This window comes from Geotrypetes seraphini, chromosome 5, assembly GCF_902459505.1.
Source record: "Geotrypetes seraphini chromosome 5, aGeoSer1.1, whole genome shotgun sequence".
In the NCBI taxonomy this organism is placed as follows: domain Eukaryota; kingdom Metazoa; phylum Chordata; class Amphibia; order Gymnophiona; family Dermophiidae; genus Geotrypetes; species Geotrypetes seraphini.
This window is the reverse complement of record NC_047088.1, coordinates 63,259,091-63,547,448: the sequence shown is the minus strand read 5'-3', so window position 1 is coordinate 63,547,448 and position 288,358 is coordinate 63,259,091. Positions and strand designations below refer to the sequence as shown.

Genomic DNA, 288,358 nt, shown 5'->3' with positions numbered 1-288,358 from the left:
CTATAATTAAATACCCGTGCAACACCGGGGCATCAGCTAGTATTTTATATAATTTGCCATATAACAAGTAAAGGTGAACTATGAACGGTGTGTTTTTATGCTTATTACAGGAAATGCCAAACCCTCCCACAGCAGAACATTATTACCTGGGGCAGTTAGAAGGACTGGTAGAGAGATTGCTTGAAGAGATTTTTGCTACTCTGGGATTCTGCCATGTGCTTGTGACTTGGATTGGCCACTGTTGGAAGCAGGCTAGACAGACCATCTGTCTGACCCACTATAGCAACTCTTTTGTTCTCATGCAGATTCGTGACTGAAGCATGGGTTGATCTTTTGGGCTTTTTGCCCTTAGTTCATAATGATGTCATATCCTTCACATTCTCAGTGCAATTTCTCCAGTTATTTTGGTAGGAAATTTAGGGTTACCAGTTTTTGCATCTGGAAAAAGAGGATGCATGGCCCCGCCCTGGTCTGCCACTGGCCCCGCCCTGTTCTTCCCTCCCCCCCTTCCCCCCAGCCCCATGCAAACCTCACCTCTTCGGGCTGAGTCTGGAGTGCATCTGCAGATGCACTCCAGGCTCAGCCCCGATCGTAACATCTTTTCAAAACCCGGACAAAGTGCCGGGTTTTGAAAAGCCGTCCAGATGCCCGGACAGTCCTCTAAAAAGAGGACATGTCTGGGTAGATCCGGACGTCTGGTAACCCTAAGGAAACTGTCACCTTAGTTATTTTGGGCCAGATATAGTAAATGGTGCCTATTTTATTTATAAATCTTTATTGAGTTTCAAAACCAACAAAAATGCAATACAGTCTCTGTGTCTGTGTATGGACGTTTGGTGGAGGATGGGCTGGGGAGGGCTTCAATGGCTGGGAGGATGTAGATGGGCTGGAGTAAGTCTTAACAGAGATTTTGGCAGTTGGAACCCAAGCACAGTACTGGGTAGAGCTTTGGATTCTTGCCCAGAAATAGCTAAGAAGAAAAAATTAAAAAAAAAAAAAAAAAATTTAAATTGAATCAGGTTGGGCAGACTGGATGGACTATTCGGGTCTTTATCTGCCGTCATCTACTATGTTACTAAGTATCTATACAAATAATATTAATCATTTACGCATTTATAATCAATCAAAATCCATACCACAATTTAAAAAAAACCCCACCCAACCAACATTTCATAAGGGAATAGAACCATACAAAAAAATACCCCCCTCCCGCCCTCCCTACCTCTGGACATGTGTGCAATATACCAACAGGAACAAAGGAAAAGACAACTACAATGAATGCATAAAAGATGTCAAAGGGCCCCAGATTAACTTAAATCTCTTAGCATGTCCCAGCATATCCGCATTCATTTTTTCAAATCTATAAATTAGTGGCTAATTGTGACCATTCAGCACAAGATAATAGAACTAAAGACCACTTTGTTTAAGAAATTCTTGTCCTAGCCAGACACTCTCCCGCGAGCATAACTTCAACACCTTATCCTGAATTTCTTCCTCACACTAGGTATCCACAATCCCTGTCTGCTAAAAATTCCTTCTTCATAATTGTATCATGATATTTCACTGATGTTAGAATAATTTCAGTTGTAAGATGTAAAATAGTTATTTATATATTACTTGTTGGAATATTCATATTTATCTCTATCTCTACCTCTCTTTTTATATTTTTATCTTTACTTTTCATTGTTTCTTCAGGTACTTTAGTTAGATTGTGAGCCTTTGGGACAGTTAGGGAAATTTCCAAGTACTCTATCTTATTTATTTTTATCTATTGTATCTTTTTAATGCATCATTTTTGTAAACCGCTTAGAAACCTCACGGTTATTAGCGGTATATAAGAATTAAATTAAATTACAAATTAAAATTAAATTATCTTTGCATGGTTAAGCTTATCGCGCAATAACTGGCAATATTCAGCTTTGGACACTAGTTTGGGGATTCTAGCACTGGACACTGTTTGGGGATTGAAGAACTCGGTAATGGTGTGCTCACCACCCTCAGCTGCACCCTGATTGAAGAGCGTCTTTTGAACATCAGCTTGAGATAAGTCTTTTCTTTCATCATTTTTACTTATGAACTGTAGGTTGGCAGGGGGTGGTGCTATGATGTGTGTGGTGGATGTAATCATTACCTGGTGAGATGGTTTATATCATTTACTGAGCACCTTTTTTTAATATATATTTTAAATATTTTATGTTAGTGAGATCCGTATTTTGGTTTTTATGGATCTAGAGTAGTTTTCTTAGAGTTTTCCCGATTTTCTTTTGGATTTTGTGTGAAAGTTGTTTTGGAACATTTGGGATGTGTGATGTGTATCTAGTCCCACTTGGTTTATGAGTTACTCTTGTTGGTATGGGCATTTGGATTATGGCACTGGCAAGGCAAGAATGATTCGGGGGTCGCTCCTCTCCTCACTTGGATTCCGTGGAGGGGATAAGATGAAGGGGAGTGTATGGCACAGTGGTTAAAGCTACAGCCTAAGCACCCTGAGATTGTGAGTTCAAACCCACGCTACTCCTTGTAACCCAGGGCAAGTCACTTAATCCCCCCATTGCCCCAGGTACGTTAGATAGATTGTGAGCCTGCAGGGAGAGACAGGGAAAAATGCTTGAGTACCTGAATAAACTCATGTAAACCGTTCTGAGCTCTCCTGTGAGAACAGTATAGAAAATTGAATAAATAAATAAATAAATACCTGGAGGATCCAGAGTTGGGGGAGGTGTGAACAATCCCTGGGGGCTTTTTTTTGTTTAAAAAAAACTTATTATTTTGTTTATTTCATTTCAAATAAATGAAATAACCAGGGCCGGATTTTCCTATAGGCTAACTAGGCTTCAGCCTAGGGCCTCAAGATCCGTGTCACATTTTTTATAAAGGTTAGTACCAATAACAACATGTTTCATTTAACATATTGATATATATCACAGTAATGATGTATTTTATTATCTCTCATGTAATTTACAAACTTAAAAATGGGAGGTGAAAGGGCCTCATAAGTGGAATAGCCTAGGGCCTCTTTTCATCTAAATCCGGCCCTGGAAATAACACATAAAGTGAAAAAAGAACAAAAAGCAAAGCCAGAGTGAGCTGAAAAAAGTTTCAGTGCCTACCACTCCAAAATGTCACTGTTGTGCAAGTGAAATAGGGAAAGGTCCGTAGAGACAATGGCACAAGCAAACGCTTCTGCAAAAAGCCCTAAGGGACTTCTGTCCAAAGCGCTAGGCTTAAGAACTGAGCAAACGTTTCAATGGTGGGTTTTTTTGCATAAGCTCTTGCTTGCAAAACTCCTGCTGTATTTCGTCCCTTCCTGAAATTTCAGGAAATGAAGCCATGGGTAAAATATACGAAATTTCCAAACTGTATTAGCAGACTGGCTTTGCAAACTTTTGTCCAAAATTTAAATCTAATCCTAGGTGCTGTCTTGCTCTTTTTTTTTTTTTTGAACCACCAACAACAAATACATGGCACGGAGTAAACCCACAGAAAGTTAAAAAAAAACCAAAAAAAAAAAAACCACAGCAAGTTCTATTCTAATATTTAAACCTACTTAATACATATGCAGGGCACTTCTATAAAGTACATGCTGATTACATGAGTACTTTACTAGAATAGTGGCATATAAATACAAGTGTGTGCACACATGTGTTTATGTCAATATTCTACCTAAGTGGTATTCTAGAAATATGCACCTATCTTTACTGGTAAGTGTATATGTAGGCAGATTTTGAGTGGAGCATAAGTGCAGTTCGCATTTACCTGTATAACTTATATAATACTGGAAGTTGCACATGTATCTATGCCAGTTAGGCACACATGTTTACACCTGATCCATGGCTACCATAAGCACACACTGCTAACTTATAGTTAGTGGCATAGTAAGGGGGAGACTGGGGAGGTGGACCACCCCGGGCACCATCTCGGTGGGGGCGCCAGCACCTCTCCACTCCCCATGCCAGACTCGCACCCTCCCTTTGCTGCTAGGCTTTGGCTCCCTCTGAAATCACTTCCGGGTCACGGGACCAGGAAGTAACATCAGAGGGAACGCCAGCATGAGCAGCAGGCCGGAGAAGTTGCTCACACTGCCGAAGATTTAAAGAGGTACGGGGTGGGAAGGGCGGGTGCAAGTGTGGCTTAGGGGCACGGAAGGAGCAGGGGGGCGGAGAGGAAGGCACGGGGAAGTTGGCAGGGAAGGCGTGGGGGGCGGATAGGAGGGGGTGGGGGGTGCCACCACCTTGGGTGCCTCCTACCCTCGCTGCACCACTGCTTAAAGGAGCATATTTTCATGGTTAGGCTAGATTTCTTTAAAGAAAAATGGGTTCCTATGGTCCTTTATAGAGCCGACTCCTGCCAGATCTTCTCTGGGCACCAATTTATAGACAGCCAGTTATAGAATTGCCGCCCACACCACGGGAAATTTTATAACAGGGAGGTTGGGTTTGCGAACGGAATCGGCACCTATCTTAAACCTGTTTTATAAAGACCTAAGGAGGCTAATGTTCAGACTACAGGAGGAGTCTGCCTAAATCCCGCAGTCAGCGCTGACCCTGGATATTCAATGCCGGGCTGTTTCTGGTGACCAGCATTGAATATCCAGTTTCACTTCTGGCTATAGTAACTATGCCAGTTAAGCCAATATTCAACATTAACCAGCTAGCTGCTTAGCAGTCAACAATAGGCCTGCTATTTAGGTGGCCTAGTTTGACCATTAAACATAGCCGGTTTGGTGCTGAATATCCATGCTGGCTACGTTGCCCAATATAACTGGCTAGTGTCTGGTCACTAACCAGGATCTTCATTGGGAGTTAGCCGTGGTTAGGTGCTGATATGCTATTTAATCAGATTAATGCGGGATTGTACTGTACAATAGCTGCAAATTTTAGCCGCTGCCTTTTTGGTGGTGTTCCTACTATGTTTATTGCAAATCATGCATTAATGGTCCCATCTGTGCATAATACTTGCTAAGAGTTAATGCAGGGCTATTTACTGCTTCCTATTCAGGAGTTTGTAAGTGGTCCCGCATAATCTCTGCATTAACCAGTTGGTACATGGTAAATTTTAACACACTAGCTGGCAAATGCTTCCCTGTCCACACTGCTCATGCCATACCTCCCTGAAGGAAAACATCTAAAAAAAATGAGTAATGTGTGGTTTAACACATGGGAAAAGGAAAACTACTGCAACACTCCTTAACAGTCATGTATTAATGCCCTTTAGTAAAAGTGCCCTTGTGTGCATTTATAAAATACTAGCACAATTCCTGGTGAAATTGTGTATAGATTATAGATGCTAATATTTTGAGAGCAACATAAATATTAGCACATAAAGTACAAACCAATTTTTGGAAATTACGCCAATTAAGAGCAATCAGATCTTGCTTTTCGCCTGAATATTTTCAAATATTAGTCCAGGCAATAATCATATTTCAGATTGATTATTGCAGTTCTTTATACATAGGCCTACATTTGAAGCTTTATAATATTTATTTACTTATTTAAAAGATTCCTAACCCACTTAAATCTAAGCAGCTTACAAAATACAAGCATAATTATAACATACAAATAAAAAAAAACACAAATGCATCTAAAATATGCATAATTAGTATCCCAACCTACTCAATTAGAAGCCTCCATATACAAAGTTGTTTTCAAAACCGTCTTAAATTTCTGGATATCATAAAGTAACCTCAATGGTCCTGTCAAATGATTCTAGAATTGTACACATAATGTAGAATACTGCGGCAAAACTGATATTTGGACCACAGAAGTTTGATCATGCAGCTCCATTACTAAGAAATTTATGAGTGAGTTCATGAGTGAGTCATGAGTTCATGAGTGAGTCAAATTCAAACTTACCTGTTTGATGTTTAAAATTTTACATGGGTTTTTGTACATCTTCACATGTTCAACTTGTAATTTTTCTGGTTACACGAAAATCCTTATGTTTTCATTCTACACTGATATTGGTGTTCCCATTCCAACAATTTAAATATATATGTAATGTGATATTTGTATTCTGTCAACTTCCAACTAGGTTCAAAGCAGATAATAATCATTAAAATTATATTCCGAATAGTAACAGAAATGACAGAGACATTTTTTAAACAGATATGTCTTCAAATTCCTACAAAACATTAAATATGAGGATTCAACTTTCAGGTCTCTGGGAAGAGAGTTCCAAAACTGTATTGATAAAAAAATAAATTGAATGTGATAAAAAAATTCAAACATCTTGAAAAGACGTGTTATAAATCATACAAGAAACAATAGCACGAGAAACCATTAATACGAGGGGCCACCGAAAAGTTCTCAGCCCAACCAAGAAGAGAATGATGTGGAACCATGAAACTTACAAATACAAGCTATTCCACACTTTTCTTGACACTTTTCATTTCATTTACAAGGTATTCCAAAATGAAAAGTGTAAAAAAAAGTGTGGAATACCTTGTAAATTTTATGGCTCCACATCATTGTCTTCTTGGTTGGGCTGAGAACTTTTCAGCGGCCCCTTGTAAAAAAAAAAAAAAAAAGAAACTAAACTAAATATTCCGGCTAGTTAAAAAAGTACACATGCCTGAACTGGTAACCAATGTAATTGAACAAGACCAGAATAGCTCTGTTGAATTTCTTCAGTCAGATTTGCTCTGCTGCATCTCTGATGATGTCATCAGGGACATGCCAGAGTAAATCAGGGCAATAGAAGGCCCCGAAGCAGTGTGTAGAGTGCTGCACACGCTGCTGGAGTCGCAGGTTTGTCGGGAAAGGGGAGCAGGAGAGAAGACATGCACAGCCACTTGCAGCAGGGGCTTAGAGGGCAAGAGAGCTGCAATTGGACAAACTGAGGAAGGAAATATTCAGATAAAGAAGAGCTGAGACTGAAGAAGGAAAGAAAATTGGAGAGACTGAGGTAGGAAATGTTCAGATAAAGAAGGGCTGAGACTGAAGAAGGAAAGAAAATTGGAGAGACTGAGGTAGGAAATGTTCAGAGAAAGAAGAGCTGAGACTGAAGAAGGAAAAAAAATAGGAATAAATACCTACAGGGAAACACAAGATCAGGAGCATACAGAGAAAAAAAATACAGCATAGAGGTTTGCAGGATTAAGGAACACATAGAGAAAGGAGAGCAGAGACCCCTGCAAGAAGAGAAAAAGAGCAAAGAGACTGGGGATGAGAAAGAGAGCAGACATGCTTGCAGGAGAAAAAGCGAGGCAGTAATTTTACAGCTGGAGAGTGCAAAGTGAGGAAGAAAGCAGAGACAGCGCTACACAGGGAAATGGAGGGGGAGAGAGACAGAAAGAAAAAAAAAAAGACAGATATATATTCTAGCACCCGTTAATGTAACGGGCTTAAAGACTAGTACCTTAATAAAAGACCCCCTTTGTTGCCTGTAATAGAACAGATAGTCTTACCACTGAATGATCTCATGGCATGCACATTAAAATCTCTAGAAGTGGAAATTGAGGACCATTAAGAAGTATTTTGATCTAGAGTCCTTTAGGTTGCTGGTCCAGTCCTCTGTACTGTCAACTCTGGATTATTGTAATATTGTTTATTCAGGGCTACCAAAAAAGATTCTATTAAGGCTTCGATTAGTTCAAAATGCAGTAGTTGGTTTAATCTTTGGTCTTAAGAAATATGATCATGTTAGTCCTTTTTATACTAGACTGCACTGACTGCCTTTTGAGGCCAGAGTATTTTTTAAGTTTGGGTGTATCTGTTATAAGGCTCTTTTTGGTTTATTACCTTCCTATTTGGTATCTTACCTGAAACTGTTTAATTCATTAAAATGTACCAGAAATTCAGGTATGTTCCTCTTCCTTACCCCAAGGGCCTGTCGCTATAAGACTTTTTTGGACAGGACTTTGGAATATCAGGCAGGGAAGTTGAACTCCTGGATGAGTCCGCTGATTGTTCCAGCCTATTCTTATCTTACATTTAGAAAATTATTGAAAACTCACCTACTTGATAAACAAGAACGTTGATATTTAAGAAGGTATTTTTTATTAGGCTCTGTATTTTAAATGTTCTTTTTTTATCTGATGCTGTATCTAATGGATGTTGTAGTTATAATAGTTGTGTTTTTTGAAATTGTATTTTTTAACTGAAATGTTTCAGTTCTTCTGTTGTGAACTGCCTAGAACTGCTGGTGGGGCGGTATACAAGAAAATAAATTTATCATTATTATTATTATTCCCTCCCCTACTCTGCCACATTCAATAATGCAGCCATTTTCTAATGTGGCTCCTTCATTTCTTGTAATGACTGATTCATCTATCTGGGGCTCGGCCTGACTCAGAAGTTTTAGGTTTTCATTTCTTAGCTATTGGTTCAAGAAACTATACAGCCACTCACACCGAACCTACTAGAAGGCTGGATTCCAGAAACTCAAAACCCGAATGGTACAGTGGCAGAGTTTCAGCTACTATAAGGCAGACTCTCCAGTTCACATTTCTAACTGCCATGCTTCATTTACCTATAAAGCAACACATATCTGCTAAATTTAAATATGTTGTTACTCATTTATGTACAAAACCTCTGATGTTCCTCTGCTGATCCACTTGACAAAGTTATCGACGTTTTTTCACTGATTTGCATTATTGGTAGAATATCAAAAGCAAGAATGGCTAGGTTTCCTCTCTTAGAAAGAAATACACAAAGTTCTATTTAAGGCTCAGGCTGCCCTTGTAAGGTGTTCTCTCTTTCATTTCTTCATAATCTTGTGCTTATCCCTCTTTGTTTCACTTCTACTTGTCCAAACTACAGTATGGCGCTGTTTTGGATCTATGCTGTCCTCGATTTAACAGAGCGGATTGTACCTGTTTACCTCTACCAGAAGGAAAAGAGAATCAACTGTAAATACTTTATTTGACTTCGGTAAATATTTTATGCACTGCTTTTTAAATAATTACTGTTAACTGTCTCAATTGTTGTTGTAAATAGCAATAAAAATTTGAGAATTTCAATAGTACTAATAGTGGCAGCTTAATTCAAAAACCGCGAATAACACTCGATATGTTATTCGCGGTTTCAATAGCAAAAACGATGTCATTTCCCCAAAACAGCGAACATATAAAAAAGTTATTCGCGTTTTTTCATATTTGCGCCTATTGCCAGAACGCTTCCACCGCGAATACGGAGGGAGAAGTGTATATTGTGTACTCTGAATACTTAATATGTCTGTTTTATTATAAATAAAATAAAAACTGAACTAAAAAATAAAATACTTTGAAAATACATAAGTTTTATCTTAGTTAATTCATAATTTATGTTCAAAAAGTCCTCCTTCAACCTTGACACATTCATGAAGTCTTCAATGCCACTGAGCTGTTGGCTCAATGAAAATGTTGTTCCTCACAACAGAACCTTCTGCTAGTTCCATCATTTCATCACATTTTTCTTGATACTATGCCACTTCGGAATGGCCTTCCATTGTCCCTGTGTCAGGAAACCTAACATCAAAGATTTAAAATCTTTCTTAAAATCAATTTTTTCCACAAAGCATTTGACCCATAAACTTTCTTCCTCCTTTCACTGGATATCATTCGGGGAGGCGGGGGGGGAGGGGGGGTGCAATATGTTGATGTCTGTGGATGCTTCTTTCTTATGTAGTTTGTAGTTCACCAATGAAATTTCTATATTCCTACTATTTCTATTATAATGATTTTATTGTGAACTGCTTTGATGGTCTGTTTGTGAGGTGGGTCATGGGTCATATTGATTTATATAAATAAATACTTTTCTTTTCTAAGATGGCATTACTATAGGAGAGTGTGTTTAGCAAGGGATCTCATCTCCCGTATTTGTTGAAGCAAGTCATTCAGAACCCTACTCAAGAATGTGAGGTAAATTGATTTGTCTACTCTGGATTTCTACCAGTCAGGGGTCCAATTCAAGATCCTTAGGAACTCTTAATAGGGACTTATACCTCAACTCTCCCAAATGCAGGGAAGGGGGATGTTCACACAGTTATCTGGCACATAGATGGATCATTGCACAGTGAGAGCCCTTACATTGCAAGCAGGCAAAACTTCACCACCAACCAACAAGGATCTTAAAAAGGAAAGATAAACCGCTGGTCTTTGTAGCTGCAAAAAAAGGCATGACCAAACTGAGGGGGCAGTGGACTAGTCCACTGGTTGCACCATGATACATTGAGTTGCAATAGAGGAGAAAGTGGGTATTTATAAGACAGAACAGAGAAATCAGCACTGCAACTTGAGTAGGGGTGAAAGTGAGTACCACAAGCATATTAGCTAAAGTGGAACATATGGCTATGTCAGGTCACATGGCAAGCCAGCAGTCTAGATCCACTGAAGAAGACAAGCACTAAAAAAGGAATAAGGAGAACAATACATCAGCCTTACTTCAGCCTATAGATGTTCCAGTGAAAACTAAGTAGTAAGGGTGAAAAAATAATATATAACAAAAGGGGAATCAAAATCCTGTCATAGCCATGAATGAAATAGGAGGCGACACCATTCTGTTTACCACCACCAAATCATCTTAGAAAGATGATGACATTCATACAGGTTTTTAAAAAATTGACACTACCATGTAGGACTGGCATTAGGCACACGGGGGCCTCGGGCAGAAACTGGGGAGGGGACTCCAAAGCCTACCTGCAAGCTATGTCTCCTTCAGTTTGAGACATCCATAGGATCCTTTATGGAATAGGGGCCCAAGACAATTGCCACTTCCTAATGCTGCCCTGACACCGAGAAGGATTGGAGATTGTCCTGAAACATTATTTGCTGCAAAAGCAGGTGAATCAGAGCAAGTTTCCAAGTTTATTAAGTATTTGAGTAATCGTATTTGATTAAAAGTATTTAATTAATTCCGAATTCGAAGCGATGCACAAAATATTAAAATATTAAATTACAGTAATCGAAGGGAAACAAACCATATAAATGTGACTGACACAACAAACGAGATACAGAAGGAATGGGATGGGAAGGAAATACAAATTTAAAAATAGTAAAGAAGACATGTAAGGAAAAATCAATAGGGGTGAATCTGATAAGCCATTTCATCAGGTAAATCAGGGATTCGTTTTGTCCAAAAATGTGATGCTGGACCAAAGAGACATGGCAGGCCATTTTCAAAAAAGGTTTAAGTCCGTTTTGGACATTTCCCACAAAATATCCAAAATTGGAAGCTAAAAATGGCCATTTTTGAAAGTCAAACCACTAGACGTTCAAAAATATAATTTCTTTGAAAATAGTCTACTTGAATGTCCAGGCCGCCCAAATGTCCAGGCTGCCAAAACATTCAAAGTTATATCCTACTGTTAACCAAAATATCATCCAAGTTGGAAACATCCAAATGGCCTGAATTTGGATGTAAGAGTGACCAGTAATGTAATGGAGGGAGCACTGCAGTGACAGGATGGAGTGGACATCCCTCCTGCCATTTATTTTCGGGGGAGCGGCGGGCGGCAGCCTTCATGGCAGGAGGGAGTGGGCATCTCTCCTGCCATTTTTTGGGGGTTCGGAGGGGGACGGTAATTTGGGGGGTGCTAGCGCAGGGGAGGGCTTTTAAAATGGCACAGATGGTCGCATTTAAGTTGCACAGAACATCTGTTCTATTTTAAAAAAGCAGAAGCCCTGACAGCAGTGACAAGAGGCCGTTTATCCTGTCACTACTGTTAGGGCTCTATGCATGTCTCAGTCACTCATTGAGCGATTGAGCCAGTGGGTTTCCATGCAAATGATTTGCACCTCTGTGCAAATCATTTGCATGGAAACTTGAAAGTGAATCAATCGCTGTTTGAAAATCAGCCAGAGAATCGGCCAACAGTGATTGAGTTGCTATCTTTAGTGAATCCCTTAGAGATAGAAGTATGAAGACAAAAATTGAACTAAGAATCTGAAGAAATTAAGCTTAGCATATACTGCCACACTGGAGAAACAAAAATAAAAGCAATTCCTTTTGTACTGAATACAGTACATAAACATCTATGATACACAATTCCCAAAGTTAACATATTCCAGTTAATAAATTCAAAATACATTTTTGTGTCTAAGCATTTTATTTTTCCATTACATTAGCCCCATTTTTTCTTTTCTTATTTGACTTCTGCTAATTCTGTTTCCAGTGGCCGCTGTCCATTTGTTGTTTCTCCTGTCTCCTCCTGTCTTGTTACATTCCGTCACTACATCTTTCTCTTAAAGCTCTCTCTTCCATTTTTTCTCATATCTGCCTCTGTCAACTCAAATTTTACCTTCATGCTCTATTCCTTTTCACTTTTTATCTACTTAACAATTTTCTATTTTCTTTTCTCATCTCCTGACTTTCAAATTTCCCCTTCTATTCACTTTTATCTGCTCCCCATTACCACATTTCTATCCTCTATCCTCACTATCCTCCTATGAAACTCTCCCACGTGGATTGACTATTTCTAGCATCTCCCTCCTTGTCCCTGCTTCTATCCCAGCATTTAATTCCTTACTCTCTCCCTCCCAGAAGTCTAACATCTCTCCTTGCCCTTCAACCCCCTACTCCCAAATCCTATACCTCTCCCTCCCTCCCCCTTCTAGCCCCTACTCTATATCCTCTCTGTCTTTTCCTGTTCATCTCTCCTTCCTCTTCTCTGCTCTTCCCAAATCAATCTTCCCCTCTCCTCTTCTGTCCCTCCCATGAATCTCTTTCCCTTTCCCCATCTTTCCCTCTCCCTGAATCCATTTATGCCACTCCCCATTTCCCTCTCCATTCTCCCTTGATTCCATTTTTCCCTCTCCCTCTTTCATACCCTTTCAAACCCTTAAGCCATTTCTTCCTGTCCCCATCTGTCCCCCCTGCCCTCATCGCAAATCCATCGATCCTTCTCCTACCCCCTCCATCCACCCCATCTCTCCATGTCCCACTTTCATTTCCAAACCATCTCTCCCTGTCCCCTTCTAACCTTTCTGCCTCACCCAAGTACATATTTTCCTGTCCCGCACCCCCTCACAAATCTGACATTTTTGTCTCTTTCCTTTACCCCATCCTGAGTATGACATTTCTCCTTCCCTCCTGAAGTCTATCTCTCCCTCCTTCCCTCCTATCACACCCAAGTCCTGCTCCTCTTTCATGCACAAAAGTTCTTCACTCCCTTAACTGTACCGTTCCCTCGTTTTTTGCAGCTATAAAGCTAGTTTAGTGCTGGCTCCTACATTGCTGAAATATGTGCATAAATTATAGCATTCTATAATTTACATGCATTACTGTGCACCCCACCCTGCTCCAGCCAAACACCATTCATGTGTATGCCAGTCTTCCAATTGCACATTATTGCATTTAAGCACCTAAGAACCAGGGAGGGGGAGACTGAATTGAATTCCCACTGCAGCTCCTTGTGACTTTGGAAAAGTTACTTAACCTTCCATTGCTCAGGTGCTAAATAAGTAAAATTGCTTTGATTATAACCACAGAAAGGCAGTAGGTATATTGAATCCCATCTGTTTATAGAATAGCATGCAGCTGGAATTTTGGCACTTGTGTGCGCATGTGCCAGTATTCTAATCATTTATTCAAGTATTTTGTACATGCATGTTAGCACCTTATTTACAGACATCCCCAATATATTAAGATGCTCGGCATAATCATTCTTCTCCCAGCAACTGTTAACTGCACTTGCAACACTCATTAAAGATGAGAAAGCCAGGTGACTCATAGGAACTTTCATCCATCACTTGTTCTCAAAGCATGCAGAAAGGTGGACACTCCTAGCTTTTTTTTTTTTTTAACAAAAAATATGACATTATGATTGTGGGGAAATTTCCTAGTCATTTAAGAACAGAGTCTGCACTATAGGGTTTTTTTTAAAAAAAGAAATATTTTGCATAAAGTATTTTAGTGAATCATTTCTGTTCTTTCCCAATGACAGACTGAGAGAGAGAGTTTGTTTTCACCACAGAGGAAGTAAATAGACAGGGTGCGCAGTGTTCCCAACTCTCCCTTTCCCTTCACCCACTAGGGCGACTATATATATATAACCTGCACAGTCTGAAAACTGTTCACAAGCTGTGAAGGGGGGTGGGCAGCTGTAACATTAACAAACCACAAATTCATTTACCCTGCATGAAGCGTGCAAAAAAAAGAAAGAAATAGTCATACTCTGGTTTCTAAAGTTTATACTGCTGGCTTTGATATATGCACAGGATTCTCACTGACAAAGAGACTCAGGAATAGAGAGCCATCCAGTTTGGGCTTCCTACCTTTCTGGCCAATGAACCCTGATCTAAGTCAATTCACAAACACTCTATATCTTCTGTGAAAATCATTTCATTTAAGGCTCAATATTACCAGAGAGCTGCCAAACAATAAAGCTTCTGGCATTGATGGAATCCCTGCAGAGCTGCTCAAACAGGTCCCAAGAGCCATACTGACAGCACTATGCCAGAAGATCTGGATCAGGGGTCTCAAAGTCCCTCCTTGAGGGCTGCAATCCAGTCGGGTTTTCAGGATTTCCCCAATGAATATACATGAGATCTATGTGCATGCATATTCATTGGGGAAATCCTGAAAACCCAACTGGATTGCAGCCCTCAAGGAGGGATTTTGAGATCCCTGATCTGGAGGAACTGCACATGGCCATGGAACTGGAAAAGATCAGTTTCTATCCCACTGCTTAAGAAAGGTGACGCCAGGGACTGTACCAACTATAGAACAATTGCCCTGATTCCCCATGTCAGCAAGGTGCTTCTAAAGATCATCCTTGATTGAGAACTTTCTGATGCTCAAGCTGGATTCCATAAGGGCAGAGGAACCCATGATCATATCACAAACTTGAGATGGATCATAGAAAATAAGCTCTACCTGTGCTTTATTGATTATACCAAGGCTTTTGACTGTGTTGAGCATGACAATCTTTGGGAAGTACTGAGTGAGGTAGAAGTGCCAGCACACCTGATCAGATTAATCAGATTGCTCTACTACGGTCAAGAAGCTACAGTGCGAGCCAGGTATGGAGATACAGAATGGTTCAAGATCAAAAAGGGTACAAAACAAGGAAGCATTCTCTCTCATTTTCTTTTCAACCTCTATGCAGAAGTAATCATGAGGAAGCTGGACTTAGATGATTTGAGTGTTGGGATGAAAATAGGTGGAAGAACTATCAGCAATCTGAGATATAGAGATGATACTACCCTGATGGCAGAGAGTGAGAAGGACTGCAAGAAGTTGATCCTGAAGCTGAAAGAAGAAAGCGAAAAGATAGGACTTTACCTGAACATCAAGAAGACCAAAATCATGACTACCGCCAACATGAAAGTCCACATAAAGATCAATAATGAAGAAATAGAAGTATTTGACAGCTTTGTTTTCCTTGGGTCCCTATGGTTTGACAACAGAGATCACGCATCAATTAGCTTGGGGCATGTAGCCATGGTGTGTATGGACCAAATATGGAAGTGCAAGGACGTCTCAGACACCATCAAACAGACTGATCACTGCCATTGTGTTCCCAATGGCTGTGAGACATAGACAATCACAAAAGCAGATAGAAGAAAAATCAATGCCTTCAAGCTGTGGTGCTGGAGAAGACTTCTACAAATCCTATGGACAACTAGGATCACCAAGAAAGATGTTCTTGATCATCTAAACCTACAACAGCTAACCCAAGTGGTTAAGATATACTTGATCATCTAAACCCAGAGTTGTCCCTGAAAGGCAAGATTACCAGACAGAAACTGACCTATTTTGGACATGTGATAGGTGAATTTACTAGAAAAGGAGGTGCTACTCAGAATGGTCAGTGGTAAAATGAAGCAGGGGATTCCAAAGGCCCGTTGGCTGGATACCATCAAGAATGACATGGGGAAATTATATTTTGAAAAAAACCAGCACATGTTATGTGGTTTTCAATTGAGAGTTTTTCTGATGTTGCCAGACAGACGCAATTCCAGAGGAAACAAAAGAATAAAATTAATGAAATAAATGAAATAAAAAGGCAGAGGGGCTGTATTAAAAAGGTGTGGGGGATTAAAAAAGGTACTGGTGGCACGACAAAGCATTTCAGCTAATTGTTTACAGACAACAGCAAGGACTTCAGGGTCATATGTGGCCCTGGGGCCATGTGTTGGAGACCCTACTGCCTTAGATTGGTGTATACATCTAGCAGTATTTCCAAAGAAGTGGTAGATATTGCAACCATGTTAAAGTCTAATACACCACTTAATGACACTAACTGGATTGATGACAAACATTATTATTACACACTGTAATTAAGAATCCAGTGTAATGCTGAGCTGGTGGAATTAAAAGATGAAAGTTTAAGAACCGCACTAATAATTCAAGCCTTCTGGTGCATTTATTAGTGGTAGTGTATTTGACAAATGTACCTTGGAAAAAACTGTTTGCAAGTAAAAGTGCATAGTTAAATGGGACATAACAGAATACTTGTCTGCCCTGAGAAATTCAGCCACCAAATGCCTGGTTCCTCTGGATATAGTGGGAGAAGTTTAGAGGTTACAGTTGATAAGGGGATTCCCCTTCTCTTATGGCATACTACTGTATCTGACTTCCCCTTCATTTCCTGAGGTGAGAGTTTTAAGGATAGGCTTTTGAGTGTGTCAAGGGTTCTATCTCAAGTGAACCATATGCAATAATGCAAAACGAGATCCCCCAAGGCATCTCAACCATTTCATGATTTGAGAGTAGTGTTTGTTCTTTGAGTTTCAAGCTCTGCTGGAAAGAACCCTTGATATCTGTAACACATTATTCTGATCAGTTCTTTTCTCATGGAAATTGGAACAAGGTTACAGAGCTTTTTGCTTCCAGGTCATTGGTTCACATCTGGTTCAGGTATGGAAACTTATGCAAAAGAAGTTAGATGTCTAAATGTGTCCACATTAGAAAAGTACCCATAGTAATATAAATCAAAATAAAATCAGATTGCTATCACATTTGGCCCTAATTGGTACTATTTATTGGTCATCTCGGTAGAGAGCTCACAGATTGTGTAAGTGTGGAGACTGATGACCTTTTTGCCCTTAGAGGTGGCCTCTCCAGAGCAGACCTATGGGTAGAGCAGTAGGAGAAGTTTGCATTACTACCCCTGGGGTTTACCTGTGAAGTCAATCTGATGGTTTTAAGGAATAATTAAGGGGAAATTGTTATTGTTTGCTTGGGTCTTGAGGCCCACAGTTACTCAAGAGTATGCAAGCAAATTTTCCAAGGGAAATCTCTCAGAGGGTTTTCCTTTCAGAATTCAAAGACTGTGCATTGTGTTCTTTACCAATTCTTCCTTCTCCCATCCTCTGTTCTACCCTTCCATAATTTAATAGATTATGTTCCCTGTTCCCTGTTGTGCATGTTTGATAAAGTTGTTTGCAAGTGATGTCATCTTGTTTATGATGCATTGCCATTATTTTGCTCAGAAATTCAATGCCAGGCCATGTTCAGGCACCAGCATTTAATTTCTGGGTATCCAGAGCTGGCTAACCCATAGGTTAAGTGTCATACTCAGTACTTAACCGTCTAGGTGCCACCACATAAAGATAGCATATACCATGCAAAAAAGGGAAATAAATGCCGTCAGAACTGAGACAAATACTTCTTTATTTCAAAGACCCGACACTGTCAATGTTTCAAATGAACACTGTCAGTGTTCAAATGAAAGACCCGACACTGTCAGTGTTTCAGCTCTTAGCCTGCTTCAGGGGTTGCTTCCTGCGATCTGCGGCAGGCCAAGAGCCGAAACACTGACAGTGCTGGGTCTTTCATTTGAAATAAAGAATTATTTGTTCCAGTTCTGCAGGCGTTTACACTCCTTTTTTGGGTGTTATTGCATTTTGCTGTGTATTTAGATTCCCTTTCAGAGTCCTACAACTGTATTTGTGTGATTTACCATTTGAGTATTTTATTTTCATTTATCATTTAAAACCTATTTTCCAAATTTAATTCCCCCCCCTCCCCATCCTTTTATGAAGCCACATTAGGCTTTTCTTATCACTGGACTTGGCGGTAAAAGCTCTGACACTCATAGACTTCCCACGAGCCTATGAATTCTGATATAGATTCAGGCATCCCTAGTGCACTGATGTGTGACACAAGTCCCTTGGGTTATTGACAGCTTTCCTTTGGGTTGTGCAACTGTGCCACCAATGGGGGCCATTGCAAATTTAATCAAGCCCTGCAGTGTTTAGATTCCAAACATTTTTTCAATTTTTTTTAACATTGAAAGGGTTACAAATTTGCTCAGCCTCCCCTTTCCTTTTTTTTTTTTCATTCTGCTCCTGTTGCCAGTTGATACAGAAACAAGATCCTGTCACATTTCCTGACAAGACCTACCCAAATCCACTTCCCTCTTTTGCACTTTCTCAGAAGCAAACCTTCCAGAAAATTTTAGAGACTTGGTGAAAGCGAACAATTCTACCTGGGATTTAAGCCTTCTCCTCTTTGTTGAGTTTCCCTCCATCGTCTTCTAAAATTCAAGCCTGCAAATTGTACCATGAAGAAAGCACCCCTCTATTGCTTTCTGCTGCTTGGTCTCTTGGAGGAGAGTGCTTGTATCATAAGAAGGTATTATATCGCTGCTGTGGAGCTGACCTGGGACTATGTGGACAGTGAACTGCTCTACTCAGGGTAAAGTATTTGTGCTTGTTCAGCTTTCTTTGATGTAGACTCTCTTCTTTCCCCAACATTCATTAACATTGATCTGCATTACTATTAGTAAGACACTAGCACTGTACATGATGGATGCTGGTCAATTTCCAATTTCTCTAGGCAAGAACTGCTTAAGTTTTCTTATCTTGTGCAAATATATGTCACTTGCAGTATGTCATATGTGCACAATCCCCAATAAGTTTCATGCAATGGTTAAAAATATAGAGGCCCCTTAAAATTTATGTCATTGAAACACAATACATGTGATATTTTATTAATGTATTCTTGGTGAGGGTTCTTGTGTAAAAAAAAACAAAGTAGAATTCATATATTTTTTTATGGTAATTGCCATGCAAAACTATAAGAGCGCATAGGAGGTACTTCTGTGAACGAAAGAAGAGTGCGATTTGGTGGTGATCATATCTGATGATCTTAAGGTGGTCAAATGGGTAGAAAAGCTGTTGGCAAAAGCCAGAAGGATGCTTGGACTCATAGGGAGAGGAATGTCTAGTAGGAAAAAGTAAAAGTGCCCCTGTATAAGTTTCTGGTGAGAACTCATTTAGGGGTCCTATTACTAAGATGCAACAAAAAGTACTTTAGCCCACCCTTACATGCGTTGTTCCAATGCGCTAAGGCTGTTTTTATCGCAGCAATAAAATGAGCTTTTTCTATTTTCTGTATGCATAGGGTTACCGGATTTCTTCATTAAAAAAAAAGAGGACACGTGGCCCCCACCTCGTTCTGCCCCCAGTCATGACCCATTCAGCCGCAACCTTGCCCCATTCTGCCCCCATCATCGTTTCGCATCTGCGCATGCTCAGAGGCCCTCCAGACGCAGCCCCAAGCTCGGAGCCTTCCAAAACCCGGACAAACTGACAGGTTTTGGAAATCCGTCCAGGCACCCGATCAGTCCTTTTAAAAAGAGGATACATCCAGGTTTTCCCAGACATCTGGCAACCCTAGCCATGTAGTAATATTGCAATTAGTGTGCAGCTATTAAAAAAAATTAGAGCATGTGCACTTACTACCTCCCATTTTATAGTAAGTAAGGGATCATGCACAATACCTACGCTAATCATTCCGCACTCAGTAATGTAGCTTCGTTGATTAGCACAGGAATGCCCACTCTCTGTACCTAGACACACACACATTTGGCACTTACCACAGGAACAAACCCCACTGTGCACCATTTAAAGCAGTGGTTCCCAAACCTGTCCTGGGGGGCCCCCAGCCAGTCAGGTTTTCAAGATATCCCTAATGAATATGCATGAGAGAGATTTGCATATAATGGAAGTGACAGGTATGCAAATCTCTCTCATGCATATTCATTAGGGATATCTTGAAAACCTGACTGGCTGGGGGTCCCCCAGGTCAGGTTTGGGAACCACTGATTTTAAGCTGCATTAGGTGCACATTAGCATTGAATGCAGTTTAGTAAAAAGAGCCCCTTAGAGCAGTGGTTCCCAACCCTGTCCTGGAGGACCACCAGGCCAATCGGGTTTTCAGGATAGCCCTAATGAATATGTATGGAGCAGATTTGCATGCCTCTCACTTACATTATATGCAAATCTCTCTCATGCTTATTCATGATCCTCCAGGACAGGGTTGGGAACCACTGCCTTAGTGTATACTTGCACTGTTCCTCTAAGCCAGTGGTTCCCAAACCTGTCCTGGGGGGCCCCCAGCCAGTCAGGTTTTCAAGATATCCCTAATGAATATGCATGAGAGAGATTTGCATATAATGGAAGTGACAGGTATGCAAATCTCTCTCATGCATATTCATTAAGGATATCTTGAAAACCTGACTAGCTGGGGGCCCCCCCAGGACAAGTTTGGGAACCACTGCTCTAAGCTGAGGAGTCCTCAAACTGCTTTTCTATCACTAGGGGGTGGTGTTTCAATATTGTGTTTTCAGTTGCTAGGTGCAGGCAGGCTCCTTGGCCTGGAGTCCTATAGAGCTTGCCTCTCCTTCACTATTGAGAGCGTGATAGTGAAACACCATCCCTCACTGGCAGTACTTAGGGTTACCAGATGTCTGGATTTCCCCAGACATGTCCTCTTTTCGAGGACATGTCTGGGGGTCTGGACAGCTTCTCAAAACCCAGTACTTTGTCCGGGTTTTGAAAAGCTTCCTGTCAAAATTGCATCAGGAGGGAGCATCCGCGCATGCACAGAAGCAACACGGTGGTGTCATTGTGTCACATGCACGGATGCCGTCTAGGGGGTGGGGCTGGGGGTGGAACTGGGCCAGCCTGGGGGGCCTGGGGGTGTGGCCATGGGTCTGGATTTTCCTTTGGGAAAATCTGGTAACCCGAGCAGGACTGTATGTGGAGGTCTCCTGCTCAGCTTAGAGCAGGGGGTCTCAAAGTCCCTCCTTGAGGGCCGCAATCCAGTCGGGTTTTCAGGATTTCCCCAATGACTATGCATGAGATCTATGTGCATGTACTGCTTTCAATGCATAGTCATTGGGGAAATCCTGAAAACCCGACTGGATTGCGGCCCTCAAGGAGGGACTTTGAGATCCCTGGCTTAGACGGAACAGTGGGTACAGTTCTGGAGACTGAACTTTCAAAAAGTTATGAGCAGGATGAAGTCGGTCCTGAGGGTGGCTACTAAAATGGCCAATGGTTGTAGACATAAAGCATATGGGGGACAGGTATTAAAGATCTCAATATGTACATTTTTGAAGAAAGGCAGGAATGGGGAGATATGATAGCGACATTTAAAATACCTCTGTGGCATAAATGAAATAAGATAACGCTCTTATCAGCTAAAGTGGCAAAATAACTCTCAAAATTTAGGAAGTTGGTTGGTTGGGCTGAGAACTTTTCAGTACCCCCTCGTAGGTAAATGAAATGCCCGCTGACTTTATGTAGGCTCAGTTCTTTGGCATTTGGTTTTAGTGCCTTTTGCATTCCCATCCTACTTATCAACAAATCAAATAGAACTCACTTAACCAAATTTCCTGGCACAAGACTATTTCTGATGTGGTCTTGTGTGTTCTGCGGCTCTAATCCAATCCCTAAGATGTTTGCAGGCATCCTGTGCACACATAGCAAGCGTCGCCGTACACGTTTCCTGCCTACCAAGAAGAGCTGCCAACATGCTTCTATCTTGTTCACTAGTAGCTTCTGAAGTGGCAGAGTCCATACCTGGAAACAGAAGCTTGCACTGCAGGAAGTTCATGTGTTAGCTGAAGAAATGAGTGAAGGGGGAGCGGGGGGAGGTGCGCAGCACAAATTTACCTTTTTGTTTTTGATGCTTGGTAGTAAGCCTGCCTATTATTAATATAGCTGCCACTAGTGAGATTTACAAAGCCACATCAGTGCATAGGGTATTGCTCATATGTAACAAAGAAACAGATTTAACAGGCTAATCCTCCGCTGAAGGGCTTATAGTTCCTCTTGATCTCATTGCTATTCAGAGAGAAAATGGTGGCTATTTTAATGCTCTTGGCTGTTTCCCTACAGGATGGCAAAATAAGTAATTGCTTTTCCTTTTCTGTATCACCCTGTGAATTTATGACAAGTTTGGATTTGATGGCTTGTCTTTCTCTATGTAAACCTAAGGCAAGCTACACACTGGTAGAGTGGGTACTTTCTTCCCTGGAGGGCTTACAGTTTAAGGGTTAGATTTACTAACGCATATTATTTAACTCAGGTCCCATTATTAGCAATAGGGGTTACTTACTATTAAAACACATGTTAAAATGACACAACACATCAAGCCCCCCTGAGTCAATGGAGGGCTAAGGAACTTACCCCCTCTTTTATGAGCGTCAGAGCAGTTGCCGCCACTGCCAGCGCTAAACGCTACGCTACGCGTTCGTAAAAGAGGGGGTTAGTCCAGGTAATAGCCAGGTCATGAATTTGATATATTGCCATTCTGCGGTGCAACCAAAACAGTTCACATATTAGATATAGACATAATCTAAGTTTTGTACATAGGTCAATGGAGAGCTGGGTGGCTTGTCCAGGGACACACGGAGCATCCCCCCCCCCCCCCCATTGGAATTGAACATGATTCTCTTGATTCTCAGGCCACTGCACTAACCATTAAGCTACTCCTCCCCTCTCCAATAAAATATGATGATTGTTCTGGGGGTGTAGCATAAGGAGGAAAAGATGCAGAAGTTTTCAATTGCATAAAACTTTATGTGCTGTAACATTCACTTTGACATAAGGAGCTCAACAATGTATACATCAGTAGCCGTATACTATTTAATTTTCATTGGAGGGGGTTAAGTCAAATGATGCATGGCTATAAATGTTCTACATCCTTCCTCTTTTCTGTGGCTGATTATGTTCCGTTTTAGCACCGGCCTGGCTCTTCTCTCCATCTGTGCCCTTTTCAAAGCCATAATCTCTTGCCTCCATGTACATTTTTTTTCAAACATTCTCTCAAATAGGAAGGACAAGCCATAAAAGTGGTGATTTATAAGCAGCCTGTTTATTTCAAAGTAAGTGGGTACCTCATGCTGACATCATAGGTAATTTTGAAAGGGAAACCACATGGTTCCTTTCTTTCAAAAACTGCCTACAGGGTCCATAGGTTCAAAATACCCATGATATTTCCACATAGCTTGTTTAATGGGCAAAATGTTCAAACAAAAATGTGAAGACCGAACCTACATGCACTGTTTGGTTGTCACGCTCTCTCCCACCCCTTTAAATGTTCCCCCACTCCCTACCTAGTCACTCATGCAGTGGAAACTGGGCAGAGGGGAAAAACCACATCTTCAAAAATGATGTTGTCAGTCCAGAGGGCTGTTACTAAAATGGTCAGTGGTGGTCTTTGTCAAAAAGCTTATGGAGACAGACTTAAAGATTTCAATCTGTATACTTTGGAAGACAGGTGGGAGATGGGGAAGATATGACAGAAATATATAAATGCATAGCATAAATGCATAGTAGATGAGTCTTTTTCAACCAAAATGAAGCTTGGGAATGAGGGGGCATAAGATTAAAGTAAAAGGGAACAAACTAGGATAATCTGTGGAAAAGTTCATGGATACATGGAATGGCTTCCCAGTGGAGGTGGTGGAGACAAGGCCTGTATCTGAATTCAAGAAAGCATAAGACAAGCAGAGAGGATATCTTAGGGAGAGGAAAGTATAGAAGAGTTTCAAGTTTATTATGTCTTGATATACCGCTTTAAATACCAAAGCGGTTTACATCTTTACAGTGGGTTTTTTTTTTAATTCTTTATTGATTTTTAATCAAAAACAGTGTCATACAAATGAAAGAACAAAAGATATTCCACATATTCCACTGTTATCTATACAGGTAACATAAATATCATTCAATAATTTCATTTTCCTACATATAATAATATCATAATATATCCTAATATACAATACAAATAAAGAATAAAGTTACCCAAATATCACTATCAATATTTATTCCCCTTCCTCCAACTCCCCACCCCCCTGGATGTGTAAAAATAAATAAACCAAAGAAAAGAAGAGATATGATGAAAATACATTATTATGTTTTTACAAATTTAGTCAATGGGCTCCAAATTTTATTAAATACCTCACTAAAACCCCTACATTCTGCGTTAATTCGTTCGTATCTGTATGTAGTACACACATTCACCCACCAAAATGTATTATTAATTCTATCATGGTTTTTCCAATTACTTGTAATCAATTGAATGGCTATACCTGTTTTGGTTATTTTTGTTATATAGGATTTTCTGGACCCCAGTTCGATTAAATAAAATAAAATAGATAGTTCTAAGTCTAATAGATGCTGGCATTGTCTTACTGGTATATGGACTTTGGATCATCTGTTGTATTTTTGGCCGCTTATATTAATATATTGGAAGTCAATTTGGGGACAAATAAATTTAGTACTAGATTCAAATGTTCCAATGTCATATGAGGCTATAATTTGTGGAACAATTTTATATGTGAAACCCACTCTAGATAAATATAAGAATTGTCTATTTATGATCTTTACAGTGTTAAAAAAAATAATTAAAAGTTGGAGGAATGGACAAACAAACTGAATGTAACTATTAAGACAAAAATCTGAAACAGAGAGAGAAAGGGTAGGGATACAATATTAAAAATAAAAGGAAAAGGTACAGGAAAAAACATCAGGGAAGTAGGGTTGTCTGGAACAGATGGTCTGCACATGCGTCAGGATCGCTGGAGAGCGATCCGTGTGGTCGGTTGGGGGTGTGATTCCGATCACCCTCATTTGTATGAGGGCGCTTTGTGAATCAACCCCCCCGGCCAAGGATCAAATTGGATCGCTCAAAGATCGAATTCGATCCATGGTCTTGGTGAATCTAGCCCAAAGCATAGTGTTAAATGGAGTTTGCTCAAAGGAAAAGGATGTTCTTTGTGGAGCGATGCAGGGATCTGTTCTTGGGTTGGCTCTTTAACATCTTTGTGAATGATATTGCAGAAGGATTGTTTGGCAAAGTTTGTCTTTTTGTAGATGATACACAGCTGTGTGATATGGTAGACACCCCAGAAGGTGTGGATAACGAAGTGGATTCTAGCAAAGCTTGAAGAATGGTTGGGAAGTTGACAACTGAGATTTAATGCTAAAAATGCAGGGTCATGCACTTGGGCTGCAAAAATCCAGAACGGTATAGTATAGGAGGTGAAATACTTCTGTGTATGAAAGAAGAGCAGGACTTAGGAGTGATTTTGTCTGATGATCTCAGGGTAGAAAAAGCAAAGGTCAAAGCCAGAAAGGTGCTTGGGTGCATAAGGAGAGGAATAGCCAGTAGAAAAAGGTGAAAATGCAGTTCTATAAGTCTCTGGTGAGGCCCCATTTGGAATATTTGGAGACTGCACCTTCAAAAAGATATAAATAGGATGAAGTCGGTCCAGAGAGCTGCTACAAAATTGGTTCATGGTCTTTGTCATAAATCGTAATGGGGACAGACTTAGGGGTCCTTTTATCAAGCTGCACTAGCGGGTTTATTGCGTCAGACATTTCATCACCCGCTAACCCCCGCGACCAGCTAAAAACTAACGCCTGCTCAATGCAGACGTTAGCGGCTAGTGCGGCAGGTGGTTTAATGCGCGGTATTACGCGCATTAAACCCCTACCGCAGCTTGATAAAAGGACCCCTTAAAGACCTTAATTTGTATACTCTGGAAGAAAGACAGGAGAGAGAGGATATGATGGAGACATTTAAATATCTCCATGGCATTAATGTAGAGGAGGTAAGTCTTTTTCAAATGAAAGAAAACTCTGGAAGGAGAGGGCAATAGTAATCTAAGAAAATATATCTTTACAGAAAGGGTGGTAGATGCATGGAATAGTCTCCTGTAAAGGTGGAGGAGACAAAGACTATGAATTCAAAGATAACAAGGGATAGGCATGTGGGATCTCTTATAGAAAGGAGGAGATAGTGGATGCTATGGATGGACAGACTAGAATGACCATTTGGCCTTTATCTACCATCATGTTTCTATGTTTCTAAAGCATACTGGAGAAAATATTTTTTCATGTAATGTGTAATTAAACTCTGGAATTTATTGCCAGAGAATGTGGTGAAAGCAGTTAGATTAACAGGGCTTTAAAAAGGTTTGGATAATTTCTTAAAACAAAAGTCCATAAGCCATTATTAAGATGGACTTAGGGAAAAATCCACTGCTTATTCCTAGGATGAGCAGCATAAAATCTGGTTTACTCCTTGGGATCTTGCCAGGTAATTTTGACCTGTGTTGGCTAATGTTGAAAACAGGATACTGGGCTTGAAGGACCTTCATTCTTTCACTGTAAAGCAACCGTTATGTACTGACCATCTTTCGGGGTCTCTGTGCTAGATTGCCAGCTTACCAGGTTGTTTCCAGATTTTCCCATTGTGTTGAGTGAGGCTTGGGAGTCCGCTATTCCCACCTAGTGATATCAGACACTGCTGGGATTTCAAGCAGTGGGTTAGCAGCATGTTGCCACTTGGTGTATCATCTAAGGTGCAAGTCATAGTGTGCTTCTTTGCACAGCGACTGGCACAGCAACTGGTAATCTGTTAATATTATTTTACTCAGTTGTAAGTTGAATTTTACTTTTTATAATTCGTAATTTGTACTGGAGTGTTTATTCTTTTATAATGTATTGGTTTGCATTTTTTAAGTCCTTACATGGGTATGGATGGGTGGATTACAAGTTTACAAGTTTATTAAAAATTTGATCTCCCGCCAAATCAGGCTTCAAGGCGGTTTACATATTAAAACAATAAGGGAAACAGAGAGAAAATAAATAAATAAATAAAAATAAACAAACATATGCTTCATAAAATAAATACAAAATCACGGACTAAACAGGCAGAAAGAGAAAAAGGGAAGAACTACAATTTTTAAAAAGTAAAGAAGGGAAAGGGAGACTTAAGGCTGGCAAAAGTGCAGGTAAAAAGTAATAGCAGCGTCTTTAAAAGGACGATCGTACATCAAAGGTGTCTTTGAACAGGAATGTTTTCAGATCTGATTTACAGGTGGGGAGTGAAGTATTTTCTCTTAAGTAATTTGGAGCTGAGTTCCATCAAGTAAGGGCTGTCACAGAAAAAATATTAATACGCATGGTGTTAATGTGTTTTAACGAAGGTCCAGAGAGCAAATTTTGGATATAAATTTAGAGATGGCTATATTGAGTATATTGCAGTATTGATAACTAATATAATATACTGGATTCTCATCAATATGCTTTTTGTTCTATGAGCAGAAACAGCGCAGAGCATTCAGCGTGCCGGCCTGCACTAAAAAATTGCTTTTGCAGTTTTGTAAAAGAGGGTTTTAATGACTCCTCATGTTGTGTTCTTTTTGTATTGTCCACCTAACAAATGGGATTAAAGCTAAATATGTTCCTTTTTATCACTTGGCCAAATATTTGCTGACCTTTCAATATATTTTATTAGTCTGGGATTTGAATTTAAATTTAGATAATTTATCAGATTTTAAAGTTAAAGATTGGTTCTCTATTTTTGATGCACTAAGTCTTTTTTTATTCTAATGCATATATCACTCAGATATAGAGCTCCTTTTACGAAGGCGCGTTAGCAGTTTAACGTGCATAATAGCATGTGCTAAACATCCAGCCGCGCTAGCCGCTACCGCCTCCTCTTGAGCAGGCAGTAGTTTATCGGCCAGCACGAGGGTTAGCATGTAATTAAAAGTCGCGCGCGCTTAAGCCGCTAACGCGGCTTCGTAAAAGGAGCCCATAAGGATGTTATTGTATCATCTAATTATGATTGACATAATCTGGTGATTGTACCATGTCTTTGGTAACTTGTCCCCTGGTCTATTTTCTTCTAGATTTTTATATTAATTAAAAGGATGAATTGACAAAAAATGTGATAAAGCAACACAATAGAACTGTTACCTCATGGAGAAAAATTAATCCTCTACAGACTTTTGATGTTCAATAAATACTAGATACCATAATTAAGAGATATCTGCATTTGACTTGATAGACATCCAGAATCAAATTTCCTCAGTGGCTCATGATATATTAGCACCTCTTAAAATCCAAGATAAAAAAAATTAGGAAAAATTTAGTATGGTATATTGAAGCCCTATTAGAAGAGAAAACAAATGTGTATGTTTTGAACATTTATTTAAATAATTTTTATACTGCTGATAATCTCAGTGGTTTCCAGAATAACAAATGGATGGTCCTGTCATGTGGAACCTGTGTATCAATGTCTGCTTCACGCGTATTTCACTATAGGATGCACCTGTTCACTATAGGATGAACCTGTTCTAAAATACTAACAGAATTTGAGAAATGTTAGCCTGTATATCTAAGTTTCAATTTGTCTATCCTTTCTTAAATGCTGCTTTTCATGGGTATCTCTGGAATTTATGTGTGAGCACTTATGCCATCTCTATGGTTGGGGAAGTGCTTGTACCTAAATTCTAATCCAAGCGATTGGCAATATCTTCTGTATCCCATGATATAATCATACAATCAATCCCTTTTGTATCACAGGATGTAATCACATCAATTCTCAAAAAACCTTTAAACTATTATGTGCATGTCTTCCCAGGCTTCAGCGGTGATACTCAATGCTCAAAAAACTTTCATTGCATTGAGATTTAGACACCCACCTCCTCATTAGCCCTTATAAATACCTTCACAATATCTTATAAAGAAGGCACTTCTAATAAATGCTGACAACCTGACCTCAATGAGCAAGAAGGTACATATGGAACAGGGGAGATATGATTCAGATGTTGAAATACTTGAAAGGTTTTAATGTAGAACAAAATCTTTTCCAGAGAAAGGAAAATGGTAAAACCAGAGGACAACAATTTGAGGTTGAAGGGTGGGAGGCTCAAGAGCAATGTAAGGAAATACTTCTTTATGGAGAGGGTGGTGGATGCCTGGAATGCACTCCCGAGAGAGGTGGTGGAGATGAAAACGGTGACAGAGTTCATATAAGTGTGGGATGAACACAGAGGATCTAGAATCAGAAAAGAATAGTAAATATTGAAGAACTAAGGCCAGTACTGGTCAGACTTTCACGGTTTGTGTCTGTATATGGTCGTTTGGTTGACGATGGGCTGGGAAGGGCTTCAGTAGCTGGGATGGTGTAGATGGGCTAGCCGGAGACTTCAGTAGTTGGAGTCTAAGAACAGTACCAGGCAGAGCTTTGGACTCATGCCCAGAAATAGCTAAGGGAAAAAAACAAACAAACCCAACAAATTTTTAGATTGAATCAGGTTGGGCAGACTGGATGGACCATTCGGGTCTTTATCTGCCGTCATCTATTATGTTACTGTATTAAAGTAGCCACTGCTTTTGGTAATACCTGCCACTTGGCTTTAAACACTAGTGCCAGTATCTTGAACTGAAATCTCCAAGCTACTGGTAACCAATGCAACTTGGCCCGTAAAGGTGTTACATGTTCACTACGGGAGAAACCTCCAATCACTTAAAAAAAAATATTGTAGGAAGCCAATCTCCATCATGTTCTAAAGCTGAGGTGACATTAAGGTGGGAACATTCAGAATTAGATGACTCCAGATAAACTTCATAATCCAAACATAGTTGTGACTGGTGGGTTTCTATCTGTCATCTTCTTTTGAAAAGGAATCAAGCAGTAAAGTTTAGAAACCGGTGATAATACAGGGGACCCACAAAAACACTCCTTGATTTTAAATGGTTACAAAATCAAAACTTCTTGGAATGTGTTTCTAAATAAGATGACAGCAAATACAAGTCCCAAAAAACACGGTTAGCAAGATCTTACACAATCGCTTGCACTTTCACCCTTATAAGCTGCAATTGGAGCAGAAGTTACAACCTTCAGACAATGCAACGTGACAAAATGACCAGGTGTTCCTCAAGTGGCCCCTGAGATCACCAAACATTACTGTTTGTGACTTTTTCCTTTGGAGGTATGTGAAAATCAGAGTGTATGTACCTTCACTACGTACAACTATGGATGATCTGCAGGAACGCATCACTGAAGCTATAAACGCAATCATGCCGGATATGCTGTGGAGAGTCTGATCCGAGCTCGATTAGCGCATCGATGTTTGCCGAGTAACAGATGGGGCGCACATTGAGAGTGTGTAATCAACAGATACCATATGAAACTTTATGAGTTGATGAAACAGTAGCCTCAAAGGTGAAAGAATATTCCAATAAATTTGGGTTTTGTAACCTTTTAAAATCAAGGAGTGTTTTTGTGAGCACCCTGTATTTCGTATATACAATTGTTTGTATCGTTTTATTTTACAGCTCTGCAGTTATTGCCATGCGAAAAGTTGTTTGGATAGCTGAAATGGCTTTGGGTGGGGAGGGGAATGAGTCATGTCTCTCACAGAAGGGAGCCAGAAATAGAGCAGACAGAATTAAGCAAGTTGTAAAAATAGAGCACATGCTACAATTAGACAAACAAGATACATGGGAAAGTGAAATATCCAAAATGAAGAGTCACAAGGCACAATCTGATTTCATGTACATTTCTTGATTGATTGATTAACTTAATATATCACTCAACATCATAAAATATTGACCCAATCCCGATAAATCTTAAACACCACTCAAATAGCCAGGTTTTCAAGCATTTGCTTAATAAGTTTCTTTTGCAGTGACGGGAGGGGGGGGGGGATCACTTCACCACTCTAGGCCCTTGTAGCATAAGATGCTATGGGGCTCATAATCAAATCTTTAAAACATTTAAAAACCTACCTAAGTCAACACTCTGATGTCCTAATAGACAGGTCGTCCAAGTGCCGATAGTCAAACCGACTTTCTGGACGTGTAGCGGCATTTCTTAAACATAGAAACATAGAAGATGATGGCAGAAAAGGGCTACAGCCCATCAAGTCTGCCCACTCTGCTTACCCACCCCCTGTCTATGCCCTAATGACCCAATTTCCTTATCTTGACCCTCGTAGGGATCCCACATGGGTATCCCATTTATTCTTAAAGTCTGGCACGCTGTCTGCCTCAATCACCTGCACTGAAAGCTTGTTCCAATGATCAACCACTCTCTGAAGAAATACTTTCTGGTGTCGCCATGAAATTTTCCGCCCCTGAGTTTGAGCGGGTGCCTTCTTGTGGCCGAGGGTCCCTTGAGAAAGAAAATATCATCTTCCACTTCGACATGTCCCGTGAGGTACTTAAATATTTCGATCATGTCTCCCCTCTCCTTACGTTCCTCGAGAGTGTAGAGCTGCAATTTGTTCAGTCTCTCTTCGTACGAGAGACCCTTGAGCCCCGAGATCATCCTGGTGGCCGTCCGCTGAACTGATTCAATTCTGCACACATCTTTACTGTAATGTGGCCTCCAGAATTGCACACAGTACTCCAGATGAGGTCTCACCATGGCCCTGTACAAAGGCATTATGACTTCAGGCTTTCGGCTGACGAAACTTCTATTGATACAACCCAATATCTGCCTTGCCTTAGATGAAGCCTTCTCCACTTGCCTCTAAATGCTGCTGTGTGCCCAGAGCTGAAAGGGGCATATCTGGAGGAGTGGTCAGGAAGTATTTGGGTGAGATGTGGGCCGAATTAGACTTAGATGTATTACAGGGATAATCAAATGTTTTACTAGACATCCTGGATGAAACTTAGACGTTATAAGTTAGAAGATGTGAAAACAGGTATAAGTGCCAAAAGGATATCCAAAGTGACCAGATAACTTTCAGAGACAAAGTAAAGACCCACACACACTCCCCCAGTGTTCCCTGACCCCCTCACATCCCTACAAAGATCAGAATAAAAAAGTACATACCTGTCTCCAGAACATTAGCACCTGGTATAGGAAAGCCTAGTAGAGCTGCCACACAGGTGTCTTAAATAGCCTGTGAGGTGGGCTAGTGAACCATAGAGAGGAGTAGCAAGTTCCATAAGCCAATCTAACCACTACATTTATGGTGGAAAATGTGAGCCCCCCAATCCCCCCCAAACCCTACTCTACTGCCAAATAGGTGCCACTTGCAGCCATAAGGGCTATTGGGGTTGTAGACAGGTGTGTATAGTGGGTTTGGGGGGGGGGGGACTCACCATAACCTATAAGGGAGTTCTGGTGAGATGTTTATATGGCACCCTTTATGTGAAGTTCACAGCACTGCCCTATAAGGTGCCCCACTGCTCTGTTGCCCTGCTCCCCCCTATCCCCCACCCTATTCAATATCTACCTGGCCTCCCTAGGCAACCTTCTTCATAACCTCAAGCTCAAATTCTTCATTTATGCAGACGACATCACAATATCCATCCCACTAACCAATTTCTCACAAGAAATACTCGACAAACATACACAAACACTCGACAAGAAATACACAAATACTCGACATACACAAATACTCGACAAGAAATACACAAACATTCTCAACCAGATTGAACTCTGGATGCTATCATTCAGACTGAAACTAAACCCCGACAAATCTAAATTCTTCCTAGCCATCCCCAATGACAAAATCAAAGAAGCTACAATTCAACTGAAAGGAATGACCTTCCCCCTCGAACCAACCTTAAAAATCCTGGGAGTCACGCTGGACAAAAATCTTTCCTTAGAAAATCACACCGACCTCATCGTCAGGAAAAGCTTCTCTGCACTTTGGAAACTTCGCACTATAAAAAAATACTTCAATGACACTTCCTTCCGCCTTCTTGTACAATCCTCCATCCTCAGCATTCTAGATTATTGCAACATCCTATACCTTATCGCCACGAAGAAAACAACCAGGAGACTAAAAATAATCCAAAATACCGCCGTGCACCTCATCTTTGGCCTAAAGAAATGGGAACACGTCACCCCATTCTACCACCAACTTCACTGGCTGCCATTCGAGTCTAGAGTCCTTTTCAAATTCGCATGCTTCTGCTACAAGGCTGTAAATGGTTCCTCACCAAGTTACATCAACCCCCACTTCAACCTCTATCGCACCAACAAGAAATCCCGTCGTATTCAGTTGTTCGCCTTCCCTTCGCTCAAACTTTGTCACTTCAAAAGATTCCTGGACAAAACTTTCGCCTTCCAAGCAGCTAAGCTGAACCCATGGCTAGCACAAATGATACTAGAGGCCCCCACTTACCTCGGCTTTAGAAAATTACTTAAAACCTACCTATTCAGCAAACAAGACCCGAACTGTTCCCCCCCTGACAATAACTCCCCCCCTCCCCACTCCGCCTCCCTCATGAGGCCTTCCCCTTTTTCCCTACTTTCCTCATCCTCTGTCTAGTTCGATTAAAGCTGTAATTCTGATAAATAATTGTAATTCTGTAATCCTGTAATTCTGATAAATAATTCTGTAATTCTGTAACTCTGTAATTCTGATAAATAATTGTAAATCTGCCTGTCTATGCAGACCATAATCTAATTCGATGTAAACCGCCTTGAACTCGCTGGGTATGGCGGTATATAAGAATAAACTATCATTATTATTATTATTATTACAAGATTGGTCCTTCCCACATCTAAATGGTCTTGTTCGGGGCATTTGGGACTTGGATGGAATTGTGGTTGAAAACATGATATAAAGATAAACATCCTGGTGGTCTGGGTGACCCAATAACCTGGAAGTCCAGATATACAATATATATATATATTTTTAATTCTTATGTATTTTTCAAAAATGGGCATTTTCCCCACTTCCAACTCTATACAAGCTGGTGCCTTTCAGCCTTATGCAACAAGCCTGAACTGAATGAACTGCAAAAATTTATATAACCTGACAATTACAAGAATCAAAATCAAAACAGCAAAGCTGTCATCAGATAGATAAGCTTCTGAATCAGATGATATTAAAGAGGCACACCCTCATACTGATGTATTCAGCTAGCACTTCACTGAAACACCTAGCCTGGTCACCATAATCTGCAGTTTAAGCTGTTTTCCATGATTCCTCTTTCTAGATATCGACAATGCTCATATTTCTTAACATAAGGTGTTTGCATGGAACCAACTGGTCACCAGCTCTAAACATCTGAAACATAGAATCATGATAGCAGATAAAGGCCAAATGGCCTATCCAGTCTACCCATCTGCAGCATCCACTATCTCTTCCACTCCCTAAGAGATCCCACATGCCTGTTCCACACTTTCTTGAATTCAGACACAGTCTTTGTCTCCACCACCTCTACTGGGAGACTATTCCACGCATCTACCACCCTTTCTGTAAAAAAAAGTTTTTCCTTAGATTACTCCTCTTAACTTCATCACATGCCCTCTCATTCCAGAGCTTCTTTTCAACTGAAAGAGAATTGCCTCATGTGGATTTATGCCATGTAGCTATGTAGCTATTTAAATGTCTCCATCATATCTCCCCTCTCCCACCTTTCCTCCAAAGTATATATATTGAGATCTTTAAGTCTGTTCCCTTACGCCTTATGACGTAGGCCACTGACCATTTTAGTAAACTTTCTCTAAATCAACTCCATCCTGTTTATATATTTTTGAAGGTGCAGTCTCCAGAATTGTACACAATATTCTAAACTAGTTTTTTAGCCTGTTACATTAACGGTGCTATTATAGATGTGTAGACTTAGGCATTTCTTTCTTTCTTTCTTTCTTTCTTTCTTTCTTTCTTTCTTTCTTTCTTTCTTTCTTTCTTTCTTTCTGTATTTCTTTCTCTCTCCCTGCCCCCTTTCATTCTTTATGTTTGTCTTTATTTCTTTCTCTCTCCCTGATCCCCTGTCTGTCTGTCTGTCTGTCTTTCTTTCTATCTCTCTTCCTGCCCGCTGTCTGTCTGTATTTCTTTCTTTCTGTCTCTCTCCTCTGTCCAGTAGGAACCCTTCCATGCTCAACCCTGTCCAGCAATAGCCCTTCTCCCTTCCTTTTACTTCCCCCCTATCCAGCAGTACCCCTTCCCTGCTCCCCATGTCCTGCAGTAGCCCTTCTTCTTTCCTTTTACCTCCCCCTGTCCAGCAGCACCCTTTCCCTGCTCCTCCTGTCCAGCAGCACCGAGTGAACTTTATCGGTTTCCGTCCTTCTGCCTCAAACTGTTCAACCTTTCCTCCCATTCCTCCTTCGTATTTCACAGTTCAAAGCCACGCCTGTTCTACTTCACTATTGGTTAGGAGAGTGGCTCGAACACCTCTCCCGTTTATCCTATTGGAGACTTTGCGCCTGTTACTCTCTTTTGAGGGTGGAGTTATTTGGTTGTTTTTTTTTAAAGTAATAGGGTGCCGGTTGCCGGAGCAACAACGTTGGATTAGAGTTTTTGGAAGCCGGGGGGAGGGGCTGCCTGTAATTTTATATAGGCACATACATAAGCACAGTGACCGGAGGTGGGAGGGATCCACTATAATAAAACCCTTACTAAATTTTGTGGGTCTGTGATCAGCTGAGGCAGGCACTGCGCATGCATGGGCATGGCACCATGGATCATGGACCCACCAAGTTTGAAGTGCGCATGCGCGCTAAGGGTTTTATTATAGCGGATGATGTTACACCAGAATCTAATACAGGAGTATCAAAACCTCCTTTTTCCTACTGGCCATACTTCCCACTATGCACCCTAGCATCCTTCTAGCTTTCGCCAACGCCTTTTCAACCAGTTTGGCCACCTTAAGATCATCACATTCTATCACACCCAAGTCCCACTCCTCTTTCATGCACAAAAGTTCTTCACCCCCTAAACTGTACCAGTCCCTAGGGTTTTGGCAGTTCAACTGCATGATCTTGCATTTCTTAGCATTAAGCCTTAGCTGCCAAATCTCAGACCATTCTTCAACTTTCACTAGATCCTTTTTCATGTTATTCACACCATCTGGGGTATATACTCTATTGCAGATATTGGTATCATCTGCAAAGAGGCAAATCTTACCTGCTAGCCTTTCAGCAATATCACTTACAAATTGGTTAAAAAGAACAGGCCCAAGAACTGAACCCTGGGCATACCACTGGTAGCATCCCTTTCCTCAGAGCAATCTCCATTGACCACTAGCTTCTGTTACCTTCTATTCAATCAGTTCCTGACCCAGTCCATCACTTTGGGGTCCATACCTAGGGCACTTAGTTTATTTATTAGATGCTTGTGTGGAACCCTGTCAAAGGCTCGGCTAAAATCAGGTCATTTAGCACACTTCCTTTATCCAGTTCTCTGGTCACCCAGTCTAATAAATTGATCAGATTGTCTGACAAGACCTCCCTCTAGTGAATCCATGTTACCTTGGGTCCAGTAATCCACTGGATTCCAGAAACATCACTATTCTCTGTTTTTAAAAGCATTTCCATTAATTTACATACCACAGAAGGCAGACTTACCAGCCAGTAGTTCCCTACATCTTCCTCAATTTCACTTTTGTGGAGAGAAACCACATCCGCCCTTCCCATTTCTTGGGTACCACTCCTGATTCTAGAGAAGCACTGAAAAGGTCAGCTAGCAGAGTTGCCAGAACTTTTCTAAGTTGATCATGCACGTCCAGGGTGGGTGGATGGGAGGGAGGGATGGAAAATATTTTTAAACTTTAATTTGAGTGCAGTTTTTGAATATGAAGATGGGGGGTGATATATATATTTGTCAAAGATTATAATTTTGATTGAATTCAAGCAATATTATAGAGTAATATGATTATATAATATGTTGCACTTGTTTTTGGCTTCAAAATGAATAAAAATATTTTTTTTAAAAGAACTTCTCTAAGTTCCTTCAGTATCCTCAGATGTAAATTTTCCTGCCCCATCGCTTTGGGATTCCCCTCAAATCATCATCTGACTCCCACACATGACCCCAGTTCCCTCCATGACACTTGACCACTCCTGTACAAGACCCCAGCATCCTGACCTGCAAAGGAACACAACCCCCAGATGACACCCGACCCTTGCGAAAGACATCAATCCCCATAATCCTCACTTGAACCTCTGCATAAGACCCAACCCCATGATCTTCACCCAAACTTCTCCAATCATGAACCACTCTGATAAGCTTACTAGCCCACCTCCAGAAGAAGCCTCCCCTCCAAGACCCTTTGGGCTTACTGGAACAGCAGAATAAGCCTCCCCTCTAAGACCCTTTAGGCTTACTGGAACAGGTCCTTGGTGGTCTAGTGATTACCAAGGCAGGAGCAATCCCCAGTTGGTCCTGCCCTTGCTGACACCTTCATTCAATATCACCCTTGTACAGAAACATGATTCCCCCCCCCCCCCCGTGCTAGTACCATGAAACAACCAATAGGTGCATCATATGCACCAGTAAGAGCAGGAGTGACTTGGGATCATTCCTACCAGGGGGACCACTAGACCGCAAAGGACATGTTCAGGTAGGCCCAAGGGATTTAGGGGGTATGGTGCTCATCAGGTGTTAATGATTGAGAGAGTTCATGTCAGTATCAGGGGTTGGGGTCTTCTGCAGATGGATTTTGGATAAGGTTTGAAGGGCTAGGGTTTGGGTGATGATCACAGGAACTTGGGTGAGGATCAGGGGTGGGGGTACTTATGTGGGAGTATGGTTTGAGTGCTCCAACTGGCTCTTTACACTGCGGCGTTGAAGCCCAATGCTCCCAGGCTGATGGAATAATATTGTTTGTGAGGTGGCTCACAAGCAGAGTTATTAATTTACCACTGTAATCAGCAACCTGTAATACTATGATACCAGAGGCTGGTGACTCCTGTAATAATTCAAGGTGTGGTAAAAGATCACCTTTTACTCTTCACCTGTTAAGTTATTACTCTGCTGATTTTGTATTTTCCTTAATTTTTTCTGCTCGGATTTTCTGTACAAGAAGTTACTTGTTTATATTTTGTGACTCTGATAAATAAAAATGCTAATCTACGTATGTACAATAAGCACAAGAATAAATAAATAAATAAGGTAGCTATAAGTGTCTTTATAAAATACTAATGTTAAGAGCATAAATTTGCCTCCCTTGCTGGTTCAAATTTTTACACCTGCTCTCAAACAGGTGTGAATGTCCATGCCTATATTATGCAAAATACTTACATAGATTAGCATATTTTATAATATACACATGTACTTCGATTTATTAACAAAGGGGGAGGTTTATAAGAATCTCAATAAACATAAACATGCTTGCAGAAACTGCTCATGCTCCATCTAGACTCCACCCCTGTACATGATTACCGTATATAAAATGACTTCCCACGATAGAACACTGTCTTTCTTTTGTTTAGCAATCCTTATAGTGCCAGAAATTGTCTGCATAATTTTCACATAAACGGGAGGAAAATAAAGGTAAGGGGGTAGAAATAGATCACAGAACCTTTTATCTTGATTTGGTTAGTACTTAAAATGTGTCTTACAGAATATTCTGACTGTTTGCAAGGAGTGATCCCTGTGAAATTGCCGCTCTCTGTTTCTTCCCAGCCAAAAATCACACTACTTGTTATTGTATAGGAAAGGAAACAAATTTTCCTGCTTGTTTCTATTTAAGTTATTCCAGCTTTTGTTCTAAGGCACCATAACATGCTTATCACAAGCAATTTCTGTGTCCAGGCTTCCCCGGTCTCTGAAATGGGACAATTCTTCCTAATGGTAAGAGTTGAGAAACTAGAAAATCAGTAGAATCAAGTAAATTGGAATCATTCCATCAACAATAAATAAATGAAATTATAAACAGCTGAAACAAAATGAAGCAAAGGTCAAGTATGGTGTGCAGGGTTTCAGGCACCATATAAAACTTGATATTTCTGTGGTCTAGAGATGGATAAAATATCTTCCAAATGTGGGTATTACTAAAGCAATGGTTCTCAATCTTTCTTCCATTGTGATGTACCTGACAGATGATGTTCACATCTATGACACACTGACCCCTACAGTTCATGGCTGAACAAAAAAAAACAAAATAAACCCTTATATACTATTAATTTGTGCTGAAAATGATGCAAAGAAATGTGGTGACCTCTGAGTGGGGAAAAGCAGGCTTGCAACATTTCCAATAGGGACCGCTGGCAGCACTGAACGTTGTAGATAATGGTGGAGCAGAAAGCACCAGTTGTATGGATTTCAAGTAATGTGAAGGGGCATTTGCGATAGGACATCTAAGTCCAACTTTGGACGTTTCCTGCAACACGTCCACAGTTGGAAGCGGAGAAACAACCATTTTCAAAACCGACAAAACCGCTAGATGTCCAAATTTTTTTGAAAATCGCTGATATGCACATCTTGGCTGCCAGGTTGTCCAACTTTGTTCTCCATTTTTGACCACAAAAACGTCCAAGTTCAAAACGTCCAAATTCAGACCATTTGGACGTGGGAGGGGCCAGCATTGTAATGGACTCGCCACACGGACATACCAGCAGAGCAGTGAGGCACCTTAGAGGAGTTTGCTATGAATTTCACAAAAGGTTTTGGTGGACTCACACTTTCCATCATAAATGTAGTCTTATGGACCTGGGTCCTTCTCTCTATGGTTCACTAGCCTACCCACCAGACTACTTAAGACACCTATATACAGCTGGTACTAGGCTTTCCCTTATCAGGTGCTACTGTTCTAGAGTCAAGTATGTACTGTTTCATTCAGATCTTTGGGGGGTGGGAAGAGGTTCGTGACCACTAGGGGAGTGTGGAGGTTCATAGCTTAATCCCTCCAGTGGTCATCTGGTCAGTTTGGGTACCTTTTTGGCACTTCTAAAATAGGTCTAGTTCAAAACGTCTGAGTTCTATCCAGGACATCTTGGAAAAGGTTTGATCATTACCACAAGGGGTCCAAGTCTAAGCCTGCCCAGAACACGCCTCCAATATGTCCTCTATTAGTTTTGGAAGCACAGCAGCTAGGACACCTCACAAGACATCCAGAAAGTTTCAAAAATCGGCACTTGGACGTTCTGGCAATTAGTACTACCAAGTGCCAATTTATGCTGTTTTTTGATGTCAGTGTTTTGAAAATTCCCCTGATGGCAGATAAAGGCCTGAATGGTCCATCTAGTCTGCTCATCAGTTACACTTATGATTAGTTCATGATTAAATTGTCTTTCTTTGACATTTCTGGGACATAGACCATAGATGTCCACCAGGTACTGTCCTTAGATTCCAACTACTAGAGTTGCAGTCGAAGCCCACTGTAGCCTATCCAAACCATCTTGTCATTTGCGGGCCACAGACCATAAAAGTTTGCCCAGCACTGTCCTCACATTCCAAATTACTGGAGTTTCCATTGAAGCTCTCTGCAGTCCATCCTGCACTATAAGCAGAGAGTTCAGCATGGTAAAGAGACGGTGAGGGTTGTAGCCGAAAGAGTCAGTCAGGCGGATGTAGTAGACTTGTTTGGCAAAGGAAAGAGCAGACTGGAAGGAGATCAGGAGGAATTTGAAGTAAATGAGGTCAGCATGGGTGTGGGATTTGAGCCAGAGAAATTATGCAGTCCTGGCACAGAACGTAAGTAACATATTTTCATGATACCCCTCTTCCTTTTGAAAAGCACGTAAGACTGATAGTGAGGCAAGGAGATCTTGAAGCCCTGCTCTGAGATTATGAGCTGATACTGCAAATCTTGGACTCCTAAAATAATGTCAAAAGTAGCAGGAAGCACCCTTTCCAGGAGGGGCTCAAAGAAGCTTAAGAGAACCAGCTGGAAGTAAAAATCGTGTTAGAAAGGATCAGCACATGAGAGTTAATTTTATGAATTATGGGTGGGCGCCTTTTTTTTTTTTTTCCTTTTTAAATAAACATAAAAAGATTAAAAAAAACAATCACAGGGGTTTCAAGGAGCACTCATATGACTCTTGTGTTGAAAAAATTGCATTGGTTACCCATACAACAAAGAGTGCAGTTTAAGATTCTTGCAATTGTCCATCAGACCTTGTATCATGCTTCTCCAAAGATTCTACAAGAATTCTAAGAAACATATAAACCGAGAAGTGAGCTTAGATCTGTAAATGAGATGAAATGAAGTTTGGAGGAAAGAATGTCAATTATGCATGTTAGGATTGGAGCATCGATAATGTCTGTGGCTGGTGTAGAACTATGGAATGTCCTGCCTGGTATCCTATGATTCTGTTTTGGGAGGATAAACTTTAAGAAAATGCTGAAAACACAATTATTTTCTAATGCCTTTCTATGCTAATGCCTATTCCATCTGAAAATATCTTTTTTAGAATACACTTACAGTAATGTATAATTTAAAGTTTGCTTATATCCATGGATTGTTGGAATTTGACTTGCTTAGACTATATATGTAGAGTGGTTTTGTTATCTACTATGGAAGGGATAGTTTGATCTAATGCCTGTTTGCTTCCTTAATTGTTGAAACTTTTATTTATTTAAGCATTTATATACCATTTATAGTCTAAGGGGCTCATAATCGAAAAAGAAAAATGTCCAAAAACCGGCCTAAGTCGGCACTTGGACGAACATTTCCCAAATACGTTCGTGCCGATAATAAAAACGGGTTTTAGACATATTTCTAAATGACCTAGGCCAACAAGTGCCGCTGAATGACCAAAGCTTAACAGGGCGTTTCAGGAGGAGTGTCAAGGACGGGAGTTGGGTGGGACATAGGCCGGCTTAAACTTAGTCATATTGCATATATAACCAAAAGTTATACAACCCATGATCGACGGAACCTGGACGTTGTGACTTAGACTATGCAAACACATAAAACAGACCCCCACACACTACCCCAATGATCACCCCCCCATAAAAATGTTCATCACACCTTTAAAATTTAGCCTCCAGACCATCATCACCTGGCAGCCTGGCATAGGAAAACCTAGTCATCCAGGACAGAGGCAGCTTAAGCCGTCTTGAGGGTAAGTTAGGAACTCATGGAGAGGAGGACCCATGCCCATAAGCCCTGTAATCACTGCATTGATACTTAAACATGTGCTCTGCCCCATACATCCCCAAACCCTTTTTTACTGGCATATAAGTGGCTCCTGCAGCCATACGGGCTATTGGGGTGGTAGATAAGTGGGTCTAGGGGATTATGGAGGTGGTTTGGTGGGCTTACCATGACCTATAAGGGAGCTGTAGTGAGGAGAAGATATGGCACCCTTTTTGTGAAGTTCACAGCAGTGCCCTGTAAGGTACTCCACTATTTAGGTGGCATGTCTGGGTGTTCAGTCCATCACTTTGCAGACCCCTCCCACGTCCAACAGGGCTAGTTCGAGGAGTTTTTGACTTGGACGGAAATGTGGTATAAAGATGAACGATTTCGTGACTTGGACGATCAGATCAGCAGGACGTATATTTAGACGATTTTCAAAACAAAAAAAATTTTGGACGTATTTTTTGAAAATGTGTCCTAGGCTGCTTTTTACTTTGGATGACTTGTGACTTAGACGAAAACAGACTTAGATGTCCCTTTCGATTATGCCCTCCACGTGGTTTACATTTAGGTGCTCAAGCATTTTTCCCTGTCTGTTTTGGTGGGCTCACACTCTATCTAATGTACCTGGGACAATGAGGGGATTAAGTGGCTTGCCCAGGGTCACAAGGAGAAGCACAGGATTTGAACCCACAACCTCAGGGTGCTGAGGCTGTAGTTCTAACCACTGTGCCACACACTCCCCTGATTTGACTTGGTATCTTAATATTTTATATTGGGGGAATGTTAATGACGTTGTCCAGTTATGTCTTGGTATATGTGGAAATCGCAGGGAAATAAGATTTTTTTAATATGATATGTAAACCTCATAGTTGTATGCAGTATATAAATTTTTAAATAAATAAATTGTTTGGTCATCCAGTACAATAAGCATAAGAAGAAAGAGATAACATAACTATCCTTTATTTATTTTAAAATTTATAGTCCGCATTTCCAACAATTCTATGTGGATAACACAAATAATAAAATCACAAATAACATAATACATTCCATAAACAAGTCAATAACAAAACAATAAACATTAAAATATAATTCACTGGAGCTAATAGCAACATGCTCTCTCACTAGTAAAACGCTCCAGAGTCACTAAAAAATATATAAAAGCGAAATTTAACTCACAGAGCTACCTAGAAATTCATGAATATTATATCTTCTGACTGATGCCAAGCAAAAAAATGAGTAAATACACCTACTCATCTTGCAAATGTTCATGCAAACAATACAGTTTTTAACCCCTTCTTGAACACACTCGAGGCTTGCCTTAATTCTGAGGGCAACATGTTCCAACAAATTGGCCCCTGCACCCATAACATAGTTTTACAATACCCAGACAACCTCACTACACTCAAAGAAGGCCCATCCAAACACTGCTTATCCATAGATCGTAGGTTCCTCCTTGGCTGATAAAAATGAAGCCATGATTGCAACACCATAGAGGACAATCATCATTCAAAAGCCTATAGATTACTATCAAGATGAGAGAGAAGCCAAAATGATCAGGACACTGAAGCTCAGGGTGCCTCCAGGAATTAGGAAACCTCCCTAGCCATTCACAAGGAGAGCCTGTACTTATAAAAATGAAAAAGGAATCCCAAAGGCTTGTGCTTGTGTTGCAACACCATCCTTTCCTCTGTGTCCATACCGATTCATTGGATATCAGCTTAAAGTCCTACAGCCAAATGGTCCTGAAAAGCTTTATTCCATTCACATCTCAGTAGTTCCCTAAAGTGGACCCTCTTTTTCCAGTCAGGACATGGGAGGGGGCTATGCCTGCCTTTTCAGACACGGCATCTACCCAGAGCAAATCATATAAATCCAAAATATTCTTACCTGTTTCTAGAGGTGTTTGATCTCTGCTGACCATATAACTCGCAACATGTTCTTGGTTCAAAGCCTAGATTTCATATACACCAAATCCAGGGCTCTTTTCTCTTTACAGTAGAGCATTCTTTTTTCTCAAAAGGCATTAAGCTATATATCCTGTTGAGTTTTAAGAGCAATTGTTATAAACAACCTAAGATATTACTTATATTTTTTGCCTAATTATATAGTTTGCCTCAAAGACAAGGAAAATGGTTCCTGAATGATGATTTACGTAAGTGAGCATGTATTGTATGCACATCTGCCTAGAAGTGGACCAAAGAGGGAACTCAACACTAACTAACTCTATTCTATACAGCCAGCCTGCTGTGGTGACCACTGGAATAAATCTGTGTAAAGCTGTGATTTGCAGAGTTAAATATAGGCAAAGTCAATTTGGCAATGATCTGCCCAAGATAATCATTGCTTTATGACTTTGGATGAAGATATTCTATTAGTAGTATGGTAGAGTATATTTGAGTATATTCGTCTTCTTGATAATACTCCTGAAGTAATCAAGATGTTATCATTGCAACAACATACCTGTTGTTCCTTCCACAATTATTTTGATGTGATAGGAATCTCTGCACTGTCCTAAAATGAGAGCTTTAAAAATTGATTTGCATATACTTCTTCTGGGGGGGACACTATCCCCTAGTGCTTTTCTTCTTTACGCTAAAAGTCATCTGGAGAATTCCTTCTCATATCACACTTTTATAAAACAAGTCAGGATTTCCCTTCACATTTATCGTCATACTCCCAGATCAAAATGTGATGTATCTTTTCAGTACTAAACAGTACCACAGAATACGGAATGTTTGGGGTTTAGTAGTTCATTTAATAAAGTGTGAAGCCCATTGACTACATTTGTTACCTCACAATAAGGGGCATATATCTCTCCTAGATTTCCTTACACATCCAGGTTGGGTGGGTGGGGGGAGGGAAATGTATTTTGGGGATTAAAATTACTTAATTATAATATTGTAATCACATCATATGTCATATTGTATTAATAATTGAGAGGAGGGTGGGAGAAAATGATTGTTTTATGTATTATTTGTGTAGTTAATAGTGCGTTTTATGCTGTATTTTATGTTCAATTAATTGTATTGCACTGTCAAAGTTTGAAAATCAATAAAGATTTAAAAAAAAAACAAAAAACAGCACCACAGAACTCACTGGAAATAAAATATCTGTTAGGAACATATTCAGTCTGTTGGCAAATGCTGGCAGAGTATAAGGACCTTTAAATAAATCTTTTTAGATGTGGGTTCTTAAATTTTTCACGCTATCTTCCTTTGTTCTTTCTAATTAAAAATAAAACTTAAGGGTTTTTTTACCTTTGTGCTGGGCTATTATGTTAGCTTCTTCCAAGGAATTGAGCTGTTGTTCACAGAAGTATAAAAAACACACGCACAAAACAATCTGCTCCCACATCAGACATTTTTTTTAAAAAAGGGAGATTATTACATGAAACAGAAAGGTACTTACAGTAGCCATGCAAGGCAATCAGAACAGAAATAGGAAGAAGAAACTGGTACAAATTCTTACCAGTAGGAGAAGGAGGAAGGCAGATGACCTATCAGTAAAGACATTGTTCTGCCACCTACAGCACACTTGGATTCCAAGAAGTCAGGAAAGGGGTGGCCATGCCTAAACCACACAGCACTGCCAAGTTGTTGTTTTTTTTCTTTCTTCTTTTCTAGAAAGCATGTCGCATTGTAAATGAAATAAAAAGAAATGCTTCAAATAAACATTCAAAGAAAAAACGGTTTTGAACCATAATGATGCACTCTCAGTGCAACAAACCAAATTAAAATATATTTTTTTTTTCTAAAAGGAGCCCAATCAGTATGCACATGAACTGACATGCTCTGCCAGATATGTTTGCTTCCACAGTGCATACATGCAAGAGCTGATCTTAGGTAGTCTGGATACATTCATGGAGTATGTATATCTCATCTGCTGTAAAAGGATTAAATAAGAACATAATAGCCTTACTGGATCAGATCACTGGTCCATCTAGCCCAGTATCCCGTCTTTGCGGAGGCCAATCCAAGTCATAAGTACCTGGCAAAAAACCCAAATAGTAGCAGCATTCCATGCTACCGTCCCATGTCTGTATCAGCAGCAGCCTATGGACTTTTCCTCCAGGAATTTGTCCAAACCTTTTTTTAAACCCAGCTACATTAATTGCTCTTACCATATCTTCTGGCAACACTTTCCAGAGCTTAACTATTCTCTGAGTGAAAAAATATTTCCTCCTATTGGTTTTAAAGTGGCCACTGACAACAGCGCCATATATAAAATCCAAGCCTAATCTCCAAGCAACTTACAATAAAAGATAATACAATATCAAAAAATGTTTAAACCGGGGCGGTACTTGGAGAGACCTCCCAGGAAAGAGACTAGGGAGTTCTGATCGACAAGTCGATGAAGCCGTCCACGCAATGTACAGCGGCGGCGAAAAGGGTGAACAGAATGCTAGGAATGATAAAGAAGGGGATCACAAACAGATCATGGCCGCTGTACTGGGCCATGGTGCACCCTCACCTGGAGTACTGCGTCCAGCACTGGTCGCTGTACATGAAGAAGGATATGGTACTACTTGAAAGGGTCCAGAGAAGAGCAACTAAGATGATTAAGGGGCTGGAGAAGTTGCCGTACAGCGAAAGATTAGAGAAACTGGACCTCTTCTCCCTCGAACAGAGGAGATTGAGAGGGGACATGATCGAAACATAGTAGATAAGGACAGGTTGTTCACCCTCTCCAGAGGGCCGTCGCGTGAGCGGACTGCTGGGCACGATTGACCACTGGTCTGACCCAGCAGCGGCAATTCTTATGTTCTTATAATCATAATATCCACCCTATTTAATCAAAGAAATTTCTAAAATAACCATGTTTTTATCGCTCCTAAAAATCCCGCTATTAGACAAGTTATTTCACTGGGCAGAGAATTCCAAAACTCCTCCTGTCCTGTCCTGCTGCTTCTTGGATCTGCTCACCTCCTTCTTGCTTTTTTACTTTCACAGCTATCGCACAAACTCCCTACTACTCCAGCCACTGCAAAGAGTACCACAAAGTACTAGGGTTACCAGAGATCTGGATTTCCCCAGACATGTCCTCTTTTTGAGGACTCCTTCGGGCATCCGGGCAGATTTTTCAATTTACCACTTTTGTCTGGTTTTCACCATTTCAGGGGGTGGCAACGGCGGCAGTGATAACCTTGGAAAAAGAAATCATCCCGGTCGGGGTTGGCGTCGTGCTCCGGAGCTCCTACCTCTTCCAGTAGCCTTCCCATCTGACCCTCTCCCTTACACTCTTTGTTTCAATTTCCTGACTCGCAAAGGGAAGGCCCTGATGAGTTGCTGAAGAGGGCCACGGGGTAGGGGGTGTGGCCAGGTGAAGGTAGAAGGGAGAGGGCCAGATGCAGGACTCGTGGGTGAGGGAGGAGAATGAGAGAGAGAAAGAGAGAGGGGAGGGAAACGAGGAAAGATGCTGGCTACAGGGTACAGTAATAACAGAAGAGGGAGGGATAAGCTGAAATGGAGACAGTGAGATAGTGAAGGGGCATGCAGGAACTACAGTGTTCTCCCCAGAAAATTTTTCCAGCTGGGTGGCATGAAAAAGTAGCCGGGTGGGGCGGGATGGGGAAATTTGGTGGTGGGGAAAATTAAATGTGCACTATTTTTATTAGTTAATTATTATTAATTATTTTCCAATGCTCAGATATTGTTGGCTGTTTTCTTTTAGCCTCTTGATCACAATTTAGGGGAAGCCCTAAAATTTGCAATTTTTTCCCATATTGGCGGGCAGGCTCTGCCCCTAACTCCAGCAAATACTGAGGGAGAAGTGTACTATGGGATGTATACTAGCTTGTCCGGGTGATTTGCTGCTCTTTAGCTTGTCAAATTGCCTCATTACCTCTTCCAGGTTTTCAGAGTTTTGTTTCAGTTCCTATGACTCATCCCTTCATGCAACAGGCTGAAAAGCTTTACCCTGGGAGATAAGAGATTCCGTTTTCCAACTCTACACTCCACTACTTATACTTTCTTTGCACATCCACCTCAAATACCCTCTCCTTTCCCACAGCACTCTCCTAAATACCCTCCTTAGACATAACCCATCTACATCTACCAACTCACATCCTGCTGCATACCTGGACACACTAGCACCTTTTTTGTCTTTAACACATACCTAGCCCATCTCAAAAAAACTCCACTATACTGCTGCCCCAGAAACCCAACGTATAAACAAGAACAGCCATATTAGGTCAAACCAATGGCCCATCTAGCCCGGTATACTTTTCCCAACAGTGGCCAATCCAGATCACAAGTACCTGGTAGAAACCCATATAGCAGCAACATTCTATGCTACCGATCCAAGGGCAAGCAGTGGCTTCTCCCAGGTCTGTCTCTATAGCAGACTATGGACTTTTCCTCCAGGAACTTGTCCAAACCTTTTCTAAACCCATCTACGTTAACTGCTGTTAACACATCCTCTGACAATGAATTCCAGAGCTTAATTATTCTTTGAGTGAAAAACATATTTCCTCTTATTTGTTTTAAAAGTATTTCCATCCATGTCCCCTCCTCTCCCTGTGGGCCTAGCATCCATGTCCCTTCCTCTCCCCCCCCCCTCCTGCGGTCTAGCATCTATGTCCCCACCACTCCTCCATGCAGATCTGGCCTCTCTCCTATCGATACCCGCCTCCCCCCCTCCACCATGAGAGCTGACATAACTGAGGGCTTCCCAAGGCAGCAGTAAAGGTAGTGGCCAGCCGGCAGAGGCAGTGCTGTGAAGTGGCTGCTTGCGGCTGCCTGGTCTTCCTTCTGCCACTTCACCCATCTACAAGAAGTGACGCAGCAGAGGGAAGGCCCTGGTGGGGCTGGTTGCAAACAGCCTGGTCATAGCGTTGCCTCTGCCAGCTGACCACCACCACTGCTGCTTCTTTAGGAGGCTCGCAGGTATGTCAGCTCTCGGGGAGGGGGATTCAGTCGGTCAGTCGAAGAGTTGGTCAGGGCAGAACAGAAGGTCTGTGCAGAATTCTATGCAAAAGGGGAATTCTGTGCAAATTTTGCGCTGTGCAGTTGCACAGAATTCCACTAGGAGTATTCTTTGAACCTTTTCTAATTACGCTTTATCTTTATTGAGATAGGACAACCAGGACCAAAACGCAATACTCAAGGTGAGGTTACACCATACAGCAGTACAGAGACCTTATAATATTCTCTGTCTTATGTGCCATCCCTTTCCAAAGTAGTACATAGCATCCTAGCTGCCCCATTTCACAAACTAACCCACATACATTATCCTAAATACCCTCTACACATGCTCCTGCTCCAGATTCCCATATCCAAGTTCCATACATACTCTCACACCCTTCCCTCTCTAAAGCATTGAAAACAGGACAATCTTCACTCTATAACAAGCAATATGGTACTATAAGGGCCCCATCTTAATTTTAGCCCTAGATGCTCATTTAATTATAGCAGTAAAAACTCATTTTCTAGTAACTAGAAAACTCAGCACATGCAAAGAAGTCAACATTGACAGGACTCCACAAGCAAAACTTAAACAAAAGAAACAGTGGCTTCAGTATGGTAGAAAATTAAATCATTCCCAAACATTTCTTTTGTGAGTTCAAGTTGCCAATCCAAACCTAAAAAATGGGTTCTTGACAGTTTGTTCAACCCATGCTAAGGCATCATGAACACAAACATGAAGTTAAGAGACCTTATTCTCAGGTTCATCGCTTCCAGGGCCGCCGAAAAATGCGCCTGCGGACGGTCCACTGACTTGGAAGGCACACTTACAGTTTAACTTATTTTCTCTACCAGGAGCCAGGGACAAGTCTCGGGAAAGACAACGCAACTCCATCTTCCCCTGTTGAAGTGGTTTTGCTCGGAGCGCCCACATAATCCAAAACCAGACAAAAGCAAACGAATTATACATAAACAATAGATAAAACCCAAACATATTGACAAATTAAAAAACTAAAAAAGCCTAAAATACAAACTGTGCCAGTATGTAGTGCCACGAGAATGTATAATAAAAAATGGGGAGTTAGCAAAGCGAAACTGAATGTGTCAAAGGCTAGCCTAGAAGAAAACACCTAAAAGTGAACAATGAGGTTGGCCTCTCTTAGGGACCATGGCCAGACTGCCAAGACTAGGGAGGGTACTAGATAACTATAGATAAGACTGCAAAAACGTAAAATCAAACATCTATACTAAAAGAAAATATTAAAAAAAATGAACCAGTTGGGCTCAAAATAAAACAGCTAGGCTAAAAATGAAAAATATAAATAAAAAAGCGAGAAATGTAAATAAAAATAAAGACCGCCAGATCTCTTATGGTGAGACACCAGAGAAATCAGTCAAGAAGGGTTAAGAAAGCTAGCTTGAGAAACCATACATCAGAGGAAAAGTGCATTGAAAAAACTGGTTAAAACGCGAAAAGCTCAAAACAAGATGCCGGTCTAAAATCAGAAGCGCGGAGTGGCAAAGGCTAACGGACCGCCAAAGGGAAGCAAAATGAACAAAGCCTCAACTACCGAAAAACCAAAATTATAAACAAATTATGAACAGGAGAAACTCCAACAAGCACGGAGGAACAAGGTCTACAAAAACCCCCAAATATAAATGCATTAAGAAAAGTACAGTACCTACTAAATATAGTACTGACAGCAGTTCTGAGTGAATGGAAGACGCTGCCGGAAAGTAAAAGTATAAAATAACAGGTGGATGAATGTCATTGGTCCTAACACGTGAACTGCTTTCTAAGGGTGAACGGAGTGAAAAACCAATAACTAAAGAAAGCCTAAAGATCGTGGGAAGAAACGTAAGGGGCACTGAATGAGGATATGAGGATGAATCTCATTGGTCTAAAATCTTGAACTTACTGAAAGAGCCTTTGAAGATAATGTATATGAATTAGAATATTATCTTCAATGGCTCTCTCAGTATGTTCAAGTACTTTCTTCTATTTCTATGTTATATCATTTATTGGTTCAAGTCCAAAATGCTACTATTTTACCCAATACTTATCACCTTAAGATCTCGACCTCTCTTTGGTAATTCTTATTACCCAACATTTATCACCTTAAGATCTCGACAACTCTTTGGTTCTTCTTAAGTAAATATTATGACATCGCTTATGCTATTCCTATTTGGTACTTCTTAAGTAAATATTATGACATTGCTTATGCTATTCCTACAAACTTTTAATGTAATTCTTGATAACTTGATGTAATCCGCCTTGAACCGCAAGGCATTGGCGGAATAGAAATCACTAATGTAATGTAATGTTCTTATTTTCTGGCCGTCTCCCTTGCTGCAGTCGTCTGCGGGCGGTGTCGGCTCCTCGTGCGCTATCTGCAGCTGATTCAGAAGCCTTCTCTCTGACATTGTGACGTCAGAGGGAACGCTTCTGAATCAGCCGCAGATAGCGCACGAGGAGCCGACACCGCCCGCAGACGACTGCAGCAAGGGAGACGGCCAGAAAACTGCCCGCTGGAGGGAGGGAGAAGCTGGGCCGCCTAAAACAACTTGTTGGGCCTCAGGTTGGACACCCCTGGAGTAGGGGCAGGGAAGAGGATTGGCGCCCGGCTAAAACACACTAGGGAGAACACTGAACTATAAGGATGAGTTTACAGAGGGAGGCAAGCTGAAAGAGGCTAGACTGGCACACAGAGGGGGATAATACTGAAATAAAGGGTTGATGGGGATGCAGATGGGGCAGTGCTGAAAAGGGGACAGGAGATAGGGACACAGAGAGGGAGCAATGCTGAAAGAGGGTAGTGCTGAAAAAAGAGAGGTGAAATAGAGACACAGAGAAGCAATGCTGAAAAAAGGGGGGTAGATTCTCTTGCAGAGCTTAAATTGTAGGTCAGGACCACAAGTGGGATCACAAAATCCACATTTGAGGTCATAAGACAGGTGGGCTCTACATTGGTGCATCATTATTCTGGTCACTTTATTTGACTGCTATCATGTGGTCATGGCCAGAAAAAGATTGATAAGCATACTGTGGGGCTCATTTTCAAAACAGAAAAATGTCCAAAATATGGCACAAAGCAACAGATGAATATGTTCTTTTGTCTTTGAAAAACATCCAAATCACTATTTTTATGACTTTTTCAATACATATTGCCCCTTCATATGGTCTTTGGGTTCATTGGTCATTGGGTTCATGCTCTATGAAAGCTTCCTAAAGAAACAAACACCACCAGAGTGGAGGAACAGAGGAACCACTACAAAATCACAGAGTAGAGAGGAGTACCGTTGTATGAGGGTCTTCCAACAAAACACTTGTATAGTCATGAGGTTATCAATAAATGTGTTTATTAGAAAAACACAGCTGGTGACATGACACTGGGCCATGTTTCAGTGTAGTTGCCTGCCTCAGGGGTCTGCTGATGTGCAAACTAATAGCTAATTCTTTTTTTTTCATACAGTATATAATAGAAACATAAGGGAAAACAATGCAAATGTCATGCCATCCTTTCACAAGTAGATGTTAGTAACAGGTTTATTTGTGGAATTCTGGAATTGTGAATAACAAGAGCTGTGTATTAAGCTCCTAATATCTCAGAAAAGTGTGCAGTATAGCATACTAATTGGGGAAGGATGGCATGGCTGTTTTCCCTTATGTTTCTATTATAAAAAAAAAAGAAGAATTTATTGATAACCTCGTGACTACGTGCATGATTTGTTGGAAGACCCATCTACAACCCTACTCTTCTCTACTCCCTGTGAAGGATTCCTCCCAGTCTATGCAAATTCTCAAAGTATTTTAATATTTTGCAGTACACCCAGCTTCTTTTATAATGCCAGCAATTTGAACATAAGAACATAAGAATTGCCGCTGCTGGGTCAGACCAGTAGTCCATCCTGCCCAGAGGTGCTTACGCGGCAGCCCTCAGGTCAAAGACCAGTGCTCTAAATGAGTCCAGCCTCACCTGCATATGACCCAGTTTAGCGGGAACTTGTCCAACTTTGTCTTGAAAACTTGGAGGGTGTTTTCCTCTATAATAGACTCCGGAAGAGCGTTCCAGTTGAATAAGATACAATTACATCTATATTGAAGATTCCTGCAAAATGTTGGATTTTCAATGCACATAATTCCACATTTAAAACAAAAATCTCACTAAAGTGGAATCAGTAAAATTAATTCATATCACTTTTTTTCCCTCCATTTAGAATGCAAGGATCCCAAGGACAAAATCCCACCTCTGGCAACCGGACTCGGTACAAGAAGGCCATGTATATGGAATACACAGATGCTTCTTTCAAACAAGCCAAGCCAGGGCCAGCCTGGATGGGTAATACTATGCTTGACCAATTGTTGCCTACAGTATGGGGCATGAAAGCCTGTGCTCTGCAGAATTTCGAAGCACACATGCTTCGATATCTAGCGATATTTAGCCCTCTGTATTTTTTCTTATCTTGAGTAATATTCAGGCTTCCTTGAATATTTAGCATAACAGTTCAGCATATCTTCTACTGGAAGCTGAGAAGCCTGTAAATCAGTTTGCTTACACAGTTTTGAAATGGGGCATCTTTTGTGCATAACCTTATAGTCTTACAACTTCTAGAAGAGGAAACAAAAAGCAGAAATACATTTTTGCAAGTAAAACACTTCCCATAAAGCAACATGAGATTTTTGCCTGATCTTTAACTGCAGCAGCTCTTTCAGGCAACATTCCTCAGCCAGGGGCCACAGAAAATTATGGTCCACTTTTATCAAGCCAAGTTAGGGTTTTTATATCATCAGCTGCTTCTTCGGAGCTTATACTGCAGCGGCCGGTGATAAAAAAATCCTAACATGGCTTGATAAAAGGGGCCTATACTTGGTGCAACTGTTCTGAAAAAGATCTGCTCTCTTCTGCTAATCAGGGAGGAAAACTGAATTACATACACCTACGTAAAATATAAGTGGAGAAAAAGAACTTAACACCCAAAAGGACCAACCAAACTGTCAGAGCAAGTTCTTAAACAAGTACTAGCGAGTACATTGGTTAAACTGTAGTCATAGGTCAGAAAAAAAAATTCCACTTGGTACAGGCAGCATTCAGATCCACCCAGAATAACAGGTTGCAGAGAAATATGATAAATCCACAGTCGCTCAAAACTTGGCAGCAGTCAAGAAAAAAATTCAGTAACAGCCATTTAACTCACGCTGACCACATAGACACAGCACCGAAGTTAACTGCATCATTCCCTATTTATTTCTAAGTCGGACTACTGTAATCTTGTGTACAGTATACAGAGATTCCCACTGCAAATATTAGACAATTACAAACATTACAAAATACCGCACTTTGATTACTGGGTAATGGTAGGAAATATGACCATATTACCCCCTTTAAAAAAGAAAATTCCATTAGTTGCCCATTTCATATAACTTGAAATTTAAGATTTGGATATTAACTCGAACCCCCTCTTTTACAAAGGTGCCCTAAGCTTTATAGTCCGCGGTAAATATTATCACGCGCTAAATGCTAACGCTCACATGGTATCCTATGGATGCGTTAGCAGTTAGTGCATGTGTTGATTCACCACACGCTAAATCTGCGCTAAAACGCTTAGCGCGCCTTTGTAAAAGAGGCCCTAAGACATACTATATTTGTCTGCTGTATTTACTTCCCTTAACTACACCATCTAGGATTCTGAGATCATTACTAGATCATAGATTGGTAGTGCCCTCTTTAAAATGGGCAAGATGGAATTTGCTTTCAAATTGTATTCATAAAGGTGATTAATAAATCTCAATGAATAAATAAATTTAAATCTTTTTTAAAAATTTGTTTAAAGGCGCCTTTGATGTTGACTTAGAGAATGACAGCACAGCACACTAATTACCTCTGCAGAATATTAATTTGATTGCAAAATAAATGAGAGGTTTCTTCAGTGGTCTCTGTGTAGGTGTGGTTAGGCCTTTCCTATTAAGATAATGGAATGGTGGGCCTGCTCCTTCCCTTAGGCATCTAGGCCATCTTAGGCCCTTCTCCCTGTGCATTCTGGTGTACTGGGAATGGCCTAAGATTCTGAGTGACCAGATCCCCTAGGCCTCTCACCTGTCACGATCATTCGGGGGGGGGGGGGGGGGGAGTCGCGGCAGGTTCTGGCAGGAGAAATTAGGCACGATAATTCAGGGGGGGGGTCACGGCAGATTCCAGCAGGAGAGACTGGGCATCTCTCCTGCTGCAATCATGGGGGGGGGGGGGGGGGGGAACGGGTTGCCTGGGCCACTGATCTAATCGCGGCAGCCGCAATCAGCTTAGCGGCCCAATCCGGAACTTATACCTGTTTTGACAGTCTAAGTAAAAACATACAAGTTCTGTCCAGGCAACCTGTTAAACTTTTTGATTATGGCTGTCGGACGGCTAAGTCTAGGTCAGCCCATATTCCACCTACCTCCCACCCGACCCACTCCTCTAAAAACGCCCCTTTTCGCTCTGGGCGCACAAATGCAGTGAAACGGCCTAAGCTGGTTTTAGATATGTCTAAAACCCTGTTCAATTATCGGTACTTGTCTTTTTGATTGTCCAAGTGCCTTTATCTGCCGTCTTGTTTCTATGATTTAGGCGGCTTTTTAGATGTATTTTCTTTTTGATTATGTACCAGATATAGCTTAGCTCTTGTAATGCACTGGGGACTGCTACTTTGAACCAAAGAAAGATGAGATATGTTATATGGACTGATCTGCACAACTCATTATTTCAGCTGCAAACAACAGAAATGTATGTCATCTGTTATATGTGCTACTTATGGAAAGTGAATACTTCTAGTGCAAAAAGCTGTTTTTTAAGAGAATTGTGTGAATTTATTATGTATTTGCATTGTATGATGCTTTCTTCCAGTGTTGACTCAGGAATGGTCTTGCTGTTTCAGGCATCCTGGGCCCCACCATCCGGGCAGAGACGTATGACACAGTGGTTGTCCACTTTAAAAATCTGGCCTCCCAACCTTTCAGTCTGCATGCAATGGGTGTGTCCTATGGGAAGGGATCAGAGGGTAAGATCAGGCTTGCTTCTCCACATATTTGATGTGTAAATGTTAATGTATATTGGGCAGGAGTGATCCAATATAGGGCATGCTTCGTGGTTAGTTGGCATCATTTTGAAGACAGCACCTGACAGGGGTCTTTATCTGCTGTCATCTACTATGTTATGTTACTATGTGCACTACAGAATCAAAGCCTAAGTAACCAGCTTGTCTATATTTAAAGCAAACTTTGGTAAATAATCTTTTGATGGTAAATGACTTTCATAACATCTGCTTCACCGGTTGTAGGTGCGGGATATGATGATGAGACAAGTCCAACAGAAAAGCAAGATGATGTAGTAGGTCCTGGTAAAAACCACACATATGTCTGGGAGATCCTGGAAAACCAAGGTCCCATGGCAGCTGACTCATCTTGTCTCACCTACTCCTATTTTTCCCACATTGATACTGTCAAGGATATTAACACAGGTTTGATTGGAGCACTACTCATCTGTAAACCAGGTAAATGTGTATAACTTAAGATGGTTGATAGTCCAACTTTTCTACAAGATGTTACATTTTTGGTTAAAGGTATCAGTTAAGATAGGTAGAATCCAACTGCAACAGAGAAATCAAGTGAGAAAAAAGCAGCAAGTAAGCCAGATGGCTCAACCAAATTTATTTAAAGATACAGATACAAAAGGTGGTAAATAAATATGTGTCCAGACCCTTTGTCTTTTAAGTTTTTATTGAAAAAATGGAAATACAGAAGGGAAACCCCCCACATCCAATGAAAATGAAGGAGATCAGCATATACATCACAGCCATACAATATTATCAGTAATAGTGAGATTACAATTGACAAAGGACGTATATATGATCAAACCTCCAGTGTTCCCTTTGCAATTGCTAATAAAGATATTTTTAAAAAACAAACAGGTAACCTGGAGAGAGAAAAATAGGTGTAATATGCAATGAGAGGATCTAATAGAGCACAGGTGTCAAAGTCGGTCCTCGAGGGCCAGAATCCAGTCGGGTTTTCAGGATTTCCCCAATGAATCTGCATGAGATCTATTTGCATGCACTGCTTTCAATGCATATTCATTGGGGAAATCCAGAAAACCCGACTGGATTCCGGCCCTCGAGGAGGGACTTTGACACCCCTGTAATAGAGGAACTAGGATTCACTAAGGAGGGGGGAGAATATAACCCATGGTATACTCTACTAAAAGTCAAATAAAGGAGTAGTTTCAATAGTTAAAGAAAAAGAAAAGTTTTATCCAAGAGGAACAAGTCCTAATATGAAAGTACAGGAATGCTAATTATCAACCTGAAAAGTTTTGGATGGGGGCCCAAATTTTGTCTATGACAGTTTGTCTGTTGGAGAAGGCAGCAGCTTTGGACTCATATAAGTGTATCAAAACAATAGTGTACTCCAATTACAAAACGATGCTGTGGGGTGGTGCGTCAGGAATACGGTCCTACCCACCACAGAGATGGACCAGTGTACTACAAACATCGGGTGATACTGAAAACAAAATGTGGAACTAGTTCCTGGACTTCCAAGAGTATAAAATTATAAAGTTTATTAATACAAAAATCATTCAAAAATAAAACAATTTAAAAGACATAATAATACCGTGTTTTGGCTTTTTAAGCCTTCTTCAGGGGTACTTAAAATTCAGTGACTTGCATTCAAAGCAAATGTATGAGTGCTTTGTTTGAAAAGACGATGGTCGCACTGGCTGGAAAGTCCAGGAACTGGTTCCACATTTTGTTTTCAGTATCAAAAGAATAGTGTTCCACCAAAAAGTGACATTGAGAAGATCAGCCAACTTCCAGTTGAGGGCAATAAGAATATTAAAGAGAGACTGTTGCCATTTGTCCAGTTTATCAGGAAGAGCAAGTGATCTGAATATAATGATGGCAGGTTTGATTGGGGAGCAAATAGGTAGAATCTTAAGGATGGGCCTCCAAACTTGAGATCAGAACTCTTGAATAATGGGGCAAGAATATATCATGTGCAATAAATCTCCAAGGTCTGCAGCACAATGCCAACAAGAGTTGTTATCATGTAAACCAGCCCGGAACATTTTACTAGGTGTCCAGAGGGCTTTATAGTGAAGAAAGAAGAGAGATTGGAACAGACTAGTCAAAACTGTTGGCTGAAGGATCCAATTGAAATATTGGGCCCATTCTGCATTCTGCAAGATTCTGTAGATTTTTTAGTTCTGGGATAGGCTTTAGAGCAAAGTCCTTTATAAAACCAGGCCTAGAGGGAAGCCTAGGTGGGATAGTATGCATAAAATTGGACGAGGACAAGTAGTTATAAATAGAAGGAGAGAATTTTTTAAGATAGTGAGCAAGTTGTAGCCAATGGAAGAACTCCGTAGTGGGAAGATCGAATTTCTCCATGAGTTGTGAAAAGGAGAGAAGTTCACTATCAAACATGATATGATCAATAGACCAAATGTTTCTGTACATTTACTATGGCAGCATCCCTACCACAGCTTTGTAAAAGGGTCCCTACTTATGCCGTATTTTTTTTTTTTTTAGGGGGAGGAAGGGTACATCAGGGTAGAGAATGGGCAAGAAGATGCTATTCATCTAGCTTGCTGGTATTAGTGTGCACTTACCCCTAAATTCTATACTGTATATGGTACCTAAAATTGGTGCCAACTAGAACGGCGCTTAGAGTATTCTATAAAAGGCACTTGCCATATATAGAATCATGCTTAGTACTCATATGCATGACTAACAATTAGGTGCACCCATTTAGGCCAATGAAAACCAGGCCTAAATTACCTCACTTAAGTTGTGTGCAGGTCAGGTGTATTCTATAACAGAGTGCCTAACATTTAAAAATGTCCATGATCTGCCCATGCTCATGCCCCCTTTTTTGAGATTCATGCACTAGAATTTACGCACACAACTTCATAGAATGCGCTTAGAAAGTTGTGTGTGTAATCTCTTAGTGCCAATTAGCATTAATTATTAGGTGTAAATTGCCAGTTATCAGAACTGATTAGCGTGTTAGACAACTAAGCCACGGTAGAGGTTTCTATTGCGGCCTAGGGTGCTAAATGTTCTGATGCTGCTCCAACACTCAGAGGAATTCTATGAGCGTCAGAGAAACGTTGGAGCATTTAGCACTCTGGGCATGGCTTAGTAAAAGAGGACCTATGTTAGGCGTCTAATCTAAGGCACCGTTATAGAATATGGGCCTAAGGGTTTTTCCAGAAGAGAGAAACCTTCATGAATCTGATCCATAATGTTAATTTTATTATTGGCAAGTGGCATGGGACATTGACAAGGCTGTGCAGTAATAATATACTAAAAAAAATAATAATAATAAGGTGAAAGGAGGAGGGATTACAGGTAATTCATATCTTTTTACTTCCAGGGAGTCTGACTAAGGAGGGAACCCAAGTCAAAGTACAGGAGTTTGTGCTCCTTTTCTCAGTGTTTGATGAAGGTAATTTTCCTTAGAGCTATTTTCCAGATCACAGTCACAGCTTCCTCACTTTATAATTTAGGATTCATCAGTGTATTTCTCACACTGTAATTCATTCATGAGTTTGCTTGCTAATAAGCCTTAAAGGATAAGTTGTGAAAGTAAATACCAACAAACCTGCTTTCTCATTTCTTATGCCTCACCAGCTAAGAGCTGGTATTCTGAGCACAACAAGGTAGCAATGCTGTTCCGGAGTCCTCGTTCCTTGCCTCCCAGCACCATACTGCACTCTATTAATGGCTATGTGAATGGTTCTCTGCCTGGTAAGCCCTTCATTTTTCTTTCTGTGCACTTGAGGGAAATAAGTTTGTCTATGTGAGGGGGAAGGAATGAGGGAGGTGGAGGTGAACTTGTATGGACACCAAACTGTAACTGAAAAATAGTCATTTCCCCTTTAAGTTCCTGCTGCCTGTGGGATGGTGTGATGTACACACACACATTTCCTCTTCCAGCATTACCACTATGAGGACTGGGATCTGGTACCATCTAAATTTGTACCTGAAGTATTGGAGGGTTAAGTCTCTTGTCCAACACCACCAGGAAAAAACAGTGGGATTTGAGTATGGCTTACTTGATTCTCAGCCCACTGCTTTAACCATTAAGATACTCCTCTCCCAGAGATTTTATATAAACAGAAAAAGAGGCACTGGAAATGTCAAATCCAACCTGTAGTGACAAATGCTTTATTGACAGTTTCTACCAAAGTTCAATGATGAGTCCATTAAATGATAAAACATACAAAGTCCCGACAAGGCTCCAAGTTTCGGCGACTCCATCGCCTTCTTCAGGGGACAATCATGTACTTGTAATATGCTACAAATAGTGCATAAATGCGTGATGGTGTCTCTACTTTGGAAAAGAAGTGCCAAAAACTTTTTGGCAATCCAAAAAGTCAGCATGGGAGAAGAACTGATGGACTAGACTGAAGGTATCTCAGAATGACAAATTAGTTTATTCTCAGTCTCAGGATGGACAATGTTGGTCATATTCTGTAAATGGAGCCATAAGTTTGGCACCAATAGGTGCCCTACCAGTGCCTAACTTAATACCTTCAATTAGCTTTAATTGGCACAGTAATTGACCATGTCGTTTAAAACCAATTAAAAACTTTTTTTTAAAAAAGGCGCCACAAGATGTCTGCCGGGGTAGACGCCGGAATCACACCTATAGCATGGAGGCTAGTGACGCCTAGGTCAATGTAGGCTTGATTAGGGGTGGAGATGACCCTAGGCACCACTAGGCATGATTTTCCCAGAAACTTAGGCACCGGTAATATAAACCTTTAAAACCCTGGCCTACATTACTGGTGCCTAAATATTTTCTTAGGCACCCAGAAGCCACAACTAAGTTAACGGCGCCTAAGCGTGACTGACACATGGCTGGCACCATTTTTCTAGGCGCCGGCTGATTTAGGCGCTGCTTACAAAATCTGGGCCTATGTGTCTCATGTCCAATGTCTTTTGTTTGATGCCATTAGTCATATACCTGCTAGCAACTGGGATCAAATTTAAGCCATGGTATATAGTATGGTCTCTGGCTTTCATTTAGTGTACATGGAAAGAGTTGAAGAAATGTAAAATGAGAAAACCTGCGCTGGCTATTGTTTTTTTCTCTTTGGCTCTCAGGTCTACATATTTGCCAGAAGAAGCCAGTTCATTGGCATGTAATTGGCCTGGGCACAATGGCAGAAGTGCATTCCATCTTTCTCGAAGGTCATACGTTTTTGGTGAGGAACCACCGGTATATGTCCTTAGAAATCTCCCCGGCCACCTTCCTAACCTCGGTGATGCTGCCTGGAGATCTTGGCAGGTATCTGATATCCTGCAAAATTCCATCCCACCTGCAAGGTAAAAATTACCTGGAAAAAAGAGAAATCAAAATCAGACCAAGATCATGATCAGTTTTACAAAATAATAACCCCAACAAGTTATTTATAAAAATGTTTACTTTTTCAATGAAATAAAAATTCCTACTAATGTACATCACAACATATTCAAATTGCTGAGTGCTCCTCATCGTTGAAACTGTGGCACTAACCAGGTAGAGCATGGGTATATTGTCAATCATCCTATGTATTGAAGGCTTGGGAGAACAGCCAGGCTTTCACCTGCTTCCAGAAGTAGAGATAGTTTCAAGTTAGAAGCAGCCTCTCTGGAAGTAAATTCCAGAGTGTGGGGGCTATATAATATTAAGCTATATCAAGGCCTCTCTTCTAAAAGAGCAGCTTTTAAAAATTAATTTATTTTGAAGTTATATTTTACAATACTATTTCTGGTTGTTTTCTTGTATTTAAATAAAAGCTGGAATGACTGCATATATCAATGTTGGGGTCTGTCAAGAGAAACCCGTAAAGGAAATGAGGCTCTCTCCAGATGTGCCTGATGAAGACTATGAGGATTACTTTGATGAATTACTCGAACCCAGTGTCATAGTGGTTGGTGATGAACCTTCATCTTCAATAAAAATCCGTTCCCAAGCCAAGCAGAGGCCTGTCACATGGACTTACTTCATTGCAGCTGTGGAGGTGGATTGGAACTATGCGCCCACACCACCCAATGACATAGACAGGTGAGACTGTTACTAGTCTAGCTGCAGTATTACTTCTAATCTAATCTAATGTAATCCTTAGGTTTGTATACCGCATCATCTCCACATTCGTAGAGCTCAACGCGGTTTACAGTAGGAGAAATAGGAAGGAACTACAACAGAGGGTTAGAGGTAGAAGTGTGAAGAAAATTTAGAGGACTTGGGATGCCAAGATATAAGAGTTTCCTTGATTCCTAAGTTGGAGGGAGACTTACATTTTTTGAGAAAAGCCAGGTTTTCAGATGTTTGCGGAAAACTTGGAGAGAGCTCAAGTTCCGAAGAGGGGAGGTAAGGTTGTTCCAGAGCTCAGTGATTTTGAAGTGAAGGGAGGTCCCTATGGACCAGGTGAGGCCCTGGTCCAAGGCACTGGTGATAAAGGGTAGCAAAATCCCAGGAGAGATAGGTGCCAGACTGGGATTTTAACACACTTTATCATTAGTGCCCTGAAGATGAGAAAGGGAGATACCGAATCACAGGTGGAGGATGGAGTGGGGGAAGGATAGAGATACCAGATTTGGAGGGGGGAGGGGACACCAATGCAAAATTTTGCTCAGGAATTTTGCTTAGCCATATCTGTCACAACAGGCTAGTACAAAACAGGCTGACAATCTCTGAATGCTGACAAATTTTGCCCATCTGTAAATTAAGATAGAACAGCACACACCCTAACTTTTGTTAAAACTACAAATAACATTTATTGAAAAGAAAAGTAAGATACATCACCACGGGTAGAAACTGCATCCTCTAGCCTCTCACAAACCGGAAACCAGATAGCCCGTTACAGTCAGATGGGGAGCTCTTTTCCATGGGAAGGGCTTCTGGGCAGCACATCTGCCCCACAGTTGAGCTACCCTGAGCCTCACTAAAGGGCTTGCCTACACAGTAGCGTTTTCACGCAATGTTTCTCTTTCAAACACACAGGATAATTCTAGGATGGTACATGTTCCCAAAGTGTGAGGTTGATACATAAGTTACCCCTATAAATAAAGAGCAAACTAAGTCCTCTGCTCACTATTATCAGTATGCAAAAGTTCAAATTCCAGTCTGTCCCACTCAGTCAGACCAGATATTCTGTCTGAATAACTAGCTTTGGGAGCCTCACTGATAAGAAACTCAGCTCCTAAAAGGCATTAATCCTTCCCAGCAGACACTAACAACAACAAGTCCTATTGTTATGAGCTTCAATGGCAACTAGTCAACTAAAGCAATGGTCAACAACGACGACCTATGAAAACTCTGCAATGCTAATACATATGAGGCAGTTATTTTACATGTCAAGCCCCCAATGGATCGTCTTTTCCTTACAATGACGGGGATAGCCATCCAGATGATCACTCGAAATTGGAAGAACTGTGATCGTTTAAAGTTTTCGTTCTGGTGGGCAAGTCTTTGCTCTAGTTATAGACTTGAAATAATAAATGCTGAGAATTTGGGGCATGGTAATATACATAAATTGATATGCATTTTATGTTACCTCATTATAATTGATAATAATTGAGTGTGGACTATGAATCAGTTTTTGTTTATTGTGGTGCATATCCAGGGAAGGGTGAGAGGAGGTTATTTATGTCATAAATTGATTTTTGAATATTCACACTTGGGGGTAGGAAGATATCATTATTTAGAAAAAGGTAAGGTTTTTATGGTAATATATTTGTGTTTTATTGAATGATTATTGGGTAGGTGGGGGAAATGGTTGATTATGAGCATGTGAAAGTTGAATGTGCTTTTATTGTATCATTATACTTTGCATTTGTTGTATTGCACTGTTGAAGGTTTGAAAATCAATAAAGAATTTTTTTTAAAAAACCCAAAGAAAAACCATATATGAGAGTTGGTCATTGGTGTCACTGATCATTTTAGAAAATATGCAAGCCTCTGCAGCTTTTAATAAATTCAGCTGCTAGACTGGTAATGGGCATTCCTAGGATTGCCCATAACATTCCAGTTCTAAAATCTTTTCACTGGTTACCTATTCAGCAGCGGATATGTTACAAAGTACACTTCTCCCTCCGTATTCGCGGTTTCCGTATCTACGGTTTTGATTATTTGTGATTTTTCGGCCACTGACTCCGCCCCTCTAAAAATATCATCACTACTCTTTTTTCCTTTAATTGTACAGTATCGATAAAAAAAAGTTTATCACATATCATTACTATACTGTAACTCTGAAAATCGCTGCTTCCATGCTTTCTCCCGACTCCATCTGCTGCTTCAATGTTTCCCAATGTGCACTCATAAAAACACTGCTTTCCAGCATCCCTAAAGAGAAAGTTTTCTTCCCAGCATGCCCTGAAATTGCTGGTATTGTTGTACAGTATTCTGTTATAAAAATTTGGGAATACTTTATTGAACTTTATTTAACTCTCAGTATTGTCTTTGAACTTTTTGTTTGCTCAGGAAATATGACTGTACAGTTTTATACAGTAGTAAAAAAATTGATAATTTCAAAAGTAGTAATAGTGGCAGCTTATTTCAATTGAACTGTAATAGTGGCAGCGTAACTTAAAAACCACGAATAACTTTTCAATATGTTATTTGCACTTTCATTAGTAAAAATGGTGGCAGATTCCTAAAACCGTGAATAACATATTGAAAAGTTATTCGCGTTTTTTTCATATTCGCACCTACAGCTGGAACATATCCACTGCGAATATGGAGGAAGAAGTGTATTATCAGTTCTTCACCAAACATTGTATTCCTCTGCTCTCACTTGCTTTCATAACTTGTGGGAAGTTTATCAACCCACGAGAAGGTTGAGATCTGCTGTGAGAATGTTACCAACTAGTCTAAAGGAAGATAGTATTAGTTGTGTGAAATCTAAAATATCTATTTTTTTCCATTGTTTGGTAAAAACCTCTGGAATTCCATCCCAGGAACAATGAGATTATGTAAAGATCGTATGTCATTTAAGAAATTATTAAAAACACAACGATTCGTAGATGCCTTTCTCTAACTCAATGGGCTTTGCTTTATCTAGATTTCAGTAAATTTTGGTATTAAGGGGAAATTGGAAAGATTAAGTTGATTCAATTGTAGTATGTTATGATGTTTTATCTGTGTTTATAATTTGCATATGTATGATGTTTTGTACATCACTTAGATTTAAGCGGTTTATAAATTTTGAAAATAAATAAATCCTTTAAACATTACAAGTCAGTCAGGTTTTTAGAATACACACAATGAATATCCATGAAATAGATTTGCATACAGTGGAGGCAGTGCATGCATATTTCTCTCACGCATACTCATTATGGATATCTTGGAAACCAGACTGGCTTGGAGTGTCCTAAGGACTGGACAAAGAACCCTATTTTAGACTGTGTAGCAGATTGCAACTAGCTGTTCCAGTTCAAGAAGTCACATTTGGTTTTGAAGAAGCTACTGCTTCTCATTATTACATACTATACAGTGGTTATTATTCCTGTCTCTTCCAAGACTGTCTGGAGCCTAATATACCACTTTATCTCTGTTTTTACAGAAGTTACGTAAGTCAGTTTTTGGAAGCTGGTCCTCAGCGCATTGGACAACGCTATAAGAAGGTGATTTTTGTTGAATATACAGATGAATCATTCAAACAGCACAAAGTGTCTGACATACCTGGCACTGGAATTCTGGGACCTGTCCTCAAAGGAGAAATTGGAGATCAGTTTAAGGTATGAAAGACATCGCTTTGTGGTAAAGCAAAACTTGACTAATCAAGTGGAAGACTGTGCAGAGCAGGATAATTGATTCATATGTAACTTAGGGCCATTTTTAATAAAATGCATTAAAATCTGGACTTAAAGAGCAAGATTCTGTATAGGACATCCGGTCTCAGCAGCTGCCTAAGTGACTTTTGAGAATCGCACACAGGCGTCCTATATAGAATTGCGTCATCCTGATGGACAGATGCCTAACCACCCCAATTCTCTAACTGGCATCCATGCCTCAGGCGCTGGTTGGAGCATCACGTTGCCGCTGAGCTGATTGCAGCAAGGTAATCTCCCTGCTGTGTTCAGTTTAGTGTGTTCCCCGCCCCCTCACGAAGACACTAATAGGAGGGATTCCCACTCCCTCCTGCCGGAACCCCTGAAGCCCCTCCACCCCTGAATGTCCACGACAGGAGGAGTGCTGAATGCCTCCTGCCTCCACCATCCTGATACATCCCCCAGCAAGAGGGATGCCCAATCCCTACTGCCGTCACCCCCCTCCCCCCCGAGACATCCCCCGGCAGGAGGATGCCCACTCCCAATTGCCGGAACCCACCAACATCCCCCCTCCTGCCAGAAAACCTCCCCCCCCGATGCCCACTCCCTCCTGCTGGAACCCTTACCCCCCACCCCGAAGGCATGCTCCCACCCCGACCCCCCCAAGCCCAATAATTATATACATGTATTACATTTATAACTATAGCACTATCCCCCAGATTCTAAAAAGGGCGCTCATATTTGCGCACCCAAATTTGCGCACAGTCCTGAGATGGGCATTCCAGGTTGATATTAAGCTCAAAATATGTTTAATAATGCATTACTTAAGCAAAGCACAATATATATATTGCACACTAAACTTATATTTTGGGGCTAAAGAGGACTCCTATTTGATAATAATAGAAAAAGATGTTTAATAATGCATTACTCAAGTAAAGCACATGAAATATATATATATATATATATATATATATTGCATACTAAACCTCATTTCCAAAAGGTTAAGAACATAAAAGGAAATACACTACTCACACAATGGCTGCAGTAGTTCAGAGCATGTAGACGTGTCTGATGTACAATCTTGACATCATTGTGACATCATCATTATGTACCTCATGATACGAGACACAATAAAGTTATAGACATTGTGAAGACATCTATGTGATGCCTAAAAGGTGATCTGTAAAGGATGTCTAATTATTTAGACGTGTCTAGACTCGCTGAGCGGCGCTGAGCATGATTCTCTATAGTACATCTATGCATTATAGAATTGTACTCAGCATTCTACTGCTGGATGTCTAAACAACATCTAAATTTTAGACGTCCTTTATAGAATCTGGCCCAAAATGTACAACTGCCAATTGAATATTGCCCTGATATATATTTATGGATGGATGTGTAATGGTGACAGTAACATAGAAAAATAAAATCACAGAGTATTGAAAGAACAGTAATAAGGACAATGCCCAAGTTCTGTCGTCAGTCAGATCACATGTCTGGTAGAATGTACAATGCTGAGGTGCTATAGGTTCTCCCATTTACACACTAGTAATCAAGGTTGATTAGGGCTGACATTTCCCAGCAGAAATCAATGATCTCCTCAAAATGTGATCCAAGTCTTCCAAAAGTCTCTGCATGCCCTCTACTGGCAGAACCATTACTGCATACCTAAAGGACCACTTCATTTTAAAAATGCATTTGTCATTTGTGGCTTTTACAAATACAAGAAAGAGGTAAACTTTATTTTGTCAAGTTTGGCAGGGTGCCAGAGACTCACGAGTGCAGTCTGTGTACAAAATAAGCAGAATAAATCAATTTCTTTGCAGTTTAATTTAGAAATCACCTTCATACCATAACTATGGTGACATATAAGGCTAGATTAAGTAACTGACCTCCAAAGTTAGGTGCCAGGAAGAATCCATGTTTGGCGCTATTCTATAAAAGGTATCCTGGGATGTGCACCTTGTATAGAATAGTGCTTAATGTAGATCCCCATGCCCAACTTTTGGATGCAAGGACTTAAGTATACAAAAAACTAGTGTAAATACTGGCAGACAAGTTGGGCATGTAACCCCAGGATCCTATAACACTGCTCGGCTCTGCCGTGCCCCCTTCACCCCCAGAGAAAAAAGCAGGAGGGATGCCAACTCCCTCCTGCCATCAGCATTTTTAAAAAAATGCTGCATGCATGCAGCACGGCACTCACACTCCCTCCCAACCGGCATAGTCTACCCCTGGCACCAAAAAGTTGGGAGCAGGAGGGGTGCTCAGTCCCTTCTGCTCCTAGGCCTCCCACCCCACCTGGCCCACCCCTGGTTGGCCCAGGCAGTTGGGCCCGGTCCACCTGCCCCGGTACCTTTAAAATAGTTGGGAACAGGAGGGGTGCCCAGTCCCTCCTGCTCCTTGGAGGCTCCCAACATCTTCGGAGCAGGAGGGGTGGCCGGACCCTCCTCCTGCTCCTACGCCGCTCCAAAATCTTCAGGAGCAAGAGGAAAATCCTCCTGCTCTTCGGCCGGCCTTCGCCCAATAGCGGCCTTAGACCCCACCTCGGCGCATAATCTGATACACGGGGAGAGGCCTAAGGTACTGATTGGAGGGGCCTGGGGCACCTCAGCCAATCAGGGACTTCCTTAGGGAAGAGTCTAGGGAAGTCCCTGATTGACCAAAACACCTTATTTACCTTATTTGCTGCTAATTCACCTTATTCACCTTATTTGCCTGCTTTACCTTATTTTCTGCTAGTTAATACATGCTGAGCAGTTGATGGCTCTGTAATTGCAGATAGTATTCAAAAATCTTGCAAGCCGACCTTACAATATCTACCCTCAAGGCATCACAAGTGTCAGTGCTTTAACTCCAGTGGATCCTCAGAAAGGTAGGTCAACCACTAGATCTTAGGAATGGGAGAGGAAGGGAAGTGGGTGGCCTTTCTATGTTGTAAAGGTTTCTAAACTGGCCAGTAAGTATATTTTCTGTACCAAGAAACAATAAAATTATCATATAATAAATGTGTTTCTATATTTACTGGTATTTATTAACCACCTTTATGAAGAAATTCACCCAAGGTAGTGAATAACAAGTACAGTGCAACATAAAACTTACAATTTTGTTAACAGTATAACACTAGTAAATTATGTTCACCAAGCTTTTCTAATATAGGGCTTTAATCAATGGTTCCTTCTAACCCTAGAAAAGATCCACCATCTACCAATTGGTTGCAATTATATGCACCATATAATTTTGGATTTCCAGCTCTATGCCCAGTGACACCCTTCTTCCCTAGCAGTGGGCAATCAAGAGGTTGCCAGAAAGACTTATTAATCCAGAGCAAGACTGGCCCCACTATTAGGCAAAACTAGGCAGTTGCCTAGAGCAGCAGCTTCTTGGAGGCAGCAAAGACCAGCAGCAGTTAAAGCAAAACACACCTAAACCAGTCAGAATACCCATTTCAGAATACTTATAATGAATATGCCTGAGACAGATTTACATAGGATGGAGTTAGTGCTTGATTGGTTAGGCATGTCCCAAATATTGGGTTGAGAACCTCTGCTATAAAGGCATCTTGACGCACAGATGCTGTAATAGAATTGGCGCTCAGCACATAACATTGGCATGCCTCATTAAAGGTGTGAAGTAAGAAAACTGCCCCTTTTACCTCTTTCAAATGTAAAATCAGGTTATCAGTTGTGTGGCCTTCCTTCTGTCACTTCAGTGGTTTAGTCATACCATGTCTAAATGATACAATTCTTTTCTTTTGGCAGCTAAAGACCTGAAAAATCTAATGATTGAGCCTAACCAGTCATTTACCTATCGCTGGATGGTGTCATCTGATGATGGCCCGGCTCAGTCAGATCCTCGTTGCCTAACCCGGTTCTATTACAGCTCCATTGATTCAGTCCGAGACACTGCGTCAGGGCTAATTGGACCCCTGCTGATATGCAGCAAAGAGTCGCTAGATCAAAGAGGTAATCAGGTGAGTTTCTTTCTTCATCAGCCACATACATGCCCCAGTATTGAATATCTGGAATTAGTTCATTCTGTGGCTGTATGCAATTTACAAGCAATTTAAGCCGCAGGCCAAACATTATCCCTTAAATATATTTTGCTAGTACCAATGAGTTAAGCATACCCAAAATGAAAGTAAAGAATATTCAAATGGTTGCCTCTTTGATTAATATTATCCATAGTTCTTAATTAAATAATCCAGAGCAACACTGACATATAGCTGAGGAAACTGTAAATTTATATATATAGTGGCTCTATACTTGAGTTCTTCAAAAAGTTTCCGCACTTTCATATTTTCACAGGAAATGGTTGAAGTGGGAAAAGTGCTAAGACAACATATCATAAAATGTTATGTGACTAGTCAGTCAGGCAAGCAAGGAGGCTCACCTTGCAGGTAGTGATGTAATTTGCTTTGGAGATATTTAATAAATAGTGTTTAAAAAAATAAAAGTGTGGATACTTTTTGAAGGTCCCTTGTATGTCTCACTGTATTATGATTTTTATTTAATTCATAGATTGTACTCTGTTTTAAGTATTCATTTTGGGGCCTTTTTACGAAGCTGTGCTAGAAAGTGGCCTGTCTATTTTTAGTGCATGGGTTTCCTGCGCTTTGAGGCCACTTCAACCGTGGCTGCAATTTCTGTTTTCCCATTAGTGGCCACCTACTAATTTCCCAATTAGCACATGAGCCCTTATCGCCACTTATTTTATAGGCAACTGAGAGCATGCAGCAATGCCCATGTGTTAACCAATTAGCACAGGGCACATCTACTCCTCCCTTTCAAAGGCACCCCTGCTTTTTTTTAGCACGTGGATAGCATGCACTGATTCCGGAATTACCATTATGCATTAGTGCTTACTGCAGGTTAGTAAAATGGCCCCATGAACTTTTTCAGTAGTAGCTAACTAGCAATTAAGCAGTGGCGTAGTGAGGGTGAGAAGCGCCCGGGACGGTGGTGCCCTCCCTTGCCCTCTTCTCGTCCCCTACCCCCATTCGCTCCTTTCTCTCCCCCTCTGCCGTGCGTGCTCCCCCTTCCCTTCCTTCATACCTCTTTAATGTTTGTGGCCCAAGCAACAACCCCAACTTGCTACTCCTGCCAGCGTCGGCTTTTCCTCTGACATCACTTCCTAGGTGCGGGTCCAGGAAGTGACATCAGAAGAGCCGACGCTAGCATGAGCAGCAAGTTGGGGCCGCTGCTCATGCTGCAAATGTTAAAAAGATACAGGGTAAGGGAAGCGGCATGCACGCAGGGTAGTGAGTGGGGGGGAAATCGGGGAAGGAGGGGGTGGAGAGGAGGATGGGAGCTGGCACCCCCATCAAGAGGGCGCCCGGGACAGACTGCCCCCCCCTCCCTTACTGTGCCACTGCAATTCAGTAGTAGTAGCTAGGTATTTTCCTGTTGGGTTCATAGTGTAATATACCTGGGACAATGAAAAATTTATGTCCATTGTTATTTGATATATTGCTTTAACCAATCCTGTAGGACAAAGAAGTTTACATAAATAAGCAAGAAAAGAAAAGAGGTCATTCATTCAGGAATGAGGAAACTATAAGGATAGATAGTAGATGATGTGCCATCCAAATCCATGATCACAAGAGTCAGCAGTAGGATTTCAACTGGTTACTTCTGGAAATTAAGCCTGGTACACTGTAACCACTAGCTACGTACTCTTCCACTCCACTATGTATGTGATATATTTTAAATTATGTATATGACTTTGTAAAGTACCTGGATTCTAGATTGTGCAGGTTTTAATTTAAAAAAAAAAATTAATGCAAATAAAATTTTAAAAAATACATAGAAATTGTTCATGCAATGATTTTAACAGGAGTTTCCTTCTGGGGCAAAAGATTGTATGGGATGCTGTATAAACTTTTGTACTGTTTTCTTGGGACTGCTGATTTCCCTTATCATCCCTGGTGAAGGGGGGCGCTCAGGATGAACTGTTCCTTTATTCGTTCATTTGTTTTATTGCTGGTGAAATAAATCAAACTTTCCCCCTCAGATGATGTCAGACAAGGAACGGTTCATGTTGTTTTCTGTGTTTGATGAAAACTTGAGCTGGTACCTAGAAGAGAACATAAAGAGATTCTGTTGGGATCCAGACAGTGTTGATCCCAAGGATCCTGAATTTTACACCTCAAATGTTATGCACAGTGAGTAACAGACAGTGTTGTGCTGTCAAATGAAACTGATATAGAAACAATAATACACTTTTATTTCATTTTGTCTAATTTATAATCATAGAAAATAAAAAAAAAATCAAAGCTATGGGGCCTTTTTACTAAACTATGTTAAACACTATGGGGCTCATAATCAAAACTTAAACACATCTAAAAACCCACCCAAGTCGGCACAAAGATTCAAGCATCAGGGGGAGGAAGAGGAGGGAAGAAACAGCATGGAGGGGGGCTGTAGAAACAACATGGAGGGGGAGGGGGCTGGAGTAACAGCATGAAGGGAGAGGACTGGAGAAACAGCATGGACGGACTGAGGACTTTCTGAAGAGATCAGACTCCACAGGTGACCCTTGAGGGGAGGAATGCTGGCCTAGTGCCTAACCCTCAGTAAGCCTGGTTGTAAGAGAAAGGTTGTAGAGGATCAGCATTAAAGACAGTTTTCATAGCAACCTGTGAACTACATATATAATTTGCATATATTTGTTTGAGGAGAGAGCTCTTGATTAAAAGGCTTTTTTTTATCAGTTTAGGACCTTTTTGAGACTTTGGGGAGTAGCAAGTGGGAAAGAGGCCTGGAAAAACTGTTAAGTCAGGCCAAGCACACTAGGTGTATACCCAAATTTCCATGCACAATTTTAGGCACCATTTATAGAATTAGGCTGTTTATATATGCACATAAATTAGCATATTTTAAAAACTACATATGTGTTCTGTCCTCACTCTTCCCAAGCTCCACTCCTGCACATATCTTCCCAGAAAGTATGCATTATTACGCCAAAGCAGTAATTTCACACCAGTTGAATGTTATGAGGCCATATATGCACATGTGTGGCTACAAATAATGAAAACAACTTTATATAATTACTTCCTGGCTGATAACATGATGCAGTTAGCTCTAGCTGAAGATGTGTAGCTAACTACATTTCGCATTATCTGTATTCCAGATTATCTATCTGGTTAAATCACCCTCCACTGATATTCAGCAGCATTTAACCAGATAGAGCTGCTGAAAATCAACACTAGTTGCCAAACTCATAGCCAGTGATTGTGTGGGCGGACTAGGGCAGAGTCAGCACTTATGTGGTGAAGTGCCAATATTCAGCCCTTAATTGCATAAATGAACTGGACAAATAGGACTGCATTAAACACGGTCCTAGCTTTGTCTAGTTTAACTTATGGAATTAAATGCTGACTATCGCACTTAACTGGATAAGTAATAGCCAGTCACACTTAGACATGGCCCGGAACCGAATATCTGGGGATAACATCACTACCAGCCAAAACTGTGCTGACCACCCTGGCTAAATGTTTATGCCTAAATTCCTAAGTTATTACCAACACACTTAAGTAAATAGCCCCGCCAGATTGAAAGGATTGTTCTACTGGTAGAGGTGCTGATTGGTAGAGTGGAAGAAATCTTCTTACTAAGGTCCTGTAGCAGAGAAGCGTGCTATTTCTGAGATCTTTCTTTTATTGAGGATAACTTATTCATCTCTTAAATGGAAGTGGCTATATGGAAGATCAGATCGTTGGGTGAGATTATTCATCTTTTCTTCCTTTTGTGTTTTTCTAGGTGTTAATGGCTATGTGGATAATCTGAACCTAAATCTTTGCCTTAATGAGGTCGCTTATTGGTACGTTCTAAGTGTTGGTGCCCAGACAGATTTTCTATCTATCTTCTTTATGGGGAACACATTCAAGCACAATATGGCCTATGAGGACACAGTCACTCTCTTTCCATTCTCTGGGGATACGGTCTTCATGGTCATGGAAAAACCAGGTTTGACTTTTATATTACTTATCTAATATATTGTTCTTATTTATTCATAATGAGGGGAGACATATCACGAAATTCTGAAAACATTCTTTTTGTTGATGAAATTATAGTATTTCATTATTTGAAACAGAGAAATATATACTATGATTGAACACAAAGGATTGGTGCTTTTTACCTTAACATCCTCACAACTAGGGATCCTATAGATTTTAGACCTGCCACCTCCACTGGGAAGATGTTCTATGCCAGGGGTTCCCAACCCTGTCCTGGAGGACCACCGGCCAGTCAGGTTTTCAGGATAACCCTAATGAATATGCATGGAACAGATTTACATGCCCATCACCTCCATTATATGCAAATCTCTCTCTGCATATTTATTAGGGCTATACTAAAAACCCGACTGGCTGGTGGTCCTCCAGGACAGGGTTGTTAATCACTGTTCTATGCATCAATCATCCTTTCTGTGAAGAAATATTTCATTTTGGTTTTCATGAATTTATTTGAAAATATAGAAACATCAGATGTTCCATACTGTGTCAGATCAAAGGTCCATTAAGCTCAGCATTTTTTTGCCCTGATTCTATAAATGGCACCTAACTTGTAGATGCCGAAGAGCACAAGTATAGAATCGCACCTAGCAGCACCCAAACCAGTCTTAGACACCAGTAGACATTGAAACCTTAGACGCACTCCATTTATACCAGGATTTTCTTGGCCTAAATGAGTGTGCCTAAGTCAAACCATACCCAATATCCACCCAGAATCCACTCCTAGCCACACCTACTTTCTGGTAGGCACCTTGAAGTAGATGCCTACCTTGAAGTGATAGGTACCTATCAAGTTAGGCACCTACTAACTAATTAATTGAATTTAATAGTTTTATATTGTTGCTTTTCAATTAACAGTACCAATTAAGGCTAATTGAATAATTATTTTAGACACCTAGGTCGGCTAGGCACACCAATCTATGCGCCAAACTTTAGACGTCTTTTATAAATCAGGACCTTTGTCAGTAGCAAATCCAGTTTACAATTACCTGATATGATCCCAAAGATCCGACCTAATCCTTGTTGCTCAATGATTGGGAAAAGCAGTGGTTTTCCCAATCCTACTTGGCTAATAATGATTTAAGGACTTGTCCTCCAGGACCTTGTCAGTGTGGCCAGTCTGCTAAAAAGGCTGGCTTCTCCTACATCATAATGGCTTGTTTTGTGTGATTTTCTTTTGGATGCTTTGGGGTTTTTTCTTTCGGAAATGGTTCATAAAGATAGATGCACTGTGCACAAAACACATCTGAGAAATGGCCATTTTTGAAACAAAAAGATGGATGTTTTCCTGTTTTGAAAACGGTCATGTTCATTACTGGATTTTTGAACATGTTCCGCAAAACGTCTAAACTCGGATTTAGATGTCATATCGAAAATGCCCCTGTTTGTCAAATGTTTTCTGAGCTTGCATACTTCCTTGCATAGTCTCATGAGTTCTTGTTCTAGAGTGTTCATTTCACTGGAAAATGCTTGTTTTCTCTGCATCTTATACATATGAAATTTATACATTTTTCCACCATACCCTCTCTGTTCCATCTCCCTGTTTTCCTCTAGGATATATATGAACTAAATCAGAATTAAAGCTGCATTATTATGAGAATAGAGTAGACACAGAACCAGTTAGACTATTATTCCCATTTTTTTCAGATGCAGTCTAATAATAAAGAGCTTTTTAGTGAAAAATGTCATTGAGGGCAATTTTCAAAAAGGACATCTAAGTCTGATTTGAACATTTTCCGCTAAATGTCCAAGTCAAAAGCACAGAAATGTCCATTTTTGAAAACCGAACCACTAAACATCCAAAAATATTTTTTTGAAAATCACCTATTTGGACACTTTGGCCACCAAAACGTCTTGACCACCAGGACATCTAACTTTATTCGCCATTATTGATCACAAAAACATCTGTTAGAAACATCCAAATCAGCACCATTTAGATGTGGAAGGGGCCACCATTCTAATGGACTGGCCACACTGACATGCCAATAGAGCAGTGGGGCGCCTTAGAGAGCACTGCTGGGAACTTCACATAAAGGGTGCCAGATATACAGTACATCTCATCATAAACCCTCTAAAATTTATGGTAAGCCCTCCAAAACACCCCTAAAACCTACTGTACCTACCAGTCTACCACCCCAATAGCCCTTATAATAATAATAATTTATTGTTTATATACCGCCAAAGCCAAAGTAGTTCGAGGTGGTTTACAATAAAGAAGAGCTGGACATTCAGTGAAAAAAACAATGAAGTCTTTGAGTACATGAATATTTGTACAGAGTAAGGTTACATTATAGGGGCTGGTTTACAATAAGAAGTGGGTCGAGGCGGTTTACAATAAGAAGAGTTGGTCATACAGCATGGGGTAAGCAGTGAAGACTTTAGGAATCCTTGGTCACAAATCGGTTGAACAGGTTGGTTTTAACTAGTTTTCTGAAGTTGAGGTAGGATGAGGAGTGCTTGATGATGCTGCTTAGCCAGTCATTCTGCAGACTTGCTTGGAAGGCAACCATTCTGTCAAGGAATCTTTTGTATCGGCATGTTTTTAATGTAGGATGGCTAAACATATGTATTCTGCATGTAGGCCTGGTGGAGCAGTCTAGTTTAAAGTGGGAGACCAGGTATAGAGGGGCCAAACCGAGAATGGATTTGAAACAGAGGCAGGCAAATTTGAACAATACTCTCGCCTCCAGGGGCAACCAGTGGAGTTTTTGGTAGTAGGGGGTTATGTGATCCCATTTCTTTATGCCGAAAATCAGTCACACAGCTGAGTTTTGTATGATTTGGAGTCTTTGAATGGTTTTCTTGAGAGACCCCAGGTAAATGATATTGCAATAGTCGAGTAGGTTTAAAATGGAGGATTGCACCAGTAAGCGGAATGATTTTGTGTCGAAGTACTTTCTGATGGTTCTTAGTTTCCATAGTGTTGCAAAGCCTTTTTTTTTTATGGCTAGAGGTGCCACCTAAATGGCAGTATAGCAGAGTTTTGGTGGGTCCTTCTCTCTATGGTTCACTAGTCCATCCACCATGTTACTTAAGACACCTGTGTGATGCTCTGGTAAGCTTTCCCCATATCAAGTGATGCTGCTGTTCTAGAGACAGGTATGCACTCTTTCATTCAGATTTCTGGGGGTGGGAGGGGGTTAGCGAACAGTGGGGGAATATGTGGGGGTCATACCTTAATGTATCCAGTGGTCATATGCAGTGTTCCCTCTAAGCTGCGCTGGCGTGCGCTGGCGCACAAAATATTGCCTCGCAGCGCACAATGTCACGTCACAGCGCACGGCGTACGGAGATGGCAGGCCGCGGCGAGAGGAGAATCGGGCGAGTTGGCGCTGGCGCCCGATATTTTTAGCGCACGGGGAAAAAATTTTGCTCACACCACCCGCCCGCTTAGAGGGAGCACTGGTCATATGGTCAATTTAAGTACCTTTTTGGCACTTACACAGATCTAAAACAGGTCTAGCTCTGAACATCTAAGTTCCATTCAGGACATCTTGGAAAAGGTTTGATTATCATCATAAAATATCCAAGTTAAGCACGCCCACAGCCCACCCAAAACGTGCTTCCAACAAACGTGCCCCCCTGGAACTCTGAATACACAATGGGTGAAACGTCTTGCTAGACATCCAGGAAAAAGGTTTTTGATTATCGGCACTTGGACGTTCTGGTGATTAGGATATCCAAGGGCTGACAAGCAGTTTTTGTGGATGTTTTAGTTTTTTTGATTATGCTCCTAATTTTTACATTCTCTCTGATTACCTAGATTAAATTTTTGTCCATTTCTGATACAGGTGAATGGAAATTGGAATCTTTGAATCCGTACTTCAGAGACCGAGGCATGATAGCAAACTTAAAAGTCTCTCAATGTAATAAAACCAAAGGAGATGAGTATGAGTATGAAGAAATTCCAGACTATTTCAACTCAGATATTGAACCCCACATCATTCAACCTAGAAGTTATTCCACAGAAATAAAAAGCCCTCTACCTGTTTCTAGGATGTGTCAACGGAAGCATTATGATGACGCTACAGCATTGTTTCACAATACCCTGAAAGTCAACTACACAGTGCCATGTCCAAGAAAATATAAACGGCTTAATCCATTAAATCCAAGTATTGCAAGCAGTTCATCGGGTACTTCTTCAGGTGGTAAGTCTGAGACTTCAGAGACTGAGGCCGATCTTATTCCTTCATATGCAATGGAAAATATTCCTCTCGAATCTTTAGACCGCGACCTCTCCATGCCAGAGGGCAGAGATGAAGAAAGTGCTACCAGCTTAAAACAAGATCTTAAAGGTTCTCCTATCAAAGAAAAAGTGACCCATGGATCAGGAATTTCATCCATTAGCTCTGGTCTAGAAGAGGATTATTTTCTAATTACGATGAAAAGGTCAACTGTAGCAACACCAGCAGATGAAGGAAAGCTTGAGCTTCTTGGGACACCATCTAATGTAATGTTCAAAGAGACAACTCCAACAAATAGACATGAATCTTTTCTTAAAGGAGCAGTTACTGCACCAGGTTTAGAAGAGTCAGCAAAAGTTATAAATCTTCCACAAACATCTACAATTGTTGAAGATACTGCAACACGTAAACATGGGTCAACTTTTCTAGAAAAGAGGGTAACATTGCCACAATTAGATGTACCATCAGGTGATATAAAAACTCAAAAAAATACCACAATAGTAGCAAATAGCAGTGATATATTTGCAACTGGTCCATTATCAGATTTCGATAATCCTCTTACAATGTTTCTAGAAAATAGTTCATTACACCAAAAGGAAAATTTTGTTCATAAAACTTTCTCATCAGGCAAAGTGGACAATTCCATTGGAGAATCAAGATTTCTACCAAATATTCATTTATCTTTGGAACAATATGAAACACCGCTAGAGCTGGATAATCTTACAAACAGCAAAATGCCTGAAGATACAGATTTAGTCCACAATGAAGTCATATTTCAAAAGGGGTCTGATGCCGACATGATCAGTGAATTTGTCAATGGCAAAAAGAATTCTAAAGCATTAGAAAATGAAAGCACAGAAGAGTTTAATAAAGAGAATATTTCCAAGGCAGAGAAGGAAGTGGTATGGCATACAGTGCAAAAAAAGAGGAGTTTAGAAAACAACAAACACACATTTTTTAAAAAGTATTTTGATTTTTTAAGGTCAGAAGTGTCAAAAAATATTTCAGTACCTCAAGAAGCTATCTCAATGACCAACAGAAAGAATACACCACAAGAGTTAGAAGATGTGATAAATACCAAAAACCTGAACATCACTTTATTAAATAAAAGAGAAATATTGCTTAAGAAAAATGAAATGGTAGAACCAGGGGTCAACACTCCTACAAATGGAAATGCAGGGGCAGACTTGAAGTCCTATCATTCAAATCAACAAAGCCATAGCGATCATCAGGAGAAAAGATCACTAAAGACAACAGAAACCACACTGAAAAAGACAGATGCAAATCAAGTTTTGAAAGAGCTCTCAGAAGAAAGAAATGATTTTGCAAAAGTAAAAGGACAAATGAAGAATCTGTTTGATAATGCATACATCAATCTAAGCTATCCTAAAGCTAATATGCAGAAAATCCAAACATCACAGGACAAAGAGGACAGAAAAGTGGAAAGATATGTTGCATCAGATATTGTTAGCTCCACACCACCATTTTCTTCCGTTAGATCAACTTATGCCGAACTGAAAGAATTGTATATTCCTAGCAAAGGCCTATCAGAACATGAAGTCACTGGAGCTAAACTAGAAACTAGCACTTCTGAGGAGGTAGAAGAGTTTGTTCTAAAGAATGCTGATACAACAGCATCATACTTAAGCATGGAAATTCCTGCAAAAGAAAAAGACATGTTTTTAAATAAAGAAATGCACCCCATTTTATCTGAAGAAGACTTAAACAAGAATAGAACATTATTCTCCTTACTGTATGCCTTAAACAGTACTAATAAAGCTGAGGTTGAAACCAAATATGACAAAAGAAATAATGAACTCCTTCCTTCCAAGACTCCACTCGCCAAGCCAATACAAAATTTGAATTTGAAGGTGAACATGAACTCTGGTAGCCCACAAACTGAAAGTACATCCGGTGCATTTGTAGACACAGCTCAAAAGGAAGAATCTGGGGAGATTCCATTTATTAAAGGAGCAACAGAAAGAATTCAGAGAAAGACTTGGAAAAACAATTATCAAGCTTACCAGGATGGTGTTGACGTGTCCAACCCCACATTTAAAGCTGACGATTGGAATGCAAAGGATGACCACAGTGAAAATGAGGTCATCAAAGAGGATGAGATGTTGCCTCTCAATAACCTCAACGAGGAAAACAATAAAATGCACCAGACTTCTACCTTGAAGAAAGAAAGATATGATAAAATCCAGACTAGCCAAAAAAGTGAAACTGAAAATAAGCACAACACAGTGGTTTCACTCGTAAAAACTAGTGATACTGCTGAGGATTATATGGCATCAGCCACGCCACCTGTTGCAACAGATCAAGAGAAGTTAAGCTCTCCAGTGCCTTCAAAAGATATCTCCGATTATGATGACTATTACGATGAAGCCACTTCAATGGACTTTGATATGTATGGTGATGTTGAGGATAAAAAGCAGCCACGGGGTTTTAATGGGGAAGTCCGGACTTATTTCATTGCAGCAGTCGAAGTATTTTGGGATTATGGAATTCAAAAATCCCCACACTTTACAAAGCTCAGGTGAGTGTCTATGATTATGAAGAATCAGTGGCTTCTCCATCAACCAAATGGTTATCTACTATGTTAGAAAATGTGTTGGGGTATATATTAGACCAGTGTATCGCAAACTGTGTGCCGTGGCACACCAGAGTGCTTCCTGATATTTCTGATGTGCCACGGTACACTGGGGAAGAGGAGAGGTGCCAGCGCCACTTGACTGTCTACAGGGCATGCCTCTCGCGAAGAGAGGCACGTCCTGTAAGCCAGTGATTCCCAACCTTGTCCTGGAGGAACACCAGGCCAATCGGGTTTTCAGGCTAGCCCTAATGAATATGCATGAGAGAGATTTGCATATGATGGAAGTGATAGGCATGCAAATTTGCTTCATGCATATTCATTAGGGCTAGCCTGAAAACCCAATTGGCCTGGTGTTCCTCCAGGACAGGGTTGGGAACCACTGCTGTAAGTAATCTCCCGATGCCAGCACCTCTTCTCTTTGCCACCGCTTCTCTCAGTGCAAGGCCCCTTCCTCAGGAACTAGCCGTACTGTTTCATTGCGGGCTCTCAGTCACCAGCTACAATTTGAAAGCAGAGTTGAAAATGGCGCTCATTGAATGTTTCAGTATTGTGACCCTTTCTAAAACCATATTGAAATGGGTTAAGTGCAATGGAATCACCTAAGAATTTTGCAAATATGAAAGAACCTTCTTGAATTAATTTTTTCCTTCTAGATTGCCACAGTTTGGAAAAGGCAATCATTACAGACATTTGTACAAAAGCAGGAAGCTAATTTCCAAATATGTTCTATTCTTAGAAAGTATGATTTAAGGACAAAATCTCTGGAAATGTTCTCTTGAGCTAAATGGTATCTGTTCTTCAAACAGGGAGCAGAGGACAAGCTGGCCAAAACCCTTCCATGAGTACAAGAAGGTGGTTTTCCGAGAGTATATGGACAGTCAGTTCACTCAGCCAGTGGTCCGTGGAGAGCTGGATGAGCATTTGGGAATAATGGGGCCATATATAAGGGCAGAAATCAATGATGTAATAATGGTGGGTAACATCAAAGATAAGTTTTATATACATCATCTTTGATTCTTATAGGTAAAAAGAATGAAAGTTATATGAGACTCAACCCTTTTAAATAAGCTCCCTTTAAAGGCTGTCATATGTTTTACAGTTGTTTTGATCTATCATGAGCCATGGTATCCATTTCAGAACAATTATTGTTTTACTGTATCAGATAGCTTACTAAGGGTTAGAAGCATGTTTTCAATATGCATTTCTTTGCGTAAAAAATTAGACCTGTGGAGGGGCATTTTCGATAGTGCGTCTAAGTCTGATTTGAACATCCCGAGACGTGCACCTAAAATTTGGATTCCAAAAATGTCCATTTTTAAAACTGCTAGACATCCTCTTTTTTTGTTCTTTTCTAAAATTGACTTTTTAGATGTCATGGCCATCAGTGTCCAACTTTAAGACGCCTAAGTTTTTTGGACTTTTTCTACCACAAAAACATTCAAGTTCAAAATGTCTAAACCCAAGTCATTTAGACGTAGGAGGGGGCCACCATTTATACTACACTGGCTACACAGACATACCAGCAGAGCAGTGGGGCACCTAAGAGGACACTGCTATGAACTTCACATGAAGGGTGTCAGGTACATATTCCACCATAACCCCCTTATAATGTATGTGAGCCCTCCAAAACTCCTCCAAAACCTAATATAACCACCTGTCTACTACCCCAAGAGCCCTTATGGCTCCAGGTGGCACCTATATGGCAGTACAGTAGGATTTTGGTGGGCTCATACTTTCTACTATAAATGTAGTGGGTAGAGTGGGATAAGGACCAGATTCCCTCTCTCTGTGGGTTACTACACTGCCTACCAGTTTACTCCAGAGACCTGCTTGCTGCTCTACTAGGCTTTCCCATACCAGACGCTGCTGGTCTAGACACAGGTATGTACTGTTTTATTCAGGTATTTGGGAGTGGGAGGGGGATCGGTGACCACTGGGGTAGTGTAGGTGTGTTGGGAGGGATCATGACATAATCCCTCCAGTGGTCATCTAGTCAGTTTGGGTACCATTGTGGCAATTAGATGCTTCTAAAACAGATCTAGTTCCGGATGTCTAAATGGTGTCCTGTACATCATGGGAAATGTTTGATTATCACCGCAAGACATCCAAGTGCTAATCAAGCCCAAAGCCTGCCCATAAAATGTCTTCAACATGCCCCCTTTGGAATGCTTAGAGGAAAAAAAGTCTAGCAAGATATCTAGAAAGCCAGTTTTGAAAATTGGCACTTGAATATTTTGGTGAGAAAAAACATCCAAGTGCTAATTTATGCCATTTTTTGGGACGTCTATGTATTTTGAAAATGAACCCCATAGTCTTCCTGAGAGACCCTTCCATGTAACTTTCTGTGACTTTTAGGGATCACTAATTAAAATCAGTTACACAAAGTTAAAATGAACTATAGTTTGCAACTTTAATTTTCTGTAGATGATGTCTTTCAGATGACTTTATTGGACAAAATTACCCTGTTGTTCAAGAACAAGAGCCACAGATAGAAAACATTCTGAGTTTCATATTCCATTTTTGATAAGCAGCAACTGAATGTGTAGAATTATAATTTAAGTAGTGCGTTGAATAGAGCTAGATTAAAATTCACAAAGCAGCAACCTGATTAACTGAAGGCTTTTATCACCAGAAGGACATTTTAAATGATAGCTGTCACTTCTCAGCCTAAGATCAAATGCAATGTGATTACTTCTTGGCTTTTTGGATAAGATCACAGTGTAATCAATTACAAGATTTGAGCTATGAGTGGAGGGTGGTCTCTTTTATGCTAGTTTTAGAGGTGGTAAAAGGTTGATTATCTGATCCCCCTCCCCTAAGTAAGCCCAATTCTCCCTTACCTCCTCACAAGTCCATCCCTTCCAAATCTCACTATTACCTTGGCTTGCAAGCGAAGCATTGTCCTCGGCTCATTAGTCTTTTTATAAATGGTGCTCTGCTCTGTGTTTCACATGTCAATCTGTGTGGTTTCCAGTGAATGAGAAACAAGTGATGGTACAATAGAAAGGCAGAGCATTAACCAGGGACTGCACAGTATGCAATAATGCTGAAATTAACGACCTGAATATATGTCAAAAATAGACAAAGAAAAGAGATGGAGAATGCCATGAGGGACTCTGTAAACAAGTGTTCAAAATAGGCAAAGAAATTAAGAGATGAGTCCACATTGTATCTAGTAAACCTTGCTAGAGTTCCACTTCAACCTATTAAAAGGCAACGCTATGTTTTATCTCTCAGATTCATTTTAAGAATCTTGCTTCTCGGCCCTACTCCTTCTATTCAAATATCATGCCATTTGATGGTGATCTGGATGGAGATGCACACAAGACTAAAGAAGTGATGCCCAATGAGATCCGGCAGTACTCTGGGAGAGTGTCACCCCAGATGGGACCAACAGAGAATGGATTTGACTGCAAAGCTTGGACGTATTTCTCTAATGTGGACTCAGTAAGAAAATCAATGGCCTACTGAGGAGCCTATACAAAACACTCAGCTGTCATTCAGCTTGAGTATTAATGTGCCTTTGTTCTGCTAAAATACTGCAGACCTTTTCCAAGTTATTTAATTTATTTAGTAGAACCTCAAGAATTGACATCATGGATAAAATAAGAACCACTTTCATAGTTCACACTAAACTGGATCTTATAGGTATAATAGCCCATGGCAGTAAGTAGCTTGTAAGCCACTCACAATCATGGACTGAACTAAAACTAGACATTCAATGCTGGGGCATTGAATATCCAGTTATGTGCATTGAACAGAAATTAGCCAGGCACCAGCCAATATTCGACCTGTGGCCTGTTAACTAGGCACATAAAGTTAGGACAGCAAAAAGGTTCCCTCCCTTCTGTATTCCAACTTCTTGCTCCCCTCCTGCAGTGTGTGCCTGTCTCCTGGCAGACTCTTCCTCCTTCCTTTCAGGCAGATGCACCTGTTTCTTCACAAAGCCATGGGCAATGGTTCCAACATGTTGCATGCGACTGACCTGGAAGGCTTCCCTCTGACATTGGCACCTGAATAGCTAATATTGGTCAGAGAGAAGCCTTCTGGGTCTGCCATGGGCAACGTTTTGGAACCGCTGCCTGTAACTTTGTGAAGAAACATGTGCAGCTGCCTGAAAGGAAGGAGGAGGATGAGGCAACCAGGAGACAGGTACACATTGTGGGATTCCCACAAGAGCAGAGCCGCAGCCATGTGGTCAAAGAGCTATAGGTTGCCAATCCCTTGACCTAGCCAGTTAGGGAATGGCTGGTTAGCAAAGATATTCAGCAGTATTGCCCAGTTAAGTGCTGTTGAATATCAGCAGCCAACCAGTTCAGCAGGAGCTTCTCCTGCCCAGTTAAACCCCTTAAAATATCAGGCTTTACATTTAAGAGATAGGGACTTGTATACTGCCTTTTTGTAGTTACACAACTGCATTCAAAATGGTAAACATGCAGGTACTCAAGCATTTTCCCTTTCTTTCCTGGTAGGCTCACGATCAATCTAATGTTCCTGGGGCAGTGGAGGATTAAGTGATTTCCCTAGGGTCACAAGAAGCAGTGTGGGGTTTGAATCCACAACCTCAAGGTGCTGAGGCTGTAGCAAATGCTCCACCACACTCTCCTCCCCAAGTCAATAGAAGGATAGGGGGTTTACAATAGGTCCCCTAATTTTATTCTTTATGCAGTACTATAAGGACTTTAGATTTGGATCAATGCTAGTTATAGATATAACATAGAAGACAGGGTAGGTATACAGTAGATTAAAGGAACTAAAGAAATAAAATTCACCTATATTAAATCATTTCTTCTCTTCTAGGAGAAAGATTTGCACTCTGGCTTGATTGGCCCCTTATTGATCTGCTACCCAAATACCCTGAGCAGTACTTTTGGGAGACAGATGGCTATCCAGGAGTTCTCTCTGCTTTTCACCATCTTCGATGAAAACAAGAGCTGGTATCTCATTGAGAACATAGAGAGCAACTGTAAAAGTCCCTGTCCAATCTGGATTGAAGACCCTAGTTTTCAAAGCAGCAATCGTTTCCATGGTAACAGTGTTCACCAAATTGTCCATAATTTATGTCCATAAATATTTAAAGTGACACCATATACAAACTATTATCCTGGAGGTGGGTCTTCTCTCTGTCAGGATATGAGTATATCATAGAAATAATTTTTTTCAGCTGGTTATCCTATAGGAATTATACAAATGTCACATCATTGATTCGTTCTTTATGGATTACCAGATGAATGATTTTAATACCTTTAAACTACCTAGTTGGGCTTTAGTCTATTCAGTTATTTAGACCAAGTGATGAAATATTGCCCTATTGTTTTCTTGCTTCTATCTCTCCAGCTATCAATGGCTATGTGAGGAACACATTGCCAGGTCTGGTGATGGGCCTTCATCAAAGGGTACGGTGGCATCTTTTAAATATGGGCAGTAGTGAGGACATCCATGCGGTATATTTTCATGGGCAACTGTTCACAGTCAGGATAAACCAAGAGTACCGAATGGGAGTGTACAACCTCTATCCTGGTAAGAGGTGCCATGCAGTGATACAAGCAAGCAACTCATGCATAATGTGATAAACTTCAATCTAATCTAAACTTCTATTTGTGCGTTGCTCATACCAAGGCGACTGTAAAGAGAGGGAGGAGGGGGAGAGAGGAAGTGGATAGGTAAGAGGGAGAGGAAGGGGAGAGATAAAGAGGGGAGAGAGGAGGAAGGGAGGAAGGGAAAGGGAGAGAAGAAAGGGTAAAGGAGATTAAGTATCGAATAGATGGGTTTTCAGTTTTCTTTGGAAGATGATGTGGCAAGGTTCAGTTCAATATTCACAGACAGTCTTTCTCTGTTTCATTTTCCCCTGTGCAGGTGTGTGAAAAATGTCAATTATCTGTCCTTGTTTCCCTTCCGATCATCATTCTCTCTGAGATTCACAGGCACCCTCAAATACCCAGAGTGTGCTCTTGATGTCTTATAATTTGAACCCTGTGGGGCCCTATAAAGCTTCCTCCTTGTACAATTCAAACCACAAGATAATTCATGCATACTCAGTATTGATATAGGCACCTTGGTGGACCCTGAATACCTTAGAGCGAACATTGGCCTGTCTTACAGTGCATTCCGCAAATCGATCAAAACCGCCCTATTCGAAAAATTCACGGACTAAAATCGTCCCCTCCCGCACTAGGACTCCCCTCCCTCTAAACGCCTTTCTTTCTTTCTCAAGATGCCCCTCATGTACTCAGATATTCGCTATCCATAGTACTCCAATTCAAATGGAAGTTCTAAAGAAATACTCAGTTACTCATTACCCATTGAACCCCAATCTGTAACTTTCCCCTCTTCACTATTGTATTATATTTAGACTCATTGTACGATACTGTATTAGACTTATGTATGGTGTTGTCTTTAGACTTATTGTATTGTAGTATATTTAGACTCGTTGTATTATATTGTACTGTGTTGTATACACTCATTGTATTGTATTGTACTGTATTGTATTGTTTTGTCTTGTATTGTATGTTGACTTATTGTATTGTATTGTGACCTTGTTATTCGCTGAATGTCCAGCCTTCTTACAGTGTGAACCGCCTAGAAGTCACCTGACTATGGCGGTATAGAAAAATAAAGTTATTTATTATTTATTATTATTATTATTATTTATAATTATATATAGTAAAAACTTTTCATAATCAGCAAAATTCATACTCTCTGGTCTTGCTCAAATCTGCAAACTGCAGTACCTACTAAACAGCAATCAAGAAAGTCATAAACATTCAGAATTATGTTGATGAATAAGTAACTTTAGAATACAATTAAATCTGATGCTAATTTTATAATGTCTATTATTTAGACCAATTTTTTTTCCAAATGGTCCTTAGAACCTTCCCTACAAGATCTGGCTTTCAGGAAAGCCCAATGTATATGCACAAAATATATTAACAAACTATAGGTGCACAATGTGTGCAGATGTGTTCAGGCATATTCCAGACTGGAATTCTACCCACTAGCAGATTGATGGTGGAGGGGAGGATTATAAAATGGTTGAGTCAGATTGGAGGGTTGATAAAATTAGTTGAGTTTGATTAGGGAGGTGATAAACCTGGTTGTGTACGATGACATATTTAACCTGTTAAATTTGCATTTGAATTTTTATTATAAAAACATAAGAATAGCCATACTGGGTCAGACCTATGGTCCATCTAGCCCAGTATCCTGTTTCACAAGTACCTGGCAAAAATCCGAATAGTAGCAACATTCCTTGCGACCGACCCTAAGGCAAACAGTGGCTTCCCCCATGTCTGTCTCAATATAATCTGTGTCTATAGGAATCAAGTTGTCATTGTGGTATTTATATACCACTTATAGCCTAAGTGGTTTACATGCAGGTATTCAAACATTTTTCCCTGTCTATCCTGGTGGGCTCACACTCTGTCTAATGTACCTGGGACAATGTGGGATTAAGTGCCCGGGGTCACAAGGACTTGAACCTGCAACCTCAAGGTGCTGAGGCTGTAGCTCTAACCACTGCACCACACAATCCCCATAATATGCTTTATGGGGGCAATTCTTCAACAGTGTGCCTCCATTTAGATACCCCCAGGATATGCTCTATGAGCCAATTCTATAACAGCACATGGGCACCCAAGTTCCATTATAGAATACTAATGTAACCCAATATTGGCTCACCTAATATTTATGCACTCACAGTTATAGCAGCCATAGAGCTGATATCGAAATGCAACAGAGATGCATATGACATTGTGGAGCAGACTTCTGTAAGTTACCTGCTAAGAGGGAACCCCACCCATGTTCCTCCTATTTGTAACCCTCCCTTGCATTTATGTTCTTTGGATCTGATCCTATATTTGGCGCCTAAAAAAGTCTACACCGACTAGTGGGCGCTAAGTGAGATTCTATAAAAGCTATGTGCAACTTACAGAATGATGCTTAGTTATATATCATAACTTCTAGGCATACCCGTTTAGGCTAAGGAAAACCTGGCCTAAATGCCTGCACCTAAGTTGTGCGAACATCAGCACATAAGCTAAAAACTTGCACATAATTTAAAAGAATGCCCATGATCTGCCCCTAACCACGCCCCCTTTCCAGATTCACACACTTGATCTCACGCATAACATTTTGGGTAGTGTGGCTACCGAGTTATACCTGTAACTTTCAATTAACTCCAATTAGAGTAATTTATGAGGTGTTAATTGCCAATTAGCATCAATAAAGCCTATTAATCTAATAAGTTGTGTGTATACATTGGCTACATACACCAATGTACATGCACAGCTTTAGGCGCCATATAGAATTTGGGGGTATGTAGATTAGGGACACCATTACAGAATAGTACTTAGGTGTCCTGCTGGCCCTTTTGTAGGTAAGTGTACACTTGTGCATGCATGTGTTAATATTCTAGAATGTTCACATACAAGGCACTGGGATTATAGACGCCTTTCAGAAGCTTAAGAAGCTATTCTCCGTGGCTCTTATGGCCAGCTATGGAAATGTACTCTTCAGTTTTTCCAAGGAAACCAAGGAGTTTCATATGTCTAAAGTCACCCTGGTGTAAATTTTAAGCACAAAATTATCTTCCCCACCCATTTCTATGATTTGTTTTATTCTTTATGTGACCCAGGTGTGTCTGGCACAGTGGAAATGAATCCAACAAAGGCAGGAATCTGGCAAGTGGAATGTGAGATAGGGGAGCACCAGCAAGCTGGAATGAGTGCATTGTTCCTGGTATATGATGCAAGTGAGTCTCAATGATGGTGGTGGGTATTCAGATCTCATCTTTGGCTTTATCCATTTCTATGTCTATTTTAAATGCAACCAGAGGTTATTTATTTATTCATGTACTTAAAATTGCTTATATGCTGCCTATCTTCTGTCTAAGTGGACAGAAGGTAGGCACCCTTACAGGTGCTGGATTGCCATTTATTGGTTTGAAGGTTTGAGGATTCTCCTTTTGCAGAATATGTTACCATGTCATTTTCATTATCATTTATGTACTTAGATACCTACTTTTGCCAAAATAATGGGATCCAGATGGTTTAGAGAACTTGCGGAGCAGAAACTGCTAGCTGCCAAAATATAGTTTCTGCTCAACAAGTTCTCAGCAAGATACTGTGATACACTCAGTGGACTTTTATGTTCTAATTCTCCCATAGGCAAGTGTTTCCACGGTATACTCAGAATGCGTGACCCCCTGATATAGGCAATAGAAACTGAAACATGGTTCTGTGTCAGGTTACAGTAGAGTTGATGCCTTGTGAAGAACTTAATAAATTTGGAATATTATTCACTTCTCTCTGGTCTTCATTAGATGTCCATTGTCGCATCCCACTCCTCTATTTTCATCAATAATATGACCAAAGCATATGAATAAAAGAGTAGAGATTGATTCTTTTCATATGACTTGGATCCCAATGATCACCCGGCTTATTAGATCCTATGATAAAATAGAAATCTGTGAAATAAAATAAAAGGTACCTATAGCACTATATTGTCTTTACCTTAATTATCAGTCCTGTGGCTGGAATGGCAATATAATGAAAGTTTAGGTTGAAGTGAATTGGGAGATCATTGCCTTTGTATTGCAGAAAGCCAGAACAGAGTTATTATTTAAAAATTCAGAACTAACAAAAATAAATATATACTGATAGTTCTAACATATCCAGTTCATAATGAAGCTGCAAAACACATTTTAAGCTGAGGTTTCTTCCATGTCTTGTTCTAGATTGCAAACAGCCTCTGGGATTAGCTTCTGGGAACATTGCAGACTTTCAGATCACAGCTTCAGGACATTATGGTAAGTAACAGAACCTGCAAAGCTTTAGTCAGAAAAGTCTGTACAAATGTAACAGCATCACCAATTTTTCTCCAATATATCTTTCCAATGTGTTTACATTTTATTCCAGCTGGATGGACATGCATATCATTCATTTTCATGATAAACAAGTCACTAGATAATTAGTAATTAGATAAAACCAGCAGTTTATGTTCAGCAGATATTTAGGTCTTGTGATTAGACTACATTTAACTTTGTAGGGAATTATGGTCATTAGTGAGACACCATAAATGAAGATTACATTACAGCTGCTTGAAAACATTTGTCTTTCAACTCTTAACTCCCATTCAATTCTTAACCCCCATTCAGTTACTTTTACCCATCATATCATTCCTTCTGCTAGAAATACCCCAACCCTGACCTGTTCTTTCTGTCTGTCCAAATTAGACTGTAAGCTCTTCATAAAAGGGACCGTCTATTGAATGTTAATTGTACAGCGCTGCGTACGCCTTTCAGCGCTATAGAGATGATAAATAGTAGTAGTAGTAGTCTTATGGATATAAAAAACAACAACAATTCATTCAAAGCTCACAGCTGAGGAAATGACATAGATTATCTTCATCTTCCCTTGCTAACCTGAACTAGTACTAGATCTATAGACCAATATCTTGTCACAACACTTTCTCCATTTCCATATTAAGAGTTTCAGCAGCATTTTTCTTTACGGCTTGTTATAATAACATCTTCAGCTTTTATCCTTCATATCTCTGTAAAATTTTGGTTTTTTCTTTGTCTCTTTTCTTATTTGTATAAAATGATAATGTTTAAAATTGATAAATTTAAAAAAAATAAATCTCCAGCTTTTACTGTCCCATTGCTTCATTAGTGTCCCATTGCTTCTTCTTGTGATCTTGGGCAAGTCACTTAACTCTCTGTAGCTTCAGGAAAGAAATTAGATTGTGAGTAGAGAATGACACGGTGACAAAATTCATCACCGTCCCCGTCCCCGTGGACAGGGCCGCCATCAGGGCAGTACTACCAGTCCTGCATTCAGGGGCCCGGAGCTGACAGGGGGCCCGGGCTCTCCCAGGATCCTAGGCAGTGTTCTAAGGCAGGGGCGCCAGTAGCTCGCCAAGGCAAAGTGAGTCGATCACCCAGGACTCACTTTGTCTTGGCGATCTAATCTATCGGGCTGATCAGTCTTCCTCTCCCGGACGTCAATTCTGCAGTCGGAGAGGAAGTTCGGGCCAGCCAATCGCTGCCTGGCTGGGCGGAACTTCCTCTCCGACGGCAGAATTGACGTCGGGGAGAGGAAGACTGATCGTCCCGAAGCAGGGAGAGCATGCGTCGGCGTCGGCTTTGGGGCCTGTTATCCATTGGTGGGTCCTGTTCCCCGATGGCAGCGGCAGTGGCAGTGGCTTGGGGAACGGCAGGGAGAAAGAAAGAAAGGGGGCAGGCAGGGAAACAGAAGGAAAGAAGAGAAACAGAAAGAAAGGTCAGGGAGAGAGGAAGAAAAAGTTGGGGGAGGGAATGAGGTGTGGAGGAGAGAAAGCATACAGGCTGATAGAAGGGAAGAAAGATTGGATGCACAGTCAGAAGAAGAAAGTGCAACCAGAAATCACCAGACAAGGTAGGAAAAATGATTTTATTTTAAATTTAGCAAAGTGGAGGCAGTATTACCACAGTTTTCAAAGGAATTTGCCCAAATAACTTAATAGTTAACTGGGTAAATTCCCAGAGATGAAAACTTCTCTTCACTTACTATGCACAGTTCTGAATTTATATCTGCTGTCTATATTTTACAATATGGTCCCCTTTTACTAAACCACAATAGTGGTTTTTAGCGCAGGGAGCCTATGAGCGTCAAGAGCAGCGCTGGGCATTCAGCGCAGCTCCCTGCGCTAAAAACTGCTATTGTGGTTTAATAAAAAGGATGGAGGGTATATTTGTCAATTTTTGTATGGTTGTTACTGAGGTGAGAATGCATAGAGTCATCTTCCTTGACCTCTTTGAAAAAAACCCAGAATAGGAATGATAATTAACATTTTCTCAGCGTATAGTGTGCTTTATGTTTTTTAATTTTATTGTTGGTAGATCATTTTGACTTGGTCATTTTAAAGTAGCTCACAAGCTCAAAAAGTTTGGGTACCTCTGAGCTAGAGCGTTGAAACTGTGTATTTCTATTTTATCCCCCCTTTTACAAAACTGTGGAGCGTTTTTTTAGCGCCAGCTATGGTGGTAGCAGCTCTGATGCTCAGAATTCTATGATCGTCAGGGCTGTTACCACTGTGGCTAAAATCCACACTACAGTTTTGTAAAAGAGTGAGGGGTTAGTTTGTAATGACATATTCCATACTAGGCGAAGGTGTTTTCTGTGTTCTGTGTGTTCGAAAGACATGGTTTTCTGTTAGGATTGACGGTGTAGGATTGATTGGTCTTGCTTGTTTAGTTTTACAATGGGTGTATTGATGTACTGCTCACTACAATATGTAAGATGCTGCCTTTTCCTAGGTACTCATGTGTGACGTGTGGTTTGTTACTAAAAATCATGTTTTTCTTACAGATGGGGGGGTGCCAAAAAATGATGGGCCCCGGGTGTTACATATGCTACGTACGCCACTGTATGTAAAGATACCAGAAAGCTGGCGGAGCAAAAACTTTAAGTAAATTGTTATTCTTCTAAGTTATTCTCCCACAATCTCACGGACACTCGTTTCACGTTTCAAGTTTATTGAGATTTTGATTTAAACGCAATATCAAATATTTTCAATGCGTATAACAAAAATAAATTTTGGGAAATAAATAAAACCATTTGAACAATAAACATACAAACATATCCATAGATGATTAAAATTACATAAGGAGTACAAGGATAAACTACATTTGTTTAAAAATGCGTTCTCCGCGCCTGCTCATAAATTTGTTGACTGGAAGGATCCAGCAATGTGGCCAGATGCCATTCAGGACAAAGACAGAGAAAGAATTGTGCAATTTGGATTAATGATGGAAGATGATTTAAAGCAAATGGCACAGTCTTTGAGTAAAGATCTTGACGGACGTTCTTTTTATGAATATCTCCTCTATGCCAAATCACCCAATGGACGTGAGAAGATTTTACGGGACTGGCTTAGGTGGAGCATTAGCAGAAAAGTATGTGTGTATTCGGCCCATGGAAGAAGGGGGGGGGGGAAGGGGTGCGTGGGGGGCCCAATAGGATTGCTCAGTAAGGGGCCCAGAAATTTCTGATGGCGGCCCTGCCCGTGGATAACCGCGGGAAACCATCTTCATGTCATTCTTTAAGAAGAGAGGGAAGAATCAGAGTATGAATGGCCACAACCACTGACCCACAAGCTTTGCTTTGAAGAATGCTGGTGTAGAAGGACTGAGGTTGAAACAGACACAAAAAAATGACATGGGATTATTTCCCGCGGTTATCCGCGGAGACGGAAACGGTGATGAATTTTGTCACCGTGTCATTCTCTAATTGTGAGCAGTGTTCCCGCTAAGCTGCGCTGGCGTGCACTGGCGCACAAAATATACATCGCAGCGCACAAGTTTCTCGTCACAGCGCACGGCGTACGGCAGATGGCAGGGCGGCGAGAGGAGAATCGGGCGAGTTGGCTCATAACTTTCTGGCGCTAGCTCACAGCGAAAAAAGGTTTGCTCACAACACCCGCCCGCTTAGAGGGAGCACTGATTGTGAGCCCTCCAGGAACAGAGAAACACCTAATATACCTGAATGTAACTTACTTTGAGCTTCTACTGAAACAGGTATGAGAAAAATCTAAATAAATAATAAGGTAAAGAGTCTGGATAGGTGGATAGAAAGCAAAAATAATAAATAATGTTCATACTAAGGGCCTGTTTTACAAAGCCGCGCGGCAACAGCCCCGAAGCCCTTTAAATCTCTATGGGCTTTGGGGCCGTTACCGCGCTGCAGCCGCTAGCGTGGCTTTGTAAAACAGGCCTTAAGGGTTCATTATTTAAGCAAAGTGGACCCATAGAAATGTCAGAATAAAGAAAAGCAAATGGAGCAATTGCTCCAGGCCCCTTAGAGGAAGGAGATCCCACTGAGGCACGCATTAGGGGAGTGCAAACAGGACAGTTTCCCTAGGCCCTAACTGGCCTAAATCTGAAGACGTTGTAGCCTATGGGGCCCCCTTCCAATTTTGTGCCCAGGATCCCAGAGTGCATTGAAAAGGTAACTAATAAATGTTTTATCTATGAGGGAGGAAGCCACATTTTGTAATTGTTTCCCAAGCTAAGCTAAATTCATAGACTGGAGCTTGGGCAACAAAGGTTAGTAAGAAGACCCTCCACACCTTCATAAAGCCACCTTGGATTTTTGTGTAAAGGACTATAAGAAATTTGACTGTGTACAGGAAGAGAAACACACAGGGGGACAGATGGCAGGTTCTGCCCTTTTTTACCTAGTGTCTCGGTTGGTCTGTAAGTCTGTTGGTCTTAACTATTGTTTTAAAATTTTTAAAGGTTATGTTAAAATAAATGTTATTTTTTTTTTCAATGTTGTAACTCGCTTAGTAAAAATTAAATTAAGTGACTAATCAAATTAAAAATAAACTTGAAACTTCAAAAACTTGAGATGTATGTCCCTGCTGAGGAAAAAAACTGGCTTCCCACAAGATAGAGGATTCCTTGGATCTGAATTTTAGTGCTGCTCTCTGAACTTGGAGAAGTGCCATAAATGTGAAGGAGAAGCAGTGTATTCTAGTTCAAGGTTGCCTGAAGCAAAAAAAACCAAAAAAAAAAACCCACTGCAGGTCAAGAAGCTCGCAGTCCTACTGCTAGGGTGAGAAATTCTATTTATTTACGAGTATGCCTGGGGCTTTTATTTATTTGAATGTAGCTCATGTCTTTGTCGTTGGTAGAACAAAACAAGCTATATTCAAGTACTGTAGTTTTTTCTATCCTCAAAGGGTTATAATTTGCAAATGATTGCAATTAATTGCAGGTTATTAGTAAAAAGTCTCCCTTGAACAATAATGGAATGTATGTTAAATAATGTGCATTAAATTGCAGTAATGGGCATTATTTTGTATTAATGTACATCAGTTTGTACTAGAGGCAATGGAGAGGGAAGCAATTTGCCTAAGATTCCGTCACTGCCCCCTCAATCTGGAATTCAGCTCCGAATTATCTAAGAGAGATCTCAACATTAAATAATTTTAAGTCTAGCTTAAAAGCTTTTCTTTTTTAAAGATGCTTTTGCAGTATAGAAACATAGAAACATAGAAAAAGACGGCAGATAAGGGCCGCGGCCCATCTAGTCTGCCCACCCCAATGACCCTTCCCTATTTAACTCCCCTATGACCGTCCTTTTAAGGATATTTTAATCTAATACTAGAACAGCCCCCCCTGGCTAGTCCATCTGTTGTGGCTGAACCCTCTGTTGCCCCCGTCCTTTTGTTTTTCCCTTTTTTGTTCTTTCCTTTCAATCAATTGTAGTTCAAACCTCCTTCCTCTTGTGCTAATCTATCTAGGTCAGTCGTATTAGTCCAGTTAGTTTGTTTTTGATGTTTCTTGATGTATTTTTTTAAAGTATGTTCTCCTGTTTTTTTGCTTAAATTTTATGTAAAGCCGCCTTGAATTCTGAGAAGTTGGGATAACAAAATTTTAATAAACTTGGAAGCTTGGAAAGGCCATGAGTGTGATTTGAACTTTGCTCCTCGCATGCTCAGCCTGTTGCTCTAACTACTAAGCTATTCCTCCACTGATGTCCACTGATTGGACTGCAAGTCCCTGAAACAAGGGATGAAAATCTGCTGTTTATTTTTTTATTCAGGAGGCTAGAGCTTTACTTAAAGGGCTGAAGGTCCACACGTGTTACTTTTGTAAGTTTAATAAAGGTTCTCCTTTCGTTCAATAACCAGACAAGAGGTCTCATCCATGAGCTTCACTTTTTTCTGCACCTTGTGGACCTGATTCTATTAATGGTGCCTAAATAATAATAATAATAACTTTATTCTTCTATACCACCACAGTCGAAAGACTTCTAGGTGGTTCACATCAAAGAAGGCTGGACAATCAGCGAATTACAGAATGCAAGAGGTGTTGGTACAACTTATTACACAAGAAATAGATAAAAGGACAGTATAGTACATTGAGATTGACAGAGGGAAGGGATGCCTTAGTAAGTGGTGAGGCTTCTGTTTAGGAGATGAATTTGTCTGCATTGTAGGCACTGCTCCATGCAATTGTCAATCAACTGCTAGGTGCCACTTGTAGAATCATACCTAGAGGCATGGCATTCCTAACAATGCCTAAGTCAACCACACCTATTCTCTGCCCCTATCCATGCCTACTTTTCAGATAGGCAACATTGGGCATGTTGAGTATCCAAGGGTGCCTTGACTTAGGTATTACTAGGTGCTGCTTTGAGTCCCGTTCGGAACTCTTAAAAGAGAATTTAATTTTTAATTTATCAATTAACGTCAATGGTGCAGTCAATTACCACACCATTTAAGCTAATTAAAACAATTTAGGTTGCGTGTGGATTTTAGTTAGTTTTGTTAGGGCACCCAGCTGTACCTAACTAGGGTGCATTTTATAGAATCTGGCCCTGCCTTCCTCATGAGGACCATATCATTCTTTTATTTTTCATTCCCCCCAATGGGGCTTCCCATAAGTTGTTGTTGGAGGTTGTTTTTTTTTTTGTTTTTTTGGGGGGGGTTGTTAGGCAGAAAGACTTTCTTCATGACTTGCAGGGCTTAGGACATCCTTTGAAGATCCATCAACAAGGATGAATTCATTAAAGTAGATGGCAAACTATAATTAATTGATAAAATATATACTTCTTGTATATTATATCTACAAGAGAACATCCAGAAAGTCACAGGCAAAGATTATCCAGCACCACAGGGGCTTTTCCTGACCTCCAAACCTCTTTCACAAAGTCTTCTTAGATGGTGGAACCTCCTAATTTTGTATTTACAGTATTTACATGGTTCTGTAGGACTATTTGTGCTGCCACTTTAGGCCTGTGGCCTAACTTAGGCCAAGAACCATTTTCTTCCCACCTGCAGCATCTTGGAATTTTACAAGCTGTATGTGTGCTCTGACAAGGTCATATTTACTAGAGCTGGACCCCTTACTTCCAGTGAAATGAGTGGAGAAGAGAAACTACATCTGCAGAACTTGGACAATTCATGCCTGGTACCCTTATCTTTATGGCATGATTTGTGGGTCCGTATGACACTGGCATGCAGGCTTGATGATTCTGCTATGTGACCGAAGAATGCCCCTTCAGTATGGGTACCGATTGGTCCATGGGGAGGACTCTCTGTAGAGGAGGTAGGAGCACAGTGTGTTAGACCCAAAAAAAAAGGCGCTGGAGGAGTTTTGGAGTTTCGGAGGCCTGTGTGACTTCGTGTGCTGACCCAAAAATCCTTGTGCCTTGCTGTGCTGGGAAGAGAGTAATCAGACTGTCTGAATTCAGAGACCTATGAACTTTTCCTCTGAAAGACACAAAAAAGACTGACAGCTTTGGTGCTAGCATTTATCCTCCTACAAGACCTGCTCCATTAGCAGTGCTGTGATTTGGGCACACCATCAATAATGCGGCAGCAGAGGAAAGGCCCATGCGGGGAAGGCAGCGAAGCAGCCTGTTCAGTGCCGCCCCTGCTATTTCGAATGGAAGCATGTCAGCGTTGCGGTGGGAGGGTTGGCTGTGTGGGATAGGATGGGAGTGAGAGATAAAAAGATGCTGCACAGGGGGATGGGTTGGTAGGGTCATCAGGTTCTGCTGCATGTGGGGGATGGGAGGAAGAGATGGAAGGATGCTGTGCAGGGGGATGGATTGGTAGGGTCATCGGGATCTGCTGCACATGGAGGATGGGAGGGAGAGATAGAAAGGTGCTGCTCAGGGGGAATGGGTTGGCAGGGTCATCTGCTGCACGTGGGGGATGGGAAGGAGAGATGGAAAGGTGCTGTATAGGGGGATGGGTTGGCGGGGTCATTGGGGGTCTCCAAGCTCAGGGCTCCCACTGATTCTACATTATGGTAAGTTTTATAATATCTATTATGATATTATAACTAAATAATAATAGAAATGTAATGTATATTGTATGTAAAACTGCCCTACGAACTCGCCCCAAATCCTCCCTCCACCCCCCACCCCCACCCTTTTACTGGTCCTTGGAAAAATTTGCTTCTATAAAAGCGATGTTTGCTGTCAAAAAGGTTGAGGACCACTGTCCTAGACAACCTTAGCCCAGAATTACTGATGCTATATGATTTAGTTGCATCTCCTTTTATTTGATGCACTAAAATCTTAGATACCTCCCACTTGGGGGGTCTCAGTCTAAACACTGCTTCCTCAAAGTCATCATTACTGAATGTCTATGAGGAAGCTCCAACCTAGCTGGTAAGGAACAGAGACTTTGACCCTGCTTATATAGATTTTACTTATGACGTAAAAAGCAACATGAAGTTGATTGCTTTTCTACCACCACACCTTTACTACGAACTTTACTACGTATATTGATGCATTGTACAGAGAGAGAAAGAAAAAAAAGAAAAGAAATGTTAATCTGGGTTAAGATTTTCCTTGAACTTTGGATCAAATTTGTGGGCTGTACCTTAAAATGACCTGATGGACAGAGAGAAAATCAGCTCCTATACGCCTTCTTGTGATAAATTTAAATTGCTTTTTAGCTGTCAGTTTGTGACATGATAAGATATGGCAAAAACCTATTTTCACTTTCTTGTTTTCCTAGGCCAGTGGGAGCCCAGAATGGCCAGACTAGATAACAGTGGCTCACTTAATGCTTGGAGCGTAGAAGGTGTAAACTCCTGGATCCAGGTGAAACAGATTTACTGATTGAGATGGTCTTCCAAAAAAAACAACATGGTTTTCCTTACACTATAGGAGCACTCTGGTCAATAATTTGTTTTCCAACTTTATCCACTGAAATTCAACTTAAATAAGGCAATGGTATATGGCGTTTGGTATTCACAGTTCTTATGGAGATCAATGCTTGCAGCATAAAAACACTCACTCAATTGCCAGATACAACACTTCTCTAATCACTGCATATCCTCAACCTTTCCATTCTGCTCTCTGTTTAGAGCCAACCACTGCCAATTGCACAGAGAACAACCAATCACATGCCATGTCATTTTGCATTGCACAAACCAAACTGAAACTAAAAAAGAACAGTCACATTCAATTCAATTACAAGAGGAGGGTATTTTCATAAGGAAGGGGCGTATTTTCAGCAGTGATATTTTAGTCATTTGTGGATCGATGATACCACATAAGCACATAAGTGACCTCTGATAAAATACCAGTCAACACTTTGCTGGCATGAATGAGCAGGAATCCTTAATGTGTGGAAGGGCTTACTGTGGGATGCACCGAGGGATCCCTTGTTAATTTTGTATAAATTATCCTTCCCCTCTCTACACGGTATTCGCTATGCAGGTAAACTGGGAAAATCCCTTCTCTTCAGAATCACAGGTCTTTGGAACGACTTTACTACCCCGCTGCGGAACCTGGGCTCCCTCCAATTATTCCGCAAGCAACTGAAAACCTGGCTTTTCACTAAAATGTAATTCTATCCCCCCCTTTACTCTTCTCTTCTATATATAAGTTCATGTAAACCTTTTTTTTCCTTCTCTTCCTATATTTTAAATTCTTGTAAACCGTGCCGAGCTCCACAACATCCGTGGAGATGATGCGGTATATAAACCTAAGGTTTAGTTTAGTTTGGTATAGTTTAATCTTTAGTAAAAGACCCCCCTTAGTTTTTCACCAAGGGGGTATGTCTGCAGGCAGAAAGTGGGCGTTTATGCACTAATCAGCACATCTGCATTCTCGTGTACTGATTAGCATTTGAACCCTTAGGGGCTGATTCTATAAATGGTGCCTAAATTGGCTGGTTCCTAGAAAAAAAGGCGCCAGCCCTGTGTCAGCCACACTAAGGCGCTGTTTACAGAATCACGGCTAGAGGCATCTGTAAAAACTTAGGCACCTGAAATCTAGGCCATTGTTTTAAAGGTCTACATTTCAGGCGCCTTTTTGGAGAATCGCCTGTCATGCTCTGCCCATAGAAATGCCCACTTAGGTGTTAGGCACCATGCGTTAGGTGCCTATCTTTTATAGAATTGGCTATGCGCCTATCACCCAATTAAATTTTTTGTTACCAATTAGTTAGACTATTAAGGGTATTTGGCCAATTAAGTTAAGCGCCCTTTATAGAATCAGCCCCTTACTGCCTACAAAATAGGTGATGGTAAGGGTTCATGCACTAATCTTTTTTAATAGCCACACGCTAATGTCAAAATTAGCACATGGCCATTAATTCAGAAAATGGAAAGTCAGTCATTTTCAGGTTATGCTAAAAATGGCCTTAGTGCACATAAGGGTACAATAAATACACTTTTTTGTGCAAATTATTAATAGGACTCCTAAGACACTTGTATATGCTATCTTATAGAATAGCTTATAGTGCAATTAAGAACACAAGAATAGCCTTATTGGGTCAGACCAATGGTTCATCAAGCCCGGTAGCCCGTTCTCACGGTGGCCAACCCAGGTCCCTAGTAACTGGCCAAAACCCAGAGTAGCAACATTCCATGCTACCGATCCAGGGCAAGCAGAGGCTTTCCCCATTTCTTAATAACAGACTCTGGACTTTTCCTCCAGGAATTTGTCCAAACCTTTCTTAAAACCAGCTATCCACATTTGTGCACTTTCTAAGCGCATTCTATAAAGCGATGCATGTAAATTCTAGTGTGCGAATCTCAAATGGGGGCATTGCCAGGGGAGCAGCATGGGCGGATTGTGGGTGTTCCTAAAAAAATTAGGTGCATTGTTATAGAATAAGCCTGATCCATGCACAACTTAGGTGGACTCATTGGCCTACATGGGTGCGCTTAAATATTAACCATGCATAGGGCACTAAGTCTGATTCTATATAGGGCGCATATGCTGTTCTGGCTGGAGTCAATTTTTTAGATGCCATACATAGAATTTAGGGGTTACTATGCATGAACCAATTTTTCCATGTGATAAGTACAGTACTCCCCCGAAATTCACGGGGATTCCTTTCCAGGAACCCTCACAAATTTAAAAAAAAACCCCGCAAATGCGGTTTTTCACCTGTCAAAAGGCAAGGGAGATATGAGAGGGCGGCAGGAGAGGGCAACTGAAGCGCGAGCGGATGAAGATAATCACTCACTGTGTGCTCCGACCGCCTCTTCCCATAGTAAAGTCGGGCTACACCAATCAGGAGCTTCTGGGACACCCGCCTTTACTACAGGAAGAGGCGGTCGGAGCAGACCGCGAATTCGTGGGGGAACACTGTATATGGAAACAGAATGAGAATGCCACCAACGGTTAATGCACAGGCTTTGCACCTACTGCTTGGTAAATGGTAAAGGGTCATGGATTTGCTATACTGCCTTTCTGTGGTTTACATTTATTATATGCAGGTACTTTCTTTTTCTCTAATGGACTCACTATCTAAGATTTTGCACAGGAGTTGAGGTGAGAATCAAACCCAGTTTCCCAGATTCTCAGCCCACTGCACTAACCATTAGGTTACGGTTATTTTACCATAAATTTAGGGCTATAATATGACTCGTGCGCTTAGGCTCAGCTTCTGTAAATGGCGCCATTATTGGAGGCCATCTTAAAAATGACCACCGATCACGTCAATCACCCAATGGCGCTGTTTACGGAATCGCGCCTGGGTTTTAAAGGCCCACATTTCCAGCGCCTATCTTCCATGAGCTCCACGTCCATGTAGGCACTTTACGATACCTAACACCACTGCTGGCATTAACCACGCCCACAATGGCATGAGGCATCGTAAAGCGCCTACGTGGATGGGATATCGGCAGCCTTTTAGGAGGCGCCCTTATGTGCCTCCATTTCTTTTTTTAAAATTGTGGTTTGTTTTTTAATCAGTGTAATCAATTAGTGGACCGATTAAGCCCATTAAACTCAATTACGTTAGGCGGTGGTAGCGCGCCTATTGCTGCCTAACTTATGGCGCACTATTGAGAATTTGGGCCTTAGTATGCACCACAAGTCAAATTATAGCATTTATATAGTAATGAGCTGCTTTAAATGCATTTGCATGTTTTACATCACATTACTATTTAACCCATGATGATTTAAATATCACAGCATTAGGGCAAAATAACCTGCATATATGCCCTTTAAGTTGTGTTAAGGGGCAAATATTGTGGGTTATTGCCCTAATGCAGTTTGGTTACTCTGCCCCTCCCCCTCAAATCTCTGCGCAGAACTCCATCAGACTGGAGCAGCAGTTCCTTTTATATGGTTTCACTCCTGATGCAGGCCTTTGAGTGTTGAAATGTGTTGAATCAAGCTTTCTATAGTGGCTTTTCATTAACATTGCTGTTTGACCTTTTTTGGAAGACCATTTATCTATGAGGGTTCTTCAAAAAGTTTCCACATGTTCATATTTTTGTGGGAAATGGTTGAGGTGGGAGAAGTGGCAAGAGGTTGTGTCATAGAATGTCATGTGACTAGTCAGTTAGCCAAGCGTGGAAACTTTTGAAGAGCCCTCGCATCTCTACTTTTTTGACTGCTTCACTGCCGTTGAGTTTGACTGTTTTCTTTTTTGATGACTGAGTGTTTTTTTTTTAAACAGTAGCAGCTTTATTCCCAGATATCCAATGCCGAGCCATGTCTGGACACAGGCATTGAATATCCAGGTTTAAGCAGCCAAATATTTCTTATGTGGTTAAATGTGATATACAGCACTTAACTGCCTAAGCAACACAGCATAAAGATAGGACTGCAGTCTGATTTGGCCACTTAACTTAGGCACTTAACCACATAAGTGACAACTCTGCCCGCTGGCCCGCCCACAAATAGCTCTCTGCTTTCAGTTTATGGGGTCTGCGGTGATATTCAGATCATCAAAATTAGGCCCGCAGGGAGTTTGATATATCAATAGACCTTTGCGTTCAATAACTGTCCTCCACTTTCACAGGTTGTCACTTAAATCTTTATAATAATCAATTTCTACACATTCAATATGTTATATCAAGTGAAGTGCTCAGACCACTCAATTGAAAACAAGCACAGGGTGCCATAGGAACCATCATAGCACTTCCCGGTCCCATTCCACCGAGATTGAAATTTCAAACTACCGTATTTGCCGGCGTATAAGACGACTTTTTAGTACCTTAAAATCCTTCCCAAAGTCGGGGGTCGTCTTATACGCCGGGTACAGTTTACATGCCCTTACTTGCGGGGCTGGATGTAATCAGTCGCGCGGCTCTTCTTCTCCCTACCTTCTCTGCTTGCAGCACAGAGCCGAACGGAAGTCTTCCCGACGTCAGCGCTGACGTCGGAGGGGAGGGAGGGCTTAAACAAAGCTTAAACAAAGCCCTCCCTCCCTCCGACGTCAGCGCTGACGTCGGGAAGACTTCCGTTCGGCTCTGTGCTGCAGGCATGGCAGGTAAGGAGAAGGAGAGTAGCCTCGCGGTACCAAGAGAGAGGGGCGGCCGCCCCGCCCCGGTTGCAGCACAGCCGGCCAGGTCCCCTTACTTTTGTGGCACTTCCCCGACCGACCGATAACAGCCCGGGTCCGACAATCCTCCCTGCCCTGTAGCCGCGAATCTAAATTACCTTCTTACAGCAGCTGTAAGAAGGTAATTTAGATTCGCGGTTAAGGGCAGGGAAGTTTGTCGGACCCGGGCTGTTGTCGGTCGGTCGGGGAAGTGCCACAAAAGTAAGGGGACCTGGCTGGCTGTGCTGCACCCGGGGCGGTAGAGAAGGAGGGGGGGGAGAAGGACGCTGAAATGCCATGGTGAAGACAGGAGGGGGGGGAAGGACTCTGAAAGCACTTGAAGACAGAGGAGGGAGAAGAACGCTGAAAGCACATGGGGGAATACAAAGGGGTGGAGAAGGAAGAAGGGGTCGTCTTATACGGCGAGTATAACACAAAACTCTATTTTTTAACTAAAAGTTGGGGGGTCGTCTTATACGCCCAGTCGTCCTATACGCCGGCAAATACGGTACATATATGAATCAACTGCATTTAATAACTTATCTACTTAGGTTTCATCATGTTGTCCCTAACTGTGCCTGTGAGAGGCAGACTTGATATTTGGTGCTAGGGATCAACACTGGGTTTTGGAATGATCGCTGATTTAAAAGCATAGGTACAGCGTTATGGACAATAGTACACCAAGATGAAACCTAAGCAGATAAGTTATTAAATGCAGTTGATTCATATATGTAGCTATCAGATGTCCAGATTTCCCCAGATCTGTCCATCCAGATCATTTTCAGTATTTAATTTTCCATTGTCAGACAACTATCCACATATACTCCTAGAATAGTCATCTCCTTTTTTTTAATCTCTCCCCCATAACAACCGCAATTTCCATCTCAAAGTTGACTCTTTAGCCTTTCACCACCATTACCTCTGTTTTGTTAATATTTAATTTCAAATCATGCTCATCCATCCAACTCCTTATCATTTCCATGCATTTTTGCAAACTCAGTTCTGTGGTCGGAATATCTTTTATCAGGAAAAAAAACAGAATATCATCAGCATATATTCTATAATGCACACCCATCTCTTGGAACTTCGTCCCCAGAGAAGCCATCTGGTAACCTTACATATAGTGTGACCCTACATCTGGTAACCCTACATGTAGTGTGAAATTTCAATCTCTCTTGGTGGAATGGAGCTGGGAAGTGCTATGATGGTCTCTGTGGCATCCTGTGCTTGTTTTCAATTGAGCACGAAGGTTGATGGTCTGAGCACTTCACCTGATATAACATATTAAATGTGTAGAAGTTGATTATTATACAGATTTAAGTGACATCCTGTGAAAGTGAAGGACATAATCAAAATTAACCAGTTTTATTTGAGATGTTGACTAAATCATAATGGCATATCCTTGGTTTCGTCAGGTGGATCTGTTACATCCAATGATTATTCATGGTATAAAGACACAGGGGGCTCGACAACGTCTGTCCAATCTCTATATTTCTCAGTTCATCATTTTTCACAGTCTGAATGGGGAGACCTGGAAAAGATATAAAGGAAATTCCACAGGCTCCCAGATGGTGAGTATGCCAGCCTGCATCTCTCAGAATTACTTATAAATCTACTTTCCAGGTTAATCATGTAATGAAAATTATCCTAGAGTGAATACACAGCAGGGCAGCCACCATTTAAAGAAATCCAGGAAGGTTGCTGAATTTTTTTGCAAGCATATCAATTTAAGTTGGACAGCTGAATTTGCAGTTCTTAGTTTAAAAAGGTAAATTGTCCATTTAAAGTTAGAACTGTTTGCATTTTTCCTAAATGAATAAACACATCCGGCGATCTGCTGAATGTTGCTGCTATCCACATAAATTTTGGCCCAGCCCTAGAAATCCCCTGGTCTCTCCTGAACTTAAATGGATAAATTTTGTCCAGACATTGATATAGGATCACAATTTATCCATTTGCCTACAGGAAATGTTTTTTTTTAAACATAGTTGTACTGACTGCATAAGTGCTTTTGAATATCAACTACCGTATTTTCACGCATATAAAGCGCACACGTGTACAACGCGCACACGGGTATAGCGCGCGGGAACAAGGAATTTATGTAAGAAAATTTTGGTATAGCGCGCCCACGTGTATACCGCGCATGCTCCTCATTGAACTTTCATAATCCATGCCAGCATTTAAGTCCTATTTATCTAACTGTTGCTTCTTATGCAAAATGACTTCACAAGAAATATTAGCTGAGCTATTTTAACTATCAGCAAATGTCGCCAGCAGGGAAATTACCAATGAAGTAATTTTGTTTCCCAGGTTTTCTATTGTAATGCCTATTCTATTGTGATGCGGTGTTTTCTGTCTTGCTGGCGTCCTCCTCCATCTTCCTGCATCGTTCGCTGAAAGCCGCGGGCAGCGGATCCTATGTGCCTCTTGCGGCTGACCCAGAAGTGTTCCTCTGACGTCACGACGTCAGAGGGAACGCTTCCCAGCCGCAGGAGGCACATGGAAGCCGCTGCTGCGGCTTTCAGCGAACGCTGCAGGAAGATGGAGGAGGGCGCCAGCAAGACAGAAAACAATTGTATAATGCGCTCACACATATAACGCGCATGGTTATGCACGGTTTGTAAAATCTTGTATAACGCGTGCGTTATATGCGTGAAAATACGGTAATCTACTTATAGCAAAAGGTACACAAACATATAGGTAATGTACCCTGTGGACCCAATATAATGATGACATTGGGATCCAAGATATTTGACTGCATTATGTGAATCCACATTATCGGATCCTTTTATTAAAGTGTGCTATCCGATTTAGTGCGCACTAAATGCTAAGGCATCCATTCTATTCCAAGGGCGCCTTAGCATTTAGCATGCGCTAATCTTTAGCACATGTTAAATCGGTTAGCGTACCTTAATAAAAGACCCCTATATTAGGTCTACAGTAGAGTGTAATATGTAATAGAAAAAACCCCAAAGTCCTATCCTTGACAGCGTTATAAGCAATCCCATGTTATATTGAGCCACATTACATGGGTCTACACTATATATTCATTTTGAACATCTTGTAAACAAAACCTGCACTTGTCATCCGTAGCATAATCCTTAGGGCTTAATCTCAGACTAAGAAGGTGCCAAATTCTTGCATGCATCCTGAGTTATTATAGATATCATTATTTTAATGCAATTATTGAGGACTTTTCCGGACTAGCACAAAACCGATTTCTTTTTAGATCCGCAATTCATCAAGTCGCTAGGACTCAAGCACGAGTCGATAGCACCTAAAAACAACATCATAATAAAACCCTTAGCGCGCATGCGCACTTCAATCTCCATGTTCCGTGGTGGCATGCCACGCATGTGCAGTGCCTGCCTCAGCTGATTTCCTGCCCCAATCTCCGACACCGGCTGACTTCCTGCCTTCTGACTACACTACCGCTGCCTGGATGCCTCTTCTTCTCACCCCCGGACCAGCAGCAGCCGCGGTTTCATCAAGCAGCCACGGGGCATTTCCTAGGCCGGCCCACTTTGATAATGCGAGGCAGGCTGGCCTAGCAAAAGCCCTGAGGCTGCCTGAGCTAGCAGATGCTGGACAGGGGAAGCAGGGAAGGAAGAAGGGGTACCACTCGACAGGGGGGAGGTAAAAGGAAGAAAGAAGGGCTACTGCTGGACAGGGGGGAGCAGGGAAGGGGTGCTGCTGGACAGGGGGAAAGAAAGAAAGAAACCACGTGCTAAAAGTTTACACATCTATTCTAGCACCTGTTAATGTAACGGGCTTAAACCCTAGTCTTCCAAAAAAATCTCTAGATTCACCCAATTTCTTTTGATCCAAAGTCATAATCCCAATTGTAGATTTCCACAAATAATATTGGACCAGAATTGCAGGGAAAATTGTAAATAAATCTCCCCCTGAAAATTTGAAGAAAATTCAAGCATGCTGTCAGATGTCAGCCTGAAATTCTACTGGTTTCAATTCATATTCTCTAAATATCTCTAATTTGGGTGAATCTCTTCATAAAGGCAGTAAATGCAAAAATCACCAATAAATAAACAAATCATCTGGAGATTTAGCAAATCCTTATTGCTCTTTTACCGCTCTTCTTCCTATGTAGGGCTACATTTACCAACCAGTGTTAAGGTATTAAATTAGCATGTTACATGTATTATTGTGATTAAATGAATTGTTAATAAGTAGATCCTATATACAATAATGGTGCTTATATTAAATTGCATTAACACACATTAATGTGATGCATTAGAGTGCAGAAATCCAAAGTTGTTTTATGCAATAGGAGAGTGTCTCTCAAACTTTTTTTTAGCTCCGGCACACTAAAAGGCACATTTTTAAAGGCACATTATAAAAGAAATGATAAAATTGAAAAACCAACAAAAAATTAAATTTGAGGGTTATTTAATTCAAGTTCTTTAAGCTATGCATGGGTAATTGTAACAATGGTAAAACTAACTTCCCCCCCCTATACAAAACCACGATAGCGGTTTTTAGCGCAAGCCGGCACGCTGAATGCTCTGCGTTGCTCCCAACGCTCATAAGAACTCTATGAGTATTGGGAACAGCGCAGAGCATTCAATGTGCCAGCCTACACTAAAAATCGCTATCACAGTTTTGTAAAAGGGCGGTAAAGTAGATAGAATATTGGGGGTAATGTATATAGAAAAGAATTGAATGTGATGGATGTGCTTGTTTTTGAGTGCAAATTAATTCAAAACACGGCTCAGTAGTTGACAAGCAAACATCCAGCATCTGCAGTCATTCTCCTTTTTTGATTCAATTTCTGTCAGAGCTGAAAATCCAGGTTCACAAAGATAAGAAGATCTAAACAGTAACAAAGCCTTGATTGCTTTATTGCTCAAGTTAGGATAACTACTCCATAAAAACTAAAAATAAAATTACTTGCCGTTAGTTTTCAAGGACCAATCACATCAAAGAATGATGTTTGTCTGGGCAGTTCTATCCTTATGCACACAGGCATTCATAACATTGACAGACTCTCGTGTACACGACGTACATGTCACATATTCTAATGTATACTTATGAAGGGAATTTTTAAACTTAAAGTAAAATTCTGAAATCTCTCATGGCACACCCGGAACACCACTGTGTCATGGCACACAGTTTGAGAGACACTGCAATAAGAGGTAATATGCATGGACAAGGAAAGAGACCTTGGGGTGATAGTGCCTGAGAATCTCAAAGGAGCAAAATATGTGACAAGTGGCCAAAGACATGGGGCTCCTTTCACTAAGGTGCGTTAGGGCCTTAAAGCACGGAATAGCGCGCGTTAAATTGCCACACACACTAGACCTTAACGCCAGCATTGTGCTGGCATTATTCTAGAAGCGTACCGTGTGGTGTAGCACACGGTAATTTCGTGCATGCGCTAAAAACGCTTGTGCACCTTAGTAAAAGGAGCCCATAAACCCCCTGATATTCAGCGGTACTTAGTCAGTGTGGAATGGCTCCCAGCCAGCTAATTACTACTTAGCAAGCTATTTGCCAATATTCAGTGGAAGATAGATGGCTCACTCCTGCTGAATATCCAGATTGCCAGCTAGCCTTGTGGCCGACTATGTCATACAACAGTGAAAATTTGAACACTCAAAAATAATAATAATAATAATAATGTACAATTTTGCATATTATAGGAAAAAAAGACTTCAAAAGAACCCAGATGTCTAATCAATAGAAAGGCATCTATGTGTGTGGGTTTAAGGGTAATATCATTGGTCAAAAATCTCTGTCGATATTAAGTGCAAATAGTGCAATTTATATTTAAATAAATATTTTTTTATTATTTCCTTTTTTCACCAATTCTAGTTTACCTCTAGTTTGCTCATTCTTCCTTTGTATATGATTATATGAAGTAAACTAGAATTGGTATTCCCAAATAATTTAAAAGAAAATTTTGAAAAAAAAAAGGAAATAATAAAAAAAAATGTATTTAAATATAAATTGCACTATTTGCACTTAATATCGACAGAGGTTTTTTGACCAATGATATTACCCTTAAACCCACAAACATAGATGTCTTTCTATTGATTACACTCACTTATTGATAATTCTTGTTCTCAATTGTATGGACCTTCAGATAGCAGCCGGGCACCACGCTACCGGTTACTTTGCTCTTTGTCGGTCCAGCCTTTATTAATTATTCATATGACTCATTTTGTGATTTTTTTTGTATTTTTATTTTTTACTTAGAATTTCCTATATATTTATATTAAAGGACAAGATCACAAGATCACTATAAGATAAGTGATATTCCTTTAACATAAATATATAGGAAATTGTAAGTAAAAAATAAAAATACAAAAAAATCACAAAATGAGTCTTATATGAATAATTAATAAAGACTGGACTGACGAAGAGCAAAGCAACCGGTAGCGTGGTGCCCGGCTGCTATCTGAAGGTCCATACAATTGAGAACAAGAATTATCAATAAGTGAGTGTATTAAAATATCTATTGTCAGCTTTTTAGTGTGACATTAACAAAGACAAAACAATATATGATTTGATTGATAACACAACAGCGGCTTTTATATATTATTGATTTCTATTGATTAGACATCTGGGTTCTTTTGAAGTCTTTTTTCCTCTGATATGCAAAATTGTACATTATTATTATTATTATTTTTGAATGCTAGAAACTATTCCTGAGCTATTTAGGGGAAAAAGACAAGGAAGGATACAAAAGAGACATTCATGATGGTCCTCTGAGTACTACTATCCATCATTTCTCTTTGCATGCCCTCAGAGACATTGTCATTAAGCCATTTCTCTACCCTTCTGACAGGTGTTCTTTGGTAATGTGGATAGTACAGGTGTGCGAAACAACACTTTCAATCCTCCAATCATAGCAAGGTACATCCGACTCCACCCTACTCACTACAGCATTCGCACCACTCTGCGCATGGAGCTTTTGGGCTGTGATCTGAACAGTGAGTGTGTCAAAAGTCTCTCTTACATGATCTTGTATTTTGGTTAACTAGTAGAAGAGCTTCATGTCACTGTACTTTTTCTGGAACTAGCCCAACAGCTGAATAGTTTGCTTATATCCTAGAGACCTATGGTGAGCTATAACCTCGAGCTATAGAGATGAGGCCATTGTAGCAGTGATAGTCACAGGCAGCCTCTCCTTGGCAGGGTAAAAACAGTCAACTCAATATTCAGAAGCAGTTATCTAGCTAGCACCGCTTGCTGAATGTATAAGAAACCTGCAAGCCTGAAGGTTATAGAACTGGTATGCATTCAGATAGAATATTTTTATGTCCCTAAAGGGCTCACAATGAAAAAAAATCACAAATGGCTTAAGTGGGATTTGAACCTGGGTCCTCTAGTTCACAGCCCACTTTTCTAATCAGTAGGCTCCCTCTGCTACAGATGGACCCCTATGTGGCCATTTTATAACACGCAATATATAGAACCACCAAAATGGCACTGGAGGTAATTCTTTTCTCTTTTTTCTCTATTTATATCTATTTATAAACGGGAACAAGCCTCGGAATATTGAGTATTAAGTTCTCACCTATTCAGGGTTCTTTCAAAGAGAAAGACACTTCTTTTCTCTTACTCACATTCACATCATTGGCTTGAACCCATCCTCCCTACCTTCTTTCTATTAAGTATAATTTTTATTTTTTCAATGATTTACATTAAAACTACTATTTAATACTAAAGGGGCTATGTAGTTCATTAATACTAAAAACTATTTAAACCTCACGGTTCATTTCAGAGACTCTGGACCGACAGAAAGTGCTCTAGTGCAAAAAGTGTACTAGTGCTTTAAAGTGCCATTTCAGAAAGTGCATATGTGCTGTAAACTTCTAAACCTCATAAGCCCTGTCTGCTAAACTATCATTTCTACATCATTTCCATAACACTATATGAGGTACAAAGCACTGGACAAATACATATAAGAAATAATCCCTCTCTGTAGAGCTTATAAAATGATTTTATTAAGAAAATGGTTACAACCAACATGGTTGTGATCTAGAGAAATAGAGGAAATGAGTGGCAAATGAAAGAAATGTACAGGATATCACTCCAGCAAAACTAATAGGAGACCTCATTCATCAACAAAAAAGGGAAGAGAAGACCAGAATAAAAGCAAAAAAAAAAAAAAAATACTTGATCTGGAAGGACTTAGACACTGTGAGCTTCATAATTGAAACAGAAATACGTCTAAAATCCCTCCTAAATTCTATCTGCAAATCTGGAGATAAGTAGAAAGATCATGCATGCCTTACAAGGAGCTTTGCTCAGGAAAATGGTGGAGGAACCCACTAAAGGTTCTAGTTGTCAGGAATGGAGAAATTGTGTAATGTCTGGGCAGTAGTGAGGGGAGATATGACTGAAGTCTACAAAATCCTGAGTGGGTACAAGTGGATCGATTTTTCACTCCATCAAAAATTACAAAGACTAGAGGACACTCAATGAAGTTACAGGGAAATACTTTTAAAATCAATAGGAGGAAAAAATTTTCACTCAGAGAATAGTTAAGCTCTGGAATGCATTGCCAGAGGTTATGGTAAGAACGGATAACATAGCTGGTTTTAAGAAAGGTCTGGAGGAAAAGTCTAGAGGAAAAATCCATACTCTGTTATTGAGAAAGACATGGGAGAAGCCTCTACTTGCCCTGGATCAGTAGCATGGAATGTTGCTACTCCTTGGGTTTTGGCCAGGTACTAGTGACCTGGATTGGCCACCGTGAGAATGGGCTACTGGGCTTGATGGACCATTAGTCTGACCCAGTAAGGCTATTCGTATGTTCTTTGGTTTGATATTGCAAGCTAAAATAGAGCCTAGTTGCATTAAACTCAAAGATCTCAATTTCAAACCCACAGACCAGCAAAATGGAGAAGTACCTAAAGGAAGAGATAAGGACAGTAGAAAAACTGTGGACTAAACCGAAAATGGCTTTAAAAAGGGCAATGAATCTTAGTAAATAAACTCAAGAGGAAAAGGAAACCAATGTGTTTTTCCAAAGAAGGTGCTGCACAAATAAGGGCAAAACAGGTCGCATTCACAAAATTCAGAAGATCAGAAGAACAACACAGAAAAGAATGCCAAACAAATCCAAATGAGAAAAGAGACAAGAGAAATCAGGGTGACAAAAGAACATGCAGATGAAAAAATGGTTAGAAATACAGCGAAATGATAAAACTTTTCAGATATACTGGACAGAAGAAAGCCAGAGGTGGAATTGCAAGACTCAAAGATTCTGTGGAATAATGTGTAATGAGGAAAAAGCAGAACTGTTAAACAAATACTTCTGTTCAGTGTTCACAGAAAAAATTCCTGAAGAAGGACCACAAATGATTATAAAGGCATGTGTGGGAATAGAGTTGATACCACACCATGTACAAAGAAAGCATTTATGAACAACCTGTAAAACTAAAAGTGGTCAAAGCCACAGGTCAGATAAGACATACTTTGGATACTGAAAGAGCTCTAAGAAGTTCAGGCAGATCCTCTAAAAATACATTTAAGAGACTCCAGGAGATTGGAGAAGTTCCACAGGATTGGAGAAGGGTTAATGGGGTCTCTCTTCATAAAAGTAGTAACAGAGGTGAGGTGGGTAAGCCTTGGTGGGAGGAAAAGTCAGGAAAATGCTGCTGAAGGATGATTGTATGATCTGAGACAAAATGGTTTCATTAAAGGAAGATTATGCCAAATGAATCTGATTGATTTTCTTTCATCGGATGACCAGAAAACTAGATCAAGGGCATGTATTGGCTATGATCTAAGGGGCTCATAATCGAAAGAGAAATACGTCCAAAAACCGTCCTAAGTCGGCACTTGGACAAACATTTCTCAAATACGTCCAAGTGCCGATACCAAAAACGGGTTTTGGATGTATTTCTAAACAACCTAGGCCTTCATAGTGCCGCTGAACGACCAAAGCTAAATGGGGCATTTCGGGAGGCATGTCGAGGGCGGGAGTTTGACGGGATGTGGGCTGGCTTAGACTTAGTCGTACACCATGTATAACTGATAGTTATACAGCCTGGGATCGACGGAACTTGGATGTTGTGACTTAGACCATGTAAAACATGATCTAAGTCACAAAAACCCACCTAAACTCACCAGATAAGCACTGAAAACACATAATACAGACCCCCCCACACATTACCCCAGTGATCACCGACCCCCCCACCCCCATAAAAATATTGATCACATCTTTAAAATTCAGCCTCCAGACCATCATCACCTGGCCGCCTGGAATAGGAAAGCCTAGTCGTCCTGCACAGAGGCAGCTTAAGTCGTCTTGGGGGTGGGTTAGGGACCCATGAAGAGGAGGACCCATGCCCATATGCCCCTGTAATCACTGCATTGATTCTTAAACATATGCACTGCCCTATACACCCCCAAAACCCTTTTTTTACTGGCATATAAGTGGCTCCTGCAGCCATAAGGGCTATTAGGGTGGTAGATAAGTGGGTCTAGGGGATTCTGGAGGTGGTTTGGGGGGCTCACCCTAATCTATAAGGGAGCTGTAGTAAGGAGAAGACATGGCACCTTTTTTGTGAAGTTCACAGCAGTGCCCTGTAAGGTACCCCACTATTTAGGTGGCATGTCTGGGTGTGCACTCCATCACTTTGCAGACCCTTCCCCTGTCCAACAGGGCTTGTTCTAGGCGTTTTGGACTTGGACGGAAAGTTGGACAAAAATGTGGTATAAAGATGGACGATTTAGCGGCTTGGACGATCATATCGGCAGGACGTATAATTAGACGATTTTTGAAATGAAAAAAAAAGTTGTACGTATTTTTTGAAAATGTGTCTTAAGCTGTTTTTTACTTTGGATGACTTGCGAGATGGACGTAAACGGACTTAGACGTCCCTTTCGATTATGCCCCTCCACATTTTCAGCAAAGCCTTTGATGTTGCTCCAAATAGGATACTTATAATTAAACTGAGTGCCCTATGAGTGAACTGGATCAGAAATTGGTTGACTGACAGATGACAGAGGGTAGTAGTAAATGGGATTCACTTGGAAGAAAGAAGGGCAAGTAGTGTTTTCTCAGGGATCAGTTCTGTTCAATATCTATATGAGAGATATTGCTGCATAGTCAGGAAGAGAGGTTTGCTTTGTTATGGATGACTCAAAGAATTGCAACAGAATGGACACCCTGGAGGGAGTAGACAACACGAAAAGTGATATAAAAAAATTAGAAGCATGGGTTAAAACTTGTCAGTTAACTTTTAATGCAAAGAAATGAAGAGTCATGCATTTTGGGGCTGATTCTACAAACAGCATCCCAATTGTAGGCAGCAGTAAACGTCCTATTGCCATCTCACCAGCCAAATGGGAAGCATGTTTAAAAAAAAATCCATGCCATCAAGGACGCCTATAATATAGGCATCTTACTCGCACCTATGAAGGCGTCTAGGCATGCTTACTGATGCCCAAGGCTACTGTGGGTGTGATTTCCACCGAAAGTGGCCTTGGGCATCTGTAAGAGTCCCTACTCATCTCCATAGGTGCGAGATAGATGCTGTAAATGTAGGCCTCCACCAATGCTTTAGATTTAAAGAGGTACAGAGGAAAGAGGGCATGAATATGGCATGGGGGCAGGGAAGGAGTGTGGGGTACAGAAGGAGCAGAGGGGGCAGAGAGGAGGAGGCAGGGGGCACCTAACAGGCACCTCCTATCCTCGCTATGCCAGTATATAGGTACTGTAGATTTTGCACTTTCATCACAACTGTACTAGTTAAAGTGGGATATGGGCCTAGGTCCACTTTCATGCAGTTCACATCACTGACCACTAGGGTACTCCAGGGACTTGCTTGTTGCTCTATAAGGACTGGCCATAACATCTGCAGCAGTTATATAGCATGGCATCTACCTTTTCTTTCACATCTTTGAGGGGTGGGAGGGGGTCAGTGATTACTGGGGGAATAAAGGGGGCCATGTTATAATCCCTCTAGTGGTCATCTGGTCAGTTTGGACACCTTTTTGGCACTTATTCATTATTGAAGTAGGTCTAGGCTCAAACATCTTATTTTTTTGCCCCGGACATTTTTCAATGTTCCATTATTGCCGGAAAACATCCAAATCATAAGTCCATCCTAGTCCCACCCACAACATATCTCCAACGCCAGCCTCTTGACATTTAGATGCACTGCAGATGAACTGCACAGAAAAGCATCTTAAAAATGGGTTTCAAAAATAGTGATTTGGATGTTTGAACAAAAAAAAAAAAAAGCCCATCTGCCACTTTGTGCCACTTTTTGGATGTTTTTCAGTTTTGAAAATGAGCCCCTTAATCTACCCTATCTTTTGCTGTGAGAGAAACTGAGATGTGTGAAAGGTGTAATTCCCTAGAAACTATTATTTAGTACATCTGCTTCTCTTCCAGGCTGTTCTATGCCTTTGGGAATGGAGAATAAACACATCCAAAACCATCAGATCACTGCTTCATCCTATATAGACAAAATGTTCACTTCCTGGGAACCTTCATTAGCCAGAATTAACCTGCAGGGAAGAATCAATGCCTGGAGACCAAAGGTAACCTAAGCAGCCCTGCCTCATCTGTACCACTAGAATGAAAGAAAGGATGAACTGAAAGATCTGCACCTAAGTCTCTGCAATGTAGGAATGATGTCATTTATGAGGCCTTTGACACCAGGCTTTACCTCAGTGAATAATAGGAACACTGGCTATGGTTTGGATAGACCAGTGTATCACAAACTGTGTGCCGCGGCACACTGGGGAGAAGGAAAGGCGCTGGCTGACTGCCTACAGGACATGCCTCTCGCAGCAAGAGGCACGTCCTGTAGGCAATCAGCTGGCGCCTCTCCTTCTCTCCGGCCCTCTTCCCTGCTGGCACTCCCCACTGGCATCTCGGGGCCAGTCTGAAGGTCCTTCGCGCATGCACAGATGTCGATGTGATGACATCATGCACGAGTGCCTGTGCACTTCTGGGTGACTCGAGCTGCGGACACTACCTTTAGTGTGCTGCAGCTCGAGAAAGTTTGCGGGACACTGGGATAGACGTTCAGGGGTAAATATTCAAAAGGGTTTAACTGGACAGGAGGAGCTCCTAACTTGCTAAACCCCATAGAGCTAGCCAGTCTTGGATATTCAGTGGCAGTTAATCTTGTAGGGTCAGGTAATGCAACGAGATTAGAGGTGGGCTGAGGGGGGAAGCATGGGCGGGGCATCAACTTAGCCTGTTAAGTGCGTGTATAAATTTATAACAGCAAAATAGCTACATATCCTAACTTTATCCACTGAGTCAATCTGGCACCGGTCTCAATATTGGCTGGTGCCCAGTTATTTTCTAGGTCACACATGCACCTGGATATTTAATGCTGGGAGCCACACATGCTCTGGCATTGAATATCTCGAGTTAGTTCAGCCTGCAGTTGTGAGTAGCTTACAAACCACTTACAGCTGCAGGCTAAATATTACCCCCTTTTTTTTCCGCTGCCGGCAGCTTAGGGTAGATCCCATGGTAAAGGTTTGAAAATTTGGCAGCACCTTTGCTGACTCTCTGCAGTGCCTTTTGTGTGTACAGACCCACCCAACAACGGCCCACTGCTGCGGTAACGAGCAGGGATTCCCAAACCCACCAGCTGAAGATCTCCCCAAAGGCACCCAGAAAAGCTTGGCAGTCGGCAGCTTCTTCCTGAGCTGTTGATTCCGGTACTCTGCACATGTGCAGGGTGCCAGCTGCCAACTGCTGAACTGTCATAGGGGTTTCTAGGTGCTTTTGTGGGGGATCTTCAGCTGGCAGCGTTTGAAGATTTCTACTAGCTCAGGCACTTAAAGATTCTTTTAAAAGTTGAATGATTGGGGCAGGATGGGGTGGGGTAGGGTGAGGTTGGAGGTGCCCACCCAAAATTCTGCTCTCTGGCTATGATATTGGTTTCAAGTAAGGTAAACAGTTCCTGAAAACAGTCCTATAAATACTTTTTGTTCTTTTAAAATTTGCCTATTACAGGATTGGTTAAATTGTACAAAATTGGGGGGTCACGTGATGCGCACGAAGTGAACAGACGTGCGTTGCTGGGCTCCGCGATCCGATCCCCTGAATATCGGCTAAATAGCGATATCTGGCAGCAGCGAGGGGTATCGCTGGACCTGCGGGCAAGGAGAGTCGGAGCTGGGTGGTTCGGCGGAGTGCTTTTCCGTGCAGGAGAAGCCCCGGTATGCCCATCAGGGCTGCTAAAACCCCGAAGTGCAAAATCAGCGCGCCGGAACCCAAAATGGCGTCGGCTCCCGCCTCGCCGCCGCTGGAGCTGGGCGACTGGGCCCATGAGATCTCCCGCCTGGTGACCACTGCCCTGGAGGACCGCTTAAATAAATTACAATCGGCGGTGGATGGCATCAACGAAAAATTCGAGGCCCAGGCTCAGCGGCTCACAGAGGTGGAGCACCGTGTTTCAGCGCGTGAAGATGAGGCCCTTCAGGTTCAGCAGCGGGTGGAGAACCTGCAGTCCCAGGTGGCAGCCCTCACAGACAAACTTGAGGACACGGAGAATCGCCAGAGAAGAAATAACCTGAGGGTTGTGGGACTCCCGGAGTTGCAGGGCGCTGATGCGCTGTATCAGTTTTTTCATACCTGGTTGCCAGAACATCTTGGCTTAGAGACCTCGGCCATGTCTTTTGTGTGTGAAAGAGCACACAGACTGGGAACCACTTCAGGGGCTAACTTGAAGCCTAGAGCGGCTATTGCCCGGTATGTGAACTGGAAGGAGAAGGAACAAATCTTGAAGGCTTATCGTCTGGCTGGTGGTCTGCAGTATGAGGGAAAGCGGTTGCTCCTATTTAATGACTATTCTGCGGGTGTGTCATCGCGGCGGAGGGAAATGGCGCCCATCTGTACCACCTTGCATCACAAGGGGGTACGCTTTGCTCTGGTGTACCCTGCAAGCCTGCGGATCTGGAGAGAAGGCAAGGTGCATACTTTGCTGACCAAGGGGGAGGCGCAGCGCTTCTTGGATACCATCAACGCCGCTGGTCCTTCTGGAGAGGGCGGAGGAGTCCCGGGCAGCTGAGATCCGACGGGGTAGCCAGTTCGGAGTAGCAGAGATTCCCCTGTTTGTTCATGGTGGTCCTCTTCTGGGACTGACTGATCTTCTGATTTGATTAGAGGATGTTCGGTTTTATACTGTTCTGTGTACCTTTTGACCTGGACCTTCCTGGAGGATGCGAGAGGACTCTTGATGGCTCCGAGGGGGAGGTCGCTGCTGGCCCCTGCCTTCACCGTGGCGGGTGTGGCTGGTGTGCGTAGCCACCCTGATGGGGACCTGGATTTCCTTGTCTTCGTCCGGAGACTGTTTCTGACAGGAGCTGGTGACTTTTGTTCTTGTTTGGTGTTATCAGGGTCCATTGTTCTAGAAGCTATCACATCTAGCTAGTAATGGATCGTGGGTTGCCCAGCTCAGTGACCCCTATTCTTAGATGTCCCTTATGGGATTTTGTTTTCTTGTACTGGTTTTGTTGGGTTTGGGGGGAATCTGGGGAGAGTCCTGGGGGCATATTCTCTGGGATTGGGGAGGGGGGAGGGGGTGTGTGTTTGCTCGGGTGTTTGGTAGTGGTATGTGGGGTGTGTGGACGGTTGAATGGCAGTGTGGTTCGGGGCGGGTTAGGGGTGTGTGTGTAGGATTGGCACCTTTCTATATTATTTTGGGGCCCGCGGCTTCCGGACGGGGCCGGAGGCACGTGGGGGCGGCTGTTTTCTTGCCCTGCTGGCAGCGAGGGAAGGGTCCTAGCTGGGAGGGCCCTCTCCTCTTGACACTACTTTTAGTATTTCCTGTCTTGTTCTTTAGGTTTCTCTTTGATAATGGTTAGCATCCGCATTTCCACATATAATGTGGATGGTATCCATTCTCCTGTAAAGAGAAAAAAGTTGTTGAATTGGTTCAAGAAAAATCATATAGATATTGCTTACCTGCAGGAGACCCACTTATCGGGGGTTGAGCATGCCAAGTTGCGCCGGGAATGGGTGGGGGAGGTATGCTCCTCTTCTTTTAACTCCAGACAGCGGGGGGTTGCGATTTTGTTTCACAAACAATTACCCATACATATTCATAAAACTCTGCAGGATAAGGAGGGGCGATATGTGATAGTTTTGGGGGAATTGTGGGGTCAGAAATGGATGTTTTGTAATCTCTACGCCCCTAATGTGTATAGTCACCGATTTTTTTCTGGGCTTTTGGCCCAGATAGCTCAGTATTCTGATTATCAACTTCTTGTGGGAGGGGACTTTAATATCACGGCTGATCCCTCCATGGACTGTAGACCGGCGAGGGTGTGCCCGGGGGACCATGGAGCCAAGGGGGTAAACTTTTTGATGGATCAGTTGCATTTGATGGATCTGTGGCGGACTTTGCATCCTACTGAGCATACATACACTTTTTACTCGCACCCTCATGATGTTTATGCTCGTCTGGACTACTTTCTGGCGTCGCCCACGCTGCTCCCGCAGGTAGATCATGTTTCTATTGAGGAGGTTCCCCTATCGGATCATTCCCCGCTAATATTGACGGTCAGGCTTACGAATGATACTCCGCGCAGGGGGTGGCGGTTTCCAAGCCATCTGTATAAGGATCTGGAGTTTCACAGATATCTCCGGGAACACTGGCAGGAGTATTGTCACCATAACGCTTCCCAGGATGTTGATCCGGTGATTTTTTGGGAGGCATCTAAGGTTGTACTCCGGGGATATATTATTGCGTATGTATCTAGGGCACGGCGGCGCCAGGAGGCTGATCTTTTACGGCTTTCTGGAGAACTGCAGGCTTTGAGACGGCGTCATGTCGCTTCGCTTTCAGTGGAGGACAAAAGCCGGCTGGGGGAGGTCCGATCACAGCTGGAGGTCCTTTTGACGCAGCGGGCCAATAGGGATATCTATTTCCAACGCTATCGTTTGCATAGATGGGGGGGGAAGGCCGGACGGCTCCTGGCCAATTTAGTGCGTCCTTCTCGCAAACAACAGGTCATCCTGTCTATTAAAGATGGTGCGGGTCGCCTTTACACCGGGGCGGATGACATTCAGTCTCAATTTGTACAATTCTATGAGACTCTGTATTCTCACCGCGAATCTTCCGAACCGGACCGCACGGAATTTTTCCGGGATCTGGTTTTGCCTCAAGTGACGGCTGCCCAGCTTGACCTTCTGAATGCTCCGGTCACGGCGGCGGAGATCCAGCTGGGTATCAAAGCGTTGAAACTCACGAAAGCGCCAGGCCCCGATGGGTTTGGGCCCGAATACTATAAGATCATGGCTGATTTGGTTCCTTCAGCTTTGGGGGATGCGTTTAATGAGTTGCATGCAGGAAAGGGTCTAGGACCGCGCAATATGGCCCATGTGGTCTTGCTACCCAAACCAGGGAAGGATCTTGCCCAAGTGGGGTCATACCGCCCGATCTCGCTGCTTAATCAAGACGTAAAGCTGTTGGCGGCGATACTGGCCCGCCGCCTGAATGCTGTCCTCCCTTTGTTGATTCATGAAGACCAGGTGGGCTTCGTTCCGGGCCGGTACGCCTCCATGAATCTGTTTCGGGCGTTAATGGCCTTGCATTCGAGAAGAGGGACGGGGAGTAAATCGGCTATCGTGGGATTAGACATGGAAAAGGCCTTTGACAGCATTTCATGGCACTTTCTATTCTGGGTTATGCAACAATATGGCCTGGTTGGCCGTTTTCCTGAATGGATTCGTAGTTTGTACCTTCGTCCGCAGGCGCGCTTGCTGGTGAACGGGGGTCTTACTGCTCCTTTTCCTTTGGGCAGGGGTACCCGGCAGGGCTGTCCTCTTTCCCCCCTTCTCTTCGTGTTAGCCCTTGAACCCTTGGCGGTAAAGCTGCGTACTGATCCTTCCATTCGGGGAATTCGGATAGGAGATAGGGAGAGTAGGATTAACCTTTTCGCGGATGACATCCTCCTCTATCTCGATAATCCCATAGAGGATCTGGAGAGAGCACTTGGGGTGGTTCGCACTTTTGGAAATTTTTCTGGGCTGAGGGTTAATTGTGCCAAGTCTGAGCTGTTGCCTTTGGACTCTACTCACAAGGAGCCCTGGCACTCCGCTCTTTCCATACCGCCAGTAGATGGGCCGTTGCGGTACCTAGGTGTGTATCTGACACCCGATTTATCCCTCCTGTATCAGCAAAACATTCGTCGCCCCCTCGAGCAAATCGCGGCTCAGTGTGATCGCTGGAGGGAGTTGCCGTTGGGATTATGGGGGAGAGTAGCACTCACAAAAATGGTTCTCCTGCCAAAGATCTTGTATCCCCTTCAGACTATCCCGGTGTGGCTCGCCGCTCGGGATGTACGGGCTTTTCGGTCTACCATTTCTTCTTTTATTTGGAGACGAAAAAGGGCACGCATTAGCTATACTAAATTGATGCTGGACCGATCTCAGGGGGGCTTGAATCTTCCGGATGTAAGACATTATAACGTAGCAGCTTTGCTTCGCTTCATTCATGAGGGCTGGACTGGACAGTACAAATATGCTTCTGGGGAATGGCTATCCTCTTGGTGTGCGCCGCATTCTTTCCTGGCCCTTCTTCATGTGGCGCCTTCCGCGGTTCCCGGGGGTTCCTCGACCATGAATTTTCTCCAGCCATTTAGGATGGCGTGGCGGTGGTGGAGGCGCCATCAACAGAAAACGCCTGCTGCATCGGCACTCTTGCCTCTGTGTGGTAACCTTGCTTTTGTTCCGGGGATGGGACCTTCTCGACTTCGGGAGTGGGAGCAGCGGGGGTGTAAGACCTTGAGGGATGTGTGGGATGGGGGTAGTGGGGATGCATTCCCGTCCTTTGCCCAGATTCAGCGGCGCTGGGATGTGCCCGGGAATCATTTCTGGGTGTATCTTCAGATCCGCCACTACTGTACTACGCTGGCTCGGAAATGGGGGGATGCTTGGCTCTGTGGTCCTCTGGATGCACTCTTCTTCTTGCTTCCCGCAGCCCAGAATAAACTCTCTACTTGGGGACGTATGCTACGGGCGAATCTGTCTGAGGAGACCCTTGATGGAGTGGCCTCTGTGTGGAGGAGGGAGCTGGGGTTTCTGGGAGATCGGAGCGAGTTTCTTGCTCTGTTTGGCCATCTCAGACTGTTGGGGGGCTCCTCCGATCTCCAGGAAATGCAGTTTAAGATAATGCACAGGGCATATATTTCTAGACATCGCGGGGCTCTTATGGGCCTCTGGGAGGGGGCTGTGTGTACCAGGTGCAATCGCTCGGCTGGAACCTTGGTTCATCATTTTTTGGAGTGCCCATCCACTGATTTGTGGTCGAGGGTACTTCCTTTTTTGGAGCAGATTGTGCACCGTCCTATTCCACGTGACTATGGCATGCTCTTATTGGGAGATCAGAGAGTGTTGGAGGAGGCTGGTTCTTCGTTTCCTCAGCGGAAATTCCTTTACATAGCCATCCTCTTGGTGAAAAAACTCCTTTTGCAGTATTGGGTGTCTGACCAGGTGGCTTCTTTTACTCATTGGCTACACCGGCTTGTTCTGGTGGCCCACTTTGAAATTCATCGCTCTCCAAAAGGGGGGGGGATTGATCTTCGCTGCTATGTGGGTTTCTGGAGGGAGGCCTTGAGGCTCTGTCCTGGGGAATCGGTGGCACAGCTGGATATCCATTCTTAAGGCCACTGTTCCTTCTGTCTCCCCTCTCTTTTCTTTTCTTTTCTTTTTTCTCTTTTTCTCCTCGTTCTTTTCTATTTTCTCTCGTCCTTCTTGTATGGGGCTTGGGCGTAGGTCACCTTGAAAGGTGTGTGCTGGTGCGAGTGGGAGGGGTGTCTGTGGTGTGGTTGTTGTGGATAGTATGGTACGTCTGGTGGTAGTGCATATGTGGTATGATTGGGGGGGTTGTTTTTGTCTTCTCTCTTCATAAAAAAAAAAAACTTTTCGCAGATGGCGACTGGAGGGTGCAGAGCCTGTCCGGCACAATTTTCTTTTCTGTGATTGCCTGCTCGGTTTCCAGTTTGAGTTATATTTTCTCTATTTGGAAGTTGTGTCTTAGTACTGTTGGATTTCTGTACTTTCTGTGTTGCATCTGTTAATAAACATTATTTCAAAAAAAAAAAAAAATTGTACAAAATTTAAATGACTGAATATCAGCAGCTTTTCCTCCAAATCTATTCAGATGTGCAGGGATTAAACTATGGATAGTTTTCCAGTTTGTGTTGACTCTGTGGAAAAATCAATCAGATCTCACACATTTTGCAATTCATAGATTGGGATCAGATAAAACAGGGCTTAAGGAAATGTTTGTGAATTTAATGAGGAGCTAGAGATATGCCCAGAAAAGAGAGAGAGAAAGATATTGTATTAAGATTTTCTGTCTGTTTTCTCAGTGACAGTTTACAGTTGTTTTGGATTTTCATCTTATTGTGGGGAAAGCTGTAGGCGTGTGGAGAGACAGAAAGGAGGAAGAAGGGCCTTCACCTTGCCAATGCTGAGATACCTTTTTCTCTGCAGGTGAGCAGCAACAAACAGTGGCTGCAGGTGAACTTCTTGAAAAGGATGAAGGTGACAGGAATCATAACCCAGGGGGCCAAAGCTCTGTTTACTTCCATGTATATAAAAGAATTCACACTGTCCATCAGTCAGGATGGTGTGAAATGGATGCCATTGCTGCAGAATGGGCAGCAGAAGGTAGGTAGACCCTAAGAGAATACACAAAAAAACTAACACTATCTTCAGACAACTTGGACGGATAAATGATAACAGTTTTGATGATACATGAATGGTAGATTCCAAAGGCATAAACTAAAGCCCTAGGGCAGTGTATCGCAAACTGTGTCGCAGCACACTAGTGTGCCTCCTGAGATTTCAGGTGTGCTACGACACACTGGGGAGGAGGAGAGGTAATGGCTGACTTCCTACAGACCGTGCCTCTCGTGGCGAGAACTCCTTAGAATTCTAAGACAAGAGAACACTCTTAAGGTTGTAGACCTTCAATTCTCAAAAGAACATTTAGTTTTCAAAAGTAGTTTCAGATTCTCCAAGCTTCACACATCTGTATATACTGGTTAAGATATCAGCAAATTAATAATCAGAAAAGGTTGCAGGCTTTATTTTCCAGTACTTAATACTTCTTTTTAGCAACAGGAGTCACAAAAATTCAGTTTAAATTCTGAAATACGTACACTTTAAAAATTCTTATCAATTTTCCTTTGAAGTATTACTCCAAACTTAATTTAGAAATCTCAATAAATCATGAGGCCACCCCCCCATAGGAGGGGCCTAGGGGATCTGGCCAATCGGAATCTTAAGCCACTCCCAGCGCATCCCAGAATGCACTGGGAGACGGACCTAAGATCCCAAGATGCACCGGGAAGGGGCAGGCCCGCCATTCCAGCAAAGGCAGGCCGGCCAGCCATCTAAAATGGTTGGGGGAGGGTCTTTATGGGGTTAGGGAGAGTGGTCTTGGGGTCTGGGCAGGCTACCTTTGGGGGGACTGGGCATCCGGCAGGAGGGACTGGGCATCCCTCCTACTGTGATCATTTGGGGGGGAGGTCGCAGCAGGTGCAACAGGAGAGATTGGGCATCTCTCCTGCCATGATCGTTGCGGGAGGGGGGGGAAGACAGTTCCATGATTCTCTAACCGGCGCTTATGACAGATGCCGGTTAGAAGGACTGGTCCCTCCCATACAGAATTCCCCCCCCCCCCGAACTGCCACGAACCGCAGCAGGAGAGATGCCCAATCTCTCCTGCCGAAGGCGCGGTGCACCCCTGCACACACACACACACACGCCAACTACCAGCAGGAGGTATCCCAAGCCCTCCTGCCAGTACCCCAACCACCCCCTGATTATCGGCAGGAGGGAGCCCAAGCCTTCCTGCTAAAGACTGCAGCACCCCGACCCTCGAACCGGCAAGAGGGAGTCCAAGCCCTCCTGCCGGTAGGTGAACCGCAGCCCTCCCAAACAGGTAGGAGGGAGCCCAAGCCCTCCTGCCAGAAGGCGTACCCTGCATACACCCCCTTCTGAACTGGCAGGAGGGAGCCCAAGCCCTCCTGCCAGAAGGCGAACCCCCTCCCATGAACCCCCCTACCTCCTGAACACCTCCCTCTACTCCGGACCCCCCTCCTCACCACCCTGGACCCTCCCACACACTAACCTTAAGGTTGGCCGGATGGACGGGCCCTTGGTGCAGCCTGCCGGCAGGCCCGCCATTCTCAGAGTGGTGGGTCTGCCCCTTCCCAGTGCATTGTGGGATGCACTGGGGAGGAACCTGATTGGCCCAAGTACCTAAGGCCCTCCAACTAGGCCATCTCCCTAGACTTTTGGTTATACTTGCAATATGACTAAGTCTAGGTCGGGCCACCTCCCGCCCTTTCCCCTCCTCTAAAAACGCCTCTTTTTGCTCTAGGCATTCAGAGGCAGGGTAAAGGCCTAAGCTGGTTTTAGATACTTGGACGATCTGTCTTTTTAATCGTCCAAGTACTGATTTAGGCCACTTTTTGAACGTTTTTTAAATTATTATTATGAGCCCATTAGGCCAAAGAAGGACTTAGACCTTTTTTTTGATTATGCATCTCAAAGTGTTTTTGCAAGTCTGATTTTCCAGATATTCCATTTTTCTATATACATACTCCTTTTTCCTTAATTATATTTGCATTAATTTCCTGGATATCTTTAACCTTGTTTCAAAAGAATCTAGTGGCATTGTAAATTGGCCCAGTTCTTGAGTATGGGCCTCTGCACAGTATTTTTTGAGATTGGCTACTTCCCCCACAACATTCGCTACAGAACATATGGAAGAATTAAGGGTCTGAAAAGCATCCCATAAATTGTCCAATGTGACCACTTGGGGCTTTTTCAGTTATTGCATATACAATAATGGAGGCCCCAAATCTCCTTGAGAAGAGGAGCTACTCACAGTTGATGCATATGTTGGCTTTTTTTCTGCTAAATTCTCCCCCTTCTCATTTGATGCAGCTCAGTGGAAGCCATATAGCCCAGGTTACACTATGGAAGTGGTTTTCCATTTGGTTTCATAGATTTGGGGATTAATACTCAAAGCCATTTAAGCAGGTAGAAGAGGCTGAAGAAATTGAAGAGCCTCCAAAGGTGAACATAAAACTAGACTAGGTCTAGGAGCATCATGTTACAGGGATAAAGGTACCACAAACCAATATGACATGAACATCAAGAAATGTATTGAATAAATAAACAGAAAACACAAGAGGCTTTCTGAATAGGGATATAGTAATATCTGTATAAAATAATGCTCATAGACAAATAGAAGCATAAACAATAATTTAAAAAAATGTGCTGTGCTGGGGCATTGGTTTTTTTTCTCTTGTCTTTTTGGTCAATACATTTCTTGATGTTCATGTCATCCCTTTGACCTGGCGCCTTCCCTGTTCCCACTTTGAGCAACAAACCATGTGGCATAGAGGTGTATCATATTTTATATTAACCATGTAAAGCACTTCCATAGGCTCTGCATTCTCCCCTGCAACAATGAAGCATCACAGAGAAGATTACATGGGAAGTAATTCAGTTTCTTTCCTTTTTTGTCCTTAGGTCTTCATGGGAAATAGAGACCACCACGGCCTAGTAACGAATACCCTGGACCCTCCGCTCTTTACCCAATATCTGAGAATACATCCCTGGAAGTGGGAAAATGATATCGCCCTGAGGACTGAGTTTTTGGGCTGCCTCTCACAACAAATCCAGTGACAGATGACCTGGTACTGAACCATAGACTGTACCTTGAGACTAACTAAGAGGGTACAGAGAATTCACATGACTGAGAGCACAGAGATGGTGCACAAATCACGACGCAAGTTAAAGGGAAGAAAAACCTTTCTGTGGAGCCCCAGCTGTTAAAGATGTGCTAAAAAATTAATCATTGAATTACAGGATATATGAGACTCCTCTGCTCTGTAACATTTTAAAACTGTTTATTCTTTTCCATTCATTTGCCTGTAGTCAGATCATCCAAATTACTGGAGCATTACATTTTTTTTAAACCCTTTTGATATGGTCACACCAAAATCATCAAGATTTTTGTACTCAACTAATGTCTAGGAATATAATCCTTAGATTTGTTGTTGTAGTGGGGAGTAACCGTATTGCCTTAGAAGACATATGGAATGGAAGTTTATTGTTATCCGAGACTGTCTAAGCCTTTAGTGTCACATTTTCACTATTCCAAATTAATTACTGCATCATTTTTTCAGTGAGGGCTTTGCATAGGAAAGAGACTGGAAGAACCCAGTAGATAATCTGATTACTAGAAACACCTACTGTGCCTGAGCTGCCCATGAAAAGGTATGAGCTAAACACAAATAAGTGGGTTGGATTTTTGTTTTTATGCTGAAGCAATTATATCAAATTTTAATAAAAACTTGAAACTTGATATTTCTTCCTTCATATGTATTGTGAAACTGCAAAGAGTAGACATTTAGCCCTCTCTACTAACCACACACAGAGATTGCACTGATTAGCTTCAGAAATAAATACCACTTAAAGGGAGTAATTTTATAAAGTCTTTTTTTTTTTGTAATTGTTTATAACAAAAAACAGTACAAAAAAAACAACAGTACATCACAAAAGTAATACATGCAGCAGAACTCCAAAAACCCAGTGATGTCACCCCCATCCCTCAACTCTCACCCAACCCTCTCCTCCCCCCATAACAGCAAGTACAGAGGCTCAACCCCCAAGATCCATACACCGCAAACTGCTAATGTGATCACATATTTGTGTAAATGGCCTCATATAAAACACTGACTAGTGTAAAGGAATGCAGTTTAACATGACGACACATACTTTGCCAGTAGACGTTTACAGGGTGGAATTCGAGAGGGGCATGGGCAGATTTCAAAAATACAAGTGCATAGATTATACAATAGACTAATATGTGTACTTGACAAATCTAGGTGCCAATGTCTACATCTGCTCAAGAGCAGTACATGTCCACACCTACAAAATAGGCAAGATTTCTGCAATTTACATTAGTATTTTATAAAGACACATAAGGGGAATTCTATATATGGCCCCTAACATAAGATCCTACTTCTGCACTGAGTTTTCATTGCAGAAAAGCATTCTAATGGATGCACGGCATAGAAATGGGGCAGAAATTGTAGATCCATGCAAAAAGACACTTGGTTGCCCATTTTCTGAATAGTGCCTAAAGGTTTCCACACAGATTTGCGAAGAGGGCGTAACAATGGGAGGGACATGGGTGGATTATGGGGCGTTACCTTAAGATGCATGCATTGATATAGAATAGTGCAGATCTGCACCCAACTTGTACTCTGGGATTTACATCCCCATCCTGAGGAAGATAAGAAATGCGTTGGTGGGGCGTAGTGTAACAGCGACATTGAACTAATAAGCTAAGTTAGGGGGGTCCGGATGACTTTTCAAAACCCGGCACTTTGGGTTTTGAAAAGCTTCCTCAAAATCACAGCAGGCAGCAGGGCATCCGTGCCTCCTGCCCAATAAGAGCAGGTAGCATGGGGTGAGCCTAGGGCAGGATTTGGGGCGGTACTGGGGTGGGGATGGGTGGAACTGGGCAAGTCTGTGGGTGGGTCTAGGGTTCCAGATTTTACTAAAGTAAAATCTGGTAACCCAAACTGAGACCTATGTCCATCAGTGGCAGGCAGCCTGGGGCCTATGAGTCAGTGCCCTGCTCTTTCCTCCACTGTGAATTCCAGTTAGAATGGAAACCTATGCAATTTACTGGGGACTGTGAACACACACATTGACACCCAGGGACAGTCATTGCTACTATTGCCACCATTGTTCCTGAAGCTGCTGCTACTGCTGCTCATGTTTGGAAAAGTGGAGAGAGGAAGAAGATGAAGAGGAGAGAAGTGGATGTTTGCCATTTTGTTTTCATCATCTAGAGCAGCAGTCTCAAACTCAAACCCTTTGCAGGGCCACATTTTGGTTATGTAGGCACTTGGAGGGCTGCAGAAAATACAGTTAATGTCTTATTAAAGAAATGACAACTTTGCATGAGGTAAAACTCGTTATAGTTTATAAATCTTTCCCTAATTGCTTCTGATAATTTCAGCTATACACAGCTGAAAGCAGTGCAACATGCAGAAAGTGAAGATAATTTTTCACTTTCTGTATGCTGTACTGCTTTCAGCTGTGTATAGCTGAAATTATCAGAAGCAATTAAGGAGAGATTTATAAACTACTAGTGTTTAAGCCCGTTACATTAACGGGTGCTAGAATATATGTCTGTCTTTCTTTCTTTCTGTGTCTCTCCCTGTCCCTATCTCTTTCTTCCTTTCTGACTGTCTCTCTCCCTCCTGCTGTCTGTCTTTCTTTCTGATTGTCTCTCTCTCTCTCTGGCCCCCTGTCTGTCTTTCTTTCTTTCTCTCTCTCTGCCCGCTGTGTTTCTGTGTGTCTGTCTTTCGTTCTCGTGCGCTGCCTGCCTGTCTTTATTTCTCTATCCATGGCCTCCTTCTGTCTCCCCCCAAAGCAAATCAAGATTGCTCCCTGGCCCCTTTCCCTCTCCCCCCTCCCACTTCCCTATGCAGCAGCAGCATTCCCCCTTTCCCTGTGCAGCAGTATCATTCCCCCCTTCCGTGTGCAGCAGCAGCAGCAGCATTCCCCCCCCCTCCTCCACTTCCCTGTGCAGCAGCAGCAGCATTTCATCTCCTTCCCTGTGCAGCAGAGTAGCAACATTTCTCTTCCTCATAGCCACCATTGCGGTTCCTCTCACGATCCGCGCCTGCGTCGGAAGCCTTCTCTCTGACGTGATGTCAGGGAGGCTTCCGACGCAGGTGCTGCTTGTGAGAAGAGCCGCGGTAGCGGCAACGGACTGAAGAATACCTTCAGTAAGGGAGCTGGCCAGACCGCAGGCCGCGGCCAGATCTAAGGGACCTGTGTAAGATGGAGTGAAGCTGGGAGGGGGGAGTCGCCACTGTGGTCACCGCCTCCATGGTTAAGGTGCTTCCGCATGCGCAGTAGAAGGAGACAGCGTACCATGCGCGCTTATGATTTTATTATAGAGGATAAAGAGTTTTACCTCATGCAAAATTGTGATTTAGATTCTAATCCAAAGTATCAACTGCAAGAGACAAGATTTTGGTGTAGTCCTCTAGACTTTTCTGTAGAGCGAAGAATCAATATCCGACTTGTGCCTAGAAAACTTGTGCCTTATGTGTCCAGTGGTCGCGTCCGCAACCGCTTTCATCTCTCACTTCCTCCAGCACTGGACACCGATTGTCCTCTCCACTCCACCTCACAATCACGTCCAGACGCAGGAAAGCGCTTTGAACACAAATTTTGAATCAACAAAAACCATTATGCTCCCAATGCTCATAGGAACTCAATGAGTGTCGGGAGCAGGGTGTGACTCTCTGTGCTCTCTCTGCGTTAAAAACAGTTAGCGCGGTTTCATAGAAGAGGGGGTAAATGTTTAAACAATTGCAAAGTATTTTGAATCTATGTAAGGGGTCCTGTTTTTACTAGACACCAAGTACATATAGAGGAACTGACAGCCAGTTAGACCAATGAATACACACTCAGCAGTAAATGCTCTTTCTTTGCAAAATGACTAAATAAAAGAAAGTACTCAGTATATAACAATAAAGGAACACACAATCTATTTCAAATAACTAACAAAGGAGCTCAGAACCATTGAAGATATAGAAATCACAAACGGGGACAATTGTGTTTCAATTGTGTTTCAATGTCTATCATTGCTCCTTTTTAAAGTTAGTTAGAAGTTTGTTTCTTATAGTGTTAAAGCAATGTATTTAACAAGTTCAAATGTCCTTTGAAAAGTGTTGTAAAAACTTCATGTGAATAAATAATTGAATAAATGTACTTATATTTCAAAAAACTTGAATACGTGCAGTGTTCAAAGTTGCTTCCCTGCGGTGGGTTCTGACGCGTTTCGCCCGAAAGGCTACCTCAGAGAACCCACTCGAGCTGGATACAGAGCAGGAAAAGTAACTTCACCCTAACAAAAAAATAAGACGGTTTAAAAAAAAAGTTAAACAACATTGTATAATGAAAAGAAAGTTCATAATCATTTGTAAATCAGATGAGAAGATCTAAAACTATACTATGGTTCAGCTTTGCCCGAGAGAATGATTGGGGTACAATACAGAGTCAATAGTTGGAGACCAAAGAGCAAAGTTTTGTGATTATATAACATTCATGTAATTGAAGCTTTTGGTACAAAATTGTTTTCACAAATCTCATTAAATGGAAAATATGTGTGGATGCTGAAATAATAACAATGCTGATTGCCTTAATCACAGCTAGTCCAGACAGTTGTTTCTCCTGTCGCTATGGAGTTACCTTACAATCCAAATGACATCACAAAAGGGACAGAACTCACGATGGAGTTGGCAGAACTTGTGATTTCATTTCCTATTGCCAGATTCATCTGTGAGCAGCTCTTCTGATCTGTTGGACTGTATGGAGGTTTCCTGAGGTGTTAACAGATTTTTTTTCTAATTTGTTTTGTTTTGTCTGTCTTTTATTAGTTTTGGTGAGTATATTCACAGTCATTTTGCTTTGTCTTCCTCAAATTTCCTGAGTAAAATTGTATTCTTTCATAAAAGCCTACTCCTCCATCCAGCATAAGAGCTCAATATCTCCTGTTTGTGGAGGCTAAAGGGAGTATAGATGTTCTCAGCAGATAAGACCACCCTGTCTGCGTATTTATACCTGTCTATTGTGCTATTACTGATCTGAGTTGATCTCAGAACTGTTACAAGGTTTTTGGTGGCCCAATGCAATTTTTAAAATTTGGAACCTTCCTCCCCCCTCCATTCTCTGATCAATACCTGCGATGAGAACTGTCAATGGTCATGTGTTCAGAATCCTTGCAGAAATGTGACCCTGCCACTCTTCCTTACACTGAAAGCATGTCCAGGAGGGGAGGAGGTATCAAAGATTGTGAGCATATCACAACCAATTGCCTCAAACATGGCTGCCCAGAATGACAGGGGTAATAGGGGAGAGCATTACTGAGTAACTATGAGATGTTATAAAAGTCAGTCAGGAAAAAGAAGGGACAGTAGAAGATGTGTCATGCCACCCCTAAGAAGAAACTCTATTATGCATATACAAACCACCCAAGTTTGAACAATGCACTTCAGGAAGGCAGGGGTTAAACGGGTGCAGGACAGAGAAAGAAGTTAAAGTTTTCACAACACCCCTCTCTCCACCCCCACACACAAAATTGCAGAAATAACAGCCACTGTCGACTAACAGCAGTCAAAATTTTGAAAATATGTATTAGATTATTTACAACATTTCAAAACTACATAATCAGAATTTCAAATGGAATATAAAATATGTCGACCTTTTTCCTTTTTACCCCACATTGGACTCTTCTCCTTCCTCTGGTTTCATCTTCTGGTTTCTCTGGTCTCCTTTCTTCTACTCTTCCTTCCTCATTCCTTGTCATTTCTCCACATCTCAGTGCTCTGTTTCTTCCATCACTTACCACATCACACCTTTCATTCTTTTGTTTCTCATCTATTTTTTATTTTTCAATCCTTATTTCCATCTTTGCCTCATATTTTGCTTCTTATCTCTAGTATCTCACTCCCACCCAGCCATCATTCTCTTTCTTGAGCCCCCCCCCCCCTAACCAGATGTCTCTACCCCTTCCTCTACCACTTCCAACCTTCCATCTCCTGTGTCTTTGCTACAACCCTACTGGTTGCTTGCCTTGCCTCCTCATAAATCCTGTCCCTCTTCCTTTCTGTTCTATTTGTCATTCCATGCTCCTTTATCACTTAAGCATTCCCCATACCTATGCTTCTTATATCATTCTCTCAAGTTTATTAGTCTCTTGATATACCACCCATCAAAATTTAGCTGAGTGGTTTACAATTTCTATTTTACAAAAAGGGGAGCGAAGAGAAGAATATGTTGAAATACAGGAAGGATTTAACAGAAGCTCCTATCCTGTGGCCCCTTCTGCCTTTTTTCTCTGTCTTCTTTCCGATTAATCCTCTACCATCAACCATGTTTCAGAACTCAACCTACTTTTTAGTATTTGGGAAACAACCTCATGCAAGGTATGAATTAATATGTGGTCTGTCTCAATGATCTTTAGAGTATAAAAGTCGAAGAAGAAAGTGAGGAAGAGGCTGCCCAGCAGCGGAACGCAATGGTCCTGCCAACAACTATAGTTCTTCTTGTTTTTCTGACCTTCTATCCATCCCTCTGCCCATCTGACGCAGAATCTCCGCTCAGCTCTCACTCACCCAGTCTTCACAGTGCCACAGGGAGGCTTGTTCACAGGGCAAATCTGAGAAGACTTTTGACGGTGGAGGAGAGCATGGTCTTTCCTTCAACCCTTGACCTGAAAGTAGAAAACACAGCACAGGAAACAGTGCGCAAGTATTCTGAATTATGGCTTTAGCTGTCAAAATGCAAAATCACACAGGATGGAGTCAGCACTATATGGATATATTTCACTAGATATATATTTATTTAATAGAGAACTTTATATATATAACATATTTTAACATAAGGAAGGTAATTCTATAAAGAGCTGTATAGAGTTAGGCAGCAAGTATGTGTATAAATGTCAATATTCTGGTCATTTATGCATATGTGAACATATGCACATATAACAATAATCTAGCTATGTGATATTCTTTAAGTGCACATATATCTTCAACAATACATACTTTGCAGGGAGCGATACACATCATTTATCATTTATTAAAATTTGCTATACTACCTAGCAGAGGCAGCTCAAGTAGAGTTACCATATGACTCCAGATAAAGGAGGACAGATTGAGACATCCGGGTTTGAAACAATGGAAGTAAACCTGGATGTCTCAATCCATCCTCTTTTTTCTGGAGCTATATAGTAACCCTAATCTCAAGGCAATCAGCTGCCTGAGGCAAGGGATGAGCTGGTGCCCCCTCCCCCTGAGCATCCAAATTAGGGGTGGAGCAAAGGCTGCCCCAACTATTAGGCAAGACTGGCTAGCTGCCTATGGCAGCAGCTTCTTAGAGGGTAGTAGCTTTAACACAGTAAATGATGGCAGAGTCTTGCGTGCCACTCCGTTTAGGCCCAGGTCACCCATGTTTACGGTTACCATATTATACTACTATACAGAAACCAGGACACATGGCCCAGCCCTGTTTTGCCCCCAGTCCCACCTTGTTCCAACTCCAACCTGCCCCATTCTGCCTCCAGCCCTGCTCCCAAAAAGCCTTGTCTCCTTTTCTTGACCTTCAGGGACTCCATTCGCAGCCAGAGCTCGGGAGCTTTCCAAAACCCAGTCAAATTGCTGGGTTTTGGAAAGTCTGTCCGGGAACCCAGACAGTCCTCTAAAAATAGGATATGTCCTGGTTTTCCCAGACGTCTGATAACCCTGCCCATGTTTAAAGCAAAACGACTGAGGGGAGATATGATTGAAGTCTAAAAAATCCTGAGTGGAGTAGAACGAGTACAAGTGGATCGATTTTTCTCTCCGTCAAGGGGACTAGGGGACACTCAATGAAGTTACAGGGAAATACTTTTAAAACCAATTGTAGGAAAAAGTTTTTTCACTCAGAGAATAGTTAAGCTCTGGAAAGCGTTGCCAGAGGATGTAGTAAGAGTGGATAGCGTAGCTGGTTTTAAGAAAGGTTTGGACAAGTTCCTGGAGGAAATGTCCATAGTCTTTTATTGAGAAAGACACGGGGGAAGCCACTGCTTGCCCTGTATCGGTAGCATGGAATATTGCTACACCTTGGGTTTTGGCCAGGTACTAGTGACCTGGATGGCCACCATAAGAATGGGCTACTGGGCTTGATGGACCATTGATCTGACCCAGAAAGCCTTTTCTTATGTTCTTATGATCCTGCCAGACAAATTCAAAGAACCATGTTGCTCTGTTTCTTGCCACACATACATTAACCTGCTTTTCTGCAGAAACACAAAGTAGATACATGATGCTCAAACAACAAGGAGAAAAATCAGAAAGAGAACAAAAGAAAATCTCAGCTACATAATAACATTAGTTATATGGGAACTGATATTCTGCCTCTCCACAACATGCAGATCAGATCTAGAACATTTCTCCATGAAGTCCCCATACAATAAAGAAAATCCAGATTTTCATGTTATCTGAGCAATAGCAATACAAAGCTCTACTAGGCACATTATGAAATATAAAACTTGAAAAGGGGCTCCTTATTTTGTACTGAATACAGTGCAAAGACATCTACAATGAATATTTCCCAAAGCTAACATATTTCAATTAATAAATTCCAAATAAAACACTTTTTTTCTACCTTTATTTGCCGGATGGTTTTATGTTCTGTTACATTGGTTCCAGTTACTCGTCTACTTTCCTGTCTTTCTTTCTTTTCCATTGGCTGTTGTTTCTTTTTCAATTCTTCTCTCTTCTCCTGCCTTGTTCCCTCAATATATCTGTCTCTGACATACTGATTTTCCCTTTTTAGCTCTTTCCTTCCTTTTTTTGTTTTTTGCCTCTGTCCACTCATATTTCACCTGACTCCTTTCTACTTTTCATCTACCTATCAACTTTTCATCTCCTTCTCTCATCCCCTAGCTCTCCCTTTTCCCATCTTGCCCCTTCCCCAGCCTCCTATTCTCATTCATCTTTCACCTATTTCCCATTATCACATTTCTATCCTCTGTACTCACTATTCTCCTCTCATTCATCTCTTTGACAACCCCCTTGTCCTTTCCCACTGGTTTCCACTGTTCTTGGTATCTTTTTTTCCTATCCCTTGCTCCATCCTTGTACACCAGCATTTCCTCCCTCTCCTTCCCTTCTCACACCCTTGAACCCTGGCATGTCACTGTCCCATCTCTCTTTCATCCTATAACCTCCCATTGCCTGGCATCTCTCTTTCTCTTCTCTGTCATCCTCCCCCATAGTTCATTTCCCTCTCTCCTTCCTCCCTTGAGTCCAATATCACTCCTTTCTTTCCTCTCTCTGATTGCCAAGCATCTAACACTCTCTCCCTTCCACTCCCCAATTCCAAGATGTCTGTCTCTCTTCCCTTTCTGCCTCCTGTTGGGAGAAGAGGGTTGGAGAGATGCTGAATGTCCAACATTCTTCCTTCCCATTATGTAGCATCTCTCCCAACCCACTATTTTAAACATCTCACCCTCTTGCTTCCCTTACTGACTGTTATCCAACATTTCTCCCTCTATTTTCCCTTCCTACCTCTTGTTTTCTAACTTCTTATCTCTCGCCTTCCCTACCCCAAACATCTTTCCTTCTGGCTTCTCTTCATGCCTCCTATTGTCCAACATTTCTCCATCCCCAACCCCCCTCATAGATCCCTCCTTCTTGATTCCCTTCCTTCTTCTTGTTGTCCGGCATTTCTCACCCCCTCTCCTCCAACCCCCTCCCCCAAACATCTCTCCCTCTGGTTTACCTTCCTACCTCCTGCTGTCCTGCATTTCTCCCTCTCTTCCTTCTTATCTCCTGCTGTCCACCATCTTTCCCTCTCTCTCCTTTGTCCCTTAGGCCAAAATGTTTCTCTCTATCCCCAATATTCTAACTTCTACATCTCTCATTCCTTCCCCTGCATCTGAGATCTAGCATCTTTCCTTTTGCTTCCAAGTTTCAAGTTTATTAGGTTTTTATATACCGCCTATCAAGATTATCTAAGCGGTTTTACAATCAGGTACTCAAGTATGTTTCCCTCGCTCCCTCCTTCATCCCGTGGTCCAGTACCTTTCCTTTTTCTCCTCTCCCTATAAGCATCATTCTTTCAAGCTTCCCCCTCTCGGGCATCTTGTCTCTCTCTCTCTTAAACCCTGTTCCCCAATTTACCTCTGCTTACTTTGCAGCAGTCACCAGGTGCCGGCAGTGATTTGCATTTGCTGCCTGCTGCTGGCAGACATCTTCTCTTTACTGCACCCTGTTTTATTTGATATGACTTCCTATTTCCTCAGGGGCAAGAAGCGATAGAGAGATGTCAGCCAGTGGCAGGCAGTGAATGTGAATCACTGCTGCCACCTGGTAACTGCTACAAAGCAAGCGGAAGTAAACCTAGAGAGGGGATTTGAGAGAAGGGGAGAGATAAGATGCTGGACCTCTGAGGCAGCTGAGGAGGTGAATTGAGAGCAGTACAGCTGGAGAGTACGAGGCTCATTTTTTTCCAAGTCGGCACTTTGTGATGCCACTCTCTTCAAAGTGTCACCTGGTCTGAGATGATTCTCAGTGACCCTGTCTGATTCTGTGCTTTCTGATATCAGTGGTTGGGCGGCTAACTTGATTGAAGAGGGCTGTAGCCTCTCCTGCCTGCTTAAATCACTCTGAATATAGATCAAAAAGTCTTTATTTCTCTCTTATCTCTGCTGCCCAAAAGCAGTGAGCTGTGAGTGGCTCATGGAGCTGCCATAAATGTGATGTTTCAACGGCAAGCCCTGAGTGGGTTGAGGTCGTCTGTGTTACTCCTGGTCATCCCATGACAATGGAGGGTTAGGTAACTTGACCAAGACCACAAGGAACTATTGTGGAATTTAAACCTGGGCCCTTGTTGCTCCCGCCTAGTACTATTATTAGGCTACCTATCTACCCCAGTTCACTAAAGCTGTTAAAATTGTTCCTATACTATGCCCTACCAGAAAACCAATTGTTGTGGATGTAGTACATTTTAAGCTTTAATAAAATTAGTAAGCTGTTTAACCTTCGACAAACAAAAAAATAGAAATAGGTCTCTAATTAGTAGGAACTGGAGGATCTGGACAAACTATTGCATGCTTCCAGCCTGTAGGAACCTTATCACTAGACAGACTTTGATTGACCATTAATAGTAATGGTAAAGTTCATGATTCGGTAATATAATCCATTTAAATGGAAATGGATCAAATTGACAGTAGGATATATTCACAGGTAGTAATAATTTTGATAGTGATTTTAAAGAACATAATTGAAAAGATTGTCATTTCGCAGAGGAGACAACATCTTGGAGCCCTTTCACAAAAAAGTGGCCTTTGCGTACCCTTACACGAGTCTTTCCATGTGCTAAAGCTACTTTTCGTATGGCCAAAAAATAGCCCATTTTCTATTTTCCAGTGCCAATTAAAGTTGCCATTATTGCATGGCCATTAACAAAAATGTACACATAAGCCCTTATCACCAGCTAATACTGTATAGATAGTTAGGGCCAGATTCTATAAACAGTGCCTTACGTTAGGTGCCAGTAGGCGCCCTTCCTCCAGCACCTGACTTGTACAGGTACAGGAGGGCGGTGAACAGAGTGTGCGAGTATGGCACGGGGGGGCTGGAGAGGTTTCAGCACCCCCACCAAGATGGCATCCAGGACGGTCTGTCCCCTCTTACTATGCCACTGACTAGTACATTGGGCTTGCCAGCTAGTCCAGTGACTGGCTATGTCATGTGACAGAGCCCATCATCGCCGATTTTCATCAACTGACCAGTTAAGACACGCGGCCAGACAGACCCACCTAAAAAGTAAGTCCATCTTTGGCCATTAGCCTTTGCTGATCAGCCAATGAAAATCGGCTTTGCCGGCTAAGTGTGAGCCACTGAACTGTGACCTGCATATTCAATACTGGTGACCCCAGCACTGAACATCTAGGATCGCCGCAGACTACAGTTTCAATATCAGGCCCAATAAGTACACAGGAACCAGTAATGCAAGTTTAGCTATCATCATCTCCTTATCAGGTAATGAAGTAATCAACATTTCTACCTTCCTTATCAGGTAATGAAGTAATCAACATTTCTACCACCAATTCTACCATTTCAACCCTAAACCCAGCGGACAGTAAAAATGATAATAATTACACGGGAACCAGTAATGCAAGTTTAGCTACCATCAACTCATCAGGTAATAAAGTAATTGATATTTCTACCACTGGAATGTCCTCAGCAACCAAAAACTGCCAGTCCTCCACCTTTCCTTGTGGATCAGGATAAAGAAGTAATCAAACAATTAGAAACATGAGAAAATTCTTTGCCATTTTTCAGCCACATTTCTATTAAACTCATGACCTCAAGATCAGAATTATATTACATTATACCAAAATTTATATTCTGCCATTACTTCAAATAGTTGTTAAACAGAGACAGATCCCAAGATATTTATATATTATACAGTGAGATAAAATAAACAACCAAATAGAATCTATTATCAAATCCTAAAATAAAGAGATTTTAGATCTTACTCCCCCCCCCCACTTTTTTACAAAACCATAGCGTGTTTTTTTTTTAGTGCTGGCCGCAGTGGCAACAGCTCCGACACTTATAGGAATTCTTTGAGCATCGGAGCTGTCACCGCCACGGCTAAAAAAAGTGCTACAATTTTGTAAAAGGGGGGGTTATTGATTTACAATTTAACAATGCTAATTTAAACATCAGCGTTTGTGAATCATTATACCCTAAAGTGCTATGAGGTATCAAGTAAATACTTATGTATTTATTTATTAGGATTTATTAACCACCTTTATGAAGAGATTCACTCAAGGCCATGTACATGCAGCTACAGTTTAACATACAACTTACAATTTTGGCCCCCTCTGATCAAACCGCATTAGGATTTTTTTTATCACTGGACACTGCAGTTAAAGCTCCGATGCTCATAGGAATTCTATGAGCGTCAGAGTTTTTATCTCAGCGGTCGGTGATAAAAACCTAACGCGGCTTGATAAAAGGGGTCCTTTGTTAATAGCATAACAATTGTAAAATGACTAAATATAAACATAAATACAATAAATTAGGTAAACTTTAAATCAGCAAATTGAAACTTACTAATAGGGCTACGATGAAATGGATGGATTATGCTACCAAGTCAGCTACCGGCCCCTGACAACACACACAGTGAGGAATCCACCCTGTGATGTTTCACGGCAGAGTACAGGAGTGGTTTGTCATTGCCTTCTCCTGCGCATTGTGCAGCTCCACTATGTCGCACCATGAAATAGTATCATAAATAATCACGTCTAACAGCTCTGAAAGTCAGATTACAGAGATATATAATATCAGCATAATATTTATGAAACACCTAATAAGAACATTCAGATAGCATAGATATGATGCTAATTATTTTCTACAATACAACTTAACATACTGTATAGTTGAGGTGCAGATGGGGACAAGGAGGATGGTTCAGAGTCAGTTGGGATAAATGGATGGTTACCTCAAGGCATGTTGTTTGTACGGTTAAATAAGATATAAGGAAACAATTCATCCCCTTCCTTTACTAATGCATAGCACAGGTTTTAGCGCTGGCAGCGGCGGTAACTGCTCTGACGCTCAGAGAATTCCTATGAGCGTCTGAGCAGTTACCGCCGCTGCCAGCGCTAAAACCTGTGCTCCGCGTTAGTAAAGGAGGGGGTATGCTACAGTCAAGTTATATCTTGAGAGATCCCAAGCTGGCTATCTTGGGGGTGTTCCAGGGGTGGAGTCAGCACTTGGCTACTTAAGTTCTGATATTCAGCACTTAAAAATAAATGGGACCACATAAATGTCTGTCCTATTTTTAATGCAGTAACCCATGGCTACTTAAGTCATAATATCAACGCAAGCGGCTATGTGTTAGTCGGCTTAAAAATAACCAAATGGTCAAAGCCAAAGCCTGCACAGGTCCTGGCTTTGAAGATCAGGAAGTTCCGCCCACGTTCCACTCCTCTTTCATTTAATAGATAGTGACCTGCTTCCTGAAATGGCAGGAATCAGATCCCCAGTCAGCAATTTCAGTCACAGTCGCAGGTCCACGATTGTGGAACCGGTTGCCAGGTCATTTGAGATTATGTAGGGAGCTAAAAACCTTTTAAAAAGGGATTGAAAACTAACTTATTTGTGCGAGCTTTTTTCTAGAGTGAAATGTTGCAAAATATTCCTTTTTGATTGAAATGTCTGTGAGATTTTATATTTGAAATTTTAGAAGAGGGAATGATATAGTAGCAGTTACTTGTTGCAGTTTGTTTTGTTATGAAGATTATGTGAAATATTCTGTGTTGGTTTTATTGTAATCCGTCTAGGTTGTAGGTGGAAAATAAATTTGAAGAATAAATAAATAATTAACTTGCCAAATCAATAGGGGTATAGAGTGCTAAACAGGATATATAAAAAGCACATATCTGCATAAATGAGTAGAATATCAGCATTTACACACATACTTGTTGCCTAACTTTATAGTAACATAGGAAATGATGGCAGAAAGAGACCTGAACAGTCCGTCCAGTCTTCTAAACAGTCACACTTATTATCAAATCATGATTAAATTGCCTTTTTTTGGCATTTCTGGAATATAGACTGTAGAAGTCTGCCTGGCACTGTCCTTAAGTTCCATCTACAGGAGTTGCCATCAAAGCCCACACCAGCCTATCCAAACCATCTTGTTATTTGCGGGACACAGACGGTAAAAGTCTACCCGTCATCCTAGGACAAGCAGGCAGCATATTCTCACATATGGATGTGACTGGTTTCAACTGTTCATTGGGTCGGCTGCTCCATATAAATGTATTAGCTAATAGCCTCTCTTATTTGTTTCTTGAATCTTTTTTGCGTCTATTGCGTTTTTGCGTCTTTTTTGCATATATTTGGATTCAACTGACTCCAGGAGGTCATTTATTATTTTTCAACCTCCATGCATATAGGTTTTCTCGGAATCCTCCATTTACCTCTAGTAGAGCATGAAGTTCCTTTATTTTTTTCTATTAGATTCCTTCCCTTGGCTCCGCACTCTCGCATCAGACTTTAGGTCTTAGCTTTACAAGGCAACTCAAATTTTTCTAAAATCTTGGAACCCAACTCTCCCTTCATCCCTTTTATTGGAGCTAGGGAGTCCCACATGTGAGAATATGCTGCCTGCGTGTCCTAGGATAAAGCACAGTTACTTACCGTAACAGAGACAGCAGGCAGATATTCTCACATCCCACCCACCTTCCCTAGTTGGCTTCTTCGCTTGGGCACAGAACTGATGACCTTGTGAGCTGGTGTCAGGCAGGAAGGCACTCAAGCATGCGCGCTGTGGGCAGTATTAAAGCTTTGAATTCTTAAAGTGCCGGTGAACTTTTTTACTGTCCTTACCGGGGCTCTTTGGATGAGGTCATCCACATATGAGAATATCTGCCTGCTGTCTCCAGATAACACCTGTTACCGTAAGTAACTGTGCTGTACTGTCCTCATGTTGCCTGGGGTTCTATAATCTACTGAATGCCATAAACATCACTATTCTCTGTTTTAAAAGCATTTCCATTAATTTACTTACCACAGAAGTCAGACTTACTGGCCTGTAGTTCCCTACTTTTCCTTATTTCCACTTTTGTAGAGAGGGACCACATCCACCCTTTTCCAGTCCTCTGGTACCCCTTCTGACTCTAGAGAAGCATTGAAAAGGTCAGCCAGTGGAGCCACCAGAACTTCCCTAAATTATTTCAATACTATCGATGTACACCATCCGGCCCCCATCGTTTTGTCCACCTTTAGTTTAGCTAGCTCCTCATGAGCATAATCCTCTGAAAATTGATCACGGTCTACCTCATTCCTTCCCACCCTAGGAGCCCCCACTTTCCCCTTAAAGACCCCATCTTATCATAGTCCCCCTTCCCAGCCTACTTTTTCATATCTCCTAGGGATTCTAAGGCAAGAGTGATCCCCAGTCAATTCTGCCCTTGCTGGTGCTAGATTCAAAATTGTCCTTGCGACCCCTAGCAATAGTTTCATGGTATTATTGCTGGAATTTAAACTGCCATATAAGGGCAAAAGAGGAGGACTTTGGGAAGAGGAAGATTCTTTGGAATGTCTGGTCTCTTTAAAATATGCCACTAACAGGATATAGAAGATGATGAAGTGAGCTAACCTGGAAAAATCCACAATGACAAAACACCCCACTTCAGAGGGTCCAATATAAGGAGGAAGACTAAAGGGTCTCCAGACCCACTTGATTAAACACTGGTTATGTGCTGTCACAACTTAATGGGTAATGGTAACAATTCTTGGCCCTTATTACCATCTCCTCCTTAATGGAGGAGGATGGGCTGGAGTAAGTCTTAACAGAGATTTCGGCAGTTGGAACCCAAGCACAGTACCGGGTAAAGCTTTGGATTCTCGCCCAGAAATAGCTAAGAAGAAAAAAAAAAATAAATTTAAATTGAATCAGGTTGGGCAGACTGGATGGACCATTCGGGTCTTTATCTGCCGTCATCTACTATGTTACTATGTATTGTTTGACACTTATTGTTGTTTCATATAGACCATTTCAAATGAAACATAACAACAGAAAGTGTTTTCACTAGCCTGCCCCGACGGTACCCGTTTTGCCACATAAAGGCTTTTTCAAGGATTCTAAAGGAGCTCTGTTCAAGCGTCAAGTTTTCAAGTTTTATTAGGATTTGATATACCGCTTATCAAGGTTATCTAAGCGGTTTTTTACAATCAGGTACTCAAGCATTTTCCCTATCTGTCCCGGTGGGCTCACAATCTATCTAATGTACCTGGGGCTATAGAGGACTGAGTGACTTGCCCAGGGTCACAAGGAGCAGCACGGGGTTTGAACCCACAACCCCAGGGTGCTGAGGCTGTAGATCCAACCACTGCGCCACACACTCCTCCTAGATCCAACCACTGCGCCACACACGTCCTTCCACATTTGGGGCTGTGATTTGTCTGGAAGGAGGAAGATTCTTTGTAATGTCTGGTCTCTTTAAAATGTGTCCCAGGAGCATCAGGCTGTGGGTTAGCAGTCCAATGCTCCTGGGCAGGAAAAATAAGGCTAGCTTTGAGCTGAGGTTATTTTTTTTCCAGGAATAATACAGCTTGCTATATTTATTTAAATTATAATGAAGTGTTGTGTATACATTTGCATACTTAGGTCATAGTCATCAGACTAGTTTATATTGGTTTCTGTTTCCCTCCTAAATGATCATCACTTTACTGGCAAGCCCTGCTACAGCCCTATTCTATCAGTTAGGCTTTCCCACTGATTATTTCCTTAATTGAGTAAATTAAATTCAATATTTATTTTGAGATAGTAATACTACTGTATAACCTGGAATCCTGATGTTTCCTCACACGCATTTGGCCTCCTTGTATTATGTATTGTTAGTATGTTAATCGCTTAGATAACCTCCACTAATGGGCAGCATATCAAATAAAGTATGACCTGTGATCTAATGCTTGATGAATATAATAACATAGTAAATGATGGCAAATAAATATCTGCAGAGTCATCAAATCAGTCACACTGATCATCAATCTGTGATTAAACAATATTACTAACAGCATTTTACTCGCTAAATTGCTAAGATGTCTTCACCTCCCCCATAGAGATACAGAGCACTTCCACTCATAGCTTATGATATGAATGTGATATAAAATACACATTTGATCCTACCTGATCTGTCTTTTACTTTCCTCGGGCATAGACTGTGAAGTTTGCCCATCACTGGCTGCTCTCCTCATATGTACACACACTGCACTGGGCACGCTGTAATAATCCATGTTAGATTCTAACACAGAACTTTTGTTTGTCACCTTTGTAGGAATGAAACAATCCTGGTTAAGGAACTTCCTGAAAGATCTCTTGGACCATCTACGGATGTCCCTCCCACGGGCAGCCATCCTGGCCCTCCCTATTGGCATAATGGTGATGCTTATTCTCTGCTTTATGACGTAAGTGTTCTACAGAAACAAGCATACCTCACTTAAAGGAGCTGAGGCCTTGATTTGTACAACACAGGAAGGAAAGGAGTTTGGTTTTAACTTTCTTAACAGGAATAACATCTTTTGGATAAAAACAAATCCTCATCTCTGGTAGTATCATTATTCGTCTTATTCTCCCTCCCTTTTCTCATGCCGGCCCAACCACTAGGCAAGATTAGGAGGTTAACTAGGACAACAGTTTCTTGGGGATAACAAAGAGCAGGAGCAGTCAAAGCAAAACAGCAGGTCCTGATAGCCACACAAACTCAAAGAAGCATCAGTACATACTTAAACATTTGTGATGATCATAACTGATGAGTTTAATTAACATTCCTGGTGGAAAGAGGGTATCTGGAAGGTAACTGAGTGGGGGTGGAAGGTTTGTCTAGGGCACCCACTACTCTTCCATTGACTGCCTCTCTACGAATGTCTGTGGAAGGAGGAGTGCCCAATTCCTCCTGCCACCACCATCCGAAGACATCCCCTGCAGGAGGGATTCCCAGTCCCTCCTGCCAGAAACCCCCCCCTCCCCCGAGATATTGAAAAAAACAAACAAAACAAAACCACCCCCTGAGACATTCCCTGGTAGGAGAAATGCCTAGTTCCTCCTGCCGGAGCCCCCTCCACCCCCCACCCCCTGAGACATCGAAACTCCCCCCCCGAGACATCCCTAGGCAGGAGGGACCACCCAAGACACCAGCACCTGACCCACTAAGCCCCCCCCCCTTGACCCCTCCTAAGTACCATAGGAGGGGCCTTTGGCACCTGGGCCAACTGGAATCTTAGGTTTCTCTCACAGTGCATTCTGGGATGCACTGGGAGTGGCCTAACATTCCAATTGGTCAAATCCCTTAGACCACCCCACTATTGGACAATCGGGGCCTTAGGCCCCTCCCTGGTGCATCCCACCATTCATCACCAGTTGTGGCTCAGGTGCTAACTGAAAATATTCAGTAGCACTAAGCAGTTGCTGCTGAATATTTGTGGTTAGCCATGGTCCAGCAATATAAATGGCCAGAAGCCTCTATGGGCCATTTAAATTGCTTTGAATATCTTACAGATGGTATTTGCCTGTCTTCATTTTTCTATGTAGTTTCCAATAAAACAAAGCTATAAGTCCCTGAATGCAGTGAATATAGGAGGCCCAGAAATGGATTATTCTGCCCTGGTTGACCTTGTTGCAATAATGCTGTCCCTGTCTCCCTTGATCTCATTTTCTTGGATTTGTTTTTTTCAGGTCTCTGACATAATTATTTTCCCTCCTAGGATCGCTTGGGATGTCCCTGCCAAATAAAGAGATCACAGGAACTCAGCTCATTCTGATTTTCATGAGATAGAGAAACTGTCCATGTGGTTTCCTCTTTTTTATTTTTGAATAATAAAAAACATTTCAAACAGTGAAAATTAACGACATCTGTAAAGAATGTCCTACTTCTATTCAATCACCATGCTGGGAGGTATTAATAATATGAAGAAAGTTATCTTGACTAAAAAAAAAATATTAGAAATGAACCATCAGATTGGAACTAATTCAATAAAATATTTGCCGTAGATGCTTGCTGTGTTTTTCCTCTGATGTAATCTTATTCTTTTACATTTTATTTAACTTACAACTGAAAATTACAGTTTGTGCTTGCTTAAAATTTCTTCCAGATTTTAGCCTGCTTACCCCTCCTTTTTTTACAAAGAGCTCCTATGAGCGTCAGGAGCAGTGCAGAGCATTCAGCGCGCCGGCCTGTGCTAAAAACAGCTTCTGCGGCTTTGTAAAAGGGGGGGGGGGGTATTTAGCTTCCCTTTAAGAGTATTTAATTTTATTTATTTTATCTGGTTACTTATTATCTGCTTAATCTATCTTGGGTTCAAGATAGAGTGTAATTTAGAAGATTATTTTTTTCTATAAATACAGTTTTATATAGCTGTTCCTAAAGGTGGCCCATTTTAGGGGTCTCTTATAGTCTGTCTGGTGGAATGCATATTTTGACTAGCAACTATATTGACTCTGGAAGAGTGTGCATTTGACACCAGTTTTTTTAACCTGCTTTAACATTACACTACATTACCATTTGTATTCCGCCAAAGACCTAATGAGTTCATGGTGGATCACAATAAATTCCGGAAACAAACCCAGTTTAACATAGTATATTACCTTAAAATACAGTACAATAGACACAAATCATAATCTAATTCAAGATAGACATTTCATAAATAAAAATGTTTTTTAAAGCTTCCTAAAAGCCATATAACAAATTCTGATCTAATCGAAAACAGTAACTCATTCCAGATTAGAGGTTCCTAATAATAAAAAGATGCATTCCATTGCATAAACTACCTAATTTGTTTTGGGGAGGGAAATTGAAGGTAAAAATGCCTCCTTAAAGCATGTCCTGATCTAACTACAGATAAGGAGACTATTTCCAGCAGATATGATGGTCCTTGACCATATAAAATATTAAAAACTTGTCACACAAACCTTAAAATTTATCCTTGTTTGTATCATTTAATAATGTATGATATAATTCTGTCATATTCAGAGATCGAAAATATCACCCCAACTGCAGTGTTCAGCACTGGCTGTAGTCTCTTCAACAAACCTTCCCCAGAACCTGCGAACCTCATGTGATCTTTCACTGATGCCTTAAATACAATGAGTGACTTCCTCTTAATAAGACAACTCTAAACACAACTCTAGCCAGGGACCTTTGAAAGAATTGCAAAATCTAACCCTTTTTACAGAATTGCTGTCAGAAACCTGGGCCAAGCTGTGTCCAGTAAACAGCAGCTATCTAGTAAAGCATTTCAACGTCCTTTCCTAAACCCCTTCCTTCTGCAATGACTGGTAGGGTGAAGACAGTAGTGGTGCATCAGGCCTTTGTCATTCAGAGTGGAGAATGACAAGGGGACAAATTTTTCCCCGCCCCCACAGGAACACATTTTCCCATCCCGGCAAGTTATTTTCCTGTTCCTGCCCCATTCCTGCAAGCTCTGTCCTCATCTGCACAAGCCTCAAACACTTTAAAATCATGTGTTCAAGGATTGTGTGGTTAAGGCAGAGCTTACAGGAACGGGGCAGGGACAGGGACTGTGACAAAACTTGAGGAGACAGGACGGGGAAATTGAGCTCCTGCGGGGACGGAGAAACATTTGTCTCCGTGTCATTCTCTAAATTAGGGCTCTCCTCCTGCTTTGAACCACACAGGTATAGTGTCAAAGCAGCAGTCAGGCACCAGGCAACAGAGGGGAGTATATGCAGTACAAAATGCTTCTGCTGTATCCTCTTGCTGTTGATGATCAGTATAGGGTGGTAAAGGAGGATGGGGACAGGGTTCAATAAAATAGAGGCTGGGAGGTGCTTGCATAGAAACAATAGAATTGTCTGAGAGTATCTTGGGAAATGTAGAGCTCCTTATTCTCTGCATCTGGTGGCTGCTGCATATATGGCTTGGAAGGGCTGCCTTTTCCGGAGCATGCAGCAAGCTATAAATATATGAGCCACCTTCTCAGGTTGATAGAGGAGCTCCCCACTCAAACAGTTGAGACATCTGAATCTGTTCCTGAGCTGATCCAAGGGTCACTCGGATGGATCTGGTGCTCCTGTATTGCCTATTGTAGTCCACTTCTGTGGCATTTTCGGGGTGCACAATGGGGGACATTAGCTAGGCTTGCTGCAGACAGCGGGAGGGAAGCAAAGAGAGAGGGGAAAATTGTCAGCTCCAGTTGACCTGCAGAAGGGGGAGATTTGTGGGAGACGACAGGGAAGGATTGCTTGAGAGGATAATAGGGAGGCTAGAGGTGAAGGGGCCCCTCAAGGGTCACTCTCCTGTAGATTTCAGAATGCTGTAAAATGTAGGCATTGTGGGTAGAGCCAGGTTATCGGGCACACACATGTACTGTTTCCCACGGACATTGGACACAAATTGCATATTTATTGAATGGAATGTTTTTCTATTTCTGTAGATGGCCTTGTCCATCCGGGCATAGTTACCAGATTTCCTCATTAAAAAAAAGAGGACACCAGGGCCTACCCTATTCCACCCCAGCCCTGCCCCCTTCTATCCCCATCCCCACCCCCACACAAATCTTGTGTCTCCCCAAATTCAAGGCTGCGTCTGGAGGGCCTGTGCATATCCACGGATGTCAACGCAATGACATCATGCACATGCATGTGATGTCATCATGTTGATATCTGTGTGTGTATAGAGGCCCTTCCGACGCAGGCCCAAGCTCGGGGCCTTGCAAAACCCTGACAAACTGCTAGGTTTTGGAAATCTCTCTGGACAGTCCTCTAAAAAGAGGACATGTCCAGGTTTTCCTGGACATCTGGTAACCCTACCTGGGGGGGAGGGTCTAAGTGTGACATGTGTGCAGTCTATGACACCTATGACCAAGGGGAAGTGGGCTATTGTGTAGAACTCACCCATTCTTCTCTGTAGGGTCTGAGGAGTGGTAGGGAAGGTTAGTCATGGGTGTGGTTGAAGAAGGCTTTTAGGAACTGGTTGAGGCAGTTTGAGATTGCAGGCTGGGTAAGTCCTGCATTGGCTGCTAGGACAGACTGAATGCTTTCAGTGCCTAGGAATGTGAGGGACGTGGTGACCTTGAGGTGGACAGGTATGAGATTCTTCCTATGTGTACATGCCTGCAAGAGAGGGTTTCAGCTGCTGACAGACCTGTATAGCTGCTCTATCAAAGCAGTATCTATTTATACATTGCTGGTCTCTGAGGTCTAGGAAACAGGAGAAAGCCCTGAAGACTCATGCGGGAGTATCTCCCGCAGGGCCCTCCATGATCTCTCTATTCCTCTTGCAGCAGAACTTCAGCCACCATCAGTGCATTAATTCCATCCATGACTAATGTGACCATACGTCCCATTTTGTACGGGACCATCCCTTTTTTAGGTACCCTGTCCCGTTGTCCCCAAGTACAGCTTTGAGACACCGAAATGTCCCATTTTCAGAAAGAGAGCAACTAGAGTCTGGTTGCTCTCTTTTTGAAAATGGGACATTTCGGCGTCCTGAAGCTATGCTTGGGGACAACGTGCAGGGTGCCCAAAAGGAGCCTGGGATTTCTCCCTGCTGGCATGAGTGGCAGCCTGTGAAGGCTGAGAGAGAATGCGCGGGGAGCGCTGAGCGCCCTGGGTACCTCAGCTCGAATGCTTGCTTCAGTCACAGTCCCTGTCCCCTGACAGGACCGCCCCCCTCCCTCCTCTCCTAATGGCCCTGGCCTAGTGTTCGTCCCGGGGACTTAGGCCGCGGTGTGAGGAGGCACCGGCTTATGCCACGGTGTGAGGAGGGGCCCCCGTCCGCACGTTGGATGTGAGTGGCTCGGGCTTCGGCAGCGGCAGCCATCACCATGCTCAAGTGCATCCCCCTCTGGTGCTGCAACTGGCATGTGGAGTCGGTGGACCAGCGGCACTGCTCTCTGCAGGCTGTGCTTAACGAGATCTACCGCTACAGCTGCAGCCTGGAGGAGCTGTTGCTCAACACCAACAAGCTGCGGGAGGTGCCCAAGCCCTCTGCAAATAGGAAATATGGCCCTGAATGCGAGCAGCAGCCCTGCTCTGGGCTTAATGTTCTTCAAAGATGCAACAGGGGAGAGATTTGTGGTTTGAAAGAAAGAAAGAAAAGGGGGTAGGGAGAGAAGAAAGAAAGAAAGAAAGAAAAGGGGGGTAGGGAGAGAAAAAAAAAAGAAAGAAAGGGGAGGCAGGGAGAGAGAAAGAAAGGGGCAGGGAGAGAGACAGAAAGAAAGAAAGGGAACAGGGAGAAAGAAGGACAGGGAGAAAGAAAGGGGGGCAGGGAGCGAGAAAGACAGAAAGAAAGAAAGAATGCACAGTCAGAAGGAAGTGCAACCAGAGACTCACCAGACAACAAACAGGTAGGAAAAATGATTTTATTTTCAATTCAGTGATCAAAATGTGTCAGTTTTGAGAATTTATATCTGCTGTCTATATTTTGCACTATATTTGTCTATTTTTCTATAGTTGTTACTGAGGTGACATTGCATATTGTCCTCTTTGAAAACCCCCTGAATATAAATGATAATTAACATTTTCTCTGCATACAGTGTGCTTTGTGTTTTTTTACAAAAAAAAATTATGGTAACCATTATGAATTAATAAATGAATGGAAGAAATTGGGGGTGGAGCTAGGGCGGGATTGGGGCCGGGGCTGGGGTAGGATTGGGGGCAGGACTGAAAATTAGTAGATGTCCCATTTTGAGGAAGAAAAAATAAATGGTCACGTTACCCATGACCCACCACCACAGATGTAGCTCATTATCCCCACTAACTACCATCACCTACCAAAGATTGTGCTCCCCTCCCTAGACAGACAGCCCCCAGGCACTCATTATCACAGATACAGCCAGCAACAGCAGTCTTCAATCAGTCAGCCCACCCCCTCAGAAAGACACAAGTAAGATAATCTGCACTCACTCTGCAGCTCCTGGCACACAGGACAGACAGAAAGACACAGCACAACAAGAGAGAGCAAGGTGAGTGAATGAGTGGAAATGGAAGGGAGGTGGAGAGATTGAGAGACATGTATTCAGGTAGGAGAGGTGGGGAGGTGGGATAGCAGGGGTCTGTGAGGTATGGGCATGGGGTGAGAAATGGTTCATTCAGAGAAGCAGGGCAAGTTAGGTTAAGGCAGAGACAGGGACACAAACAGACAGTCAATCTAGCACTCAGTAACTCTGCAGTTATTCAGATAAACGCTCAGCTCTAGCTCTCCAACACAATCAGATTGCTAGTGGGTCAAAAGACAGTCTGGGACTCACCTTATTCACTTTTAAAACAGGTCTAATTATTGTCATCTTGGGATACACCCAACTCAGATCACTGCACTTTCCATTATCATGCGCGGACATCTAGTCTCTAAACATGCCCATATTCTGAACATATTTCACTGAGTATTCAGTGTTCCTGGATTTTTTTTTTTTTAACTTTTGATTATGCGATTATGCAGACACTCACACCAACAGGCCTCTTCTGGGCAGATAAACAAATGTGTACACCAAGGGTAGGCTGCGGCTGCTTGGGCTCTTCTTGGCTCACATGGGCTTTTTCTCTCTCTCGTTCTCCAAAGGATCTAATCTGTAGCTCTCTTCTTCAGCAGCCAGGGTCTCAGCTCTTTCACCTCCCTCTTTTTCTCCTGCAACTCTCTTCATCAGCAACCTGGCTCTCTCCTATAGCCTTCTTACTCCCCTCAGGGCTCACCTGTAGCTTTTTCCTGCTGGTTCCTGTCTGGGCTTGCCCTTACAACTCCTGAGTCCCACTCTCTTTCTCTCTCAATTAGACTCTATCTTTGACCCCCAACTCCTCAGCTCCCAAGGGTTCACCTGCAGCTTCTCTCCTGCTGGTTCTTGCCTGGGCTCATCCTGCGTCTCCTTCCAGTGTCTGGGCTTGCCTGTTTGTCCTCTGCCATAGGGCTCTTTCTTCCATCTTGAGCTCACTGGATCTCCCAGACTGTCTCTCCCTTCAGCCCAACTTTCTCTCAGTCTCCTCCAGTCTGCCCTCTCACACTCATGGCCAGGGCTTGCCTATAGCTTCTCCCTGCCCATAATTGCCTCTGCTTGCTTTCCCATCCAGCCTGTCTTCTTCCCAGAGTCTCTTGGGCTCAGCTGGTCCCAACGGGCAGGCAAACTCCCAGGGGAAATGGACTCCAACTCAAAGAATGGTGGCACACGGCAGGGTGGCTCCACAGATCCACCAAAGTTTCTCCATGAAGCAGTAGTCCGGACTCACGGAACTGAGTCCTTTCCTCCAACAGAGGACCACTGGAAAGGGATCTCAAGGCACTGAAGCTACCGAAAAAGATTAACTTTAAGCGAAAAAGAAGCAGAGCAATTCAAAAGACTTCTGCATGGATTGCTTGCAGAAATTGAAATGGTAGGGGGTTCTAACTCACTCTCTAAGGTAGGAGGAGCACATGCTCAGAAAAATGTCTGGATTTCTGCAACTCCTGAATTGCGGGAAGAGATTGAACACCTAGCATATGAAATTCGGGAAACAGAATGGCCCACATTCCAAATGACTCAGCTCCTCATCTCTCTGCTCTCAGAGGCACTTCTGGGTTCATGGGAAACACTTGCTATAGGCCTCCTCTTCACTCCCAGCTTCCTCCTAAGCCAGCAGCCTGTAGAAGGAGCTTCCTGCCAAGTCTACCTTCAGCCTTCTCCTTCCCTTTCTTCCCACAGCCTGGAATACTTTCAGTGGAAGTAAAACCCAGATGTTTCAATCCGTCCAACTTTTTCTGGAGCCATATGGTAACTCTACTTATGCCTGCAGGTGTCACCGTCCTATATGACGGTACAGTGGGTTTTTGGTGGGTGTACTAATTAGGATGGCATAAGGGCTGAGTCTCCTTCTCTACAGTCCACTGCACTGTCTACCAGGCTACTCCAGAGACTTGCTTGCAGCTCTATTATGACTCTGTTAGGCCATAGTATCTTCTACATAAGGCTCTACTAGGTATGTACCGTTTCATGTAGATATTTGGGGGGTGGGAGGGGGATCAGTGACCAATGGGGAAGTATGTGGGGGGTCATATTTCCATTCCTCTAGTGGTTATCTGGTCAGTTTGGGTATTTTTTTGGCCCTTATTTATTTTAAAAACAAGTCTAGCCCAAAACATCCAAATTGTGCCCTGGTCTTTTTGTAAAATGTTTATCGCTGTAAAATATCCAAGTCCTACGTCCGCCCTAATCCCGCCCAAAACATGCCCTCTTAAGATTTAGATGCACTGGAGACAAAATGACCAGAAAGACGTCTAAAAAGTCAGTTTTGAAAATGCCCACTTGGACAATTTGACTAGTAAGAGACGCTTCTCCCCCTTGCAATCTGTGCAAACCTCTGCTGCATGACTCATCTTCTACCAGCCTCGCTACACTCATGTCACCCCTCTCCTTAAATCACATCACTGGCTCCCTATCCGCCTTCGCATACAGTTCAAGCTCCTATTGTTGACCTACAAGTGTGTTCATTTTGCTGGCCCTCAATATTTCTCACTTCTCTCTCCTTATACACCCCCCCAGAGAACTCCATTCCTTAGATCAGCTGCTCTTAGCTGTATCCTTCTCCTCCACTGCCAATTACAGACTTTGTTCCTTTCATCTAGCCTGGAATAAATTACCTGAGTTTGTACACCAAGCCCCTTCCCTTCCCTTGATTAAACGTAGGATGAAAACCCACCTTTTTGTTATAGCCTTCAATCCATAACCCTGCTCTCCACTGCCCTCCAATCCAGCCAGCAGATTAACTGTTCCCCTTAACTGTATCCATGACATCCTGTTTGTTTGTCTGTCTTGTCTGTTTAGATTGTAAACTCTTTTGAGCAGGTACTGTCTTCTTTGTGACTCTCTACAGCGCTGCGTACGTCTGGTAGTGCTATCGAAGTAATTGATAGTAGTAAGATGTCCAAGAGCTGGTTTATGCTTTTTTTTTGGACATCTATCTTTAAAAAAAACAAAACTGAGCCCCGATATGTATGATACAGATTTACAAAGTTATAGAAGTGAAGAAAGGTTCACAAATGGAATAAGCAAAATGAAATATTTAGGTGGTCTTTTGAAAGCTTCTGAAAGGCAAAAGGCAGAGTGGAAGCAGGATTAGGCAGTGTACAAGGAATTTGTCCAAGTAATTTAGGGGTCCTTTTACTAAGGCGTGCTAGCCATTTAACGCACGCTAATGCGCCCATTATATCCTATAGACCTGTTAGCATTTAGCACACGCTAAATCGGCTACCGCACCTTAGTAAAAGGCCTACTTAATAGTTACCAGGGTAAATTCCTTGGGCTCAAAACTTTCCTCCATGTGCAGAGGTACCAATGAACCTTTTCATTCCAGCCCAGATTTTTAAAAGGAAGCTTTATTTATATAAAACTGTTCTCTCCAGAGACACAGAAACAAACAAGTGTATGCACTCCCTAGCTCGCTTTTCTAAAGCTGTCCTTTTGCTCATATGCTCCAGGTCAGGGCTGCCCAAGTCCGGTCCTCGAGATCTACTGGCAGGCCAGGTTTTCAGGCTATCCACAATGAACATGCATAAGAGAGATTTGCATACCAAGAAGACAGTGCAGGCAAATCTCTGTCATGCATATTCATTGTGGATATCCTGAAAACCTGGCCTGCCAGTAGATCTCGAGGACCGGACTTGGGCAGCCCTGCTCCAGGTAGTGCCCCTACCCCCCCCCCCCCCACTGGGTCTCTCACCATCATGCAAAGTCTGGCATTTGCTGCCAATTCTTTTCCTCAACTGACAGCAAAACCTTCAAATTTCCCCCATTCTCTCCTAATCCTTTTCAGTCCCCACCCTAAACCATTCACTAGTTCCACTGATTCTTTTTAAAGACCCTATGCTGAACTCCCCCCCTCCAGTCTTTGCTGCTCATACCCTCCTTTCTGTGACTAGAAGTCTTCCCATTGGCTGGAGTCTACCATACCCTCTGTAGTGGAAGGGGGGGAGCATTGAGAGATGTATTGGGTTAAAATCTGAAGGAAAAAAAATCCACAGACTTAGCCATCTTTCTGGCTGGAGACACTTAATTGACTTCTTTTTAAAAAATCCTGAAAAAATCCAGACAGCAATCATAGCCACCTGAATACTGAGCAAATTTGGCAGGGACACCCCCCCCCCCCTTAAATATGTGGGTCCAAGGCAGTACCTAGTTTGCCTATGTCTACTTTCTCTCCTCCTTTCAGCTGCAGAGAAAGCAGATGCACAGCTGTCTGCTGTGGTGGGCAGGAGTGAAGCCAGAAGCTTGGAGACAGGGAGTAATTAAAGTACTGTAGAATATTTAGAATCATTGCAAGGGGAGTCATTAAAGTGGCATAATCAGAATCATTGCAAAGGGGTTAAAATGACGCTGAAGTCCAACAAGAATGAGACAGCAGCAGCCTTTGAAAGTATGAACAGCATGCGGACGGCACTGTCTGATCTATACTTGGAGCAGCTACTGCAGAACAGAACCAAGGCAGAGGTAACAACTAACCATCCTTACTTTGTGCCTTTCTATTTCTTTCCACTGTATAGAGTGTGTATTTTCCACTAATCAGAGAAACCGAAGTTATATAAGTGGCACATGTGAGTCCTAGTAATTACATACATATTATATAATATCAATTATACATGCCGCTTGTACATATACAGTACAGTATATGGAATTCCATGACTAAAGCATGACCCATCTTCTGTTAATGGACTAATTGACTTTGGTCACCTTGGAATTTATATTCCATCTGTGAATTTGTAACATTTCTTCATTTACTATTATCTAGATTGTACTGATCCAAAATGTTTATTGCTTAGGTTAGGGAGAAAAGAGTGCTAGAGTCCTGGCAGTGCCTGAATTAAAAGGCTGAGTGACATAAGCAAGTTTGTATCCCTATGGGGGGAAAAAACATGGTTAAAAAAAAACAACCACGTTACAGTGAAATGCTTCACTGAGCCCTTTCCAATAGAAGTGAAGGAGGCTGACAAATTGTAGGTATGCATGAACTGAACTGAAGATGTACAGAATAGGCAAAGACATTGTATTGCTATTTGCTAATGACCAATTTTGTTCACAAAACACCAACAGAATAAATAACCCTAATTTAAAAAAATATATTTTGCTTCTGCTTGTTGAAGAACCAATGGTCCGTATGAAAGCAGCTGTACCCAAATGTCACCCTGCAATCTCTTTAAAGGCTTATTTGGTATATTGGAACAAGTTTTTAAACAGCATGCCTGGCAGGTTTCATCATTGCTTTGTAACGATTCTGATACTATCACAGTTGACCTTAAAATATTTTTCTGTATATTTCACAGATGTTAAGAAACATGCTGTAGAAGAAAGTCACAGAAGTTTAACCGTTTTATAATAGGAGTGGGCAGGTGCAGGAGACCATAGTGTTCTGTGTTCCTCGTGGTGGAATGTAGTTGCTCTGCTCACATCATCATTATTTCAGCCTGCCCTTCTTTAAGAATTTTCTATGGGCTCCTTTTACTAAACGACGGTAGAGGTTTCTACTGTGGTCCAGTGAGTTAAATGCTCCGATGCTCATAGGAATTCTATGAGTGTCGTAACATTTAACTTGCTGGCCCAGGGTAGAAACCTCTACCACTGTTTAGTAAAGCCCAGTGTATATCCCTGATTGCAACTATGAACAACAAAATGGGGGCATTGCCTTACCTGATTGGCCTTGGACAGCTCAAAGTAGCAACACCGCTCAGTTCGGCAAATCAGTATGAGCGGTACAGAAATTTTTAGATAAACTACTTGGTATATCTCGGATACTAAAAATGAATTCAACCTGGCATGCTGGTGGTTGAGTAACAGATCTGTGCACCTTTATGCTGAGTCACTGATTGAATTCCAAGATCAGGTGTTGTGCATTCTGCATTGACTGGACTCAGGAGTGCTGAGGACTGGAGCCAGTGTTCTCAGTCCCTGGAAGGGAGAGAATCATGATCATCAGTGAATGTGATATCTGGTGGCTGGATTTGGAACCTCTGGTGCAGAGTTCTAAAGGAAGCCTTAGTCTTAGTGAATGGTCTAGAGAATGTCCCTGTAGGATCTATCTACAGCCCCATCCCGTCCCTGTGAGTTCTGTCCTTGTCCCTGCCAGCTTTGTCCTCATCTGCATAAGCCTCGAATACTGTGCAGATGAGGACAGAGCTGACAGGGATGGAACAGGGACAAAACTCATGGGGATATATATCAATCCCAGGGGTTCAGGGGCAAATTTGTCCCTGTGTCATTCTTTAGTGTGGACTTGCTGCAGAGCCCAGGGTGGGTCTGCTAAAAAATAAAAAGCTGATAAAACCCTAGGTGATTGTCAGCGGATGTTCTTGGCACCAGAATCCTGGCTCTGGCTTTTCTGGGGCTAGAAAAAGGAGATCAAAGATGAACTAAATAAAGAAAATGCATTGATACTGATCTTATTGTAACATGGCTTTTATAATATCAGTAAAGAGACTGAAACAATGTAGGATTGAATGTAATGCGGTAAATCAGCTTAAGGTCTTCTGGTGTTAGCAACAGCAGGCATTGCAGAATTTTGGGAGGCTTTGGTACTGTTTATTTATGAAATAATTTGGGTTTCATTCCTTGAAGATTTTAATGCTTTTTGTTGGCAGCAATAGGGCAGTCCAGTGTACATGAGCTTTTTGATACCATATAGGTTCCTTTTTAGACGTGATTTATATGAAAAGCAGAAATATTTTATCCTCTCTGCAGTGGTGTAGTAAGAGGGTGTGGTCTGTCCCAGGCGCGGCCTTCCTAAGGGCGCGTCCCCCCTCCTCTTCTTCGCCCCCTGCTCCTTTCCTTGCCGTGCACCCTTTACCTTCCCCCTGTACCTTTTTTTTACTTTCCCCGGCACAAGGTTGCTGCCTGCATCATCATCGGCTCTCTCTCTGGGACCCGCACCTAGGAAGTGACGTCAAAGAACGAGCCAACACCAATGTGGGCACGCTGCAGTGCTCATGCTGGTGAAGTTTAAAAGGTACGTGGAAAGGGAAGGGGGCACACGTGAGGCAGGGGAGGGGCGTCACTCACCCTTGCTACGCCACTGCCTCTCTGGGGCTCTTACAAAAACGAAAGTTAAAAAAACAGTGCCTAGAGGCTGCTAACAGTGATGTTTAAACTTCCTTAACTCTTGTTTTGCAGTCAGGGTGTGCACATTGCTCCCAAAACTTAAAAGAAACAATTAGTAAAAAGCAAGCTTCTAAAATAAACAGATAGAAGAAAATGTTTAAGTCCCTGCAATACACTACACTACAAACTTCCAGCAGATATCACAGGACCCACAGTTACTGACACGAAAAGGCATTCATCTTAAGGGGATCCTACACATCTTCCTCCTCTAATGTAGGATATATTATTCAGTGCAATATGAAGGAGGATGATACATTGGAAAGAGGCCCGATTTTCAAAAACACTAATTTGTTCCCATAGATATAAGAGTAGAAGCCACAGTGCACACTGAGAAGCCACAGTGCACACTGAGATGACATCTCTATGGCGGAGCACTTCTTGAGACTAGTCCACCAAATCAACAGTCTAACCAGAACATGCAGAGGGAACCTTCAGACAATCCAGGAATGTGTGACTTTTATGAAGTTTAAAACGGGGCTGTGCAGTTGGAGTCGGAATCAATATTGAAGGGCTGGTGTGCCAACAACACGGTCCTGATTTAAAATGATCAGACATTTTGGAATCAACAAGAAATGACTAAACAAAGATGGAAGGATGCATGAGGGTTTGTCCCAATTGTCAAACATTAACAGGGGTTGAGCAGCCTGATCCCACCCCTGCTGGACTTATCCAGGTACAGAAAGCCTGGGATCCTTAGGCCGGGATCTGGAGCAGTTAATAAGGGGAGATTGTAACAGGAGGACGTGGAACAGGGGTGAGTGGAAGTAGAGGTGACATGTGCAGGGCATGCGAAAGGAAAGTGGGGGAGTCAGAACACATAGTCTTAGCCCAATAGCCTGGCTTGGATTCTACAAAAATATAGGAAGAGGGAACAGGGTTGGTGGAAGAGGGAGCAGAAGAAATCGGATGAGCATGCTCCTCATTTAGAAAAAGTCACGCCTGTGCCCCAGATCTTTCCCTTCCTTCCTTCTCTATTGGCATGGAATGGACTTAGCACAGGGAGAGTTAGAAGGTGGACAAGGTTTTTAGCCCAGTGGTGGGTTAAGGGTTGTCATGGCTGGTGGTCACACAAGCTGTTTAGATCAGTGGTTCCCAACTCTCTCCTGGAGGACCACCAGGCCAGTCGGGTTTTCAGGATAGCCCAATGAATATGCATGAGAGAGATCTGCATATAATGGAGGTGCCAGGCATGCAAATCTGTTCCATGCATATTCATTAGGGCTATCCTGAAAACCTGACTGGCCTAGTGGTCCTCCAGGACAGGGTTGGGAACTACTGGTTTAGATGATTTGGGGGGGGGGAGGTTTGAGGTGAGGCCTTCACAGATAGGGTCTGGTGATTTAGTCATGTGGCATAATGGATCCATGCCTGCTCAGTAGGCACTAGCTAGTTTAGGGGTGGGCAACTCTGGTCCTCGAGGGCTGGAATCCAGTCGGGTTATCAGGATTTCCCCAATGAATATGCATTGAAAGCAGTGCATGCAAATAGATCTCATGCATATTTATTGGGGAAATCCTGACTGGATTCCAGCCCTCGAGGACTGGAGTTGCCCACCCCTGAACTAGCTAGTGCCTACTGAGCAGGCATGGATCCATTATGCCACATGACTAAATCACCAGACCCTATCTGTGAAGGCCTCACCTCAAACCTCCCCCCCCCAAATCATCTAAACCAGTAGTTCCCAACCCTGTCCTGGAGGACCACTAGGCCAGTCAGGTTTTCAGGATAGCCCTAATGAATATGCATGGAGCAGATTTGCATGGAGCCTGAGCTAGTTGCATGGAGGGCTTGAATATGGGTAAAATGGAGCCTTAATTGTATTTGCTTAGCTAGTACTATGGCAGATGGTTTCTGCAGGAAAATGAATTTTCCTTATTGTAAATGGTATATCCAGAATATACTTGTATGCTTGGGTGAAGTATTCCTTGAACAGTTCATGTGGCAGATGAAATGTAAGGTGGATAAGTGCAAAGTGATACATATTGGGAAGAATAACCCCAAATTATAGCTATATGATGCCAAATTCCACATTAGGATTCACCACCTGAGAAAAGTATTTTGGTGTCCTTGTGGACAATATATTGAAATCTGCTCAGTGTGCAGTGGTAGCCAAAATAGCAAGCAGATTGTTGAGAATTACAGAATTACAGAGGGAATAGAACATAAACCCAAAGAATATCATAATGCCTTTGTATCGCTCCATGGTGAGACCGCACCTAGAATATTGGATGCAATTCTGGTCACCACATCTTAAAAAAGATATCTTGGAACTGGAAACGGTACAGAGAAGGGTGAGCAAAGTGATTTAAGGGGATGGAATGACTCGTATGAGGAAAAGCTAAAGTGGTTGAGGCTCTTCAGCTTGAAAAGATGTCCATAAATTGTTTCTAAGACAGACCTGGGGAAAGCTAAGTAGCTTACAAGTATTTGGCAGAGTTCCAAAAAGTAGCAAAGTTCCATTCTATATAACCCCAGAGATAAGCGGTACTTCTTATCTCTGGGGTCAAATAGCGTGGAACCTTGCTACTTTTGGGGTCTCTGCCAGGTACTTGTAACCTGGACTGTAACTCTTGGTCTGACTTAGAAGAGCAACTGTTATGTTCTTATGTTATATTAATAAATGAAGCTGTGTTCAATTTATTACAAACTTTGTTGTCTTGTTGTCTTTTTTTTTTTTTTTTTAAATATATTTATTCATTTTTCAGTCTAAAAACAGTGCATAAAGGAATACGTACAAGTAGTTTGAAAAACAGCACTTATATCTATCAATAAATACATGAGAAGTCATTTTCATCCCCCCCCCCCCCCACCACCAACCCTGATTCCAATGTATTCAATAAAATCTTATACCAGCACATACATGTAGTTAATAAACAAATCCTAATATAAGATCTACAGGTAAAATCATCATTTCAATGGTTTGGACTCTCCCCCCACCAAGAAAGATGTAAGGGATTCCAATGCTCACACATTTCTTTGACTTTCAGCAATCAAGATTTTTCATTTACTGTCATTCTTTGGATCATAATACCCAAATATTTTATTCCTTCTTCCTTCCAAAGGAATGTTGTCTTGTCTTCTTAATTTGTGTATGTGTCTGTGGGGAGGAGGCATGGGTAGATTTATGGGAGGTAAAGGCTGGCTGTCTTAGAGTCCCATGTTACTGAGCTTTCTAAGACATTAAAAGCTATACAATTTTATTGCCTGACACTTTCTGATCACTCATCAACTTTTACTCATTACACTCTCACTGCAGTGATTTTTATGATGTACTTATGTTTTCTAGTATTGACACCTTTTGCTTATTCTGTTCTCACTTGAAGAAGGGTGTGTTAGCTTCTGAAATCTAGTCAGGAAATGTATTAGGCTAATCCACCAAATAGGTTATCTGCTTATATTTTTTATTTATTAACTTTTATTTCTGTGCTTATGAAAAGGGAACAATATTCAATCAGCAGTGAAAAATATTAACAGGTGCTGGTTTTTGACATGTAAAGCACTAAAAATTAAATTTGGAGAGGTTCTCGATTAATGAAAGAAAGCTTAATCCTGCCTAAAATCGGATTGTCTTTATTGACGTGTATCAGGTCTGAGATCTTTTTTCTCTCAAGACAGAGAACACGAGTTGTGTTTTGAAACCTTGAGGACGATTTCTACATAAGTATTGAGGTTTCTGACCATTTTTTGGTGATGTAGTGTTATACTAGCTTATAAGAAGGGAGCCATATACCCTTTCACCCACTATATAGCTTCTTCTTTCTTGTAAACTTGATTAAATCTCTAGTGGGGGGAGGGGTGTCCACTGTCCATGATGGTGGTGGCCCCTTTCTGCAGTGTGAGATGTGGATCCAGGAGATGATCCTTTTGCATTTGATTGCAGAGTGCCCGGTTAGGATCCCTTCCAATGAGGCTCTAAGGTATTTTTCCCTCCGGAGCTTCCAGAGAAGTACCCAGTCTCCTGCTTGCAAACTGTGACCTTATTCTACAGATTATGTAACGCCCTACTGCCTGAGAGAGAGCTCATGATGTGCTGACAATAAGGGAGAATGTTGCTGCACAACAAAGGCATCTCGGTTACATTAGGGCAGGGGTGTCCAATGTCGGTCCTCGAGGGCCGCAATCCAGTTGGGTTTTCAGGATTTCCCCAATGAATATGCATGAGATCTATTAGCATACAATGAAAGCAGTGCATGCAAACAGACCTCATGTATATTCATTGGGGAAATCCTGAAAATCCGACTGGACTGTGGCCCTCGAGGACCGACATTGGACACCCCTGCATTAGGGGCTTCTTTTACAAAGGTGCGTTAGGGCTTTAATGTGCGGAATAGTGCACGCTGAATTGCCATGCGCGCTAGACCTTAATGCCAGTATTGAGCTGACATTAGTTCTAGGAGCATAGCGCGGGTTTAGCGCGCGCTAAAATCCTGCGTGTGCTAAAAACGCTAGCGCACCTTAGTAAAAGGAGCCCTAGATCTCTCCTTCTCTCTCTCTCTCTTCTTCTTCTCTATTGTTAAGGGTGGTTTTTCTTCCTCTCTCTCCCCTCTATTGTTAAGGGTGGATTTGGGCCTGTAGAGTATGGGAAAGTTTGGTTAAACTTAGGCTTTGCTACTTATCTGTCCAGAAACTGCATTTTTTTTTTTTTTTAAAGAAAATTGAGCTGTCAGCATTATTGATCCAAGCTGATATACTGAAAAGCATTGCAACATGGAGCTGGCTTGTTTATTTTAGATTAGATCATGGGACAGAAGAACCGTGGTGGAAGGCCATTTAGGTCATGATGATGTGGGACAATTATGCCCACCCATGAAGGTAGTAAGAGGGCAGGTCTGCAGAGACTCCCCTTTGATGGGCCTATCAGAGAATGGGTTGTACTGTTTATGCTTAAGCTGACTAGGCCTTTGCATCATAGGACCAATTCCCATGTCTTAGTACTCATTAAGCTGGACCAGTCATGAATTATCAAGCTTACTTCCTTGTCAGCCTGTAAACATCCAATGACTGGACTCACCATTAATGGCTATGGCGACAAACCTGAATAACAGTGTATCTCAAACTGTGTGCTACAGCAGTAGTTCCCAACCCTGTCCTGGAGGACCACCAGCCAGTCAGGTTTTCATGTTAGCCCTAGCTGAATATGCATGGGGTAGATTTCCATGCCTGTCACCTCAATTATATGCAAATCTCTCTCATGCATATTCAAGTTTCAAGTTTATTAAAATATTTTTTGACCGCTTATTCTAATTTTTAAGCGGTTAACAAAATAAAATTACATAAAAACAAACTATAAAAATTACATTGAGGCGTGTGGAAAACAAGGAAAACGGGTGACTTACACAGACATACAGCAACATTATGGGATGATGGGGAAGAACTACAATTGATATAGAATAGGCAAAACAAAAATGGGTAAAACGATAGGTTGGATAAAAAATAGCAAAAGGTTAAAATTTGATTATAAACTTAGCCCTTAAAAGGGCATTTTAACCAAAAGCATCTTGGAATAGATAATGGGATAATGGCTGATGGTCCTCCAGGACAGGGTTGAGAACCACTGCCCCAGAGGATTCCAGGCGTGGGCGAGAAGGATAGGCGCAGGCGCCGGATGACTGACTACAGGACGTGCCTCTCATTGCGAGAAGCACATCCCGTAGTCAGTCAATCGGTGTCGGCGCCTCTGCTCCTTCTCCTCACCATTCCTTCTGCATCACCGGCATTAATAGGAGGCTCAGCGCCATGGCTGGAGAACATCTGCTCATGCGCAGATGTCGATCGTGTCAATGTCTGCTCATATCCGGGTGCCATCTAGCCACAGCCCCGAGATTAGCGTGCTAGCAGTTTAAAAAGTTTTCAACACACTGCTGTATAACAGTGGATTTCCTGGATATTAGGAGAATTAGAATGTGAGAGAGCTGAGTATGAGCAAGAGCCAGAATGAGAGAGCGAGAGCATGATAGAATGTGAAACAGAATTGGCGGCTTCAGGCCCTGCAGAGAGACTGGAAAGATGAGCCATGGAGAAGGATGCCTTGCTGGGGTGGGGGCGTGGGGTGGGTTTAAAATAGAGAATGACACGGTGACAAAATTCATCACCGTTCCCGTCCCCGTGGATAACCGCGGGAAACCATCTTCATGTCATTCTTTAAAGAGAGAGGGAAGAATCAGAGTATGAATGGCCACAACCACTGACCCACAAGCTTTGCTTTGAAGAATGCTGGTGTAGAAGGACTGAGGTTGAAACAGACACTACAAAATGACAGTCTCTGGTATCCAGAGCAGATATTGTGATGTCATAATGCCTCATTCCACCAGTGCCTAAGAACCAATCACATCAGTGATGTCACAATGGCTTCATTATCCTTGGCTCACATAAGAATCAGAGTATGAATGGCCACAACCACTGACCCGCAAGCTTTGCTTTGAAGAATGCTGGTGTAGAAGGACCGAGGTTGAAATAGACACTAGAAAATTACATGGGATTATTTCCCGCGGTTATCTGCGGGGACAGGAACGGTGATGAATTTTGTCACCATGTCATTCTCTAGTTTAAAACCACAATCTCTTCCTGGGCAGAGGTGAGAAATTTCTATTCAAACTGAGCTAATATCAGAAACGCTGCCACAGTGAAATTCTGTTTTACATCAAACTCTTTTTAGAACAGTACTAGCCTGACAGCAACTAGCAAAGTTCAAGTCCAAACAAGGGGTAACCTAGAGTAGATATATGGGATTGATTCTGTATGGAAACATTAAACATAACATCTTACTGAGACACACAGATTGTAAGTTTCTACATATTTCTGTAATCTGACTTTAATTAAGATTGTTGATCTGTGTTACTATTGATTTGAACTAAATAAAGCCAATTTTAAATCCCAAACACTTCTCATATATATACATAAAGCAAAGCACTGAGAAGGTATAAACAGATCCCATTAAAATTAATGAAGCAACGCAGGCATCAAAAAGGGTTAATTTTGAGAGGATCTGTTCTGTAAATAACTCTTTAGCGTTGTGTGTACAAAGCATTGATTTATCCCTTGGACTGGATGCAGATTGGCAAACAGAAAAGCAGAAACTGAACATGTATACACGAGGTAGAGAACACAGTGTGGTGGTTCAAATTAAAACACAGTAAATCCCAAAAGCAGGAAAGGAATTCTGCCCTATGCAGCATATTTTTGAACCATAAGAATTCTTACGTAGAACCGTTCACAGATGGATGTGAATCTTTGAGAGATGTAGAAAGGAAATATGAACAATTCCTATTCCTCAAACGCAAGAAGGGAAGTTTGAGAACTGCAAGCTGGTTTGTTTTGTCTGCTTTGCGCTCTATGGGCTTCTTTTACAAAGGCGCGCTAGAGGTTTTAGTGCGCGCTTAGTGCGTGCTAAAATGCTGTGCATGCTAGCCGCTACTACCTCCTCTAGAGCAGGCGGTAGTTTTTTGGGTGCGCGCTTATCCAGTGCATGCGCTAAAAATGCTAGCGCATCTTTGTAAAAGGAGCCCAATGAGTGAGAAACTTACCCCCCTCCTTTACTAACGCTTAGCACGGATTTTGGCAGTGGTGGAAACTGCTTCGACGCTCATAGAATTCCTATGAGCGTCTGAGCAGTTACCGCCGCTGCCGGCGCTAAAGAGACACATAGACTAATAGCATCCGAAAATTGACAGAGCAGATAAGAGTTCTTAGTTTGAATTCCTGTCTGAAAACCCAACAAACTGATTTGGAAAGGAAATTAGAGACACTGACCAAGGCCTTTATTGACCTTGAAGACCTTGATTTCTATGATGAAGATGTTCATTCTGAGACTAATTTTGCTGACAAGAGTAGAAATTATCCAGCCTTCAGTTGCAGAACTGTGTTATTGTCTTAAACCAGGTTGTGTAGACTTATCGAATGAATATGAATGCAGTGACATTCCAGATTCAATGCCAGAGAAGGGTAGTTAGTGTAGGAGCACTGACCCATACTGGTAAAAGTGTAGTACCAATTTCAGGCTCTTTTACTTCTTGTCCTCTTACAAAGATAAGCAGGGATAGGCTGCAGAATGCCTCTGCTCAGACACAGGTGAAGGGCCAGAGAAAGAAGTGAGAGAGAATGTCTGGAGCATTCTTGAGAGGCTTGAGGGAAAGTATGAAAGAGCAGCTGAAAAAGGGGAAAGGAACAGTGATTTCCCTCTAGGAAGATTCTTGTTGGCACAAAAGACATTGAGATCCAGAAATCAGATGAACTTGCTTCCAGTATTGAGCGTAGACAGAATGAAGGAAATCAGACAGAATCTGCTTTTGTTGATGCATTTTTCAAGAACAGTCTGAATGACATTGCAATGAATTCAAAACATCTCTGTGGTAGCAGGCTGAAGAGGAAAATAGTTTTTGTGATTTGTATTATGTAAACTGGCTGCCCTGAGTAGGCCTGCTCTTACTATTGGAAGCCAAGCAGAATCAGGCCTGGCTAGATCCTGGATGGGAGCCCACCTGAGAATACCAGGTTCTGTAAACTGAGGGGCCCTATGTTAGGCAGCATCAATATAGTAGAGCCACACACTGTGCGGGAGAAGGCAATAGCAAACCAATCCTGTACTCTGCCATGAAACATCACAGGGTGGATTCCTCACTATGTGTGTTGCCATCAGTCGGTGGCCAACAAAGTGGCATAATCCATCCATTTCTTTGCCTGCATGCAGATAAATGTATATACAGTCAAACATCAGTTTGCGAGTGTTTTGCAAGACGAGCAAAACATTTTCGCAAATCGTGACTCTCAAACCGAGCGTTGACTCAATTTGTGAGTCCCCCCACCTGCGAACCAGCATCGCCCCCCCCCCCCCCTCGCGAATGCCCACCCACCCAAACTGAAACCTTACCCCCATCTTGCACCGGCACACAGCACCAACCCACAAGAGGTGCCCGAAGACTGTGCTGCTGGCTGGACTGGGCCATGGGCATCTGTGCATGCTCAAGGCCTTCTGGCTCTCATTCTCTCTGAGAGCCAGAAGGGAGTAAGTTCTCTCCGAGTGTCCCTTACTTCCTATGGGGAAACGCGCTTTGATATACGAGTAATTTGTTTTACAAGCATGCTTCTGGAATGAATTATGCTCGTAAACTAAGGTTCCACTCTATATATATTTTCTGTAGTTAGGAATGTAGGTTAGCAATATAATAGTTAATGTCTTTTAGGGAAAGTATTGCAAAAAAATTGTGACAAAGTAAGCAATTTAATGTGAGAGAGAATTTTTTTGTACAGTTTTTTAAAACTGTTTTTCTATCTTGTATTTCTTAATAATTAAAAAGGACAAAGTTAACTGTTTCAGTAGAGCTGTTAACAAAAATCGATATGCATACTTTTTTCTGCCAGCAGAGCAAACAAAACAGTACAGGCAGAGTTCCTTCTTTGTAAATACGAAGGCATTTATATGTAATGCAATTTGTTAGTGTTTTTCAGGAATAAAAAAGAAATGTGCCTCACCAGAAAGAGGTGAAGAAAATAAATTAAGGCCTTCTTTTACTAAGCCATGGTAGAGGTTTCTACCACAGCCCAGAGCACTAAATCAGAGGTTCTCAACATATGGTACACGTATCCCAGGGGGTATGCACACCAAGAGGTGCACAGCGCTGTATATTTCCCACCCTTCTTCTGCCGTTGCATATCTCCCTTTTGCCACCATCGTCTTTTCCCCCTAGCCCTCCCAGACTAGCAGCAGCAAGCTCACTGTGCTTTTAAGTTCCCCACACAGCTGCTGCTAGCATTAATTCTGTGATTCCGTCAGGTAGCCCCAGGGCCTTTGCTAGGTTGGCCTGCCTCCGATAATGCAACTTCTATTTCCTCAGAGGTGGCCAGCCTAGCAAAGGCCCCAAGGCTACCTGATGGAGAGTGAGCTGCTGCTAGTACTATAGGAAATGCAACAAGCAGCTATGAGAGTTTGCAGCAGCTACTTTAGAAGGCAGCTGTGAGGAGGCAAGAGTGAGAGGGCCACCACCAGGTACTTCAGTAGGCCCAGGGGGGAGGGAGGTTGATCGTGGGGATGGGAGGGAGATTAAAGGGTTGGAGCCTGGAGAGCCATAGCCACATGCAAGAAGAGCCGCAAGTTGCTGATCCCTGCCCTAGCATAAGAACATAAGAATAGCCTTACTGGGTCAGACCAATGATCCATCAAGCCCTGTAGCCTGTTCTCACGGTGGCCAATCCAGGTCACTAGTACCTGGCCAAAACCTAAGGTGTAGCAATATTCCATGCTACCGATACAGGGCAAGCAGTGACTTCCCCCATGTCTTTTTCAATAACAGACTATGGACTTTTCCTCCAGGAACTTGTCCAAACCTTTCGTAGCTGGTTTTAAGAAAGGTTTGGACAAGTTACTGAAGGAAAAGGCCTGGAGAAATCAACTCGGCATCCCCCTAGGGAGATCTCTCCAAATGGAAACTACACACAAGCGCTCCTACAGCCATATCTATGAAATCAACACTTGCACAAACCCGAAGATTAGACTTACTGATGGCTTTTTGAAAGGCAGTGAAGACTCTCCTTTTCGATCAATGATAATTTCAACAAACAGTCTCCTCTCTGTAAAATGACTCCACCAATAAGACTCTAGCCCTTTTTGCCTCTTTCTATGTACTTCCCAAAGTATCTGTCATGTCTGTGGACTTATTTTGTGACTGTCTTTTTGTAAGTTGTTGTGAGCTTTTTGGGAGGATGGGATAAAAATTGAAATAAATAAATAAATGTTGGGCTGGGAGAAGAGCCAGAAAGGAGGAAGGGCAGGGGAAATGTTACACTGGGGGGGAGGGGGGAGGAGAGATGACTCAAGGAAGGGAGAGATGTCAGATCCGACGTAGGGTGATGGAAGGAGGGACAGAGAGATGTAAGAGCAGTGGAAGGGGAAGGGAAGGAGGGGAGAGAGAGATGCCAGACTGCAACAAGGAGAGGAGAGAGATGCCAGACTGTGAGAAGGGGGAAAAGGAAGGGAAGAAATGTCAGGCCACTGAGAGGAGGGAGGGAAGGAGAGAGATATTAGACCATGATAACAGGGAGGAAAAGAGATGCCAGACTGAAATCTTAGGCCTCTTTCCCAGTGCATTCTGGGATATGGTAGGCGTAGCCTAAGAAATGATGAGCAATAGTAGTAGTAACCCTAGTATGAAAGAGGATATAAGGGTGTCCTGCAACTATTTCATAGGATGTAAGATCATGCCTCTGGTTTGGTGTATTTTGCAAGCTCGTAAATGCCAATGGAAGAGCCTGACCTCAAATCAATTTAATTTCAGCTTTAATTTTTGCCAATTTTTGTTTCAGTAACTTATTTACCTGTTCCACTTGGCCAGAGCTCTCCAGGTGATAAGTTTGTCTTATACCCAATCTCTCACATGCCAGCTTCAGCCCTTTCCCAGTGAAATGGCTGCCCTGGTCAGAGGAGCCACACCTGGGATGCTCCCCAAACAGGTATGGAGGATGTCAGCTTTTTCTTTTTGCTAAAGTCTCTGAGTATAGATACGCCTCTATCCACCCAGAAAAAAAACATACCACTACTAAGCAGTGCTCAAGCCCTTGCTCCTTATGCATGTGTATGAAGTCCATTTGAATTTTCATGAATGATCCCTTAGGTTGGAGGCAGATACCTTGTTGCTTCACATATCTTACCAGGGTTGTGCTGTTTTGACAGATTAAACAGCATAATAGTAAAAGCATGGATTTATGCCATAATTCATTAAACATTGCTATCATAATCCCTTTTTTGTCAGTAGTTCTCCCATGGCACAGCTCTGCTAAGTGGGGTAGCAGTGTTTCAGGTGTCGCTGATATTCTCTGAGCTGTGACCCAAATCCCAGCATCAGGCTGTTGGCATCCTGATCCTTCCCACACTCCCTGTTCTTTCTGTGTTGAAGGGCTCTGCTTCTGCGATTTCCTTCAGCGTGGGAACATGCAAAAGTTTAAATTTATCATGTCCTTTACATTTAGTTACAGCAAGTTGGCTTGGTAACTTAACATATTCTAACAATGCACATATACAGTATTTCAGCATTAGCTGTTAGGTATTACCTGACTTTAGGGAATAAGCTAACTTCCTAAATTCCATACCTATATTTTGAATCGGCATAAATATTTACAAAATGACCTTTGGCTAAAGTACGAACCCAAATAAGGGCAACAGGTTCAGCTATCTATTGCATACCTTGCTACCAAATCCCATTCTGGTCTTTGAGGCACGAGTCATCTGAAATTCAAAGCCAACATTATGTACAGGGAGGGTTGCCAGATTTTACAATTGTAAAATCCAGACACCCTAGACCAGTGGTCTCAAATTCAAACCCTTTGCAGGGCCACATTTTGGATTTGTAGGTACTTGGAGGGCCGCAGAAAAAATAGGTAATGTCTTATTAAAGAAATGACAATTTTGCATGCAGTAGAACTCTTTATAGTTTATAAATCTTTCCTTTTGGCCAAGTCTTAATAATAATATTGTCATTTATAGCTAAAGAGACACATGTTCAAGAAACTGTTTTATTTTACTTTTGTGATTATGATAAACATACCGAGGGCCTCAAAATAGTACCTGGCGGGCCGCAAGTTTGAGACCACTGCCCTAGACCCACCCATCTTCGCCCACCGCTGCCTGCTTTGTTTGGGCAGGAGGCAATCCGCGCACGTGCGGATTGCCTCCTGCCCAACACGATTGAGAGGAGACTTTTCAAAACTTGGACAAAGTGCCGGGTTTTGAAAAGCCGTCCAGACCCCTGGACATGTCCTTAGAAGCAGAACATGTCCAGGGAAATCCAGACGTCTGGTAACCCTATGTAGAGGGATAACCCTCAAGGTCTTGCCTGGTCTAAGTTTGAGACTCAGCCGTTAGCACACAGTCATCTGATTTCCGCATTGTCTGGTACGGGTAGCAAAGTGGCAGTTTAAACTGGAGACCTCTTAACGTGGATGTGACTCTTGCATAACAAAGCCATTTCATTGCCAGTGTTTCTTTGAAGTGAATTGTGTGTCTCCTTGAATTTTGTGTTGATAAAGTTGGAAAAGCAGTGAGTAATTCATTATCCCCAGTGCTGGGGGTGCTGATAAGGGCTTCTTTGAGGGACCTAAAAGCCATTTCTTCTTCAGGTTCTCAGGGTAAGAGCTTCTCGGTTACATCTGTAAAGGCATGCTTATCAATGCATTGTATAAAATCTGTTGTGTTCAGTAATTACAGATTCCCAGGCATTTTCTTGAAGAGTTTCTTAGCAACAGACTGGTGTGGGAGGTAGAACCTGTGTTAGTATACAGCCAAGAAATATTACCTTTTTGCTGGCAGAGTTGACGTTTCTTACAGTTGACTTTCAGACCTGCAGTAAAACGGGAACTTTTGGCAAAGTGAGTAGCTCCGCTGTCTCTTATAAAGCTGAGAGGTTTTCCTTGTACATGAGACTACTGCAACAGCCTCTACCTATCATGCCCAAACAACATGATAAAACAACTACAGACCGTTCAGAACACAGCCCTCAGACTCATCTACTCGCTTAGCAAATTTGACCACATCACCAATGCATACTTAGACTCTCATTGGCTACCGATAAAAGCAGGATCACAATTCAAATTCTACTGTCTACTATTCAAAGTAACCCATGGAGCTGCACCAAGTTACCTAAACAACCGCCTATACCGCAACCTCACACACAGAATAAGGAAAATTCAAAGCCTATTCACCTACCCACCTCTCAATGGTACTCGATGCAAGAAACTTTACGACAACCTTCTGGCGACACAGGCAGCAAAAATTGACCCAACCGTCTCCAAACTGCTGACCAAAACAACAGACATTAAAGTGTTCCGAAAAGAAATCAAAACTCTTCTAGTCAAAAAACACCTCCCATCATTCTAACCTCCATCCTACTCGCACACGCATACTCCTTCATAAATACCACCCCTATAGTATCTCCTAGCCAATTCTTCAAACCTTACCCCCAAAACCATATTCAGAAACCTAAACAAGCAACCTCCATCTGTAACCAGAATATTTCTTCCCTCAATGTTATGTAATAATCTTCCTAACCTGAATGTATTGCTATTCTTACCTGATATGTAAACTTCCTGGAAATGTCCAGTTTTCTTCTAATTTTGTAATCCGCTTAGAACCGCAAGGCACCAGCGGAATAGAAATCACTAATGTAATGTAATTTCACCGTCGGAGGATATGGAAATTAAAATATGCTGCCTTACTGAATTAGCCCTGGGTTGTTCAGCCCTTGTCTGAGCTGGTGCCAGGTCTGGTCCGTCAGTGTCTCCAGAATGCTCATAGTGGCTCCAATGTGGGACATTGTGGATCCTCAAGGCTGAAAGGGAGCATTTTGTTGGGACATTCTTTTCTGGTGTCCATATTGATTAGGGTTACCAGACGTCCAGATTTCCCCGGACATGTCCGCGTATCTGGATGGCTTTTCAAAACCCAGCACTTTGTCCAGGTTTTGAAAAGAAATCTCGTTGGGAAGAGGGGGGCATCTGTGCATGCATGGATGCCTTTCTGTCCGATGAACATGCAGAGGGGGCGGGGTTGAGGGCGGAGCTGGGGCATAACGGGGCGGGGATGGTGGAACTGGGCGGGCCTGGGGGGGGCAGAACCAGGGGGGTCCGGATTTTACTAACGTAAAATAACCCTAATATTGATGGCAAACTCCAGGTGGAGTAGAATCTCTTCCACAGTCACCTGGTCCCCATTCTCTGAAAACTATGCCCTGTAAAGATCTTATTTTGTTGCTCCTTGGTCTTGGCTGCTATCTAAGTAGCTTTACTCTGTGCAACATACAGTACTTGATAACACCCAGAGGGCCAGATTCTCAAAATTTTAACGCGGCCGCTAAGCTGGTTTCTGATGATTTAGCGTGCACGCATTTTAGTGGCAGATTATCAAAACGACTTATCTCGGCATTTAGCGAGCTTTCTAGCAGTCTCTGACACTGCCATTCAAATGGGCTCTTCAATACTGAAATGAGCACTCTGGAGGATTCTTAAAACTCGCGGAGTCATTCTCCAAGAGCGGGGTCAGTTTTAGGTGACACAAATCAGCGACTGGTCCAGGGGTGCTGGTACAGAGACAGAACTATTTAAAACCCCGGCAGCAGGAGAGATGTCCACTCTCTCCCACCACCAAGCAACCTCCCCCCACCCCCCCAGCAGCAGGAGAGATGCCCATTCTCTCTTGCTGCCACGCGACACCTCCCACTGTGCCTTCGACGACTGACACCCTCTCCTCCTTACCTTGATTTAGATGGCTGACCGGAGGGATGCCTACTCCCTCCAGTCAGCTAGCCTGCCTCTTCAAAATGGGTCCACACCGGGAAGTGGCCTAAGGCTCCGGTTGGCCCAGATTGTTTAAGGCCTCTCCTATGGGTGGGGCCTTATGTGTCTGGGCCAATCACAGCTTTAGGTCCCTCCCCAGATGCATCAGCAAGGAGCCTAAGGCTCTGATTGGCCCGGATGCCTAAGGCCTCACCCATAGGAGGGGCCTTAAACAACCTGGGCAAATCAGAGGCTCCTCCCCAGTGCATCCCAGGAAACACCAGGGAGGGGCAGGCCAGCTGGTCAGCTATCTAAATCAAGGTAAGGGGGAGAGCGTGGTTGCTTGGCAGTGGGAGAGAATAGGCATTTCTCCCCCTGCTGGTGGGGGGTCATTTTTTCTTTTTGTGTTTACTCTGGGTTTATTCGCTACTCTCCACCAACCTCATTTGCATGAGTGATTTTTTGGAGAATGACACGCTTTTTTAAAATCAGTACCAGAACGGCTGCGATAGTATACCCCATTTTTTAATGGGGTTTTCTGAGAATCTAGGCCTGAGGCAGTCAGCAGTCTTGCTTCCTATCCTATACTGACCGCTTTAAAGAACTTCAGTGACTGCTATTACCAGGGCTTAACAAGCTGTTTAAAGTTCATCCTATTGTCGGTCATTAAGGGGGTCTAGCAGTGGGTCTTCCACTGGCCACTTTGCTTTTGTTTTTAGTTTCTCTTTGTCCCTAGAACAGTGTATCGCAAACTGCGTGCCATGGCACACTAGTATACCTTCTGAGATTTTAGATGTGCCGCGACACACCGGGGAAGAGGAGAGGTGCTTGCACTGGCTGACTGCAGTGAAAGGCACGTCCTGAAGTGTAGGCAATCAGCCGGTACCAGCGTTTCTCCTTCTCTCTGGCCCTCTTCCCCGCCGGCATCCCCACTGGCAGTTCAGGGCCCATCTGGAGGGCCTTTGCGCATTCGCATGGCATCCGCACACTTCCGGATGCCTCGAGCTGCAGGCACTATGTTTAATAATAATAATAATTTTATTCTTATATACCGCCATACCCAGCGAGTTCTAGGCGGTTTATATCAGTTAATTAAGATCCGCGATGACACGCCGATTTACAAACATTTTATCAGAAATACAAGCAGCAATGAGGGAGAGGATAGAAGGTAAGGTAGAGAAAGAGAGATCAAGAAGGAAGGAGAAGAGCAATAAGAGGGGGGGTTAGGATTTATTGCTGGAGTAGGGGGGGATTAAGGGTCCTGTTCGCGGAATAGGTGAGTTTTGAGTAATTTTCTGAAGCCGAGATAGGTGGGAGCCTCGAGTACCATTTGGGTTAGCCATGGGTTTAGCTTAGCCTCCTGGAAGGCGAAGGTTTTGTCTAGGAATCTTTTGAGATGACATAGTTTTAGAGAGGGGAAGTCGAACAGCTGGATTCTGCGGGATTTCTTATTGGTGCAATTCAGATTGAAATGAGGATTGATGTATCTTGGCGATGAACCAAATACTGTTTTGTAGCAGAAGCAGGCGAACTTGAATAGGACTCTGGTTTCGAATGGCAGCCAATGTAGTTGGTGGTAAAACGGGGTGATGTGTTCCCATTTGTTCAGGCCGAAAATGAGGCGGACGGCGGTGTTCTGGATTATTTTTAGTCTCCTGGTGGTTTTCTTCGTGGAGCTCAAGTAAATGATATTGCAGTAGTCCAGTATGCTGAGAATGGAGGATTGTACTAGTAGGCGGAAAGAGGTGTCGTCGAAGTATTTTTTTATGGTGCGAAGTTTCCAGAGTACCGAGAAGCTTTTCCTGACTGTGAGATTGGTGTGATTTTCTAGGGATAAATGTTTGTCCAACGTGACTCCTAGTATTTTTAAGGTTTGTTCGAGTGTCCTGCGGCTTGACAAAGTTTATGGGATACTGCCCTAGGATTTGGAATAGCTACATTTAGTAGCAAATTTAGGTCCCCATATGAGGGATTATGACACTGAATTAAAGCATCCAATTCTTTTTGCCATTTCCCCAGATCCTCCTGGATCTGTGGTAGTTCCCTATTGATAGCCCATACCTCATGTGCAGACCAGGGGTTTTGACATCTAATTAATCTACCATTACTTTCAGGCACAGAGGGTGCTCCTGTCCCACTTCTTCCCCATTACCTCTTTCCTGCATCTGAAGCCTAGTTCTGTGAGCAATAGAATCAGCATTTTCATCCTGTTTACAGGTTGATCTGCTTCCCTTCCTAAAGCATTGTTCCTTCATTCTGGGGGCTGTTACTATGGCACCTCTAATGGAGCACTTTCTGGTTCAATTATCTGGTCACCTCTCACAGCAGCACCTTCATGCACACTGCAACTCAGATTTTTTTTTTCCCTATCTTTGACCTCCACTGGGGCATAAACTGGGAGAGTACTGTGGAAACTGAATCAGAACACTTGTATTGTTTTAAAAGGAATTAAAAATATACCTTTTTTGAAAAAGCAACTGGAGGAAGCACTGAACTGGTAATAGTCATTCTCTATTTGCATCGTAGTTTTATGTATTTTAAAAATTGTGTGTATGTGGGGGGGGGGGGGATTGTATGTGAGTTATTTTATAATCTGTATATAACTATGATATTACTTTGAAGGGTGGTGTATCAAGTATTGTAAACTATTAAATGATTTCAAGTTCAAACATTTCTCTTAAATGATTTTGATTTTACATTCCAAATTTTTTTAACAGACTCTTTAGCATTATTCAAATGTTTTTTATATTTTGGAGCCAAATCATTAATAGATACTTGATAATACTATTTCCAAAACTATACCCATTCATCTGATTTTACACTGGACACATGTTTTACTTTCCATGTGTATTATGCAAATATTCCAATTTGATTGTTTTGTAAACCGCTTTGAATCCTATGGGAGATTTAGCGGTAAATAAGACACCACATTAAATTAAATTCCTGGCAGTTGCTATGTGCTCCCCTGTGTATAAAACATGTTACTTAGCCATATACTTCTATTTTTCAGATCCCCATTTCCTAAACATCTTCCATGCAGTGGTACCCTTCCTATAGGGGCACACATTGTCTGGTACCAGTTCCTTTTTACTTCAGTGGATACAGTGGTGTAGCGAGGTAAAGAGATGTTTGGGGTGGTGACACCCAGCATCTCTGTGCTGTGCACCCCACTGCATACCTCTTCAGATCTTCACCAGCAGCATTTTCTGCCTACTGCTCGTGCCTGCCTCAGCTCTCCTTCAGATGTCACTTCCTGGTCCTGTGATAGGAAGTGATGTCAGAAGGAGACCTGAGGCTGGTACGAGCAGCAGGTAGGAGATGCTTGCTGCTGTCAAAGATTTGAAGAAGTGGATGGGCAGAGAGGAGAAGGGCTGCCACCCATGCCCCACTATCCACTGATCGGGTACCCATTTTTACTAACCCCAATACAAAGCCGTGTGTGGGGCCTCTCCAGCGCTCACCTGCAGACCTGGTAGAGTTATACCTGGGGCCTAACCACATCTGCAAGTATTTGTAAGTTTTTTAAAAAAAACTTTGAGTTTACTGCATGTCTGTAAAGCCAGGGACAAAATACAGTGGGGGCAGCTGCCTCTCCTTAATTGGAACCCATAATTTATCCACAGCCTTCCAGAGTCTTGGGAAAGTCCTTTGTGGTCGCCAGATTATGATTTAAAAATCATATTTGGTAATTTATTAGTCACAGCAATAAACAAACTCAATTCAATATTCAAAGTACCAGAGGGAGAGAAGCTTTTAATTCATTAATTAGGATGTCTATCCACAAATGAGAAGCAGTCTGACTGAGCAAATACGTGGGCAGAACACTGACAGAGCAAATCTATTTCTAATGGGCACAAATTTCTCTTTGCATTTTAAAAATATGTCTGGTCCACCTGACTGACACACATGATTAATCCTGGTTTTCTAGCTTGCCCTAGCATAAGTTAGTGTGTTATCTTCACAGTATACATCTTCTTAGGGTCTGGTTAGGACTTGCCCTTTTGACCTCTGTAGTCCCCACCCAGGCTGGGCCCCCCAGGCCATCTGTTTGGCCACTGTGGAAACAGGATACTGGGCTAGATGGACCATTGGTTCTGATCCAGTATGCTTATTGTTATGTTATCTTAGGCTCAGGGTTTGGCAAGACCAGTGTCCCGCAAACTTTCTCAAGCCGTGGCACACTAAAGGTAGTGGCCTTGGCTCGAGGCACCTGGAAGTGCGTGGATATCACCGTGATAACAACACGTCGATGTCCACGCGCGTGTGTGTGTGTGAAGGCCCTCCAGGCATGCCCTGAGACGCCAGTGGGGGGTGCCAGACAGGAAGAGGGCCACAGAGGATAGGTGCTGGCACCCACTGATTGCCTACAGGACATGCTTCTCGCCACGAGAGGCAGTCAGCTGGTACCGGCACTTCTCCTCCTCCCCAGTGTGCCACGGCACACCTGAAATCTCAGGAGGCATACCAGTGTGCCTTGGCACACAGTTTGAGATACACTGGGCAAGACCTTACTTCTGTATTTTATTTTCATTAGAGGGGTTGTAGACTTTTCTGCCTGCTATGCTGTGTTTGACTTAACCCTGATTTGCGTATATTGTCCTATGGTTTCTTACATTAACTAATATATACTGTATATGTGCTTGTATTTATTTATGTAATAATGATTTATTCATTAGTTAGCCTTATCCTAGTGTTAGTTTCTATATCTATCGTTGGTTTCCTTACATCTGTGTTATTCTTTATCCCAAAAGCTATAAAATGAAACTTTGCTTTCTCTGGCAATATATATAGCAGCTTATTCTGAAAACGTTTCAGTTCACTTTTTTTGTAACTTGGGGAAGGAGAGGCATGTGTACAGCAATCAGGCCGGGAGCCCTGTTACCTCGGGCTACATGTTGTATCTTTCTCCCACTTTACAGCAAACCAATACAAGATGATAATGAGAACAAACAGGAGCTATTACTGTCAAAATGGGAGCAGACAAGAAATAAACAAGGAAAGAACTGCCCAGTCTCCACATCTCCTAACCACAGTTATTTTCTCCAGAAGCCCTCCCATGCTGTCTGAGGAGGAGGAGGAGGAGGGGGGGGGGGCGGGTTACGTGATAGGCTGCCTCCTCGCGCCTCTTGTCGTTGTAGGGGGGAAGGGGAGTCACGCGCCCCTGCACACAGTTGGTACAGTCCTAAGCCCGGGAGCTCGCGCTCCTCTGCGGCATAGACTCACTCGCCTGGGTCCAGCAAACAAGGAATCATTTTGTGTCACCCTTTTAAAAGATTCTTTTGTTTGACCCTTGCTGGTCACTCAGAGAGCAGCGGTATATCCTTCGCTCGCTCGCCTAGTCTTCTCCTTTCGGGTGCAGTGGAAGCAGACGCAGGCAACTGTCTGCTGGGGCTGGCAGGAAAGGGAAGCGAATCGCTAAAGTGGCATTTTCAGAATCGTTGCGGGGAGGCACAATGACGCTGAAGTCCAACAAGAACGAGCCGGCAGCAGCCTTTGAAAGCATGAACAGCATGCGGACGGTACTGTCTGACCTCTACCTGGAGCAGCTACTGCAGAACAGAACCAAGCCAGAGGTAACAGCGAACCCGTCCATCCTTTGTACCTTTCTATTTCTTTCTACTTTATGGAGCATGTCTTTTTCCACTAATCAGAGAATATGAAGGTATATAAATGGTAAATGTGAGTTCTACTAATTACCTACATATATATTATCAGACATACCTGCCAGTCGTACATATATATGGAGTTCCAAGTCTAAGGCATGACCCATTTTCTGGTAATGAGCTGTGACTTTGGATACTTTGGAATTTACATTCCACCTGTTTCCAGTATGCTGTCGGTCTCTCTTACTTTCTTTAAGTAGTTGAATATAAAGCCAAAGTCGCAAGATGATATTCTGAATCTGGGCTTTCATTTTATGGACAACTTTAGCAGGTGCCTTGCACACACCAAAGCACTAATGAAATCAAGCTGTAGTAATACATTTGAACTTGAAACATTTCTTCGTGCAGTATTAGACTGTAGCAGTGGTCTCAAACTCACGGCCCGGGGGCCACATGTGGCCCGCCTGGTACTATTTTGAGGCCTTTGGTATGTTTATCATAATCACAAAAGTAAAATAAAAAAGTTTCTTGATCATATGTCTCTTTAGCTATAAATTACAATATTATTATTAAGACTTAGCCGAAAGGAAAGATTTATAAACTATAGAGTTTTGCCTCATGCAAAATTGTCATTTCTTTAATAAGACATTAACTATTTTTTTCTGAGGCCAAGTACCTATAAATCCAAAATGTGGCCCTGCAAAGGGTTTGATTTTGAGACCACTGGACTGTAGTCCAAAATGTTTATTGCATAGGTTGGGGAAAAGAGAGGGCTAAAGTCCCTGCAGTGCCTGAATTGAATGGCTGAGGCCCTGATGCTCAAAAGCTGCCTATGGCAGTAAGACTCGTAAGAGCCCTGATACCCTAAAGCAGGGGTGTCCAATGTCGGTCCTCGAGGGCCGCAGTCCAGTCGGGTTTTCAGGATTTCCCCAATGAATATACATGAGGTCTATTTGCATGCACTGCTTTCATTGTATGCTAATAGATCTCATGCATATTCATTGGGGAAATCCTGAAAACCCGACTGGATTGCGGCCCTCGAGGACCGACATTGGACACCCCTGCCTAAAGTTACCATTAAAATCCTATGGGCCATTGCAGTGGCAGTAATTTTTCCGATTTCTAAATGTCTGCTGATGCACCAAAAACTTCGCTTGCGTACGAGGTCCGTGGAAATACTATCTGATTAGTCAGAAAAAGCGACTTGACACATACGCAGAATAGTTCATGGGAAAAAGACATAAATGTGTGCTAAGGAAAAGCTAAGTCGTAAGCAGGCAAATCATAGGTGTGCCTTATTGTAGCGCATCACAGGTGCATGTCATAAGTGTGATGGGGGGGGGGTGTCGGAGAACTAACAACAAACCATGCAAATGGTTTGGGGATTTTTCCCGAACTTCATGCAATTTGCAGTCCCAATCCTGCCAGTATATAGTTTTAATGAATGCACCTGAGATACGCTTTTAGCACACACACCTAAGAAACGCTTTTAACACACACGTATAGCAAGATATATATGCTTTTTTGTGTGTGTGTCCCCTTAACCCTATGCTTGTATCCCATACTTATTTTATTTTTTGTACTTTCACCTCTCATGCAATCGGCAGCCCCAGACCTGCCAATAATTTTGGAATATTAAAGGTTGGCACTTCATTTTGTGCATCACCCAGAAAGCTCATTTTAATATTAACAAGCTCAATTGACAATATTAATATTAACGAGCCATTGACAAAATTTTGCAAAGAGTGATTAGTGATTATGCCCTTTGGTCATACACGTCGTGGGCGGGCTGGAATGTATTTTTCAATTTCTCAATTTGAGTGTATTTTTTTAATATAATTGGGGGGGGGGAGGGTGATATTTCTATTTGTCATAAATTATAATTGTAAATGTATTTAAGTGTTTTTTTAGATTTATATGATTGTATGATATCCTGCACTTAATCATGGCTTTAAAATGAATAAAGAAATTTTAAAATATTAATATATTTAAAATTTAAAATTAATATTTAAATTTAAATTAAATATTTAAATATTTAAATTAATATTTAAAATATTAATATATTAACAAGCTCATATTATATTACCATACTAGACCACACACAGACATTTTGTGCATCAGAAGCTAAAATGCTTGTATGCTAAAACCGGTTAGAACTATTTTAGCGATGAATGTTAAAGGCTGATCCTTGTAGCAGCCACTGAGAGTCCTATACTAATGCATTACAAGGAGCTCATTAGTATTCTAATGAGCTTTCCTTGTGATGCATTATTGAAAATGCTCCTCCCCTCCCCCCAGCACTGAATAAAATTTTCCAGCACCTCTAGAGCTGCCAGTAGTTGTGCACAACACACACACAACAGCTGTGCCTATTAAAAAAAAATATCCATGCTCGCCACTATCAACTGATTGGGATTCCCCTGCTGTGATTAGATGAGCCAATAGGGAGAGTAGGGAGTGACCCCTGAGCACAAAGGCAGTCCCCCCTCCTGCCGAGCCCGACACCCTTCATACCGTATGTGGCATTTAGGCCCCTTCTTGTGCACCGGGCAGGGGCAAGGCTGCATTTTGAAGGGGTGGGCCCTGAGGCAAGAGGGGAGTAGGCATCTCTCCTGCCGATCTTTTCACCAAAAGTATTGGGGATGTCTGGCTCAGCGGGAGGAGGGACTGTCTTTTTGTGCTTGGGGCTTGGGGGATCAGTGGGAGGGAGGAATGGGGGTCACTCCCAGCTCTCCCTGCAGGTTCATCTGATCGCTTCAGGGAAATCCCCGATTAGCGGCTTCAGGGAGTCATGCCAACTCAGCTGCTGGCAGGTAGGGAGAGCAGCGGCAGGTTCAAGCGGAGAGGTTCAGGCAAGCAGGGGGAGGAGCTGTGCTAGCGATTGCTCTTCTGAGCAAGTGCCAGGCACAGTTCCTCCCCCTTTTACAAGGGATGCTCCACACAAATTGCATGCATATAATTTGCTTGCTATTCATGTAGAGCATCACCCACTACAAAAAAAAAATTTGCTCCCACCATGGTATTTTTTTACCATGTTGTCAGAGCTTTATGAATCCTACCCTGAGTAATATAAATAAGTTTGTATCCCTATGGAAAAGATGGTTATAAAATGTTGCAGTGAAACTCTTCACTGAGCACTTTCCAACAGCAGTGGTGAAGTAGGCTGAACTGGAGATGTACAGAATAGGCAAAGACATAATTGCTATTTGCTAATGACCAGTTTTGTTCATAAACACCAGCAGAATGAAGAACTCTAATTTTAAAGATATTTTGCTTCTGCATGTTGCACAAATAATAGTCTGTATGAGGTTTAAGCTTCAAGTTTTATTAAAAAATTTTTGTGTCACAATATCATGAAAGCAGCTGCACCCAAATATCACCCAAGTATATCAGAACAAATTTATAAATGGCATGCCTGGAAGGTTCCATCATTGTTCTGTAATGCTATTAACCCATTCGACCTTAAAATATGTTCCTGTAGATTCCACAGATGTCCAGAAACATGCTGTTGAAGAAAATCACAAACACATCCCCCTCCCCATTCGCGGTTTCGACAATCGCGGTTTCACATATTCACAATTTTTTTGGGGGGGAGGGGGAAAACCACCATAGTTTCGGACATTCCCGCCTCCCTTCATCCTTCCTCCTGGCATCCCGGCCTTACCTGGTGGTCTAGCGGGCTTTTGGGGCAGGAGCGATCTTCCTACGCTCCTGCCCCGTGTAGATCACCAATAGGAAATGGCTGCCATGAGCTCTCGTTGTAGTCTCAAGAGACTATGGGAACTCATGGCAGTCATTTCCTATTGGCAATCTGCATGGGGCAGGAGCGTAGGAAGATCGCTCCTGCCCCGAAAGCCTGCTAGACCACCAGGTAAGGCCGGGATGCCGGGGGGAAGGCGGGAGGGAGGCGGGGGTGGGTCAGAGCCGGACGAGAAGTTATTTGCAGTTTTTCTCAATTCGCGGTCCGGCTCTGCCCCTATCCCCCGCGAATACCGAGGGAGAAGTGTAGAAGCTTAACCATTTTGTAATAGGAGTGGACAGGCAGGGCCCTAGCAAGCTATGTGCGAGCAGTGTGGCCACCCAGGGCGCAAGGGAGGTGGGGGTTCCAAAATTGTGTCCAGTGCCTTCCATGCTTGGCTGTGAAGCAGGGTGCAGCATGTCTAAGGGGCATGTTCTAAGGGGCATATCGCACAGGGTGTGTTTCCAGCTTGGGATGCTCCTGTGGACAGGTGCAGGTGACCAGAGTGTTTAGTGTACAGAATTGACATGGGGACCAATTTTCCCTCTCCCTGTGGGAACTCATTTTCCCGTCCTGTCCCCATGAGTTTTGTCGCTCTCCCAGTCCCCGCCCCATTCCTGCAAGCTCCGTCCTCATCTGCAAAAGCCTCAAACACCTTAAAATCACAAGTGTGTGAAGCTTGTGCGGTTAAGGCAGAGCATAAAGGAACGGGGCGGGGACAGCGACAAAACTCACGGGGTCGGGACAGGGAAATTTTAATTCCTGCCTGGACGGGGAAAAATTTTTTCCCGTGTCATTCTCTAGTTTAGTGTTCCTTGTGGTGGAATGTAGTTGACCTGCTCCACATCCTCATTATTTTAGCCCCTCCATCTTTAAGAATTTTTCAGTTCCCTGATTGCAACTGAAAACAACAACGACAAAATGGGGGTATTGCTTTACCTGATTGAACTTACACACACTGAGTAGTTGCTACCTGGGGCTAACTCAGATACTACAAATTAATTAAATCTGGATGCTGGTAGCTCAGTAGCAGATCTGTGCACACCTATGCTGAGAATTACTGGTTGGATTCTTAAATCAGTTCTTGTACATCCTGCATTGACTGGACCCCGGAGTGCTGAGAAGCCAGTGTTCTGGCGGGTGTGGGTAGTAGTGTCGGGGGATTGTGTGACGTGGCAAGAGGGAGTGGGCATCTCTCCCGCTGCGAGATGGGGGGTGGTTGGTAGTGTCGGGGGATTGTACAGTGCAGCGGGGTGGGGTGGGTGAGTGGATGGATAGTAGTGTCAGGGGGATTGTACGACACAGCGGGAGAGAGTGGGCATCTCTCCTGCCGATCTTCAATTTGGGGTTTGTTTGTTTTTTTAAAAAAAAAAAATTTGTGTGGGGGGGTCTGAGCTGTTATGCCTTACTTTCCTGGCAGTGCCAGAGCCAATCAGCGTTCAGGTACTGATCAGAAAGTAAGGCTACAACAGCTCAGATCTATCGGCAAATGTTGGCTGCAAATGTGGCACAACGCGGTTAGGGAAATCACTCAGCAATGATAGAGAATTGCTCGGATTGCTCATTTTAATAATAATGACCTCCATTGTACTACTGTACATTTGCATGGCAGAATCAGAGACCACTAGGAAACTTGGAAAAAAACCACGGTAAGCCATTTTGATAATCCACCGCTAAAATACATGCATACTAAACTGACTGGAACTGGTTTAGCGAGCATGTTTAAGTTTTGAGAATCTTCCCATCAGTCTCTGGAAGGGCGAGAGCCGTGATCATCAGAGAGAGCGACATCTGGTGGCTAAATTTGGAGCCTCTGTTACAGAGTTCTAGAGGGAGCCTCGGTATAGCAAGGGTGTCAAAGTCCCTCCTCGAGGGCCGCAGTCCAGTCGGGTTTTCAGTGTTTCTCCAATGAATATGCATGCACTACTTTCACTGTATGCTAATAGAGCTCATGTATATTCATTGGGGAAATCCTGAAAACCTGACTGGATTGCGGCCCTGGTATAGAGAATGACACGGGGTCAAATTTTTCCCCATCCCTGCAGGAATTCAATTTCCCCTACCCCCATGAGTTTTGTCGCTGTCCCTCTCCCATTCCTGTAAGCGCCGCCTTAACCGCACAGGCCTCGAACATTTATGATTTTAAAGTATTTGAGGCTTGTGCAGATGAGGACAGAGCTTCCAGGAATGGGACAGGGACAGGAAAAGAACTCGCGGGGCCGGGTCGGGAAAATGAGTTCCTGCGGGAACGGGGAAAATTTGTCCCCTTGTCATTCTCTAACTTGGTGCATGGACTGTTGCTGCAGAGCTTAGGGTGGGTCTAGTAAAAAAAAAAAAAAATATGGTGAAAAAATGGGTAATGTGGGATTCCTTTCGGTCTAGAAAAAGGAGGAACTGGGAAAAAATGTGTTGACACTGAAGATTTTGATGCTTTTTTTATCGGCAGCTCTAGGACAGTCCAGTATGAGATTTTTTATATCATATACTGTAGGTTCCTTTTACAGATGTGATTTAAAGCAAAAGCAGAAATATTTTAGCCTCCTTGTATGGTGCTGTTACTAAAAGGAAGAAAAGCAAGAGTGTATGGAAGCTGCTACAGTGACCCTTAACATAGATCTTATTTTTCAGTTAGGGTACATACATTGCTCTCAACAATTAAAAGAAAAAAAATAGTAAAAAAGCAAGCTTCTAAAATAAACTTGGAAAAAAGAAAATGTCACAGGTCCCTGCAATACACCACACTTCAAACTGCCAGTAGATATCATAGAACCCAGTTACTGACATGAAAAGACATTCAGCATAAGGCACAGCTCCTCCCCCTTCCCCCCCCCCCCCAATCCTTCCTGTTAGGCATTGGTTGTTTTTTGTTGTTGTTGTTGTTTTTTACAGTGGTGTTCCCTTCCTTCTCCTGCTGCTGCTGTTCCCCAGCAGCTCAGCTGAGCCAGCTCAGATGACCACAGCTCCGGAGCCCCAATCAAATGAGCCAGCAAGGCGGCCTGCTTAGCTGCAGAGTGGGTTTCTTATTTTTTGTTGTTGTTTTTAAGCTGCTGTTGTGAGTGTGTGCCCCCACTCAGGACATACACTCATACAACATACTCGCAACAGCTACGGCAGCTCCAGACCTGCTGTAAAAACATTCCCCGGTAAGAGATGGGTGTTCCCTTCTGTTCCCTTTTGAGCATTAGAAGGAGTGCTCATCTACCCCCCTTCCTTTTTACAAAACTGTAGCAGTTTTTAATTCCGGCCATGGCTGTAACAGCTCTGATGCTCATAGAATTCCTAGGTTTTGTAAAAGAGGGGGTTTAAATACTAATGAGCTCCTTGTAATACTTTTGCATAGGGTTCACAGTGGCTGCTACCATTATTGGCAGAAGCCGCAGAGAACCCTTTTCAGCATAGGAAGTAGAGCTTCCTTGTAAGTAAGGGTTTTAACCACTCTCACTTGCAAGGAAATTTTTTTGAGCATCTGGGCCTCAGTGCAGTGTTTTTTATGATTTACTTGTGTTTTCTAATTTTGCCAGTGTTTGCTTATTCTGTTCTCACCTGGAGAGGGGGATGTTAGCTTCGAAAATGTATTAAGCTAATCCAATAAAAAGGCATCTGCTTATATTTTTTTGTGTTTTATTCATTTGCCTTTTATTTCTTATCTGGGAAGGGAGCCATAAACCCTATCACCCAATATATTCTCCTCGCCTTGTGGTAAAGATTATATTGCATTAGAGAGCTAATTCCATTGAATTCTACAAGCTGCTTTACTAGGGCTGGCTGTATCTAGCTAGGTACTTGAGACCTGGGTTGGCCACTGTTGGAAACACAATACTGGGCTTGATGGACCTTCGGTCTGTCCTAGTATGGCAATTTTTATGTACTGCTTGTTGTTAGATTCCATCGACTTGTGCTCGAGTCCTAGCGACTTGATGAATTGCAGATCTTAAAAAGAAATCGGTTTTGTGCTATTCTGGAAAGGTCCTCCAGCCTCATCCTCATGGTTGTTTTCAATGTGTCCAGCCATCTGATTTGCAGGTTGCCCTCTTCGCCTGGTTCCTTTTGGTCTTCCCAAACATGATGTCTTTTTCCAGTGATCTCTCTCTTCTGATGATGTGACCAAAATAAGACTGTTGTAACTTTATCATTTGGGCACTGAGTGACATAGCTGGTCTGATAGCTTCCAGAATCGATTTGTTAGTTCTTCTGGTGGTCCACGGCACGCCTAAAATCCTTCTACCAACAAATTATCCTAATTTATCATAAAGCTGAAGCCCAAATACACTTTCAATGGAGCTACAGATAAATAATATTAGTTTTTTGTATGGACCTTCAGAATGCTGCCGGGCACCATATGCTACCAGTTGCTGACGTCTTCGTCGATCCAGATTTTATTTATTTTTATTGTTTTGTATATATTTCATTATTTTCAGTTTTTATAGTTCTTCATTGAAATTTGTTTATAAAATAAATGAATACCACTTAGCTTTATAGCGAGTTGTCTCTCATCCTTTATACCACCTCTACAGACATGCGTGTTTCAAATGAAACTTTTCATCAGGGTCGAGGGAAACGTTTGAGGGAGCCTGTGTCAGCCATACAACCTTCTCCAGCACCAAAGCTCAAATGAGTTGATCTTCTTTCTGTCTTGGTTCCATAGTGTTCAGCTTTGGCATCCGTAATTGACCACTGAGAGAATGAGTGTTTGGACAAGTCTGATCTTTGGAGTGTTACCTCCTTGCCTTTGAATACTTTGTCGAGAGCCTTTATTGAAGAGTGACCAAGTGAAATTCTGCGGAGCATTTCCTCCTTGCTAGTTGCTTCTTGATTGAAATCCTTTACAACTTCTATTCTATCGCCTTCAAGCTCAAAATTTTCATCATTTTCCATTTTCATGATCTTCATCTTGTTTATGTTCAGTTCTAATCCTATGTTTTGACTTTTGGCTTAGACTTTTCTCAGTAGATACAGCGTATCTTCTTTGCTGCTGGTGATGAGCGTTGTATCATCTGCATAGCGCAGGTTGTTTATATTTCGGCCACCAACTTTGAAACCGACATTTGGAAGTGGGCATCCCTCCAGCCTTTTTTTTTTTCAGCAGGGTAGGGGTTGGATCGGGGGCGGGGGCCTCCATTGGCAGGAGGGAGTGGGCATCCCTCCTGCCAATTTTCCCTCGGGGTGGGGGGGGAAGGATCCCGGTGCCATGTTTGTCAGGGATCGTTGGGGAGGGCTGTCGGCGGTGGAGGATTTTTTTTAATGGAACAGATATTTTATGTGTAATACACGTGAAATATCGGTGCCATAGAAAAAATTCAGGCAGACCTGTTTATTTCCGATAGCTAAAACCCCTGGGTTTTTTTTTTTTGTTGTTGTTTTTTTTTTTTGCATAGCCAAGCAATGTTAATGCATCAATTGCTTGGCTACTTTGCATGGGGTTTTAGCTAATTTGCATGGCCGGATCGGAAAATGGGTGATCGAGGGGAAAAACACACAATGAGCTGTTTTGTGCATCGGGTCAGTAAAAGCAATTGTCACTAAAGCTGTAAAAACAGGTTTAGCGATGATTGCTGACTTTAGTTCATCTAGCCCATTGTATGACTTTTTTTTACTGCAGAATTCACACAGCTGCAGACAAGGGAAAAGGTGAAAAAAGGTTAATTATCTAAATACCCTGGACAAAGAAGTCATGTAGAGTATGTAAATGATCAGACTTGTCTGCAACAGGGATATAAGTGAATGGACAATTGATCACATGTGCACAGTTTTTATGTTGGGGTATTTTCAGTCAGATTGCAAAGCAGAAGTGGTATGTACTTGACTGGAAGCTGCTGCATCTTGTTTCCTGCTGTTTGGGATTTGAGAGGGTGTACATGTAATAATTAGATGACTTGGATTTTCTGCCGTTGTGGCCAAGGATGCAGCTGTGCTGCAGCTCCTAAAAACCATTCAACGTCTTGCAGAATCTTTTTGCTCTGCCTTATCTCTGAACCCTGGCTGGTCTGAACTGGAACTGTCACATGAACTGATTCAGCTGCTAAATAGCATTTCAAGCCTTACCGTTCACGCCTGGCTCAGAAAAACATTGCTGTGTAATAATGCAGTGAGAACACTCTGCTTAGAAAAACTGAAGCAAAAATATTCTGCTTGTAAGAGCAGCCTCTGTAATGTAGCCTTGGCCTTGGGGTTCTTTCTTACTAGGGGTAGGGCTTGGAAAGTTAATTCTTTTAATTCCAGTTAATGTTACAGATAAAAAAAAAGGAGTATACTGGATTGATGTTCCAAAGATTTTTAACTGTGCATAGAGAGCAGTGCGTATCATTTGTGATTGTGGCTAAATAAAAGTGTGTGACTTCCCGGAGGTGCGGAATACATAGTAACATAGTCAATGAACGGTCCACCCAGTCTGCCCATAAGTTATACTCATTAAAAAAATACATGATTAGATTAACTTGTCTCTTCTAGGTCACAACCCTAAATTGGTTTTATGACCCTATGTGGGGTCCTCAAGTTTCAAGTTTATTAAAGTTTTGTTATCCCACCTTATCAAATTTCAAGGCGGCATACATTGAAAATACATTAAGGGTAAAAAACAAAGTGTAAATAACAAATTAGCATAAAAAATTAAAAACAAAAACGAAACAACCAAAGAACTACAAAAAAAACCCCTAGATTTTTAGATAGACTTTAAGACAGATGTATAGACTAGAACGAAAGGAAGGGGGAGAACTACAATGATTTGAAAGGAAAGAACAGAAGGTTGGGAGGAGACTGCATATTCCTGAGTAGAAAGACTGATCAGAAAAATAAAAATTCTAATGTTTGATTTAAAGAAGAGGATATCCCAGAGTTCAGGAAGCTCTGGCATGGAGGCATTTGTGTAGTAGAAAAATATTTACAACAGAATATGATGGTTAACTTGCGCTGTTAGTAAATATGGTAAATATGGTAAACCGCATGCATTAATCTGTGGTAAGGCCTTTTGATACATAAAAGCATAAGAAAAGCCATGTTGAGTCAGATCCAGGTCCACTGACTCCAGCATCAGGTCTCCAACAGCAGCCAGACCAAGCCACAGGTACCTGGCAGATCCCAAAAGCTTTATTTCCTATATTCTTTTCCAGGAATGAGCACTGATTCTTCCAAGTCTACCTGGGTAAATATTTTTATAGGAAAACAACAGAAGCCCAAGGTTTCCACAGTAAGGAACGTAGAACCAAAAGCCCCCCCCCAAAAAAAAAAAAAAAAAAAGACTGTGGAGAAACAATGTTCTTGAATTGTCATTTATTGTAAAATCAAGTTCAAATAACAGGTAGTAACACCCACTTGAGAGCAAAAAAACACCCAATTGTTGGTAACAGGACCCGACACAGTCCATGTTTCAGTTCAAATGAACCTTCCTTGGGGGTCCAAGATACAGCTCACATGTAATGAATAGTCAGTGGGATGCATACACCAGTATTATTAAAAATACAGACAAATGCAAATCTCCTCAGCCAAATGCTGTGTCTATCTCAGAAAGGAGAGGTGTTTTATGCTCTCAAGTGGATGTTACTACCTATTACTTGAACTTGATCTTACAATAAATAATAATTCAAGAACATTGTTTTTCCAGTCTTTGGGGGGTTAAAAAAATATTCTTATAGACTTTTCTTCCAGGAAAATGTCTAAACTAGAGAGTTGTGCGGGGACAGAAATACCACCCATCCCCGCCCGTCCCCATCAGGATCCTCTCCTTCCCCACCCATCCCCGTCAGGATCCTCTCAGTCCCCACCCATCTCCGCAAGGAATTACCTCCATCCCCGCCCGTTCCCATAAAAAGCAGCAATTACTTCTGACAGGATCATCAATTCCACAGTTTCTTTTGCTGTTTTCCTTGTGGAATCTCTTTGGTGGAACCCTTTTTTTGTTTTCTGTTCAGGTAATTAACTTATAAACCCCCTCTTTTACTAAGGCTGATGTGTCCATTATATTATATGGACGAACCCTTCTTCCAAAGCCTTCCATCCCCGTGGAAGTCCCGTTGGCCAGAGGGGGGTCCCCGTGGGAGTCCAATGGGTTATGGGGGGATTCCTGCAGGACCCGCGGGATTCCCGCTATCCACGTTCTCGTGCAGACCTCTAGTCTAAACCTCTTCTGAATCCTATTTGTAGCTTTGACCACATCCTTTTGCAACCAAATTTCATAATTTATTTATGCACTGCATGAAAAACTAACTTTCTGTGGTTTTGTTTTCAGTCTGCTGGTTATTAGTTTCATGGAGTGCCCCCTTGTTTCAAAATTGTTTGAGGTTAAACAGTCATTCTCTGTCTAATGGTTCCACCTTATTCATGATTTTATAAACTTTATCATATATCATCAGGCGTCTAGGTCGGCCCACCTCCCGCCCAACTCCTGCCCTATCCACTCCTCAAAAAACACCCCTTTTCACTCTGGGCGTACAGATGCAGTGAAAAGGCCTAAGCTGGTTTTAGATACGTCTAAGGTTGCCAAAATGTCGCCCATAACACTCCTCCCAACACGCCCCTTTGAGCTCTGGACACACAGTGGCTTAGAAGTCCTACTGGATGTCCAGAATGTTGGTTTTGAAACTTGGTACTTGAACGTCCTGTCAATTAGGACGTCCAATTTAGGCGGGTTTTGGAAGGTCTGGATGTTTTGATTATGAGCCCTATGGTGTCTGGGGTTGTATAAGCTGAAGGTTTAGCTAAGCACCATATACCCTTGCACTGACCCTAACATAGTCCCTTTCCCCATCCTACTATCATATAATGTAGATTTTATTTTCCCTATTCTTACAACTCTGTTTTCCTCCCCGCTTTATTCTACAGTATACTATTATTGAAAATTTGTAAACTGCTTAGAAGTTTGAATGATGGGCAGTATATCAAATTTTGAATAAACTTGGGAAAAAAGGAAATGAAATCTAATGAAAAGCAACTTGCCCTCTTATGTGCTATACTGCCTGTTACCAAGTTGTTGTTATAAGTAATAATGCCTGTGACCCAAGGCAGATGCTCTGAGTGAGTGTGAGGGAAAGTGAGAACCATTTTCCCTCTCTTCTTCAGTGCTGAGGCTGTGTTATAGTGTTAGTTAGGGAGTGGTACTGCAACCAGAGTACCAGACTGCAAAGAAATTCTAGGGCAAGTGTGACCTTTGTACCGCAAATAAAATATCTATTTCTGTATCCTCAAATGGCCTGGAAAATTAATGTTTACTTATTTTTGCATATAAACAACAAGGTTGAAGGAATGTGGGTGTGGCACTGTGTTAACTGACGCAGCCAATAGGAGCTATATTTTACCTGATTCATCTGTGGAATTGGGCTCCTGAATTCTCCATAAAAAATCATTACATGTTGAGGAGCTCAGTAGGGGAAGAAATTGCACTGTTGCTTGTTCTGCCCCTTGAAATTAATTTCTCACCCTCTCAATAACTAGTATTCAAGTGCAGGATGTGATGTCTGAGCTGAAGAACGTCGTCCGTGGTCTGTTGACAGAGATTTAGAATTTCAACAATGTAGACAGCACAGGGGGATGACACCCTGCCTCCTGCTGCCATAGTGGACCTGATGATATTATGACTGTTAGGGAAAGTGCTCAGAAAAAGAGTACAAACTGGAGTTATACCCCAACATGTTGTCTCTCCTTTTTCAATCCTAGCACTACACAAAGGTCATGTATCTTGAACAAATCACCGTACTACACTGTAATAATCTTCAATATAATCTTCAGTTTAAAAAAAAAAAAAAGAACTTATCTGCATAATGCGTTTCTGGTCGGGTTTTGACGCGTTTCACTAGAGCTGCTTCGGAAAACCCAAAACTCAGGGGTTTCACTGTTTATTGGTCTAGAAAAGAAAAAAAAAACATGTCAATACAAACATTCACTTTTTTGCAGAATCATCTAATCCTATGTTTTCAGAAATGTTGGAAGGTACCTCACTGTTCATTCACTTGGCAGTTTACAGCGTCACCCACATTTCAACAACTGCTTTTATAACTAACCAGAAGTGACAACACACTGCCGGGAAAATTTAAAGGTACAAGGGATCAGGAACCGCTCATAACCACACTCGGGACATGGCTTTCTAAAGTTAGAAAACCAAAAAAGTAAAAAAAAATCAGGAAATAAAAAACCCAGCAAAACCATCAATAAAATTAATGAAGGAAAGCCCATCACTCCACCTCTTTATTAAGACCCTGCGGTGCTACAGTTTGCCAGTTATATATCTAACGTTGCTCTTTCTTCCACAGAATTGCTTGTAAGTTGCCTCCATGCCGCAATATTGGTGCTACCAGCACCAAAAATCTTCAAAGCTCCTTTTACAAAGTTGCTCTAGCGTTTTTAGCGGACGCACTGGATTAGTATGCGCTAGCCGAAAAACTACCACTTGCTCAAGAGAAGGCGGTAGCGGCTAGTGTGAACGGCATTTTAGCGTGTGCTATTCCGCGCGTTAAGGCCCTAAATCATCTGTGCTATGAGCTTTATCTATCCAGTGCTGTGTGAATGGGGCTGTAGGATCTCCATGCTGGATTTTACTCAAATGTTCCACAATCCTGGTACAAATCGATCTCTTGGTGTATAACAGTGGACAGTGGTGTATAACAGTGGCATCGCAATCAGTAGAGTATCTCAGTTTGTACTTTTGATTCAGTGCTGGATGCTGATAGCATTGTGTGATAATGGCATGGTTGCATACGGAGCAATGTTCGCAAATGCTGTGGCCCTCCTCAGTCTGGCCATCGTGCTTGAATACTCAAAATATGATCTTGGGCCAGTTCTCTGAGATTTTGCCCTCTTGCAGAAGCAAAACGTGGTAAATCCTGAAAAACTTGATGGTGCTGTAAGACATGCTAGTAATATTTCACAATGCTCTTTATTTGAAAAGCCCTATAAGAGTATAGTAGTACATATACTAACGATGCCGTTTCATGCTCATCTTGCGACTGCAATAACAAAGGTCACTTCGCATACAATGCTCATTTATACGCCTTTCTAATCACATTTTCTGGATATCCCCTGTCCACAAACCTACACCATATAATCTCTGGCCCATTCTTTATACTCCTCAGTAGTGGAACATAGCCTCCGCAAAACTAACCAATAGGCAAATTGTGTCTCAAATGTCTGGGATGGAAGCTAGTGAATTGGAGTAGATTGTTACAATTGGTGGATTTACAAAATATGGTGGTCTTGAATGTGGATTCATCATGAGTAATAGTAATGTCTAGAAATGAAATAATGTTCTGATGTGTGGTTGCTGAAAACTGCAGATGCCAGTCACACGTGTTGAGCCATTGGACGAAAGTTGTAAAATGTTCTACTGTTTGGGTGCAAATTACAAAGATATCTATGAAACGTTTCCAGATGTGCATATGCTAAAAAACTCATATGAATAAAGAAATTGGTCTTCAAAAGAGCTCACTTATAGACATGCGATTGTGGACGCCATAGTAGCACCATTGCAGTGCCTTGCACTTGCATATAGAACTTGCAATCTATATATATAAAATCGGAGGTATGTATGTGTATATGTGTGTGTGTATGTGCCGCGATCACGCAAAAACGGCTTGACCGATTTGAACGAAACTTGGTATGCAGATCCCTCACAACCTGGGGTGATATGTTCTGGGGGTCTCGCGGCCCACCTGCACACGTGGGCGGAGCTACAAACAGAAAATCAGATTTCACCCATTCATGTCAATGGAAAAAATGTAAAAAGCTGCCATTCTCACAGTAATTCCAACTATAAAACACTTTCTATGACACTATAACCACTAGAGACATCGTTTCTATTCTACCACGGACACCATACATATAGAGTTTGTATGTTCTAACTGTGTTTGTAACTGTTTCCTTCATGCACCCCAGTTCATAATGTTATTACATTACATGAGTACTCACATATGCTGAACTAGGAACACAGGTTCCATTCTGAACCGGGAAAAAACTGCATGGAGTTTCTTTTCAACCTGAGTTTCCACATATTGAGTTGTTTAAATTAATACTGGAACTTTTGGATGCCACTTATTCCAACAGATCTTCCTTTTCAGTTTAAGAGATTGCAAATTCCAGTGAGACTTGCATTCTCTATCACAATCAACAAATCACAGGGACAGACTATTACATACTGTGGAGTGGATTTAAGATCCCCCTGTTTTTCCCATGGACAACTCTATGTTGCTTGCTCAAGTGTGGGTTCACCCAAGAATTTATATGTTCTTGCTCCTGGAGGTGAAACTAAAAATGTTGTTTATAATCAAGTTTTGTGTTAGTTGTTTTGTATTCATTTTGTCAAATATTTCACATTATAATTTGAATATTGTACTTTTTATAAAGCTGTAAAAAAATAATTTCATTCACCACCTTAAAGTATCTTTATTTGAATCCATTTACAGTGTTATTGCTATAATTAAATACCCGTGCAACGCCGGGGCATCAGCTAGTTAGATATAAAGTAATTCCATTCTAAAGCTATTCTCGCTATGTTCACCAGTAACTCAACACGTTGCTCAGACAGATCCAGATGTTGTAAGTGATTCTGTACAATCTCAACTGCCCGATATTGGGGGATGCTTGTGTAGAGGGTTACATTACATTACATTAGTGATTTCTATTCCGCCATTACCTTGCGGTTCAAGGCGGATTACATAAGAATTGTCATGATATTAGAAAATACATAAGGGGTAGTTTGAACATTTTAGATTTGCTAAGGAGTAGATAGTATTGTAGGTGAAGCTTGGGACGGATCTGGTTGTGTTATATAGGTTTTATGTATTTTTTGAAGAGTAGGATTTTTGTTTTTTTTTTGAACGTTTTGTAATCTGTGGTCGGAGACAGCAGATTGGTGAGTTGTCTGTCCAGTTTTGCTGCTCTGGTGGCCAGTAGGTTGTCATATAGTTTTCTTTGTTTGACACATTTTTGGTTGGCGGGTGTGTGAATAGTGTGTGGGTTCTCCTGTGTCTGGTTGAGGTGGATTGAGTTATAATGGTTGAGGTGGCTTGAGTTGTGATGTCAAGTGTAGCCAGCATTGCTTGAGGTGGAATCAGTACCTCTGACAAAAAAAATTCAAACATATTGGTGGTGCCCTTGATGTATGATCTTGCCTTTGGTACCTCAGATTTCAAATGAAAGTCTATAAAGTCAAACTGGAATGGTGGAACCCTCTCTCACACTAAGGTGTTTCTGGTTGGCTTTGAGGTGCTCTATGTATGTAAGAAAGCCCATCTACCATCTGTCTCTGAAAAGTAGGAATAGCACAGAGAGAGAAGGAAATGGTGGGTGGGTAGGTTTTCCTGCCCAGAGAGTACCTCGGATCTGACCTGAAATACCCTATTGTAGGAGGAGTGAGCCACAGCTCCAGTCCTGGAGAGCCACAAAGAGCTTTGGCTGGCCCTCTTAAGAAGCAGTAATAATGTCTAGGAAAGTCAAATAGAAAATAGCATTGAAGCAGACTGGATGGTATTGGCTGTGATTTGTGCTTTCCTCGTAGTTTCATTCTTTACTGATGTCCCCTTTGTTCCTAGCTTGCGAAAACCTGCTGAGGCAGCTTCTAGCTTCTCTTTAATAAGCTTCAAAATACAGCCCTGTGCTTGGGATCCCCTCCTGCAGCTGCTTCCTCAAACTTTTCTGAAAGAGATTTTGGCAGTCCCTTTCGGTCAAGTTTGGCATAGGCTGCAAATGTTGACATGTGACGGGTTGTTTACTGAAAACGAGAATGATACAGAAGTAGAAAGCAGAGCTGATTATGAGGTACAATACTTTAAAAGAGGAGCTTTCAAAGGCTGGGAACAAAACAGGGCTCAAACCATTTATCACTTTGACTTGCTCCACCGGGCAGCTGAGTAATTCCTTTATAAGAGTTATTTTCTTTTTTTCTTCTTCTTTTATTTTAGAATTCAACATAATATTCAAGCTTATACTTGAAAAACAAATCAGAACAAGCCATAAATATACATGAAAACCCTTTAATAGAGGAAATAAATATTAATTAGTCCACAATGTTGCTGGAGTTAAGCAGGAAACATACATATAGAAAGAAGAAAAAAAAACCCTAACTACAAAGCAGATGAATCCTATACAGTAACAGCCAGATTACGTGCTAACCTAAGGGGACTACAATCACAGTCAGACCTCCTTCCAAAGGCATCAAAAGTTTCCACAGTTTCTTGGGTTTAAGAAATAACAAATCGTCACCATTAAATTTTACTTGATATATAACAGGAAACTTTAATGAGTAAGACGGCTCCATTGCCAAGACCCTTGAGCAGAATCCCAAAAAAGTCCTTAAAGTGCCTTGAGGTCATTAAAGAAAACTCAAGAAAAAATACAAACATTAGAACCTAGAAATTGTTCATACATCTGAAGTAATTACATAATCCCAAATTTCAGTCCAGTTCCAGGACAAAGGTTCCTAACTGGGTAGAGCTAAACTCCCTGTACTTCCACCTGGACTTGGATAACACCAGACTTCCCCAGAAATACAGTATCTTCACAGTTTAATATAAGGACAAGTTCAGTTCAACATTCTAATTGCTTCCGAAGTGGTGTCACAGTTGACTACCGTTGGTTTCTAAAATCCACCAAGGGCGGTACAATGCTGAACCAGCTCAGTAGCTCCAGAAGTTGTTGCAGTGTAAAACCTAGATTCCAGATATTTTCTCCCCAGGCCAACTTGTGGAACAATGGGGCATTCCATGCACTGGCTCCCCACTTGATAAGATTGACTACTTCTCCTGCCCCTTCACAGACAATGTGGAAGCCAACAAACTGCTTCTTAATCTCGGTGAAGCCAGCCTATCTTCATGGCTCAAAAACACCCATTTTGCACTAAGGCCCAACTCATTAAAGGTTGGGCCCTCCGATGGCACTGTAGCGAATCCATAGATGATGCCTACGGTTATCATATTTTTCTCTGGAAAACCCTGGACATGTGACCCCGCCCCATTCTGCCTCCATCCCTGCCCAGTTCTGCGCTAACTCCACCCCCACAAAGTCTCTCTTCTGGATGAGCTAAAAAAAAAGTTTGAGAAACACTGCCCTAGTGCATTGGCGTCCAATCAACAGGAAGAGTTGGTGAGCGGCACTTCTTACCTGTTGCCGTTACTTCTGGTTTTCCTCTGCATTGCAGTCAGAAGAACACAGATTGGAGTCAGTCTAGAGGAAGGCTACTAAAATGGTGCAAGGTCTTCATCATAAAGTGTATGGGACAGACTTAAAGAACTCAATCTGTATACTTTGGAGGAAAGGCAGGAGAGGGGAGATATGATAAAGACGTTTAAGAACATAAGCAGTGCCCCTGCTGGATCAGACCAGAGGTCCATCATGCCCAGCAATCCGCTCGCGTGGTGGCCCATCAGGTCCAGACCTGTTATGTAACCCTCTATCTATACCCTTCTATCCCTTTTAAATATCTATGTGATGTAAATGCACGAGTCAAGTCTCTTTCATTTGAAAGGAAGAGGGCATAGAACAACATTAAGAAGTGATAAGCGCCATATTTTTTTACAGAAAGGGTGGTGGATGCATGGAACAGTCTCCCGGAAGAGGTGATGGAGACAGAGACTGTGTCTGAATTCAAGAAAGCCTGGGATAGGCACATGGGATCTCTTAGAGAGAGAAAGATATGGTTACTGCGGATGGGAAGATTGGATGGGCCATTTGGCCTTTATCTGCCATCATGTTTCTAGGTTTAAAATGGATTTGTATTATAATGGAGAGCTCAATGTGCTTGTTTGTGCAGAGCTCACTATAGGGTTAATAATACTAGCTTGATTTAATTTGTTCTTTGTGTTTTGGGTCTACATCTACCATGTCTCTAATAAGGAAATGAACAAATTGTAGTTTTGGTTCACTCATGAGGAACAGGCCTGAAACAGGTCTAGATATTGTATCTAGAACAACCCTGTGAATGCTCATCTGTATAGAAGACCAAACTGTTTGATGTCAAACTGGAACCAGTCACTAAGCCTTCAAATAAGAAGGGAAAATGTGCTGTAGTTTTCTGTGAAATCCAGTAGGAAAATCCATCAGATTTTTCCCTCTGGCCAAAATTCCCTGAAATTCAATCACAGTCCATGAAAATCACAGCAGATTTCCTTAAATCTTGTTTTTACACATATCTGGTCAACTGGTAGAATCTAGACTGAGCAAGTACTGCCCCCAAAGCATTTCTGATTAACCAGAAATTCCAGAGTGAGTAGAGATTGTCAGTGTGGGAACTTTTAGACTTCAAAAAGATGCTGTTAGCCCTGAGTGTGGGACAGTTCAAATCAAATCCTGCAAATGGAGGCTGACTCGGTTGCAATGCCATGCAGTGGGGCTGGGGTTCAATTCAGGTGAGCTGGACAGAACTGGGGACACTGCAGACGGTATCACAGCTCAAGTGGAGGGAGGAAAGGTGGTGGTTTTTAATCATTGCATAGTAGTAGTGCCTGATTGCTAGATTTAGTACTTGTGAATTGTAGGATTCCAGAGAAAGTCTTGCTTATGGCACCCATCTGAGGACTGGGCAGTGATGGCCTGGACCAAAAGGTCAGTTGGAAAACAATTTAACGAAGGGGAAAAAATTTCTCCGTTTGGTGTGATTAAAGGCTCAGTGATGGGAGGAAACTGTCAGGCCAAAAAAAAAATTCAGAGAAGAGAGATTTTAGGTGACAAATGCAGCTTGAGAGCCACAGATAAGCACACCCTGTGGAGACAGCTGATTTGATATAAACTCATTGAGTGGTGGTGGAGAGGTTTGGACTTTAAATTCTATTCTGCAGTCAAGGCGTCAAGGGCTGGATTGACAGGCACTACTACTTTGAAGTGCAAAGTGCTGATTTTCACAGTGGGAGGATTATTTTTCCATCCTTCAGAACAAGGCCAGAAAACCCTCATTCTCCCAATAGAAGGGTAGTTGAAATAAAATGCCTAATGAAGACAAAGCCTTGAGACCAAATCATTTCATCTCATATGATGAGATTGTGGTAGAGTGCTAATCTTTGCTGGCTCCTTCGTTCAGTGGGTGAGGTGAATTATGTAACATTTACAGGAATAAATAAGGGGAGATAAGTGGAAGGGCTGCAGACTCAGCTCTCTCCCCTTCTCATGAATGTACTGTACTTTGATCTGCTGAGCACTGCACACAGACTGATATTGGTAAGGTGAAGAAATTCAAGGCTGCAGGTTGGCTGTGGCTATCCAGTGCAAGAGTTTAGCCTTGAGAGACCTCACTGCTTCCCCAAACACATTTACAGTACTTTGAGGTCTCTAAAGAGTGCCATGTTACACACAAATTATTTTGTCCTTCTGTCTATCTTTCTAGTATCTTTCCTGTAGATTAGATTCTCTTCTGCTGAGTTAAATGTGGCCCCTGATTTACAGTGCATGACAGTTCGTACTGGTATCCATTGTGACTTTAGAAGGACCTTGTTATCTTTCACCACATCATCAGTGACCAACAACTAATAGAAACATCAAAATCATAAATTAAAAGGTTTGGGGGGGGGGGGGAGAGGGTTATAACGCAAAGGGCCTTCTGCAAAAGTTGCCAAAAGTTTGGTGTAGGCAGATGCCTAGATTGCACCTACTGGCACCTAACTTAAATGTTTTAATTGGTTTTAAGTGGCATGATAATTTATTGTGCCATTAAAAAACCCAATTAAAACACATTTTAAAAAATTAGGTGCCCTCCGGGACACCAAAGCCCAGAGGTGGGTGTGTCTAGTGGTGGCACTAGACTTTGGCGTCAGGTGCCACTGGCCACGATTCTACAAGCACTCTAGGCACCAGAAATGTAGGTGTACATTTCTGGTGCCTAGGGTCCTTGCTAGACATGATTCTGCAAGCGTTGCCTGTCTGTGATTGGACAAGTGACAGGTGGCCATTTTGCTGCATCAGGCACCAGGCCCAAAGTGGGTAATTCTATAACAGGGCACTTCCATTCACGTGCTCCAGCGATGCATGTGGAACTCCGATTCCATTAACTTACATGGGCGTGCCTAAATTGAGGTGCGACCATTTTGCCAAGTTTATTGCTGGTATTAAATGGTCATGCCTAAAGTATTCTGTAAACTGCACGTGTAAGTTGGTGACATACCTGTGCCTCTCCCATGCTCTTCTCTGCGTGTGCTCTCTTGCAATCATGTGTTACACACTTATGTGCTATCTAATAGAATAGTGCAGTGGTCTTCACAATTTTTTTTTTAAATTGGGGCCACTATGGATCCACACAAGCTGAAGGAGGGCTGTCAGATATCTTCCCGTGTGCCTTGTCCTTCAAGCATATGGTTCTTCCTGCCATCCAATTCCCTCTTTCTATCACAGGCTTAGGGGTAGAGAGGCTGAGAGTAGAAAAAAAAAATGGAATGACGATTGAGGTCTTCATTGGTCCCCAGGCCTTGTATTGAGGAACTTTTACTTGCATAAGTGCCACTTCTCTGTGCCCTTTGCCCAGTTATGAAATTGCCTTTCATACGATTGCTGAAGTTCTGTTCAGGTAATCTCTAAGAACATAAAACATAAGAATTGCCACGCTGCGGTCCTCTGGTCAAAGACCAGCGCTCCAACCGCGACTAGCCCTACCAGTGCACGCTCTTGCTCACCAGGAACTTGTCTAACATAGTCTTGAATCCTTGGAGAGTATTTTCTCCTATGACAGACTCCGGAAGAGCGTTCCAGTTTTCTACCACTCTCTGGGTGAAGAAAAACTTCCTTACGTTGGTACGGAATCTATCAACTTTAGAGAGTGCCCTCTTGTTCTCCCTACCCTTTCTAAGGTAGGGAGAATGAGAGGGCGCTCTCAAAAGCAGGGGTGCCCACACTTTTTGGGCTTGCAAGCTACTTTTAAAATGACCAAGTCAAAATGATCTACCAACAATAAAATTTAAAAAAAACACAAAGCACACTGTACGTTGAGAAAATGTTAATTATCATTCCTATTCCGGGGTTTTTTCAAAGAGGTCAAGGCAGATGATTCTATGCACTGTCACCTCAGTAACAACCATACAAAAATAGACAAAAATACCCCCCTCCCTTTTTACTAAACCACAATAGCAGTTTTTAGTGCAGGGAGCTGCACTGAATGCCCAGTGCTGCTCTCAACGCTCATAGGTTCCCTGTGCTAAAAACCGCTATTGTGGTTTAGTGAAAGGGGGGCCATAGTGCAAAATATAGACAGCAGATATAAATTCAGACACATTTTGATCACTAAATTGAAAATAAAATCATTTTTCCTAACTTTGTTGTCTGGTGATTTCATGAGTCTCTGGTTGTACTTTCTTCTTCTGTGCATCAAATCTTTCTTCCCTTCTTTCAGCCTGTATGCTTCCTCTCCTCCAGACCTCATTCCCTCCCCTAACTTTTTCTTCCTCTCTCCCTGACCTTTCTTTCTCCCTGCCTCCCTTTCTTTTTTTCTCTCTTCATGCCCCCTTTCTTTTTCCCTGCCCTCCACCAAGCCACTGCTACCACCATCGGGGAACAGATCCCCAAGCCGTCGCCGCCGCCATTGGGTAACAAGCCCCAAAGCCGCCGCCGCCCCAAGCTCTCCCTGCTTCCCTGTGTTGGGCTGACCAGCATTCCTCTCCCCGACGTCAATTCTGCCGTCGGAGAGGAAGTTCCGGCCCAGCTAGGCAGCGATTGGCTGGCCCGAACTTTCTCTCTGGCAGAATTTACATCGGGGAAAGGAAGGCTAATCGGCCCAGTAGATCGCCAAGGCAAAGTGAGTCTATCACGGAGCCCAGGATGGGCTCCGCGTTCGACTCACTTTGCCTTAGCGATCGACCTATAGGGCACCCCTGCTCTAAAGTTATAAGGGGATAGATTATGTACAAATGTAAAGAAGTTCTTCTTCACCCAGAGAGTGGTGGAAAACTGGAACACTCTTCTGGAGGCTGTTAGAGGGGAAAACATCCTCCAGGGATTCAAGACAAAGTTAGATAAGTTCCTGCTAAACCAGAATGTACACAGGTGAGGCTAGACTCAATTAGGGCACTGGTCTTTGACCTAAGGGCCGTCGCGGGAGCGGACTGCTGGGCACAATGGACCACTGGTTTGACCCAGCAGTGGCAATTCTTATGTTCTTATGATAAAATCTAGTGCGTGGCTTCTGAAACAGTGGATCATGGTCAAACATCAGAATATAGGACTACATTGATGAATAGATCCTCCACAACTCATACTTTCTGTTTCTGCGATAGAAGTTTACTTAAGTTTCAATCTCTGCAGAAGTCCACTCCAGTATAAGAGGTAATGAAATACAGTGGTACCTTGGTTTGCGAGCATAATTCGTTCCAGAAGCATGCTCGTAATCCTAAGCGATCGTATATCAAAGCGAATTTCCCTAAAGGAAATAATGGAAACTCGAACAATTCGTTCCACATCCTCAAAACTTTTTAATAGAAAATACAGTACTGTATGTACTTGTTTTGCAAGATCGCACTCGTTTTGAACAGTCACTGTACTGCGGGTGAATTGGGCATGATGCTTTTATTACGTTCAGCCGGTCTCAGCGTGAGATGTGCCTATGTTGTGCACACTTGAACTGCGGGTGCACATATTACGTTCAGATGCTATCAGTGATGCGGCATGCATATATTGTGCGTATTTGACGTGATGCACATATACGTGCTCGTACTGCAAGACAACGCTTGTTTATCGAGTTAAAATTTAAGAAAATGTTTTGCTTGTCTTTTAAAACACTCGTAAACCATATTGTTCGCTATCCAAGGTTGAACTGTACTGCCTTTCTCCATCTATCTGCTTATCTTCCTGTGGATATTAAGGACTCCTTTTACAAAGGCGCGCTAGAAACTTTTCATCACGCATTAACCCCACGCTGGCCAAAAACTACCGCCTGCTCAAGAGGAGGCGGTAGCAGCTAACGTGTCCGGCGGTTTAGTGCGCGCTATTACGCGCGTTAAACCAGTAGCGCGCCTTTGTAAAAGGAGCCCTAAGAGAAAAAGTTCATATAACTTATTTTGTAAGCCATTAAAACTTTTATTTTCAGTAAATTGTTTAATTTTATAAAATTGTTTTTCACTAAATTGTTTTGTCCTAAAGTTGTTTTGGTATCTCAATTGTATATTGCTAAAACCGCTAGCGCAACTTTGTAAAAAGAGCCCTAAGATTGTCTTTACTATCCTGTTCCCTGATTTTTATTTAAACTTTATCTACAGATGTCCCTAATTATAACAAATGCCATTCAACTTCCTTGTTTAGACCATGTGGTTCAACTGTTCCCCAGGAATGAATTAATTTCTGGTCTTTTCTTAATAATATTGTGCTGAGCATTGTCAGTAAAAAAAAAAAAAATGCTTCCACCACTTTTTTTTTTTAACCATGGTGTCGGAGCTTTGCTCAATCATCGTACCCCAAGTCCTGTTCCTAAAGCTAACTTCAGCACTCGGTCCCGGGGGGGGGGGGGGGGGGAGAGAGTTAAAGCAGATGACTATGTTTGCTCAAGTTGCTCAAATTCCTCACATGGGCTTATGCAGAAATGCAACTTTGAAAAAGTAAGCCAGTGCCATTAAAAATAAGATTGATGCTCGGCCTACATACAGCATGATGTTAGAGGGACTGTCCTCTTTCACTGTTCACATTTCAGCCCCTCTGTCCATCATTGTTTCTAACTTTTTGTCTGGCTTTCTTCTGCCTGGAAACACCTCTTTTCATGCTGTTTTCTCTTTATTTATGTTTGCTCACAACTGATAACCATCTATACTTCCCTGCTTGGGAGCTGTCACATATGTGAAAAACAAAGAAAATGACAATGAAGAGTATTCAAAGGCCAAAAGAACTGCAAACAAGTTGTGCATTTCTTTCCTGTTATTGGGCATCTTTCCAGTGTCCAGTTAGGTGATGCACAACCCACATGAGACAGCAGCTGTCTAGTAGTCTTCTGGTGTAAAGCGAAAGAGAATGGTTACTGCAGATGGGCAGACTAGATGAGCCATTTGGCCTTTAATAAAGAATGACATGGGGAGCGATCCCCGCAGCGAACCGCTGCGTGGCTGCGGTTTGGCTGCGGGTTATGGTGACCTCATTAGCAAATCGCCGCAGACGCGGGGACAAATCCTTTCACCGCCCGCAAAAACGGTGAATAGATTTGTCCCCGCAGGCCAATGTCCCCCCTTCTAGGAACCGCTATTTACCTGTGTTTCACCGTGCTCCTCATTTGTCAGATCAACCCTTCCTGCCAATAGAACCCGCCCCCCCCCCCCCGACGATCGCCCTCAGCCCTTCATGCCGACAGAACCAGCCCTCCCCAACGATCGCAGCAGGAGGGTACCCATCCCCTCCTGCCTACCCCAACAGCCCCCCCGACGATCGCAGCAGGAGGATATCCAACCCCTCCTGCCAGCTCCCCAACAGCCCCCCTATGATCACTGGTAGGAGGGTGCCCAACCCCTCCTGCCGGCACCCCCAACGGCCCCCTATATCGCCAATAGGAGGGTGCCCAACCCCTCCTGCCGGACCCTCCCCCAACAAACCCCGCCATCCCGAAACACCACCCTTAGTCTTACTTTCCAAGTTGGACCGGACAGCTCCTCGCTCGTCTGGCCAGCAGGCCTGCCTCCGTCCAAATGAGGCGGGCCCGCCCCTTACCTCCCCTGCCTAACCCACAGGATCCTAGGGCCTGATTGGCCCAAGCACCTAAGGCCCCTCCTATAGCGGGAGTGGCTTTAGGTGCCTAGACCAATCAGGCCCTAGGATCCTGTGGGTTGGGCAGGGTAGGGGCGGGCCCGCCTCATTTGGACGGAGGCAAGCCTGCTGGCCATACGTGTGAGGAGCCGTCCGGTCCAACTTGGAAAGTAAGACTAAGGGGGTTCCGGGGTGGGAGGGTTCGTTGGGGGGGGGTCCAGCAGGAGGGGTTGGGTACCCTCCTGCCGGCGATCTTAGGGGAGGCCATTGGGAGGACCGGCAGGAGGGGTTGGGTACCCTTCTGCGATTGTCGGGAGGGCCGTTGGGGGGGGTCTACAGGAGGGGTTGGGTGCCCTCCTGCCGTGATCGCTGGGGGGAGGGGAGACTTGCAGCCGTAGCCGCGGTCACTATGCTAATCACGGCAGGGAGATCTTTGCCGCGATTAGGTACAGCGGCCGCGTCTACTTACCATGTAGGCTAACATTGTAAGCATTTAAAGTACATGTCGTGTTTGTTTTTGCATTGCTAGCCCCAGGGGTGGTGGAAGATTAGTGATTGAAAAACTGTATGAAAAATAACTATTTTAAATTTAGTGATCAAAATGTGTCAGTTTTGAGAATTTATATTAATTAATTTTTTCTCTGCGTGTTTTGTTTTTGTATAGTTATTAACTAATATTTAACTAAGTTTTAAAGTTTTAAAGAATGTTTCCTTTATACGTAAATAAAGAAAAGTATATAAAATCGTACCCGTTTGAGGCTTTTATGTATGCAGCGGTGACGGTGACGGGGCGGTGAATGGGGTTGCAGTGGCGGTGACGGGGCGGTGAATGGGGTGGCAGTGGCGGTGACGGGGCGGTGAAGGGAATGGCGGTGACGGGGCGGTGCAGAGGATGGTGAGACGGGGACGGGGCGGTGACGGGGACCAATTTTTTCACCGTGTCATTCTCTAGCCTTTATCTGCCATCATGTTTCTATGTAAATGCATTTAAAGCAAACTGTGGAAGTACTGTTGGGCATACCTGAATGTTTATGAAATAGCTTAGGAGACTGAAATCCTTTACAACAGGGCTGCCCAAGTCCGGTCCTCGAGATCTACTGCCAGGCCATGTTTTCAGGATATCCACAATGAATATGCATGAGAGAGATTTGCCTGCACTGCCTTCTTGGTATGCAAATCTCTCTCATGCATGTTCATTGTGGATATCCTGAAAACCTGGCCTGCCATTAGATCTCGAGGACCGGACTTGGGCGGCCCTGCTTTACAACTTCTATTCTATTGCCTTCAAGCTCAAAATCGTCATCATTTTCCGTGTTCGTGATCTTTCTTTTGTTTATGTTCAGTTCTAATCCCATGTTAATGACTTTCGGCTTTGACTTTTCTCAGTAGATACAGTGTATCTTCTTTGCTGCTGATGATGAGTGTTGTATCATCTGCATAGGGCAAGTTGTTTATATTTTGGCCACCAATTTTGAAATCAACGCTCTCTTCTTCCAAATTTGCTTTTCTGAAGATGGCTTTGCCATAAAGGTTGAACAGGTAAGGTGACGAGATGCATCCTTGCCTGATGCCACATTTTATTGGAAACCAATCAGTGTTTCTATATTCTATTCTCACTGCAGCTTCTTGATTTTCATAGAGGCTCTTTATCATCTGAGTTATTTTGGGGGGTTATCCCATTTGTGCTACAGTTCTTTATGCATGCTGCGAACTAACTAACAAATCGATTCTGGAAGAGATCAAACATGCTAGATCACTTGAAGCCCAAATGATGAAGTTACGACTGTCTTATTTTGGTCACACTGTCAGAAAAGAAAGATCATGATTGGAGAAGGACATTATATTTGGGAAGATCGAAGGAACCAGGCGAAGAGGGCAACCTGCAATCAAATGGCTGGACATGTTGAAAACAACAGTGGGGATGACGCTGGAGGACCTTACTGGACTAGCCCAAAACCAATCTCTCTTTAGAATTGTTATTCATCAAGTCACTAGGACTTGAACACAAGTCAGTGGCACCTAACTAATACCTGAGTGTGTACTAGAAAGCAGTGGTGTAGCTAGAAGGCAATTTTGGGGTGGACCAATGAGTAGGATATGTTAGCACACACTACTGACATTGATGATTCAGAACACCACTGCTGACTGTCCTGTTTTCATGATGGAGATTTGGCATGTCAGTAGGCTGTGGATGCCTTCAGCTTGTGGAGCTTGGGGATCCACACCAGCTACACTAATTACTGGGTGGGCCTGAGATGAAAGTGGATGGGCCCAGGCCTTCCCAAGCCCACCAACGGCCATGCCTCTGCTAGGGTTATCATTTTATATGGGGGGAAAAGAGGACATGTGGCTCCACTTCCTTTTGCCCTCAGCCCCACCCTTATCCACACCCAGCCCTGCCCCAACACAACCTTATCTCCTTCCGCATCCAAAAGGCCTCCAAGCATGCGCGGACGTGACACAATGACATCACATGCATGCATGTGACATCATCGTATCATGTCCGCACATGCTCAAAGGCCCTCCAGACTCGACCCTGAGCTCTGGCAGATCCGGGGTTATCCAAAACCCGGACAAAGTGTCAGGTTTTCTAAAAAGAAGACATCTGGTAACCCCAATACAGCCCCTCAGCCATAAAGAGGCAATTATAATACTGGGGCACCTGGTAGGAGCCTGTTCTAAAAAGGAATTTACAGTAGGTTAATACTTCCTTTATTAAATACTAATGTTATAAGGAAGATATATGCCTATAATTTAGACATGAGCATTTACACAGGCCATAGAGCTGACATACTGTAAATGTTTGCACCTAAATGCCAAAGATAGTATAAGTTGTGCATGTAAATGTGAGTCCTGCCCATGCTCTGCCCAGACTCAACCTATTTGTATGCCTATATGCACATATTTACAAAATAGCCCTAGGTGGAATTTTGGCATGTGCATATGTGTTCACATACATGTGCATGTGCAATTTTTTGGACTGATGTTCATGCATAGCAATTTTGTAACTGTTTGCATGTATTTCATAAACTTACCTTGATTGTATAGGGCATGGTAGAAGCTTCAGATTATATTATAAATGGCACATCCATTCTGCCTTGGTTATTCAGGTCCACACTTATTATATCCCAGCTGCTGGTTGTTGAAGCTTGAGCCAGTGTAGAATGATGTGTCTAGCTAAAATTCAGTTTTTATTGCAGGTTCAGATTTAAATATTAGGTACCCATAAGACAATATAGGGGGAGTGAGAGAAACTCCCTCCATCACCCCCACCAAACCTTATGAAAGTGTAGGAGATTGATTACCTCACAGATCATTGGGGCAGGGGTTGATGTTAAAGAAATCGGCAGCAGCATCTTTGGTGAGAAAATTCAACGGCAAGCCTTGAGTCTTCATTTGGTAACCTGCCCCATACAGGATGTATATATGGTGACATGTGGAGGAGGGGACAGGGAATTGCAGGGCCTGTCATCATGGCAAGAAAATTTCTAGGCCCCTAACTGAATTTTTTCACCAGAGCTGGTGGGGCTGCTCTCCAGGACAAGTGGTGCAAAGACTAGAAGATGAGTTGGGTAAGCCCATAGAGAAGGGAGGATCTGAGCAAGGAAGACAAAGGGGGAGGGGTGCCATCTTTAATGACTTCTAGGGGATCTCACCACTTATCTATTTGTTAAAGCTTTTTATTAGCTTTGTAGTGCTAAAGTTTTTTTTATTATCTTTGTAGTATTATAGCTTTTTATTAGCTTTGTGATATTTTTTAGCAGACGCGTTGTGGGTTGGTAGGCAGGAGTTTGAAGAGATAATGTTTTTGTTGAGATATGTCTATGTATTTTATTATGTGTGTTTTATTGTGATCCGCTTAGGCATAAAGCAGAGAAGAAATTTTTAAACAAAATAAATAAATAATGAAATAGATCCCTATTGTCTCTAGCAACCCAAAATTTAAGTCATTCCCTGATTTACTGGTTTGCACGGTTTCTGCTGGTAGGTTGTTTCAGCCCTCTTGGTACAGAAGTGTTTTCTCATGTTTCCTCTGAACTTTCCTTCCTGCACCCCTAAAGACCCCTCCCCCAACCAACACGCACAAAAATAAACAGCCTAGGCAAGCAAAGAGACAGCAGTGCAAGCATAAGAAATTTGAAACTCTGATGTTGACAGACAGTGATTGATTCTTGTTTTTCAGTAGAAGGAAGTCACGCACAGCTGACTCTGCAATTACTTCCTAGAGCACAGGGCAAATTTCAACACTTGTGGTCAGCCCGGTAATCTCCTATTTGTGTGTTGGGGAGAGAAGAGTGTGAATCCTCAGATAAGCTGATTAAATGAACCTAAAGGCTAAAATTAATATCACAAGAAAGCAAAATCAGCCTTTATTTACAGGATTTGAAAAGCATTCGGAGGCCAATGTAGTAAGCCTGTGTTAGCGCTGTGTACCAGTAACTGAGCATACAGCTTCTAATGCAAACATAAGGCCCAGTTTTTGCCCACAGATGCAGCGAGCTAATTAAATACAAACCTGACATGTGCAGAACTTGTGCGGTAAGTAGGGAGAGTAAATGAACGCATGTACACAAGGTTGTGTACTAAAGGCAGGCAGGGCAGGATTAACCAATAGACCAAGTAGGCACGTGCCTAGGGCCCGAAATGGTCAGGGGGGCCCAATGAAGGAGGGCATCAACATTGTTTTTTCCAAATGGTGATGGGCTCCTCCAGCATCGATCGGCAACGCAGGCCCCCCCCCCCCGGATCGGCAACACGGGCTCTACCCCGATCGGCAACACAGCCCCCACCCCCATCGACAGATAGTAAGATAAGCATGCAACGCAGGTAAGAAAAGCAACGGGAAGTGTAATTTTGCAAGCAGTGCTGCTTGCCCAAAGCTTCCCTCTGACGCAGCTTCCTGTTTCCACCTGGGCGCATGGTGGGATGGGGCGGGGCAGGGGTCCAGTTACTTGTGCCTAGGGGCCCTCGACAAATTAATCCTGCCCTGAAGGCAGCTAGTACTGTGTACGTCTGAGCAAAAAATAGATATTGGTACATTTCTTCACATCTGCTGGAATGCTGTTCTGCTTATAGATAATGGCATCACAAAAATGTCTGTGCATAAAATTTTAACAACACTGATTTATGCATAGAACATCATTCCAGCAGATGTGCAGATACAATTTTTTTTCAGATCAGATTTGTACATAAAAATATTACTTCATGTTCCATCTTGAAAAGTTATATATATTGTTATGCTTACAGCAAAACAGAAACAGGCATTAAATCCTCAGAGACACTAATACAGAAGAACAAGGCAACAACCCTTCTACACCTCTCAGATGTGTCATTCAGCTTCCTGTGTTGTGCTGGCCTTAAAAGTCTTCTGCACATTTCTTTACTTTGGGATGAAATAGTTAATAGCCTTATTGCAAACTGATTTTCATATGAGGGTCAATTGAAAAGTTTCCAACTTGACCAAGAAAGATCAAGATTAGCATGACAATTCTATAGCTGTCCAACAGATGGCGTTGACAAATGTTTTTGGCAAGATTTTTAAGTCAGTCTGACACCTAGTTTTGTCATGTCAGCCTTTCAAAGTGAACAACTGCTCTACTTTATAACAAATAGACAAAATTGAGTATTGTGCCTTGATAAAACTCCTTCATTTGAAGGGAAAATTGCTTATTGAAATCAAATATGAGTTAGATGCACTGTATTGTGATTCGTCTCCTTCATTTTCAATGGTGAAAGTGTGGACTGCTGAGTTTAAACATAGCTGGACAAGCATTGTTGATGAACACTCCGTACGTCCAAAAACAGCAACAACCAACTAAATGGTGGTTGAAGTTCACCGAATTGTGACGGAAGATCACCACTCAACCATAATTGAGATAGCAGAGGCTAGTAGTATTTCATCAGAACATGTACGCACCATCCTACTTGAATATTTAGGCATGAGGAAGTTCAGTATGTGATGGGTACCATGTTTGCTAACTGTCAACCAAAAACAAGTTCAATTGAGGGAGAGAATGAAGTCTGGAGGAGAGGAAACATACAGGAGGCTGAAAGAAGGGAAGAAATATTGGATGCACAGTCAGAAGAAGAAAGTGCAACCAGAGACTCATGAAATCACCAGTCAACAAAGGTAGAAAAAATGATTTTATTTTCAATTTAGTGATCAAAATGTGTCTGTTTTTTGAGAATTTATATCCGCTGTCTATATTTTGCACTTTGGCCCCCTTTTACTAAACCGCAATGGTGGTTTTTAGTGTAGGGAGCCTATGAGTGTCGAGGGCAGCGCGGGGCATTCAGCGCAATTCCCTGCGCTAAAAACTGCTGTTGCGGTTTGTCCATTTTTGTATGGTTGTTACTGAGGTGACAGTGCATAGAGTCATCTGCCTTGACCTCTTTGAAAAAACCCCGAATATAAATAATTAACATTTTCTCTGCGTACAGTGTGCTTTGTGGGTTTTTTTTTTTTTTATTTTATTGTTGGTAGATCATTTTGACTTGGTCATTTTAAAAGTAGCTTGCAAGCCCAAAAAGTGTGGGCACCCCTGCTCTAAAGGTTCTTGCTTGCCTGTTTTTATGAGCCGAGGTCAGGAATTTTGTTTACTCACAGGGCAGAAGTTCAGGTTACAGAGTGACAAAATACCCTTTGGCATTATCAGAGGGCTGATTGAGCTGGAGTATCAAGGGCACAGCAGGGACACAGGATAGGGTTGCCTTTAACACTATACAAATTGGCCACTGCCCAAAAAGAAACAGCCTACAGCTTGAGCCTTTTGTTAAACTTATTTGTCAGAATTCTGTTCGCTTCCAAAACAATGTTCAGATGAACTATTTATTACTTGCATGGAGAGCCCACTCACTGGAAAAAAAATAGCTCTTTCTTGAAGAATGATCACAAAAGTAAATTTAAAGAGACAGTCTGTATAAGTGACAGGTAAAGTGCGAAATGTGACTGCTTATATGAACTTTAGCCAGGTAATATGCACATTAGTCACTGGATGTATTAGTTTATGATCATATTATCTAACGTTGATCCTTAATGAGTCTGATAGATGTATCACATGTTTGTGCACGCAAAGGGGCCTTTGGACCCGTTCACCGATGTTTGTGCTTCTCTCAGTGGAGAACCTATAGAGGTTGTGAAAATATCATAGACTGGTCCATTTTGGTACTCCTCTTCTGCTCCAGAAATGGCCACAATGGAATGTCCCAGGGTGCTGGTCACTGACCTCCTCATTCTGTAATCTTGTGTGCACATTTTTGCACTTAGTTTGCAAACTCGAGTGTGCAGATTATAGGCTAGTACCAGATATATATGTAATTTAGTATCAATGTGTAATTTATCACTTACCTGCCAATAATTGGCTATAAAAGGACATTAATTGATGCAAATAGGCACTAATTTGCAGTTACGCACGTAACTGTACTTAATCATAATTTTATAACCTTGGGGCCATATTCTATATAAAGTGCCCAAAAAAATCAATGCTGACTAGAATGGCGCTTAGCACGATTCGATAAAAGGTATACACACCTTATGGAATCGTGCTAAGCGCCAGTGCATCGCATAACTTTTAGATGCACTCATTTAGGCCAGGGAAAACTAGACCTAAATACCTGCGCCTAACTTGTACACGAATCGGGCATAGGGCTACCAGATGTCAGGGGAAAACGTGGACATGTCCTCCTTTTAGAGAACTGCCCGCTTCCCAGTACGAATTTTCCAAAACCCAGTAGTTTGTTTGGGTTTTGGAAAGCCAGAGTTCAGGGCCACGTCTGGGGTGGCCTCTGAGCATGCACAGACGTGACACAGTGACGTTTCATGCATTCGAGCGGCGTCACTGCGCTGCATCTGCACATGCTTGGAGGTCCTCCAGACATGGCCCCGAGCTCAGGGAAGATGATGAAGGTTTGGGGGGGAGCATGACTGGGGCGGAATGGGGACGGGGGCAGGATGAGGCGTGACTTGGGATGGGGCCACGTGTCCTCTTTTTTTTTTTTTTTTTTAGTTTAAAAATCTGGTAACCCTAATCGAGTATATTCTAAAACAGTGCGCATAAATTTTAGGAACGCCCATAATGGTGAACTTATATTATATTTAGAGACTTGCATACACTTCTCCCTCCGTATTCGCAGTTTCCGTATCTGCAGTTTCGCTTATTTGTGATTTTTTGGCTGCTGACTCCGCCCCCCAAAAACATCATTAAAGTTTTTCCTTTTACTGTACAGTACCGATAAAAAAGTTTATCACTTAACCATTACTGTAACTCTGAAAATCGCTGCTTCCATGCTTTCTCCCAAAAATTCGCTGCTTCCATGTTTCCCAATGTGCAATGAGAAAAACACTGCTTCCCAGCATCCCTAGAGAGAAAGGCTTCTTCCCAGCATGCATGAAATCGTTGGTTGGCTGCCCTGAAATCGCTGGTTGGCTGCCCAGAAATCACTGCTTGTGGTATACAGTAATACAAATGTGAGAATTTCAATAGTAGTAATAGTGGCAGCTTATTTCAAAAACCATGAATAACAGTTGAAAAGTTATTCACAGTTTCAATAGTAAAAACAATGGCGCTTTCCCAAAACCGCGAATAACATATAAAAAAGTTATTCGCAGTTTTCCATATTCACGCCTATTGGCCGCCCGCATCAACCGTGAATACGGAGGGAGGAAGTGTATTTGGATTGGCATTTCCCTCTTAGTTTGTTTATTTTTATTTTAGTTCAAGTATGTTTTAATTTCTTTTATGATTTGGTATTAATTTTCAATTAGGTATCCCTTAATACAGCAACTAAATGATTTATTTTTTTTCTTTTCTTTTTCTTCTTATCTTTGTATCATGATTATGTGGCGTTCTTTTCCTTTTTTTAATTGATGTACACCGCACTGATGTTATAATTGAAGAGCGGTATATAAATACAAATAAGCGTAAACATCTGCCCACGCTTCTCCCCTGACCATGATCCCTTTTCAAATTCCCATCTTAGAACTGGCACGCAGCATTTTATAGAATGTGCCTACCAAGTGGTGGTCATAAATTTTAATTAGTGCCAGTAAGCATCAACTATGAGGTGTTAATTGCCAATTATCACCATTAATTAGGCTTGTTAATTAAGTTGCATGTGCAAATCAGTTGTGTGTACTGATTTGCGTGCACAACATAAGGTGCCATATATAGAATTTGGGAGTTGGGTGTGTAAGTCCTTTAGTATGTAAATGCTGAGGGATGTAGATGTGGGAAGGGCCTGGGTGGGTCAGGGGTGTGCTCAGCACTTGCGTGCTAAGGTTAAAGAATACTGTCAGTTACGTGCAAGCACTTACACCAGCCTTCGTCACGGTGTAAGTTAATGACCCACCCAAACAGGAGATCCTACCTCCTCAAAGTAGAGCAAAGAAAAACAAAGGGGGGAGACCTGTGGTGCTCGATCTTTTTATTCACTCAGGACCCGACACGTATGTGTTTCGGCCGTGAGGCCTGCCTCAGGGGTCTAAAGCAAAATGATTCAAAACATAAAAACCATATATATGAATACAAAGTTAAAAGAATATATAATAAAACGTATAATAAACCTTGAGACATCATTTGTATAAAACCAAAAAACATGATACCATCATTTTAAACATAAACAAATCCAAACTTAAGAACTTTCATATGTGTGTTTTGACTATATTAATTTGATACTTTTTATATATGGAAGTTCTTAAGTTTGGATTTGTTTGAAATTAGTGTGTTGGATCAAATCATTATTTCACATTAAAGTTCAGTGTCTAGCATCTGCCTTATTTCTGAGGTCCTCTTAAAAGTCATCCTAGACCTAGAGCAACTGACAAGACCATTAGACAAGACATTTGCGCTTCACCTGAGACAGTTTTTTGTTAAGGACACTGCATCAAGTCCACTCTGATGACCTTGATGAACATTATCTGCCTCCATTTGGATGATGCATTTGTCATTCTTCTTAATCAAAATGCAATGTTCAGTCTTGAAGATCGCTCATTAATGGTCTAGTAGACAATATTATATTGTCCTGTTAAATCTGTTTTGCATTGGCCATAGCTTCCAAATCTATCGCGTCTCAAGATTTTCCCAAAACTAATTAACTCTTCTACAGTCTCACAGATTTCATGCATAAAGGCAATATGCAGTTTGCTTTATTTATGCACCAGACTTTGTGTTGGCTTTAGAAAATGATTGTAAACCTATATCTCTAAATTTGAAGCCAATCTGGTTCTTAGGCAAGAGTCCCTCTCTCTAATATCACTGCAGCCATTCTAGGTATTTCAATCTCCTTAAAAGGAGTTGGTTACCATCTTAGGTCATTGTGGGTCAAAGGTTAATTGAATATCATGGCAAATTGCTTCTGTAACCAAATCCTGTTTCAATGCACTGCAGAAAGTTTGCTTCATCAGGGGCCTTTAGACAAAAAAATACTTTGTTAGTAACTCATGCACTTGCCACAAGTCAGTCTGACTATTGCAGAGCCTTGTATAAATCATTACAGTTACTTTCTTGAAGTGATTACACTTCCCCCTCCCCATTCGCGGTTTCGACACTCGCGATTTTACATATTTGTGATTTTGGGGGGGAGGGGAAAACCCCCCCTCATAGTTTAGCATGTTCCCGCCTCTCTCCAGCCTTCCTCCCTGCATCCCAGCCTTACCTGGTGGTCTAGCGGGCTTTCGGGGCAGGAGCGATCTTCCTACACTCCTGTCCCATGTAGATTGCCAATAGGAAATGGCTGCCGTGAGCTCCCGTCGTAGTCTTGAGAGACTATGGGAACTCGCGGTAGTCATTTCCTATTGGCGATCTGCACGGGGCAGGAGCGTAGGAAGATCGCTCCTGCCCTGAAAGCCTGCTAGACCACCAGTTAAGGCCAGGATGCCGGGAGGAAGGCAGGAGGGAGGCGGGGGTGGGTCAAAGCCGGATGAGAAGTTATTCGTGGTTTTTCTCAATTTGCGGTCCAGCTCTGCCCCTATCCCCTGCGAATACCGAGGGAGAAGTGTACAATTAATCCAAAATATGAGTGTTAAACTATTATCTAAAGTGGTAGAAATGACAGTGCTACTCTCGTGCTTATGTTACACTGGCTTGTAATTTCTAATAGGATCAAACTGAAATTTTGCAAACATACGTGCTGTGCTTTTAATTCTGGTTTTTCCCATTACCTCTCCAACTTGCTTATCCCCTATGCCCCCGTCCTGAATTCTACTGCAGCAAATGCACTTGTATTCCTGTATGTGTTGTAAAATAAAGTCTGCGTGAGCAAATCTTTTCTAAAATACTACCAGAACTGTATATCTTCTGAGTTGGAAATATAAAGTCTGGTTTCTAAGTTCTATCTAAAATGGGAATGCACATCTTTATATACATATACTGTATACAGTAAATCCCCGCAAATTCATGGTTCGCGAATCATAGACTCAGTCTTTTGTGGTATTTTCTGACTGCCTCTTCCGGGAACTAATGTCAGGCTACACCAATCAGGAGCTGCTTTGATGCGCCAGATAGCGTGTCAAAGCAGCTCCTGATTGGTGTAGCATGACTTTAATTCCCGGAAGAGGCGGTCAGAAAACACTAAGAACAATCCCGCACCTGATTTTCAGCACCCACCGCTACCCCTGCAGCCCTCTCCTGCCTCCAATCTGCTCCAAAACCGCATTTATGGTTTTTCAAAATTCGTGGGTGCTTCTGGAACGGAGCCCCACATGAATTTCGGGGGAGTACTATACTAAGGTAGCTGACAGAAGATAAAGAGGTTTTAACTCGCCCAATCTAATTTCTTCTTCCAATGGTGTTGGTACAAGCTTTACTCAAAGTCCAGTCCTGTCTTTTCTTTTGCCTAATAATAAAAACAAGATAATTTTGAATTATGTGATGTATTAAATTGAGTTATGATTCCAAAGCGCTGTATGTGTTAACATGCCGGAAACACAGCTCTCTCAGCTGGATGGCTTCTGGATGTACTACATGAAGACTTCCAAACAGAAAAGCTTTATTATTGTTATCAGATAATCAAGAGTTTGCTGGCCAAAGCAAAGTAGCCATTCAAAGTCAGAACAGCCAACTATATTTTCTCACACTGTAAAGTGTATTGCTCTAATTTTCTAAGCCAAACCGTTTTTCCATCACTTGACCTCTCCATAGCACGTATTTCAGAAGATGTTAGGCCAGTGTCTTGCAAACTTTTCCAGCCGGCGGCACACTAAATGCAGTGCCCCGGCCAGAAGGCAACCGGATGTCGACGCGATGACATCACGCATGCGCAGAGGCCTGTCTGGCCGCGACCCCACCGTTACAGGGATCCGGATGGCGTGGGGAGAAGAGGAGAGATGCCGCGGCACATCAGAAATCTCAGGAGGCACACTGGTGTGCCACAGCACATATTTTGCGATACATTGGGTTAGACCAACAACCGCTGTAGTTCAATAACTGTGTTCTAGGTATATCTAGGAGACAGTGTTCAATTGCTTGGAGTTTTCTGAATTGGAGAATGCTATCATAGATAAGGTGCCTGCATTATGAATGTCCTTAACCCCCCCTCCCCCCCGCCATTGGCTTCTGTGCTCAAGTTTCAAGTTTTATTAAAATTTGATAAAACGCTAATCATACATTCTAAGCGTTTAACAAAAAATTAAAATGGGGAACAATTAACAAATTTATTAGTGACACGACATTACTTACATGAAAACAACAGGAAGGTAGGGAGAAATACAATTTTAAAAGAAAAGAGTACAATTAAGGTTAAAAGAAGAGGGAAATGGGAGGAATCATATCAGTGTTGAATATGAGTAAAACAGAATTTGGCAAGGAAGGACCCAGAGATCATTTAGCAAACCTTAGCATCTATTATCCCAGGACAAGCAGGCAGCATATTCTTAACGTATGGGTGACGTCACCGACGGAGCCCCGGTACGGACCTTTTTAACTAGAAAGTTCTAGTTGGCCGCACCGCGCATGCGCGAGTGCCTTCCCGCCCGACGGAGGAGTGCGTGGTCTCCAGTTTCTTCGTTTCCGCGGAGCGAAGAAGACGCATGTGGCTTTCAACGGCTGTTGAACACTCCTTTTTTGCCTTCCCGCTCGCGTTATTCTGATTTTTTTCTGCTTTTTTCCTTCGGGTTTTTTCTGTTTTCTGTCTAATCTAAAAAAAAAAAAAAAAAAAAAAAACTTTATTTTTTCCTTTATTTTTCAACAGGCCCCGGCGGGGCCTGTTGCCATCATACAAGCCTCCGGCTTTGATTTCGCTGAGGCCGTATTCCCCTTCATGCCCCCTCAGCCGGGTTTTAAGAAGTGCCAGCGGTGTGCACGCCCGATTTCCCTTTCGGACCCACACAACTGGTGCCTACAGTGCTTGGGTCCGGAACATCGGGCTGACACCTGCACCCGCTGCGCGACTCTTCAAAAACGCACACTTAAAAATAGACAAATTCAGCAGAATCTCCTCTTCGGCACCGGTTCTGCTATGGATCCGACCCCGACGTCGACGGCACCGCCGAAATCGGCACCGTCAACATCGACACCACCTGATCCTTCTGCGGGGTCGATGGCGCCAGGTAAGCCGGCTAAGAAGCCTTCCACTTCCCTCGAGCGCCCTCCAGCCACGGCGGTGACACCGGTCCTTCCGACGTCACGCAAGTCCCGTAAGCGCTCCGCTCCGATAACGGTGAGTGCCTCTTCATCGGCCTCCTCATCACCGGAGCGTAGAGCGGCACCTATGGTACCGAAGAAAAGTAAAACGGTACCGGTGCCCCCATTGGAGGACCGTATCTCGGCCATCCTCCAAACTAAATTACAGGAGCAACTCGAGCACCAGCTTCAGGAACTGCTTCCAACCCTGCTGGCACCACTCCTTCCGGTACCGGTCCGGCCCGAGCCTCGCACCACTACGCCAGTGGCCACCCCCTCGGTACCGATGAACACTTCGATGCCGGTCTTATCGGCACAGCCTACACTACAGACCTGCACGTCGGAGGACCCATCCCGAGCCCAAGATCGACATCGATCGTCTCGGGACCGGGATCGACACCACTCCTCCCGGGACAGAGATCGGCACCGGTCTTCATCCCCCGGCACCGTATCCATGAGATCTGGCAAGTCCCTTTCTAAAACCCGCCATGCTGAGCCGGCCATCAGGGACCCTGACTTATGGGAGCAATCCCCACTCGGTACCGAGGAGGATGCCTCTTCCACTGATGAGGAACCCTCCATGGCTGAATCCACCTCCAAACCCGAGCAGTCCTCATTTACAAAATTCCTTCGGGAGATGTCTGGGGCTCTTTCCATCCCACTTGAGTCCGACTCCAAGAAGTCCCAGGCCTTTCTTGAAGCCTTGGATTTCGACCAACCCCCCAAGGAATTTCTCAAACTCCCCGTCCATGATATTCTGCGGGAGACGTTTTATAAAAACTTGGAGAACCCCCTTACTGTTCCAGGTGCCCCTAAGAAACTGGACAGTTTATACCGGGTCATCCCTATTCCGGGATTTGATAAACCCCAGTTGCCACATGAGAGCCTCCTGGTAGAATCCACTCTCAAGAAATCTCATGGTTCCAGTGTCTATGCCTCCACCCCTCCTGGCAGAGAGGGTAAAACAATGGATAAATTTGGAAAGCGCCTATACCAGAATGCCATGCTGGCTAGCAGAGCCAACAATTACTCATTTCATTTTTCTTTTTATATGAAATATCTGGTACAACAACTTTCTGCTCTGCAAAAGTACATCCCTGAACGCAAGGTCCCATTGTTTCAGCAACAAATTTCTACCCTCCTTCAGCTCAGGAAGTTCATGGTACGCTCAATCTATGACTCCTTCGAGCTCTCCTCCCGTGCCTCTGCTCTGGCAATTGCCATGCGACGCCTTGCCTGGCTGAGAGTATCTGACCTGGATGTCAACCACCAAGACCGCCTTGCCAACGCGCCCTGTCTTGGTGATGAACTTTTTGGGGAGTCTCTAGATACCACCACACAAAAACTTTCGGCTCATGAGACGAGATGGGACACCCTCATTAAGCCTAAAAAGAAGACTCCGCCGACACGACCATACAGACCTCAGTCTTCTTACCAACGTCGCTTTTCTGCTAGGCCACTGAATCCTCCTCAACAGCAATCTCGTCGGCCTCGCCAACAACAACAACAGCACTCTCAGGCTCGCTCGCAATCTCACCAGACAGCTAAGCCTCTCCCTCAAACTAAGCCTCCTCAGCCCTTTTGACTCCTTTCTCCAGGGCATAGCCAGTCTTCAACCCTCGCTGCCTCTGCCTCAACCTATCGGGGGCCGCCTCACCATCTTTCTACGGCGCTGGGAGGCCATCACATCAGACCTGTGGGTTCTAAACATCATCCGTCACGGATACTCACTAAGGTTTCAGACTCTTCCTCCAGACCATCCTCCCGTAGAGTCTGCTTCTCACTCCTCCCAGACTCCTCTCCTCCTCAGGGAGGTCCAATCCCTCCTCCTTCTCAATGCCATCGAAGAAGTTCCACCAGACCAAAGAGGTCAGGGATTTTACTCCCGCTACTTCTTGGTACCCAAGAAAACAGGGGATCTTCGTCCTATCCTCGATCTCAGGAACCTCAACAAGTGTTTGGTCAAGGAAAAATTCAGGATGCTCTCCCTTGCCACAATTTATCCTCTTCTGTCTCAACACGACTGGCTATGTTCCCTGGACCTCAAGGAGGCCTACACTCACATCCCAATCCATCAGGCTTCACGTCGCTACCTCCGATTCCAGATACTGAATCACCACTATCAGTACAAAGTGCTACCCTTTGGTCTCGCATCATCACCCAGGGTGTTCACCAAGTGCCTGATTGTGGTAGCGGCCTGTCTCAGGTCCCACAACCTTCAAGTGTTCCCCTACTTGGACGATTGGTTGGTGAAAGCAACAACCTCACCACTTGTGCTGCAATCAACTCACCGCACCATCTCTTTCCTCCATCTCTTGGGGTTCGAGATCAATTATCCCAAGTCGCATCTGCTTCCCACGCAGCGCCTTCAGTTCATCGGAGCACTTCTCGATACCAACCTCATGAGAGCGTTCCTCCCTGCCGACCGGCACCGGACACTACTTCACCTCTGTCGACAGGTGCTCCTACAACCATCCATCCCTGCTCGCCAGATGATGATTCTTCTGGGTCACATGGCCTCGACAGTCCATGTAGTTCCTCTGGCGCGACTCCATCTGAGGATACCGCAATGGACCCTCGCCAACCAATGGTCACAGACCAGGGATCCTCTTTCTCATCCCATCTCTGTGACATCGTCTCTTCAGCGATCTCTTCAATGGTGGTTGAACTCCTCAAATCTTTCCAGGGGCCTCCTTTTGCATCCACCCCCTCATTCCATGATCATCACCACAGATGCCTCCCCCTATGCATGGGGAGCTCACATAGGGGATTTACGCACCCAGGGACTCTGGACCCCTCAGGAGCGCCAACATCACATCAATTTCCTGGAGCTCAGAGCCATGTTTTATGCTCTCAAAGCCTTCCAGCACCTTCTCTATCCTCAGGTTCTTCTCCTGTGCACGGACAACCAGGTCGCCATGTACTACATCAACAAGCAAGGCGGCACCGGACCTCGTCTCCTTTGTCAGGAGGCCCTCCGAATTTGGACCTGGGCCACAGCCCACAATCTTTACCTCAAAGCGGTCTATATCCAGGGCGAACAGAACTCCCTGGCCGACCAGCTCAGCCGCATCCTTCAACCTCACGAGTGGACCCTGGATCCTCCCACTCTCCACTCCATCTTTGCTCGCTGGGGCACTCCGCAGGTGGACCTCTTTGCAGCTCCTCACAACCATCAGCTGCCCCAGTTCTGCTCCAGACTCTTCTCTCCACATCGTCTGGCCCCGGATGCATTCCTGCTCGACTGGACGGATCGGTTCCTCTATGCCTTCCCTCCACTTCCTCTGATGTTGCGGACTCTGTTCAAACTCCGCAAGGACAGAGCCACCATGATTCTCATCGCCCCTCGGTGGCCCAGGCAACACTGGTTCTCCCTTCTACTTCAACTCAGCTCCAGGGAGCCCATTCCTCTTCCTGTATTTCCATCTCTGCTTACACAGCAACGTCAGTCTCTGCTACATCCCAATCTGTCTTCCCTCCACCTGACAGCTTGGTTTCTCTCGGGCTGACCTCTCCAGGAAACCTGTCTCAGCCTGTCCGTCGCATTTTGGAGGCCTCCAGGAAACCCTCCACACTCCAATGTTACCATCAGAAATGGACCCGGTTCTCCTCTTGGTGCCTCCTACATCATCACAATCCCACCTCATTGGCCGTGGAGACTGTACTGGACTATTTGCTCTCTCTATCTAACGCTGGTCTCAAGTCTACCTCGATCAGAGTCCACCTCAGCGCTATCACTGCTTTTCACGAGCCTATCCTTGGAAAACCCCTCACGGCTCATCCTCTGGTTTCCCGGTTCATGAGAGGCCTCTTCAATATCAAACCACCTCTTCAGCCTCCCCCGGTTGTCTGGGACCTCAATGTGGTTTTGTCAGCCCTCATGAAACCCCCCTTTGAGCCGCTTGCTACTACCTCGCTCAAGCTTCTCACATGGAAGGTGCTTTTCCTCATTGCCATCACCTCTGCCAGGAGGGTTAGTGAGCTACATGCACTGGTCGCCGATCCACCGTTCACTGTCTTTCACCACGACAAGGTGGTTCTGCGTACCCATCCAAAATTCCTTCCTAAAGTGGTTTCAGCCTTTCACCTCAACCAGTCCATCGTGTTACCTGTCTTCTTCCCTAAACCACATTCTCATCCTGGGGAACAGGCTCTGCACACGCTGGATTGTAAGCGTGCCCTGGCGTACTACCTTGACCGTACCAGGGCGCACCGCAACTCTCCTCAACTCTTTCTGACCTTCGATCCTAACCGTCGGGGTCACCCTGTATCTAAACGAACGCTGTCCAATTGGCTTGCTGCCTGTATTGCGTTCTGTTATGCTCGGGCCGGCCTGTCACTGGAAGGAGCTGTCACGGCCCATAAAGTCAGGGCTATGGCTGCCTCTGTGGCTTTCCTCCGTTCCACGCCCATTGAGGAAATCTGCAGGGCGGCCACTTGGTCTTCAGTTCACACATTCACTACTCACTACTGTCTGGATGCCTTCTCCAGACGGGATGGGCACTTCGGCCAATCTGTACTTCAGAATTTATTTTCCTAATGGCCAACCATCCCTCCTCCCTCTCTGTTAGCTTAGAGGTCACCCATACGTTAAGAATATGCTGCCTGCTTGTCCTGGGATAAAGCACAGTTACTTACCGTAACAGGTGTTATCCAGGGACAGCAGGCAGATATTCTTACGACCCACCCACCTCCCCGGGTTGGCTTCTTAGCTGGCTTATCCTAACTGGAGACCACGCACTCCTCCGTCGGGCGGGAAGGCACTCGCGCATGCGCGGTGCGGCCAACTAGAACTTTCTAGTTAAAAAGGTCCGTACCGGGGCTCCGTCGGTGACGTCACCCATACGTTAAGAATATCTGCCTGCTGTCCCTGGATAACACCTGTTACGGTAAGTAACTGTGCTTTAAAAAAAAAAGAAGCTTTTAAGGTTGCCCTTAAATTTTTCTAAATTTTTCTCAGACCTTAAATGTGATGGTAACTAAACTAAACTAAACCTTAGGTTTGTATACCGCGCGATCTCCACAAGCGTAGAGCTCGGCACAGTTTACAGGGTTAGGTTGAAAAGGAGCTACAATGAAGGGTTATAGGAAAGGAGCTAGGAAGATAAAGAGGGGCTATAGTTGCAAATGAAGTAGCCCTACGTGTACTAATGATTTTTAAGGATGGGACATGAAGAAGGTGCTGAGAGGCAGATCTTGAAAGTTCTCGGAAGATCATGAGGAATAAGGAACTTATGAATAAAAGCAGGTTCCTTGGAGTTCATAGTTTTAAAGGAGATTAAAGCAATTGTATAAGTAATGCGATGGTGGATTGGCAACCAGTGTCCACTTTTTAGCAAAGGAGTGACGTGGTCAAATTATTTCTTGCTAGTTATAATTTTTATGGCAGTGTTTTGTATTAATTGTAAGCGTCGGATAGCTTTTTGTCAGGCAGAAGGCAAGAGCAAGAGGAGTCAGTGCAGAAGGGCTTGGAGTAGAACTGTGTGTGGACGATCTGAGTATGTGCCTTCTACTGTGAGTGTGACACCGCAGCAAGAATCTAATTGCATGTAAATTCTATATGTGGAAACTGCAGCAAATGTGAAGGATGCATGTATACAAGGTTTCTCACTAAGCATGGCTTCTTATGCACATATCCAAACAGAAGACGATAGTGTCGGCACACATTTAGCGCTTGTTTTTCTGCGCCTAAATATAAGCCTTACAAAATTTTGGAAATACTCTAATTTAGGCGCAAAAGAAGCGCCAACATGTGCTTTTACTTTTGGTTTTGTTCCCCTGCTGCTTGTTCTCGTTGGGCAGGAGGAAGGCCACGCACGCGCAGATGCCACGCGATGAGGTCACGCACACGTGCGTGGGACATCATCACGTGGCATGCACAGATTTCCTCCTGCCTGATGCGATTTAGAAGAGGCTTTTCAAAACCTGGATAACATGCCAGGTTTTGAAAAGCCGTCCGGTCCCCCGGACATGTCCTCGAAAAGGAGGGCATGTCCGGGGACATCCAGACGTCTGATAACCCTTTTTTAATTACAACTTGCAGCTATATTTTCTGTGCAAGTTAAGACCCACGCACAAGTCCTCTCTGCATTACTTGGGCATGTGCAATTTGCATTCAACCTGCAGTAATCCCGCAGGTGCTTTTTGCGCATGCTTCTGTAGAGCATATATGTGGATCTGAGAGAGCAAAAGAAATTGGAGCAGGTTGCGCTCTAAATACATGTGATTCTGCCCTGATTTAGCTTCCTGTTCTGGCTAAATTATGCAGATAGTTCAACCTTAGCATACGCAGGCAATATATTTTATTGAATAAATATGGTAGATGTGCTCACAATTGGGTGAATCTCCCGGGATGTTGAAGCCAGAGTAGAAAATGTAGATTTGAAGGATGAAGGAAGGGCAGAGATGAGGAAAAAGTTTGGCAGAAAGGTGCTCCAAGTTTCAGAGTTGAAATGCTGAGTTATTCATGCATGAGGGTTGGGTAGCTTAAGGTGAAATTACTGGTGCTTTTTGCTGGGGATAGAGCCATGTGTTCAAGATGGAACCAGAAGTGTGACTGAGATGGAGACTGGAGACAAAAAAAGCCCAGGGAGTACCCAGAAGGCTAGGGGGAAGAGAAGAGGAGAAACCAATAGGGACAGAGCTTGACAATCAGTAACAGAGAGAGGTCATACCTTTGCAGACCCATCAGAGGAAAGGTTGTAAAAGTGACCAGGATGTAGGGCAGTGAGACAACGGATCCAAGGGGAGAGGGTCTTGGCAGGGCAGGATTAATTTGTCGAGGGCCCCTAGGCACACAAGTACACTGGGCCCCCTGCCCCACCTCACCCCTCCATGCGCTCAGGCGGAAACAGGAAGCTGCGTCAGAGGGAAGCTTTAGGCAAGCACAATTACAGTTCCCATTACCTTTCTTACCAGCGTTGCTTGCTTGTCTTACTTTCCGTCGATGGGGGAGGGCTGCATTGCCGATTGGGGTGGGGCCTGCATTGCCAATCGATGCTGGAGGGGCCCATTGCCGTTTGGAAAAAACAATGTTGATGCCCTCCTTCATCGTGCCCCCCTGACCATTTCGGGCCCTAGGTACGTGCCTACTTGGCCTATTGGTTAATCCTGCCCTGGGTCTTGGGAGAAAGACCACTAGAAACACAGCTTGTACAGTAAGCAGTGTGTAAGAAACACATAATTTTTGAAAGCTCGACATAATTGAAGCTCGACTTCCACAGTGTTCATAGAAGCTATAATCCCAGTTAAATCTTTGACTATACAGAGGGGCATTTTCGACTGTGCTTGAAATGTTGCTACTATTTTAGTAACCTAGATTGGCCACCATGAGGACAAGCTACTAGGCTAGATGGACCATTGGTCTGACCCATTAAGGCTATCCTTATGTTCTTAAGTCCAATTTGGATGTTCCAAAAAGTGTGTCCAAAATTCAGATGTTGAAAACGTCCATTTTTGAAACCGCTAGACGTCCATCGTTTGTTTGGTTTTTTTTTATGGCCTAGACATCTTGGCTGTCAGGACATCCAACTTTAGAATGTCTAACTTTTTTGGCTATTTTTTAACACAAAAATAGCCAAGTTCTAAACGTCCAAATCCAAATCCAAATAAAGTTTTGGAAATGCTGCTAAAAATGCAGATGACATTAAATATAAATGACTAATGACTAATTGGAATAAAGCCATCTGCTTTGATCATTGCGTGGGCAAAATTCAAAAACCCTTGTCCAGGTAACTTTTCAGAGCTGTACAGAAAGACGGATGAATGATATACAACAAAACTTAAGCAGATAAACCGTGGCAGGATTAAAGGCAGAGGCACCCCGGGGATAGACCAGAAGTTAAATTGAAACTGAATATTGCTGCTGTCTATGTCAATGTGAACACACACAAAGCAGTCCTATCCTCAGTGGCGTAGCGAGGATGAGAGGAGCCTGGGGCGGTGGTGCTCCTCCCTGCCTATCCTTATACTGTATATCAGGGGTGTCCAACCTTTTGGCTTCCCTGGGCCGCATTGGCTGAAAAAAATGTTTCTGGGGCTGCACAAATGCGCAAATGCTGCAGCAAGACAAAGGAGGGAGCCAGCAAGATGGTAAACACCCAGGGGCAGCAGAGTAAAACACTGCATCGCCCTCGACCAGGGCCGCACAAAATATTTCACTGGGCCACATGCGGCCCTTAGGCCACAGGTTGGACAGCCTTGCTGTATACAATTAGGACTGCATAATTAGTGGTCTCTTCTATTACAATACATTAGTGACTTCTATTCCGCCAATACCTTGCAGTTCTAGGCGGATTACAAAACTGGACATTTCCAGGAAAATTACAAATTAGGGTGCTGTTTACATGGTTGAGACTTTGCTGGGAAATTTACAAGAGTGGGGATAGTCATGGAGATGTGTTGGGATTTCTTGATAAATTTTTTGAATAACAGGGTTTTGATTTCTTTTGGAAGTGATTTGTAGTCGGTGGTTGTTGTCAGCATGTTGGAGAGGTGGTGATCAAGTTTCACTGCTTGCGTTGCTAGTAGGTTGTCATACATCTTCTTGCGCTGTGTACCTTTGATTGGGGGGGTGGGTAAATGGGGTCTGAGTTCTCTTTGGTCTGGTTGATATGTTCCAGTTTAGGTGATTGATTAGGTAGGTGGGGGCAGTGCCATTCATTATTTTGAATAATAGACAGTGGAATTTGAATAGTATTTGCACTTGTGTAGGTAGTCACCATCTTATTTATTTAAAATTATTTATAACATCGCCTATCCATAAATCTAAGTGGGGAACAATAAACATACAAAATCATAATAAAAGGTACAGACAAATACAGAACAACAGAAGAAAAACACAAAACAGCCTGCTAAATACCATCCTGCTAAAATATTGACCCATGCTTTAATGTCACCAAAACTGGCAAAGAAAGTAGCTTCAGCACCCATTAACTGTATCTTGATAGCCCTCCTATCATTGAAAGAAGAACAAGAAAGGTGTGATACAGCCTAATGAGAGGATGCTCTGGAAGAAAGAAGTTTACTTTTAATTTATTAGTACACAGGAGGAAGGTAATATAAATATCACTCCAATAACTAAAAATCAAAGAATCTATTTCATTACTATAGACTTATTGCATCGATTCCCTTTATTGTAAAAATCATGGAGGGCTTAGTCCAAATTCAGTTAACAAAATATCTTGAGCAACACTTTTTACTTCATGATTCTCAATTGGGCTTTAGATCCTATTTCAGCACTGAAAGTGTAGCTACACTGTTAGACCATCTCAAACTCAATCCCGATAAGACAAAGCTTTTTGTTGCGTCACCACACAAAATTTCTCATGAACCCTCAATTCGTATAAATTCAAAATTGTATACAATTCATCCGACAATTAAAATATTGGGAGTCATTTTGGATCAACATCTGACTATGAAAAAAACAGACAGATGCCATGGTACATAAAGGTTACTATACTCTATGGAAACTACGCACCATTAAACCATATTTTGAGTTTTCTGCTTTCAAACTTCTGGTTCAATCCCTGTTGCTCAGTCTTCTTGATTATTGCAACATTGTCTACCTGACAATTACTAAGAAAGACATGGCCAGACTCATTAATTCAGAACACAGCGGTCAGATTGATCTATGGTCTGAAGAAGTATGACCTTGTGACGCCATTCTACTGTGAGTTGCATTGGCTCCCAATGGAGGCCCGTGTCGTGTATAAGTTGGGCTGTCTTTGTTATAAGGTTATATATGGCACTGCTCTGTTCTATGTGCTCAATAGATTTTCTATAGCATCGTATAAACATAGTAGATCTCACGCCCTGTTTACTTTCCCATCTGTACAGGGTTGTAAAAGCAAGAAATTTCTTGATCATACTTTAGCATTTCAAGCAGCTTCCCACGATAAAGAATTTCGATCATTACTGCTTACAGCTTGTTCCTATAAACATTTTAGAACTCAGTTGAAAACCTATCTTTTCTCAAAATACTTGATTAAATAACTTTTCTTGTTTTTCATGATATTCAAAGCATTACACGGCTCTTCCCCCTCCTATCTAAATAACCGCTTAAACCAAATCTCCACCTCAAGACACAGAAGAACATCGAACCCTTTCGCCTTCCCCCCACTCAAAGGCACACAACGCAAGAAAATGTTTGACAACCTTCTGGCAACACAAGCAGCAAAAATCAACCATTCCATCTCCAATCTTATGACAATATCAGACAACTTCAAAACATTCAGAAAAGAAATCAAAACCCTGCTTTTCAAAAAATTCATCCAAATATCTTAACCCCTCCTCTTTTACCTCCAGAAGATTCACCTACCTTCAGATAACCTTCCCCCAAATTACCCACCTTAACACCTTCCAATTAAACAAATACCATAAATAGATTGTAACCTACCCTCTCTAACTGCATTCCATATGTATTTTTCATACAGTTCTTCACTGTCAGTTTAATTTCCATCCTATAAGTTCACATAGAATTTTTCTTTTTTCAACCATCTTTATTTTCTCTTCTTTATTAATTTCCAGGTACTTTAGTTAGATTGTGAGCCTTCGGGACAGTAAGGGAATTTTTTTAAGTACCTTCTTACTTCTCATTTATAATCTTAATGTATATTTTCTTCAAACCGCTTAGAACCTAACGGATGTAGCGGTATATAAGAAATAAATTACATTACATTACATTACATTGTTTTATTGTTTATAATCTTTTGTAAACCGCATTGAACTTACGGCTACGCGGTTAAGAAGCACGATGTCATGTTATGTTGTTGTCTTAGGTACAAACTTATTCTAAGGCCTCTAGGGACAGGGAAGTACTCTACCCAAACGAAATTTGCCTTGAGCTACCGCTGCAAAGGTGTGAGCTATATCCAAAAACAACAAACGTTCTGGCTTAAGATGATCTTAGAACTGATATTTCCAATTTAAATTGAATGGTGTGATGAGAGAGCATACAAAAAAGGTTGCTAGACAACAAATAGAAAGGAAACCAACATAATCCTTTCCATCTTGCAAATTGACCTTGCTTTGCACTTGCTGATTATGAAGTAATTAACAATGAATGAAGAATGTTCACTGACCCTTCTGTTCAGCAGGCAGGAGTTAATGGCAAAGTGAGGCTAATATTTAACCAAGAGCAGATGGACTTGTTTGCTTTCCTTACCTCAGCTCAGTGATGGGGTGGGAAACATCTTCTGAAATACTGTATATCATTGTCCAATATCTACAACAGGGGGTGCCAACACTTTTTGGGCTTGCGAGCTACTTTTAAAATGACCAGGTCAAAATGATCTACCAAAAATAAAATTTGAAACCCCCCCCCCCCCCCCACAAAGCACATTGTACACAGAGAAAATGTGAATTATCATTTATATTCTGGGTTTTTTTTTTCAAAGAGGTCAAGGCAGATGACTCTGTGCGATGTCACCTCAGTAACAACTATACAAAAATAGGCAAATATACCCCCTCCCTTTTAACTAAACCACGATAGCATTTTTTAGCGCAGGGAGCTGCACTGAATGCCCTGCGCTGCTCTCAACATTTATAGGCTCCCTGTGCTAAAAACAGCTATTGCGGTTTAGTAAAAGGGGGCCATAGTGCAAAATATAGACAGCAGATATAAATTCTCAAAACGGACACATTTTGATCACTAAATTGAAAATAAAATCGTTTTTCCTACCTTTGTTGTCTGGTGATTTCATGAGTCCTGGTTGCACTTTCTTCTTCTGATTGTGCATCCAATATTTCTTCCCTTCTTTCAGCCTGCTGTATGCTTCCAGACCTCATTCCCTCCGCCAACTTTTTCTTCCTCTCTCCCCTTTCTTTTTCCCTGCCTCCTTCTTTCTGTCTGTCTTTCTTTCTGTCTCCCTGCCCCCTTTCTTTCTTTCTGTCTCCCTTTTCTTTCTTTCTGTTTCCCTTCTTTCTTTCTATCTCCCTTCCTGCCCCCTTTCTTTCTTTCTCCCTGCCCTCCCCAAAGCCACTGCTCCCACCATCGAGGAACAAGCCTCCAAACCACCGCCTCCTCAAGCTCTTCCTGCTTCCCGACACAGAAGAGCTGAGCTGACCAGCCTTCACCCCCGATGTCAATTCTGAAGTCAGAGAGGAAGTTCTGGGCCAGCCAGGCAGTGATTGGCTGGCCTGGAACTTCCTCTCCGACGTCAGAATTGACGTTGAGTGGGGAAGGCTGGTCGGCTCGGTGCTTCTGCGTCGGGAAGCAGATGGAACGCGAAGGCAATGCAATCAACTCGCGTTGCCTTCGCGATCTACTGGTCGATTGCGATCGACCTTTTGGGCACATCTGACCTACAAGAATAACGTTCTACTCTATCTCATGTAGCCTTGCTCTTTTCCAGTGTCCATTCTCTTCGCAACTACTTAAACCTCTAAATGTTAATGATTGCTGCTTGGTCAGTCAAACTGAGGATTTTATATTTTACTAGCTGATGCCCTGGCGTTGCACGGGTATTTAATTATAGCAATAACACTGTAAATGGATTCAAATAAAGATATTTTATAGTGGTGAATGAAATTATTTTTTACAGCTTAATAAAAAGTACAATATTCAAATTATAATGTGAAATATTTGACAAAATGAATACAATACAACTAACGTAAAACGTGATTATAAACAACATTTTTAGTTTCACCTCCAGGAGCAAGAACATATAAATTGTTGGGTGAACCCACCCTTGAGCAAGCAACATAGAGTTGTGGGCCGAGAGATCCCCAGAACATATCACCCCAGGTAGTGAGGGATGTGCATACCAAGTTTCGTTCAAATTGGTCAAGCCGTGTTTGAATTACTGTGAGAATGGCAGCTTTTTACATTTTTTCCATTGACATGAATGGGTGATATCTGATTTTCTATTTGTAGCTCCGCCCACGTGTGCAGGTGGGCTGCGAGACCCCCAGAACATATCACCCCAGGTAGTGAGGGATCTGCATACCAAGTTTAGTTCAAATCGGTCAAGCCGTTTTTGAATTACAGTGAGAATGGCAGCTTTTTACATTTTTTCCATTGACATGAATGGGTGAAATATGATTTTCTGTTTGTAGCTGCGCCCACGTGTGCAGGTGGGCCGCGAGACCCCCAGAACATATCACCCCAGGTAGTGAGGGATCTGCATACCAAGTTTCGTTCAAATCGGTCAAGCCGTTTTTGCGTGATCGCGGCACATACACACATACATACACTCATACATACCTCCGATTTTATATATATATATATATAGATTTATATACCACTTACATTCAAGTACTTATTTCCCTATCTGTCCCAGTGGGCTCAAACCCTAACTAGTGTACCTGGGGCAATGTGGGGATTAAATGACTTGCCCAGGGTCACAAGGAGCAGTGAGGGATTTGAACCCACAGCCTCAGGGTGCTGAGGCTGTAGCTCGAACCATTGCGCCACACAATCTCCATATAAAGCATTCACTTTTGGATATAGGTAGAAGAGGTGGGGAAGTTGGTGCTGGGCTGTGTAAAAGTTTCTATGTTATTAGCTACCTAAATTGGCTGAATATCTTATGGGACAGACTGGATGGCCCATTTATTATCTACTGCCATTTGCCATGTTATTTTATATACTGTATTTCACTTGTGCCGTATGGGTACTAAGTTCTTTGTGGCCTGATCCATGGATAGCGTTATCACTATAATTCTGAATTATTTGATGTCTGATAGCACCATCTGGTACTGATTCTGTGCTTCAGCGGACTGTCAGCATTGGATGGACTGAGTTATCTATTAAATTTTCTGAGGTCTGGCGGGAAACTATGGTATCTGATGTCCCAGATGATGTTATTAGCTGATACTGTAGATATCCAGGACTTTCCATTTGCTCTTATTAGTATTTATACATACATGTGTTTTATTTATTTTTAAGAGGCAAGAGCAAAAGTGGAAATGTCCAATCAGAACAGTGCACAAAAAGTGTCTTTCAACTCATCTGATAAATCCAAATGTCTTCATTCATCCAAAGTAACTCAATGACTCGACATGATCATGTTTCGGCCACCTGGCCTGCATCAGGAGTTTCCAGTGTAGCCTCCGCATCTAGCCCAGTAGCCCGTTTTCCACCATGGTCGATTTAGGTCGCAAGTATCTGGCAGAAACTTAAATAGTAGCAACATTCCATGCCACTGATCTCATGGCAAGCAGTGGCTTCTCTTATGAATATCTCAATGGGACTATGGTCTTTTCCTCCAGGAACTTGTCCAAACCTTGTTTAAACCCAGCTATGCTTGTTTGCACATTTACTTGGAACAAAATGTACATTGCTGGGGCAGAAGTTGGTTGGAACTGGAGCAGAGTTGCAAGATGTGCACACAAAATTGGCCTGTATCCTCATGCACATGAACCACATGCACCTGCATCAGAACGGGCACAGATAGTTACACATCCTCTGAGGGAAAGGCATTTTAGAAAGGCGGAGTGTGTGGCGCAGTGGTTGGAGCTACAGCCTCAGCACCCTGGGGTTGTGGGTTCAAACTCTGCACTGCTCCTTGTGACCTGGGCAAGTCACTTAATCCTCCATAGCCCCAGGTACATTAGATAGATTGTAAGCCCTCTGGGACAGATAGGGAAAATGCTTGAGTACCTGATTGTAAAAACCGCTTAGATAACCTTGATAGGTGGTATATAAAAACCTAATAAACTTGAAACTAATAATAAACTATCTATAACACAGGCCTACTTTCCTATTATAAAATTACCTTTCTTGTATACAATGATGGAAACGCATGTACAAGTTATCATACCAATAAAGTTTCTTGAATTTGGGTGCTCCCTAGTGTGGTTGCTTGATGAATTATTTAATTTAACAAATTTAACTTACCTAAGTTAAAAAAATAAAAATCTCTGTCTTGCTATTCTTCATCTTTTTCTATGTTAATTTGACAGACTATTACACCATCACCAGCTTTTGTGGAAGAAGACTTTTACAGCAATGGATCTGCCACGTCGGGCAGTCCTAACAACATGAATGGCAGAGACATCCGTAAAATGCGATTTGTCCAGTTTGAGAGAGCCACAGAAGAACCAATGGTGAGCTACAGATAATTTAGATTTCCTGTGAATGCTAAAGGTGGGATGCTAAGATGCGATAGTATGATTGATATAATGTTTGAGCCAGTATCGCTTTTAATTTAAATCTGTGAATTTTCAGGGACTGATGTAGTGCGTCAAAGTTGGTGATCTATGTAAAATGGAAATGTGTTGATGCTGTACCATATCACTGTAAGCCCCTCCCCCGTCCCCTCCCACAAACCTGCAGGTATCACTGGCAGTGTCTGTGAACTCGGTAGCATCAGTGAATGAATAAGGCACAAGGAATCGGCAAATGTAAAGGAATGAGATTGGGGAGGTTCTTGTATATGTGTATACATGCATGTAGAGTTTATAGGACTTGTGATAGGTTTTCCCTCATGCTGCTATATTTGAATGCTGTTCCCCCCTCATTTGCATGCATGGATCGGGATCGGCTCGGTGCACAGGTTAGTGAATCGAGTCGGAGGGAAGTAGGGTCGCAACCCAATCAGTATACGATCAGTTTGCTTAGTGAATCTAGCCCTATAAGATCATGTTCAAAATAAAACTGCGTCCTCTCGGATGCAAATAATTCAAATAACTATCCCATGTGTCGCTTTCCACACATTTCTTTTAATATGTTTTTTAACGTGCATTAGAACTTTTTACTAAGAGTGCTAGCAAAATGAATGTGTACTTACAAATGCTGCTAAGCACCATAGCTCTGTATTCTACATAAAATAATCAGATGTAATCCTGCTGTGCTATGCCAACTGCCTGAATAAGCCTATTTTTTCTAAAAGCTGACCAGTCAGTATTCAGCCTGCGGTTTTTAAATGCTGACCTCAACAAGCAGAATTAGTCCCTATTTATTTATTTATTTTAAAAATTTCTATACCGTTTAAAACTAAACGGTTTACATAATTTACATACATAATTTTTGTAAAAATATGATAAAACAGACACACAGTCATCAAAAATCATATCTACAAACAAATACCACAGCTTATATAATGAGGATCATGAATAATTCATCAGTTGTGCAGAGAGGAAAATTATTGGCTAAAAAAAAAGCACCCACAAATAATTGCGTCTTGACTAATTTTCTAAACATGCTCTTTTCACTACAGTTTCGTATTTGGCCTACAAGGGAGTTTCATATCTTAACTCCTGCGTAGTATAAAGTCATTTTGCCAGTCTCAACAAGCCGTGGGTTAACATTCGTCTTCAGTAGAGCTAAATTTTCAGAACGTAATGATTTGTTTGGTGTATAGCTAAGCATATTATTTTTAAGCATTTTGGTATGTTTCCATACAAGAATTGATGGAAAATCATTACTGCTTTATATTGTATTCTGAAGGCGACTGGTAGCCAATGCAATTGTTGAAGATATGGCGAAATGTGATCATATTTTGCCAATCCCATTATTAATCTTGCTGCTGCATTTTGTATAACCTGCAATACCAGGCCTGTCCAGGCACCGACATTGAATATCTTGGGTTAATTAGAAACATAGAAACATAGAAGATAACGGCAGAAAAGGGCTACAGCCCATCAAGTCTGCCCACTCTGCTTACCCACCCCCTGTCTATGCCCTAATGACCCAATTTTCTTATCTTGACCCTCATAGGGATCCCACATGGGTATCCCATTTATTCTTAAAGTCTGGCACGCTGTCTGCCTCGATCACCTGCACTGGAAGCTTGTTCCAATGATCAACCACTCTCTCTGTGAAGAAATACCTTCTGGTGTCGCCATGAAACTTTCCGCCCCTGAGTTTGAGCGGGTGCCCTCTTGTGGCCGAGGGTCCCTTGAGAAAGAAAATATCATCTTCCACTTCGACACATCCCGTGAGGTACTTAAATGTTTCGATCATGTCTCCCCTCTTCTTTATATGAAGTTTATGCAAGTCTCAGCTAATATTCAGAGAGCCACGTAACACATTTATGTGGGCCCCAGCTAAATATTGACTAGGATCTGCATAAGAAAAGCAGATTTGCTCACTTCCCAGTTGCAGTCCTTCCTCCCTGTCCCCATAAGCCAGTAAACTGGAGACCAGGCCCCCACAGCCCCTTGGCCTACTTCTTCATTCTCTGGTGAACTAGCGAGATCTTACAAGCAGCAGCCCATCATGACTCCTTTCTCAGAATGGTTGCCACTACCTCTTGGGGAGCTTTGTGGTATTAGAGGTTGTAGTAGCCTTTGTGAGAAAGGCTGCCTGTAGTATCCAACTACATAACCAGAGAATGAAAAAGTGGGCCTGGAGGACCTTCAGGGGTATGAAGAGTGAAGGGGCCTAGTTTTTAATTTACTAGCTTTGGAGGAGAAGGAAGGGGATCACAATTAAAGGGAGGGGGAGTCCCAAGAATACCCTAGGCCCCTTCTGGGAGTTAACCGGACATCAGTTGATATTTTATTGTAAACCGTTTTGAATTGTGCTGCAACTAAGGCTGTATATCAACTTTAATAAACAATAAGCAATATTTAGACCGATGTCCAGTTAGCACCGTGAATACAGTTAGGACTGCCTTTTTTCTGTCTTAACTGGTTAAGTAAGTGGATAAAGATAATAACATGAATATTGCTGCTAACCGGTTAAGTACTGGCCCTGCTCACAGATCACCCCAACATTAACCAGGCTGTGCAGGGGTGGTTAGAGCTAGGATTACCATATTTGAAGAAGTAGAAAACCCAGACGCATGGACCCGCCTCATTCTGTATCCAACCCACCTATAGCCCCGCCCTGTTCCACCTCTAGCTGCATCCCCAAAAGCCACGTCTCTCTTTTTTTTTCTGACCTCCATCTGCATCTGGAGGGCATCCAGCATGCGTGGATGTGTATGATGTCATCTGCGCATGCTTATTGAAGGCTCTCCAGATATGGCTGGAGCTCGTGGCTTTCCAAAACCCAAAATCAAAAAGAAGAATCGGGAAAATTCTGCGTAAATTACTCTAGATCCATAAACATAGTACAAAAACAAAAAATGATGAATCTCTCAAATATAAAACACAAAAAAATCAATAAAAATATATGAAAAAAGGTGCTCAGTAAATAATATAAGCCATCTCTCCAGGTAATGGTTATAGCTATCACATCATAGCACCACCCCCTATCAGCCAATAATACATAAATGAAAAAAGACATTTTTTAGCTGATGTTACAAGACGCTCTTAAATCAAAATGGAGCTGGGGGAATCCTGACAGTACTTTTTCTGTCTCATGAGGAGTAGCAAGCTGTACGAGCCTTGTGGGTCTTTGCCAGTCTTATTGCCTTGAATGACCTTACTTAAGTGGGATTTTTTTTCCCCTTTCTTCCTCCTGAAGAAGCACCTGTGAAACACGATTTCATGTTGAGGAAGATGAATTGATTATTCCTTGGTTTGGAGTGTGGATTTTGTGCAAGTGGTTTTTTTGGACACTTATTTGGAGATTGAAGAACTCGGTAATGATGTGGTCACCACCCTCAGTTTCATTTTGATTTAAGAGCATCTTGGAACATCAGCTAAAAGAAAAGTCTTTTTTCTTTTTTTCATTTATGTATTATGGGCTGGTATGATGTGATGCTATGATGTGATAGTTATAACCATTACCCGGAGAGATGGTTTATATTATTTACTGAGTACCTTTTTTCATATATTGTTATTGATTTTTTTTTGTATATTTTTGGTTTTATATTTCCAAAACCCAGACAAATTGCTGGGTTTTGGAAAGTCTGCTCTAAAAAGAGGACACGTCCAGATTTTCCCAGACGTCTGGTAACCCTAGTTAGAGCCGATATGCAGTGGCATTGTCTGGTTAAGAGTCCCTGAATATCAACAAATAGGCAGGAAGAGGCAATTTAACTGGGCAAGTCACTTAATCCTCCAGTGCCCACCGCTTTAAATGTCAGCTTTGAATGCCAAAGCCCCAAAAAGGCAGTATATAAGTCCCCATTCCCTTTGAATATCAGGCAGTGACACAGAACATACACCAGAATCTAATAGATTTAAATATACATGCACTAATTTTCTCTTCCAGGGAATCACTCTGAAGATGAATGAGAAGCAGAGTTGCATTGTGGGTAGGATTCTTCACGGTGGCATGATCCATAGACAAGGTAATTATTGGGGAATAGATAATTTATAGTCCTCCCCTCTGTGTAGAATTAGGGTCTGACCTCTCCCTGTTTGTGCGTCCATTTTATAGTGGACAGTTAAATACTTTAAGCGCTGTCCACATTGGCTAGCTTGCAGCACTGTGTCTCTTAGGGTATCTAGATTTGTAGAACTGCATCATATCACACAGTGTTGTGCCTTACTGATTCATTAGGAACTGAAGGCACAGCAGTTTAATTAAAAGTCAATACCTACTAAAAACCAGGAAATGCCTAGCTGGAGCATCAGAATGCTGAAAGACGTACATTGGACATAATTAGCCATTGTTTTAGCTTTATTAATGTTTTAGATTTATTAATGTTGGATATACAGGTAGATATTGTATGCCACCTAAAGTAAAATGTCAAATAAAGAACTTAATTATAGCCCATTGCACAACTCTTATTAAATAAATAACTTAAACACTGAATATAATAAATATTGTTTTAGCATTTCAAACTCATTTAAGCTTTGTGGACTGCATTAATGGTGATGTTTGTGTTGGCTAGCTGCCAAACCCAGCTGTATCTCCGCAGGCTTAATTGTTTTCAGACATTCAGGATGCTCTAAGATGCCAGTTCACCAAGCTGATAGAGCTTCTCCCTGATTCATATTTCTTTGGTGACAGGCTCCCTCCACGTAGGAGATGAAATACTAGAAATCAATGGTACAAATGTGGCCGATCATACAGTAGACCAGCTCCAAAAGATGATGGTAAGTGCCTTATAAAGCCAACACATACACAAGAAAACCTGCTGCGCTGATCTCTTCAGCTGGAGATTTAAGGTAAGGCCTTCCTTAATGCTTCCTGGTGGTGCATATAGTCTATATGAAAGCAGCGGTGTAGCATCTCCACTTCCCTTTCCTCATGCATCTAGTTGTTCACTGCCACGACCAACAACGTCAACGTGCTCCTCGCAACTGCTTCGGATCTCCCTCTGACGCCACCTGGAAGTGACATCGGTGGGAGCCGAGGTGGTCGCGAGGAGTACGTTGACGTTGTTGTTCGCGGCAGTGAGCAACTAGAGGGGAAGGTGGGGGCGCACACAGTGGGGGGAGGAGTGGGAAGAGGCCGGGGGGGGGGGGCAGAGAGGAGGAGGGGTGCCGCAATTTCAATGTGTTCCTCGCGACTGCGTAGGCTCACCCTCTGACATCATTTTCTACGTGCGGCACCCGGAAGTGACGTCAGCGGGAGCCAACACGGTCGTGAGGAGCACGTTGAAGTTGTTGCTCGTGGTGGTAAACAACTAGAGGTATGGGGGAAAGGTAGGTGGTATGCGTGCGGCAGGGGGAGGAGTGGGAAGAGGCGGAGAACCACCATGATGGCACCTGGGTGGACCGCCCCCCCACACACACTTACTGCACCACTGTTTGTAGCATGTCCAAGTGCTCCAAGGGATTAGCTAATCGCAGGGAGAGCATTAGATGTGGTATGCATTGGATTTTAGCAAGAACTGTGACACAGTTCCATATAAGTGTCTTATAAATAAAATGAAGGCCCTCAATATGGGCCCTAAAGTGAATGACTGGATTAGAACCTGGTTGAGTGGAAGGCAACGGGGGGAGGGGGGTAGTGGTAAACGGAGCTCAATCTCAGGAAAGGGATGTTGCCAGTGGTTTGCTGCAAGGGTCTGTTCTTGGCCCGATTCTGTTTTAACAGTTTTTGCAAGTCACACTACAGAAGAAATGGCTGGTAAGGTTTTACTCTTCTGTGGATGATATCAAAATCTGCACTAGAATGGACACCACTGATGGAGTGAATAACAGAGGCATACAGCATGCTTTAATGATTTAAAAAAATGGCACGGTCATGCATTTGGGCTGTAAAACTCTCAGGGAGCAGTGCAATAGAGGTGAAGTACTTTTGTGTACAAAAGAGGAGCAAGACACGGGTGTGATTGTATGTGATGACCTTAAGGTGGACAAACAGGTAGAAAGGGTAATAGCAAAACTTTGAATGCTTGGGTGCTTAAGGTAAGGAATGGCAAGCAAGAAAAAGGAGTTCTTTATAAATCTCTGGTGAGACACCTTCAAAAAGATATAACCAGGATGAAGTTAATCCAGAGGGTAATGGGGACAGACTTAAAAGATTTCAATACGTATACTTTGGAAGAAAGGAGGAGGGGGAATTATGATAGAGACATGAGATGAGTCTCTTTCAACTAAAAGGAAGCTCTGGAATGAGGGAACTTAGGATGGAGCTGAAAAGAGGAAAGACAACATAGTGATCTTAGGAAATGTTTCTTCTTGGAAAGGGTGATTAATTTGTGGAATGGCTTCCCAGTAGAGTTAGTGGAGAGAAAAACTGAATTCAAGGAAGCTTTGGACAAGAATATAGGATCTCTAAGGAAGAGTGACATGAGAGGGCAGACTGGATAGGCCATATGGTCTTTATCTGCCATAATTTTCTACTCTCCTGTGTTTCTATTGCATGAACATATATTTCCTGTTTTCTTTCAGAAATCAAATTCTTAGATTTCTGTCTTTTTCAATTATTTTGCAGAAAGAAACCAAAGGAACTGTCTCCTTAAAGGTTGTCCCTAACCAACAAAACCGCCTGCCTCCTTTACAGGTCTGATCAATATATACTGCAAATTTTAACTACTACATTGTCACTTTAGAGAGCCAATCAGAGGTGGAACTAACGAAAACAGCTCTTAACTTTTCTCTTAATCTTTTGTGACATTAGAATGACAGCCTCATTTTTTTCAATATTTGTTTCACACTTGTGAGATACGTGTTTTAGGAAATTTAAACAAAACATCCCCCTGTTCTAGTACAGAAACTTCTGGTACATTTGGTCCAAAGCTAACATCTGACTTCACAGCTCACAGTTCATATGAAGTTGAATTTCACATTAATGATATTGAATGATGTCAGCTAGATGGGAGGAGATTAATAAGCTTCCTTTATGTAAAATAAGTGACAGGGATTGGCAATTTAGAATTATACTGAGAATAGTGTAACCATGAACTCATCTGGACTGTTCAAGTTCTGTCAGTGAAGTTACAGGGAAATATTTTTTCACTCAAAGAATAGCTAAACTCTGGAACTCGTTGCCAGAGGATATGGTAACAGCAATTAGCAGAGCTGGGTTTTAGAAAGGTATGGGCAAATTCCTGGAGGAAAAGTCCATAGTCTGCTATTGAGACAGACATGGGGGGAAGACACTGCTTGCCCTGGGTTTGGTAGCTTTGAATGTTGCTACTATTTGGATTTCTGCCAGGCATTTGTGACGTGGATTGACCACTGTAGAAACAGGATATTGGACTAGGTGGACTATTAGACTGACCCAGTATATTCTTATGTCGGTCTGGTATAGAATACCCAAGACACTGCTTCTCTCACCAAAGATGAATGATGGACAGTTGAAGAACTTCCAAATGGCATAATAAGCCATAACTGTAAAGTTGTATGTTAGCATGAAATCAAAAGCTTAAGACCTTGTCAATGAGCAATATATACTCCAAGGAGACTGAAGTGGTTAAACAGAGGTACAAACCACACAGCTACAAAGAAACAAACATTGAGCATGAACTTTTTTCAGATGGAATATTCAACCAAAACTCTAGTGTTATGTACTTGTTACTTTCCCCTCCTTAACAGTAGCCCACAGATTGGCAAGGCCTGCATTCTTGTTTACTCCTAGGAGTTTTGCTAATCTGGCCCCAGCTAAACTGTCATTTGACCACTTCATTTCTTTCAGTAAGTGGAGGAGAGTGCCACCTGTTGTACATAGTGGACACAGCCTTGTGATCAGAATAGGTGCACTAAGTTATCGTCCAGTCCTCAGAGGGTTTCTTTTTTTTGAAAATGAGCCAGATTGTAAGGGAGATTAGATGCATGCAATTGATACAAAATGTTGCCATTAAATGAGTCACTGGCACAAAAAAAAAAGTGATTGTCAGTCAACTTTTGAAAGCAGATCACTAACTACCTAGCCAATATTATTTGCTGTACAAAATTCTAATATTAGTGTACAATATCCAACACACTACTACTATTTCCGTCATGTCGATTAATCCCATATTCTGCTTCATGCACTCTTCATACATCCCAACAAAATCTCCTAGTCAATCCATCATTCTGCCTAGTCTTCTTGGAAACATTTTGGGATTCCTGAAAACCTGACTGGCTGAGTGTGTTCCAAGGACTGGGTTAAGAACCCTTGCCCATAGGCATTTCTTTTCAAGAAGATCAAACTGAATAGCAGACCTTCCTTCTGACAGGGTAGTAGGAGGCTCATAAGCTATTCTTATGCAGAGATTTATATGTGACAATTTTCAGAGGCATCATTCATTCCATCAGATATGTTAACTCCTAGCTAGGTAATGTATGGCGCCACATTGTAAGTAAAGAGATTACCTCATGAAGCTTAAACACAGTTAAGCTCTGGAAAGCATTGCCAGAGGTTGTGGTAAGAGCGGATAGCGTAGCTGGTTTTAAGAAGGGTTGGGACAATTTCCTGGAGGAAAAGTCCATAGTCTGTTATTGAGAAAGACATGGGGCAAGCTACTGCTTGCCCTGGATCTGTACTGTGGAATGTTGCTATTCTTTGGTTTTGGCCAGATACTATAACCTAGATTGGCTACCGTGAGAACAGGCTATTGGGCTTGATGGACCGTTGGTCTGACGTAATAAAGCTATTCTTATGTTTTTATAAGGCACTGCTCAAATGAGCTTATTTTATGTCGTCTTTATTCTTTTCCCCAGATATACATGAGGGCTCAGTTTGATTATGACCCCAGAAAAGACAACCTGATTCCCTGCAAGGAAGCAGGACTGAAGTTCAAAACGGGTGACATCATTCAGATAATCAACAAAGACGACAGCAATTGGTGGCAGGGAAAGTTGGAAGGTTCTCCCCTGGGCTCAGCAGGGCTGCTCCCCTCTCCTGAGCTGCAAGAATGGTACGTTCCTAGACTTTCTCACTGAACAGCAGTCTGTTTACTCTTTCCAAAGACACTAGGACAATGGGGCATGTCATGTGATGAAGCTACTAAGTAGTAGATTTAAAATAGACTGGAGAAAATATGTCTTCACACAACATTTAATTAAACTCTGGAATTTGTTGCTGGAGAGTGTGGTGAAATCAGTTAGCTTAGCAGGATTTAAAAAAGATTTAGATAATTTCCTAAAAGAAAAGTCCATAGGTCATTATTGAGTTGGCCTGGGGAAATCCACTGCTTATTCTTAGGATAAGCAGCATAAAATCTGTTTTACTACTTGGGATCTAGCTAGGTACTTAGGGCCTGGGTTGGCCACTGTTGGAAACAAGATGCTGGGCCTGATGGCCTTTGGTCCTGTCCTGGTATGGCAATTCTTATGTTGTTATGCCTTTTTTTTTTTTTTTTTTACTGTATCTCCCAAAAACAAAGGGGAAAGATTCTACTTCCTACAAAGTAGAACATTTAGGGATCGTATTTTAGAGGAAGGCTAGAAAATGCTGTGTCTCTTCCTTGGTAACTAATTTAATTTGGAATCCTGCCAAGTGCTTGGAATTTAAGTTGGCCACCATCGAGAGAGAGAGGATGCCGGGTGACCCAGCATAGGAGCCAACTAAACCCAATGGAAATTATACCTTCCTGGACACAGTCAAGGAATGTGCTCAGTATGGCATATCTTACGCACTTAATTATTATATATTGTTTTTGTGTGTTAGCTGCTGCCCCAGGGTATTTTGATACCTGTAGTCCCACTTTGCTTGATAAGTAAGGTGGGCTTACAGGAGGCAGGTGAAACTGAAATGGGCAAGAGTTGCCTGGCGGTTGTGCCATCAGGTGGCCTTTCCAGGACAAGGCATACAGCAGGGGTATTCAGAGGGGTCCACAGGCCAGTCAGGTTTTTAGGACATCCCTAATGAACATACGTGAGAGAGATTTGCTTATAATCTCTTTCATGCATATTCATTAGGGATATTCTGGAAACCCAGCTAGCCTGTGGACCGGACCGCCAGGATAGGTTTGAATACCCCTGGCATACAGCACGTCTGAGTTTTTCAGCTAACAAAATGAGCAGGTCTGAGCCAACAGCAGCCTTCACCTTCCAATCCAGCTGCAGTGAGGAAAAGGAAGGGAGTTCCCAAAATGTACTAGGTCAGCAATTAAAGGTTATAGGTTGGTGACTTGTCCAGACTTAAGATCACCATCATCCCAGATTGTGTCAGCTGGGTTAACCTCTGCCATACAATCAGCAGTGCTCCTGCTCAGCCCCAGAGTGTCTCCCTTTTAAATATTCATTTAAATAGCAAGAAACAAGACATTTGGACAAAGGACATTGCTTTTAATAGAAATGCTTGTAAGTTTGGAGTGTTGTGTAGTGAGACTAGCAATGATTTGTATTTCAATGGTAACAGAAATCTCAATGTGCTGAATCATATGGTATTTCAGAAACATGCCACTAGCCACTTCCTGACTGCATGACCTGCCATCCCATTTCTGGTGCTCACAAGCTTTCAAAGGAAGAACGGACAGTATTAAAATAATGATTGAATTATAAGTGACTAAAGTGGCATGCAGAAAATGATCTTTTTGCATTATTACTCAGAGAGACGCCAATACAGGCAGAACTAAAATTCTTGTCTCAGGATTCCTCTTGAGTCACAGTCTCTATAAACCATTCCAAGAGAGGCCTGGTAGAGAGCCCAAGAGGTTAGAAATCCCTCAGTTTATTGTCGCTTTTAGATTTACCAGGAAGAGCCTAATTCATTAAGACTCATCACATAGACTTGGAGAGAGGCCTTAATTAGGCCCAGAGGATATAATTTAGAGGGTGGCTCAGTGACAGTATATTTTGTTCTGTGGAAGACAGGGTTAATCCCTTCAAGCTTTGGCTTCTAGTTAGGAGAGAGTCTCAGCCATGCTGCTGTGGTGATGCCCAGTGACCAGGCTCAAGGGACATGCATATAAGATTTTATAGTGAGCCGCAGTCTGTGGCCCTAGGACATTATTGTAATAGTTACAAAAATAGGTTCAGGGTGCCATAGCCTAATAGGTGCAATTCCAAATGAGCTATAAACCCTAAAGAGCAGGAAGGAACTGCTGATCTGACTAATAAAAAGAGATGTGTAATTCAGCTACTGATGCCAGATATCTGTTAGTGAAAAGCCTTGACATATGACTGTTTGCCAGTCATGCAGATGGTTTGTCTTAAACATTAGAAGCTTTTTCCAAAGACACACTACAGCAGGGGTCTCAAAGTCCCTCCTTGAGGGCCGTAGTCCAGTCAGGTTTTCAGGATTTCCCCAATGAATATGCATGAGATCTATGTGCATGCACTGCTTTCAATGCATATTCATTGGGGAAATCCTGAAAACCCAACTGGATTGCGGCCCTCAAGGAGAGACCTTGAGATCCCTGCACTACAGGGCTTATTCTCAGGCTATATATGCCAGTACTAAATAATGGCATCTTTTCTGACACCTGCTTTCATTGCCCTGTCTGTCCTCAATATAAATAGAACAGTGCATTGGTTAGGAAATTATGTAATGAGCTAAGATTACAAAAAACAAAAGGAATTGACCCCAAAATATCCACAAAGAAGAAAATCCAGAGAAAACCAAAAAAACTCTGTGGAGTGATGATGTTCCGGTTCACCACACAATTGTTTCCCACGTACTCACCTTTATAGGACCCCCAGGGACCCCTGAAGAAAACTTTTTGTCGAAACGCGGACCGTGTTGGGTCCTGTATCCCTAGCGGACTAGGTCCTTTAAGGCTCTTATGTGGATGATTTACTTTTATGTGGATGGAATTATTTTATGTGGATGATTTTAGTGTGCCTTTGGAACTTTGATACTTTCAAATAAAGTCCATTTGGGAACATCGTCACTCCACAGAGTTTTTTTGGTTTTCTCATGAGCTAAGATTACAACATTGGCACAGAACTTGAGTAATCATCGTCTCATTTTGTTACCTAACCCACACCCCAAGGACAGCTCTGCCTCTCTGTCTGCCAGTGCTATTTAACCCTTTAATTGGCAGATGGTGAAATGGCTGCTTTACGTAACTTGATGTTAAACGAGAGCAACAGTGCCAAGGAACAGGCATTTGGAGGTGCAGATCTCCCATAAGAGCCATATGCGATGATTTGGTATAGGATTGGGCTGGGGAGGGCATCAATGTGAGTTCCACTAACTCAGAACATGAGGATGTTACTGGCCAGACTTTATGGTAGATATCCTGCAAACAGAATGGTTGGATAGGCTGGAGTGAGCTTGGACGGCGGCTTCAGCATTTGGAACCTAGGACAATACCAGGTGGACTTTACAGTCTATGACCCAGAAAATATCAAAAAAGAGACAACTTAATTTAATCATGTATTTTTAATGGGTATAACTAATGGGCAGACTGGATGGACCGTTCAGGTCTTTCTCTGCCGTCATTTATGATGTTACTATGTTACCTGGCAGAAACCCAAAGAGTAGCAACATTCCAGAGCTGAGATTGTGATGTCATAATGCAATGAAATACCTTTTGTATAGGAATTGTAACTTACCTTAAGCATGGCTTTGGAAGATAAGTAATTTATGATGTGGCTTGTGCAGTACCAGTGCTTAGGATAGACTTAGGATGGTCTCTGGGACTTACACCTGCCAGCTCTTCATTAGTTGTACTTGTTACTATACTGCCTGATACTCAAAGCAATTTAAATTGCTCAAGAGGGCTCACAAGCTGAGAGTACCTGAGGCAGTAGAGGGTGAAGTGACTTGCCCAAGATCACAAGTTGCTGCACTGGAAGAAGCAGGATTCGAACCCTGGAAGAAGCAGGATTCGAACCCTGACTCTCAGCCCACTGGGGGCTACTCCACCACTTCAAGGACATGGCAGCAGACCACCACTTACCCTGACTTGGCGCTTTTTCTTGTCTTTGGCCCTTGCAGGCGAGTGGCAAGCCTGACTCAGAGCAATGAGAGCGGAACGCAGAGCTGCGGCCCTTTTGGGAAGAAGAAGAAGTGTAAGGACAAGTACCTGGCCAAGCACAGTTCCAGTAAGCAGCAACTTCTCCTTCTTGAACTCTCTCATTTCATCTCTCTACTTCCTGATCAGTGGGCACCACTGAAATACCTCACTCTTATCTTCTGCCAAGAGGGGAGGGAGGCTCGTAAGCTTCATCTCAGGTGGGTGAAACAGTACTGGACGATGTGCATGTGTTCCTTACCACACTTCTGATGGCGAGTGGCTTAGAGCAGGGGTAGGCAATTCCGGTCCTCGAGAGCCGCGGCCAGGTCAGGTTTTCAGGACATCCACAATAAATATGCATGAGATAGATTTGTATCTCAAGGAGGCAGTGCATGCAAATCCATCTCATACATATTCATGGTGGAGATCCTGAAAACCTGACCTGGCTCCGGCTCTCGAGGACCGGAATTGCCTACCCCTGGCTTAGAGGAAAGTTTTAAGAGTTAATGGCAGGTCTGAGAAATTCCTCTCCTTTCCCAGTACAGAAACTTACCACACCGGGCACAAAAATTGCTCCCAGTGTACTGTCTCCTCTCATTGGCTATGGCAAAGTGTGTGTGGGAAAGCGGGGGGACACCAGTGGGCGCATTTATAGTTCAGTACAGTTCTGATTGATTATTTTAAGGTCTTATATATATTGTCTGCAAAGCTGAAAGCTGTTGAAATGATGCACATTCAAGTATTTTCTCTGTCCCTGAAGGTTCACAATCTGAGTCTGCACCCGCGGAACTGCAGTTGAATTTGAACCATGACTCCGCTGGTTCTCAGTCCATTGCTCTAACCACATCCTCCACTATTACCCAATTGTTAAGAGGATAATGTTAATGGATGTATTTCTCAAGTGTGCCTTTTTGTTTTGTTTGTTTTATGACTAAAAATCACTGACCCTGGTCAAATTGGTATAGAAATTTGTACGCATATATAAAAATTTACACTATATTATAGAAACATGATGGCAGATAAAGGCCAAATGGCCCTTCTAGTCTGCCCATCTGCAGTAATCATTATCTCTTCCTCTCGCTAATAGATCCCATGTCTTCTTGATTCAGACACAGTCTCTGTCTCCACCTTTTCCTTCGGGAGATTGTTACACACATTTACTACCCTTTCTGTAAAAAAGTATTTCCTTAGATTACTCCTCTTAACTTCATCCTGTGCCCTCTCATTCCAGAGCTTCCTTTCAAATGTAAGAGACTCAACTCATGCGCATTTACACCACATAGGTATTTAAACGTCTCTATCTTATTTCCATGCTCCTGCCTTTTCTCTAAAGCAGGGGTGTCAAACTCAATCACATTAAGAGGCCGAAATCCAAGACACAGGCTAAGTTGTGGGCCAGACCCCGCCCCCATAATAGTACTAATTATAACACAATTTTTTTCCATTCATTTTTCATATATATATATATATATATACACACACAATATAATCTTATTAACACATAATGGTTAACCACAAAATTAAACTACACAAAGCACACTGTATGCTTCTCAACGTTCATTCCTACCAGAACACAGATAACCCCTAGGCAAATATGGGACCAAAAACAAAAAGTACCAATATATACAAACGAAACCCTAAGATTCAAGACTCTGCATGAATATAACCCCCAGAGAAAATGAAATAAATGTATTTCTTCCTGAACAGTGCAAAAGATAGACAGCAGATTAAAATTCTCAAAATTGACACAATTCAAGCACTAATCATTCCCCCTACCTTTGTTGTCTCCCTCCCTTCATGCTGTTCCTCCCTCCGGTGGGTGTCTTACGTTCTGGCCGTTATATGCGGCCCGCGGCCCGATGCTCCCGGTGTTATCTTGTGCACGGCTCCCACCTCCTCACAGCCGCAGTGTGCATGAAGCTGCTTGCAGCGGCTCCTCGCGCGTTCTGCACCTGAACCGGAAGCCTTCTCTCTGATGTTACAACATCAAAGGGAATGCTTCTGGATGAGGCGCGGGACATACGAGGAGCCTCTAGCACACTGTGGCTGTGAGGAGGAGGGAGCCGGCCACAAGATAACACCGGGGGCATTGGACCATGGGCCGCATAAAATGGCCAAGCAGGCCGGATTCGGCACGTGGACCTTGAGTTTGACACTTGTGCTCTAACGTATACATATTGAGATCTTTAAGTCTGTCTCCATACGCCTTAAGATGAAGACCATGCAGCATTTTAGTAGTCAGACTTATCTTCGGGCTGAAGAAATTCGACCACGTGACACCCTACTATCGGCAGCTGCACTGGCTACCAACGGAAGCCCGAGTAAGGTTTGAATTTGCCTGCCTCTGCTTCAAAATACTATACGGCCTGACCCCCAAGTACATAATGGACCTTTTCGCATTTTCTAATAACAAACTCAAGAGAAACACACACTCAAAACTCATTTCCCCTCCAGTTAGAGGCTGCAAAATGAAAAAACACCACGAACACCTTCTCTCTCACCAAGCAGTCCTATGGGGCAAAGACCTAGACCAACTGCTTTCGCCCACTACATACGGGGAATTCAGGAAACGCCTAAAAACATACCTGTTCCAGAAATACCTAAACAATTGACCCGCGTTCCCTCTCCCTCCCCCTCCCTATTCCACCTGAACTTACAGCACTGTTATAAATATAATCTATCTTCATCTTATCGTAACTTTACGTTGCTATTTATTTCCAACAGGTCCTGTCGGACATTACCTACTAAAATGTACATATTACATTTTCGCTCAGCAAATTGTATTTCTATACTATTGCCTCCTGAGGTCTCTGTATTTCCTCTGAATATCTACTTATTGTATTTCGCTGAATGTCCAGCACTCTTGATTGTAAACCGCCTAGAAGTCGCAAGATTGTGGCGATATAGAAGAATAAAGTTATTATTATTATTATTAGCCTTCCTCTGGACCAATGCCATCCTGTGTATCTCTTGAAGGTGCTGTCTCCAGAATTATACACAGTATTCTAAATGAGGTCTCACCAGAGTCTTATACAGGGGCATCAATACCTCTTTTTTCCTACTGGCCATACCGCTCCCTAATGCAACCTAGCATCCTTCTAGCTTTCGCCGTCACCTTTTCAACCTGTTTGGCCACCTTAAGATCATCACATACAATCACACCCAAGTCCTGCGGATGTATGCACATAGCTTAATTACCAGGATAATTGGCATCAATTATTGCCAATTAACACCTCATAATTGACATTAATTGGAGTTAATTGAAAGTTGTGCTCACATCTTGGTAGGCACAGCACAAAGTATTATGCACCATGTCCAGCGCATGTAGCTAAAAGTGGATGTGGTTCGGGGGTGGATAATGGGCCTTTTTTTTTGGGGGGGGGTGGTATGTGCATGTTTTTGGTTAATGTACAGTTGTACGCACAAATTAGGTGCAGGCATTTAAGCCAAGAAAACCCTGGCATAAATGGGTGTGCTTTAAAGTTAAGATGCATAGCGGCATTAAGTGTGATTCTACTTAGTCGATGCCAGTTTTTTAGGCGACATATATAGAATCGGGCCCATAAAGCTTAAAATCAGTGGTAAGTTCATAACTTTTTTTTCCCCTGCCCCAAATCTACCCCTGTTGCCACCTACTTTAATTGCTCCTAAATTTAGGAGTTCAGTGACATTGTGGACCCAGTTCGACCACATAACCCCCTTCTATCGTGAATTACATTGGCTTCATGTGGAGGCTCGTATAATCTTTAAATTAGGCTGTATGTATTATAAGGTCGCCTTTGGCCAGGCCCCACTTTATTTAGCTGATAGATTTTCAATAGCTTCTCAAAGGAACAGTAGAAGATCTCATGCCCTTTTCGTTTTTCCCTCTGGTAAAGGTTGTAAAAGTAAGAAATTTCATGATCATACTCTCTCATTTCAGGCAGCTTTCTATGATAAGGATTTCAGACTAGAGGTCTGCATGGGAACGGGGATCGCGGGAATCCCGCGGGTCCCACGGAGGTCCCACGGGAATCCCCCCTAACCTATAGGACTCCCACAGGGACCCCCCTCTGGCCCACGGGATTCCCACGGGGACCCCCCTCTAGTCAACGGGACTACCACGGGGATGGAAGACTTTGGAAGCAGGGTTCGTCCATATAATATAATGGACACGTCAGCCTTAGTAAAAGAGGGGATTTATAAGTTAATTACCTGACCAAAAAACAAAAAAGGGTTCCACTAAAGAGATTCCACAAGGAAAACAGCAGCGCAAACACAAAAGAAACTGTGGAATTAATGATCCTGTCAGAAGTAATTGCTGCTTTTTATGGGGACGGGTGGGGATGGAGGTAATTCTTTGCGGGGACGGGTGGGGATGGAGAGGATCCTGGTGTGGACGGGCGGGGATGGATGGGATTTCTGTCCCCACGCAACTCTCTATTTCAGACATCTGTTATTCACATCTCATTCCTATGTACATTTTAGAAAACAATTGAAGACATATTTTTTTCAAAATATTTGTTTGAGTAGATCCCCATTGTTTTCTTCCTCTGTTATTATCTAACTTTTTGTAAACCGCATTAAACTTCAAGGTTATACGGTCTAGAAACCCTATATTATGTTATCTTATTCAGAAAATGCTGTGCTGCTGTTTGAATCTTTAATTTATGCCCTAGTTTCAACCATGCTTACGAGCATAACTTTCCAGTGCAAAGTCCTCTTAATTTAGAGCTTATAAATTATGCTCATAAATTTAGGCCTGCCATCGGCGCTAAGCTCCTAACTTCTTTTCCCCACTCTGTCACCCTTGTCACCAACCAACTTAGTGAAATTGTGAATAGAAATTCTTGCACTTGGTTCTAGCAAGTTTTCAAAGAGGCCAATTTATGAGCATAACTCATAAATTAGGAGCCTAAATCCTTTGAATATCAGGTTCTAAAGTTTTACTCTGCACTGCGGGCTGAAATGTAAAGTACTTTGGCATGCTTGAGTGCCGCCTCTTTAAGTTTAGCAGGATTACCAATGAGAGCTTTATCTGCAGCTGTGTCGGTAAAGTGATATTTGCTGCTATGAGCTGAGTGCAGAATAACCCATTATTATTGATTAGAATAGAGTGCTGGAGGGGAAATTTCATTACCTTAAGGTGAGGGGGGGGGGGGGGGGGGGAATGTGGTTGGCAGAAGGTTGCTTCAAAAGATAGGCTTTTACCTTGAAGGATAATAATTTTCTTTGTAACTCCTTACAGCAGTGGTCTCCAGCCATTTTCATGTAAAGGGCTGAAGTGTGAATATGAGAAAGCTCTGAGGACCGCCAAAAGATTTCAAGCTTACATATACTACTAATTTTGTAAACTGCCTTGATCTGCTTGTTCAGACTGGATATTAAAAATTAATGCTAATATTGATTCTACAACACTTCAAGGATATATTTTAAAAACTCACTTTATTTTGGGATTGTCAATAGTAGCAGATTCCATAAATGAGACACCTGAGTAACAGTTACTAAATCATGTGGGCAAGTTACTAAATCAAGCGGGCAAGTTTGAAATTAATGCATTTGCAGAATTTGAAGAGCATTTCTGCCAACTTTTTGAGGGCGATAATGGCAGATTTCAGGGCCCATGGACTGCGCTTTGGAGACCACTGCCTTACAGAGTCAGGGCCGGCTAAACCTATGGACCAGATGAGGCCCTGGCTCAGGGTGGTAGTGAGAAACAGCGCCAAAATCCTAGTTTGACCTACTTTCAAATTCTAAAAGGATAGATGCCAGACTGGGATTTTGGCACCCTTTATCATCGGTGCCTGAGCCAATGCCTCACCTGGTCCAGCAGGAGGGGTGACTTGAGAGAGAAAGGGGGTTACCAGATCAGGGGGGGGGGGGGAAGAGAGAGATACTAGACTCTGGAGGTGGGGGGGCGCGTGCCAATGCAAAAGTTGACTCAGTGTTCCACAGTCCCTTGAGCCAGCCCAGAGCCATGTAATTATATTTTACACTAGCTGATGCCCCAGCGTTGCACGGGTATTTAATTATAGCAATAACACTATAAATGGATTCAAATAAAGATACTTTATAGTGGTGAATGAAATTATTTTTTTACAGCTTAATAAAAAGTACAATATTCAAATTATAATGTGAAATATTTGACAAAATTAATACAATACAACTAACGCAAAACGTGATTATAAACAACATTTTTAGTTTCACCTCCTGGAGCAAGAACATATAAATTCTTGGGTGAACCCACCCTTGAGCAAGCAACATAGAGTTGTGGGCCGCGAGACCCCCAGAACATATCACCCCAGGTAGTGAGGGATCTGCATACCAAGTGTCGTTCAAATCGGTCAAGCCGTTTTTGAATTACTGTGAGAATGGCAGCTTTTTACATTTTTTCCATTGACATGAATGGGTGAAATCTGATTTCCTGTTGGTAGCTCCGCCCACATGAGCAGGTGGGATGCGAGACCCCTAGAACATATCACCCCAGGTAGTGAGGGATCTGCATACCAAGTTTCATTCAAATCGGTCAAGCCGTTTTTGAATTACAGTGAGAATGGCAGCTTTGTACATTTTTTCCATTGACATGAATGGGTGAAATCTGATTTACTGTTTGTAGCTCCGCCCATGTGTGCAGGTGGGCTGCGAGACCCCCAGAACATATCACCCCAGGTAGTGAGGGATCTGCATACCAAGTTTTGTTCAAATCGGTCAAGCCGTTTTTGAATAACTGTGAGAATGGCAGCTTTTTACATTTTTTCCATTGACATGAATGGGTGAAATCTGAATTTATGTTTGCAGCTCCGCCCACGTGTGCAGGTGGGCCGCGAGATCCCCAGAACATATCACCCCAGGTAGTGAGGGATCTGCATACCAAGTTTCGTTCAAACCGGTCAAGCCGTTTTTGAATTACAGTGAGAATGGCAGCTTTGTACATTTTTTCCATTGACATGAATGGGTGAAATCTGATTTACTGTTTGTAGCTCCGCCCACGTGTGCAGGTGGGCTGCGAGACCCCCAGAACATATCACCCCAGGTAGTAAGGGATCTGCATACCAAGTTTCGTTCAAATCGGTCAAGCCGTTTTTGAATAACTGTGAGAATAGCAGCTTTTTACATTTTTTCCATTGACATGAATGGATGAAATCTGAATTTATGTTTGTAGCTCCGCCCACGTGTGCAGGTGGGCCGCGAGACCCCCAGAACATATCACCCCAGGTAGTGAGGGATCTGCATACCAAGTTTCGTTCAAATCGGTCAAGCCGTTTTTGAATTACTGTGAGAATGGCAGCTTTTTACATTTTTTCCATTGACATGAATGGGTGAAATCTGAATTTATGTTTGTAGCTCCGCCCACGTGTGCAGGTGGGCCGCGAGACCCCCAGAACATATCATCCCAGGTAGTGAGGGATCTGCATACCAAGTTGCGTTCAAATCGGTCAAGCCGTTTTTGCGTGATCGCGGCACATACACACACACACACATACATACCTCCGATTTTATATATATATATAGATTGTAAACCACTTCGTTCTGTTTTGCCAATTAAAACAATTTAGAAAATTTTAAATATACTCAGGGAATTATAGTTTATTTCATCTAAAGCAGGGGTGTCAAAGTCCCTCCTCGAGGGCCGCAGTCCAGTCGGGTTTTCAGGATTTCCCCAATGAATATGCATGAGATCTATTTGCAAGCACTGCTTTCATTGTATGCTGATAGATCTCATGCATATACATTGGGGAAATCATGAAAACCCAACTGGATTGCGGCCTTCGAGGAGGAACTTTAACACCCCTGATCTAGAGGAAGGGAATTTGGTGCTTTTGCCATTGTAGCTAGATAACTTTTCAAAGCAGTAGGATCAGAAACTGTTAGAAAGTGAAGGCAGCACACAGAAGTAAAGCTTGTTTGGAATTTTAAAACCTTGTGTTTAGTTAGGATTTATCCCAGTAGTGGCTGTAGATACTGCAGCGAAGCAAGTTCTTGGGATGAGACCAGCATTAGCTGGGAGACCTTAATCCTAGGGGTTTACTCGTTCCCACACTCCAGGCATTTAGTTATAAACCAGAGAAGTTTACTGTTAAAACAAAAATCAATCTGCAACACAGTGGGGGAAAAATATTGATAGTGGCAGAGAGACGAACCCAAAGTCAGCAATTTCCCCAGTTGAAATCTTTAGCTGTTATTCACTACTGAATTAGAAAACATATTTAATATAAATGTTCATTTTTCTGCCAAGTCTCAAACACGTATTGAATGGCTTCCAGGCCCTCCCACTCATCCAAGTTAAATTTTGTTTCCTCCTTTAACTTAGGAAATCTGAAGAAAGTCTTTTTTATCCATTTTTAAGTACAAGAACCCTTCAGTACCCTGGGCCAGACTCCCATCGCTCTGGGAGGGACCTCTTAGATGCTGCTCTACTGAGCCTCCTTCATGGTTAACTTCTGAAAGCAGAAAAGTAGAGCCTCCTATATTTCCTTTTCTTTGAGAACACGATCTCTTTTTCTGTCTCCCACTCTTTCCTCTCTAAACTAAACTAAACTAAACTAAAACTTAGCCTTATATACCAGGTCTTCAACCATGGGAAGCTCGACACGGTTAGCAATAAATTAATAAGAAAAATGCTAAAATACATGGAAATTAATTTTCAAAGTGTTTAGCAAATAGAAATGTTTTCAAGGATTTACGAAAAGATTGGAAGGAACTAAGACACCTCAAAATCAAAGGAAGATCATTCCATAATTGGGAGAATTTAAAAGCCAAAGAGAGGCTGAAATTCTTGATTCATTTAATTCCTTTTCTTGGAAGGGAGGGAAAGTTTAAATTGTTGGGTACCTCTCAGATATGAAAATCTATAAACATTCCATAGAAGAGGAACAAGAGGAATAAAAATACCATGTAAAATTTTAAAAATAATACATACACATTTAAACTGAATTCTGAGACAAACTGGGAGCCAGTGAAGGCTCAAAAATAAGGGAGTCACATGGTCACCCTTGAAAATGGGCAGCACCTCCCGCCCTCTTCCTTCACTGTCTCTGAACTAGAGAATGACAAGGGGATGGGGACCCGTGGTTAACTGTGGGGCATGGATGGGGACAGAGCCCACAGGGTGGGGGGCAGGGATGGGGTGAGGATGAGGACAGGGTCAGGGATTGAGCCTGCAGGGTACAGGGACAAACTTTTTCCCTGTGTCATTCTCTAAAAGCTTGAGATTAGTATCCATATGTAAAAACACAATCTTAATCATTGAATTCGGTTGCCAATTGTCTTTAAAAAAACCCAAAACAAAACAAAAAAACCTGCAGAAGCTGTTTTTGGATTTAAATGAAGCACTGTTAAATGACACCATTTGTGTCTAGTCTACCTTTGATGTGGCAAGAAGAGTCTTGTCTGCTGGTCAGACTCCTACCTTCTGCAACATCTTTCCATGTATGATAACATTAGCAACAGAGGCATTGCATGCAAATCTGTCTCATGAATATGCATTCTGGATGACCTGAAAATCAGAGTAATTAGGGATTCCTCTAAGTAATTAGGGATTAGGGCTGTTTATGGTTATATTTATTTCCATGTGTTATACTGCCCTTCAAAATGAAAATATCAAGGCAATTTACAATCAAATCAGAATCAGTAAAAATAAAAGAACTCCATTAAAAATTGACAGGAAAGCAAAAGGAAAAAAAGTGCGCTAACACAGAGAGCTGGAGAATCTCCCAAGAGTCTACAGGCCACAGGTAACCTGCCAGCCAGAGGAAAAAAGATGGTTTGTAGACTTGTTCTATACCACTTGTAGGAGAGTTCAGCTCTACAATAGAGGTAGCAAGTGGCACAGATAAGGTACCCTCAAGTAAAATAACCACTTCTCCATCCAAATATATAAAAAGGCAAGGCAAGACAATGATAGAGTGAAGAACATGTGCAGGTCTATCCTGAATTATCCCAGAGGAATGCCTATGTATCAAACCTTATGATACAAAAGTAGGAACTTGAAACGCTCTCCTGTTCGGGAAGTCGGTGAAGTTGAAAAAAATGAAGAAGTTGTGTGAGCAAATTTGTGGTGGGACCCACCAAATGTATGGCTTTCTGTCTTTTTGGATATCAGAGTCATTTAGCCACCAAGGAGTTAATATCGGCATAAATTACATTGGAGTACTCAAGGCAATCATGTTGCAATGATACAGTGGAGTAAAGTGTGTTGTGTAGCATCAAGATAATTACAAAACATCTGCCGTTATACTATTACTGCAGCTCATTACACCAGCTCTGGTTGTGAACCAGCTTAGATGACTTTGAGCAAGATGGCAGTATATAAACCTTTATAAATAAATCATTAGAATCCACCTCCCTCCAGATATGACTGTAGTATCTTAGACATTCTCAGTCACTAGTCTGAATGGAACAATTCAGACCTCTGTGGTGTTTTCTGAACTTCAAAGTCTGAACGCGGGAACGGTAGACATGGCAAACTAAGGGGAATATCCTTGAGGAAGCTGCAGTGAAACATAGTTCTATGTCAGAATAAGACTCCCCTAGCCGTTTCTCCTTTTATAGATGAGTATTGAAAAAGATTTAAAGAAAATTATTATAAGAACTGAATGATAAAGCAAGATATCTATACTGAGTGATTAACTGAAAGAGTATTGAGACCGATGACGAGAAGGGTGTGATAAGTCTATGCTTTATTCATGCAACTACACCACCAAGGTCTGAATTGTTCCACTCAAAATAGTGATTGTGAATGACTTAGATATTATACTCTGAATAAACATATTGAAGTGAGAGTGTATGCATGTGGATTTTGTATTATCTTAGATGTGTGTTTCAATGGATGGGGAATACTGTAACAGGAAGAAGGTATTACATTCAGACTAGTGCTGCTGAGTTTTTGATTCTTCTTTTATCTTTTTCTCTAGTTTTCGACCAGTTGGATGTCATTTCATATGAAGAGGTTGTACTGCTCCCAGCCTTCAAAAGGAAGACCTTGGTGCTTATAGGTAAATCTCATATCTGTGTTATTCTTGTATTAAAAAAGTTAACAGCACGAATAATGGAGAAAATGAACTTTAAGGACATCTTCAAATCTAAAGAAGCATATGCTGCACACAAGAGAGCTAGATGAGGCTACTGTTCCTAACACCCAGGGTGCTTTTTTTCAGTATTTAGTACTGAAATCTTTGTTTTTCTGTCTCTGCAGCAGTCACTAGGAAGTAGGCACCATAATTTCAAATGATTAAACGTGACAGATAACACAAATTATCCCTCTCTGGACACCGTGAAGGGGCTTGTTCACTATTGGGGAGGTGTTCAGCACCCACAGAGCTGGCTCCTGTGCCCTAGGAAGTTATGAAAGGGGAGGACTTGATTAAGGAGCAGAGTAATCATCTGCTTTGGTCTATCTTTTCCAGTTCTGTTATGTCATGTTATGTTAAATGGTATTTCTGTTCCAGCTTTACCTATTCAGTTCACAGATGGATTATAAAAATCAAGAGCTTGGGCTTATGAGACCGAGAATTACATTGGTTAGGATGGTAATTTCCATGATAGATTGATGAGTCTGTAATACGTTTGGATTTTGAGTTAGTGTTGTTTTAGTCCACAGTAGATCCAGGCTCTTAAGTAGGCAAGATGTAAGAATTTTCTGAGTCTAATTTGGCATAGGATTTAGTTTATAGTAGGTTCAGGATCTTGGAAGAGAAAAGCTTTTAATAGCTTCCTGAATCTGAGGTAGTGATCACATAGGTGCAATTTGAGAGGATAGATTTACAAATTGGTATTGAATCTAATCTAATCTGGGATTTATGAGTTGTGCTATGCCTACAAAGGTTCAAGGCGACTTACAATACAGCTTATGGAGACTTACAATACAGCTTATACAGTTTAAGAATGCTATAAAGGTATTACAAAACTTGGGGAATCTTTGAGGTAGAGATTATCGTACCTTGCTTTAAAAAGGTACAGCTCAGAGGTGCTATATTAGCTGAACATGAATGGGCAAAGATATCAGTCTGGTAGATTTCAGGTTCTTGAACATTGGGAATTTCAGTTGGAGGAGATTTCTAATTGGATATCTGGAGGAACCTTGGAGTAGTATTTGTAGATCTGTTAGATAGTTAGGTGCATTGCCACTTATGATTTTGTATACTGTGATGCCTAGTTTGAACTGTTTGTGACAGACAACCAGAGTAGTTTCTTGTAGTAAGGCTGTAAATGTTTAGGTTTACAGAGCCTGATAAGTTTAATTGTTGAGTTTTGTACTAACTGTAGGCATTTTATGAGTGATTTAGAGCAGATAGCTAGTGCTAGATTGCAGTAGTCTAGTCTTGATAAGATTAGTGATACTAGGATTCGGAATGGTTAGGTGTCAAAATATTTTCTTATAGATCTGTTTTCTCATAATCAGAAATGTTTGTTTGACTATGGATTGTACATATTGATGCATGGTTAGGGGATTGTCTATTTCAACTCGTAGTAGTTCCAAGGGGAGTATCTGTGGTCATTTTGAGAGCCTATCCAGAGGAATTTTGTTTTATTTTTGTTTCGCTTGAGACAGTGAAACTCCGATGCGCTAAGGTCCATGTTAAAATCCACGTGGGTTGCTGTAGTGCCAGTACATTTTCCGATTTGAAAATAGAAAGTGATGCTCAAATGTAAATGAGGTTGACGGTCATCTGTAGAAATCCCAATCGTTGGAGAAAGCGACTGACACATGCGCAGAATAGTTCACAGTAAGAGGCATAAATGTACACATGCACCAGGAGATACTAAGTTGTAGGCATGCATGAGCATGAAAGCAATGTTACTTACCGTAACAGTTGTTATCCAGGGACAGCAGGCAGCTATTCTCACTAGTGGGTGATGTCATCAGACAGAGCCCCGGTACGGACGTCTCACAAGCACGTGTTGCTTGTAGAAACTTAAAGTTTCTAGATGCCCGCACCGCGCATGCGCCGGTGCCTTCCTACCCGGAGATCCGGGCGTGTCTCCTCAGTTCAGGTAGCTAGCCTGAGAAGCCAACCCAGGGGAGGTGGGTGGGACGTGAGAATAGCTGCCTGCTGTCCCTGGATAACAACTGTTACGGTAAGTAACATTGCTTTATCCCAGGACAAGCAGGCAGGTATTCTCACTAGTGGGTGACCTCCAAGCTAACCTCAGTGGGATGGAGGGGGAGTTGGCGACTTAAGAGAATAAATTTTTCAATACTGTTTGGCCAAACTGTCCATCCCGTCTGGAGAGGGTATCCAGACAATAATGTGAGGTGAATGTGTGAACCGAGGACCAGGTGGCAGCCTTGCAAATTTCCTCGATTGGTGTTGATCTGAGGAATGCTACTGAGGCTGCCATTGCTCTGACCTTATGGGCTGTGACCTTACAAGGAAGTGATAATCCAGCCTGGGCATAGCAGAAAGAGATACAAGCCGCCATCCAGTTAGAGATGGTGCGCTTTGATACGGGTCTTCCCAACTTGTTAGGATCGAAGGAGACAAAAAGTTGAGGAGTGGTTCTGTGTGGCTTAGTGCGATCCAGGTAGAAAGCCAAGGCACGTTTACAGTCTAGAGTGTGAAGGGCCGATTCTCCGTGGTGAGAATGAGGCTTAGGGAAGAATACTGGAAGTACAATGGATTGGTTGAGATGAAATTCGGAGACCACCTTAGGCAGGAATTTCGGGTGAGTGCGGAGGACCACCTTGTCATGGTGGAATACTGTGAATGGTGGGTCCGCCATCAATGCCTGGAGTTCGCTGACTCTGCGAGCGGACGTAAGGGCTACAAGGAAAAGCACTTTCCAGGTGAGATACTTCAGAGGGGCCCTGTTGAGTGGTTCAAACGGGGGCTTCATGAGGTGGGAAAGGACTACATTGAGGTCCCAAACCACTGGGGGCGGTTTGAGAGGAGGGTTAACATGGAAGAGTCCTTTCATAAATCTGGCGACCACCGGATGGGCCGAGAGGGGTTTCCCTTGTAGAGGCTGGTGGAACGCCGCAATAGCGCTCAGGTGGACTCGTATGGATGTGGACTTGAGCCCAGATTGAGATAGGTGCAGGAGATAGTCCAGCACGGAGGATAAGGAAGCTCGCTGAGGTTCCTTTGACTTAGAAACGCACCATGAGGAGAATCTGGTCCATTTCTGGGAGTAGCATTGTCGAGTGGCGGGCTTCCTGGAAGCTTCCAAGACCTCCCTCACTTCTTGTGAGAATTGGTGAGGGGTTACGTTGAGAGGAACCAAGCTGTCAGGTGGAGAGACTGCAGGTTGGGATGAAGTAGTGATCCTTGATGTTGAGTAAGTAGTGAAGGAAACACTGGAAGTGGTACTGGTTCCCTGCTGCTGAGTTGAAGTAGGAGGGAGAACCAAGGTTGTCTGGGCCACCGAGGAGCTATTAGGATCATGGTGGCCCGTTCGAGTTTCAGCTTGACCAGAGTCTTCTGGATCAGCGGGAATGGTGGGAACGCATATAGAAATCGTTTCCCCCAGTTCAGTAGAAAAGCATCTGCCTCGAGGCGATGAGGAGTGTAGATCCTGGAGCAAAACTGAGGCAGTTTGGCGTTGTGGGGAGCCGCGAAGAGGTCTATCTGAGGCGTCCCCCATTGCGTGAAGATTTGGTGAAGGGGGTTGGAATGGAGAGTCCATTCGTGCGGTTGTAGCAGACGGCTTAGTTTGTCTGCTAGGACGTTGTTCTCCCCCTGGATGTATACTGTTCTGAGTAGGGCGTTGTGGCGCACCGCCCAGTCCCAGACTCGTAGAGCTTCCTGGCAAAGGAGGGACGAGCCCGTGCCCCCTTGCTTGTTGATGTAATACATGGCAGCCTGTTTGTCTGTGCGAATGAGGATTACCATGTCGTGAAGTAGATGTTGGAAAGCTTGGAGCGCATTGAAGATGGCTCTGAGTTCCAGTAGATTGATTTGGTGTAGTCTTTCCGCACTGGTCCAGAATCCTTGGGTGCGGAGACCCTCCAGGTGGGCCCCCCATGCGTAATTCGACGAATCGGTTGTGAGAACTTTCTGATGGGGGGGAGAGTGCATCAGCAAACCTCTGGATAGATTCGAAGAGGTCATCCACCAAAGTAGAGACTGCCGAAGAGCAGGTGTGACTACGATGCGTTTGGATAGTGGATCGGATGTCTGATTCCACTGTGATGCCAGGGTCCACTGGGGAATCCTGAGGTGGAGTCTGGCAAAGGGTGTCACGTGTACTGTGGAGGCCATATGGCCCAGGAGCACCATCAGTTGTCTCGCCGGTATGGTTTGGTGAGTGACCACCGACTGGCAGAGATGAAGAAGAGACTCCATGCGTTGCCGGGGCAGGAATGCTCGGAGTCGGGTGGTGTCCAGGACCGCTCCGATGAAGGGGAGGGACTGGGTGGGTTGTAGATGGGACTTGGAGAAGTTGATCTCGAAGCCCAAATTCTGGAGGAAGTAGGTTGTGGACAAGGCCGCCGAAGTGACCTCTGGGGCTGACGGGGCCTTGATGAGCCAGTCGTCGAGGTATGGAAAGACCTGTAGACCCCTGTCCCGGAGTGCTGCGGCCACTACCACCAGGCACTTTGTGAAGACTCTGGGGGACGAAGATAGGCCGAATGGTAGCACTCGATACTGTAGGTGCAGATTTCCCACCCGAAATCTGAGGAACTTTCGGGAGGCCGGGGATGTGAGTGTAGGCCTCCTTGAGATCCAAGGAGCATAACCAGTCGTTCTGCTCGAGGAGGGGGTATAGAGAAGCCAAAGTCAACATGCGAAACTTCTCTTTGACCAGGAACTTGTTGAGGGCCCGAAGGTCTAAAATGGGTCGCAGGTCGCCCGTTTTCTTCGGGACGAGGAAGTACCGGGAGTAAAACCCTCGGTTCAATTGGTCTGACGGGACCGTCTCGACAGCCCGAAGCTGAAGTAAGGTTTGGACTTCCTGAAGAAGAAGGGCGGTCTGCGTCGAGCTTGGAGGATACTCTCTTGGAGGATGGTCCGGGGGGACCCGGTGGAATTGAAGAGAGTATCCTTCTCTTATGATGGAGAGGACCCATAGGTCCGTGGTTATGGCCTCCCATCGGTGGTAAAAAAGATGGAGGCGGCCCCCTATGGGAGAGGCCGAGGTTATGCTCCCGGGAGGGGCGTCAAAAGGGCTGGGGAGCCTTAGGTACAGCCGGTGGCTGGAGTTTTTGCTGAGACTTCTGGGGGGGTTGTCTCTTCGCAGGCTGTCTCGCAGCGGGCGTTTGTCTGGGCATGTAACGCTGCTGGTAAATCAGGGGTGGCCTGGAGGGTCGAGACTGTTGAGGTTTGGGTTTGGGCCGTAGGATGGATTGAAAGGATTTTTCATGATCCGACAGCTTCTTGGTAACAGTTTCGATAGACTCATCGAACAGGTCAGCTCCAGCACATGGTACGTTGGCGAGTCTGTCCTGTAGGTTGGGATCCATATCGATAGTACGGAGCCATGCCAGGCGACGCATAGCTACCGCGCTTGCGGCGGCGCGTGCCGAGAGTTCGAATGCATCGAAGGAGGATTGCATCAGCTGGAGTCGTAATTGGGAGAGGGAGGCTACCACTTCCTCGAACTCGAATCGAGCTTGGTTGTCTATGAACGGAGTGAACTTGCGGAGTACCGGCAAGAAGAACTCCAGATAGGAAGAGAAAAATAAGTTGTAGTTTAGTACCCGTGACGCCATCATGGAGTTTTGGTAGAATTTTCTACCAAATTTGTCCATCGTTCTTCCCTCTCGGCCCGGCGGTACAGAGGCGTAGACCTGGGAGGGATGAGAGCGTTTAAGGGAGGACTCGACCAGTAGGGATTGGTGGGAGAGTTGGGGGCCCTCGAACCCTTTATGGTGCACGATGCGGTATCGAGCATCGAGTTTGCTGGGGATCGCCGGTATGGAATACGGCGTTTCGAAGCACTGCATGAAGGTCTGGTCCAGTAATTTATGCAAGGGGAGCCGAAGCGACTCCGTTGGAGGGTTAGGTAAGTGCATGGTGTCCAGATACTCTTTGGAGTATCTGGAGCCCGTGTCAAGGGTCACATCCAGATCATCCGCCATTTGTCGGAGGAATGATGAGAAGGACAATTGTTCCGCCAGCGTCGGTCTGTGGGACGGGCTGGAGGAGGATGAGGCCTCCAGGTCCGTGGACATCGGGGAGTGACAAGGAGAATCGGGTACCGGTGTCTCCTCGTACTCCGGGCCCCTCGGAGGGGACACCTCTGATGAGGAGTATCCCCTACGTTGCAGTTTTTTCTGCGGTGACACCTCCGAATGGCGTGAGGAGTGCCAGGATGAGTGTCTCGATCGGTGCCCGTCTCGGTGGCGGGACGGGGATCGGGATCGTCTGTGCATCGCATGGTCTCCCGAGGCCCCCAAGTGGATAGGGCTGGAAGCGGTGGATCGCAACTGGGTTTGCGATGCGGGTTCTTGCGATGCTACCCAAGTCTGGTAAGGAGTACGGAAGAACTCTTCCTGACTATGCCCAGGGCTTCGAGTATCGAGCGGAGGTCTGGTCCCATGTTGGCGCGGAGGCGTAATGGGTTCTAATGGCGGCATATCGGTAAGGGAGGCTTGCCGCGTGGGCATCGCCGCCCTCCCCCGTTCGTCCTCGTCGGTTGTCGAGGTCGAACGGTGTGGGGGAGGGGGAGGGGGCGGACCGCCCCTTTGGATCGGTACCGGGAGGTCACCCTGTATGGCAGCGATGAGCCCGGGTCCGATGGTCTGCATGAGCTCAACGAATTGAGCTTCCAGCACGGACCGTAGCGAAGCCGATAGGGAGGGATCCGCACCGAAAGGGGGTCCTCCTGCACGGACATCGCGCTCCTTCGAGGTCGAGTGCTTCTGCTTAGTAGCTTTCGGCACTTTGATGACCATTGGTGGCACTGTGGAAGGAAGAGGTACCTGAACCGAGGAGACCGGGGCAGGCACCGACGTCGAGCTCGTGGATGGTGTCGGGGTGAGCGATGCCGGTTTCACCACACTCGATGCAGGGGTGGTCGATGCCGGTTTCGCCCGAACCGGGGAGGTATCAGATGAAGTGGAGGCTGTGGGATCCTTAGCTGCGTCCATCTTGAACATCGATTCCCACAATAGGCAACGCCGCTTGAATGAGCGTGCCGTAAGGGTAGAGCAAGGCCCGCACGATTTCGGGATGTGGTCAGGGCCCAAACACTGCAAACAGCGCCAGTGAGGGTCCGTGAGTGAAATCGCGCGTTGGCACTTGCTGCACTTTTTAAACCCGGTGATTGGCCGGGACATAGGCCGGAAAATCTCCGCCGCGAGGTCGAAGCCAGTGGGCCTGAGCCACGTGGCCGGCCCGTTCGACCCGCCGGAGGAAATAATCTTCTTTTTTTTTTTTTTTTTTTGAAAAAGAAAAGAACTGTTAACTGTAATTAAAAGAAAACGAAAACGCGGACAAGGAAGGCAAATTTAACTGAATTCAGCTAGCGCATGAAGAAGTTGAACTTCTCAGCTCCGCGGAAAAGAAAGAACTGAGGAGACACGCCCGGATCTCCGGGTAGGAAGGCACCGGCGCATGCGCGGTGCGGGCATCTAGAAACTTTAAGTTTCTACAAGCAACACGTGCTTGTGAGACGTCCGTACCGGGGCTCTGTCTGATGACATCACCCACTAGTGAGAATACCTGCCTGCTTGTCCTGGGATAATTATAGGCGTGCCTTATTGTAGCACACCATAGGCGCCCATGATGTGTCCATGGATCCCATTGAAGGGAGAGGGAGGAAGGGGCGGAGAATTACCTACAAGCAAACCATACAAATATGAAAATACAAGATACGTACGCTTTTTTCTACGCTGCTTCAGCAGGACATGGCGCCCTTACTCTGTATTTTTTGTTTTTGAACTTATAACAAACATGCATGATATGCGCCTTTGACACACACACATGAGATGTGCTTCTAACACAAGTGTATAAATGCTACCAGCACCTCCAGACCTGCTGTTAAGTTTGGACTGTTAAAGGCCAGTGCTTCATTTTGTGCATCATCAAGCAATGTCTGGGCATTGCCCGGAATGCCCATTTTAATATTGATGAGCTATTTTCAAAACGATTATCGGAGGCTGCTACAAAGCATGGAAAAGACCTTGATTAACCAATTTATGCATCAGACGCTGATATACTTTCACACTAAACCGGTTAGAACTGGTTTAGCATTGTTAAAAGAGTATCGGGGCCTGAGTGAGGATCCTGTTTTTAATTATGTGTTTTGATGGTACATAGTGCGTCAGATTTGTCTCAGCCCCTCCTCTCCTTTGGCTGCAGGCTGCTGCCTGGGAGGGGAGGGGTTAGATAAACAGAGCAGTGGACCCTGTATGCTATATCAAGGACAATACCAGAAGCACCAGAACCTGGCAATTGTCCATAATTAACCATTTTTCAACCTATAATTTAATTACTATTAGCACTATTATGGGTTTTTTTTTTTAATTGGTTTTCTCCTTTTAACTGTTACTTTGACCCACACATAGAGAAAGTTTTTCACAGCAATAAGTTTTCCGAAATCTGAGCCTCTCGGCCTCTTTCACCCCATTCTTTTCTCAGAGGAAACATAAGTAGGTAGGTGCACTGCTCTTACTCCTTTTGCTGGCAGAAGGGAGGATGGGAAGGACAGAGGATCATGCTGTTGTTGAGGACAGTTGCCCTGAATTTTTTCCTCTCCTGCAAAGTATGACCCTACTTCTGAGTAAATGCATTCTTCAGTTAAACCTCCAAATATGTCATTAAATATATTCATTAGTTTGTTAGAAAAACATGTTAGAGTTTCATTGGGTATTCTTACCTGGACTGATATTTCATTTTAAATGCTAAGCAGACATAGGCTGAAGTCCAGGCAGCAGCAAATCATGCACATCTTCTCATTGTCTTTCCTCCTATTTTAATTTCACTTCCCACAGTTCTCTTTGGGTTGTGAAATACCTATCATCCTAAGCTCAAGGGCTTTACCACTGACCCTCTTCATCCTGAACTTTGAGCTCTGCTGTTTCACTTCCCACAGTTCTCTTTGGGTTGTGAAACACCTGTCACCCTAAGCTCAAGGGCTTTACCACTGACCCTCTTCATCCTGAACTTTGAGCTCTGCTGTTTAACCTCTGCTTCTCCGTATGAAAGATGCTTGGAAATAACATCTTCCAAATTCAACCTTCCTTTTGATCACCTTTTTTTCTCTACACAGGTGCAAGTGGTGTTGGGCGGAGCCACATTAAAACTGCCCTGTTGAGCCAGTATCCAGAGAAGTTTGCCTATCCAGTTCCCCGTAAGTAATCCTTTTACATCTGAATAGAGAATGGGAATCCATCATTCAGTGGCTCTGACTGGGATCTACGGTCAACAGGAGAAAAGTGTGGAGTAGCAGTTAAGAGCTACAGCCTCGGCACCCTGAGGTTGCGGGTTCGAACTCTGTGCTGCTCCTTGTGACCCTGGGCAAGTCACTTAATCCTCCAGTGCCCCAGGCACATTAGACAGATCATGAGCCCACTGGGACAGATAGGGAAAATGTTTGAATACCTGATTAGTAACGTATTCTGAGCTCCTTTGGGAGGATGGGCTAAAATTCAAATAAATAAAACTTGCGCAGCGAAATCTTGCTAGTGCTTACTAAGGATCGACATTGCAGCCTGCTGGGACAGATAGTGAAACACTTAGGGCTCCTTTTACGAAAGTGCGCTAGGGCTTTAACGCGCGGAATAGCGCGCGCGCTAGACCTTAATGCCGGTGTTAGTTCTAGAAGCGTAGCTGGAATAGCAGTGGGGCCAGAGACCCCAGGGGGCCCCTGTGTTCTTCCAAGAGGTGAGGGGGGATACGATGGAATACTTGTTTCAGTGAGCTAAGGCTATTTTCAGTGTTTGGTTCACAAATAACAAATACCCAAATTTGGAGTTGTTCTTAAAAAAAAAAATTGTTTACTAAGGTACTTGTGACATGGTGACTCAGGCCCCAAGGCAGGAAAGGTTTCCCTGCAAGTAAGACTGGTTTTATTTTTGTAAATCTCTTTTATTGGCAAGCAAACACATAAGAACATAAGCAATGCCTCTGCTGGGTCATACCAGAGGTCCATCGTGCCCAGCAGTCCGCTCATGCGGTGGCCCATCAGGTCCAGGACCTGTATAGCAATTCTCTATCTATACCCTTCAATCCCCTTTTCCTTCAGAAAATCATCTAATCCCTTCTTGAAACCCAATAGCGTACTCTGTTCTATCACTCCCTCTGGAAGTGCATTCCAGGTGTCCACCACCCTTTGGGTGAAGAAGAACTTCCTAGCATTGGTTCTGAATCTGTCCCCTCTCAATTTTTCTGAATGCCCTCTCGTTCTTGAAGTTTTTGAAAGTTTGAAGAATCTGTCCCTCTCCACTTTCTCTATGCCTTTCATGATCTTGTAAGTCTCTATCATATCCCCTCTAAGTCTCAGCTTTTCTAGGGAAAAGAGCCCCAGTTTCTCTAATCTTTCAGCATATGAAAGGTTTCCATACCCTCTATCAGTCATGTCGCTCTTTTCTGAACCCTCTCGAGTATCGCCATATCCTTCTTGAGGTACGGTGACCAGTATTGGATGCAGTACTCCAGATGCGGGCGCACCATCACCCGATACAACGGCAGGATAACATCCTTCGTTCTGGTTGTAATACCTTTCTTGATAATACCTAGCATTCTGTTCGCCGCCTTTGAGGCCACTGCGCACTGTGCCGATGGCTTCATCGTTTCATTGAACAACAGCGGTCCGAGTACCGACCCCTGCGGAACACCACTCGTGACCCATCTCCAGTCTGAGTAGTGTCCCTTCACTCCTACCCTTTGCTTCCTACCCACCAACCAACCAATCAAAGAACATGCCATGACGAACAAGGGTACAAAGATATGAAAGCGCACAGCAGTGCAAAAAATAAAACAGAGCATCAAAGGGCAAAGCTGTAACTAAACAAACAATATAGACTGGTCTATAATGTAAGAAACTTACTGTTTTCTCTGGAGGAAGTTTTCCCCGCAGCATACCGGAGTGTCCGGGTCCTAGGGGGGGGGAAGGGAGTGGGGGGGTGTAGGGTCTGTTCTTGGGGGTAAGACTGGTTTTAAGTATGACTGTGCCTTATAAAAAAGGCATATGGAAAATATTCCCCATATTAGGAATCAACACCTGACCCTCTTCTCAGAGTTTCCTCACTAGGTGTGCCTCAAGTTGCCGGCTGACTGCATACAGATCATGCCTCTCGTGGAGAGAGGCATGTCCTGTAGACAGCCAGCGCTGGCGCCTCTTCCCCCCGGCATCTCTCTGCGCCTCTCCTGTTGAGCACCCCTCCCCCACTGACATCTCAGGGCCTGTCTGCAGGGCCTTCGCTCATATGCAGATGTCGGCATGACATCGTCGCATCTGTGTATTTCAGGGTGCCCTCCGGCAGGCCGCAGCGCTGGATAGTTTGCAAGACACTGCTCTAGCCGAATCTTGGTGCTTAGGTGCCACCATAGAATTCATGCTCTTTGTGCTGCATCTGGGCTTCTAACTTTGGCAACCAGTTACAGAATTGCCCCCCACCCCTATGATTTTCAGACTATTTCCAGGAAGAAAGCCAAAAAGAACAAAGAAGCTTCCAGGGACCTTCACTATATCAAATCCACTCAACATTAGAAGCCCTTCCTTAAGGAATGTCTTAGAAACAGTTGTGCCTCCTTTCTTGCATCAGTTATGGGTCTTTATATACATATTTAGAAAATAACAAATATGGTGGAACACTTGTAGTGTATATAATGTGATTTAAATCAAGGGAGAAAAAGACCTCAAAATACCCCAAAAATGTGATCAATAAGTCACAACCTTTTCGGGGTTGGGTATCATCACTGGTCAAAAAACCCTTGAGTGTTTAATTTTTAATTGAATTTTAAATTTTTTGATGCTTTCATAATTATTTTTTAAATGATGTTATAAATATATAACAATATTTTCTTCTTGTAAATGAGCATAAATTGACTAGCAACTTGTATATTCAAAATTCACATGATGTTTCTCTGTCTTAACTGTGAAATACTATTAAGCACTTATCTCAATAACCTGACGGAGGCCCAGCCCGTTTCGCACTGATGGGCTTCTTCAAGGGTAATGATAGGGCTTATTGGTGTGCCAGTATGATTTCAATGTTGCTCATCACTCTTAAACAAAAGAAGAAAAGAATAAACACATTATATCGATATTCTAGTGAACAAATCATCGGACTAATATTAAAATTTAAGGAGTAGCTACAAAAAGCACCAACTGCTTAATTATTAAAAGTAAAACATAGTTGTGAATCAAACTATTAAATAGATTATAAAACCTGCATGTCCATGTTTTTGTAGTAGTGCTTGCCACTTATAAAACTACTACTAATTTTATTGTTATCAATTTTTGACTGAAATAACGCTAAACGCTAAAATTTCACAACTGGTCAAAAACATTGATGACGTCAATGTAGATGACGTACATTCAACATATTAACTCTAATTGATTTCTCATATTAATATGTCTGAGGCAAGCAATTAGAAAATATTTGTTGAATTATATTCATTAACTCAATATACACTCAGTTAACATAATTATGTAATGTTGGACAAAAACTTAAAAAAACGCTGATGTATTTGTCTTAAAAGTGTGTCGGAGGCTACTCCACTAAATAGATGGAGAATATTATAAAATGGCATTCAATCGTTATCTGATGAATGAAGCCTGCTGTCAACATGACTGTTTGCTGAAAGATTTTCAAAAAACATTTAACAGCAACAGCAACAAACCTACATCTTTTTAAATTATATTTGATAAACATTGCTTTATGAAATTACTTGCCACTCATGGACCTGTTGTTCATTCTACCGACACAAACTTTTAACTAAAATGGCGCTCATGTTTAAACTGAATGCTGCAATTTTACAACCAATCAGAACTCAGATGACTTCGGAATGAATAACTTACTTTCAAACAACTTAGCGTTTGTTTTAAATATGTCTGCAGTTGGCTATCCAAAGAAGGTTTAATGTGGCGTCCATTCACTGAGTTTCCACTCAAACAGCATGATTATATATTAATAAATGGTGGCATATATATTACAACAACACTGATGGATTTAACATGAAAGTGTATCTGCAGATGTCTTTTTGCTAAGAGATTTTCAAAAAGCGTTTAACATCTGTCAATTTTAATTCTGTTTAAACAAATATATTTGATAAAAATACTTGCCACTCATGAAACTGCTGCTCATTCTGCCGACACAAACTTTAAGCTAAAATTGCGCTCGTATTTAAACTAAACGCTAAAGATTTGACAACCAATCCGAATTCTGATGATGTCAATGTAAATGACGTGCTTGCGAACAACTAGCGTTGATTTTTGATATGTCTACAACTAGCGACCTGGAAATGGTTTAAAATGACATCCAATCACTGATTTTCACTCAAACGACATAATCATACATTGATGAATAATGATGTATTCATTAAAACTGAATGTCAAAACATCACTAATATATTTAACATAAGAGTGTATCTGCGAATGTTATAATGAGTAAATGAAAATTGTTTTTAGCATGCAGGCACTATCTAAACTACTCTGTCAACACTGTTGTATGTCTATGAATAATGATATCAATACTAAAACTGAATAATCAAAACATTCTAGTTGATCAAAAATCTTTCTTATTATGAATAATTGCAGTGAAAAAATGAAATGCTGATCACTATGATCTGTTGGATGTATCAAAAACTATATAGAAAACTGCTTAATGAATAAACAGATAATATTGTAAAAAATAAAGCAGAAAATTTAGAAGAAAACATGCCAGTCTATCTGATTATTGAGTCCATCAGGTTCTAATGTGCATAATCTTGAGATCCATAGTTATTCTCGTCTCAAGAGAAGCTTATTGCGATCTCCGTACTTGAGGCAATTGAGGATTAAGTGACTGGACCCCAAATCACAAGGATCAGTAGTGGCATTTGATTACAGGTTGTGGCTGCCATTTTTAATCTGGAACTGGCACAGGCAGGAGCAACTGAGGTCGTTCCTATCTTCCCTATCCTAGCCACCAGGGCATCCATAAAGTGGATGTGGGGGACAGTCTATGGAAGTGGATTTATTTTGCTTGTTTGTTTTTCTGGAGAGGGGTGGATACTTTAGATGTGGCTTTTTTTCGAGGTGCCTTGGTTCAGAATAAGCTTCTACTGCACCATTTTGGGACACCTAAATGGAGGTGGCCAGTTGTAGAATTCCTCCCCCCCCCCTCCAATCAGACTGAAGACTGACATGATCCATGATTTGTAAAAAGAGGGAAGTGCATGCTTGTTGGGTCAAGGAAGCAAGGGAAAGCATAATTGTGCTGCTTTGAGAAAAGCAGAGATTTACCACTACTATTTATCATTTCTATAGCGCTGAAAGGCGTACACGGTGATGTACATTCAACGTGTAATAGACTGCCCCTGCTTAGAAGAGCTTACAATCTATTGTAATTAGGACAGACAGAACAAATGGGACAGACAGGGGTTGGGGAGTTTCTTGCAGAAGAATAATAGGGTTGGACCTAGGTATCTATTGAAAGCAGCCTTTTAGCTTAGATTTGAATACTTCTAGAGACGGATCTGAAACCAGGGTAAAAAAACACAGCAGAGGCTGCTATGGATGTGCACATTTCCTACTGCGATAATTCATTTCTTTCAGACACCACAAGGCCACAGAAGAAGAGTGAAGAGGATGGAAAGACGTATCATTTTATCTCTAATGATGAGATGAGCAAAGGCATCTCTACCAATGGTTTCCTGGAGTTTGGCAGCTACCAGGGGGATATGTTTGGCACCAAATTTTCTACAGTGCATACAATCCATGAGCAGGGCAAAATTGCCATTCTGGATATTGAGCCTCAGGTAGGAAGACAGTGAATTAGGCTAAATTACTTGTTTTGGGGGTGGGGGTGGGATAGAGCCTCTCGTCTCTGGGAACTGATCTTCTGACCCCGAACAAGGCATGGTTGGGCTTTTCCCAACCACAGAGAAGAACAATTTTACTGATGCTGAAAACCTGCTGAGTGTTCATCACCACTTCTCTGTTTACCATATGAAATGAAAACACTTGCTTTTTCCATGCTTTCTTGAATCCCAGTAGCTAGAGAATGACACAGTGGCAGTTACCCGCGGGTAACCCACCTAAACGGTGGTGAGGGGGGGGGGGAAGTGCTCATTGCGGGCACGGGGACAAGGCCATCCACTGCACCATGGAGTGATGAATGGCCTTGTCCCCACAGTTAAGGGAGGGAAGGCGCACGGTCACCGATCATGCGTAGCCCCCTCACTCCCTCCCTTTGGCCAAATCTATCTCTCCCCCCTTTACCTTTGCGGCGCTTTAGTAAAGAAACTTACTGAAGCCGATGAAGCCTGCCTGCCTGCAGTCGCATGTGTGGGCGGTTGTGTCAGAGGAGAAGCTTCCACCCCCACACACGTGACTGCAGGCACAGGCAGGCAGTCTTCGCCAGCCTCAGTAAAGCGCCGCAAAGGTAAGGGGGAGGGAGTGAGATTCTCGGGCTGCTGAAGGGCGGTGAGAGGAAAGGGTGGATGCGACGGGGAAGGGGTGGTGAAGGGGACGGCCTGGATGGGGCGGTGAAGGGGATGGTGGTCCAGTGATGAGGCAGTGACGGGGACAGATTTTTTCCCCTGTGTCATTCTCTACCAGTAGCCATATCAGCTGTGGAGCCTCTACCTGACGCCCTCTGCTGAGTTATCTGCTCAACTGCACTCATTTGTGTTTTTACTCTTAGACACTAAAAATTGTCCGGACAGCAGAATTGTCTCCATTTATTGTTTTCATCGCTCCAACAGACAAGGCTGAACAGGTGGGTACTGGGAATTGAATGGGCTGTTTACAGTTGAGGTGCTTGATTCCATTTTTGAAGGTACAAACTGCCTTCTTTCTCTGCTAAGCAGTAACAAAGCCCCAAAGACGTATGAAGTAGTACATTATACAGGACTCCAGTGCACAAGCAATGATTCAGGAATGCATTTAAAACTCAAAATATCTATGCTGTTGTGTGATGGTGGAAAAAGTGAAGGAAAGTGCTGTAGGTTGTGAGGGGGAAAAAAACAAATGTGGGTGCAAAGGATGGGAAGCACAAATGAAGGGATGCAAGGGGTTTATGGATGTGATTGGAGCGACACTTCTGATTACAGATTCCTTGCCCAGATTTAGGTTCCCTTTTTTCTTGCTCCCTGTTTTTCCCACACTATTCTTCTTCTATGCTTTTATCCTTCTTTATTTCCTCTGACCTCTGATCCCTTACTTGTTCACCATCCTGCTCCTTTCCCGGCGATGATTGCTAAGGTTCCTTTTTCCCAAATACATTAACTAGGCACATAAGACATACCAGAACATAACAATATTTTATTTATTTTACATATCTGTATCTATATAAAATGAGAATAGCAAACTCTGCCACAGGAAGCCAGGGGCTATACTTATCAGTATGCATCCACTGACAGAAACACTGTGCAGAAAGCAGCTCTGTGGATTACAAATGTGTAACTGCTTCATATGTTTTTGCATGCATATTGAGAGAGCTCTGTCTAGTGGATGCACCCTTAATTAAGTGCTCATTCACTATAGAGAAAACAGAGTACAGTACTCCCCCGATATTCACGGGGGTTCCTTTCCAGGAACCCCCCCCCCCCCCCGAATCTTGAAAAGCCGCGGCGACAGGAGAGGGCAGCCGGAGCGCTGGCGATTGAAGGAAATCACTCGTGGTATGCTCCAACTGCCTCTTCCTGCACTAAAGTCGGGCCTCACCAATCAGGAGCTGCTTTGACACGCAGTCGGAGCATACCGTGAGTGATCTCCTTAACTCGCCGGTGCTCCGGCTGCCCTCTCCTGCCCGGTCATTCGCGGTTGGAAAATATCATGAATGACTGGGGCCATGAATCGCTGACCGCGAATGACCGAGGGAGTAGTGTACGCAACTTGAATATGCTTTCTGTAGCTCTGGACATACCAATAATTAGAGAATGGGGGCCCAGTATTCAAAAGGAAATAGATTCATTCCTGCAGTTATTTAGATGTTTCCCTGAGCTGCAGCTATCCATTGATAGTATCATTCTATGGAGGGTGCTACTGAATGCCCTTGCAGACCACTGTGGTGCAATCCTGATGCTGCTGACACAATGGCACAGCATGGGGGTGGAGCCAACCGTTATCCAGGTGGCAGCAATATTCAGTTTGGTAACCAGATAATCATTCAAAAAAGCAGGATTGTACAAAAACTTTCCTAACATCCAATTAGCTATCTGAATAGTGGCACCAGTTATCAGTGAATCCAGATACTGGACCTGAATCCACAGCTGCTGGCATTATAACCCAAAACAGGAAAATACCGGTCCCTAAACCAAAATATTCTCGCAAAGCTCGTGCTTTTTTCATTTACCCGTCAGTGAAGGGTTGCAAATTTAAAAGATTTCATGAACATACACTGTTATATCAGGCTGCTCTCTGGGATAAAGATTTTAGGCAACTATTCTTTGTATCTATGTCAGATTTGGAGTTCAGAAGGCATTTGAAGACTTATTTATTTTCTAGATTTTGGGGTAATTAATCATCTTCATTGTTAATCTTTTGTAAATCGCTTAGATCCTCACAGTCATGCGGTCTCTAAGTCGATTTTATGTTTATGAATATTGGCTGGTGACTTTCAGTGGGCTATGATGAACTCTTACCTCCTCACTGAACTCATATAGAGCACTAAGGTGTCTTTTACTGCTGTGATTCAATATTCAGAATTGCTAATTTACTATGGATCAGGGCATTTCGTGATGTGTCGTTTCTCCCACTAGTCTGAATCCTTAAAGCATCTGCAGAAGGAATCTGAAGTGATCTGCAACAGATATGCACAGTACTTTGACCTGTCTCTGGTGAACAATGACGTGGAGGAGAGTATCAGAGTACTGCAGGAAGCTTTTGACCGGGCATGTTCTACCCCTCAGTGGGTTCCTGTCTCCTGGGTTTACTAAATTCATCTTGCCCTCAAGAACCTCCCATCATCAACAGGGGAAAAATGGCTGCCGTTCCTGACACACAGTCTCCTGCATAGACCTCACGGCGGTTTTTCTAAATACTGTTTTAAATGTTCTGCTAGGGCTAAGTGAATGCAATTTTGTGTTGTTTTTTTGCCAAATGCAAATACCTTGAAAGACATATGAGGAAAAGAATGTACCATGCCAAAAGTAAGCCAGTCTAAAGAAGGTAGAAGTTATACAATCTTGTTACCTACTACAAAGAGATGTAAAGTTTTATATTTGAGCCATGGAACTCCTACTAGAATTGGGAGATTGTGCCACCTTACCAGAGATACCAACCTTACTTCACATTATGAGAGAGAGACCAGTCCTAGTTTTTCAGCTTAACATCGTCATGTAAGGAATATGTTAGTGAAAAGCATTTGACAATCCACATTAATCATACTACATTGTTGTAGTTAGGAGCCACAAAAACATGTTGGTTAATAAACTTGATAATAAATGCATATTGCTCGGTGGAAGCTCCTGCAAATTTCAGCAGTCATGTTATACATTAAGGGGGAAATTCTGTAAATAGCGTCTAAAAAGATAGGTAGGCACCTATTGTGTGTCAGTCTCAGGCGCCTTTTACAGAATTGTGCCTATCTGCACCTAACTTAACTTAGGCACCTATAATGTAGGACAGAGTTTTAAAGACCTACATTCTAGGCACTTAAATCCTTTAGAGAATCACACCTAGTGGTACCTAAGTCCTTCTCTGCCCTTAACCACTACCACTTTGGCGTCAGGTGCCGCTAGACGCCATGCGATAGATGCCTAGCTTTTGTAGAATTGTGCCTAGCAAGATAGATGTCTATTGTTCAATTAATTTTTATTTTTTTAAGCTCCTAATTGAAGCCAATTTACTAATTAAGTTAAGCACCTAACCTTAGGCACCTATGTATTTAGGTGTCTAACGTTAGATGCCTTTTATAGAATTTGCCTCTAATTGTGGCTCTTCTTTTAGAACCTGTATTCAAGTTTTGAACATCTAAAAATTGGCATTTAGACATCCATATATCATGGAAATCCAAATCTTGATTTTATACAGTCAGGCAATGGATATCTAAAACTGCAGTATGTCCATGATCTGGCTGTGTTTTGGCTGGGACTAGGGAGGGCCAAAATATGGACTTCCAACTCCAATTTCAGGAAGGGATGACTGATGGATGCTATTATTTAGACTTGGTACTTGGCTCCTCCAAATTACAGAAAAGTGCTCTGATGAGCAGCTTGCCACAGGAGGGATTAAGATAGGTCACTTCCTTAATCCCACTAGCAAGGGTACAGGGCTGTAGAACAGCTTCAGGACCTATGGTACTAAAATCTTTTTTTTTAATTAATTTCTTAATATGCGGAGTTGAGGGGTGACCTAATAGTGTAGTGGGCAGCATACCAGGGGACCCATGTTTAAATCCCACTTCAGCTTTCTGTGATTTATATACATATTTTTCTTAATTATGAGCTCTCCAGGGACAGAGAAATACCTATTCAACTTGAATTTATAAGAAAACCGTAAGCCTAAAGGCTATTGAAGCATGTACATTCAGGTACAGTAACTATTTTTTTTTTCTGTGCTCAGAGAACTCACAATTAAAAAAAACCACAAAAAAACATTCACAACAGCCGAGCCCACTGCTTTAATCATGAAGCTACCCCTTTGCATTGATGTGTAGGGAATGATTAGGTTTTTACCTTGTTAATCTTCTTTCTAGTAGATATTCACTCAATCCCTGAACTTGTGGGTAGTCAACCTCTTTTTGCAAGAACTCTTCTTGCAAAAAGAGGTTCACTACCCACAAGTTCAGGAACAGATTTAAAACCTACTTCAGCTGTTGTGATTTTTTTTTTTTTTTTAATTATAGGGATCTAAATTGTAGGGAGCTTCATTTGCATTATATTGCTCCTCCTCCCATCCCTCTGGGCTGTCCTTCAACTCCTCAGTTCATATCAAAACAAACAGTCAGTCCTGGAGAGGAAACAGGAGGGATGGGGGCTCTCCTCATGAAACCTGTCTGTATTGCTCCTATCATCAAACATATAAGAAAAACAAATTCAACTATTTGCAATAAATAACAAGGTAAAAGACATACAAGTCACTCATTTGAGCACAACCTCCACTAAGAGTGTGGGAGATTTGTAAAGATATCCCCTCGATCAGGGGTGTCCAATGTCGGTCCACGAGGGCCACAGTCCAGTCGGATTTTCAGGATTTCCCCAATGAATATACATGAGGTCTATTTGCATGCACTGCTTTCATTGTATGCTAATAGATCTCGTGCATATTCAGTGGGGAAATCCTGTAAACCCGACTGGATTGCGGCCTTCGAGGACCGACATTGGACACCCCTACCCTAGATGCTTCAAACTGGTAGTTGTGGCCTCCATTCTTGTCAAGGCTAGACAAAAGAAACAAAATGTCTGAATTGTCAGGCTTTATTGAGGCAGGAAGCAGGCAAATTCACAGCTGACAGTGCAGGCTTCAGGAATAGAGTGTATGTGTACTAGAAAGAAGATTATCGAGGTAAGAACCTAATCTATCTTTCTTTCTTTCTAGTACGGCAGACACTCCAGTGCTCAAGCCCACTGTGGCCAATCCTGGGGTGAGCCTTGCTCCCAAGGGAATGGTCCCTGAGCCCTTCAACTGTTAGTGAAGGCTGTCCCAAGTGCGTGCACTGCAAAGCAGTCTGCCCCTTGGAAGCAGACTTTCGACCTGAGTCTGCACTGTCCCGCAGGGGATCCGCTGGAGTACCGAAAAGCCTCACAAACCAAAAAAATGAAATGAAAACACAAGCAGAAATGACAAGCCCCTACCGTCTCGCTTGTAGGAAGACAACAGATGAGGTGAAGGACAGCCCAGAAGGATGAGTGGAGGAGCAAAAGCATGCAAATGAAGCTCCCTACAAGAGTTCTCACAAGAAGAGGTTGACTACACACAAGTTCAGGAATAGACTGTCTGTCATATTAGAAGTGGCCATTTTATAACATGAATGTTCTTTATGGCCACAGTGACATCTATGGCCCTTGTTTTGCCTTGTTCATAATTTGGACATTGCAGTTTGTAAAATGGATGTTTGTGCTAGATGTCACCAGATTCTGTTCTAAAACACATGAGAAATGGATATCTGCATTCTGAGTTGGATGTCTTTTCCAATGTGCTGTTCTAAATCTCTTAGACACACTTAAGGCCAAATTAGCATCAAGGAAAATATGATAAAACAGAGAGCACCACCTACAGTATATGTGTAGTGTCCATAACTGGTTTATCAAGGCACATGCAGTTAAAAAAGAACCATGTCGTATTCTGCCCAACAGGCTGATTGGGAAGTCCTCCATCCTAACCGCTATAGTGTAGCACCAGTTTGAAACTAGGCACTATGATTTTTTTTTAGTCCTAATAAAGTCAAGAGGGATTGTAGAAGGCTAACATGTCTTTCTCACACACACACACAGGAAGAACACCAGCATCACCTCTGCTGCTGTGAATCATTCCAGCACATTGAAATAGTTTTTCAGGGGCTCATGTAATAAGAATAAGGTTTATTTTCTTTCTAGTATGCACCAGTGCTCTGTATCTTAGATTTTTAGACAAACTCTAGAAGGAACCAATAATAGCCAGATATATTGCTAAACCTTTACACAATATGCCTCAGTCTCACACAGGCAGAACAATTAAGCAATATTCTTCAGGTTCAAATTAACTGCTCCTGTCTTTTCTCTCATATAAAACTGTTAAACAAATAGGAAAGCTGTATTCCCAGGGGCTGTACAGAGGGAGTCCATTACTTTTCTCTTGAATCCACTCTGTCCTCACGTCTGAATTTGCTACCAGCAAAGTAGTAAAATGTCTTACCCCTTGCCTATTAATAAGTTGACAGCAGGGCTGGACATGTACATTTTATCCCCTGGTCCTCAGTCTCTGCTAATACAGTACATGCAGCATGCATTTGGGTCCACATATGCATCACCACTGCAGCTTGGCAGAGAATCTCTGTCCTGCAAAAGATATCATTCACTGCAGCTACAGTCTTGATTTCTGCCTCACTAGGGCAACCTAATACAGATGCTCTCCCAGGCTAGATAGGCATCTGTCCCGTGACTAGCAGCAGATCCTAGCTGCAGTGCTTCTGCTGTTGCCACTGCAATCCCAAATCAACACACTGGTGTGATGCACAGCATACAAGGGGGACAAACAATCAGTTTGAGTTGATGTTTTTTTTCTTGAACAAAGGATAAAGAACTATTAGTTGCTTTTGCTTGCTGGGTAGACTTTAGTCTCCTAACCATATTGTGGACATCTACAGGAATGTAATTTATGTGCCCTTACCAGCCCCAGCATGATACTACTACAAGAATAACTGATTTATTCACCCATGCCAACCCAGCCACATATATAGATGCCCAACCCTGAAAAATAAAGGTCCTCAATTATCATATCTCCATTGCTAGAGGAATTTATTCTGATTGTTTTTTCAATCTGCTATTTTCCTTATCATTTGTGCAATTTCAAGGATGCCAAAAACTCTTATGTGCAATTGTACCTTCCTTTGAGCATTCTTCAGGGAAATTTTGTTAGCAATAAAATATATTGAAATGTTAGCAATGGTCACAAATAGTGCAATGCTACATATCACCAACCTATGAATGGGAAGTAGAAAAGGCACAACATGGAAGCTGCTATCTTTCCTTCTTATCTAATGCACAATTAGTTGAATTTTTCATTTTTTAACCTTTTTTACCCCATCTAAAAACCTGTTTCCCGGCATAATCATCATATTTAGATTGTGAGAAGGGGCCCAGTACAAGTGTAACAGACCTCAAATTTCAATGTTATTTGAAGTGTATTTTATAAAATAAAAAGTCTTGTTAGTTTGTCTGTCTGTCTGGAACACTGATATCACAGGCAGGAAGTAGCAATGGACAAACAGACAAAAATATATGGGCATGGGGAGACACCAACAGAGACAACACAATAGGAATCACTGACAATTCCTTCCACTCCAAAAAGCAGAAGGAGCAGCAGGCCCAAACCCAGGCAGCTGAAGCTGAGCGAGAACCAAGGTGAAAGCTCACACAGGTCAATAGGCTACAAGTCATTCTCAGTTAACAAATGCAATTAAATCAGTCACACTTGTAACATTATCTGCCAGCAACAATGGTGACAAGTCTTTCTGGTGAGAGGTAGAAAGAACTATGAAGGAATGATTAGGTTCTTAACCTCAATAATACTCTTTCTTGTAGAAAGCATGCAGTTCCTTACATTTTGGTATTAACATGCCACCTCTTCAAAGGCTTTGCTTCTCTTCCTTGGCTGCCACAAGCCAAGTTGCTGGATACTCTTCCAAGCCCCTCCACAGGCAAAAGCAGACATCTGGCATGGCAGGGAGTAGGAAATGATATACTGTTCTACAGGAAGGAGGATTATTGAGGTAAGAACCTAATCCTTCCTGTGCAAACAGCATAAAATTTCTTATGGATGGGACGTACCAGAGTAGTCGCTCGTCTTGCGACAAGCAGAAGCCTCAATGGCCTCATCCGTTTGTGCTGCCGCATCCACTCTATAAAATTTTGTAAAGGCATGGAGGGTAGATCATGTGGCTGCCCTGAACTCTGCCCAGGAAGATGCCACACTTCTGGTAGGAGTGAGTTTTCACGACAAATGGTTACCTTCTACAGTCAATGTACGCTGAAGAAATAGCCATGTAAATCCATCAAGAAATAGAAGCTTTAGAGGCTGGCCTGCCTCAAAAGCTGGCACTGGTCAAGACAAACTGATAATCTGACATGCGGAACTCATTTATCACCTCAAGATAACAAAGAACTTCCAGATAGATGCCTCTATCAGAAGTTCACACTTTCACATAGGCCGCCAATGTCACTAGCTTCTTTGATTGCATAAGCATTGACATAACCATATCCGAATATCCTGTCCGTGCTAAGGCTGTGTGCTTAATAGCCATACCACAAGACCAAAGCGTTCTGGATTCTCTAGGGCTAAGGGCCCCTGGGATAGAAGATCCTGGGGCAGTGGTAGTCTGAGATAGCTGTCTTGCTGCAACCAGACTAGATCTGCATACCAAGAATGATGCAGCTAATTCAGAACCACCAGGATTACCAAACCTTGATAGGTAGTTATCCTGCAAAGGACCCAGCCTGTCATCACCACAGGAGGAACACATACAGGAGCCCATTTACTGGCCAAGGCTGTACTATGGTGCCTATTCTGACACTTCCCAGCTCTGACCTTTGACTGAAAAAACAAGGAGCTTTCAAGTTGTACACTGAGGCCATGAGATTGAACGTTGGCCATCTACAGGATTTCACAATGCAGTTGAATGCTGTCTGGAACAAGGACCATTCCCCCGGCTTCAGGGGGGTACAGTGGCTGAGATAATTGGTCTGGACATTGTCCACTCTCACTACATGAGCCACTGTGATGGCCTACAGATGGGCTTCCACTATGTGAAACAGCAATCAGGCTTCAACCTGCAGTGGAGCACTCTTGGTTCTCACTTGTCTGTTGACGTACCCCAAGGCTGTGGCATTGTCAAAGAAGACCCTGACTGCTTTGCCCTTCAGCCTCACCTGGAGCCAACCAAATAGTTCTCAACTCATCTGTTGATAGACCATGCCCTCTATGAGGGCAATCAACGCCCTTATACTGGATGACCCTCAAAATGGTCATTCCCAGCTGTAAAGACTGGCATCTGTCATCAGGATCATCCAGGATTCTATGTGGAGCCAGAACCACCCCTGAAGACTCTGGCATACCTCCACCATCAAGGCTAATTGCAACTGGAGAGAATCCCTCTGAGGTGACCAACGTGCTAAGAGTGCGCTCTGTAGGAAACACAGATGGGCTCTTGCCCATGGAATTACACCTATGGTCATTGTAGGCTTCAGTAGCCCCAAAATTTCCAGGATCAGCATGGGTTCAGCCAAGGGAGATCTTGCCTCACAAATTTGCTTGACTTCTTTGAAGGTGTGAATAAACCTGTGGATAAAGGACAGCCGGTTAATATAGTGTATCTAGATTTTCAGAAGGCTTGTGATAAAGTTCCTTACAAGAAAATTAAAGTCATGGTGCGAAGTTCAGTTGTGGATTAGGAATTGGTTATCAGATAGAAAACAGAGGAGAGTATGCTGTTTGCACAGAAAGAGAGGAGTAAGCTGGATGAAAAAAAGATAGCAATAAAAATAACAGGAAGAGAAAACAAATGGAGAGGGGAAAGATATGGGATGGAAGGCTGGGTAAGGATCAGATATAAAGTTGGTGGCAAGTCAGAAATAATGCCAGAATATACATGGATTCATTAGAGGCAGGTCATGTCAAACAAATCTGATCCACATGCAGTGCATTTAAATTTTAGGAAGGCCTTTGATTATGTTCCACACAGGTGTCTAAATAAATAGTGCCCTTGGTATGGGCCCCAAAATGACAGATTGGGTCATAAGCTGGTTGTGTAGAAGGCAACAGAGGATAGTGGTCAATGGAGATCACGCTAAGGGAAACGATGTTACCAGTGGTGTGCCTCATGGTTCAGCTATATTGCCTGTTCTTTTTAACATTTTTGTAAGCAATATTGCTAAAGGGCCGTTAGGTAAGATCTGCCTTTTTGTGGCTGATAATACAGTAGACATGGATAATCTGCAATACAGTAGACATGGATAATGTGGTTAACATGAGGAAGGACCTAGCAAAGCTTTAAGAATAGTCTGAAATTTGGCAGCTAAGATTTAATGCTAAGAAATGCAAGGTCAAGCATTTGGGCTGCAAAAACCCAAAGGAAAGGTACAGTTCAGGGGGTGAAAATCTTTTGTGCACAAAAGAGCGGGATTTGGGTGCAATAGTAGGTGATGATCTTAAGGTGGGCAAACAGGTCGAAAAAGTGATGGCAAAAGCTTGTCTTTCCCTATGCACTTGGGTGCATAGGGAAAGGCATGCTCAGTAGGAAAAAGGAAGTATTGATGCCCCTGTATAAGATTCTGGTGAAACCTCATTTAGAATATTGTGTACAGCTCTGGAGATAAAAACAGGATGGAATCTGACCAGAGAAAGGCAGGCTACAAAAACGGATGGCAGTTTTTGTCATAAGGAATTTGGGGACAGATTTAAATATCTCAATCTGTATACTTTGGAGGAAAGGCGGGAGGGGAAACATGATATTTAAATACCTATGTGACATAAATGCGCATGAGGCGAGTCTCAATTGAAAGGAAACTCCAGAGTGAGAGGGAATAGGATGAAGAAGTGATAGGCGTAGGAGTAATCTAAGGAAATACTACTTTTTTTTTTTTTTTTTTAATAAAGATTGTAGATGCGTGGAATAGTCCCCTGGTAGAGGTGGTGGAGACAGACTGTGTCTGAATTCAAGAAAGAATGAGACAGGCATGTGAGATCTTTTATGGAGAGGATGAGATAGTGGATGCTTCGGATGAGCACACTAGACAGACCATTTGGTCTTTATCCACTGTCATGTTTTCATATTGCATATTAAAACTTTAGTGCTTTGCCATCATATTCCACTATGTGTTTATTTCCAAAACAGAGAAATCCATTTTAAGTAGCCATGTAGTTATAGGATTTGCATCGTTTCACTGCTTCTACCAGATTTAACACTTGTTCAGGCATTTGTATGGTTAATCACCGATTTAATACTTTCTTAATGGCCCTGTAAACCAGATGTTTATAAATACTAGGAATCTGTCAACTGTTCAAATTTCATATAGCAGTGGTACCTCTGCGGGCAGCCATCTCAGACAAGTAGATTGAAATATGGGTCCAGATTTCTGGTGTGATGAGAGAAATCCTAGGAATCACCAGTAGAAAACTGGTAGTGAAAGCACGAAGAGAACAGAAGGTCCTAAGTTAGAGCCCTGAGGTATACCACCTAATAGTGGGAGAACACACGAGATTACCACAGGGGCTGCTGAAAAGTTCTCCGCCCAACCAAGAAGAGAATGTGGAATTATGAAACTTACAAGTTATTCCATCTTTCTTGTTTTATTTTGTAAACTGTTGAAAACAGAATTATTTCAGCAATATTATGGAAGCAAACTGTGACTATAGGATTTAGCAATGACTGACTTGATTCTGTTAATTTGAACTATTGTTCTCTCAGGATTTCCACAGCTGACATTGTACTTGTTGCAGGTTTCCGGGTCTCACTACATCTTTATCAGGTAGAACCCGTTTCAGCCATCATGCTGTGGCTTTTTTCAGGGATGCTCTGAAGTCTGCAGTGACTTTGAAAATAGTGGGTTCACTGACCTGACTGGGAACAGGGCAGTCCACCAATTTGAATTTTGGCAGGAAAGTCAGTTGGTCAGAAATTTGAATTTTGTTGTTAAAGTTCATAGAATGGAAAAATCTCTGGTAGGTTTGAATGTGTTCTCCCCATGGAGCTGGGTTAGATGTTCTCTCAGGGTTTAGAACATAAGAAATGCCTTCGCCAGATCAGACCCTAGGTCCATCATATCTGGCGACCCGCACACGCAGAGGCCAGTCCCAGGGTTCCATGCTGAGACCTTGTTTACCCGTATCCCTCAATGTGGTTTGCAAGAAGGTGTGCATCCAACTTGCCCTTGAATCCTGAAATGGTGGTCTCCGACACAACCCCCTCCGGGAGAGCATTCCAAGCGTCCACCACTCGCTGTGAGAAACAGAACTTTCTGATATTTGTCCTGGGCCTGGTGCCCCTCAGTTTCAGTCCATGACCCCTTATCCAAGTCACATTTGACAATGTGAATAACGATGTTTCTTGCTCTATTTTGTCAAATCCTTTTAGTATTTTGAAAGTCTATCATATCCCCTCGCAGCCTTCTCTTCTCAAGGGTGAACAATCCCAGTTTTTCGAGGCGTTCATTGTAGCTGAAAATTCTCCATGCCTCTTACTAGCTTCGTGGCTCGCCTCTGCACCCTTTCCAACAGGGTTATATCCTTCTTCAGGTAGGGAGACCAATGTTGGATACAGTATTCCAAGTGTGGTCTGACCATTGCTCTGTAAAGCGGCATTATGACGTCCGCCGATCCACTCGTGATTCCTTTCTTTATCATGCCCAACATCCTGTTTGCTTTCTTTGCCGCAGCTGCGCATTGAATAAGAACATAACTGGCATTGTGCTTGTTGCAGGTTTCTGGTTCTCGCTGCGTCTGTCAGGTAGAAACCGATTTTGTGAAGAGAATGTTGTATTTTAATAAGACTTATTGTATACCACTAAATACTTATGTCAATAGTGGTAAATCAAATAATAAATCCAATCCAATATGAAATGAAACAAGCCTGACTGAAAGAATCCCACTACATCTGCTGGAGGCAGAGAAATACTGGCACATTCCAAGGCTGCACCATTCCTTAGTGGCCTCCAGCTGCTGGTAGGGAGGACATAACATACTGATTTGGATTGGTCTAGCACAGGGGTGGGCAACATTTATACAAAGAGCCACATGAATGACAGTTATAATCTTACCGGGCTGCATACAAAAATTAACAAATGTGCCATATAATTCACTGCAAACAAAGCTCACTGCTATAACTGAATGAACACAGAATGTATAATTGTGCCTTTTCAAACAGTTGCCAACACTGTCAAGCAAGATTTCTCACTGTTGTATCCTTCAATGGTTCCACTGAAAACAAAACTCTAGTTAATGTTCTGACTTATGTGGGCCATTTATACGCCCCATTGTCTCAAAGGACATATAAAGTTCAATAGAAGGCTGCAGGTTGCACACCCTGGTCTAGCAGGATAAAGAAACAAATTAAAATATCTGAAATATAGAAAAGCTTTATTTATGTATGTTTGGTGTTAAGGAGAATACCATATGTGAGAAGGACTGCACAAAATCTGAACTTCATGCCCACTTCCAAGTTTTGGAAGAGCTGTTCCTTCTACTGATGTGCAATGCCACCAACTTGTGTGCTTAACTCAGTCGGTAGAAAAACTAGTTCACTTGCTATGTCATTCACCGATTCTGATTTGATATAACCTTCAATCCATAACCCTACTTTCCACTGCCTTCCAACCCAGCCAGCAGATTAACCATTCCCCTTAACTGTATCCATGACATTCTGTTTGTCGTCTGTTTAGATTGTAAGCTCTTTTGAGAAGGGACTGACTTTGACTCTGTACAGCGCTGCATATGTCTGGTAGCGCTTTAGAAATAATTCATAGTAATAGTATTAATGTTTCTGCTTTGCACATTTGTGTCTCAAACAAGGAACTGTTTAATTTATACCCGCTACTGAATGAGACTAGTTTCAATTTTACTATAGACAAGAATTTGTTATATTTGGGATTCACATAACATTATATAAGAGCTGAATTTTCTCTTTATTTTTTGCCTTGCTGCTTCCTCTACCTCCTTTTGGGTTTCCAATAAACTACTCTAAATGGACAGCATAGCATAGCACCACAAATCTTCATTCACATACCCCACCTTTTTCCCCCATGTCAAGCTTGATCAAATCATCCCCAGCAGCCAGTTCTCTGGAACTGTAGGCAGGAAGAAGAACAATAGGTGTTAGCATTACCAAATGGTTATGAATACCCTCCCTCCACCCATAGACTAAGTATACTGGGAAATACCTATGATCAAATTCAAATTCCAAAAAAGAACTCCATATTTGCATTTGTGTACGAATGAGTTTTCTGCTTGGAGCTTTTTCTTTGTTGTTGAAGAAAAATCACAATTTTTAGAAGACCGATATACCTCACAAAAAAATAAATTGCAATGTGTATTGAAATGAA

At 42.6% G+C, this 288,358-nt stretch overlaps 2 protein-coding genes and 1 long non-coding RNA gene across 9 annotated transcripts; 2 read left to right on the top strand and 1 right to left on the bottom strand.

The window, feature by feature from the left end:
- The first annotated feature begins 18,330 nt into the window (after positions 1-18,330).
- On the top strand, positions 18,331-128,904 carry F8 (coagulation factor VIII). Of its 4 annotated transcripts, XM_033945649.1 has the most exons (26): positions 18,331-18,560; positions 52,855-52,976; positions 55,549-55,671; positions 55,951-56,163; positions 59,045-59,116; positions 59,302-59,418; positions 60,781-61,002; positions 61,456-61,723; positions 65,223-65,397; positions 68,212-68,305; positions 69,192-69,403; positions 71,443-71,593; positions 73,191-73,397; positions 77,233-80,164; positions 81,028-81,193; positions 83,459-83,668; positions 85,022-85,250; positions 85,559-85,741; positions 88,854-88,970; positions 89,955-90,026; positions 98,741-98,826; positions 104,932-105,087; positions 110,325-110,469; positions 115,893-116,041; positions 123,969-124,145; positions 127,026-128,904. In XM_033945649.1, the coding sequence occupies exons 1-26, from the start codon at positions 18,427-18,429 to the stop codon at positions 127,179-127,181; spliced, it is 6,888 nt and encodes a 2,295-aa protein (XP_033801540.1). In that variant the 5' UTR covers positions 18,331-18,426; the 3' UTR covers positions 127,182-128,904. The 4 variants fall into 4 exon arrangements, 3 of the variants coding, with proteins under 3 accessions (XP_033801540.1, XP_033801541.1, XP_033801542.1); XR_004539557.1 differs by lacking the exons at positions 104,932-105,087; positions 110,325-110,469; positions 115,893-116,041; positions 123,969-124,145; positions 127,026-128,904 and having other exon boundaries at positions 88,854-88,989; positions 98,741-98,809; XM_033945650.1 differs by lacking the exons at positions 18,331-18,560; positions 52,855-52,976; positions 55,549-55,671; ... (5 more) ...; positions 65,223-65,397; positions 68,212-68,305 and having other exon boundaries at positions 69,334-69,395.
- A 1,719-nt stretch (positions 128,905-130,623) lies between these two features.
- LOC117360778 lies at positions 130,624-158,527 on the bottom strand. 3 transcript variants are annotated; one of them, XR_004539515.1, is made up of 4 exons: positions 158,428-158,527; positions 140,201-140,400; positions 133,706-133,803; positions 130,624-131,436 (listed from the first exon to the last, which is right to left on the bottom strand). It is a non-coding gene; the product is annotated as an uncharacterized LOC117360778 (long non-coding RNA). The 3 variants fall into 3 exon arrangements; XR_004539514.1 differs by lacking the exon at positions 158,428-158,527 and adding an exon at positions 157,262-157,382; XR_004539516.1 differs by lacking the exon at positions 158,428-158,527 and adding an exon at positions 142,665-142,737.
- On the top strand, positions 155,790-277,992 carry MPP1 (membrane palmitoylated protein 1). 2 transcript variants are annotated; one of them, XM_033945120.1, is made up of 12 exons: positions 155,790-156,067; positions 234,451-234,594; positions 238,595-238,673; positions 239,339-239,424; positions 241,214-241,282; positions 243,424-243,620; positions 247,592-247,698; positions 258,503-258,583; positions 267,744-267,824; positions 273,237-273,439; positions 274,327-274,401; positions 276,386-277,992. In XM_033945120.1, exons 1-12 carry the CDS (start codon positions 155,948-155,950, stop codon positions 276,560-276,562), a joined length of 1,419 nt encoding a protein of 472 aa, XP_033801011.1. In that variant the 5' UTR covers positions 155,790-155,947; the 3' UTR covers positions 276,563-277,992. The 2 variants fall into 2 exon arrangements, with proteins under 2 accessions (XP_033801011.1, XP_033801010.1); XM_033945119.1 differs by lacking the exon at positions 155,790-156,067 and adding an exon at positions 179,133-179,553.
- Positions 277,993-288,358: the final 10,366 nt, after the last annotated feature.

Excerpts from the sequence above, each read along its gene's own strand:
- MPP1 (XM_033945120.1), top strand. The coding sequence starts at position 155,948 with ATGACGCTGAAGTCCAACAAGAATGAGACAGCAGCAGCCTTTGAAAGT. Across the intron at positions 258,584-267,743 it reads GAAGACCTTGGTGCTTATAG|GTGCAAGTGGTGTTGGGCGG; the intron begins GTAAATCTCATA and ends TTCTCTACACAG. Across the intron at positions 273,440-274,326 it reads TTCTGGATATTGAGCCTCAG|ACACTAAAAATTGTCCGGAC; the intron begins GTAGGAAGACAG and ends TTTTACTCTTAG.
- F8 (XM_033945649.1), top strand. The coding sequence starts at position 18,427 with ATGAAGAAAGCACCCCTCTATTGCTTTCTGCTGCTTGGTCTCTTGGAG. Across the intron at positions 18,561-52,854 it reads AGTGAACTGCTCTACTCAGG|AATGCAAGGATCCCAAGGAC; the intron begins GTAAAGTATTTG and ends CCCTCCATTTAG. Across the intron at positions 80,165-81,027 it reads CCACACTTTACAAAGCTCAG|GGAGCAGAGGACAAGCTGGC; the intron begins GTGAGTGTCTAT and ends TTCTTCAAACAG.